The sequence below is a fragment of the Anas acuta genome, chromosome 2, assembly GCF_963932015.1.
Source record: "Anas acuta chromosome 2, bAnaAcu1.1, whole genome shotgun sequence".
Taxonomy (NCBI): Eukaryota; Metazoa; Chordata; class Aves; order Anseriformes; family Anatidae; genus Anas; species Anas acuta.
This window is the reverse complement of record NC_088980.1, coordinates 145,198,075-145,486,432: the sequence shown is the minus strand read 5'-3', so window position 1 is coordinate 145,486,432 and position 288,358 is coordinate 145,198,075. Positions and strand designations below refer to the sequence as shown.

At 41.6% G+C, this 288,358-nt stretch overlaps 1 protein-coding gene and 2 long non-coding RNA genes across 3 annotated transcripts; 1 reads left to right on the top strand and 2 right to left on the bottom strand.

The window, feature by feature from the left end:
• Positions 1-120,726: 120,726 nt before the first annotated feature.
• LOC137851847 (uncharacterized) lies at positions 120,727-130,816 on the bottom strand. The gene is made up of 3 exons (XR_011093535.1): positions 130,664-130,816; positions 126,916-127,072; positions 120,727-121,638 (listed from the first exon to the last, which is right to left on the bottom strand). It is a non-coding gene; the product is annotated as an uncharacterized lncRNA (long non-coding RNA).
• Positions 130,817-168,084: 37,268 nt separating this feature from the next.
• LOC137851439 (uncharacterized) lies at positions 168,085-173,019 on the bottom strand. The gene is made up of 3 exons (XR_011093178.1): positions 172,902-173,019; positions 171,068-171,200; positions 168,085-169,359 (listed from the first exon to the last, which is right to left on the bottom strand). It is a non-coding gene; the product is annotated as an uncharacterized lncRNA (long non-coding RNA).
• Positions 172,764-287,733, top strand: SNTB1 (syntrophin beta 1). The gene is made up of 7 exons (XM_068672577.1): positions 172,764-173,596; positions 230,618-230,834; positions 246,399-246,606; positions 273,917-274,056; positions 281,713-281,909; positions 283,352-283,542; positions 284,882-287,733. The coding sequence occupies exons 1-7, from the start codon at positions 173,041-173,043 to the stop codon at positions 284,972-284,974; spliced, it is 1,602 nt and encodes a 533-aa protein (XP_068528678.1). The 5' UTR covers positions 172,764-173,040; the 3' UTR covers positions 284,975-287,733.
• The last annotated feature ends 625 nt before the right edge of the window (positions 287,734-288,358 follow it).

Genomic DNA, 288,358 nt, shown 5'->3' with positions numbered 1-288,358 from the left:
TCCAGAACACTTTTTTTGAGAGATTAAATATTTTTATACATTATTAATTTTTTTTTGGCCAGTATCTGAGAATTCTAACTGAATCAGGAGAACAGTAGAATTTATGTAGTTTTGAAACAGATTATAAATTGTCTATCCTTTGGAGCTGGAGTTTCTTGGAGGGAGGAATTTTTGGTATAGCACAATAGTTGCTAGATCACAAAAAAAAAAAAAAAAAAAAAGTGAAAATTTCCATTTGAAATCTTGAGCCTATACAAAGTCATATAAAAAGAAGGTATGATCAGAGAATTAAAACACCACCAGTTGGTGAAAGTGTTAAACTACAAGAATAAATAACTACATCTTTACATTTGCACAGTGTGCTTTAGCACATATTAGCTGAAACGGGGACATCCATGTACTTCTCCAGTATAACAGTATTAGTATCTGAGAGGCACAAACATACCAAAAACAGCATAGGAAATTTTTGTCATTACTGTCTGCTCAGGTAAAAACAAGAGGAGTAAGATATTTGTGTACAAGAACATATAGGCACTACAGTTACCGCATGATCATGTTCACAAGACACATGTTCTGCTATCACAAGAAGCCATGCTAGGCTATCTCTCTTACAAACAAATTAAGGTTCTTCTTAGAAAGAAATACAGTCCAGAATTAATGATCTTATCAGCAACTGGCACACTCCCACCCAAGACGATAGTTCTCAGTGTGACCCAGAGCAGACTTCTCCCCAGGACTGACTCTTTGAGATGGGCAAGGAGAAACCCCAGTGCTTGAAATAGCCAAATTCTGCTTGAGAACTGACTTCTACATATCACTATATATCTCTGTATATCACTTGAATGGATTCATGATGTACAAAAGGAGTAAAACACTCCAGATCTGTCATTTTCCCCAAATTTTATTTGAGATACAAGATTGTGCAGATTGAGAATGTACATTTGTTTAAGCAAAAAGAATGGTTACATTCTCAAAAAAACAGGAAAATAAATTCACAAAACTCATGTTAACAGCATACCTGACACCAGCTCTCTAGTAGCTACCAGTCAAGGTGTTTAAGGTATATGTCAGCTGCAGAAACATAGAGAACACAATATGTATTTGTTGTTGTTGGATTTCTTGTACTAGCTCTAAGGAAAGCTGCTAAAGCCATGGCACTTTGTAGATGGAAAAATGTGGAAGACTCCATTGATGGCTGCACCAGTGATGTGCTTCAAGTAATCATTGAACTTCCTGGATCACAGCCAATTTTTTCCTAATTAAAGGATACATATAGGTCACCTATTATTTTTTTTTGGATTAAACATCAATACTTTGAAAATAAAAAGTGCTCCCCGTATTTCAAGGGTAGTACTTACACCTTACTCCACTTACAGAGCATGATACCACTATACATGATGTTAGCCATACAGTATTTCAGCCTTCACAAATGCGCATTTATAATTCATACAGCCAAAAACTGTAGCTTTCCAGCTCACTCTAGGGTTGGATCCCTCAGCCATCTGTGTTGTATCAATGATGTGTGTCTCAAGCTCACTTTAGGAGTAAAACATTCAATTTCCCTATTGGTCTACACTGCTATTCAAGTTTACATTAGAGAACACATTTGAAGCAAGTCTCCCAGTTGCTCCTGTTTGCTGTACTCTGGTTTACACCAGTGAGCAGTCTCCCAGTGCACACTCATGTTTTGGGTAAAACTGGACTGGAAGCGTGCTTGCCAGACACCTCAGATGCAAAAAGGGATTCAGTCCAGAACTAATCTAAGGTAACCCCCCTGAAATGTTCACAGGGTGGAGATCGGGAGATTCATCACTACTGATGGGCACTACATGCTAATGCAGATATAGCCTCTCACATAAACTCAGGATGTGTTTCTGTACTATCCTTCATGAAAGTTGACTTATACATAACCGTATAGATGCATACAGATATATTTGCATTGCTGGTCTCCCCTGCCTTCATGCAGTAGTAGACTACTTACAGTACTGTCTGAGAAACCTGGCACTCTCATAGCCTTTATGTGCTCCTATTGCCACACATCAGATCTTGCAACACCTCTGTTTTATGCCATCACTCTCCAGGGCATGATAATTTAGTAGAGGAGAGTTAGCCAAGAGTGTTTAGCCACAGCTGCATTTGATATACTCAGAAAGATCTATTAGTGGGAGCTGCTTTTTCCTGGGCAATAAATAAATAAATAAAAATAGAAAATCCCACAATCTGAAAGCATCTTCACTTCCTTGCTTTTTAACTTGACAGAATTACAGCCCCGAATCAGACTAGAAGATCTAACTACCTCTAAATAAAAACAAATATCTGTCCAAACAAGGCTGCTCATTCACTCTCAGAGCTCAGCAGACAGACACCAGCTACTCCAATGTGATTCATCTTTGGGGGGGCTGTGTACAACAGACCTTCTCTGAACTCTGCAAGTGGAGATTATTTCTCTCTCCTTGAGTCCACCCTGTTACATTAGCAACCCACAGACAAAGACTTAATTTTTGAACAGATATGCTCTGCAGCTTTCATCTTCCTTGTTTTTATCCCATTTGGTTCACAACCTGGGACTGTATCCAGAGAATGATTAAATGAACAGACTTTCTCTTAGGTCCGCATGTCTGTCTCATTCCCCATTGATTTATATCGGATAAAATAATATATGACAAAATAGTTCAAAAAGAGCCTTCTGGGGCTGAGTAGATAAACTGAGGTAGGGAGGAACTGGTTCTGTGTCCCTCTTACTCCCTCTCAGGCTCCAACCCAGCCACACAGATTTTCTGTCTAGTGTCAAGTTCAGCAAACATCTGCACTTTCACAGGACATAAAACTGCTGAAGGCTCCGAAGTATTTTTTTTTTTTTTCCCTGAACCTGGGAGCCTGTCTGCTTTCTACCTGAGAAAACACTGGGGTGTTTTTAGTAGTAATTCTCATAGATCTATGTCCAGATAACTTTAGGATGAGCCTATACACTCTAAAGATATCTAGATGCTGTCTTTATTGCATCTCTAGCATTGTCCAACCCAATTTACATCATTTTAACATAGATTCATTCACTTCGGTCCTTTAATACCTTCAAATATGTATTTTTACTTGTAATAATGGAACATATTGTACAGAGTCATGGTAAGAAAGAATCTTTCACCACTGGACAAAGCAGAGGAAAACAAGGCACAGCGACATTGTAAAATAAGTCAACAAGCAGTTTAGCGGTAGCACACTCCAACCACTTTTTCTCATTTGGACACCAGTAGCCTTCCAAATCATGTCTTTATGGCTGCCAGCTGGCATGAAGGATGCTTGGCAGAATGAGGCCTTGAAGAGATGAGTGGCATTTGGGGGCAGTTTCACTAGATGTGACAAAGCTGGTTAAGCTGAAGAAGAATTTTTGTCCACACAAGCAACCTTGTTGCAGCCACACATGCTGCATCTCACCATCCTCTCAGCTCTGCAGGTACAACAACGTGCAGGGCTGGCACTGTCACCTAACTCCTTCACACAATCCTAAAAATATCTTCTGTCCCTGATGGAGAAAAGAGAGGGAAGAAAATGTCCTGGTGTTTGTCACCACCTTCTGTGGGTGTAAGGAACAGCTCATTGACACCAAGCTGATGTCTCTCTGTCATCATCAGGCTCCTTAATTCTCAAATTCGTCACTGCACCCATGTGCATTTCCAGCAGCAGCACAGTCCACATTCACACCATTTCTCTGCCTGTCAGCTTCAGCTAAAGCCAGCGTGCTCACTTCCCACTGCAATATGCTGTAGATGAAGAACAATTTGCCCCCAGAATTAACATTATTTGTTATCTTGGCTCCTATTCACCCTATTAACCTATTCAACATCATACCTGATTACTGAGAGCCTTGTCTTGCAGCTGTCCCTCACCTAGAATATTGTCCTTTCAAATAGCTTCAAGTAAACCACAGCAGTTCTATGCTCTGGAAAGAAGAAGTGGAGCTTTCTCATTTTTGGCCCAAATATGAGCTACCTTGCGAGAATATATCTCAGTCAATTATGTACTAAAATGATTGGTTTTGGAAGGCAAGTCTACAGTGCTCCATCCCTCTTCTCAATGCAGCTTCACTGTCAACAGCTCACAGATATATTAAACATACTAATGGTTCCTCCTCGTCTATAAGACTTTCACAGAGCTCTGTTGATGCTGGTGCTTCAGTAGGTTTGAACACTGGTATTTCTAACTGTTACTGGAAAGCAAAGCTCTTCCTAGTATGGCAAATAAATATGAATAGGTCTTTTTTGTGTTCTTAGAATGTAATTGTTTGTCCCTCTTTCCCAGTGCACCACACAGCCACTTTCTTTCTTCTGCAGCCTCCACCCTCACTAGACTTTGCATCCTGTTTTTACATTAGTCAGTTCCTCAGTTTTACGTAAACCATAGCTTCATGTAAAGACAAATATCTCTTGTTTCCAGGCTACTCCGTATATAGAAATAACTGGTCTGCAAGTGTTCATAATTTCTAAATGTGTTTTGGAAAGCCATTGGGCCTATTTGCACTTAATGGCCATTAGTCCTGAGCAACGACTACAAAATGCATCTTTTAGCTGCAGGAGTAATATGGCAGCAATTAGCACATATTCAAAGGTGCCTGAAGTAGTAACATATTATTAACTCAGGCCTTGTGCGTTTGGCTTTTATTCTTTGCATTGGACATAACTTTAAAAACATTTTAGTACTATGTCATAGGAAAACTATATCTCCTTTCCCACCACTCTGTTTCACCTTCCAATCAGTGTTACTTACTGTCAAACTGCAACCCCTTCTGCATTTCTGATCACAATGGCTCCATTTAAGAGTTTCTTTATCAGCTAATATGTTTCAGAAAAATACATAGCATTTGAGACCTCAGGACTGAACTGCAACTCTTAGGAGCGGGTGTTTCAGAACACCACTAACATTAATAGCTTTTGTTCTTTAAGATATCTGGACTGGTTACTGGTACATACTAATTTTTGACAGCGGAACAATGCAGTCAAGTGTTGCAAAACTACGGAGGCATTAGGGCTTCCTGAAGTGTACTGGAATATATAAATCACAGATCAAAATCATATAAGAACTAACAGCAAGAATTAGGAATGGTGATGGAGAGAATGTTCACATTACTGATAATGTAAGTCAGGATTATCTTCTGTGTTAGTATCTAGCTCCATTGTGAGTCAGCAAACATATTTATATAATGGAGAAGGTAAGCAATTATCTACATGTTTCAAGGGAAGGAGACAGGCTCTGCCACAACAGGACTGAGTCTGCTTAGACAGAATCTGTGGTAGACCATCATCCAGCAACATGGGATTGGATGACATGGGGGTAGCTGCTGCAATAATGAATTACTCATTTCCATCTGAAACTTACACTGATTTTCCCCAGCATCTGGGCTATACGGACACAACCAGTTCAGAGAATTCCTTCAGATTCCTCAGAAACTGCAATTTGCAGATCTTGTCAATAGTCAAAACAGGAAATGCTGCCTGCAGAGGAAATCCTCTTTGTATTTGTTGAAAATGCTGACAGAGCAGAAATAAGGTGTTTGGAGCAGTTAGGCCAAGGGTGGGCAAAAGTGAGGTTTCTGTTTCTGCATCAGGGAGATCTCTGGGATACTTTGGAGGACACCTCCTATGACATCACTGAAAGCTAACAACACTTTTGTGCAAAATGTCCTCTATTGTGCTCTAATAAGCAGAGCTAAATTTTTAAAAACTAGGATCACAAAGAGAAGGTCTTTTCTTTTCTTTGCTGTTATCTTGGCCTTTGTCCCAGTGTTACTCATCCCCTCATCCTGCCCCCTCTTGAATCCCATCAAAAAAAGAATATAGTCCATAACCATTCGGTCTGAACATACAGCACAGAAAAGAGCTCAAAGGGACTTGGATTTCTGGATTTGTAACATGATTTCCTTTCAGCCACACAGTGAAGTTACCCCTCAGTTGCAGCTCTTGGTCATGTGATGATGGATGATGTACAAATGGATCAAGAAGGGCAATCCTTAACCCCTCCCCAAAGAGAGATTGAATAAAGGGCAAGAAAAAAAACATCTGGTTACAGGCAAATTGCAAAGCCTAACAAAACCTTCACATCTCTCTGTTCAGTGCAACATGGCCACATTACCCATGTGTACAACTACGGTCAGGATTTAGCGAGCTTGCTGGTTTGGGTATTGGAGAGTTGCCTGATATGCAAAAGATGAAAATGAGAGCAAACCATCTGCTATTTCCAAATTCAAGCTAATAAAACATAGCATGCGTGTGTTTTGGAAGTGCAAGCAATATTAAGAAGCAATTTCAGAAATCTTAGATTTCAACAGTTTTGCTAGTAATTCTTTTTCACCTCATTTTGGAGAATAAGGGAATTGATGGCCAAATCACAGCACAAAATTGTGGGAGAGACTAAATTAAAACCTTCTTAGAGGTAGGCAGTGAAAGGCTTTTATTTTCACTTATGAAACACAATTTTTGTATGGAAGCTAAAAGGTCCTGTGAGGCCCAGAGGAATGATGTGCTAGAAAGCCAGGGCACTCTTTTCTCTAGTCCTGGGTGGTACTAAAGCTATTTGCAAAGGTGTAACCATGTTCCCCTTGGAGTTAATTTTTAAACGTGTGCTTTTCATAAGGTGAAAAGTGGGATCGAGACAGCTGGTTTATGCTCTAGAAACAGCTGTTCTACATCAAATATTACGAATTGCATCCTCTGGAAAAGGATGGCTGCTTTCAGGAAACAGGCAAGGGGCACTGGGAGACCATGGGAAGACCATCTGGGATCACCATGGGAAGGGGCTGCTGGAGTAACATATGGGACAAAAGAGGGTAGAAATGTAGTGAAGGAAGGATAAATTAGCAAGTGGTGTGAACAGAAAAGATTTGAGTGCTGCATATGGGGCAGGTAAGATGAGGCTGTGGAAGCCTACAGATTTGGCAGTGAAAGGTGGGAGACATAAGAACCTGACTTTTGATAGAATTTTTGTTGAATTTCTCAACACTGGAGTTGAGATCTTTGCTTTGTGTGTTTAGTATTGTTTGCAAATTTTTCACAGTATTTCAAGACCCAGCAGATATTAGATCATAAAACTATACATGACTGAGTCAACTGAATCTTGGTGAAAAAACAAAAACAAAAACAAAAACAGACTGTTCAGAAAAATAGCAAAACCCTAATCATTCCAGTAGTTTGAAAGTATTGGGGAAGAAAGAAAAACAAAACAAAACAAACAAAACAAACAAACAAACAAAATAAACAACGTTGAAACCATTGGAGTGCAGGTAAGGTATTAGAAGGTACATGATAAAAATATGCAAAGTGTACTATGCTGGCACTGCCTTGTATCCGTCATATCTGTATTTACAATAAACAGCTATGACAGATAAACTCTTCTGACAAGTTACTGAAAAGCTGAGAACCACAGCATCGTGTGTTGTTACAGCAATACAGCAGAAGACTGGTACAACTTAACACTAAACTTTACACTTTCTTACACTGAGGAGTCCTACATAAAATACAACAAAGTGTTGAAAGATTGCTTGGCAAGTTGGCTACCAAATGAAGAAAACAGCTTGGTTTGACTGAAGCTCGTCAAATATTTCAGCAGTCCTCTCCTGAGAACATTGAGACCATGTTTTCTGTGCAGTTTGACACTCGTCAATGCATAGTAACATATAGAGAAATATGGCAAGATCAGTTATGACCCACAAATTCCTGCTGTTAACATGAACCTCTGTGAGCTGGAGACCAGCAGTGAAGACAAAATGAAGTCTCGGTGACTGCTACAATGCCATACAACCACTAATTTTCTGACTGGAGGACAAATGGCTAGATTGCATGAAAATAATATTTGGCTTCTATCTATTTTAAAAAAACACTTGCTTCAGAAACAGAAAGAAATTTTCTGTGGTCTTATCATAGCCTCTAGTGGATACATATCTGTATCGCACAGCCACCAAACACTTCAATATTGTGGTCTCTCTCTGAGTACCTGGGGGCAGATCTCTGCCTCTGCAAGATGAGAGCAATTCCCAGTGAAGTCAAGAAGGTCCAGATTTTATCCCAACTAATTCCACCTACTTAAATGTTAGTTTTCTAGGTTTCCACTACAACCAGTGAGAGATGGGACTGGCTGGTCTGAAAATGTACCACTGCATGCTCATAGCATTACTTGTTTCTGTTAGGATGAGAGACTGTTGGAGGTATCTATTTTTTGGCAGTAGAGCAAACTTGGCTGATTAGCTCAGATTATAAGTCTAACTTTTAAACAGATTGAGAAAGGTGAAGTGATTTCTAAAAGACAATAAAATCTCCTGGGTGTGAAATGGCCCAAAGATATCTTATAATGGGTGAGAATTGCTTAGCTTTCAACCACAGAAGACTTGAAACTGGTGAAATGGATCTATTGCAGAGACAAATAATTACAAGATCTATCTCTATGGTGAAATACCACACTGGTATTGCATAAAATGTTCCCTCCCCATGGTTGTGTTGTTAACAGTGATATGCACATATCTTAAATGATTCTGGTGCAGGGAGTATGATAGCCGCTTCTATATAGGGAGAAGGATGTGCAAGTGGCACACTAAGATACCACATAATTTTAGTTTAGTCTCCCGAAGAAACAAGAAATACTCTCTGTGTGACAATCCCTTAGCAAACTTTTGAATCATTGGTCAGTTTTAAAAGAAATTGGCAGCACTAGTACTAGTGCAAGGAAAATAGATTGTTAGAGGAATTACAGTTGCAGAAAGGCTTCAGCAACATTTCAACCCTCATTAATTATCAGAGGATCCAGACAGAAAACACACATTTTGAAGAACACAGATGAACAACTCAACTGTGAGAAAAATCCTGTAAAATATTTCTACTTTACTAGAGAGCAAAAAATCCAGCCATAAAACCAGCTGCCTGTATGGGAGCTAATTGGAGGGGAACCAAATCTAGGACTCGGTATGAAAATATTCATGACTTCAAGTTGCAAGACATACCTCTATACATTAACGATTATGGCTGGAATACAAGAAAAAAGGCCATCATTCGTCTTGTGAAAAGGAAGCTGTTGTGGCTGATGGCTGTCAAATGTGTGCTAATCATGCAAAATCTGCAGTGTGCACTTATTTATTTCTCATAATTCGACTGCAGAACCAAGGGAATGTTATGAGCAGTAATTTGAGATAAAACACCTACTGCTAGGCCTGCAACTTCAGCTGGTGTTGGGAAGTCAGACTGTATGGCTGTGTTATTTTTGGTTCCTCCTGTTGCATCATTTCCAATGGTTTAAAAAAGAAAGAAAAAAAAAGAAAAAAGGGAAAAAACAAAACATGGTTGGAGGTCACAGTTCAGAAAGCTTGTGAAGCTTGTGTGTTTGTATCTGTTATCCTAAATTTTTCAGGACCAAAAAGGGAGAGACCTGTCTTGTTGACTGCAGAGCCTTCTGCTTACATTCCTGTCACTGGAAAGATGGATGAACAAGTCAAGAGCAAATACTGGGGCTGAAAATTTTTCCTAATTGTGTGAGAAAATAGTGTTTACGACGAAGATCCATAAAACATGATTGTTTGTGGAAGATGTCCTCACAACCTTCATTGTGTATGCAAAGAATTTTAAGAGGCTACAGAAAAAAATAAAAAAAAAAATAAAAAAAAAAAAGCACTTTCTCCTACTTTCCAGCAGCAAAGGAAAAAGGGAATATTGACTTCATCTTTATTTCTTAGTCTATAGCTAAGACTAAACTGTCCATCTTGATCAAAACTTGGAAAATAACAAGTCATCCAGGAAAGGATTATCTCTTGAAAATCCATCTATCAGTTGTTCACGTCCAAACACTTTTACTGTAAGTAAGAACAAAACAAAAAAATCTCAGGTTTTGGCTCAGCCTCTCTTCCATCATAATGTTCCCCCTGAGACACCTTCAGCAGTGTAGGGCAAGTGAATGGGAGGGTGTGGACGAGGTAAGTCAAGTTCTGCTGCTTCAGACAAATGCAGTTGATTTGTACCCAGTTTGGTTCAGGCCACAGGGATAGATGCTGTCTAAGAAGTCTTTGAGTTGGGCTCCAGATTTAGAATACTCCTTTTTTTTTTGTCATAAATTCATAAATATTTGTTAAAGCAAAGTTCCATCTTCCCAATAACATCTTTTTTTTTTTTTTTTTTTTTTTTTTTTTTTGTAAGGGGCAGGGAGTTAGCCATTGCTCCTATTTTCTCTTTTCTGAGTAGAAGCCATAAAGACAAGGGCTGTTTCCATTTCTCTAGACCTGCAAGAGTTCACATGCACTAATGGTGCCAGGTCTGTTAAAATCCCAAGCCTGGCCCTCTCTCAAAAGCCACCTCCTCCTGCTCCATATACCTCCATGTTACATTTATCACTGTTAGTTGTGATTGTCTCAGACATTAAGTAAAAAATGTATTTGAGAGGTCTGGGTTGAAGAAATGTCTCTCAATTTACTCTCCCTGCCAGCCTTGCTTTATTTTTTCTATTTCTTGATGAAGCAATGTCAAGATGGTCTTACAGGAAGTAAATTACCAGGATGTCATAGGCTGGGGCTTGTGGCTTTAAATGAAAGCTGGGTTAATTATTTGGTTTCAACTCATCCAAGTAAGGGATTTTGTAGTATCCAAAATTTCCTTCTACATTCTTTCACTTTATGGTTTATCATGTTTACAGAAATCAGATGTTATATACAGAAACTGGCAATGAAAACATGTACAGTCTTCAGCATTTTGTATAATTCCTTTAGTGTGCCTTGCTTTGGACTCTTAACCAAAAATTATGTATCTTCATTCATACATTCCATCAGTTCAGGTCTGAGATTTCACCATTGTAAAATATCTGAGCTATGTATTTTTGCAGTGGATCAACACCGTTTCTCAGAAACTCTAATTAGTTTCTAAATTCAGTTCTTTAATATTTAAGTATTTTTATTCTTATTAGTCTGTGAACAATAAAGGTCATACACAAAAGCAAAATCAGAAAACTAACACACATTTTACCAATAAAGTCAGAAAGATCTTTTTTCTGATATTGTACTTCCTGTTGTCTACTCACTCCGTGGTAACCTCACCCCCCTGAAGTTCTTTGTCCTTTGGGAAATTATTTTAAAAATACATAACATTTATTTCACAATACATAAATGATTTCAAACATAAAACACTTGTCGATACTGTAGATATTTTATTGAAAATAATGTTTAAAAGAAAAACAGCCCCTAGTTCTGAATGGTTTTCTTCACTTTTCTTGCTGACATCTATCAAGTGACGTACATAATACAAAAGACCATCAACTTTTACCTTTGGTGGAATGTTATCCAGTATACATACAAATTTCCCTTTGTAAACAATCATTTAAGTCTTGCAACATGTTCCCAGCTCTTCTAAGTATTTAGCAAGACCCATGACAAAATGGGTCCTTCTTCAAGTACCAATTTCTCAAAGTAAGAGATAAAACTGGAATTTTAGCTACAAAGAGAATAAAAAAGATTTATGTTTCTAGACATTGCAGTCACAGAAGAAAGTTGAAAATATTGACCCAAATAAAGAGGCAAGAAGTCAGACAAATGAGCACAACTGTTTGCTAATTAATTCTTTTGTGTTGGGAGTGCTTTGGAAGACAACTCATAATTTTTAAGTAGCTGGGGTTGGCAATGCCAGCTATGGGATACAATATAAGCATGGGGAAGCATAAGGACTGGCTGTACTGTCACATTCTGGTTATGTTAACAGCAGCACAGCCAAAGGAAGGAAAAGTAGTTCTGAGAGCTTTTGCAGAGTAGACTGAAACATAGTTTGGGTGTGAATGATCACAGTAACAGGCACAAGCAGTCAGGGTAATTACCCAGAGCCCCACTGGGTTAAACTAGGGACATGCACAAGTCATCTGCTGTGCAGATGGGAGCAGAAAAGGGACTGTGTCCTAGTCTTCCACAAATTTAAGTCTATCTCTGGTCATTGAATAACATGCACAGTTGAAAAGACATCTTCATCTATTCAAAATCATTCTTGGTTTAAAAACAAGGGTGAAACGTTCAAGTATTCAGGGCCCAGAGAGCCATAGTTTGTGTCTCTGATAAAGAGATACAACCACTGAGCTCTGGACCTCCTTTCTTCTTCCTTGAAGCTCTAGGGGAGCTCATAAGCTCTAAGTCTCAACCAGCACATGAGTTGTCATTGCCAATTTTTAGGACTGGGCTTAAGGCACTTCTCTTTCCTTCATTTGGGTTCTGCCAGCACCAGTCTATCTAATTTTAGCCAGCAGGTCTCCCTTGACTTTTTCTACAGTCACAGGCTGAACATCACATCAGCAGAGGGTGAGGGCAGGAGATGGCTCAAGCTGTCCCACCACCCCTCCCATGGACCGCAGGCACTGCTGACTTGATCAGCAACCTGATGCTGAGGGTGCTGCTTTTGGTGTTATATTCGGAGAAGACTTCCCTTTCGTGGACACAATGAAGCATTAGAAAAGAAAGGAGGGGACAAGAAGAAGAAAAGATTTAAAAATTCTGTGAATAGAAAACCTGATCTAAATTGCCTATCTTGTTGGTTTTATTTACAACCATCTGCACTTTTCTGTGGGATGCTCACTACCCTGTGGCAACAGCCCAGGGACATCTGGCTTCCCCAGCTGGGCCTGTAGGATGAAACCCAACACTTCCTGAATGCACCATGAAAGCCTTGTACATAACCCACAGATAGGTAACACTTCCCAAAGACACCCACCTCCAGAAAAAGCAAAATCTTTGAAGAGGGAGGAAGATCAATCCAGTACAATTTCTGTCTCTACTCTGCACTGGTGCAGCCTCACTTCAAGTACTGTGTGCAGTTCTGGCCACCACAGTACAAAAAGGATGTAAAACTGTTGGAGAGTGTCCAGAGGAAGGTGACGAAAATGGTGAAGGGACTAGAGGGGAAGAAGTATGAGGAGTGGCTGAGGTCACTTGGCCTGTTCAGCCTGGAGAAAAGGAGGCTGAGGGGGAACCTCATCACGGTCTACAACTTCCTCGTGAGGGTGACTGGAGAGGCAGGCACTGATCTGTTATCTTTAGTCACAAGTGATAACACCACGGGAATGATGTCAAGCAGAGGCAGGGGAGGTGTAGGCTAGACATCAGGAAGGGGTTCTTCACTGAGAGGGTGGTCGCACACTGGAACAGGCACCCCATGGAAGCAGTTGCTGCACCAAGCCTGTCTGAATTTAAGAAGCGTTTGGACTGTGCACTTAGTCACATGTTCTAAACTTTTGGGTAGACCTGTGTGGTGCCAGGAGTTGGAATCGATGATCCTTATGGGTCCCTTCCAACTCAGGATATTCTATGATTCTATAATTCTATGACAAGGGCACACACCCATTAGCTCAAATATGTTGATTTACAGATCCAGTTGACACAAGTTGAGAACCTGGTCCCTGGCACCATTTCTGAGCCTGCCATACCCCCTCCGGAGCAGGCAGCAAATTTCTCCAGCTCTGAAAACTTTGTTTTCCCCATCTAAAATGAAGATTGCAATATTTATTTAGTTTTCTAGAGATTTATATTTGAAAGAATGATGCTAAACACTTCCATAAGTAAGCATGAAGAACAGGGAGTATGCAGATGAGAGAGCACGGCTGAAAACAAGGCAGAAGAGTCACAAACGAGAATAACGCAGTAGGGAAGTCCACAGCTGGGAGAGGGAGGGGGTGTGTGTGAAGAGAAGATAGCTTTTATTTGAAACATATGTGTGCTGGTTAATCATGGCTGGAACCTGGGATCGGGTGAGACTATAGTGGAGAGGAGGTGGCAGACACAGGGAAATTATTTTTTATTTCAAACAGATGTATTAACAATGGCCTTATGCTGATGAAACTCAATAAAGAAGAGATTTAAAGAAGGGTATACTGTGATGGGAATTTGTAGCTGGGAGGCAGAAGGGAAAATGATCATTTGCAATCGACATATGTAATCACTGTGTGCACTCAGTACTGAGACAAGGGTGGGACTGCAGCTGCCAGAGCAAGTGGAAAGGAAAAGCCCAGCCACTGCTGCGTCCAAGCATGGGAAGAAGTACTAGGCTGGTCCAGCAGGAAGGGAGGAGGAAATATGCAGTAGAGGACGTACATGTACATTTTAATTTGTGATTTCTAACAAAGCTAAAATTGTACACCACACTAAAGAAGCATTCTGCTTAGCCTTGTAAGTATTTTATCTCTTATTGTAAGATATGTGCCCTCTTAGCATTTATAGCAGGAAGCTTGCATATGACCCTGTATTTTCTTCAATAAATTTGTAATCTTTTTTATTCAACAGTTAAATTTCACTTATTCACTTTTTTTTTTTTTTCCCCTTGGGTTCTGTTTGGTTGTTGTTGTTTATAACAACGTTTTAGAAACTTATGCTCCTAATTTGTTTTAAGGTGAGAGCTGTTATCAGCTTTGCCTCCCTAGGGAGTCTCCAGTCACAAACAGCAAGAGATTTTACTTAAAAGCTTAAATGCATATTACCATGAGTAAATGATAAACAAATTCACTGCCGGCAAGATGTGTGTGATTTACATATAACAGCAGTAGAAAATTGGTAAAATCATCATTATATGGATAACAAATTCAAAGTAAAATAGCTCTCTAGACCTAATTTAAGTTTTACCTTGGAGAATGCCCACAGGCAAAATGAAAGGGAGGAAAGATTGGAGATTATTTAGGGGTAGGCTCCTGAATGAGAACAAGGAGACTTGGTTTCCATCGCTATTGATAGAAATCTCAGCAGTATTGTCTCTGCAGACCAGGAAGAGCCTTGCACCTTCCAGAGACTTTGTACAGGTGTTTAGGATGTGATGAAATGAATCCCACTCTACTATTGAGTGCACTGACTAGCTCTTCTATTTACAAAAGACTAAAGTGACTCTCTCAGATGTACTTGCCTACATTAAAGAAAAATACTCTTTCTTAATCAGGTGAATCTGAAATGTTTTGCTGTCTCACAACAACAGTTTTTTGTAAGATAGAAAAAAACACAACACCAAGACTTATTTTTAGGCATCTGAGGATAAAGAAATTAAACTCAGATAAACACTCAAGGGTCAGTGACAGAGCACGTGCTCAGCCACCCCATCTTGCCAATATGTGATGACCTTTTAGTCCTAGGAAATGCATTGCATCCATACCTGTCACAAAAATATCTGATTTTTCAAAAACTTTCATCACAGCCTTGAAGCTGCATATAAATAAGGCTCTGATCCACTTAATGATGCTTTATTCTCTGACATAGGTGAAAACTGAATATTTCCTATGACTTCCCATTAGCACAGTAAACAAAAAGAGCTGGAGGTACGTGATGCTGGGCTGCCCTGCCACGGAATTCACTGGTTTGACTCTCCAGGGCACAAACTTCCCCTGTGGGAGTCCTCTGTTTTGCTCTCCGCTTGAAACAAAGTTATCCAAAGACTTTTTTAAAAAAGATAAATTGTATTTCCTTACTCTTTGGATGTAGGGAGAAAGTACAGCTGATAAAATTGGACAACGCATTGGTATTTAAGGGAGTTTTCTGAGTTTGATTTTGTTTCTGTCTTTTTAAATACTGTTGCCAATTTGCAGCAAAAAGGAAAATATAAATCCATGGGAAAGAAAACTGAACTTACATTTTGAGAAAAGCTGTTTGCTATCAGCTTCTGCTGGTTTCAATCCACTGCATGACTAGAACAAGGCCATTTTATGCTCTAGGTTTTCCTTTCAAAATCCAGACACAAGGGAAGTGCTTGTCAAAAATTATTAGCATCTTAAACGGGGCTTACTATAGACAAAGCCATTACGATACATTTGAAAACGCCCATATACATTATAAAATTTGGAGAAATGTGCTTTTTCCAGTGCTCTTTTAGGACAGAAATAAGAAATGTGTATTGCATGTTTCTCTTGGGACAGATTCACTAGCAGTGATTTGACCAGAAAGAAGCCTCCTTCACTTCTGCAATGTATAATGAAGGAAAACTGAGCTGTAAGTTAAAGATGAAGGTGAAACCCTGACCCCACTGAAATTAATGGGAATTCTGCCATTGATTTCAAAGGGGCCAGCATCTCAACCAAGATATAAACTTTATTTAATTTTACCTTGATCTGAGAGTTACTCAGGCATATTGCTGCATAGTGTTTTTTTTTGTTGTTGTTGTTGTTGTTTTGTTTTTTTGTTGTTGTTGTTTTCTGTCCAAAATGAGGAGGGAGGATGGGAAGGGAGAGAGGGGCAAAATCTTCTCCAGTCAACCAAAACCCATTGTTTGTTTTGCTAAAACAACAAAAACTCATAATACTTTTTTTTGTCAGCAGAGGTATTTCTTCAGACATATAGTGTATTGTTTGCGAGTCTTGAATCTCTAAGGCTTCTGTATTCATTTATCAATGAAAACAGTTTTTCAAGCAAAAACAATTAAATGTCTTTGTTTAAAGATGTCAAAACAAATTGTTCAGGGTTTTCTAAATCTTCTGTTCCCCAGTGCTTTTGTCCAAAAGCACTTACTAAACTCAAAAGGGAGCAATATTAATTCTTCAGGAACTTCACGTTTTTGGAATAAAACTATTTTCTGGGGACAAGAACAACAAAAAACAAAAAATAACACATCTCTTCAGGATATTAATGTGATCAAGATTTCAAGGGGAATTTAGACTAGCTTTGAAAGAAATAATGGTCATATTAAAGCTAGTTCAACTTATAGAGAGATTTCTCTAATATCTTCAACATGGAAAGCGTGGACCAATATTTTAATGCAAATGCAGAATAAACTGCAGTCAAAATCCTGGTGTCTTTAGCTCTGAAAATAGACTCATTTCTATTTGTTTCAAAAACTTTCTTAAAAAAATCTTCCCAACTTATCCAGTTATGGACTTGAAGGAGAAATGTCATAGTAGCATACAGACATGCACAGGGTCATAGACAGCATCATAACATAACCCAGCCAGAGGTGTGAACTGTTAGAGTTTGAGAGGTTGGAACTGATTGGGATTTTTGGCCTTTTTTTTTTTTTTCTTGTCAATTTAATATTGGTTTGAGCAGTTCAGACTTTATACAGCTCTAGTAGAAATGGAAAGTCCTAACCACAGATTAAATCATCTGTATTGTATTATGAATAGTCAGCTCTGTTGAGAAAGGACATTTGACTTTGCAATGTGGTAGATATTAGCAAACACTTAAGAGAAACCACAAAACCTCATGTATTTGCCTGGAGTAAGCCTGCAACATCTGCTCGAACCCTTCTGGGTCTACACTGTTAAGAACATAAGTCAGCTTGTTGGTCATTCCTCTGAACTTGAAGCCAGATGAGCAAATCCAAGCCATTTCATGGTACAATCACTCTAATCATTTCAGCATGGTTACTAGGTTTTTTGCAGAGGACATGAGCTTCAGAAAAATATTAGGCAGCATTTGCAACACTTCCCTCCCTTACAAAGATTAAGTTGTGTGAATTGCAGAACTCTGAAGAAAAAAGCATTTCTTATCTGTCTGGCTGTTTTATTATTCATTTATTAGGTTACACTCCCAGGCCTTGGAGTTCACTTTCATGCAGTTAGCACTACTGTCTTTTATTTTTTTCTTCATGACCTGAAATTGTCCGTTTTGTATTTTCAGTGAATGGAATGGCTACTATATGTACAAACATATCCGAGTTTATAATAGTACTTGTGTTTACTGTGTAATATTTTAGTAACTGCTATGGGTGTATAAATACCCCTGTTGGGTGGAAGTGGAATTGTTGAGCCAGCATGGTCAGTGCTGTCAGGTGAGTGAATAGAGACTATTTTCCTGAGCTGTTACTGTTAGACGTTGTGCTTTTATCATCACCAGGTATATGCAGATAGCCTTGGTGTACCACAGTAACAACAGAGGAGGTACAAGCAGCCACAAATACATTGCCATATTTATACATTGCCATATTTAAATACATTGCCAAATACAGAGCCATGGATATCCATGGTAGCCTGCAAAATTTTAAAGGTCCCAGTCCTATGTTTTTCACAATTCGAAAAAGACACAATGTGGTAAATGATGACAGCATACAATGGTGTATGACAGGAATGAAAAAGAGAAACATTACAGGAGATAAAAAACAGATTTCTTTTGTAAGGTTGCAGCTGTCTTGTTAGCTACGGTTCTAACCTTCCCTTTTATTCTGCTAATTTTTTTTGGGATAATTAGGTTTGCTCATCACGCAGACATGATTTAATGATAATGGGAACAAAATTTGTTGTCCACTTAAGACAAAAAAGAAATTCTCTGAGCACCAAATGATAAGTTTTTCCAGTTCTGTGTCATTTTGAAAATAATAGCTTCCAGGTGCCTGCATACAACTTTCTGTTTTGTAATGAGGTAGACAAACTGATGTTTCTTGAAACCTGAGTATTGATATGTAAAAGCTATATTCTTAGGGGGAATTTTAAAATCTGATCCAAATATTTTATATGGGAATTTGGTCAAGGTTTCTGCAGGGGCTGAATCTGAATTAGAATTTGATTAGTAAAGAAATATTTTGAATTCTTAACAAAAAAAAAAATTAAAAAAAATCTGCTATCTCCTCTTCTCCCGGTTTTTCTCTGGTGTAGCAAAATTTTAAAATTAAAAATACCATTTTTCTTTCCCCAGTAAGAAAACATGAAGAAGAGAAAAGAGGAAAAAGTCAAGAAAACTCCCATATTTTTGAAGCATTCATTTGTAAATAAAAAGCATAAATTAACATATAATTATGTTCCAGAAATACATTGCCTTACAATAAAAACTTTTGAAACTGAATAAACAAGTAGGTGTACAAAGAATAGCAATAGCTGGGTATGAAATTAGGTTGAATAAAGATTATCCTTTCAAAGTTCATCAAAATCTAAAAGAGCTATCACAAAAAATTTGATACCTTTTTAAAAAGTGAGAAATTTATTTCTTTTGATTTTCTTATGGCCCAAACCTAAGCAAGCAGGTTTGTATCTAAAAGGAATTGAGAAAAATGAGGATAAGTGGCCAAAAATTTGAGTTAAAACAAAAGACTTCTAGCTATCAGTTATTTCATTATATCACTGCAATTACTGATGGAACATAGAAATCTCAACAAGTATAAAATTATGATTTATATGAATAAAAGCAAAGAAGTGGAAAGACACAAAGGATCCAAATGTATATCCTGCTCATACACATCATAAAGAAGTAGAAGCAGAACTACTTGCTAAAACAGTGGCATTGAGTCAACGGATGGCACCCTGCCAAGCACACATTCAAGGGAATTTGCCCTTAACAGTGATAAAAATGGAGTGTACTTGTGGCTTCTGTACAATGGCTGTCATGGGGAACCTCTGAGGACCATTCAGGAGAAAAGCCCTCAGAAGGTTTGATGGTGCAGGCTGCCCTTTACCATCTTAATCAATAGGGGAACTCCTACCAAGGCAATGTGTGGTTGAGCCAGAGAGGTGGCCAGAACAGTTCATATGCTCCCATTGGGTATTCTCAAAATGTCAAGAACTGAAAGGGTATTAATTTAAACTAACAGTTCCTGTGAGTGGCTTTTATAGAGGAACCCCTGAAAAACTGAGCACAAATACACATGTCCTAGTCAGTTTTGATTTTGGTAAGATCTGTCTCCTGCTCTCACATCCTATGCCCGTATTTCTGTTGACTGAGGGAACATACTTCAGGTATCATAGTAGGTTCTCAGCGATTCACAACTAGAGGAGGAGGCCATTTCATCCCCGCTTTTTTTCCCTGCAGAGGGGTATTCACCAGGCACATGTGGAAAGGTAGATCCCAGACCATCTTGGTAGTTTGCAGGAGACCTATAGCAATAACTTGGGTTTTGCTGCACAGAAAAGGGATACAAAAACATGAGTGCAGTGAAATTAAACAAGCAGCTGTTTGCTCTCCAGTTCTAAAGGCACCTCCCAGTTCATTGCTCATTGTTTCTGGATCAGTTTTTATCTGTTGTTATCACCTCTTCACTATCACAAGGGAATCAGCTTCTACAGCCTGTATTTTCCATATTTCTCTCAAAGCTTCAAATAAAGCCAATTCATAATAGCTTACACTGAAACTCAATACTTCTTTCTCCAGTGAAATGATCCTTACATGAAGCTACTAGAGCTAGAGGTCTAAATCAGAAAATAAATTCCCCCCAGGAGTCAGGTCCAGAAATGTAATGCTTGATTAAAAATAAATAAATAAATAAAATAAATAAATAAAAAATAAAAAAGCAGAGTGGATGAGCAATCTTGAAATTAGTGATATGATCCACTCACTGATTGCATGTATCCACAGCATGTGCTGATGTGGTGCCTGTGTGAGCAGACCACAGTGCTGTGTGCTATTACAGGGGAATATTGTATGCATCTGTTGCATGCTGCAGGAGTAAGTTACAGGCCATCTAAGCATAATGCAATTTCTCCACAACGAATGCCTTCCTGGTCTCCTAAGGGCACCCCCCACTTTGGTTTCCAGCCACCATCTCACTCAAGGGCAGGAAACTGTTCCTTGAGCTGCAGGAGGGCTTTTAAGGGTACAGTCCCCTTCCCGTTCAATGTGATTATCTCAGCAGGTCTGAGTTTAATTCAGCAGATCTGCTCTCTTTCAAAGGTAATGAGAAATTTAACCACTCACCATTTACTTTTCACAAAGCAGACTATTTGCTTAGGACAAAGACTGTATAGAAAAAAAGCCTATAAAATGTAAAGTTTACATGCATGAGCATCTGGTAACTCCTTCAGCACAGGGCTCTCCAAAATACAGGACAGAAATTTGTAAGTACTCAGAGTCAACATTAACCCTTGCAAAAGAAGTCTTTTATGCATGATCAGTACTTTCCCCCACCCTTTTGGGGGGGTGGAAGAGTGGGGTGTCAAAAAATAACAATGTCTGTTCTTCTTCCCCTCCTTCAGACTGAAATTTCCACAGCCTGGTCGCCAGTGACATGAGGCTTCCTACCAGTGAGGTCAGGAATGCAAATCCGTTTGAGGTTTATACCATTGACTCATTAATCTTCAAATGCTCTGTTGTAGGGCTGGCATTGTGTCTGACACAGGAAACATGCCTCTGGACAGAACAGGTTTTCTTCCATACATATTTCTCATATATTTCTCTGCTTGCAGATCAAAAAAATAATTGGGAAGTCATAAAGTCAGTATCTGGAAGGTTTCATGGTCTGTTGTTGTAAATTAACAAGAAATCTGCCTCACTTGGCTATCTAAAAATTAGGCCTGAAGTAAGTGCCTGAAGTGAGTAAGGAAGAAACAGCTGCCAGCCTCCAAAGGGAGGTCCTGGCTGCCAAACTTAGGTGTCCCAAATCATGTACAGCAGGGCCAAATCTCATTCTAGATTTCCAGTTTCATTTTAGCACAGCCCAGAGAGTTCATACATCTTAGGGTATGGTTTAAAACAGATCCTATTCCATTGCCTGCTCCATGTCCTTTATGTTTTACCTCACCATAAAAGATCTTTTACAAAAGCATCCGCTTCTATTTAAGCGCCACTAAAAGCCACCAGATTCTCAAAAGACTTAAGTAACTTAAGCTTTAAAAGAAAAGAAAAAATCTGGGCTGAAGGACAGTGAGAACCTGTAAACACTGAAAGTTTTGGAAATTTCACCCTTAATATTACATGTCCTAAAGAAAAGAATCCGTATCTTCTTAGAAGTCTGGTTGCATGAATAATTCATGATAAGAAACTTGTTTGAGCCCAAACCACAGTTCTTAACACACCCTAACTTTGGCTGGTTTTGCAGTTCAACTGATCTCAATATCTGTTTTTGTCCTAATTCCAATGGAATAAATCCAACTTCCTTTTCTAAAAGGTTCCAGGTTAAATTCTAAGGTTTAGGCTGCCTTTTACTTATAATGGCAGAATGAAAATCACCAGAGCGTAAATCAGATTCTGCAGGGGTAGACATGACACAACCAAATATTTAAAAGAATTGATTCCTGAGCCAGCAGCATGTTTTTTACGTTTTGCTTCTAAATATAAAAGAAATTTAGGGACACGTTTGAAGTGAGACTTGAGTGTCTAAAACAGGAGCTAGGTAGACTTCCAAAATCCCTTCTCAATTAGTGGGTTAGCTGCTGCATCAGTTCTTTCTTGATCAACCTGAAAGCATTAGGTCTGTGCTGATCTCCACCACATAAATATGTCCTGCAGGAAGTCCCCCCAGTGAATAGCTGGGGGGGACGCACGTCTAAAAATCATCCAGAGTTGCCATCATACTGCTTTAGTCCATCCCCAGGTGAAAACTGTAGAGAGGTAGATGAAGCAATGAGTAAGTGTTTCTGAAATCAAAATAGTTCTCTAGGTTTTGTGGAAGTAAAGAGGGAAATATTCTCAACTACAATGTGGAGCACTTAGCAGGCAAAGCACTTCAAGTCCTTTATTAATGAGTTCACTAGAACTAGTAACCATAATGGTCTGGTGCTCATCAGTACTGACACTCTGCTTTTGAGAGACTATTCATCTTTCAAATACAAGTTTCCAACCATTATTAATAAGTCCTGTGCCAAGCAATTAAATTGGAGACACCTGTGTACACTGGGAGCTGTAGACAAAGGGGCAGCCAAGCCAGGCCTTTGTACCTGGAAGGATTTTCAGTAGAAATTGTACTATTCTTGACTAAAGAGCCACATTGTGCAATTTCCCTTTCAACTTCCTTTCATCTGTAGGCAACCACAGCTTCCGTGCACAGCTCATTATCAGAGAAGTGCCGGCACAACTTGTGTTATCACAGAGTCAGAGGAGGACTTATTAGCACACACGCATAAAAAAGTGAGCAAACTTTTAGCTGAAGTGCTTGGGTTGTCATGTAACAGTTAATATTTAAAAAGTGTTTCTCCTTACCCAGTCACTTGTAAGGTTCCTGAGGGTCTTCTTAGATGAGTTTAATTATTTTTAATAGCTCTTTTCAGAAAGTAATTGGGTTATATGTGTGAACCCTGGGAGTCTGGCAAGTACTAGGCATGCATTCACTTGTTAAACCTTTTATCTTGCCTTAGAAGAACCAAGAGATTATAGACATGTAAACTTCCCTGTACTCTTCTTTTGGAGGGTTTCATTTTTCTTCTAGACTCCACTGGGCTAATGAAAATCTACAAATGTTCTGACACTGTTTTAGTAGAAAAGGGTTCTTTCGAGTGAAAGCCAGTACCTGCAGTTTTGATAGCCATAGTAATTTTTATAACGCTCAGCAAACCTTCTGCTTTAGGGCATAAACTAAGTGGCTGAATAAAATCATCATTTAATTCATTGAAACTATTTCCAGGGACTTCAGCTGGAGCTGTTTAAGGTCCCAGCCTGGTAAAGACTTTCTCCTCCCCAGCCAAATTAGTGCTGGGGTGGAGAGGAACTTTACTAGAAGACAATGTTTCTTTATTTGCAATTACCACTACAGATTACTTGATATTTGTCATTGCTGAAGACAGACTTTTGAGCTAGATGAAACAAAAGCTTTAGTCAATAAATTTTTTTTAAGTAAGAATTAAAAGACTTTGTCTAAGGTAAGTTAGAAAGATGTATCACTAAATAAAGCTATTTTCTACTTCATGTGTTAGCTTTATGGATAAAATATTTTTTCCTCTTATATAAAGAAGTAATACTGAATAACGAAGTGATGGTAATAATTTTTTGGTTGTGATTAATCTCTAGGATAATTTGCAAACATTAACCTTAGGCAAGAAGATCAACTATTGTTTTGCATTGTCAGATGCTATCACAAATAACAAAACAACAAAAAAAAATAAAAACATATAAAAATAACAAAAGTAAATTAATATTTAGTGATCAAATGAGATCAAATCAATTCTTTAGTATTCTCTATATCTTATCAAAAGGGGCTCTGTTATTGGGGTGGACCATGTTATCAAGTCTCATAGACCACTTGCATATTCCACATGCCAAGTGTAACATTCATAAGAAACTCAGGGCTGCAGATAGGCTACCGGGTTACAAAAAGAAATGAGAGATGCATATTTGTGTCCTACAGATAGGTTACAAAAGAAATGAGTGCTCTTCAACATAGAGACTTCCAAAAAGACAGGGTTAGTGTCTGGCTTGTATCTGTTTCAAGATAATTTATAATTTCTGTGATTATAATGTGTGTTGGCAATCCAAGCACTGCAGATGTGTTTCCTGCCAAAGTAAAAAACAAGTTGCTTCTGTGCTCTGTACTAGAAGACCAGACCTTACCATTGCATAGAAGCAAAAAAAAAAAAAAAAACCAAAAAAAAAAACCAAAAAACTCTTTTATACCAAAGCAAAGTAGCTTGGGAAGAGGCTAACAAGGGATAGTTGCCTATTTTTGACTCTAAAGTCAAGACAACAAATCATCTCTGTCACACTAGGATATAAATTTTTAATCATCTAAAGACAGTTTTCTATAGGCCCAACATATTTTATTTTATTTTTTAAAAAAGGAAGTAAATGAAAACTACAGATAAAACTTTTCACGTTAGTTAATAGTCACACTAAACTGAAAATGAGTTAATCTTCATGTTACTGTATCCACAAAATGACAAAAAATAGTGCTGTAGGAGACATAGAGCTGTCATCAGAGGTCACCTTTCTTCCCTAAGCTGATCCACAACATCTGAAGCACTCCTAATGGAGACATTGATGGCTCAACATTGTCTCTTTTTTTTTGATTCTGTTAATTAGAAAGAAAAAATAAATGAGTTGCATAAATTGTAAGAAGCAAATTATATTTAAAAATACTTTTCTTCATAGTTTAATACACAGTATCAAAATAAACTAACAATTAATCATTACAGAATTCACAGGCACATCAGAAGCCAATACAATCTGTCTAGGTCAATCTGTGTGTTTATGCTATTGATACACCAGGGTGTCTTTTGAAATTACAAACTATGTAATCCCTCAGCTTCTTTGACGATAGCAAGTAAGGTCTTCCTAAATTGGTTTTATACAGAGAGAGGTGGAAAAGTGCAATCTTCATTCTTTAAGTGGGCAGTTACAACATAAAGAGAAAGAGCCCCTTTCTAAGCCCCTTTTCTATCAAGTTGATATCCCCATTTTAAATATACACAATTTTAGGGTCAATTTTATCTGAACACTTCCAAAAATATAGTTTGCATGACATTGCCAAGTCAGCTAGGACCCATATGAACACGATACCCATGTTATCATTCTTAAGCCTTACCATAGAAATCATCTCTGTGGGACAAGTCTAAAATACCCCATACTGATATTTGACTCTCTACTACACTGAGTTGCTGAATCAACGAAACATTTGCAAACGACAAAATTAGCCATCACATTCACCACCCCATTTGATTATATTTCTGGTCAGAACAAGTAGCTTTTCTATCAGCATTTATACATTTAGAAGCTTAAACATGATCAGCAGGGATCATGCATGTTCTCAGGAAGTGCTGCAATGAAAAACCTTTGCAAATAAAGTCCCATCTGCCATCAGCATGGTTCCTTCTCCTTACAGTGAAGTGTCTGTTTATAATGAAGGTCTGTTTCTGATATCCTAAATATTAAGAATATTTTGTAAGAAGCCCTTCAACAGCTAAATTGCAGTTCCGGTAAATGTATAATGAAGCCAATGCACTAGGGACATTGGCCTCTGTATTTGTGTGCTCTATGTGTAATTAAGGAGAGACCTCTCCAAAAGGCTATGACATGAACATCTCTTCGTGCCTGACAAGGATTGACAGTGCTGCCCAAACCAGGGTCAGACCCAAGTGAAGTGTCCACTTACACAAAGTCTGAATTTGGTCCAAAACCTCCCTCAAGCACGCTCAGAAAATTTCTGCAGCAGTTTACTGAAACAAAATCAACCAAATAAAAACACCCTATGAATAATCAAATCAACTAGAAGTTCAAGTATGGTAATTCCTTTCAGACTTAAAGAGAATGCAGGCGGACAGCAATCCAGACCTTTTAGCTTGAAGGCAGGCATTTATTTGTCTTCTGCATTTTAATAATAGTCTCAACAGAATCTAAGAAAATTATTGGATTTCAGCACTACTTCAACAGCACTAGGCTTTAGAAATCCTTTAAAAAAATAGCATGTCACAGCTACAGTAATAGCCAATTTAACAGGCTCACAGTTCGCCTGATTACTATCTCTCTACCACTTGGAAGAACAGTCATCTGTTCTTAGCTACAAGTCTGTGCAGGGTACAAATATAAACACCAGCTTTTCTCTCTAGTATCTGACTTTGTGGTCAGATGAGACAGCCATGAATATTCCCAAAGTTCTTGTTCTCAAAAAAGCAAAAATCTGCACTACAGCAGAGCATTTATATAAGCTGATTTTCTTCCTTAGTGATCCTCATCTGTGAGGTCCACCTGTCTAGAGGTGACATTTATGTGATTTATTATAATGTAGACACTCTCTGTCATTGTAAATGAAGTAGATAAACTACCAAAATGTCTGAAATACTGTTATAATATTTTTCTACTATAGGTAATGACTCCCTATTAACCTTTTTCCTCCCCTTTAAGGTTGCCTGTGATAACTCCACAGTTTGGAATAAAGTGTGATTTCACCCCTTTTAACAACTTGCAGGAAGCAGGATATCTTCTTAGCTGTTGTAGGTACTGGGAAAACCTGGAAACACCAATTTAAATAAATAGAAATCTGCTGAAGATGAAAGCAGTGGGGATCTGCTCAGGAAGAGGAAAATGTGAAAATCCAAGCAAGATGTGTAGGCAAAACACAGCACAGAGATACCAAACCCAAGTATTAAAAACTATTTTAACTTTATCTGCCTTAGAACAACATTTATCTCTGTCGGGCATAACCAGATTTTCAGCAGGGCTAATGCAGTCCAGTTAGTTCAGCCCAAGCTCAGGTGTTCCTGCACACTACAAATAGCATCATGATGTATAGATAGAGCCAGAAAAGACAGAGCTGGATGTTGAACCAGGATCAATGAAGAACTAAGACTTAATTCCATGATTCATAAACCTATGGTATAAATTTGGGCAGAATATATGCTAGAGGTAAGGAAACTCACACAGCTTAACTTCAAGCACTAGCAAGCTCTTCTGTAAGCACTGGCCATTGCCCTTTTTAGCTGCAGTTGTACATGATGGAGGCTTTAAAAACCCCAACACTTTCTCATCTGAGAGAGTACTCAGACTATCAGTACCTTCACAAGTCTTACATATGCAGGACCATCTGGAGGAGGATGGTGATGAGCATCCAGGATCCAGGACCTCTGACTTCAGAAGAGGACATCTGTCATGCCTTGTGCTATGTTGACACCTGCCCTATGGGTCTGCTGTGCAGGCGAGGTAAACGATGGCTTGGCTGAGGATTTTTTAGAGTACTCCTATACTCCTACCACTCTTCAAGTAAGAATCTAATTCTCTGCTCCAGTTTCTTGAGCTTCCAATATACCTGTTGCAATCTTCTGTTCCACAGGATTAGCTACTGAATGATATTAGGCATGAAACTTCTCAATCTGCTTGCTGTGCATCAGCCCAGTTTTTCACCCTCTCATGTTCATAGAAAGAGCAGGTGTCTTAATTTTAAACCATACTAAAACAAAAGCTAAAAAACAGGTGCTCTAAAAAGAAGCATGGTTTTAGGAAATTCACAGAAGCTTTCCGCAGAGAGTGGGCAGTGAATAGAATATCAAAACAGAACATGACAAGTCTTATTTTATGCCCAGAAATATTTGTACTGAACAAGTATGAGACTACAAAAAAAAAAAAAAAAAAATCACCACCACCAAAAACCTCTCTAAACATCCTGAGTCATCTGAACAATACAGTCATTGCTAGCTGGTAAACCCAGTAAACACACAACATTCAATATAGAAACGCACACCTCATCTTAACTGGCTAGTAAGCCAAAGCAGCAAAAAGCTCCCTTCTTACCCCAGAACATGAACTGAGCTTTCCTCCAAAACTGTATTAAGTCAGCAAAACATATATAGGGAAACCTCTATACTTGTCCACAGTCAGGTCACCATGATCTCTTCAGCCCATGACATATCTGAGATACCGTTCCACTACCCTGTTATGTAGAAGCTGTGGACTTTTTAGAAAGAGCATTTGGTCAAAAGAATATGTATGAGAGAAGATACATTCACCAAAACATTAGATTTACAGGAGTTCTCCATTTCCTTACTGGAAAGGCTGTATGGGATCTGAACACTCTCCAAACCACAGGGCAGTTCTGGACTCAGATCTGAACATTCAGGCGCAGACCTGCCTTTCCTTGCTAATCATTTACATTGATACAAACCACATTTGTTACAAATCTGCCCCTTATTCCTCTGTTAAATTGGCTTCTCTGATCAGTGGAGCAAAGATACAAGAGGAAATTAATTAATCTGCTGCACATAAATGTCCTTCAGGGTATTTAAATCCTTCCCCAGATCAAACTCTACATGGGAATGAAGATGGGCCAAACACAAATTGTAATATGTAGCTTTGGGAATACAAATCTGGGAGAAAGGAAACATTCATTTTCTTTTACCGTCTGCTGAAAATGATGATTCTCAGCTCAGTTTACGAAGCTTAGGACATATTGTTCACGATTTTATCATCTACAGTCACAGCTCTTAAATTAGAGGTAACATTTGCTTCCATTGAGAACTAAAATCTCTGAATACTTTCAAAAAAATCTTACCTACAGGAGGGTAGTTGGGTTGATATTGCTGTATTAATTCCATATTCATTAAGCTTTGAAACTGTTATGCATTGGCTGAAGGTGTATTTTGACAAGCTATCCAAACCCAAAATAAAATCATCCAAAACCATGAGGAGGGAAGGGAAGTCCCTGTCTTTCCCTGCTTATTAGTGAAATTGAGGGTCAAACCCACTGTTTATATGAATTAAATCATTACACAGAAGTGATTAATAATATCAGTGATGCATTGAAATGCTCATTTGAGGTTAGAGTAGGGATGCCAGCTGAAGAACTGAAACTCTTCCTTTTACCTGTGTATGTAATAAGCTGATATTGAAGATTTTCAAGAAGTGTTTTGATGATTCTTTGCTTACACTGGAATCTGTGCACAATTTAATACCACTGGTCTGATCAATTCCTGAAAGATCTGATAAAATGTTTGCAGGCAGCACTTTAGAATGGTTAGAGATTGTTGAAATTCAGAAGGAAATTGTTGCAGGGATCTTATAAATACTCAGTCACTAACAAACCCAAAACAACACTGCATATTTACTGATACACATAAATCCTCAGTGACTGGAAATAAGTGTTTTTCCTGTAGTTTCTGAAGCAATGATTTATTTGGAGACATTGCTCCCATGAAAGTCAACAATTACTTTGTTGCTAATTCCTCTTTCCCCTTTATGAAAAGTGCAGGATGAAATGGGATAACAAAGACAGAGAAGTATGTATGTGATGAAATATCTGTTCTGTAATTTGCCATTGGCATGGGAAGAAGCAAAGCTTCTACCTTTGGCAAGGGAAGTACAAAACACAGCACAGAACTTTTATTCCAAGGTTTTTGTAGATACGCAGGATGCAGGCAGTACTTTGATGTATTTGTTATACAAATAATGAAGCTTGTACTATTCTGCATTTGTCAGCCAATTTCCCCGTACAGACAATCATTAAATAGCTTCAAGAAGAGTTTCCAGACCCTGTCCATCATGAATGTATCTGTGGAGACCCTGGCTGTCTTTGGTCAGGCTGCAGAAGTAAGCCATAACCTCAGAAAGTCTCTTCCAGGTTCTGTTTTCTGACTGCTACATGGTAAAGAGTGTAGTCCTTGAGTAAATATCATGTCTCTTTTTGACCAAGGTGTCAAAAGTATTAAGGCAAGCCAAAACTTGCAGCTGTGGGATTTGCTAACGCATAATCTGTAATGAGCTCAGGAAATAAAAATAATAATAAAATAAAAAAAAAAAAGCAAAAGAGTCCATGGAGTCAGTCTCTCTTCACGGGCTGTGCAAGAATGACTGCATTCAAAACGATATTGGAAGAACACAGAATAGCAAGACAGAGACACGTGTGGATAACACCATCAGGTATAGATGTATAGAGGGCTAAAATATGGATAGATAGCTAAGCCTATGATGTGAATGCTCTCAGTGGTTTGTTTTCTTGGCAGACTGTCTAAAATTTGTTTCTTTTTATATTTATTACTTAACACGTTGCAGATAATTCATCACCATTGGCTGCTTCTCCATTTAGGAGTCCCTTCTAAATGAATATGCTTGAAGTCAATAAAAAGCAATCACCCTAAAATAAAGAAACAGTTTCTTGCTCGTAAGGAACAAACATTTTTTCACATTCCAAGAAATCTCTTGTCCATTTTCAAATTGGCAGGCATAAAGTTGAAATCATGTCTAGCTGGTTTATATGAGAAAAACAGTGATTTAGATGTATTTATTATGAAAAAAAAAAAAAAAAAAAGACAATAAAAATTAAATATATATATATTTCAAATACAGGCTGTCAATATCTGCAACAGTTACATTTGGGACAAGTATGAAATAATTATCTGATTAACAAATACGCCCACGTTTACCCTCGTTTACCCTGCAATAATGTTGTGTGCTACACAGTAGCTGTAGAAATAGTAGTTATATAATGGGTTAAAAAACCACAATATCAAGAAACTCAGTCTAGGAGATGTGTTACATTTAGGTTTTCTTTAATCATGGTTTACAAGTAGGGACAAGCTCCAGTTACCTTTGTACTGGAAATAAATAAACATCTGTACTAAAACTAGAGCAAGAGCTAGCCCTGTAGAAATAACTTCACTACTCTTCTTTAAACAATTTTTCTTGCAGTTTTACACTATCAATGATGGACTTGTTCACATTGGTCAGGTCACTAAGGACATTGCATTGTAGAGAACTCCAAGACTGACCCAATGAATCACTTTTATGTTGATGTTAGCATGAGGTTGCCACTGTTGCACTGGCATGACAGTTCTGCTGACCAGAAAAGAGAGTAAGACAGGAGCTGTAGACATTTACTGATGGTTTTGTGAATGTGACTTCTGTCACCAATGCAAGTGTTTGTACCTGCAGAGTGAAGAGACGACAAAACTTGGCTGATCAGAGACAAAATAGCTCCCCAGACAGTTACTATACCTGTCTACAGCAGGTATAGCATAGCTACAAATAGCATAGCATAGCATGCTACAAATAGAATGCTACTATTTGTAGACAGATTCAGACTGTCTACAACCAGAGCTTCCAAAGTCTCATTTGCTACATGGATGAGAAAAAAAGATAAATAATAATAATGTTGCAACCCATTCTTGCAGCAATCTGCAATTCACCTGGCCAAAAACTGGCACCCAATACTTTGGGTGCAATTCATCTGTCCTGGGGAGATGGCAAGAACATCCATTCTCATGGTGGAATGCATGCGTGTATGTGTATATATCTGTTGTGGGGAGGGGGAAAGAGTCAGATAAAACACTCACAAGCTATGTAAGCAAGAAAAACAACTTCTGCAAATCTTGGATTAGATGAATTTCACCTCCTTTATCTGAACATATGTATACAGCAATAAATTTTCTTATTTCTCCAACATGTTCATGTTGTCTTTGACGTTTGCTATCTTTTCTGTGTGCAGACAAAACTCGTAAAGTGCATTTATAGACGCTGAATAGATGAGTGCATTATCATGCTATGCAGCTTTCCCTCCAATGTTAGCAATTGCAGTGAATTAATTACAAAAGATGTAATAAAGATGAAAAAGTGCCTGAGATCACCATCTGAGAACATAGCTCCTCTTCTATAATAGTCCCCAAAAAACTACACCATATGCATAGATACACCATATGCATAGATTATTAGAATAATAAAAAAAAAAGCAGTTTTATTTTATCTGCTTCCTGTTGCTTTTATTTATTGTTCTCCTCAGAGCACTTGACAATAGTAACGAAACCACAGGTTGTCACTAATATCTTTCGTTCTACACAGATACAAATGAATAAACAAAGAAATTTGCTGTATTTTTTTTTCAGCTATCTCATCCCTCCCACTCTTTGGAGCCCAACATTTAAGTTCAACCCATTTCTAAAGTTACCCTTGAAGAGTCGTCAGCGCTAGTAATGGCAATCATTTGTTTCCTGAACTGTCAAAAAGCTCTCTGCTGTCACAGGCAGAAATGAAGCTGAGTGCTGTGTGCCTACCTATAATGTTGTCTAAAGGGAGATTAGTGCAGACAGATTGAAAAGACAAGAGAGACAGAAGTTTGAAGCATTTTGGAAATGGCATCAAGCTAGGTTTCTTTATACAATAGAATCATACAATACTCCAAGCTGGATGGGACACACAAGCATCACTGAGTCCAACCCAAAAAATCAGACCAAATGTCCAAGAGCATTGTCCAAACACTTCTTGAACTCCAGCAGGCTCAGTGCCATGACCACTGCCCTGGGGAGCCTGTCCCAGTGCCCAACCACCCTCTGGGTGCAGAACCTTTCCCTAACCCCCAGCCTGACCCTCCCCTGTCCCAGCTCCATGCCGTTCCCTCGGGTCCTGTCGCTGTCCCCAGAGAGCAGAGCTCAGTACCTGCCCCTCCGCTCCCCTCGTGAGGGAGCTGCAGGCCACCATGAGGCCTCCCCTCAGCCTGCTCTGCTCGGGGCTGAACAACCCAAGTTTGTTCAGGATCTCGTCTGCTCCTCATACATCTTGCCCTTTTTAACATCTTCAACATCTTTGTTGCCCTTCTTTGGACACTCTCGAACAGTTTTATATCTTCCTTATACTGAGGACCCCAAAACAGCACACAGTACTCGAGGTGATGCCACACCAGCACCGAGTAGAGCAGGACAATCACTTCCCTTGACTGGCTAGGAATGCTGTGCCTGAAGCATGGCAAGACAGAAACACCTTCATAAGCAGGCTTGAGAGGTGGCTACAGTTAGTGTTTACTAATGGGAGAGGCATTGATGGAGTCCAGTGACATTTGCTCTAAACAAATAGGAACAGGATTGTTGCTAAATATTAGCACCAGAATTTGTCTGAACAAAAATTGATGGCTACACCCACGCTACTCTGCCAAATTCATTTCATTTAACAGTGAGAACATTTCATTCTAAAGAAGACGCCACAACTGGTCAGATGAAACACTCCCTAAGAGAGTGTGGTCACTTCAGGGACTGCACATGTCCCCCAAAGACAAGTGAGGTGTGGAAAGGTACTTTGTAGGTATCCAGAACAAGGTGAGATTAATTCCACCTCGTATGTCTGTATCATTGAAAATAAAATATGTTTTCTCAGTTCAAGATTTACATGAATAGAATTGTAGAGTTAAAATTTTGGGCAAGTACTACAGCTTCTAGAAAATCCTGGTCTGTGTCTCCCTGAGAAATCCAGCCAGTATTACTAGACAGTCTGTAATATATCAATGCTTTGTATAACCAATTCTTTCTATAAACAATACAATGAGAACTTAATCTCTTGCACACAAGAAAGTACAATATCCTTTGTGATTTCAGTCCAAAAACAATTATTGAAAGATCAAAACAAATCTTTCCTGTGTTTAGCTTTTTTAGTAGAAAAAACAGTTCTTGTCAAACCTGGCCATGTTCTTTGTACATGCTCTCTTCAGGAAATGATCCAAAGGCTGACTCTCAAAACATGGCAGCATGGCCATTAACTGTTCCCTACCAGTGTCCACTTACAGAAAATCACAACATGGGACAGGTCTAACACATTGGTAAAGGTGGGTACACAGGTCTGAGGCAGAAATAACTACTGGGTGGATATGTTTTAGACAGTAAAATAGGAGAAATACTGATATATTTAGTTGTAGATAAAACTTTGCCATTGAAAGCTGTGATTCAAGATCGTTTTCACCAGTTGTATCCTATCCTTGGAGCAGAGAGACCAAAGGCAAGGGGACACAGAGCAAGCTTAGGAGTGAAAATGACCTTCCAAAACTACCTTCTCCATTACCTGATTGTGTACATGGTAGTGAACAGAACTTAGTTCTGGGGCACTGAGATACTTTCCTGAGTGCAGGCAAAATTAATTCATGTTCTCTCAGGAAAAGGAGTCCAGGACTGGCTGTTCCTATTCCAGGAGAGGGACCATTGGGTGGGAACTCACATGAGGTACAGCTTCCTCCATCTGGGAAGGGCATTTCTCCAAAGTGTCCCTTCCTCAGAGAACGCCCTGGTGCTTCCCTTCTAGGATTGACCTTTTTTTACCACATTGCCTTTGATTATGAAAATAATTGCCATGTTCCACTTAAAAATGCTATAAATCAGAATGAAATAATGGTTTTCTTCAAACAGAAGTTATAATGGCTTCTTTACCTATTTTTTTTAGTGGACCTAAGTATAGACATTTTTAATTGCCATAGAACAAAAATTACTGTCTCTGCCTCTTCTTTTTGTAAACCTGTTGTGGTTTAAGTCAGAAGGCAGCTAAGCATCACATTGCCATTTGCTCACCTCCATTGGTCTCTTCCGGTGGGACTGGGGAGAGAACTGGGGGAAAAATAAATAAATAAATAAATAAATAAATAAAATAAAATAAAATAAAATAAAATAAAATAAAATAAGGTAAAAAATCATAGGATGAGATAAAGACAGTTAAATAGGACAGAAAATGAAGGGAAAATAATAACAACAAGTAATCAGTAATAAAAGAATATACAAAGCAAGTGATGCATAATGGTCACCACCAGCTGACCAGAGCCCGGCCAGACCCCAGGCAGTGGCAGCTTCTGCCCTCCCAGCCCTGGCCAACACCCCCAGCTCTCATTGCTGAGCACGATGCCCTGTGATGTGGGATGTCCCTTGGGGCATTTGGGACCAGCTGTCCTGGCTGTATCCCCTCCAGCTCCTGAGGCAACCCAGCCTCTTGGTGGCAGGGCAGCATGAGGAGCTGGGAAGTCCTTGGCTCTGGATGAGAGTTGCTCTGCAATAACTAAAACATCTGAGTGTTATCACCTCTATTTTCATTCTAAATCCAAATCGCAGCGTCATACCAGCTACCAGGAAGAAAATAAACGCCATCCCAGCCAAAACCAGGACAGCAACTCTATCAGCATTGCCTTTTTTATGTACTGTGGGGGAGAATGAGACTATAGTGGGTAGGCCAAAAGAGCCAGCAGTCTGTCTGGCCCTGGTCCTGCATAATCCTTTAAAGATCTCTGTGCAAGCATTGTCATCTAGGCAAAAAGTATTTTAGCATACTGACCTGGAATTAGATACTATTGACTCTTATTTGTTAAGTCCTTCACCTGAAAATTGGCTACTATCATAAAACAGAGGCAGTCTGGAAAGGGATCTCTTGACAAATAACGGAAACATTTGCAACATTTCCTTAGTTATATGCATTGTCAGTGTGGTGTGTGGTGTGAGAAAAGGAGTTAAAAAGAAAAAAAAATAAATAAAGGCGCAAAGTGAAGTTAAAGGTTTAAAACAAATTGACCTAGGCAAAGAGAAAACTATCCTAACTATACAGGTGCATTTGGTGGGGAAGAAGACATTCTTGTGACTGATGCACGGTTAAGTCATGTACTTTACAGCTCACATTTCTTCAATTAAAACTCTTCACGCTTACCGTATATAGCATCTGTCATCCAAGGATCTTCAGCTATTTGTAAAGACCTTTCAGCATTTGGCAAAGAATAACGGTAGTCCATAGTCATATATCGGTCAATGAAATATTGTCTTCATACCCTGCCTCATATATGAGAAACTAAGGAGGTAATAAGGAAATGAATGCTGAAAAATAACAAAGACTAATCAATGCTGTCACTGGTGAAGAGGAAAACAGTTATTAAAAAGAATAAAAGCTGGTGTTTTGAAAGTCAAAATGATACCTTATTACCGCATCTCAAGTAAAGACAAATGAGCGAACAAATGTATCTTAGTGTTACTCTAGCTAGATACTTGATAAATATGAGAAGCTGAAAAAAAAAATCAATAGATTTAGTAAATCAAGAAAATCAAGATATAGAAAACTAAATCACCGGTGACTCTGCAGGTATGCCACATCAATGAGTGATGATAGCAAAATAGCTACAATATGGATCTCAATTCATTCTAAATACCTGCACTGTTTGTTACATTGAAAGTTGTGCCTAAAATAATGACTTTTAAATATATCTGTGTACTATCTTAAGATTTGCATTCTAAAAAGAATTATGAACAGACCTACTTGGTGTGAATCACATTTTCTACTTTTCTAGGGAAAAAAAAAAAAAAGTTTAATATTTCCTTTAGTGTGTGTCATTTACTCCTTACAAAGAATTAGAGGAAGTAGGCCAGCATTAGAAAACATTAATATTTGTCTTTACACACCAGCAACCTATTAATTCCTTGACTTTTTGTCCATAAATGAATTGAGTGTTAAATGTACTGTCTCAAAACACTTAATGTCAACTTCCCACATTCACTGTGCAGCTGTTCCATATCAATTTACAACAAAACCACTGTTTATCACTATCAGGGTTGCTCTTTGTGAAAAGTAGAATGAAGTCACCAGTAAAACTGAAAGTGAATTTTGCCCAGCTTTCTATCAACTCTGCAGCTTGGGTTCAGATTTTGGTTTCTCAGGAAGCCCACAAACTGGGGGTCACTACCTGACCTTTTGGTCAAAGCCCATTATCTGCCCATATTTGCCAGCACACAAGGTGTGCCACCTGGCACTCCACACCATATTTTCCAGGACCAGCTCACAAGTCACTTATCACTGTGATAAATTGCCAGCAGTTTTCTATGTTTTATTTTGAATGCTACACAGATCAGCTGAATCTATTGGGCAAGTAGTTTCTGTTCTGCCCAAATTCTTCCTAATTCTGTAACTCTGATGTCAACAGGGCAGTTTCCAGCAGCATGCTTCCCACAGTCAGGTGTGGTCACCTGCGTCTGCCCCTTTATAATTATCTGAGAATACATCCTCCAAATGCAGTTAAAACATAGTTAAGGTGGAATAGTTACTAAAACAACATGCTTGTATTTTCATAACGCGTTGCTAAGGGATGTCACAACTACAAACTTTAATCTAAGCAGTCATTCTGTTTACAACCAGAAGAGCACAATGATTGAGGTCTATTTCCCAAGTACCCTAACAAGATATGATAAGAAACAACAAAATCATTGTTTGCTTTCAGTACAATTAATGTCTGCAGTGTTGCTGTGTTATGTAGACATTAAAAAGTTTATCTTTGTTGATTTTGACTATTTCAGTGTGGACTTGTGAAATTTCTATACTGAAACTGTCATTTGCAGAAACTTATTTAAAGTTCACTAAAGTTCTGAACAATTCTTTTTCAAATGCAAGTCAATTTGAAAAGATATATTGGTTTGCAACCTGAGACATGACAGCCTGACATCAGTACTCAGGCACTTTGCATTCTAAGCATTCTCTTTTGTGTTTAGGGACCTCATGATATTATGCCAAGCCATAGGCCAAACATCAGATTTAAGATTGAAAAAAAAATAATACATCTATTAATTTGGCAATTTTAACATATCAGTCTACACACACAATCTGTTGTCTATAATGCAACAATAATCTTCTGATCTTTTGGACTAATTCCTAAAGGCAAAGATTTTAGCTACAGACAAGAACAATAGAGAACACAGTTCAGAGGGATTAATGAAGTTTTTGTTTTGTACAGATGTGAAATCTGTGTTGAAGATCTTCATTACATGCCAAAATATCAATTAGTGATTTTCCTTTTCACTGGCTTCTCTTTTCCTTCCCTTTATTGTACTTAATACTTTCCCATGTTCTCACCAGGTTTTTGTCCTAACAGAGCAGGAGAGAGGGTGGAGCACCCTCTGCAAGAAAACAGTCAAGCTGCTTATTGCATGTGCAACTCACTGACCGGTTTGTGGCATATAAACATTCAAGGTCATATTCAGTCCAGGCATATGTGACCTCAGAGCATTATCTAAAGCCTGTTCACTGACCCCAGGGGTACTGGGGTACCAGTTCCTGGTCTAAAGCAAGTGTAATTTGTGCATTTAAACCTCTGCCATCTGTACTTCAGTTAGATTTGGTTCATTTAGGCACATGCTCTCCCAAACCTCACCCCAAAACCTCCAGACCAAGTAAGGAAATAGTATACTTAAACGCACTTCACACAAAACTGATAAGATAATTTTTGCTTGGGTTTTTAGGAGGAAATATTTAAGAGTTGTGTTTGCTGACTAACTTGCATTGTGCACTTTACAAAGGAAACTTCAAGATTGGTCCTGTTATAGAAAAATAGATTATACTGTCCAACAAGGCTGCACCCCTGAGAAAAAGAGCAATGACTAAAAAAAATCTTTTCTTACAGTGTGGAGGCTCAGGGTAGACAAGGAACACATGAGATCTTTAACCTTCCCTCCTGGACAGTCACAAGAAAAAAGCATCACAGACCTCAGTTAATAACAAACAACTGCTCCGTATCACACAGCATTGAATAGTACAACACACACACTGCTGCTGCTGTACTGAAATGTCATTATTGGTCACAAGCCCAAATCCCTCTGTGGGACCTGACCATCTGGTACACAGAACAGGACACTGTTTGATGCACAGTGTTATATCTGGAGGTTAAAGCAAAAAAAGGAATGGCAGAATGGGGTGTTGCCTAAATGTGTAGTGCCTGTGAAGAAGGTACGTGTCAACTTGTTCTTTTATTTCATTATCTCATAGCCATGGAGAACGTACTTGCCCAGATTCTCAAAAGGAGCCTAGTGGCATCTTTTAGGATTTGGACCTAAGTAATGTGGATGTATCCATATGCCTAGGTCTTTCAATTATCAGGTTATTATGCAAATCCCTTTATTTGCAACTGGCACTTTGTAAGGGAACGTCCTCTTCCAGAGCATGAAGCCAAGTGAGATAAACAATAAACTAAGTACGTTTCAAGAAAAACTGATAACTGTTTCATTTGGATCTTTGTGGCAGGGAGAGGAGGAAAGGATGTAAAGACAGAGCTCAGTTTTCTGAGCTTTTTTTTATAGCTTAAATTGTGCATTTTAAATATAAATTTAGAACAGGCATCTTTAGCAGGCTGGTAGGGGCTTTTTACAGACAAAAAGGCACTATTAGAATAATGGCCAAAAAAGTTACTTTATTGGAGGAATGCTGTCTTAGAGCAGACTTTTCATGTAAGGAACAAGAAATGAGATTTCCTTCACCACTTTTTCAAGCCTACCTCTGTACGGTGTTTCCAGCTCAGCTAAAGCCAAAACTGCTGAAACAGGAAAGTGATATCCTGTGCAAAGCCAAGATAATGGAATATGGAAACACATCCAAATTTTGTGATGCTTATAAGGCTGGAAATGTCAAACATGATGAAGTTTAACCATCATTAATTTGCATCATGCAACACTAGGAGAAAATACAGAGGTAATCCATGTGGAATAAAGAAATGACATTTTCCACTCTCATTTTTGTTTAGCTGGGTTTGAATTAATTCTGCTTTGTTCTTGGTCCATAGCCAAGTTGAACACTGATTTTACCCGATTTGATTTTTTTTTTTACTTCATTATTTTAACTGTACAGTAGCATTGTACCGTGTTCATTACTCAGCTATATTGCTGCATGTGGATCCCATTGCAGACTGTGACAGTGTAGCCCTGAATGCTATGATAGGCCTTCTCTAAACAGGGTACAAGCATATCCATCAGCTTTCTATGAGAAAACAGCATTCATCAGTCTGCTTTAGACATGATGTGAACATGCTTTTGAAATGTTTTGCCACTAGAAGGGGGTAAACAGGGTTAGGAAATGAAAGAAGCCCGACTTCCTGTGTTACTGGGAACTAATCTGAAAAGACAGGGGAGTTTCAAATCAGTGAGTTATGCTTATTCTGGTTTTGAGTTCCACATGACATTCAGAATCAGTCATACATGTGGTTTCTTCTACAGCTTTTAAGAGGGCAAGGCTGCAGGACCAACATGCTGATCTCCCAAAACTTTTGGCTAGGCTACAGTGCCTCAAAAGTATTAGCAAATATTTAGAGCAGAAGCAGAACAGAAACAGGATTTTTTTTTTTAAAAAAAAAAAAAAAGCTGGAAAGTGATTCAGCCTTCTCTGTTTCAGATTTGCCCCTTTTGTCTTTTCCCATAGGAAAAAAAAAGCCAGGAAAGCACTCACAACTCCTGGCATTGTGGTGTGCTCTGTGCCCTGTGCTTCAAACACAGTACTGTGGAGGGCTGGAGCAACCTTTGAGTCATAGAATCACAGAATAGTTTGGGTTGGAAGCAACCTTCAAGATATCTAATTCCAACCCCCTACCAACAGCAGTGACACCTTCCAGTAGACCAGGTTGCTCAAAGCCCAACCCAGCCTGGACTTCTTTGGCCAGTAGCCTTTTTTAATGGCCATGAAGATGATCGGAGGGGGAACCTCTCCAATGAAGGAAAGTTCAGACAGTTGGGGTTGTTTAGCCTGGACAAGAGGAGGCTCTGGTGAAACCTTACACAGGCTTTCCAGTACCTAAAGAGTGTCTACAGGAAAGCTGGAGAGGAAATCCTTGTCAGGGGTTGTAGTGATAGGGCAAGGAGTAGTGGCTTTAAACTAAAAAAGAGTAGATTTAGATTAGATATTAGGATATTCTTCACTCAGAGGGTGGTGAGGCACTGGCACAGGCTGCCCAGAGAAGCTGTGGATGCCCCATCCCTGGAGGTGCTCAAGGCCAGGCTGGATGGGGCTTTCAGCAGCCTGGTCTGGTGGGAGGTGTCCCAGCCCATGGCAGGGGGTTGGAACTGGGTAGGCTTTAAGATCCCTTCCAACCCAAGCCATTTTGTGATTCTATATACATCTAAGTACAGTACTGAACCTAAGACTGTTGCTGTCACTTGCATGTTCTGTCACTTGCTCTCCAAGATAAGCTCAGCCAGAAACTGATGTCAGAATAAAACTACTGAGATTTAATGCAGCAGATGTAGTTTTAGATGTATATGGATGTTTCTAAAGGATAACCATTAGAACAAGTTACCTACTAAAGGTGCCTAGGCCAAATAAAAGTTATCATAAACAAAGAAGTAATTTTTCTTTACCTATTTTACAGAAGTCCTGTTAGAAGAGAGTAAATACAGTTACTACATTTCTATACTTTCTGAATATGTGATATTTTGCACCTAGAATTTAAAAAAACTCCTGTTTGGAATTAAAGGATTTGGATCATGTTTCTCAAAGTCCCTACTGCACAAATGCAGAGGACTGAATGCATGCTGTGCTGATGACTTGTTCATGCCACATAAACCTAATAGGCCCTATTGAAGTCTGACAGTGCAGCCTCCAGTCAGCAATACTTTTTGATACAGCCCTTCCCAGACGTGTCATTCTCACTGTATATGTGCAAATATGCCATAGAATGTATAAGTATTCCTGGGAAATACCAACCAAAATTAGGGCAAAAATAAAATAAAATAAAATAAAATAAATAAATAAATAAAAATATATATATATACACATATGTATATATATAACAGCTATTCTCACCTTAAGGTTTTCTGACATTTTTTAATTCAGTCCTTACCCTTTGATGAAAAACTTGCCTGCTACTGCAAAAGTGTTGGCCATGGCTCGGAGGATATTAGGAGATACTCCATGAGCTGAATAGAAATTTGAAGGACAATGATTATGTCATTTGTATAAGCATAAAGCAGGGAAATGAAATAACACTCAATAGGCTAAAAAAAAAAAAAAAAAAGCCACAACACCTTAGTTTGCAGTCCTTAAGAAACACATGCAGACCATGTTTCTCTTAATATCAATTTATTGGTGAGTCTTTAACCTGGCTTCATTTCCTCCTGGCTGACCCCAATCAGGAGAGGGAGTGTAGAGCTCTAAAAACTGGGTGAAGGTACTCAGACAGCCATGATTCTCCGGAGTAAGTAGATATAGCTATTTAACTGGGTTTTTGTTTGCCTTTTTTTTTTTTTTTTTGGTGGTATTTGCAAGTTCTTCGTTTCAGCTGTGCCTGAAAGTGGAGGGGACAGTTTAGTCCCATTAAAGCCAAGTTCATGTGTGGTATCCACTCCTACTTTCTCTTCCCAAAATGGGAAGATGGCCAAGGGACATCCAGTCAGTAGGAAAATGATCTTCAGGGATGCTTGAGCGAGGATCCGTCAAAGTAAAGAGCCAACACAGCTGGAAAAAATAGGAGCAAGACCTCACTGAAAGCCAGATGTTGAATACAATTTCCCTTCCTATTTTTTTTTATTATAATGTTTTAATGACAACAGAAAAGTATTCTTTTCTTTTTTTCTTAAAATACAAGCAGGAAAGGAGACATATTATGAGTTTGACTAAACATTTTATTGTTCTAATTACTCTGAAATAAGTTTATATATAAAACATTATTGACTGGAGAAGAAACATATGCTTCTTGGCCCAGCAATGATCAATGCAGTCAGTGCTAGAATTGTTTTCTGTCTGTGCACTTTCACAGGATGCTTATTGTTTTTGGATTAGTTGCATTGTAGAGTTAAATTTATATGAAGGGATTGAGCAGACAAAACAGAGACCTTTACAAAAAAAGAATCTTTTCATGCAGATTTTGATGGAAAAAGAGATATGAAATGATAGGGAAGGGTGTAGCTGAAGAGTAAGAACTCTATAGGGAATGTTTCCTTGCACAACTTAAAAGCTTGGTAAATCCAGTGCTGAACTAATGTACAAGGGATTGTGACTGAAGCAATGCCAAAAGGAAGAAGGGAGGATCAAGTGTCAGAAAAGCCAGAATCACATTGAAGAAGTCAATCTGGGGGTAGACTGGCAAAAGAACTTGGAAAGAAAGATGCCTTGTTCAGGCCAGATGTCTCAGTGTCTCTGTACAGGTGTGACTGATATTTCCCCTGATACACAACAAACTTGAGGAGAAAGAGCACACAACAGGGATTCAAGAGTTCAACTCCCAACTCTGTCGTTGACCTTTTCTGTGTGTACAGCAAGTCCTAATCCTCCCTCATTAAGTCAGTCTCGCCTGTGAGCTCTCCTAGAAAGAGTGTCCTGTTGTGTTTGCAGCTATTAGGCTACTACAAGGAACAGTGCAAAACTGAGTGGAGCTTTTAAGGAAAATTTTCAGTAACAAATGATAAGTCGTAGATTTTTTTCAATCAGTAAGTAGGCACATAATGGCAAATGAGAGTTAAAATGTCACTCATAATATGTCTCCTTTTATAATATGTCTCCTGTTACTGATTGAAAAAAATCTATATGTCTGACAGCGCTTACCAATAAACTGCTTGTGGCATCTCATTTAGGAGACTAGAGGTAATTGTCATCTTCTTATTAAAAATAATAATAAGAAAAAGAAGAAAAATACATATAGAGAGAGAGGGAGAGGGAAAAAAAAAGCAGAAACAAGCTTGAGTGATATAGGGAACATACAGCTTGCAAGGCAAGCAGCAGCTAAGGAGGTTAGTGAATTTGCTCTTGTATATGAAAGGTGTAAAAATACAACAACCTTGGGCTACAACGTTTTCCCCATGCATTAAAAGAACTACTTGTATTAGAAGCAGTTTCAGAACAAGGACAAGTGCATACAAACTAGTAGAGAACTAGCAGAGAGAAAAATCTGATTTTAGAAATGAGAACAATTAGAAGCTAGAAGGTGATTTCCAACAGTTAGAAGGGGATTTTTAGCAAGTTTAGTAGTTCAGGGGATATTGGTAAAAAATGAAGAAATAGATTAAAAGTAATAGATATATCTTATCTGTTTTTAAGATATAATTTAATACATTTATCAAATGGAATTGAGGATGGTGGGGACAGGAGAAGAAGACTCAGAGGATCCCATCCATGTGGGAACATAGTTCCAGCTTCCTGCCAGAGCTCCTTTTCTGCTCTGGGAAATATTTCACTATCATCTTATCTTCAAAGCCATTAAATTCTTACATTATATTTGGCTTCCTTGCAAGGTTTTTATAGCTTTTTCCTCAAGCCATACAATTACCCTTCTGAGTTGTCTACCTTGAGGTCTTCATCGTCCTCCCACTTTAGCTGAACATTTCCGGTCCTCACCTCTCCACCTTTTAACCCCATCACCAAAGATAAGGAGCTTCTTAGTCCTACCCCAGAGACTTGTATACTAACAGGAATTTTCCCCTCAGTGGCTTTCAGACCAAGCCCAGTTTCTCCTGGAGAAACATCCATCCACTCAACACCCTTAATCTGTCCTATATGAGCTAGTTCTCACCACCAAACTACTTTGGACCAGTACAGGAGAGGGTAGCGTTTTGCAAGGCTTCTTTTCCAGAGGTATTAAAGGAGCACAGGGTTTCTTCTTCTTTGGAAGTATCTTTTTTCCCTGGAAATAATTTGTTCTTTCCCAAGGCTGACATTTTCTCCTCAAAGGCTCTCCCCAGACAAGCAGGTTTTTGCCGTTTTGTGTCCTTCCAAAACACAAGGAATAGGAATGATGGGTTTTGGAGACATCCTCTCACTTCAGAGGACCGGTGTCCTATTACTGCACATTGAAAGGTGCATTTTCTGTTAACATTTGAGATTTTGTTCACATAATGCTCACTGAAAAACAGAACTTCTTTGTTTCAGCCTCTGAAAACAGAAGCTACAGATATGTTTGAAGTAGAACAGCTTGATTCACAGAAAGTGTTTCAACTCTCACCTTCCAGTTAACACTTTTGGCAGACTCTGAGTTGCAATCCTACAAGATGGAATGATATGTTTCTACTTTTCTTTAAAGGGATTTGGGGGTCATAGTTCTTTTAATTAAGATCAGTTATTTCTAGTAATTGGAGTTCTGTTTTCTAAGGTAACACCTAACTAAAGCTGTAAATTTAAAGAGCCTTTGTTATATGGTCTCACATATTCTGTAGTCTGCACAGTCTGGTAGGGACTTGTGGAAGTCTTTAGCATCCTATTACATCATCCAGCCCTTTAGCTAGACATTTGATAAAATAAGGAGAATTATTGTATTTGTAAGGTGTGATTTTTGTCTTAGAATCAATGTTTCTGGCCAATCACCCTAAAAACCTTGTTTCTCAAAAAAATCTCCATTCTAGTAGTACTACTGCCTTTTCATTTCATTTCTCTCACCAGAGCTGTGTGTTCATGTAGCACTGCCATTTCGTTATGCTGTTTTAAAATTTTGTATTTAAATGGCAAGTAGTTGCCCCATTCAGTAAAAAGTGAATTAGTCCTAAAAGTTTAAAAAAAAAAAAAAAAAGGTGGAGAAAAGAAGAAGGTGCAAGATAAAGAGGTTTTGAAATTTCAAGATTGCCTAGTTTAAACACCTTCGGTGTTAATTTTCACATGACTTGACTGAGAAATCATGGACTAGTCTCAAATACATAACACAAGGAGATTAGTGTCAAATATAAGAAACTTCCCCTGAAGATATCAATATTTCATGGGCAGGCCTGGTGGCAAGCTGGATTTGATCCTATGAGGACTTTACAGTCCTAAACTCCAATGGAAAAAGAAAAAGAAAAAGAAAAAAAAAAAAAAGAGAGAGAGAGAAGCAAACATTAATAAAAAACAGTGAACTATAATTTCAAATATGTGCAGGAGCAGATGGTTCTAAGCACAAATAGATGGCTTTTCCAGTTCACTGAACAAATTTTCAAAAAAACATAGCACAAGATATTGCATGTCATATCATGATACCTATTTGTGTATGCCTCTGATGCGGTAAAAGTAATAATTTCCCTTGAAGTAGAACTTTTTTTTTTTTTTATGATGTATGTGAGGTTTGTGGCAATTTTTTGATAAATGTATATTTTAATGATCAGTTTACAATAATGAAATAATAAATAGCAATAATAATAAAATAATAAATTATTCTCAAATCTTAGACTTGTTTTTCCAGAAAGCTGCTAGACCTTAGTTATTAGGGCACCCCATTTAAACAATTTATTTTCCTGCCTGACTCTGTTCTAAACAGTCTCTCCTTTGTTGAACAAATATGTTCAGACAGAATTATCCCAATAAGCGTCGGGGCAGTGGGCACAACACATAAATGATCACAAGGTAGCTCCAAGTATATCTCAAATCATATAGGGAATTTTTACTGTTGGTAAAATGTCAGCGGTATCATTAAAATGGCAAAATATTGTAGCATAGACAAGACAAATATTTGCATCCTGCTACTTTTAGTGCACTATTTCCAGAGAGCAAAATCCTAAATCACCGAGTGGAGCACATCACCATGAATTGGCTCACTCATTCTGCTCTACGATTCTCCTTTCGTGGTGCTGAAAGCTCTCACTGACCCTGCAGATTTAGTTCCCTTCAGCGCAATCACACAAACGTGGTCTGAATCATCGCTCAAATGCCTGGGATCTCTGGCAAGAAGGGCTGCTGGTGATTCCCTTAGAAACCTCTCCTGGGGTGGATAAGTGACCGCAAATGATGAGAGAGAGGGCAAAGATTTCTTTGAGAACTGGTGCTTTCTGCAGTCTGAGGACACGCTAGCACATCACAAATAGAGCCTGCACTGCTCTGCTGAAGATAGTGCTTTAAGCAACAGTAAAAAACATCTATTCAGGCAAACAGCAAGTTTAACACTTGAATACCAGTTTTGTTCCATAACCTAACCCCAGCATCTCTGAAAAGCAATCTGTACAAGATCCAAGGTACTTCAGTGCCCACAGTGGGGCTGAGGCACAACAGCAGTGCAAGGAGTAATCCAGGAGTTCTGCCTGCCAGTTAGGACCTTAAACCCTCACTGGGGAGATTTCTGGTGATTAAAGTTATACTGTGGGCTATTCCCAGAGATGCCATTGTCTTGGTGAATAGATTCTGTCCAGGGATATTTGGGATACACAGACTCAATAGACTCCAAAGAAACCCTGCCAGGCCTCCATTCTTCATCAACAGGCAGGGTACACCTGAGACCCCTTGACAACACTGACCCCAGCACATGACACCGTAGCCTTACTCCCATTCACATCAAAACATGAAACATGGGTTTGAGTTAAAGTCTTCCAATTCCCAGGCAAACCTCCATGCTTCTGGGAGAGTCAGGAGTGACTTGACACAGTGTCATCCATGCACCTTAGCAGTCAGCCCTTCTTAGTTCTGAACCACGGGCTCACATAGCTCCAGAATTCAGAGCTTCACTTCAGTACTTAAACTCAGATATACACCACTTCTAAGTACTTCTTAACATTTCACTTATTTATTCAGAGGATGTCCTTAGTGACACAAATGACTAACTATCAGGTGGTTCCTGTGTATTAAGACAAGCATGTTTTTCAGACTCTGAGTCCTGAGTCTGACCACCAAGGTGTTCACCTTTGCACCCAAGAAGTTTTAAAGGGCATCAGGAAGTCCTAGGAAAAGCTTTGCCGTGCTGCTACGTTGATTTTTCTATTCTCATGAGACAGCACCAGTTCTTCCAGCATAAGAATTTAAAAAGCAGCCATAATTACCGGCAGAAAGTGTTTATAATAGTGAGGGAACTGCTAATTACCTTTAACTGGCAGCAGCAGCTCACTCTGGGGGGGGGGGGAGTCACCTAAATTTACATTAAAAGTTAGTAATAGTAACTGCTTTTTGCTCTCTGCTACCTTAGAGGAAAGGTTTTCCACCCATTATTCCTGGCCTGAGCTGACTTTTAATTTAAACCTGAAAATGTAGGTGAAATTGTATGAAGACACATGCCAAAAGAGGGCAATGCTTTCAAAAGCTGGAAAAAAAGACTGCACAAGAGAATGCATGCTTTTAGTGTGGGTTTGTAAATTCCATCACCAAAGCGAGGTTAATGTAGTATTGCTGTTATTATGTCCAAATCCCTTTATGAATCTGTGTGTCAAAAATTTGTTAAAAATAATAAAACAGACCATTCTTCAGTAAAAGGGAGAGAAATCTGAGCTTTCAATTTACTCTATGCAAAAGACCCCCAAGTCCTCACAGAAAAGCAGTCCGGTGTTAATGACAAAAATCAGAGAATCATAGAATCATTTAGGTTGGAAAAAACCTCTAAGATCATCAAGTCCACCCGTTAAATAGATAGGGATGTTTTAACATCCAAAGAGGAAAACCATAATTGGATCATAATTAAGTAAAAATAGCCATTTTCTACATCAGATCAATTCAGAGGTTTCCATTTATCATTTTAAACCATGATTATCAATTTATAATGGAAAATCAAATGCATCTAAGCTACCACATGGCAAAATCTTTTTTTCATAGAGGACACATTTTTATAATGATTTTATTATATAATAATAAACCATGACCACAGAAAAGCATTCACATAGTGTAATATATGCACATGGCACTTTAAAAATGGAAAGGAAGGAAGGAAGGAAGGAAGGAAGGAAGGAAGGAAGGAAGGAAGGAAGGAAGGAAGGAAGGAAGGAAGGAAGGAAGGAAGGAAGGAAGGAAGGAAGGAAGGAAGGAAGGAAGGAAGGAAGGAAGGAAGGAGGGAAGGAAGGAAGGAAGGAAGGAAGGAAGGAAGGAAGGAGGGAAGGAAGGAAGGAAGGAAGGAAGGAAGGAAGGAAGGAAGGAAGGAAGGAAGGAAGGAAGGAAGGAAGGAAGGAAGGAAGGAAGGAAGGAAGGAAGGAAGGAAGGAAGGAAGGAAGGAAGGAAGGAAGGAAATACAACAATAAAATTTGATGTGAAAGGGGATGCAAACTGCTATGGTCCCTTGAGTTTCCTTCTTATCGCAAAAAATTCCCTCAGAGACAATTCTACAGAGTCAGCAGACATTATAAATCATGAATGTGCAATCACAGAACTGGAATTCTGTATCTCAGCTTGGGGAGCATTAATCTCTCTATCTGAGTTAGAACTAAGCAGTCCTGGAGGAGCACCAAGAACACAACCTTTAATCATGACCTAAGATTACTTTTCCCCTTCTTCTTTTTCTTTTATTTATTTATTTATTTTTTTCCATGCCGCAAAAACTCAGTACTGCTACAGCTTCAGCAGAGTTTTTGGAAAAGCTGCTGTTAACAATTTTTTGTTCCTCGTGCTTATTGTTCTTCTATTAAAGGGGAATCAAATAGATTGGTTAATAAATAAAGCAATTTAAACCAGTCTTATAAACTTGGACATCTTCTGTTATTTAAAATGGTATTAGTTCTCTCTGTCAAGGAGAACATACTTATTAGTTATTAATACATACCTAGACTGGAGAAAAGATAAAAGGTAATTTTTTTTCCTACTATTTTACAACACATAAAATAAATAAAATCATATTGTATCTGCCAGATTCCAAACAAAGATGTTTTCTGTTGTCTGTGTTCTATTATTACTTCTGGTTTACTAGGGCTTTATACTTAGCTCATACTAGTAGGAACAGACAACCTTATTAACTTGCCATGTTGTTTCTCTACATGAAGCAGATGATCTTGAAAGACATCAGAAGAGTATTATGTGCAGGCATGAATGATCCACCTCTGTGAAAATTCAAGCATGAACAAAATTATTATCAAAAGGAAGACAGAATCATGCAAAATGACATGATGTAGGAGGATTGGAAGTTTGAGAACTGCAGGGTTTATAAAGGGAAATCCATTAAACCAACTGCTATAGCTGAAGATATGTGTTTTTGATGCACAGACTGTCAGGTCTGAAGGGAAGGAGCAATATTCCAATTAGAAAACACAATTTTTTCTGAGAGTGATTAAACCTATCAATCAGCCAAAGCTTAGGACAGTTGGAATACTTGGTCTCTGTGGAGCAAAAGAAAGGCAAGAAGATATAAAGAAGGGGCATTCCTCTTATGGGAGAGAAAGAGAGAGCATCAGAGTGGCCTGTGCAACACAAAGGGTTACAATTTGATAGTCAGGAAAAATGGCATGCAATAAACCTTTGCTAAGTCTGTGATTATGGTACACAGTTCGGTTATGAAATCTTCCTTGGAAATTTGTCCTTCATCTTGTTTTATGGGATCTCTTGTGAAGATAAGGATTCAGATATCAGAGACAGATTAGGTGAAGAAATATTTCCCCACTTTCATATAAGCATTTCTAGCCTTTTTCATTTGTCTGGCTGGCACCATTCTGGGGCACTGTGGATGCTCAGTTCTAGCCATGCTGTTTCCATGAGGCCATTGGATGGCTTGGACAAAATACACCACATGAAAAAGTGCAATAGAGTAAGTGTAGACCCTGGTGGTTGTCTTTTCTCGGGTAGTCATTGAGATGGCTGTGGAGGTGTCTTGGAGATTTATACATTATTGCTCAGGTAATGTCTAAATCTATTTTATGTAGACACAAACATCTCCGGATGTTTGTTTCTGATTCCCAGTTTATCTCATTCTGCAATCCTACTCAATACTGCAATCTATATTACAGTTTGTATATCATTATGACATACTCATTATCTAAAGTAGGGTACTGTGATTTTTTTTAATGTTATGTGATAAAAAATAATCAAATTCTGCCATTAGATTGTGGACTGCAAATAGGATAAGTCTGTGTCACCTCTGTAAGTCTTTATACAACTAATAAATAACACTAGCACAGCATAGGTATATATGCTTGCAAACACATGCTTTCCAATTTAGTGATGCATCCTCTTGAGACCTTTTTCCTCACTGTTATCACTGTTCTTTCCAAAGGTTAAATACTTTACAATAGAGATCACTAGTAACACTGTAAATGGCTAATGGTGGAACTGTTGCAATGTACTTCTCCACTTGATAATGCAGTTCTTTGCAGCTCCCCTGAGCACCTTTGGTGGGTTTGGAGCTATGTTGCTAAGATTAATTTGGCTCAGGTAATTATTAGTGGGCTGCTGTGTCAAAAAGCTGTAGAGAAAGCATGGAATGTGTGTGATTAAACTCATATATATAATGTGGAAGGAAATGTAAAAATTTGTGCACTTTCTGAAAAATGTACTTTTGTCAGCCAGCCAACACTCAAATAATGGATCTGTATAATGGAAGAATAAAATGTAATAGAAATAAATGTGCATACAATAACTTGAAAGTGTTATTAAGCTTGTTCCTCTGAAGTGATTAGTCAAGGGCCAATTCATTCCATGTAATTTAGTAGTAGGTATAATTATGGTTAGTTGTGGCAGCTAAAATATTTTCATTTCAATAGTTTGAACCAAACAAATCATATCCTCTGCTCCTGCCTTATTAAGACAATATTTCTCCAGCAAATTGAGTATGCAGGTATACAACGAACACAAGGACTAAATTGTTGCAGACAACCCAGAGCATTCTGAGTTATCATGGGACAGCTCGGGAAATTATTTTCACAGCCAAAGGAAAATCTGTCTCCTGAAGAACACAAAGTGTGATGTAAAGGGGATTCAGGCACTGACACCCAGGAGTATAATGCACAAAGGCCTAACATATTATAAGAAATTGAAAACCAAGAAGCATCTAAAATTTTGTCTCCAAAGTTACGTAGGCATTTAGAATACTCATCACAAAACCCAGCAGACACAGACAGCTCTTTTTGCTGTGTGCATTTTGCTCACTTTTCAGGCACCAAACTTATTTAAGCGCCATGACCCCTCAGTGATAGGATCTTTTGGGGTTCAGTATTCACTGCTTCCCTCTCTCTGAAAAGTGTACTGAAGGTAAGACCTGAGAAAGGCAAGTCCCATCCCTTCTCTTAAAGGTTTGCCTGTGCACAAAAGGGACTGGATTTTTTCCCCAGGAATATGATTCTTTTCCAATGGGTGTTTTAACAAAACATAATCCACAGAAAGGTGGAAGATTTAGGTTTGAATTGGTTCTGTCTGATAAAGCTACAGACATTAAACAGCATTCAACAGACCTTGGAATAATGACAGAGGGTGAATTATAGAGAATGTATTGAGTTCTCTGTATCTTCTCTGTGCTCACAAGATTTGATGCAAATACTTTGGAAAAACTCCCAATGAGATACACTAATGCTCATGGATGTTGTCATAGGAGGGATTTTAGCCAGACAGCTCCATTACCTGTCACTCCACCTTTGATATATTTTCCCATCTGCTTAAGGCACTTCCAAATATATCTGATTCCGTGGCAGTTTATAAAGATATGCCAGGCACAGAGGAAGCCACGTGTCTCAGGGCCAAAAGAACTCATTTTTGGAGCACTCTGTAGAAGAGGAAGGAGGACAGATGCTTTCAGAAAGAAAGGGCTGGGGAGGTGTTCTGCCATCAAATATAGCAGTTAAAGAAAAAGGACAAGGAGCAAACATATCACAGACAGATTTTGGCTAAAGGCTAATCATGCTGAAATTATCATTTATCCAAACTGATCTTGACATGATGGCTGGTCTAAAACAAGAGCCAAGAATGTTCCACAGTCTGTGATCTCCTTTCTATCATTCCACAAAGCACGATTAGCAAGTTCTGCCTTTAAATGCAATCTAGAGTTCATTCTTTCTGAAAACAATGTACAGACTTGGGATGTTAATATTGCCCCACCTAACAACCAATTAACAAGTTATTTAGGTTGTAGACAAAGGGAGCAATCCTTAGCCAAAGGGACATTTTGTTTTCAGTTCTGAAGGTGGGAGACACTGCTTCAGCATTTCCCAACTGCATCAAGAAGAAATAACGAGCAAAGAAAGGATGTGAGGACTTAGTCAAGTAAATTCTCAGCTAAAAGGCAAATAAATATTTTACTGGTTTTCAGCTAACACCACAAAAAGAGACTTCTAAGCTATCCTAAGTGTTAGGGTGTGTAGGGTACACTGTTTTCTTTTCATTTACTTTCACTCCTCCCAAGATGTTTTCAACAATGCTGTTTCTATTTGAATTTGTAAATACATTTTCCATTTTATTTTACTGCAAATTGTTTTGGATTAAGGATGACTTCATGGTAATAGAGAAGTTAGGGTAATGGAAATGCCTTCATGGCTAGTAAGGAAAAGTCCCCAGGGGAAGTAGATAAGAAGCAAAAGAGCCTAACCTTTGGTGATTTGACATATTAAACAGAAATAGCAAAGTAGGACTGATAAAGTCAGGGTGAATCAAGATTTCAGGAATTAAATAGGCAAACTCAATGAATCTTGTTCTAGCACAAATTAGGCAAAATAAAATAGGAATAGTAGCATGTTAAATGCAATTAGAGAATTAATTAAAAATTAAAGAGAAACAATCAGTTAGATGTTTGCCTGCCACTGCTCCCATTCTTTTCCTTTTGATTGACTCATTTTTTTCTGCTCATCTTTCTCTCCCCACTTGCATATTTCTGTCACTTGTTACTGTCCTTTGGGAAAGAAGCCATCTTTTCACTCTGACAGAAACCCTTAGGTATAGTAGAGGAATAATTCCACAGGATTTTACTAAAAAAAAAAAAAAAAAAGAAAAAAGAAAAGAAATGGAAAAAAAAAAAGGTTGTTTTTCTCTGTAGTAACACAATCAAATAGGGTATTTCAACTATATATATATATATAGAAAGAAAAATAATTAAAAAAAATAAATTATTTTATCATGATTCCATAAGTGTCAAGACAAAAACTGCCTTCGCTTTCAATAAAGCTAGAATTTCACTTCATTTATTTGCGAATTAGCTAGATCTGGACTCACTCTAAGGATGTTCTGTTCATAAAAGAGCACACCTGGGAAGCCTAGAAATATGACCACAAATTTCCTGTGTTTGTGTTTTCTGTCAAACAGACAGAAAAGCTGGACAAGGTTGCAGTGGTCCCATACCATATCCTTTCAGAAATACAAAGGGTGTTGGAGCAAGGGGCTGGATTTGCTGACCCATGCAGTATTGGAGTCTTTTTACCTGCCATGTTTGTAGACTCCAAAACGAAAGTGAACTAGCCAGGAAGTTCTGTAAGGGAGGGAATAGAAATAGGACAATTTGGCCAACATAAATGTGATCTCTGTGTAATCATTTTCTAAATTACATTTTTATGTGCATGAAAAGACATATGGAATTACTGTTTCATTACATCATTTGGGTAACTTTTTCAACCCAATATTATCCATTCAAGAATTAAAATAAAATAAAATAAAATAAAATAAAATAAAATAAAATAAAATAAAATAAAATAAAATAAAATAGCTCAGAAATATTGAAAAACTCATTTTAATTAAATTAAAAATAAATATTACAAATCCCAGAGAATTAGACAACAATAAAGACATTTATTGAATTTTCTATGAATTTAGAAGAGCAGAACAGCAAACCCCCAAATTAGCTCCCTCATCCACTCAGTCTCTGCTATGCAAATGGCCACCGATGTGAACACCAGCTACTGAACACATCTCATTTAACATGACAGGCTGTTGTGAGCTATCAACATCCCCAAAAGCCAGGTTGCTTTCTCCTGATATTGATCTCTATGAGAAAGATTTTATCCTTGGAACAATTTCCAGATTTATAAAATAGAAAGAATACATGGGACATTATCAGAAAGTTTCCAAGTGTACCTGAAATGTCATTGTGGAAGGGATCCCAGTAGGCCATCTAGTTGATTCCCTCTATTAGCTGCATCAGTTATCTATTTGGCTTTCACCATTTGTTTATCCATACTTAAATTCATTTTGTGATGGAACTATCTCTCTAGGCAAGTTATCTCTCTGTTTAATTATCTTTATCTCAGAAGCCTGGATTTTTCATTTCCTTACATATTTTAAAACATTAGGATGTTCCCCTATAATCTTTAGGCTAAATAATACGCTTTTTTTTTCTCCCCCATTTTCCTTGTAAATTATGCTCCTTAGACCTTTAATGACTCTGGACCGCTCTAATTAGTAAAGTGAAAAGCCCCAAACTGAACACAACGTTCTGGCCAAGGCCTTACCAATGCTGAGCACAGCGGAAGGATTACTTCATGTGTCTACAGGCTGTTTATGCTGTTTGTGTATCTCAGTGTGTTGTTTGGAGGGCTTTGCAATAGCGTGACATTTTTAAATTATAGTAGGTATGTGACCGTCCGTAACCTCAGATCCTCTTCTGAAGAGCCACCAGTTGTTCCCATACGCTTTTTGTTCAACTGATAATTTCAAAATAAGTATACTGTGTGGAAAATGCCCCTCACTTTTTTGATTTTTAGTTTTCTTGCATAATAGCAGTATTATGTCCTCTGCAGATTAAGATTAACCTCTATCCTACCATCTATGTTATTAATGAAAATACTGAAGAGAAATAGACACAGGACAGATTCCTGCAGGTACTATTAGATAAAAAACTTACATCTTAATAATGAACAATTTGTAATTTTTCCTATAGTACAGTTTTCCAAATAATTTGACATCCACTCTATAGCTGTTTCTCCATGAACACATTTTTTACCTGCCTTTTGCAAAAGCCACACAAGACTTGTCAAAACTTTACTAAAGCCAAGACATGGGATTGTCAGCTTCTCTTTTTTTGCTAGGCCTGTTTTTTGAGGAAAGAAAAGTGAAATGCTGTGCTGAAAACGGTTTGCTCCTGAAAAATCTGTGCTATCTTCAATATATTTTTTTTTTCAGACTAAGTTTTTACAAATGGCTGTATCCTTTTTTCAAGTCTTTTTTTTTTTTTTTTTTTTTTTTTTAGAAATGTAACTTCAGTTGACTGGTCTACAATTCCATAGTTTTCTTTCTTTTCTGTTTTAAAGATAGGCTGCATAATTGGCTCCATGTTTTGGGCTTTTTTTTTTTTCTCAGATTTTTTTTTAACAACTCTGGTATCATTTCCAATAATCTCTAGGCCTGGAATTTTCTCTCCTTCTGCTGCTTTGCTGTAAGATCCAACATTAGTTATTATTTGTTGTTGTCCCAGCTGTCTGCTTGCAGCAGATCTTTCAGTGGTGTCTGAGACCATGAGGCAACAAATGTCTGAGCTGCCTCTTTATTTTCCTCTGTAAAACATGAAATTTGCCCTTCCTTGTCTTCTGCTCCCAGTGGGCAGACAGAATGATTCTTTCATGTCCTTTGCTAGTTGCATGTCAGTTTTGTGCCTTTCTGGCACAACTGGGACAACTTTTTTGTCCCTCAATCTTTTTTTTTTTTTTTTTTTTTGTATGCTTCTGTTTTGTAATTGAGGTCAACAAAGATCTCACGATTTAGCCAAGTTGGTCTCATAATAAGCTTGCGATCCTCCTTCCACTTTTGGATGGTTTGTGTTTATGTCCTTCTCCGGTGAATTACTGCCAATAATGGGAAAAAATTAACTGTCTTTTAGTTGCTACTATTTAATTTTTTTCTCTAATCCCTGTTTCTCTTTTGAATGCAACCTCTCATTTGGGGCCTTGTTATGGCAGATCCAGTTAGCTATCATTATCTTTTCATGTATTCTTTGCCATATCTATTTTTGCCAAGTTAAATTAGGGAACTTTCAGCCTGTTGATTTCCCCTTTCCCAGCTGGAAAAGAATTAGAACTCCTTGCTGGCAGGAGTTTTCCACTCTCCTTTCATTTATTGAAGAAACAATTCAGTCACTTCTTTTCTATCATTCAGTTGAACAACTAGTTCCCCTCTGAAAAAATGGTTTCAAGATACGGAAATGTAAGCTGCTGGTATCTGGTATTAGCCTGGAACACCCTACAAACCATCAAAGGCAGGCACAAACCTCAACAACATTTTCAAATGTTTCCAGGGTCTAAATCTTGGCCAATCTAAGAGGCTTGGTAATAATTTGGTTTCTAACGATCCAGTGGCACTACCTAAGTGCAATTACCCACAGCCTTCCAGGCTGCACACAAGCCCAGAAACCTTTGGATGACACATGCAGGGGAAGAACCAAACCACAGCAATTAGCTGGCTCAAATAACCCAAAATCAGTATCACCCTTTTCCTCAGGGAGCTGCTGAACTGCTCAGAAGAAGGGTGTTGTCCCACTGCATTGAAGGATAGAGATGGAGCCTTCTGCCTGTGGCAAGCTGACTCTTGAAATAGGTGCAGAATCAAGACCTCGGGGACAAAGAAAAACATATCAAATGGATGAGAATATAAAAAAATGTATTTGCAAATTTTGTGAGTCACCAAGTCTCTCATTGTAAAAGAAAAGACTTACAAGGCTTATTGCAAATTTTGGGGTGCATTTCTTGCTGTATGTCACAAATATGTTCAACTAAAACTGTAAGTATAGAAATAAACATGGGAATTGGAAGATTTTCTTATTCTTAATAAAATCAGTGGAAATGACTGTATATTTCAATTGGATTCTAGACAAACAAACAAACAAACAAAAAAGACCCTTGTGTCCCTAGAAAGGGCATCAAGTACATAAAATTTCCAATCTTGATCTTCTCAGTTTTTAAACAGTGGTCCAATTCCCATGCTCCTCAGCTGCCTGTTTTACAACTCTTCCACAAAAATATCATTGGTATAGACATTTCACATGAGCTTTCTGGTAGCTCATTCATTGGTCAGTCTATTAAAATTTCAGGGAAACCTTTCAACATTTCAATAATATCTCATTTCTGACAACTTCCTTAAGCTGAAATATTATAAGGATATGCTTTTAAAACTGTTGAGGGAGCCCAACTAAATCCTATCAAAGCATCTGGCCCTCTAAATCCCTACCTATATAAAGTTAAAAGTGGCTGAATCTCCACAAAGAACTACAGTTGTACGAAAAAAAACAACAACAAGTGTGTTTTACAGAGCTCATATGAAGATAATGCACACTTTTTATATCACTAAAAATACTGTAGATATGATATCTCTGCTTTTAAGATGGCATACATTTTTAGACTCCTTGTATTTCTTTCAGTCTTCCTTGTGGGGAATTATTATCATCCATATTGTAGAACTCTTTCATGAATTATTGAGTGCACCCTCAGTAAGTTTATCTGCTCAAGGGTAGGAAGGCTCTGCAGGAGGATCTGGATAGGCTGCACCGATGGGCTGAGGTCAGCTGCATGAAGTTTAACAAGGCCAAGTGTTGGGTCCTGCACCTGGGGCGCAATAACCCCAAGCAGAGCTACAGGCTGGGAGATGAGTGGTTGGAGAGCTGCCAGGCAGAGAAGGACCTGGGAGTGATGGTGGACAGTCGGCTGAATATGAGCCAGCAGTGTGCTCAGGTGGCCAAGAAGGCCAACGGCATCCTGGCTTGTATCAGAAACAGCGTGACCAGCAGGGCTAGGGAGGTGATCGTCCCCCTGTACTCAGCTCTGGTGAGGCCGCACCTCGAGTACTGTGTTCAGTTTTGGGCCCCTTGCTACAAGAAGGACATCGAGGTGCTTGAGCGGGTCCAAAGAAGGGCGACGAAGCTGGTGAGGGGCCTGGAGAACAAGTCCTACGAGGAGCGGCTGAAGGAGCTGGGCTTGTTCAGCCTGGAGAAGAGGAGGCTCAGGGGCGACCTTATCGCTCTCTACAGATACCTTAAAGGAGGCTGTAGTGAGCTGGGGGTTGGCCTGTTCTCCCACGTGCCTGGTGACAGGACGAGGGGGAATGGGCTAAAGTTGCGCCAGGGGAGTTTTAGGTTAGATGTTAGGAAGAACTTCTTTACTGAAAGGGTTGTTAGGCACTGGAACAGGCTGCCCAGGGAGGTGGTGGAGTCACCATCCCTGGAAGTCTTCAAAAGACGTTTAGATGTAGAGCTTAGGGATATGGTTTAGTGGGGACTGTTAGTGTTAGGTTAGAGGTTGGACTTGATGATCTTTAGGTCTCTTCCAACCTAGAAATTCTGTGATTCTGTGATTCTGTGAATAATAAAGCTTTTCCTGGACAAGTGTTGCTAAAATGCCCCTTACTTTGTTCAAGTGTTACTTACAGGCAAGCTGTAAAACCTTAAGATTTGTGAAATTGGTTTTCATTGCCATCTTCTGCATTCCTAAATATCTTAAGCAAGGCACAGCCTACTCATACTTGCCCATTAAAATTCTTTATACTGAACATTTAAAAAACTGTAAGATTGTACCTTTCCTATAATCAGCACAAAAAGCAATTATACATGAAATTTGACATACTTCCACCTATTTCCATGAGTTAAGCTATTCTGCTATAATATTTTCCCCATATTGGCTTTTAATAACAGTAGTTGAAATGGTGAATTTTCTGTCGCTTTTTTCCCCCAGCAGTTAATCAAAATTCACTTCCCAGTTAGAGAGAGTACAGCACTTGCACAGTTAAACTGCAGCTGTTTCTCATATGGGTAAGCTCCAGAGATGTTATGAGGGATTCAAACCTTGGGAGGAGTCAGGCACAAAAGGAGAAGGCTCTATCTAGAGTTATTTCCTGCCTTCTTATTTATTAGAAAACCCTATAAAAATTATAAGCTTTTCATTAAATTTTCTTTATGTTGTTTTTTAGCTGGTCTCTCATACACTTTTCTTTCTTTTTTATTTTTAATTTTAATTCAAGAATTTTAAATGTACACTATTTTTTGTGAATTTCAAAGGAAACAGAAAATGACACACAAGTATGTTAACACATAATTTTGTTCACCAAACAAATAATATGTATTTTATCAAATAAGAGACTTCTGAAACAATATGCAACCACTGCCAGCTGTCTGCAACTGGACCAGTACTAGGAAAAAAGTCAGATGGCTTCCCACTGTTTCCATTGGCTTTATTGCTTCTAAGTGCAGTTACTTAAGGGAATAAGATTGATGATACTATCACACTCCCTATCTGTCTCTCACCAATTTTGATCCCATTACCAATCTCAAATAAATCTAATAGAAAGGGAGAGGCCTCCAAGGTAATTTATTTCAATTGGCTGAGCATGTTCCATGTTAGCCCTTCTAAAAATATTCTAAATGAGAATAGAGGAACCTTCTCAATTTTGGGGCTCAGAAATCTCCCCATGCATACATAGAAATCACTGATACCGCCTTGACTATGTATCACCTGCCTTACATGCAATGAGGTGACTAAAATAAAATGTTATTGAATTGCAATGCCTAAATCCTCTTGAGTATTTACTCCTATCTCATTAAAACTTCTGCTTGTGAGTAGTAAAAATTAGCACAAAGCTGTCACCTCTTGTAAGGTAGGCTGGTTCTAACTAGATTTTTCTGCCTTATGCTAGCCTGAAAAGCCTACAGGGAGAAGTTTTCTATTAGCTATTTCAGTGGTCAGAACAAACAGCAACATGTAATAGTGAGAATAATAATAATAAAATTAAAAAAAAAAAAAGGCCAAAATAACTGTGTAATTTGGATACTCCTTAAGACAAGGCGTGACAAAGTGGAAGAAGACTGATATTCTCATGGAAGGGAAAAATAAATGATGGAAGCAAAAGGAAGTGAGAGGAACTCTTTGGAAGGTCAATAGGTTCCAAGATGAGAAGTCACAGGGCACCAGAGTGCTGGAGAATTGACATAATTCCTGCCAACAGCAGAAAGTTTCTTTTGAAGAGAAAAATAAGATAGGAGCAGTAAGAGAGAGTAAGATTGAAAATATTCCCAGATCACTGAACTTGCAAGCCATTTTCACAGAGCTTTCTGCTGCCACACCTTCAACAGAGAGAGCTTGCATCTCAGGAACTTCTCTATATCTACACCAGCATATGCAGGACAGACTCTTCAACACAACAGATTTGTTTCCTAGCCAGCAACACAGCTGTTTGGTGGTTAACAGATGTCTGCGAAACAATACACTTATTATTAATAAATTATAATTCAGTAGGTGACTTCCACACAGAGTACAATAGTCTAAGAAAATGTTGAATAGCACCATGAATAGCACCAGATCTGTGACAAACAAAAGTCCAACCCACACTGAACGCACATTGACAGCAAACTATTGACAATCATTTTCTGAGTATAGATTTTCAATTTAAAGACATTCCCTGTTTTTGCCAAGACTGCATTTCTCTAGCCTCTCAGGCCTCTCAGTACATAATACAGCATAGCTTAACTTAAAAAAAAAAAAAAAAGGCAAGATGCTCGTTATTCACAGTTTTTTTTTTCCCCATGAATCCTGCTATCAAACCAACCTTAATTCATTTGTGACAGTTTGACAAATCTATGTTGAAAGTAAGTATCCCTTCCCTTCCTTTTTTTAGACAAGTACCATGTTTACTTATCTTTAGTCAGTTAGAATCAAATGTGTACTTAGGACTCAGAAAGATTTGCACTGTCAACCTATGCTGAAAATGCTCAGATTTGTGTTCTGGAGTGGCTGTTTTGTGATGAGTGCCGTACACTCATCTTCATCTTGACAATGGCTCAACTGTTTGAAGCAAGGGAAGCTGTTGGGAACAGGAATCTTCTTTACACTTGAGATAATCTTTATAACCTAGCCTGATAAATAAATCAGAATTTTCCAGCAAATTAGAATTAATTAGAAAACGCAGCTCCAGTAGTCCAAACCCCAAGTTTAGTACCTTGGAAGAATAGTTATGTTTCACTTTGTTTGTTTTTGTTCTGTTTGTTCATAGAATCATTGAATGGTTTGGGTTGGAAGTGACCTTAAAGATCACCTAATTCATTTAATTCATCTAATTCTAACCCCCCCTCCGACATTGTCAGGAACACTTTCCCTAGACCAGAATGCTTAAAGCCCCACCCAACCTGGCCTTGAACACTTCCAGGGGTGGCCTGGGAGGTGGGCCTGTGCAAACCTCATGAAGTTCAGCATGGTTAAGTGCAAGGCACTGCACCTGGGCCTGGGCAATCCTAGGCACAAATCCAAAGCATCCCCTTTACTACAACAGTGGTGAGGTACTGGAATAGGATGCCCAGAGAAATTGTGGATGTCACATAGAATCATAGAATCACAGAAATTTGTGATTTGTGTTGGAAGGGACCTTAAAGATAATCTAATTGTCCCTCTGCCCTGCCCCCCCTCCCCCCCCCAAAAAAAAAGGCAGAGACACCTTCCACCAGACCAGGTTGCACAAATACCCATCCAATCTGGCCTTGAACACTTTCAGGGATGGGGCATCCACAACTTATCTGGGAAATCTGCTCCAATGCCTCACCATATATATAGTAAAGAATTTCTTCTTAATATCTAATCTATCAGTCAACTTTCAGTTTCCAGTATTTAAAAGAAACTGGATATTTTTCTCAAGTATCTGCTCCCCCTGTTCCTTTATAGCATTCTCCATATGTGAATCCATCTGTAGATCAAAAATAAATGTGAGTTTTTTAGAGGAAGCTTCAAAGCTTAAAGGCCAATCAACATACTAGCAAACCCACCCATTTCTTTGACTAGGTGTTACTGCCCTTGGGATTCTCAACTTAGTTTTGAAAGTTGTTTTTTGTCTAGTAAGGATAAAAACCCTGAGGTTAGCCCTACTTGTACAATGTGGAACATAAAGATCTGTAAATTACCTTAGGAATTTTTCTCCTGGGACAAACAGGGGTTATAGATGTGACAGTTATCTGTTTTAGTCTCTGAACAGAGACGAAGAATCAAGGTTTTGCCATGCATCACTGTTTTGCACATCCCTGCAGCTGCAGCACAGAGAAGTTTGCTCTCCCTAGAGCAGCATGAGGTGCTGCTGCATCCTGTAGGAGAAAAAGTGTTATACTTAGGAAAACACAGCCCAGATCAGGATAGATAGACGCACTGAGACGTATTCTGTGACCTAATTCATGATGAGTTACTACTAGGTGTTACAGAGCAGTTTTTTGGCAGGAGCTTTGTAAGGGAACAGGTGGAAAGAAGCCAAACGTGATCATTGGAAACCTCTGTCCTAAAAGAAAAAGTAAAAAAAAAAAAAAAAAAAAAAAAAAAAAAAAGAGAGAGAAAAGGAAGAAGAAAATTAACAGGAAATAGAAAAATTCCTCTTCTTGAGCTTGTTTAATTTACTCCTTTTCAGAAAGAGAAAAAAGAAAAGAGAAAGAGCCTAGAGCAAACTACCTACCATAGACTTGAAGTGACAGCAAATAAGTTCCATACGGATATAATATCATATAATTGCTGAGCCAACAATTAATGACTCTTTATGCAATACTTCAAAACATTTTTTTTAATTAAAAGCATTTCTTTGTACAAATTATTCTGCTTTTCCCTTTCAAATCACTTGGCTTCTCTGCCACCTTTAGTGAGAGCCATAAATCCAATTTGTTTTCATCTGGCAACAAAGAGGAGCTGAAAAAAAAACAAACTTTCGCTCTTTGAGGAGATGGGAAGGTTGCTCCTGCATAAGTGTTAACTCAGGGAAGCAATCCAAACACTCCTTAAAAAACAAAACACAGCAAATATTGCTATTGACTCCAGTGGGCCTCAGCCCAGCTTCCTAATGCTATGGAACTCCACCCCTGTAGGGCTTAGTGCTTCTACCTGAGCTCTGGAGAAGGCTTCATTCGCATGTACTGCACATCTGAGCTCCTGAAAGCTTTCTTCCTCCAGTTTACCCTGTCTTTAGTATGTTCTTTCCTCCTTGGAGTGTTCAACCCTTCATCCAGGAGCAATAGCAGTTTGGCTCATGATCAGATATTCACCAGCAGCAGGTATGAAGCCTTACAAGACCCAAACTCCCACTGATTCAGGGACAGCTGTGTGTTAGGAATCTTATGATGAGGGAGTGCCAGTAGAGTGCATGCAGTCTCATGTCCCCACCTCAGTGAAACACAGTATTAAAATTGTCCAGGAGAAAACCTTCCCCAGCAAATAAACGAGAGACTCCAGATTGTACTTTGCCCTGCATGGTGGTTTCACACAGATGGACAGCTGAACCCTACCACACCACTCTCTCACTCTGCCTATTCAAAGGAAGAGGGGGAGAAAATTTGATGGAAAAGGGCTTAAGGGTTGAGATAAGGACAGGGAGATTGCTCAACAATTACCATGATGGGCAAAACAGACTCAGTGTAGGGAAATTCGTGAAATTTATTGCCTATTACTAACAGACTAGAGCACTGAGGAACTAAAAGCCAACTAAAAACACTTTCTTCCCATCCATACTCTTCTACCTCCACCCCTGAGCAGTGCACAGGAATGGAGAATGGGCATTCATAACACTTTGCTATGTGCTGCTCCCTCATGGTCCCTCTCTGTCCCTGCTCCCCGTGGGCTCCCTCCCACGGGATGCCGTCCTTCCCGAACTGAGCCTGCGGGGGCTGCCCACAGGCAGCAGCTCTTCAGGAACTGCTCCCACACGGCTCCGTCCCACGGGGTCCATCCCCCAGGAGCAAACTGCTCCAGCACGGGTCCCCCACGGGTGCTGGCAGCTCCCCCCAGCCCCCCTGCTCCTGCGGGGGCTCTCCATGGGCCGCAGCCTCCTCCAGGCCACATCCACCTGCTCCACCGGGGGCTCCTCCACACATGGGGGGCTGCAGCGTGGAGATCTGCTCCATGTGGGACCCATGGGCTGCAGGGGGACAGCCTGCTCCACCAGGGGCCTCTCCACAAGCCACGGGGGAACTGCTGCTGCCTGCCTGGAGCACCTCCTGCCCTCCTGCTGCACTCACCTGGGGGGCTGCAGGGCTGCTTCTCTCACATTTTCTCCCCCCTCTCTCCCAGCTGCTGTTGCGCAGCAGTTTTTATTCCTTTTCTTAACTCTGTTCTTGCAGAGGCCCAACCATCATTGTTCACGTCTTGGCTCTGGCCAGCAGCTGGTCCCTTTTGGAGCCAGCTGGAACTGCCTTCAAACATGGGGCAGCTCCTGGACTCTTCTCAACACAGGGCACCCTTGCACCCCCCTTGTTACCAGAACCTTTCCATGTAAACACAATGCACCCTGCAACTGCCCAAGAATGGCAATATATCCACAGTGGGAATAGGCACAAGGGGAAATTGCTCTCAGGAGTTCAGGACAGTGTCCTGGAAGGAGTCAGTGGTTCCAAGCATGAGATAAGTGTGTGCAGCCCTGCATCATAAGTTAGTCGCCACTGTGCAGTCTTCGTATTTGGATAGGCAGGAATCCACAATTTAGGACTCCAAAAAGGCCAGTTGCAGAAGTAAGAGAGTTTTACTGAACTAGCACATCCCAGGTGACCCAAGAAAAACAGCTGGGCCAGGCCAAAAAAGAACCTACAGATGGCTGCTAACATGGGTATATTTGGCATTAAGCCCAAAGCATTGAAATCTTTCTACTTTGGAAGATTTCCTGCCCCTTTCCAGGGTGTACAAAAACACAAGGGTTATCTTTCTTGTTGTAAAAAGACCACAATAAATATAAAAGTGTCTTAGTTCATTCTTGCATTGTTCCTTGTCGTTCCATTGAGTCATTTGAGTGGCAAGGAGAGGGACCAAGATGAGCTGTGAGACCACTACAGGCACCAGCAGACCTCCTGAGAACAGCTAGAACAGCCTGTCAGTGGCTCTGCGTTGTGCTTAGGCACAAATATCACTAGAAAATCATACAGCACCCTCTTTAGTTGACTATGTAGAGGTTTTGAAGATACCAAAGTACATGGTTTCTAATTTTCAGGGAAAAAAAAAAAAAAAAAAAAAAAAAAAAAAAAAAAAGTATGTAGGGCAAGAACAAGTATAAAATTAAGATAATATTGAATTGAAATAAAATGCTAATAAATGTCAGATATTTTCATGATGTACAGTTAACAGACTAATAGACTAATACAACCAGTTTAAATTACACTTCATTCCCTTTGGATCTGATGACATTGTGACCCGGATATGTATCTTTCCAAGGGTGAAAAAATGCTACTTTTTCTAACTGTAGTAAACAGATTTCTGGTACTATCCAATGAACACTTGTGTCTGTGAAAGTATTGAAAATAAAAATATATCACTTAAAAAAAAAAAAAAAAAGGAAAAAAAAAGAAGAAAAAAAAAAAAGGAAAGATGCCACATTGCATGCTTGCAAGGTTAGGGTAATTAAAGCAAGAATTTTGAACCATGCCAGGTGTTAAGTCGGACTTGTGCATTCAAGGTTTTGGGAGAGAGGAGTGGGGAGTTAAGCACAATATATGTAAATGCATATTCTTATATGGACATATTCCAGCTTTAGATATTTTTGGAAGAAAGAATGGAATTGAGATTAAAGGGTGTCTGCAGAAGAGTCACACTGAAGCTCTGCAGCTTCCTCACAGATTTTGTATCTTGAAAACAAACTTGTGTCAAGCGAAATGCTTGGCTGAGGTGTTGGTTGGACAGGATCTGAAGAATCACACACTGTGATGTATGAACAAAGAAACAGATTACAGACTCACAACACTAATTGCCAAGGCCTCCGGTTACCATTCTCCATGTTTTGATGTATACAGTAGATTTATAATGGCCAAGGGCCTGATTCTCATTTACATCACCCAACACTATAAATTGAAATGAAAGTGGAATAAAGGGACATGAAGGCAAGCAAGAATCTAGCCAAATACCTATAACTTTTGAAGTTTTGGCTGGCACCCAGAATGAATTTGGAGACTGAATCTTCTGGTTATGATCCAGTTACTGTAACCCAGATGTGCTCAAATGAGGGTGCGAGCCTCCAGCTGGGCGGACAGTCCCCAGGGAGTGGTATGACTGGCAGAAATCCATTAATCTGATGTTTGGCTGGTGAGCCAGAGTGGTGGGGTTCATGACCAGGTGTGGAGGTGATCAGAAGCAGGTCTAGTCAAAAACAGGTCTGGTGATCAGAAACTTGGAATGGTCTTCATCTCACTTACAAGAAAGCACTGGTGATCCAAAAATAAATAAATAAATCCAAGGTCCATGCTTCTCCTGAGGATGTCTGGTCTTCATAAAGCACCAGAATCAAGCTGCATCACCTAAATTTCTCAAAAAAGTCTGATATTGAAACCAGTTTATAAAACTTGCAGACACCTAGATGTTGCTAGCTATGTTTCTTAATTCAGTTCGCCAGTCCCACGTAAGTATTATCAAGTTCTCACATGGCAAAGCAAATGGACCAAGTGAATACAACCTAAGTCATTCATTTCCCAGCTCTGCAACAGGTTAATTTTGCCTGGGAAAGGTTGCTTAGGCTCAATTCACAAACTGCTGCACTGGGTTTCTCCTATGTATACAGGCACAGTGAAGCTTTGCCCAATTTGTGAAATGCTTCCAAAGTAAAATCCAGCATACTATCCTACATGCCAGCCTTTACAGTAATTTTTTGTTCATCGGCTGCTCTTTTTTTTTTTCCACCTCTCATAATGGATATAAAAATTGCATCTTCCTGTCTCCAACAGTAGCTGCACATACGCAGAACTGCCTTCTTCTCTCAGGAAAAGATAATATTTTCTTCAAGGTAAAATTTCTATGAACTAAAAACAACTCTAGGCTCATAGCTCCAACTGATAAGGCTCACGTTACCCCTCTGCATGACAAGGCAAACACAGAAGATTTATATGCTCTATCTGTCTTGTACTTCAGATCTGAAGAAGGGCCTGTGCATAAAAAAGCTTTTCTATTTCCCAGCCATATCCAATGCTGTGATGAAATATACCAGCTCTCTGTACAAATCTTCTTCATCTGAATCCTTAGGCCACCATAACAAAGCAAGACTGTTATTAGTATTGTTGTATAATCTCTGTTTTTCCTGGAAGCAGTATGCTAAGTCTTTCAAAGAAAGCTGTGTTACTTCTGCTAGGCTATCTTGAGCACTTCACCTCAGCTTTTTCTTATTATGCAACATTTAAGGATCACTTTCTTTTTCCTTCATCACATTCAAAGAGATTGTGAGACGATACAGTTGCCTTTTTTTAGGTGACATTACAGGCCAGAGATGGACACTGTCTGGCTGCCCTGGCTTCTGTGAGTCTGAGTCCCCAGCTGGTACACTGTACACAAAGGCAACAGCACCAAACATAGCTTTGTTTGCTCTCTTTTCATCCATTCCAATGAATCTCAACTTCTGCCATCATCTGCAGCAGTGACGCATGCTAAAACATGAAGCACTTCACCTTAAGAACTGTGTTTCCAATTTGTCTATTTTCTTATTTCATAGTTTTGTTCCCAGCTTGTCTTTCTAATGATAAACTAATCCAAGCGGTCTTCGTAGGGGAGTAGTATATGAGGTCTAGGGATTAAATCAGCCTCAGTCCAATAAAAAGAAGTGTCAGGACATTGACGCAATGTTAGTAATCATAAACTCCTTTAATCCCATGCTGAAGGACTGAAAAGCTTAACTTTTCTTGGAATTAAAATAAAAAATTAATACGTGCTCATGGGTGACTGTAAGCAATTAGCAGAAATTCCCAGCACTAGCTGTAGTGAATCCCAGTGTTGAGAATGTCTAAGCCATAGACTTTGAACAGCAAAGCACATAACTCACCTCTTGAAGTGGTGGGTTTCTGTGTTGCTTTTCATCCACCACATTGAAGGAAATACTGTGGTGTTTTTAGGAAAGTAGCCTGACACTCAGAAGGCCTCATGTAAAAGAAAAACTCCTCTGACAGTCCAGCAAGAGTAGGTGAGTACCTTAGGTAGGATTTGCTATTAAAACATGACATTTAATGTCAAATACTTTCCCATACCCTACAACAGTATGCCTATAATCTCTTCACACGTGCTGCAGCACTGTCAGTGTATAAACAAAGGCCATGTAATGTAAATTTCAAATTTAAAAACAATCCACGTTCTTGCTGCATTCATACAAGCAAGAATCTACAAAGAGAAAGCAGAAAGCAATTTTATTGACAGTTCAACAATTTCTTCCACAATGCTAAATAAGCAAGCATGAATAAGATAAGCATGCATGGAGGATATTTTCAAAGGCTACTTCCTAATTTACATAATATATTTCTCCTACAAACGGAAACAGATGAAACATGTGAAACGTAACATATGGAACAGGACTTCCTTTTTGAAAATCATGAGGGTGGGAAAGAAAACCTTTTTTAGTCAGTGACAGTCTCCTCAATAACTACTCTGTTTACTCTATCAGATTTTATTCTGGGGGTTGATCTAGCATGGATGTCTGGTCTGACCAGCCATACCTTTTTATTGATTATGACTTGATTGTGAATATCACTGGGGTGGTGGACAAGGGAGTGTATATTCATAGTTAATTTGTTATGAGTCAAGGGACCATTTGCAAAATTCAAACAATCATAAATAACAGAGAAATCTAAATTTTGGGTTTTGGCCATGGCCTAGCTCTTGTTTACAGGAGGATATTACATACAGAAAGTTGGACTCCACTTTTGTGTTCAGAGGGGTAAAAGAGCAGAGCTTCTGTGTTTTGTTTTAGGATAACATCCATATGCCCAGCAAGTGTTGAATGGGTACATATGAAAGATTTAGCAACCACTGAAGAAGTTCCAGAAAAATAGAACTTTGGTGTTTCTGACAACAATTTATATTGTAAAAGGAATAATGTAATCAGCAGGACCAGAGAGGTGATCGTTCCCCTGTACTCTGCTCTGGTGAGGCTGCACCTCAAGGCCCTGGAACATGTCCAGAGAAGGGCTACGAAGCTGGGGAAGGGCCTGGGACACAAATCCTATGAGGAGCAGCTGAGGGAACTGGGGTTGTTCAGTCTGGAGAAGAGGAGGCTCAGGGAGATCTTATTGCTCTCTGCAACTACCTGAAAGGAAGGTGTGGGGAGCTGGGGGTCAGCCTCTGCTTACAGGTAACTAGTGATAGGACTAGAGGGAATGGCCTCAAGTTGTGCCAGGGGAGGTTCAGGTTGGAAATGAGGAGACATTTCTGCTCAGAAAGTGCAGTCAGGCACTGGGATGGGTTGCACAGGGAGGTGGTGGAGTCCCCGTCCCTGGGGGTGTTCAAGGACAAGTTGGATGTGGTGCTTAGGGATGTGGTTTAGTGGGTGACATCGGTGGTAGGGGTATGGTTGAACCAGGTGATCTTGTAGGTCTTTCCCAACTGTATGATTCTATATGTTATCTTATATGACTCTTAAACACACTTACAAGATGGCAGAACATATATTTTGACTTGCAGTCCTCCTACTTCCATGTCGTTTTACAGTCAGTTGGCTCACATTAATCACTTCAGTTCCAGCTACCCTTGTGCCTGTGTAATATGGTTGTATTTTAACTCTGCATGCAGATAATCTGACAAGGGTTGTATCTTGATCTTAAGTCAAAAGACTGTCAGAAAGTCTCATCCCCTCTAGCTACTAGAATGCCCCACCACCCTTCACACTGTCTAAAAGACTGGACATTCCCTTGCATGCTGGACAGAAGCAAAGAAACTAATGAAAAGTTGCCTAAAATAGTTTTCTATTCACTCAGGTTTCTCCTAGGAAATTCTTTATCTGTTCTTTTTTGAAATGGCTTAGTAATGAGGAAAAACAGGCCCAAAAATCTGCATCATAATTAATGTAGGATCACAAAGGATGGAAATCTGGAAATCTTCCAGGATTCATCTTCCCTAAAGGGAGAACCAACTGTATATATGGCAATTATTCTGTCATCCCACCAGTTGTTAAAACCTCTAATTATGAAGATTCAACATCCTTCCTAGACAAGCCTCCACTGTTAGACTTTTCTTGCCATTAAAAAATGTTTCTTACAATGTGACCAGAATCTTGTATATTTTAAGCCCCTTATATATTTTTGTGTCCTTCACAGTAATGAAAAACAGATTGGTCCCTTTCTCTTGGAAACAAGCTTTTAAGACTGCTGTCATACTTATCCCACCTGCCCCCAAGCTTCTCTTTTTCAGCTTGATAACCTTGGTTCTGTTTATCTTCCCTCATGGGCTATGCAGTCGGGGCCTTTCATTGCTGTTGGTGCTTCCTTCTAGCTGGCTTGTGTCATTCTGAAATACACTGCAGTTGAAATACACTGCCAAGACTGAGGACAACAGCTCATCATCGTGATGTGAAATGGAAAGATCAATTCATGGTTTTACTTCTAACTCCCTATTTCAGTTTCTTCTTTTCTGCAGGACATACCGAGTTTGTGATGCATACATGGAATGCAGATCCTTCCCCAATTTACTAGTTTGTCACTGTTTCCTGTTCTCTATTTGTACAGTTGAACAATTCTGCTGAAGAGAATTCAGCTCTCTATCGTTCCTCTTGAGTTTTGTCCTGTAATTTTCCTGATTACTTTTGCAGTTTGTCAAGATCATTTTGAATTTCAAATCTTACCTCCAGTGTGCTCGAAGCTTCTCCCTGACTTCATATTATCTGCAAAAAAATTATAAGCACCCTTAATTTCAATTACAGACACAGGAACAAAAAAATACTGAACAGAACAAGAGTCCGGGAAAAATAAATAAATAAATAAATAAATAAATTGCTGAATATTGAATGTGGGCTTCTTTGTGAACCATTGATAACAGCACTGTGAATACATTTTCCAAACTTGTACACATCTCATACAAGTCCCATAAAGATGGGACCTCTTATTTATCAGTAAGTGTGACATTTGAAATTTGAAAAGCCTCTCACTGCTTATATGACAGTTATGTTTTTCCCCTGCTCACAGTCTATCATACCACATTAAAAATGTGATTGTTATGACATGAATCATTATGGACAAAGATATGCTAGCTAATAGTCATCTCTGAGTATTTGAACACTCATCTCTGATATTTATCACTTCTTCAGCTTCTTCAAGGGTTCTCAGCTTGTTTGACTATTTATGAAATTCTTCCTCAAAGTAATGAAGTGAGACTGATGGGTTCCCTGTTGTCTTTTCTTTTTGTTTTTAAGTTCCCTTTTAAAAAAATAGATTTTTTTTTTCCCAGCTTTCTGGTACCTTTCCCAGCTATCACAAGTTCTTAATGGTGTCCAAAAATGGCACAGAGACCGCTTCCAACCATTTTTTAAGCATACTTTGTAATAGAAACAAAATTCAGTCTGGAGCTTGTTGTGCTAAGGCTGACTATGACTCCAAATGCTCATTACAAATAGAACAGGAGCCCTCTGAAGACTAAATCAATGCAACATGTTATTTTCTTACTCCTCTCTTTTCTGAATATTACTCCCTTCATCTGTGCCTTAGGGTGAAAAACAGCCAAGGTAATTACACCCTGTGATTGAATATCCCAACCACTAAATTTCAGCACACTTATCACCACACTTTTTCTATCATTTGTTAGAAGTGAAGTGTCCCCATCTTTTTATAGCAAGTTTTAAAAGAAAAGCCATGGGTTGTGGTGCACAACTAGAGCAAGGTGTGGGCTATTCTGAGTGCTCCAAATCTAGCAGGGAGGAGGGATTGAATCCTTTTTCTTGTCCCTGGACTTCCTGTAACTACCGGGCAGCAACTGTGCTCTCTGCTGGCCGTGCCATGTTTTGTGGGTCACACTCCAGATGCCCCATGCCCACCCCTATACTGTCTGGCCACGGTTCTGGATTTTCACATTGCAATTAGGTGGCTAAAATTGATATAATCAGACTCTGTGCAGAAGTGTGCTCGTAACAGCATCAAAAATGCTTCCATCCTGGAGGTCAGCTTTGCACATTCTCCTTTTCTTTCTGATTTCTCTGGTTCCCTCTATTTGCCTTCCCTGACAGAAGCTCATGCTTAGTCTGACTCCCAGTACTACTCGGGCTTCCACTCCATCTTTCTTCACTTGAGAAAGTAAAATTAATATTTGAAATATTTCTCAGGCTTTATTAGCAAACCTCCCAACTTTATTCTTGACTCACACCCCTGACATAGAAGATTTTCCTAACAGACCCACTCCCACACAAACTTTTCTACTATTCCTAGTGGGTTTACTCTTTTCTTGCTCCTTATTAAAGTCATATCCCTGTGCTGGCTTTCTTCAACTGGGAACGGGAGCCAAGCCTGGCTCAGGTGCAGCTCTCACAGGGCTTGCCCATCCTCCTCCTCCTCCTGCCTGATTCATTCAGGAGATGTCCCAATCCAATGTTTATGAAATCTTCGTTTTGCAATCACCATGGTAGCAAATCAAATGTCACTAATGCTGCATCACCGAATGAATCAGGCAGGAGAAGGATATAAAAAGGGAGAGCTACTATTTATACACAGATATTGTGGTAATCAGCAAAGAGGAGAATGCACGTGGAAAGTGATCTCTAAGCAGCGTGTCCGTCTCCTCGGGGTCCTCCATGTCACATAGCAGTCAGTGCGTCTGCAGGAGCAGCAGAAGTGCTCCCCTCCCACTCACCAGACTCCGCAGGCAGGATTTGTTTAGGGAATTTGTCTTCCAGGGAGGGAAACCTCACATGCTGGGAGAGTGGCGAGAAAGCAGCTGCCTCAAACAAGCGCAAAATGCAGGTTGTGGGACCACAAGGGACGTGTCCCGATGAACTCACATCCCTCTTGTTTTATGATATCTGGCTCTGGGTGATTTGTTTCAATGTTGAGTGCTCACTGATTGTTATGGAGGGAATTTTCTCTCCTGTGATCATCCTTAATGCTAAAAACATGTAAGGCTGCAGAGGCTTTCAGGAGAAAGGAAGCAAAGTCTCCTTTCAAAATCTGTTCTTCTCACTTAAACTGGAGTCACACTGAAGCAACTCCACCTCACTCCATGAAATACTTACTGATGTACCAGGACAAATCAGAATCAGGCCAGCTGGCAGTAAAAAGTTGTTTCACACCTTTTCTGAAGTTTCCCACTGTTCCTATAGATTTTAACTCTCATCTGTAACACACAACATGGTAATCTCACAGGGTTTGTATGACATGGTGCCACCGTGGCCTGGACATGGCAATCCAGATACCCATCCCAGTTCTGGGTAGCTATGCTGGTCAACAGAAATACCATCAAAAGAAGACTAAAGAGAAAAAACAACTGTCTCAATATATGTAGCCAGTCTCACGACCATATGTTGGAAACATCTTTAAGTTTGTCAAACAAGGGCAGCTATTAGCTACAAATAGCAGTTAAAGCAGAATACGTATATATTTCAAAATTCAAATAGAAGATTAACTGTCTTTTTAGTGATTCTTGATGACACAGGCACTAAAAAAAATCTAATGAAAAGGGAGAGCTGACTAGAAAAAAGCTCAGATCAGAAAAGATTATATAGTATCATCATTCTATGATTAAAAAAATAATAATAATTAAAAAAAATGCTACCAACAACACATGAATGCACAAAAACCAGTAGAGTTTCCAGCTTGAAAAGAAATACATTTTTGACTCAGACACATGCCAGTGAGCATAGGAGTGGTCTGTTCTGAATTCAGATCTTGCATTTATTAAAACAAAATCTTCTTGGATAAATAATACAACTTTCATGTGTTTAGGCAAACAACCTCTGTCCTGAATTCCAGGCAGAAGAGCTCATTTAGATGCAGTGTAAGCTGGCATTGACTTGAATGGAATTTTCATTATTTACCATAGCACTATAACTCCCCCTGTTCCCCCCATTAGGTAAAAGTCTTTTTTTTTTTTTTTTTTTTAAAAAAAAAAAAAAGTCAATTCAGATAAAAAGTACTTCAACATCAAAGTTAATAGAAATAAACAGAGTAGAAATAAATCATGCCAGATAACTTTGAAGGTATGGCACTTAAAAAGGCACTAGGCATGTGCCATGCCAGCTCTGGCATCTCTGACAGCGCAAGGGTGCCAGTGCAGGGGTGTCCCCACGCACCTCAGACTATGCCAGCGATGCTTCACCATGGGGAGGGAAGCTGCAGCTGATTGTATGGAGCAGCTCTGGTGCCTTCAGGTGCACTATGCCTGCAAAATCAGCTCCACAGCTTTGCAGCAAAGCTGCAAATGTTCCTTCTGATGGGTGCTCTGCCTAAAGGCAATAACTGCATGAAAGCAGAATTAATTCTACTTTTAAACCTCATATTTGTCTTGCGTAAGGCAGTCTGATGCTTCTCTCAGCAGGTTTATGGTGTATCTACACGGTGCTTTGCCTCCGCACCCAGATGGATAAGTGTGAGAGGGATAGGGTGGCAAAATACAAAAACTCCTAGCTGCACTGCTGGACTTTTGTGGGGCCTTCCCATTTCTCAGTTCTTCAGGTTTTCTTTTCCCCATGACAGGAGAAGATTACATGAGTGAGCAGGTGGGAAGCCAGGTAGAATTCTACCCAAGACCATGCAGATCTGGTTGAAAACCCTGTTACAGTGAGTTCTTGTAGCCAAGTGCATCAGTCAGGTCTCTGACCCAAAAAGGAACATTAATGGAATTTAGGTGCCCTCTCCTGATATTATGGCCTGTGAACACATTTCTATATATACACAAGAGCCTTCCTGTTTGATGCTCAGCATGAGGAATGTGTCTGTTAGAGACACCCTTCCTGGGAACACTTCAGCAGAGGACATCCTACTCAGCCGATGAAATGACAGAGGGCTCTAAACACTGGCAAGGGGAGAGATCTCAGTCGAGGACCTTGAAAGGTCAGTTCCAGAGAAGGAAGTGAAGGGACCCTCAAGTACTTGGGAGATAAGCCATCACTTCAGAGCACTCCAAAAAAGTGACAAGCGCACTCCAAAAAAAGTAAGTGGATAGGGATGTTTGGATGTTCACAGTGCTTCCTTAATGCTTATCTTCCCTTGACAAGGAAATTCCTCCTGATATGAGACAACTTAGGACAACAAACTTTATCAGTGAAATTAAAATTTATATTTAAAACATTTGCATGGGGATTTCAACTTTGCACAATAAAACTTCAAACGTTTCAGTAGGAAGTGAGCCCCCCTCAGAAGCTGACAACAAAATTTAAATGTTTCCCTTGACTTCCGTGACTTGGTTGCATCTGCAGTATTTCTAAATATCTTCTGCAGCATCTCTATCTTCTACAAAGCATCTTGCTCCTCAAATAGAAACCTAATCTGTCTTTTGGATCTCTTAAGGAAGATAACAGAGGGTTTTACTCAGATTTGTAAGGTTTTTTTTTACCTGGGTGTTGTCATCATTGTTGATCTTCTCCACGTGTCAACCTTCTGAACATGTTTTCTCCAGCAGATTCAATTTTTTCTTTTTTTTTTTTTTACACATGATCGTTCAGTTACATCAGTTGAGTCATCACCATTTGCTCTGATGCTGGCTTCCCTCTTTTCAGCGGCCAGACGGACTGTGTCTTCTGGTAACTGAAGCTTGCCAAGATGTGTTTGTGCTCCAGTAGATCTAAAAGACCGTTGTGGTTTAACCTGGCATGCAGCTGGGCACCACCCAGCCGCTTGCTTACTCTCCCCAGGTGGGATGGGGGAGAGAATCAGAGAGGTAAAAGTGCAAGGACTGATGGGATGAGACAAAGTTCACCAGGCAAAGCAAAGCAAAGCACAGCAAAGCAAGGAGTCCCTTTGCCCCATCCCACCAGCAGGCAGGTGCCAGCTACCCCAGGCCAGCAGGGCTCCCCACATAGCGGTGCCTTGGGAAGACAAATGCCATTGCTCCCTGTGCCCCCCTGCCTCCCCCTTTCCCCCAGCTGCCATTGCTGAGCATCCCAGTGGTGTGGGATGTCCCTTTGGGCATTTGGGGCCAGCTGTCCTGGCTGTGTCCCCTCCAGCTCCTGGGGCACACCCAGCCCCTTGCAGGGTAGCACAAGGAGCTGGGGAGTCCTTGGCTCTGGGGGAGCACTGCTCTGCAACAACTGAAACTGGTGTGTTATCAGAGTTATTCTCATCCTAAATCCAAAGTACAGCATCATATGAGCCTCTGCAAAGAAAATTAACTCTACCCCAGCCAAAACCAACACAAAGTATCAGTTTTAAGGCACACCTGACCTCTTGCTGTTCTACATCTGGTTCTAGATTGAATCCTCCAAATTTCTGGAAGGTCTTCCACACTTCTTTCACACCCAATATTTTATTTTATATTTTATATTTTATATTTTATTCATTTTATTTTACAACTTATTGCTTATATGCTTTACATGTAAATTGTAGTGGTGTCTTCCTTTCACTTACCAGGAAGACTTTTTCTCAGATTTTGAGAAGGACTGCAACTCTGTTTAACTATTTAACCATTTAAATATATATTTCTTTCTTTCTTTCTTTTCCATCTTATTAAATACTCTGATGCTTTTAATAAGAAACCAATGAAGTCCTTGATATCAAGTGAGTGAATAAGTTTTTGCACTACAATAACAGTGGGTGGTCCTGTGCAGAGCCAGGAGTTGGACTCGATGATCCTGTGGGTCCCTTCCAATTCAGGATATTGTAAATTCTGTGATTCTTGATTCTATCTCTCCCTAGAACACAGGATTTTTAGGGGCTTATATTAAAACCATCTCCCTCATTTCTTTTCTAAGCTAAAGAATTCAGCTTAGTTTTTTATTTCAAATCTCCCAGGATGGGAAACAGTTTATATGTCTGCCTGTCTTTGCTACCTTTCTGTTCAACCTCTCTGTCTTTCCTGGGGACAAAAAACTTAGAACCGTGTCCTGGATACAAAATCATGGGCTATTATGGCTTTGCAGAATGGCACAACTTCAGTTCTTTTGCAATCCATTCTTACTTGTTTTTTGAAGTCTATTTGCTTTCACAGTTTCTTACGATTTCATAAAATGATCAACAATGCCTTTTCTACTTCTTTGCCAAGTATTATTCAATGATCCCATCTTTGAACATCAGTGGTATTTTTCTAAATGAGGGTTACTTTACTTTGACATTTCCTCTGCTTGCAGACAGTTGCAATTGTAAAATCATTCTGCAGCTTTTTACACTTAGCTTTAGGTTTGACAGTCCTGACCCACTTCCTAAAACATTTGTGTAATTATAAAAATAAAAATGAATGGAAAGAGCTGCCACGCTGTGTGAGACAAGCAGGATTTGGCATTCATAGCAAACGAACATCACTGAGATGTAGGAGTAGCCTAAAAGCCAGACTTATAACTCAAATTGCTGCATAATAGCCATTTTTAAATTCTGCTACATCTGATGTTTCGTCATTTGCTTACTTTATATAATTGCTTTTCTTTTCTCCTTCAGTTAATTATGTCTGACTGCTTTTCATTGTATTAATTGCTGAATAGGTGCTACATTATATTGCTAAGAATGGACTTTTCTATTGCTTAATTGCAACTGTTCTTTAGGAGTAAAAATGTAAACAAAAAATAGTTTAAAAATTTACATTCAAGATGTTAAAAGAAAAGTGATATGTTCTCCTCCTATGTAACAGACCCTATCTTTACCCTGATGTTCCAGACAGATGATGTTTATGTATATGGAGGAATATACTATCCTGACAGTATTTTCATGTGAAATATGTTTCAGTGGATATCCAATGCCAAACTACACTCAAGTAAGTACAATATGTAAAATATTGCCTTGTTAATTTGGTTAAAATATTGCCTTGTTAATTTGGTTATCAACTATAGCCATAATTTCTCCTAGAAGCTCAGAAAGCAACTTCTATAACAACATAGACCATCCCTGTTTATCATAAAGTATCATATGTTTGTTTGAAGTTTTTGTATTTATACTTTTTCCTCATTCTGAATGAGCTAACTGTGGGCCATCATCCACTATTGACCATGAAGTCCATCTTTGTCTCCCTGGCATTGCAACTCCGATTTAGTCCACAGAGAGACTTTATTTCTGAGAACTTCAAGTTGAGAGTCAATTGGAGAAGCTGTTATGATCCATTCTGGTTAGTTTCTGTGAGATTAGAGAGATTTCCCAGTCCACCTGTCTTTTCCTCATCTGTCCATGAAAACCCTTCTCCTTCCAGACAAACATCTTTAATGGATCTAGAACAAGCTGAACTTTTTGTTCCATGCAGATTTCTATACAAATGGTATTCTAAATGGTTTCTACACGGGATGGAGGAGAATATCAAGTGCAGAGCTTGCTTCACAATGAGCACGGACTGGCATGCACTTTCCTTGAACCTCATTTGGAGAAAGGAAGAATTTTAAAGCTCAGCTAGCAACTCAGAGGAGGTGATGTAATTTGTTTTGGGGATATTTTTCAGTTACCACCTATTTAGGCTGGCAGTTTTAAATAATATGTGGTGAACAAATGGACTTTAATCAAACTTCCTTTAAAAAAACATAACAGAGTCAGGTACAGCAAGTTGACAAGAAAAATATATCAGTTTAATTGGGGAAAATACTCTAGGTATAACGCTTGCTGAAATACTTATTCACTTCATAACAAGAGACTATCATTTGTGCAGAATTGTTCAGCACAAAGAAAAGCTGCCAGAAAAAGCATTTTTAGTCAACTGCTTTTGTCTATTTTTTTTTTTTCTCACCAAATGATTTTTGGAAACGTTCATTAAAAAAAAAAAAAAAAAAGACACAAACACATGTGCCCAAATCATTTAGTATTTACAACACAGGTTTAAAAAAAGAGCTCAGAACCTACAAAGAACACAAACTGGTGGAGTCATAGTCCTGTCTGTGCCTTCTTCGTATCTCTTATCTTATATAGGAAGACAAGGTGTTCTGCCCCCTGGAAAACTAACTGCTGAAGTGAACTCAGTTGCTAGACTGGTTGCTAAAAAACAGGGTGGTGGCCTGCAGCTTCCTGCCCTCTCTGTTCTCGATGAACACTGCTGCGTTCAGCTGAGGAGAAGGCTCTTGCTCTTCCTCTCCCAGGTCTGTCTTGCTCCATGGTTTGCCCCTTGCTTCCAAAACGGGGGATCTTGCCCACCTCATGTCCCACAGTGTGGTGAGCCCCACCACCCCTAGCCATGCCTCACATCACCTGGCCCCTCCTCAGGGCAGGTGCATGTTCTTTTGGCAGGACACATCTGAAGATAGCAGAGGAATGTTTTCTGAGGAACTGACAAGCTCCCTGTGACTTTTCGAGTCTCTCAAGCAGCAAATTCACAAGACCTCTGTGTCCTATTATCTAAGACTCCATACAAAATTTAGATTTCCAGCCCCCTACTCCACTTCCTCAGCAGCTCCCCAGCCTGGAATTACCTAACATTTCAGATGCTTCTCCCAGTAAAATTCCCCAGATACCCAACTGTCTTTTGCTGGACACACCCAGAATTGCTTAATTCTTGACAGTGCTGAGAAACCAGGCACTGAATTCATGGCTAAATTCTGTCAGACCTTATAATCTAAGCTTTTCCTCCATGTCTAGCAGCACAGGCAGAGACACTGGGTTTTCTGAGTGCACATTGCCAGACAGTGCCTCACATAAAGCAAGGAGAGATAAGAAGGTGCTACACCCCTTCTTCTGCTTGACCCCAGCAGTCAGCTCACTCAGCTAAGGTACGTGGACATTTATCATCAGAGCTAGAGGAACAGTAATTTTGCCTCCTCTGCAAAAAAAAGTCCCTGTGGTATTAGCACCACCCAGTACAGCGTACTTGCTTCTGTAATACATGACGCTAAGAGCTGAATTGCCACCCCGTTCACGAGCCTACATCTGACTCAACAGTGCAACACGAATCCTTAATCCTGTAAAACCTAAGAATGTTCTGATAAACTGCAGCCCATTAGAGGATATGAAATACTCTTGTCAGCTGACCCCAGCCTCCACTGTCAAGACACCAGGACAGCCCCCTGACCTAGGGTCTACCATTTCCCAGAGCCATGAGGTTCTGAGCCATTTCTCAATCACCCATTTATTCTCTGGCCCAATAAACACATGGTTTGCTGTGCAATTAAACATGCATAGCTTTAAGCTAGGACTCTGACGTCAGTTGGGTAGGAAGTGTGTGGGAGCTCAGTTCTCCAAAGTCCGCACTCTTTCATGCAACTAGACCTGAGTTCCAGCACAATTTTGAAAATAATGTTGAGATCTTAAATACAATAAAGATACAGTTAAGAACTGAAGAGCACAGCTAAATATCCTTTGCTGCTTTTGGAAACCTGACTGGGTAATCATTTACATTTTTACTAGACTCATAGTCATTCTAAATCTGGCATTTTTGAAAATGTTACCCATCCATCTTTTCACTGTGCAGATCTAAGCAGGCTATGCCAGGACAGGCATCGTCATGTTTACCTGGGTAACTTTAAGTGCATGGGGGTTGCCATACCAGGTTGATTTCAGAGAGAAACCTCACTTTCTGCTTTCATCTACCTTACAGGCTTCTACCTTTCATTTCCAGAGCTGCCGTTCAATCTAGCAGGATGCTGGGGATCTTCATGAGACAAATGTTTGCTACAATGATATTGATGTTCTTAATTAACTTCAACTTATTATAAACCTTCCTCTTGTTTCATTGAACTTTATGCCTTGCATTTTATCTTCTTTTGCCTTTCCCTCTCAGGATTTCCCATCAGTAGCCAGAGGGTCGATATGCTTCCAGTATGGATGAATTTCCCAGTGTTAGTTTTATTCTGCTCTGTTTTGTTGTGTATTTGGTCTGACAGTTTATCTTTTAATGTGTTTTTAGTTTGGTCTTATTATGTAGTACTTTGTGATACGTAATTATAGATATGACAGTTGAGATCACAGAATCATAGCAGTGCTAGTTGGATCCCTCTGAAGTCTGTGGCCCAACTTCCCAGCCACACCAGAAGTATCACCAAGTAGATGAGGTCAGCTGCAATTTTGCCTAGTGCAGTGTTGAAACCCTCCAAGGAAGACTTCACCACCACCCTGGGCACCCTGTTCCATTTCTGCACTACCCTCCCACTGACTGGGTTTTTGTTGTTGTTTGTTTGTTTCTAATGTCAACTCTGAACCTCCCAAACCACAATTATTCACCATTGCCCCTCATTACTGAGAAGAGTCACCCTTGTAATTGTCCTTTAAATAGTTGCAGGAAGCTATTAGCTATTGCCCTAAACTTCCTCATTCCAAGTACAGTTCCTGCAACTTCTCTTCATAGAACGTGCTACAGACTTTGACCATCTAAGTAACCATCGACTGGACTCTCTCCAGTTGCTTCACATCACTCATGAACATGTTGGATGGGGAATACACCAAAAACTAGGTGCAGTATCCCAGCTGAAGGCTCACCAGTGCTAAGTAGAAGATGACGGTAGCTTCCCTTGATCTGCAGACCAAGTTCATTGTAGTGTATCCCAGTACAAAGTTTGCCTTTTCTGAGATGAGAGTGCAGTGGTGGTTTGTGCTCAGCCTGGTATCCACCACCTTGATCACTGAGCCAGTCACTTACCAGACTATGCCAAAGCAGAGGGTTATTCCTTTATATACACATTTTTTCCTTCTTGAGCTTCACAGGTGTTTTACTGGTGCAACCAATTTTACTGATGTCACTAGAATAAGGGGTCATTTTAGTCACTCCCCTTAGTTAATGCTGCCACAGATTTTCTAAGGAACCCTCACTGTCCAGGTTGGTGATGACAGTGAATTGGCACACTCTCCTGTTACTGGTTCAAAATATGCTGTGAGACTTCACCATGGTAACTCAAGACAAGATCCAAAACCTAGTGAGGCATATGGGAATATTTTCATTGAATCTTCCAATGACCCAGTGGTTGGGGTCCCTAGATATGATTAAGCCTTGACTTGTAGCTCCAAGGTGCTTGAGCACAGGCAGAAGCAGTTTCAAGCAATGACCCTCGTGATTCAGTCACAGACAAAAGTGTATAACACATCTGGCCAAAAATATTACTTCTCTGGGCAAAAAGCCAGATATTTAGTGGCTACAGGTACCTTGTGCCAAAACACATCTTTACGTATCATGGAAGGTGATAGAATGAATATTACATGAGAGCTTTGTTATTCCTGATTGAAGTGTGGAATACTGTAAGATTACATTTTGTTTGTTACCAGCTGTGTTACAATCACCAATGTCTGTAAGACTTTTGCTGTTCGGTTAAAGGAGACAGCAAGATCATATTGTAAAGTAACAGCTTATATGCTGTTAATGCAACATATTCCAAAACATCTTTTTATCATTTATTTTCAAGAACAATTTAGTTTTAATTCCTCACCTGCATGAATAAATCTGAACTGCTTGAAATTATAAATTTTTACTACAATGGGACATGCATACTTTTCAACATTTTCCTGGAAAGACAATCTCTTTTTTTTTTTTTTTTTTTGGATGGTGAAAAAAACATTCAGTCAAGACAGCCCTGTATTATGCTAGGCCCAAAGTTAGCTGTTCCACTTTAATATTCTCTACCTTTAAGCTCATATGATTTGAAATTATGTCTAAGTTTAAAAAAATAAGGCTCTGCTTTTCTGTACGTGAAAACAGACATATCTGTCACTCACTTGTAATTAAGAAAAGCATGTGGTAGAGTACAGCATCTCCGCATAAAACTGTGCTGGTTTGCTTGCGTTGTGAACCCCATTTTGTGTGGCAATTGCTTGAGCTCAGTAATAACAATCGCTTCTATTTAACCAAGGGGGAATATAACAGGGAAATATCTAATTGTGGATTATCAACATGAGTCCTATCAAGGCCACCTTGAATAACTCAGTAACTGGGCCAATGATTTGCTGGGGTGGGTCCATCTGGTGGCTGAAATTCATCTCTGTAAATGTCTGGCAAAAAGATCAGCGAAAGAGTAATATAAAATAAGGAAATCTGACTGACAAAAGAGAGCATCCAGACCACATACCAGAGGACCAACCTGGAGGAAGAAAAAAGAGAAACGAACCTGTCAGGCCTAGGATACTCTCCAAGGAAGGACTCACAGGAAGAATGAGGTCAGAATTGGAGCAGGGAGTGGGGAGTCTAGGAAAGGGGTCTGTAACTTCTCTAGCACTTTTTTCTTTTTTTTAATAAAAGTGAATGTGTTGAGAAACTCTTCTGATATTACTGTCTACCTCATGTATTTGTCACACAACTACTGAAAATATTAATGAAGAACAGGGAAATACCCAACTTAGCACTGGCTTTAGAGCTGTAGAGTCCAAAAAGGGCAGAAACTTCCACATTCCAAAAACACCTTGGAAACATGGAATAAGCAAAACTGACCTGGCTTTTCCCAGGCCCATTTGGCTCATGAGTACATGGGATTCAGCAATGAGTCACAAAGCACAGTTATTCATCCAGAGCCAAGATGCGACTTTTGCACATCATGTTCCCGGGATGGATACACAATCTACGCTAGTCAGTTAACAAACTGAAAGCATCATTTAGCTTGCTCTTACACAGCAGCAAAGTTGGGCGAGGCTTCATGGACCTGTGCCAATTTATAGCCACTGCATTGTGGCCTCACTGAGATCACTGGGGTGAAAGATTTTGTTTTATATGCTTCAAATTAGCTTAAATTCATTATTATTTTCTTATAAAAAATATAATAATTAGTTTGAACACCTGGGCCTGAAGCCAGAAACTCTTAAAAACATAACTAAAGAACATTTCAGAGTGCTGCATCAGCATGATGGGCAACCAAAACCACATTCATTTATATTCCCCTCCCTATACAGCCTTTTTTGTAGTATCATGTTAAATTTAAGATCTTAACCCTCACCAACATTCCCCATAACCTGCTTCTGTGCTACTTAACTTGGTTAAATGAGTCATTATTCTAGATCATAACCAATACCATCACATCAGACTTTTTGCTCTACTGTAAGTTTATCTATGAAGAACTGGACATTTCACAGGAGCTGGTCCATGTTTATGGGATAAATGCCCACAGGAATAAGGCCATTCACAGTCCTTATCACCTTTATTCTAATCGCAGCATGTAAATTTGTGCCTATGCATTTGCTGCCACAAAACCGTAGTAGGGTTTGAGACCAGAGAAAACAGTCCTGCCATACCAGACCACAATACTCCACACAAAATCCTTTTGCCTGAAGAGGATAGAAGAATCTAACAGATGTTGACAATACAACCTAACCCATCTTCAGTTGTCCAAGACAAAGGAGTGGAAAAGGTAGTATAGGAATCTGTCAATGAGAAGACAGAAGCACAGCTGTCAGGGCTGTTGCTCTACATATTAACCTATGGAAATGTCTGGAGAAGAATCCATAAGTCAGAGATGGGATGAATAGCAATGCCAAGAGAAGGAGTTTGCCCATATACTCAGTCGATGCACTGAGTTACAGGTATTTCATAAGCTTTATCTCATGGACCCATTCATGGAGTAAAGAAGTTGAAACTGGCTGGGTCTCCCACATTAGTTTTTTCATAGACAGGGTGAAGTTATTCAGAATTTTTTTCACTGGAGATTTTATTTTTCAGTTTTTATTTTGTACATTTTCTTTGGAACATCAGCAAAAACTCTGCAAATTCTGCTTACACATTGCAAAAGGAATAATGACTCTTCTCCCTACTTATTTTTCCCCTTCTTAAACCATCGTCAATGTTAAACTATGTCTACAGTGTCCAGGTGTTTCCTACAGCAACACACACCTGAGACAGATCTCTGCTCCCATAAGCTGTCATTTTTATCTCAGCAATGGAGAGTGAAGTAGATTTTCTGATCTGAACATAACAATGCAGTTTTGCGCAATGCTAAAATTTGTGCCCTGGAGAAGAAACAACTGCGATATAAACACCAAGCTGTCTGCCAGTTGGCTCTGCTTGCTGAAACAACGAAAGCAAGTCCTTTCCAATGTAATCTTTACCTAAGAAAGGTTAAAAAAAAAAAAAAAAGACACAACTAAAAGCAATCTGCCAAGTATCCAAGTATCCCTGTGGTGTACTTTCCAGCCAGCCAGGGAGCAGCAATGGAAAGCTGGTTGTTAGCCTTTCAGATTTAAAAACAGACTGAATTATGACATTATAGCTCATTTACAAGTTTGGAAAAGAAATGTTCTGGATGCTTCCCCTTGCCTCACAAAGGACTCCAGGAATTATTCTCCTCTTCACCTGGAAATAACCAGTGACGGGCAATTCCAGGAAGGAAGCAAAAGCATTTTGAATGACAGGTAGCTTTGGAAGGGACAGATGGTATTCATGGAAATTATGATGAGGACATTGATGCTGAATATATTTCATGGAATTTCTTTCCGACTTGCTCCGGGCTGCCTGTAACAGCTAAAGCACTCTGGGTGCATCCTCCATCATCTTGCACCCTGAGACCACAAAGTAGAGCTTGATGCGTCAGGGCAAGCAGGAGCTTCCTTTCAGACCTGTACTCCTGATCCAAATTGGATGGCAAACACTGAGCTACTGCTGCTATACCACAGAATGATGAGGCCAGGGCATCTGACACCCCCATCCCTGGGTCTTATAATGGTGGGGTGAAGCTAAAACCTGGAAGCAAGCTGTTGTTTGTGAAACGTGCGCCACAACTATACTTGGATCCTGAGGGGAAATTTGCAAGCATACTTTGCAGAAATTTATCTGTTGCAAATCAGTGAAACTGTTGAGAAGAGGAAGCTTTTTCTTTCCATTTGTAATATTTTGCTTCCTCCACTATGGTTTTTGTTTCATATTTTCCCTAACAGCAAAATTAATGAAGTCCTCTTTTTAGTTAACAAAGAAAAGGACTGTTAAGTAAAATTTTGACAGACAACTAGGTCTTCTTTTGTGTAAAGGAGACATATGGCTAGCCATGTTTTTTGAATAAAAACTCAGTTGAAAGGTTGCATGAAAAAGGAAAGGCAAGGCATATTTTCTTTCAGATAAATAATATATTTTCCTTTCCTTGCCTTGCCTTGCCTTGCCTTGCCTTGCCTTGCCTTGCCTTGCCTTGCCTTGCATTGCTTTGCCTTGCCTTGCCTTGCCTTCCCTTCCCTTCCTTTCCCTTCTTCTTCCATTCCATCTTCTATCTTCCTCACTTTTCCTTTTTTTTGGGGGGAATTAGTATCTATAGAAACAAAGACTATACTGTGTTTAAGAAATTTTAGGAGATTATTCAACAGCTGTTTCCTGTTGAGAACTTTCATATGACTGAAATACCGAAGCATTAAAAAATAACACTCATCTATGGAAAAATGACAGAATCATGGAAGTACTGACGTCATGACTTTTCTGCTCTTATGCCTTGTCTGTGGCCACTTCAACATAATGATGCAAAGATATCTTACTGGGAAAACATGAATCTGGCTTCAGTATTTCTTCTTCTAGCCTTGTTCAACCAGCCAAGGCATCTGGGCTGCTCCAGCCAGCCACAACTGTGCTTTCTCTTCCCATGGAGTCCTAGCACTTACAGGGATGCAAATGGATTTAGAGTTTCTACCTGAGATGCTATGTTGCCATATTTGCCATGTTGTTAGGTCTGAGTTCCAGACAAATAAAAAAAAATAAAGTGATATTTGAATGACATTTCTGACTTTGACCTAGCTGGAAGAAGAAAATACCAGGAAATCTGCTCCTGGGAAACTTTTGTTTTCTAATGCTGTGACATTTGGAGGAACACCAGAAATTGTGAGCACTTTCACAAAGTCATTTCTTGCCTATTTTTGTTATATCATCACTACTTCTTAAGCTCCAAACCCACTCCAAAACTTAACTCTTCCCATTTCCCTCATATTGTGCTCTTTATGACCCCCTCCAGCATCCATGTGCTAAGGATTAGCTTCTTCCCTCATTTCATTCATGTACTGAGGTAGACCTGTGGTGTCATATACTGCCATGCCTGGTCATACTCGCAGCAGGCTGCTGCTGGCTCCTGAGGCAGCCATATGCCCTTTTTCTAATGGGCCAGACAAGTAGGCAAGATGGTGCTTACAGCTGGCCCTAAGTCATTATCTTCTGTGCAGATAACAAGGAACTGTCATGAGTTTGTGTTCCACAAACTCAGAAGAAAGTATTGCTGAATCTCTCTAGCATCATACAGAATACTATGCCCAGCTATGAGGACACAAAGTCACATAGGTCTTCTGGATTTTTTCAGTAGCATCTGAGAGTCTTTCATATAAAATCAGTAATAATTTCAAAGTTTTTGGTGGACTTCACATAGTCAGCAAAATGTTTGGACTAGTTAAGGTACTAAAAAACTTCCATCTGTATGAACTTGATGCTCACTGTGTTTCACTGGTGGAAAATGCTTAGGAATTTCAGGATGCATGGTGTGATTTATTGTCTGCAAGGGTATTCACTAGTCAACAGCAATTTATTGTACTACCATATGGAAGAATAGAATTTGGAAAGAGATAAGAGAAGGATGATCTCAGAATGGGGCCTATTAGAAGATAAGGATCGTGATCCCCCCTCCTCTTTCTAGAAGATGTTATTCAGACCCACATTTTGGATAAAACTCACAGAATATGCATAAAATTAGGGGTAATTCCATTGAAGGAGGGGAAGAGGCAATGGGAGTTATATCCCTGGAGTAAAATTCAATCTCTCTGGACTTGTATAGCTTCATTGTACGTGCCAGTTCCAACCATCATTGATCCCAGCAGGAAGGGGAGGATGATTATTTCAGAGCAAAAGGGGAAAGAAATCAAATCCAGATAGAACAAAATCACACATTTCAATTTGCATCTGTATCATCTTTGAAGTTGTGGTTGCGATTATTGAACGGAGATGACTGGAAATGTCTTTCATACCAGAATGACTTGGTCGCTCTGAGTTTCTCTTTTAGCATGTCAAATCAATTAGCTGGTGTTTGGACAATGCTTTGAAAAGAGGAAGCAAGATATTACATACACACACATGCACATGTGTATCCCCACACCCTTCTGTGCAATTAGAATCTGTAAGGAGAAATGGAAATCAATGTTATAACTAGCAGAAGGAACACACAAAGCAGATATTTAAGGCTTATGTTACTTTGCTGATCTTGTTAAACCTTCTTAGCAGAAGAAAGAAATAAAATCACTTTTGAAAAAAAAAAAAAGAAAAAAAAAAAAGAAAAAAGAGAGAGAGAGAAATGAGAGCAATCTACTGAAAAATAGAGAATTTTAAAAGTTTTCAGTGTGGCATGTTAAGTCATGTTTAAAAAGATAAAGATACAGCATGAAATTTGTAAAAAAATTTCAAAAAAAAAGTCAAAATTAAATGGCAGCATGAATAATTATCATTTATACGTGATCATAAATCAAAAGATGAAGTTAGTAATATGTACAAATCCTTGATGACGCATACATATATGTCACATTTTTTCCTTTGTTCTTTGCAGTTTCACTGCCCTTCAGATGTGGCAGAATTCAGCTAGGTCAGAAGTATGGTGAAATTATAAAAGAAGATATTGCAGTACTAGTTGTTGCAAAATGCCCTGTGATTCAAAGAGAAAAGATGAGGCAAATCTTTGAAAGCTGTAAAGCTGAAAGCTGTGTCCAGGTGCTCTTGGATGGCACACTTCAGCATTTTCTACTGGAAGTTTAGACTGAACCTCTGTCTCTGCTGTTACTCTACAAGATTTTTCATAATGCTCCATCCACTGGTCTCGATAAACCTACCCCTGTTTGTGCAAACATGTATATAGAAGCAAATAATTTGTCTTTTCTGAAAAATCCCTCTAGGGTGATAAACATAAATTATAACTGGGATCTTACTCAGAAAAAAAAATACTACTTTGGAATATTATTCTTGCATTTTGCTCATTTGATGTCATAATGACAAATTATACTGAAGATATGAAAACAATGAGGGTGTGCCTACATTAGCACTTTAGTTTGGCTCAGAAGGACAACCCTGAAGAGCACATCATCATAACCCCCATTTGCTTGTTTTGATTCACGTCACAGAGCAGTCACAGAGAGCACACACTGTGTTCCCCTTAGATGAAACTAAACCAGAAGGTTTGCTCTGGCTGTTAATGAGCATCCAGATCAGGGACCAGGCAAGAGCTAGCTGGAAACAACTCCCCAGCACAACATACACACTTTGTACAGTGGATCCTCAGTACCATTTCTCTGTTCATCAGCACCTGTTAGGCTAATATGAAGTTCCAAGGTATGACTACAGTTCCTCCCACTCCCTCATCCCTCTGCATGGCACAGTTTTTACTAATTCATACTCCATTAGTTTATATATACAAAAGAGCCTAGGATCTCCACTGGTTTGCATGCATTAGCTGCTGACACAGAACAACAAAGAACTGCTCCCCAGGGAGCTTCTAATGAGTTAAATAGGAGGCATAGTATTAGATGGAGACAGATAGACCAGTGACAGTGCGACAACAAGAGTCCAACTGGGCTCATCAGAGATAACTCACATTCTCAGTGCTAGATTAGAGATAGGTGACAGAGAGTAAGGCAATAAAAACTTGAGAAAAGAGACAAAATTTTGCTTTGTGTGACAGAAATAGAAGAGGATAGAAAGAGATGTCAAAACTATCATTTAGGAAAATGTTTTTTGCAGCAATAGTCTAGACGGATGTACATTGTACAAAGTTAGAAAAAGAAAAAAAAAAAAAAAGAAAAAAAAAAAAGAAAGAAAGAAAAGAAAAACAAAACCAACACTACACCCAAAATGCTAACCAAGTTCTGCATGACCTGAACTAAGGGTAAGGCACAAACCTTTGGCATGTGATAACAATTCCTTCCTCTATCCAGAATCACTTCAGACATGCAAATGTCCCCTTTAACACTTCCATTACCACACATATTCCATATTAAGAATGGAAGCATAATCCTAAAATAAAAATAGAAATGCCCCTTTTCACTTGAAATGCATGGACAATGCTGCTTTCATCTGGAGTCATCTTGTGATATAAAGGGACCTGTGAATACTCAAACAAAAATGACTATGTGGCTGGCAAGTGAAAGAGGATATTGACAGAGCCGTTATCACCACGGTGAAGTGATTTAGAAGGCAGGAATTTAATGCACCAGCTGTTCCATTTGCTTTTACTGCTTTCTACACAGTGCGTATATGTGAGGACACACTGGCAAGCTGTCTTCTCCTGCCCAGATGGGAGCGTGTCCTACTCTCTCATCAAGGGAAAACAAGAACTCTGATGACACGGAAATAGTTTGGGTTTCCACTAGTGACTGAATCGGCCTTAAACTCACAGATCTTCACCATGACCTAAGAGTACCTTCAGTGAATCAAGCACTTGCTTCAACTGCTCAGTGTATGTCTGGACTGACGCTACAGAGCCTTAGTGCAAGCAAGAATCAGGACTGTAAGTGCAAAACACCTTACTTGGTAGAGTATTTTTTATTTGCAGTGTACTTCAGAGAATAAAAACCATATTATCCTGTGAACATTCAACACAGGAAACATTTTTCAAATGGCCAGACAGCTGCCAAGAGGAAGTATGTTCATTCCCAACTTTGAATCCAAACAATATATATGGCCAACCTCTTATACTTACAGAAGTAGATCATCAGCCCTTACACATCTGATTTGTTGGCTTGATTTTTCTTTCATATTTTTGCATTTTGCATTCAATTTTTGAGATAAGGATGAAATTCACTTTGTTCTATAGTTATAGCTGCAGTGCAGCTGGGTGTCAGAGCTGTGCCTGGGGGCACACCCAGTGCACTTAGGCAGTAGTGTAGTCCCAGGTCTCCCAGCTGGTCTCTGCAGAGGTGGCACAAGGGACCCCACCAAGACGAGGTTGGTTGCTTGAGCTCCCAGACACCCTCACATCAAAGCCTTTGCCTAATTCCTGCAGGAGCTCTCCAGGTGGGAAATTCAGGCAGTTCCAGATACGTCCTCAGGCAGATTCTGCTGTGCCTAGACCATTTGACAGGCATTATTTTCATGCTTCAGTGTGTTAGTATCTGGGATAGAGAATGTGGCCATGCTGGCTACTCCCCTAGGCAGTTCCTGCAGTAAAAATAACCAGACTGTGTATGGATATTTCTAAATAGTCAATAGAAATTATTCCTGTAGGTGAATAAATGGTCATGTAGGAAAGTCTTTTGTACTTAGCTAAGACCAAATTTATAAGTAGTCATTTACAGTGCTGGATCATGCCTATCATGGAGTGGTCTTGTAGGAGCACAGCTCAGAAGTATCCTGAGTAGAGCAGAAGAGAGGTTCAGGGGCTCCTTTTTCAGCTGAAGGTGCCATCACAGGGACCCTCACAGCAGAGACTCGTCCCCCTCTAGCCAGTGACTCTCCATCCTGTTTGAGAGATTTAATTTTTCAAATGAGTTTTATCCTGTACAAAGATTCCAACAAATTAGTTTAGCAAATAGTTTGTCCATTAATATCTGTGCAGCAGCACAATGTCATTCTGGCTGTGGCCACTCGCATTCTGGCAGCTCCACTGATTTACAATAAGAGCTGCTTTTCCTGGCCATCTGCACAGGCAGGCTTTATGAGGCACTTTTGCAACAGGGCTACAAGAAATGTCTACTTATGGGGGAAAAATGTGAGGTTTCTTTCTTTTTCTATGTGCCTAGGAACTTCTGGTTTTGCTCCTTCTACAATATTTCACACATACAAACTGCTACCTGATCAACTCACTGACCTTAAGCTTGCTAAGACAACCACAGAAAGATATATATAGCATTCAACTGAACTTTCAGCTCTACTTCTGAATCTGGTCTGAGTTTTGGATGACAGTGATTATTGCTTTTACTGATATTTGATGAAGGTGTTTATCTACTCTCTATATTCATCCCAAGTAAAGAGTTACGGTACTGTTAAGCCAGTTTCATACAGCTCCATCATAGAAATTCAATGAAAAACTCAATATAACTTGTTTCCTAAAGTCCAACTAACTTTCTGCTGGTTTATATCACTGTATTCTTCTGTTAGACGAAGAATAATTAATCAGGTTTAAAAATGAATGAGTATTCCTGAATTTCATTGGCAGCTTTAGCTGGAAGATACTCAAGGTGTTTGTTATAAACATTAGTATCATTATGGACTGTTATTCAGGTTTGGTACAGATGAAATTCATTGACTGCATTGTTCAGGACATGGCTGCCCAAAGCCATATTTCAGCCAAAAAACGCAATAAGGGACAGTTTGCCTGTGGAATTTGTTTCTAAAGAAACAGGTAAAAAAAATAATAATTATTTTGTGAACTCGCCTTTGCATGTGAGGATTAGGTTCACCACATTCTTCTCCATTTCATTATTAAAAGCTCCCAGTCCAAAATCTCTCCTTCTCCTTAACTTTCCCTAGACCTCGGAGCCTGCAGAATGTAAAGATTTCCCAGAAATATCTTTTGGCCTTCACACTTGTTAATTGCAGTGCTAGATTCACTGTTAACAGCTGTGTGCCCGTTGCGATGGCAACTCTCAGAAGTAGCTCAGTGGTTCAGCCTATATGTTACACTGTCCAGCATAAGGAGTCACCAACATTTTTAGTGTCTTTAAGAAAATAGCTAGTTTCTCTAATTCTAATCTTTACAAACAAGCATGTGAAAACACAGTGCATGAATATGGCATAAATATCACAGAAATAGTACACTGGTGGGTTGAATTCCTTCTGAAATAAGGTTCACGTAACCTTTATTTACCATCTGACACCAAAATTCCTGGCTCGTTATTTCCTCTTGTCTACTTTAAAATCCATTTCTCATTGTTTTGTTTTACATTTTAGAATGTAGTCATACAAAAATACAACTGGCAACAAATGACAATGCTAGATAGTGTTTTCTGGTATCTCTAGATAGCATATATATCTTCCTGTGCATCTATTATAAGAGGTAGGAAGTCCGTGTACCACTAGAAGACACATTTCTATATCAGTTGGTATAACATGGCAAACAGTTCAGAAAGGAAAGTGAAAAGTGTTGAGATTTGCTAGAAATGGAGCAACCAAACAAGACCTAAAGCTCTGTCCCATGAAAATGACAGGAGCGCTATCAACACAACTGCCACCGCCACCCACATACTGAGGGAGTGTACATACTTTTATAACAATACCACTAATCACTGGTCTGCTAGTTGACCAACAATATGGTAATTAATAACAGATGATCGCACAAAATGACTATCACAAACAAACAAAAACTCCAGGGTGATTAATACATGTAGCTTAAAAAGAAACTTCAGAGTAACTAATAACATGCCACAATTTGTTCACCAATGAATTTTTTGTCCCTTAAAATATACAAATTATAATAGCTGAAATAAAACTTGCAGAAAATGGTCACTTGATTTTTCTTATTGTTTCTCTGCAGGAAGTAAATTTCCTATCTTGAAGAACTAGTCAAAGCTTTAATGAAAAAAATTATGCATTCTGCAACATGATAAAAACAGGATCTTTCACAGTGTTTCATGAAAATGTAAGCCTCTGCACAAATAGCAGGTTACAAAGAAACTCACACTGGATTTAGACTAGCAGCAGTTTCAAAACATGAACTCAGTTCAAATTCTCATATTTTCCCCATGGGTGCTATCTACACTGGACCATGGTCTGTTCTATTGTCCTTATGTTACTGCCATCTCTGGTTTGAACTAGAAATTTCATCTTGAAAATAAGCACCTTTTCCCCAGAAGTCACTTCTTCACATTGGTCTATTCCCACACACAGAGGGGAGAAAAGGAAGAGGGTATTGACTTTATTGATTTCACATTGCAAAGCGTTTTTCTTGGAAAAAAATCTGACTGGTTCCTAGAATTAGTTCGCAGCAGGTGATAAAATAGCATCATCACCACAAACTCAGGGTCTTCCTCTGGGCTTAGCAAGCAGCCTGGAATAAAGTACACGCTTTTATAACTAAGCTATAAATCATCAAGGCAGGCAGCTTAGTAATTGTTTACAGCTGATCATAGAAACTAGCTATTGCTCTGAAGAAATAGCAGTTTTGTATTACTAGAGAAAGAAGGAGAAGGGATATTCTACATGTAATGCACACAGTGTGACTCTCTGACTTTACAACAATATTACACTGGTGTAACTGGTTGTTTCGGCTAGCTGATGGGGGCAACAGAGTACTGGAATAAGGAACAACCTGATAGGAAAGATATCAGTAAATGTGGGGAAAATTATACGTCTAATAATAAGTCAGTAAAGTAGCATACTGCACGCTGTAGCATACAGCAGGTAAGGGAGCTGATATGGACTCTACCTTAACCTCATTACTGCTGTCCAGCTGGAAATCATATGACTATTTACAAGAGTCAGACTGTAACATGGGTATAGAGCTCAGGGTAGGGCAAGGACTTCCTCCTGCTCTGTGCACCAGGACATCGTCTCATCACTGATGGTCACCTCCAGGCCAGAGTGGTGCCACCATCATTCTGGCACTTGTAACAGAATATGACAGTACAGTAATGACCTTGATACACAGACAACCCTGTTTATTCTGCAATTCAGTGTCATTCGGGCTTCGGTGGCCAGATGTCCTTGCATGGTCCACTACTTCCTACTTCTCCAGACCAAGGGTATGCAGCTCCTCTTTAAAGGTGCATGCCACGCCTTCAATCTCCGTGCTTCAGTTTATTGCAATTGAAGGCTCAGAAGTATTGGCCAAGAAAGCATTATCAGTCAGACATGCCTGAGTGTGTATCCTTTAAGGGCATTTTGGGGCTATTCTTTCTCCATGTAGTAACTGCAAAATGAGCAGCTCTTGGGATCCCATCTTGAAGCTCATCAGGCATTCCACCAACTCTTACCTTAATTCCCAATACAGGACAAGGTACTGTGACCAAAGCCCTTTTTGTTTGCAATGTGGTGCTATTAAAATTAGGGAGGGAGTACCAACAGTGTTAGTATACATTGCTTTAGATGAGAGTAAGTGATGGACACCAAAGACTCAAACATTCCCAGCTCCTTGCATGAGGTTTTACTAAAACAAGGAAAAAATAACTTGAGAAAAGTTCAAGATAAGATGCTAAACAAAGGATGTGAAATCCAGTCTCTCTTGCTCAGTGTGTCCCTGTGTGGTGAATTCTTTCCTCATATATGCTCTGCACCCCATCAGATTTCAACACTATTCTGACTTGAATAAGTCATGCAGTCTCCACTGTGTGCCTAAGAAAATTATCTGCTCCCAATCCACTTGGCCCCAAAGATTCTCCTGAAGGGTTTTCCCTATTCCAGCCTGGTTAAGGCAAATAGGAAATGGGAAACCTCACTGCTGCTGGCCACAACATCATCAGAGCATAGAGTACTGCATTCAGCTCTGGCGCCCCCAGCTTAAGAAGGATATGGACCTGTTGTAGTAAGTCCATGAAGAGAAGGCCATGAGGATGATCAGAGGGCTGGAGCACCTCTCCTGTGAAGACAGGCTGAGGTCATTGGGGTTGGTTAGCTTGCAGAAGGCTCTGGGGAGACCTTATTAACAGCTATCCAGAAGCTCAGATATGTTACCCATTTGCAGGGATTTAGAAGTCTCCAGGCACCAATGGGCACCAGCTAGATGTGCATTTTCAGGCTTGGCAACTACAAACTAATTTGACTTAAGCTTGCATTTAAGGAAAGAGAAGGACCTAAGCCACATAATTTCACATTAGTTTGTACTATGTACACAGATAAGTACTACTTCTCAGCTGACCTGTATTAACTTGTTTAGACCATGGTAATTTGATCATATGTCTAAGTCTTTACACGGCATAAAAAGTATGCAAAAGCTTGTAATACTTGCTTGTATAAAAGCAGGAGAAAGCTACAGAAGTCATTAATACAAACATTCAGGCGATATACTGAAATTTTATTCACTATCCCATTGTTCCTCAAGCAGGAGCCTTGCAATGAATACATCAGGATGAAATTAGGATTTTGGAAATCATACAGTGAATTTCTTGGGGAAAAAAATGAGATGACGAGAGAGATGGATAAGATCCAGTGCTATTAGACAGTAAAATAGGATCTGCAAACATATAGCTCTGTAAAATAAACACTGAGAGCGTCTGCAAATATATGTAGCCAAATTAGATCCATTGGCTAAGTACTTGAGGAAGTTTCAAACAGATAAATTATTATTTTAGAAGTCGTGCTTAAGTAAACAGATATATTTAAAACTAGTTAAAAATCTACTTACACAAGATAAAAACGAATAGGGAAAAAAAAATAAAACACACGCTATTCACTCAGACGGGCTCTGCAGAGCTGAAAATATGCCCATTTTGGAAGTTATCTGAATGCTGTCAGTGTGAGCAGTGTGCCGTGTCCTACAATGGATCCCATTTGTTTCTCGGTTCCTACTGCTTTCCAGATGTTCCTCCGACTGCTCCTTCTGGCACACGCAGCGGCAGCAGTCATGGTCTGTAGTTCATCTCGTGTGCAGCCTCTGTGAGCAACACCACAGGTACCTCCTCGTGCTCTGCCCCTGCCTGGCTTACCCTTGGGACCCAGCATTTCTACAGCAAACATCACGGGAAGGAAGCTTAGGTGGAGGTAGTGCTGCCTGAGTAGAAAAATACTGCCCCTGATAAATGCACTGGTAGGTAAATCCAAATTTTTTGGAGCACTTATGTGGGACATTGCCTTGGGCTACATCATGCAGATGATACAGTACACCTAAGGATGTACGTCCATCTCCGTCTCAAATGACCTTTCTGCCTGAACAAGGCTGGGAGAAAGTGTTAAAAGCACAGAAGTTGACATGGAGGTAGGAAAATGTTGCCACCTTTTAGGTAGGCTCCTTTCTTCAACTCTGAAACGCATTTCTGCTTGGGACATGATTAAAACTATTTACAGCCAAGATATGAAATAGAATGGACGTATTAACAACAAAGTAATTAGTACTTGTATTAATACAATATACAACTGGAGAATCCTCCCCAGTTAAAAAAATAAAAAATAAAATAAAAATAAAAAAATCTACGATTTTGTAAAGTTTAGGCAATATTTCAAAGGAGGATTCAATCAGAAAGTGGGCCTGGACCCTGGCTATGAGAGTACACAGTCACTGTGTGTCTTCATGGCCATCAAATCCAGGAGGCTCCGTGATGCAGTGATGGCACAAGTTCCAAGATCGTGGCCCGAGTGCGGTATCAGAAGAGCATAAATAGAGGTGCGGTGATGACACTAAACTGGGAGGTGTTGTTGACTCCCTGGAGGCATGAGAGGCCTTTCAGAGGGATCTAGATAAACTGGAACACTAGACAATCAGCAACAGCATGAAGTTCAACAAAGGAAAAGGCCTCGTTCTGCACCTGGATTGGACTAACGCTGGTCACAGGTACAGACCATGAGATAAGTGCTGGAGAGCAGACCCGCAGAAAGGGATCTGGGGGTACTGGCTGACAACAGGCTCAATGTGAGCCAGCACCATGTCCTGCAGCCAAGAGGGCAAGCCTCATTTTGGGGTGTGTTAAACACAGCATAGTCAGTGGTCAAAAGAGGTGATTCTCCAACACTATTTAGCATTGGTGCTGCCTCACTTTGAATATTGTGCATCATTCTGGGCTCCACAATACAAAAAGGATGTTAGGGTTCCAGAAAGCATCCAGAGGAGGGCAACAAAGCCGGTAAAATGGCTGAAGGCCATGCCTTACGAGGAGAGGCTGAGGACACTCATGTTGTCCAGTCTGGAGAAAAGGAGGCTCAGAGGTGACCCTCATTGCTCCCTGCAGCTCCCTGAGGAGGGACAGTGGGGAGAGAGGTGCTGGTGAGGGCAGGACATGTGGCAATGGCACAAAGCTGCACCAGGGAAGCTTCAGGCTGGACATTCGGAACAATTTCTGTACTGTGAAGGTGGTCAGGCATTGGAAGAGGCTTCTGAGAGAAGTGGCTGATGCCCCAGGCCTGCCAGTGTTCAAGAGGCATCTGGATAATGCCCTTGTTAATATGCTTTGACTTTTGTTTAGCCCTGAAGTGCTCATGCAGTGGGACTAGGTGATCTTTGAAGGTCTCTTCCAACTGAACTACTCCTATTCTATTCTATTCTATTCTATTCTATTCTATTCTATTCTATTCTATTCTATTCTATTCTATTCTATTCTATTCCCTCCTAGAAAAGGCTGAAGTGAAATTTTCAAGGCACTCCCAGTAGGAAGGTAGGTGGGTTCAGTCTGGTTGTTGACAGGTGTAGTAGCTTGCAGAAATTTTCTCTTGACCCCCTGATCTCCACTGACACATTCAGCCTTTTGATCCTGTCCTGCCAGCTGCTGACATCTCTCCGGTGTTTCAGAGAACTTTTTTTCTTTCCTAGAGACATCACAAAGTTAGCCTCCTTCCCTCCCCTCCTAGTTCTACTTCTCCTTTTTTTAAGGTTCACTTCAAAATTTCTTTTCTCCAGGACCACATACTGCTCCATCTGTCCATGTTGCCTGACTGTATTTCAAAAGGAAACACGCTAGGCTGGAAATGACTTCCAGGCTCTCCAAGAATCAGGTGGTTCAAATGTGTTAAGGGGACTACAGCTAGGATTGAGTCAGCAGAAGCACCCGTGTTTGTTCCTGGGGGGAGTGCAGCTGCAAAGCAGAATATAAAAACAAAAACACCAACAATAACAGCTTCCATGTCAGCCAGCTGAGTAATAGGAACATTTCCACAGCACACAGGACACTCTGCCCTCATTTAGGGTGTCCAAGAAATGTGATATTCAACAGGTCTCCATAACTACTATAACCTTTACTGTTTGGTGTTTTAAGGATGAATGAGTAAGGTTTTTCTGTTAAAATTAAAAAGAAGTCCTTAAATGCATGGGAAGGCTGTGTCTTTTCCTCTGATTTTGCAGACACTCTGAAAAACAACTTCTGAAAGACACAAGCAGATTCTTTTGTCTCTTAATCTTAAACTCAGTGTGGTGGTTTTACTCAGGTGGGCAGCCGAGCTCCACCACTGCCGCTCTCTCACTCCCCCTCCTCAAAGAGGAACGGGGAGAAAATACGATGAAAAGGCCTCAAGGGTTGAGATAAGAACAAGGAGATCACACAGTAATTATCATGATGTGCAAAACAGACTCAGCATACGGAGATAGTACGATTTATTGCCTATTACTAACAAGCTAGAGAAGTGAGAAACAAAGGAAAGAAACCAAAAGCACCTTCCCCCCATATCCACCCTCTTCCACCTCCTCCCCCTGAGTAGTGCAGGGCGACGGGGGAATGGGGGTTATGGTCAATATATAGTGCTTCTTCTCTGCTGCTCCTTCTAATTCACTCTCATCCCCTGTGCTGTGGAGTCCCTCCCATGGGATACAGTCCTTGGTGAACTGATCTGACATTGGCTTCCCACAGGCAGCAGCTCTTCAAGAACTGCTCCAGATATGGGTCCGTACCACGGGGTCCATCCCTCAGGAGCAAACTGCTCCAACCTGGATCCTCCACAGGCAGCAGCTCCTGCCAGGTCACCTGCTCCTTCGTGGTCTCCTCTCCATGGGCTGCAGCTCTGGCCTGGAATCTGTTCCAGAAGAGATCTTCCACAGGCTCCACCGTGGTCTCCTCCACAGGCTGCAGCGTGGAACCCTGCTCCACCGTGGTACTCCATGGGCTGCACGGGGACATCCTGCTTCACCATGGTCCTCACCACAGGCCGCAGGGGACTTCTGCTCCGGTGCCTGGAGCACCTCTCCCCCACCTTCTTCATTGACCTTAGTGCCTGCAAGGCTGTTCCTCACTCCTCTCACTCTCCCAGCTGCCGTGTGGTGCATATTTTCTTCCCCCGTCTTAAATATGCTCTCACAGGGGCGCAAAACAACAATACTTATTGGCTTGGCTCTGGTCAGCAGTGGGGCCCTTACCAAACATGGGGCAGCTTCTAGATCCTTCTCAGAGAAGCCACCCCTATGGCCCCCTGCTAGCAGAACCTTGTCACGTAAACCCACTACACTAAGATACCTCCACAACTCCTTAACGAAGCTTTCAGTCCCTGAGGGGAATTATCTCATAAAGATCTATGCAAGTGAGCAGCGTTTGCATTTGATGGCTTGAGCAGGTGAAGCTTAGATGAAAATCCCAAGTGATGCTACTCCACTTGTGAGCAGAAGTACTATTGCCAAGAGAGACACTGGCTTGCAACAGGACTGCTTCTGTCCCCAGAGACTTCAAATCAGACCTACAAGTCCCTCCAAATGAAATCCAATAATGAATAGGCTGTTTTTCAGACAAAGGCTCAATGTTGATTCTTTGTCTCTATTTCTTGCTGGGGGCTTCTTAATGCTCCTTTTCTTTTCTTGTGGAATTTGGAGGGCAAATATGTATGCTCAGCAGCCTGTTTCTTTCCAGAAACAGAGCAAGTCCTCTAAGGCATCGTCCTTTCCTTCCTTCTTGTTTCTAGACCAACCAGGAACCAATCTCCAATACACAAATTCACCTGGGACCCACTGCATCGACCAGTACTTCTGTCTGCCATGGCAGAGGTCAGTAAATGCTCATGTAAATCCAATTGCTTTTCATTTAAAGCATCTGAAAGTCTCAAGTCCTATTTATAACGCAAACATTTCATATTGTATTTCAGCATTTTTCCTATGAGAGCATTGACCCCAAAGTACTGTTATGGATTTCATAATTCCTGTTCTTCACAATGAGTGCCATCAGTAAGTCAGTCAAACTCATGAATAAATACTTACTAATAAAAGTATTGGACTAACCAGGAAGTTGGCTGACTCTGTCCAGAGAAGAGAAAAAAAAAAAAAAAAAAAAAAGAGAGAGATTTCTGTTTCTCTCACCACAAAAGAAGTTTGAATCTCCTGATCTGACACCATAAAGTACATGGTAAAGTCACTGGAATGATGAGAATCAAAAGCAGTAGTTCCAAAGGACTTAGGATTGCAAGTGTTTTGACTCTCCTGTGTATTGCTAAAAACAAAGCATTTTTCCTAAAGCATAAATTCCTTTACTGTGACACCCTCCATCATATTTGAAAAGTCATGGTAGTCATGCAAAGTCCCCTGTGACTGGAGAAAAGGGAATATTACACCCATTTAAAAAAAAAATCAGCCTCACCTTAGTACCCAGTAACATCATGGAAAAGATACTCCTGTAAGTTATATTAAAGCACATGGCACACAAGGAGGTGATTAGACACAGCCAACATGGCTTCACCAATGGCAAATCATGCCTGGCTAATCTGGTGGCCTTCTACATCAGAGTGACTGCATCAGTGGACAAATGAAGATCGACTCTTGCCATCTACCTACACTTCTGTAAGGCCTTTGACACAGCCCCCACAACATTCTTGCCTCTAAATGGGAAAGGGATGGATTTGATGGGTGAACTATTAAATGGATAAGAATTTGTCTGGATGGTCACATCCAGATAGTTACAGTCAATGGCTTAGTATCCAAATGGAAACCAGTAACGAGTGCTATCCCACAAGAGTACGCACTGGGACCAGTACTATTTCAGACTTTCATTAATAAAACAGATAGTGGGACTGAGTGCAACATCACCAAGTTTGCAGATGACACGAAGCTGAGCGGTGCAGCTGATATGCTAGTGGAAAGGAACACCATGGATGGGACCTGGACAGGCTTCAGAAGTTGGCCCATGTGAGTGTCATGAAGTTGTACAAGGCCAAGTGCAAGGTTCTGCATATGCGTCAGGGCAACCCCCAGTATCTGTTCAGACTGGGTGCTGAATTGATTGAGAGAAGCCCTGTAGAGAAGGACTTGGGGATATAGGTTGGTGAAAAAATTGTGAATGAGTTGGCAATGTGAACTTGCAGCCCAGAAAGTTGGTTGTATCCTGGGCTGCATTAAAAGAAGAAAGGCCATCAGGCCAAGGGAGGTGATTCTTCCCCTCTGCTCCACTGTTGTGAGACCCCACCTGGAGTCTTTCATCCTTCTCTGGGACACCCAACGTAAGAGAGGCATGGAGGTTGATGAAATTATTAGAGAGATGGAACACTTCTTCAATGAAAAACAGGTTGACAGAGTTGGGATTGTTCTGCCTAGAGGAAAGAAGACTGGAAGGAGATCTTATTGTAGCCTTTCAAGAAAGTTGAAAGAGAAAGATAGACTTTTTGCTAGGTGCTGTGGTGATTGGATAAGGGGCAATGGTTTTAAACAAAGAGGGTAGGTTTAGAATAGAATCACACAATGTCTTGGGTTGGAAGGAAACTTAAAGATCAACTAACTCCAACCCCCCTGTCATAGACAGGGAACAGATTGTATATAAGACTGTATATAGATTATATATAAAGAATTATTATTTTTTTTTTTTATGTTGAGGGTGGTGAGACACTGAGAAGTTACAGACTTACCCCATCCCTGGAAATGTTCAAGGTAAGTTGAATGGGGCTTTGAGAAAAATGATTTAGCGAAAGATGTCCTGGCCCATGTCAGGGGGTTAGAACAAGATGACTGTTAAAGGTCCCTTTCAAACCAAAACATTCTGTGAATCTATGATTATCAAAACTAAAAATTATTGACTATCTGCTATTCTGCATATTCTGTGCAGTAAAAGTGAAAATACTTCAAAATACCCCACTCTGAATTAAATTTATTTGTGATTTATGTATGAACTCTTTGTTCATGCTACATTAATAACATATTCTTTATGTTAACAAAAATAGCACATATTCAGGCTCCCACAAGTTGTATCTATCCATAAAATCCATTGATATCACTGTTTCTTTGGTCATAGTGGCAGATCTGCACAACAGAATATTTGGTTAAGAGATCAAGCAAGCTAGCCTACCACTTAAGTTTGAAGTGCATGAGAAAAAATAAAGCCGCAGCACAAATATTTGTTCAGCTCCCATGGTTTTTAAAAACATTGACCTAAAAATGAGGCGTTTGCACTGGAAACGAAAGCCAAATGCCACAACAGAATACAACATACGTAGTAGTCAGACTGCGTATTGCTTTCTTGCGAGGTCATAGCTGCAGAGTGAGGGAGCCAACAGCTGTAATACAACAGAGATCCCCTGAAATACAAATGGCTTTGGCATATTTTAGGAAGAGAGAGACATCTCCTGGACAAACTGTAAATTTGCTCTTCAGTCTTCTATACGCTTAACACATGAAGTTAAATTTATCTGCAATATAGCTGTACATTAGATAAGAGTTTTCCTGATTCAATATTGCATTCTTTCAAATGAATTTGAAAGAACTAACTAAGTCATTGATATCAAGGGGAAAATAAGATTGCAGCTACAAAGTAAAGGAAAACAAGTTTTAGGAGCATAGCCTCAGTGCTCAGTAATAAAACAGAATTAAAATGCACTTCTTTCTAGGCCTTGCTTTTCAAGTGTCTTTTAAGCACTAAGTTTTTTGTTTGTTTGTTTTTGTTTTCCCCTAAATCCGTTTCACTGCTTTAGCTTTGAAATCCACTTAGGGGTATGTAACTTTTTAAATTACCAGGCACATCATATTGTTGTTTAAAGGCAAGTTAATTCCATTTTTATTTAGAACATAAATTATTATGCCATTTTATACTGCAAGTTATTGGTCCTCATCTTACCAGTAGAAACCTCAGCAGTTTCATGACATGCAGAAAATGAGTAGGGAATCCGTTCAAATGTTTTCTATAGTAGTAATTCCAAGGTGATATCTGAAGTGTTATCTAGGTTGTTCCCTAAATAGTTTCAGATTGCCTGAGTGTGAAGTCCCTGGCTATTGTTCTTTTAGGAGAACAGCCAATGTATTTCATATTTACAGTATATTTTTATTCCTCGCAAGGAATTTCCTAGATAAGTTCTCAATGACACAGAAGCTAGATCACACATCTGATACAGAGATAAGGCTGCTATGTCTTACCCAGTTTTCACTAGATATTTTGTTTCCTGCTGTTATGATAAGACACACAAAAAATAATAAATAAAATAAAATAAAATAAAATAAAATAAAATAAAATAAAATAAAATAAAATAAAATAAAATAAAATAAAATAAAATAAAATAAACCTTCTAAGTTTACTTGCATCTCCTCTTTGACGAATATAAGGGAAGCAGAACCAGCAGACTTCCCATTGCACAATGAACAAATAGCTTTATTTTTATTTTTATTTTTTTAACAGATTGTCCCAAGGACCATATATAGGTCCTTTAGAGAAACCCCTGGCTCCTTGTCCTGTCCAAGTTGCCTTATGTTAATGTTGGGTCTGGAGACAACCAAAGAGCTACAGTGAAAAGTTGTACAGCTGTGTATGGCAATTACTGCAATGTCACCAGATACCATCTTATCTCCACTAGGAAGGTAGCCTGGGAATCCTCTCTTCTCTTTATGATGTTAGAGTTAGCTGGCCAAATCAAGCTGTGATAAATCCTGCTGTCACTCAAGAAACACAAGAATGTGAAATGCAGTAGTAGGAATAGATACAAACAAAAAAGAACTATACCATCTTTCTTTGAGGCATAGGTTGATTTTAATACTTAATTATTAAGTATTGTTGTTAAGTAATGTTGCCAGGCAGTACCATTCCTTTGTCTCAAAATACATTCTCAAAAGGCAATGATTAGGCAAAACTATGATAAACTTAATGCAGTGTTATTTGTGCCACCCATCAGAACTGAGTCAATATGGTTTCTATGTTTCTATATGTTTCCTTGTAGACAAGTAAATTCTCAGAGCACAAAAATATGTTGATGCAGGAGTTCAGAAGGAGCATTCAAATGCAAGACTTTGCTCCTAAAAAGATACCCTCTGACCTGTCTAATTATAGTGGGATCCATGGATGTACTGAAACTCACAGTACAACTGTTACAGGCTGAGTTCCAGCCTTTCAGTGAGACTAAAATCCAGTTTATAACATTAGGATACCAGGAATCAGCTAGTATGTGAAATGGGTGAAATACATATTATAAAAGGGAATTTTGACTCAGGCTGGCTTCCATTCTCTGTGGCCCTAGGAGCAAGGGAACACTTTGCCTTTCCAGGACTTCCAGGAGAGGCTGCAGGATATTGAATAGTATACTGCAGCAAACAGGTCATCTTCTGCCATGACCATCCATGCTGCAGGTAAGGCTGTATTTGCACCTGTGATGAAAGGGGGTCTTGCTCCTGCAGCACAACTTGCCTCAAGCACACATTTGTATAGTGTGGTTCCACACTGAGTTCAGGCTTTGGGACAGGCCAAAACCTACAATAAGGAATCCTACTATCAAGCATTGAGAGTGCAATTTATATATAGTGTAAGTGTAAAGTATAGAGAATGGCTCTTGCTGTTATTTACCCATTAACAAAGAAAATCAAAGGTCCCAGATACTTCTCACCTCACACATCCCTTGTTTCAGTCAAAGACATCAGTCTTTTCACATGTAGACCTATGAAGTTGCAACAATCCTGATAGAAGTTATGCTAACTGCAGTGATTGGAGAGGTTTTTCTTTGCCAGAGGAGTAGAAGAGTGAAGGAAGTAGTAGTGACGCATGTGGTTTGCTTTCTTGCATTACCATTTATCATTTGCACTTTATGACCTTCTTGATTAATGTTTTATTCTACTTGGCTTGTAAGAAGTTGAAGCAGTTTCTAGATTTTATGTCTCTATATGCCATTAAATGTCATGCTAGCTTTCCACTTCTGGGCCTGATAATGATGGATTATGGTAGCAAAACCTCAGAGTGAATGAATGTATTGGCCATACTGGCTCGTAATTCTTAACAGGCCCATGAATGGAACAACCTTGTTTTTCAATAGTTTATGTGTGACAGGATATTTTTAAACATTAAGTAGTCTATGTGATAGTATTTATGTAAGTTAGATTAAGATGCTATACCGGACTGCATTTTTCAGAATGCATGGCTTTGAACAGTCAAAGCCTTTCTGCAGACCTCTCCGGGAACATAAATTGAAAACTCAAGTTATAAGGATTTGTTGCTAGTTATTTCAGAATCAAGCATGAAAAAGCCTTAATACTAGATGTCCTGCTGCCTTCAGTGGTCAGGAGGGATATTTGGTACTGCACAGGATGGAAACAGCAGCAAGAAACCCATTTCCTCAAAGTTTGTACTGACCCCATCAGATCTCATCCAGCTGAGATAGAGCTCAATTGTCATACAAGCACAGTCCTGACCACCTATGAACAGTAATGTTCTTGTAGCACTTTTTGTTTGGAGATGTGTGTGTGACTGTGACCTCACGTTTTCCCTCAGGTTTGTACACTGATCAGTTTGCAATACAGTACAGCATGACTTAGCACACTGTGTACTGCACTAAGTGGATTGGGCTAGGCATTATCAATGCACAAGTATTTTAATCCATTTCTCTTTAATCCATGCCTCTTTGTTCAAAGGCATATTGGCAGTGTCCTCTCAGAGAGTGCAATTATCTTTAAACTCAGAGATTTGATTTCCCCCTGACGTTTTTATCAGCACCCATCCTAGACACAGCTGGAGTCATCAGTCATTAGGCTGGGGCAGACAAGAGCAGCCCTAGGAAAGCCAGGCTTGCTGCTATCACCAAGTGAGAAATGGGCTGCAAAGGACAGAGGCTATTTTTGCAGGCAGAAAGGGCAGGTGGTACTCTAGAGGCAGTGCCATCATTTCTGTCACCCACACAACCACAGTGGGAACAGCAACAGCTATCAGCCACTTACCCTCCCCCTGGCAGGAGTTACTGAGGCCCAGCCCCCTGTTCTTGTAAAATTCAGGAGTCTGAAGCCAGCTTCGTTCTCCCCATAGACAAGCCCTGACTCACTATATGTAACTGAAACCACTCTAAGGAATATAGTATTGCAATGAGAAGTAGCATGAAATACTTTACTGGTCACACCGAATATACATTTCTGAAGTCGTCCCTTCAGCAATTTTGCATGGTTGTTTGTTCTAACTGAAGTGACTCTTGGGGCCTGGTTGAACCCGAAGGAGCAGGCTTGGACCTCTGGGTTGTGAAATTGTATTTCATGAAAAAAAAAAAAAAAAAGGTATATCATACCTCACGGAAAGACAACGTCCCTTCAAAATTCACTTTCAAGACTATCACTTAGCAGGGATAACAGTCAGTGGGCAAATATTTCTTAAGGTCTAGCACTTTCCATATAGGAGCAGCAAAAATCCCTCCTAAGCTGATGTAATTCTGAACTGATAAAGGGCATGGTCAATCATGCATCTACAGTCTTACCACTGAAGTCTTGCTGGACCAGCTGCTTTAACTCTACCTCATCCCAGTGGAATCTACTGTCCAGGCTCTCAAGCTGTACTTCATTCCTAATAGTTTATCTTTTCTTAGTGGATACAAAGGATTAAGAACAACAGAAACCATGAAGGAATACTGCTCAAATCCTATTTGACAGGTTTTCTGATAGATGTTTATCATGGTTTTGGCTGGAATACATTTAATTTTCTTTGTAGAGGCTCATATACTGCTGAGCTTTGGATTTAGGATAAGAACAATGCTGATAACACACTGATGTTTCAGTTGTTGCAGAGCAGCTCTCACCCAGAGCCAAGGACTCCCCAGCCCCTCGTGCTGCCCTGCCAGCGAGGGGCTGGGGGTGCCCCAGGAGCTGGAGGGGACACAGCCAGGACAGCTGGCCCCAAATGCCCAAAGGGACATCCCACACCATGGGGCGTCGTGCTCAGCAACGGCAGATAGGGGAAAGAAGGTGTCATTCAGTGGCTCTCTGTAATGCCTCTCCAATGTCAGTAGTAATGGGCTATTTCACAGCTGTACAATCCCATTCATGTAACAGCCCAGATGTGAGTTCACACTTCCTTAGCTACTGTTCCAAAGGTGACCTGGAATTTCAGGCAAAATACATAAAGAACTTATTGCTGAAGTTAAAAAAAAAAAAAAAAAAGTTATTTCTTTTAACTTAGCAGCACCTTGGAGAAGGAGCTTCTGCATCCCCTTGACAATAAATAAATAAAATGAGGTGAGGAAGTATAGGATAACAAATGCAATCAAAAGAAAAAGAGAAATGGTCACCACCTTGAATTTGCTGCACAGAAACCATACCAGACAAGAGTCAGTACATCACCAGGAATAGAAATAAGGAGGTATTTCTTTATGCATCTGATGTGTTTCTGTAAGTACTATGTACTATGTCTAGCTGTACTTTTAACTCTGTTATATGTAAAAGGATTTGTGATGTCCAAGTCATGGAAGGACCCAGAATATAGTACACAAAAAACACGAACTGGGAATCACATTGCAGAGTCGTATTCATTTCTGTACTGTGGTCCCCAGTGCTCCAGGCTTTTCACTGGTTTTTTAGTTCAGTTGAATGCTATACCCACACTTAGCCAAAGCAAATAAATCAAGCTGGGCCCAAGCTGCCTGTAGAGAACCAGCTGGAAGTTTCTTGCAGTCATTTCTTAGTTTTTTTGTTTTTTTTTTTTTTGTTTTTTTTTTTTTTGTGTGTGTGTGTGTGTGTGTGTGTATGCCTGTGTGTGTGCCTGTGTGTGGTTTTGGTTGGCTTATGTTTTTGTTTTGTTTTGTTGTTTGTTTGTAATTATTTTGCTCTGGCATTGTACCAGAATATAAAATGTTACTGGACAGATCACCTGCATTTCATGGCACTTCACATGGTACATAAGTCCTGCAGGTCACACGTGATTCTGTACAAAGCCAATTTATGTGTCTCCTCCTCTGCAGCAAATTAAACCAAAGGCTGGATAAACTGTTGATAATCATATTTTAACTGCATAACACAACACAATTATATCTGCACTACTAATAGCCATGAGGGAGAGAGATGTGGCTGAGAGATGGGACTGAACTTCAAGAATGTTGGTACTTGATAATATTATTGCTGACTTTCCTTTGTTTTCATTTGTCAACACCAAAGTGAGCAAATATTCTTAAATGCCTAGTATGCTGTCTTTTCAGAAGATTTTGAGTATGAAGAAGCATATGCTAAATCTCAGGTGTAATCTACCTCTACCCTAGGTCCTAGTCTTTGATGAATCAAATATTTTTCAGATGAGAAATGCCACTTTCTACCAAAGCATGAAACTGCAGGTTTGACTCCTTGATAATATGTGACTATCCAGGTGTGTCAACATTTCCCCTCCGCCCGAGGCAGGACCCATCAATTCTCTGTATCATGGCTGCCCCAGTCACTTGCCTAAACAATAATACATGTCATATCTGATCTAGTTGACATTTACAGTTACATTTCTGCTTTGCTATTTTGGATAGGCAACAAGATACCTTTGAAAAGAAATGTTGACTTGTGGTAATACATTTTTTTCTGTTATTTGGGCAATTTTAATACACAACATCAAGAAAATTCTGATGTGCATATGGCAGAAGAATAAATTACTCACTTTCTCAAAGTTCCAACCACATGAAATAAATCTTTCACAAAAGTTTCTGAAGTATCTATCACAATGGTATCTCAGCATAGTTTAGGGATTATAGCATATAGATGAACTAAAGTACTCTATCACCTGACGAACAGCTGATTAATGACTTCTCATTGGCAGCACCAGCACCATCAGACATGACATTTAATATAAGCTGAGCAGTCTTGACTAAGTTTAGTAGAAACACTCAAAATCTCTGTCCTGCCATCTAGAGTTTCTCAACAAAAAGGAAGATCTGAGCATGAAATAATTCAATAGCATGCATTTAAATCTCATTATGAGTCCAATCTGTGTATTTTAACAGTTTTCATAGAATCAGAGAACCACAGAACACTACTGATGCCAATTTTGGTACTGAACTAGAGGAGAGTAGTTCTTCAGCTGTCACTGAAGTATCTGACAATACTCAATTTTAAAGTGACTTGAAAATGCTATTATAAAGAAGATATTTTCAGGTTTGCTGTAGCTGCTTCATGTGCTGTTTTGCAGCCTGCTGTGCAAGTGCCATTTTAGATCATAAAATCATAGAATCACAGAATGGTTTGAGTTGGAAGGGACCTTAAAGCCTACCCAGTTCCAGCCCCCCTGCCAAGATCAGGGCCACCTCCCACCACACCAGGCTGCCCAAAGCCCGACCCAGCCTGGCCTTGAACACCTCCAGGGATGGGGCATCCACAGCTTCTATGGGCAACCTGTGCCAGTGCCTCATAGTCAATAATAGTCAATAATTTCTTCCTTATATCTAATCTAAATCTCCTTTCATTTAGTTTAAAGCCATTACTTCTTGTCCTATCACTACATTCATTCATAAAGAGTCCCTCTCCTGCTTTTTTGTAGGTCCCCTTTACTGGAAGGATAACTGAACAGCTTGGTCTTCTTGAAAGGAGACACTGGTATTAATGGCCACACAGTGACTTACTCCCACTGTCCCTTAGGGAATGAAAGATCCTAATAAGATATTAGGATCTCTGAGCACTATTAGAACCTCTAGAACAGCCTGATTTACAAAATGATAAAGAAGATGACAAAGACAGAGTACTTTCCATTTCTTTTGCAGGTGAATACAAATCTGTGAGACCAGTAATGAAGGCACAGATATAAGCTTGGTCTTGAGCTTTCCTGAAACACTTTAGAATTATTTTTTTAGTAGTTTCTATTCTGTTTTTAATGTGAAATTCATAAAATTTTCCAAGAAACAGTGACTGGAACCAAGATGTCTCTTTGAACACATGAATCTCATGCTCACGGTAGCACTGTGATCTATCTTCGACCAAAGTATGAAGACCTAAAATGCTCATTTTAACTTAGGTGGTATATGCATATTTAAACTTTTTAAAGTTGAAACTGCATCCCTAATCATATTTCAGCAGCAGTAGGGTTGTGACGGGGTATCTCACTACATTTGGTTCACCGTTATCTATTCTATTTCAGACTCTTTGCAGTACCTACCTATCATCTCCCATTGCTATTTGTACACTGTTTACAAAGGTGAGGAACTGTTTGGGTAAGGATCATCTTTTAACATTGTGTACAGAAAACGCCTAATCCATTTGCTCCTGATCTTAGAATCAAATCCTTCTGATTTTCCTACGTTTCAGACTATCTTCAGTATCATGATTAAATAGGTATTTTACTTATTCATTTTCAAGATAAAGCATGGTCTGAAAAAGTATCCTTGCTTTGTGCCTACGAGTTTCGTGCCTTGCTTTTCCAGCTGGCTTCCTATCCAAGTAGCAGAGACACCTAGGGCTGCTGAGATTGCAGAATTAGAAAAGGTCAACATATATTTACCTATAGTGCTCAGTATGACAGCTAATTTAAGATATCTGCCAATGGTCTACACTAATACCTGGCTCCTCATCAAAGCAATTATCTCTGCTAAAATTGAGTCATTGTTTTCCTACCACCTTGCTGTAAAGGAACATAAACCTTTTGAAGTATCAGTAATTAACATTTCTAAGCCTACCTTTGTATTTCTGTGATAAATGAGGGACAGTTCATTTTTAGCAACAGACTTACAGTGGACTGATGTACTTAAATCCCTTACATGTTTTGGAAATTTTCACCACAGACATTCCAAAAAACAGGCTGAACTTTACTTCTCCCTGCTCCTCTTCCTCTGCCAAACTAAGCTGTGTGATAGGCACTAAGTCCATCTGAGAAATGCTTAGCTATATTATCATGTGTTACCATAATCCCTTTGAACAAATACAAATGTATTGTGTACTACACCCTTTTATAATTTCCAGCATATTCTTCAAAGAAAATACACATCATTGTGTTTATTCATTGTACTTCACTTTCTTACTACACCATTTAACACATGTAAAAGCACCATTGTTTTTGTAACATCTCCAATAGAACATATACAGACATACCATCAGAGTTTCCCCTCAGGTGGCAAAACTTGATCTTGTCAAAATTCTGTTTGTTTTCCAGCTGATGTCTATAAAAGTTCTCTACAGACTGGATTAGCAGAAGAGATTCAAGTTTCCCCAAATAAATTTGCCCTCTGAGCTTTGGCATACGCTTGCAATTTTGGTCTAAGTCTGCCAGATGAAAAGGCTCTACATATTCTGGCCCTTTAAATGATGCTGGCATGGCCAGAAATATGATATTATCTGTAAAGTCTGAAAATCACATGGGAAAGCAGCATGTATGTTGTGAAATTGTGAAGTTCTGTGCAAAGCTTATTCTCCTCCTGCTCTGTCAGTTTGTCTGGTGTTGCCAAATGAAACAAGTCACTTCTGCAAGGAGTTTGTATGACTTTCCAAATGAGGAAAAAGTCAAAATCTCAGGGACTGTGACATGATTGCTACAGAAGATGAAGAAAACATGGCCCAGCAACCAGCTTCATGAGGAAAGAGGACCACAGGTCTGTGCTTTTATCCTGGTTTGCTCTGGGAAGGGACTTTGCTAACAGACCAGAGATCACAGATTCCAAGACAAAAGCTTAGCAGTACTTTTAGGAATCACAAAGAAGGCACTGCCTTTTATAAAAGCTCTGCTAAAGCTGGGCAGTGAGTTAGCTGGACTCCAAATTTGTTATTCTGTTTATAGCAGCCATTCTCAAAGCAGTGGTGGGCAGCATGTGGGAGGTCACTGGTAATTGCGAGGTGGCCCTCAGAGTGATGAAACAGCTGCTGATGTTCAAGCCATGTTACTTCCCACTGGAGGAAGGTCAGGTGAGGATTACTGGGAGGGAGAGTCAGAAAACCCTCTGCTAACTGCATCTGTCAGGTGTTTCTCCAGTGTAAATTCCCCTGTAGATTTTTTTTTTTTTAAATGCTACAACTTTAAGAGAAGAAATAAAGTTATAGAACAATACTGAGCTGGAATGGTATGCCCAGAGGTGTAGTGCACTGTGAGCTGCAGGCAATAGAGACTAAACACTTAATACAAATATACCACACCAAGATAACATATGTGAATATAGCATATGTCAATAGCATATGTGAATATAAATAAACAGCTGCAGGCGTTTATATTAAACAAGTTGATATTCCACTGATGTATCAAGTGTCCAAGTACAAAAGTTATAGCAGCTACAAGAATGAGATGAGAGTGATGTCAAAAAATAGCTTGAAAGAAGAAGAGTAATGGGGTGTGGATTATCTCCCTTTCTTTATGAAGACAGGTTTGTTAGAACAGGAAAAGAAGTGAGAGTGAAAGCCTTTATATAAGGTGCTCCACTAGTCAGTGGACTTTACATGAGACGGCACCAGTGGTTTTGTACAGCAGTTTTCTAAGGCAAAAATTTAATTTGGTGGGAAATGACAGGAAATGACTAAAACTCGTCAGTCTTTATGAGTAATTATGTTTTAGTCCTAACTCCGTGATTTGGAAGAGATTTTACTTTTGGTGGGGTTGATCTTTGCAATTAATGTTCCCACTCTGATTAAAAAAATTACACTGAAAATTAAATAAATAAATGGAAACTCATTTAACTACATGCTGAAGTACCACAGGAAGAATGTGCCTTGTGATTAATGGCTCCTGCCTTGCTGAATAATTCCATTCAACAACTTATCGGCACAATTTGCTGTCACTTTTCTCAGCATTGGTTTCAGACACATATGTAAAGTAATTGCATGTAGAACCACAGCTTAGAGTGCAGAAACTGAGGCCGTTTAACCCAGCTCAGAAAGTTCCATCTAGCTTTTCCATCTGTTTTCTGAAGAAAAATCTTGCTTTCATGAAAACCTTTCAGATTCCAGTGAAAACGTGTTTACAGAACCACAAAGAACTTTTCAAGCCATTTTTTCCACAAATTAAAAAAAAAAAAAAAAAAAAAGTTTTAAATCTATCCTGAGCACATTATAAATAAAACAGGAAATTAAATATTGGCCAAGGTTTTCTTTCCAATATTTATTGATGTAAGGATTTTAACAATGTGCTTAACTGTGTAACACGTCCAGCAATTTTTATCATGTAGCTTCTGCTCTTCTGAACAATATTTGTTGCCCTCACTTTAGAAGTCTCCACAATACAAGGGGCATAAAAGTTCTTTTAAATTTTAAATTAATGTTTATTAAGAATTGTAGAATTGCCAGGAGTGCTACAGTGATGAAAACCCTCTTATATGTTTTTCCAAGAAGATTTACAACCTACATTAGACACAGCACTCGGCCATAAAATCAAGAGAAATGTGCAGTCTTGACACACTTCCTCTGTGCAACAGAAATTAAAATATATACCCCATGAATGTTGTCATAGTAACATGTGGGAAACATTAAAAGAAGTCAACATGATGAACAGGTATAATTTATATTTCTCTAAAATCTTACCCCACACATCGCTCATAAATCATCCAGCCCAAGTCTCTAGTACAGAGATGTTCAACTTTCCATCCTGCAGTCTCACTGTTCCAACTAGCAAAATAAGAAAGAGTGTAGGAAAAAATGACCCAGTGGTAACTGGGTCTTATGATCTGCTCTGTAATGGAGAGCTAAAACCAAAAAAGCCTGATACCAGTTTTAGTTATTAAACTCATACTTTGTATATTGACATTAGTAGAATTATTTGTATGCTTAAAATTAAGCACATGCATAGGATGGCATAGGCAGAGCTGAAACAAACAAACAAACAAAAAACAATACTTTAAGCACTTCTAGGTCCATACATTCCCATGCATGATTTTTTAGCACTACGCATTGTGTACAGCCCGTGCTGCATGTTAATGGATATCATAGCAAGTGCTGCTTGCCAACCTGAATGGTTTAACCTAAATGATTAGTTTCTTCAGAAAGCCTTGTTCTAATTACATGTTTAAGACTTTCCATTTTCATAAAAGACTTGTGGTTCAGCCACCTGGAAAATGGAAGTAAAATACCGGTCAAAGCACCTGCAGACCAGCCACATAGGGAGTTTGTTGTGGTCCTGTAACTTCAACAAACCTTGGTGCATTGACAGGATCCACTTGGGGTCTCTAAAGCCTCCCTCTGGAGCTTAAAGCCCACTGCCTATTTTTATGCTTAAAATAATTAAGTTCAATTTAATTTTAATGTATTTTTTTTTAGTCTATATTGCCAGTAAAATAACTCTGTGGAGTGGATTTACATCAAAATGCTTCCTAGACTATCACATGAATAAAAGATTCTGAAATATGCAGCCATTATTTCACAGGCTGTAACAGTTCCTAAGGAGCAATCAAGCCTTTGACTAATATACAAAATTATTTGCACAGCTCTATGGAGAATACTTTGCATATTATTTGTAATAATATGTAATATATGTAATATTTTAATATGTGTAATGATAGTTATGACTTTTTCTTCAAATTTTTCAATAACTGTGGAGCGAAAGAAAGAAAGAAAGAAAGAAAGAAAGAAAGAAAGAAAGAAAGAAAGAAAGAAAGAAAGAAAGAAAGAAAGAAAGAAAGAAAGAAAGAAAGAATAACCCCAGAGATACAGGAAAATAAAAAGGTCTTCCTTAAACCAACTACAGTCTGGCTGTTCAAGGCTGAGTCTGAGAATCCAAATTTAATTCATACCTTTTGAGTTAAAGTCATTTTAATGGCAACAGAAGGGATGGGGTGTGCAAGAGAGGCTTCTGGGCTAGCCTCCACTGGAGCTAGCAACACAGCTATTAAGAATCCACAACATGGAAATGTTGTGGAGCTGCTGACCAAGCACCAGAGTGAGGACAGGGGATGGTGGGACAAGCCAGGTGGTTCTGTGACTGGGAGAGGCCAGCAGCGGAGTCACCCCAGTCTTAGCCTAGTGGCACCTGCAAGGTTTACACCAATCTGTGAGATCAGAGGTGATTTTGCAAGGAAAGGTGATGCATTCTGAATTTTCTTTCAAGTGGAAGAGGAGAAGGCAATCCTTCCCTTGTCTGAGGATGGTGGACAGTGTGTTACACTGCTGCTTGCTTGTGGTGCCAGTAGCATTCAGCTCTTTGTCATATCCTTAATGCACAAAGAACCAAGAAAGCAACCCCAGATTACCTGGGGGCTCACCTGCGCAGTGTGGGAATTACAGCACTGACCTCAGCAGGACCAGCATGTCTCTTGTGCAGAAATCCACACCAGTCAGATCAGAATTTATTTTGCCTAGTGTTTTTTTTTTCTGTTGTAGTGGCCATCAGCACATGTTGAGATTAGCATGTAAGAGTAAAAAATCATAAGAGTTTGAGAAGAAAGTTAGTTATAACAATACTCGCTACATAGTGGTGACCAACTTTCAGAGCTAAACCTTCATCTAATATAAAAAGGTTTTTCTTAAGATATTTGAATGTGACTGAGTATCTTTGAATTACCTGAGAGGCCATTTGCTCATGCAATACAAAGACAGCAAGTAGAAGTCAAAGAATATTGCAGAAAAAAAAAAATAATCCTGAGCAAAGTATCTCAGGCTTTTACATATAAGCTTAATATAATTTGGGTCTTACCTAACAAAGAATATCTTAAAAGAAGCTTGCTCTAAAATTGCTACGCTTTTCAGCAGAAAGGCCTATACTTGTATTCACTGTATTCCTTTGAAGTATAAAATACAAATTGCTTCTTCTGGGTCAGTATTAACAACAACAACAAAATCTATTTTCAAAGTAACTACAAGTCTTATGCTTTTCAGTAGGGTCTTTTAATATAAGAGTTTAATTTCATGGATGGATTTCTTAAAGGATTATTTTTGCTTTGGAAGCACACTGTTCTTCTAGCTTGTTTATTGATTTTTCTATGCAAATGCCTCTGAAGAATAGGGCGCTTTGCAAAGATTTATACGAAGACTGCAAGTTGTTAATGTGCTTCCTTCCCTCTGTTCTCCAAAAGAACCATCTTTTCCTGACAGTCCATATTGAAATTAAATGATTTGCTATAAATTTAAGTATGTTGAAAACATCTGACCACAGCACTTTTCTACTACTAAATGAAAATCCGAGAAGACCACAATGCACAGACATGATCCAAACCATTGAGCCATATTGATTTACATTATCTAAATTGCTTTGCTGTATTTAGAATTCTTGTGTTCACTTTCAACAGGTTTATATTATTCCTTTAGCTTTCCTTCAGGAAGCATCAGGCTTCTGAAATCCCAACATTCATTCAAGTGGATGTATTAGAAGAAATGGTGATATGTAAGGCATCTACTCACTGGGATCTTACCCCTCGTTGCAAAGCAGCCACATGGTTTGGAGAATGTCCAGTCTTAAAATTAATGGGTGAGTGTGTTCCACAGAGAAATAACTCTAACCACAATTTGGCTAGACCATAAAGTGTTTTTTTTTCTATTTTTTTTTTCTTGCTTTTGGCATCTGGAACCATATTTCTAATGGATTCACTTCCCTTGAGACAGGTAGTGAAAGAAAGGTGCGTAGTCCCAAACTGGAAACTTAGGTTGTTTCTTTGCTTTCTTTTCTGTGACTTAAATAGTATTAATTACTTTGTAAGCAGAAAAGTCAATTGTCTTACAGTCTGACAGCATTTGGTTTTGTTCCTGAGATGTGAGTCTTTGTGCTAAGAAGAAATTACATCCAGCCGGGACGTGTTCCAACACTGACAACAGCCCTGGGATCAATGCTGTAATGGCTTTTGGCTCTCACTTCCCTTGAACATGGCTTGTGTAAGCTCAAAGACCATGTTAAACACAAGGCAGTCCAGTACGTTAAGCTGGCTTTGAAATGAATCAAATGTAAATGAATAAATCAAACTAGTATGTTGCAACTTATCTGGTGAGGTTTTAACTTTCTCTGGCCGATGGACAGCCAAGCTGAGAAGGCAATATCTGCAGGTACCTGCCATGCTCTGTTAGCTCTGTCATTTTATACTGCAACAGGACTATGAAAACATTAGGGAGGCCTCTGTGACCAGCATCTTGCCAATGAGAAATGGACTGCAGCCACTGGACTAACACATAGAGAGCTAAGTGGACTTCTGTGAAGTGCCTGGATAAAGAGGGGTAAGAAAAAATAAATAAATAAATAAATAAATAAATAAATAAATAAATAAATAAATAAAAAGTATTGTCCACCAAACCTTGTACTGAATGGTTGAAGTTTTTCTTGCTCTACAGCTAGCAGAGACATGTAAAGCACAAGGCTGAACACTTAACTGAACACTTTTCCCAAGTATCTGCTCCTAAGTGGCAGAAGCTGGGACCTGGGTGATCTGTGGTGTTGAAGTCTATGTCTGACCTAGCAAGCCAAGGTTCTCCTCATATTCAGTGGTGAGAACTGGGCCCTTTTAGGGCATCTGTCATCAGTTCAGTTATTTACTTAGCATTAGATGAATGACACTGTTCAAAATAAAATATCACTATTCGCTACTACTCACTACAAATTGCAGATTGCTATTTAATATTGTCTGTAAAGAAAATCAGACAGTGATCTCAGGCCTGTACTTGCATTCATTTACTCACGTACTTCTCTGCTGGGGTTAAGGAATCTCTCCTAGGCTTCCCAGCAGGTGTTGCGGGTAAATTTTAGAAGAAGCATCTGGAAGACAGGCTTTTCTGGATCTGCTTTTCACCAGCATTGAAATAGCATTCAAAATCATGAAAGTGGCAGGCAAGGGCTTTGAGTGACTAGGAAGGGTTTGGGGTTTTCTTCTTTTAAAGAGGAAACAGAAGTACAGAATAAAAGCCTTCAAGAAAGCTAAGCACAATAAATTTAGGGAGCTGGCAGTTATCCTCCTGTTGAAATATGTCTAAAGGAAAAGGATCTAGCAAGCTGGCAGTTGCATTAACATTAAAAATTAAAACAATAGAAGATTTAGAATAAAGTATCTTGAGGCAAAGAATAAAAGAAAAGAGAAGCAGAGAAAACAGAAGAAACAAAAGAGCCATATAGCTAAATGAGAGGCCTTCAGTAACCTGAAATATAAAGAAGAACTAGCAAAGACAGCAAAGCATAGCTCAAATAGCTAAGGGTAAGAATTAAAGCTAAGCAAAAGTGTACAAAACTGACAAGAAAATGAACATAAAGGGAGATGCAATTAGCAAGAAATGTAAGAAATAAAAAGGAAATATTTAATAAATGTATTAGATAGTCAGAAGAAGATCACGAAAATGCTCTTTCCACTCTTAGTAAAAAGGGAAAACCAGGAATGGAAAATGTTAAGAAACACTGGATATCTTTTTGGCTTTGCTAGAACATCTGGCTCTTGCCAGACAACTCAACCACTGCAACCGATACGATGGCATATTAAGGAAAGAACAAATCAGAGATTACTCAGATAATTGGAGCATACTTCTACAAATTAGGCCCACATAAGTATTGGGTGATTAGGAAGGAGCACACATCAGCCTCATCTGTGCCCTGAGCTGGCCCATCATGTAGCAGCTGCGGTCTCAGAGGCTATGTGGATTGATTGGCTTGGTGTGAGCCCAAACCCAAGCCTGAAAAATATATCAACCCTTATGCTTCTTCTTATCAATTACCCCAGAGGAAAAGTGGAAGTACATCTGTACTGGTTAGTGTATTGGGTGTATGTGGCAAGGTTTTGGTAGCAGGGGGCTGCAGGGATGGCCTCTGTGAGAAGACTCCAGAAGCTGCCCCATGTTAGATCAAGGCCAGTGTCAGATGGCTCTAAAGGGACCTGCTGCTGGCCAGAGCTGAACAAATACCTCATGTTGTTTGTGCCTCTGTGAGAGCAGATTTAAGAAAGGTAATAAAAAATGCTGCGCAATGGCAGCTGGGAGAGTGAGGAGTAAGAAGCAGCCCTGCAGCCCCCCAGGTGAGTGCAGCAGGAGGGCAGGAGGTGCTCCAGGCAGGCAGCAGCAGTTCCCCTGTGGCCTGTGCAGGGAGAGGCCCCTGGTGGAGTAGGCTGTCCCCCTGCAGCCCATGGGTCCCACATGGGCAGATCTCCATGCTGAAGGGACTCCAAGTGGAGCAGGGGCAGAGAGGGACCATGAAGGAATGGCACAAATGAAGCATCAGGGACTGACTGCAGCCCCCATTGCCTGTTTCTCTGTGCTGCTTGGGGGAAGGAGGTGGAAGAAGGTGGATGAGGGGAAGGTGTTTTGAGGTTTTTTTTTGGTTGGTTGGTTGGTTAGATTTTTGTTTCAATCTGCTCTGTCTTGTTTGTAAGAGGTAATAAATGTTATTAATCTCCCTATGCTCAGTCTGTTTTGCCCATGACAACAGTTGTTGAGTGATCTCCCTGCCCTTATCTCAACCCTTGGGGAGGGGGAGTGAAAGAGAGTTTGTGGTGGAGCTCAGCTGCCCAGCGGGGTAAAACCACCACAATTAGTGCTACCATGGTTCAGAAATCCAAAGGCAAGCTGCGTTTAGAAACTCCAGACAAAGACAGCATAACTAGATAATTTCCATATTTTTTTCAACATTGTGGAATTACCAGTAAGTTTCATTATCTGTTCAGATAGCCTTGCTTCAGAAAGATCTGCGATGCTCCAAGCACTCCTTTCAGCCACCATCTTGGCCCAATACAAGGTGTTTGTACAGGTCAAATCCAGAGTGTTAGAAATCCTAAGGACAGAGATATTTATCTAATACAGATATTTTTTCTATTCAGGATGAACAGTAGCTTTCAGGTAGCTTCAGCTTATGTCAAACACGGCAAAAAGCTTTTTCTTTTCTTTCTTTCTTTCTTTTTATTTTCTCCTACCTACTACTTCAATTAATACGTGCATTTCATATTTTTAATTTTATTTTAAAAGTATTAGGGGTAGCTGTTTAAGTTACTAGGAAACACCTGAGCATGCTGTTCTACCAGCTAAGCAAACGTAAACAACAAACTTCTTCCTCTGCCAAATAAAACCATCCAGCCTATCAAATCCTGCTTTCCACACCAGTAAATATGAAGGCCAAATATTGAGCAGAAGAAATACTTTAAGAAAAGTGATGAACTAGAATTTGAGCTCTTTTTTTCCTTTGCTAAAGGTATTATGCTTCAATTATTCTAGAAACGTATCTTCTGACTATATCCTCTAGTACAAAAAAGACATGCAATTATCAGATCAGATTAGTTCATTAGACATTTGTAAAGGCAAGTCCTAAACAAAGAAAGTGCCAGACTTCAGATTGCTCTTGTTCTTATTAAATTGGCCTCCCTGTGCTGATGTATCATGATACAATCTTTAATTACATGATTGCCTACAATCCTAGCTGCAGGATTGCTGCCTCATGTAACATTCCATGTGGATTATATTAATAGTTCAATAAATGGTAGACATAGCTGGAAAGATCCAGTCAACATGACAAAAGAATCCTTCAATAGAATCAGAAACAGTTCAGAATGAAAGCACAGGTGTGATATCCTTACATTTCCAATGTGTATAATAACTTAGAATTTCAGAATTCTGGTATCTATGAAATCTTGAGGTGTGCATTTTGTGGAAAACATTAAACAAACATTTCATCTTGAAGTGGAAGCTTGAAGGAACGTGTAGCCACAAAACATTTTACACATACCGATGTTTAATTAAGATTAGAAGAATAAGAAATTCCCTTTAGTATCTTTTTGGGAAGAAAAAAAAAGATATTCTGAATTTTTCCAAATATTCTATAAAGTAAAGCAGAATATAACATTGAAACAAAATTGAATGAGTATCATTCTTCACTATTTGGGTTGTGTTAGGGAGTACTATCATTTTCACATAAAGAGGAAAGAAACAAATCTGTCCATGTTTGGATTTTTCCTCCCCTGATACAGGGGTCTGTACTGTTTTTTAATAATACTAGTGACTGATACTGGTACTTCCAAAGTCCCAAGAATAAGTCACAAGTAATGAAATCATCATCCTTTTTATAACTTGATAAGGAAATGAAAGTAAATATTGAAAACCTGGAGACATGAAAATTTAAAACTCAAAGCCATGAAGCTCAGGAATTCAGAACAGCATTTTGCAGTCTTCTCTGTTCTGCAGGGAAGGCTTCATTTTCTTCATGTGATATTTTCCTGGGAGGCAGAATGTCAATTAGCATTTATCTTGAAATGAAAACCTCCTTGTTCCATCTCTTTTGCAGAAGAGAAAATTAAATGAAGATGTTCTGAGATATCTCTCTGTACATATCCATATGTAGTAGGATCACCTTGCTACTGTATGTCTTTTCTGACATTCACATAATGTCTTTTTTTCATCAGTATGCTGTCAAACTCCAGTCCTTGCCAGGGTAAGGAGAAATGAAGGTTGTTCTGCACCTGTAAGCAAAATGGGAAAAGGTGTTGAATCTGAGAGTATTGCACAGAAAAGGATGGGGACCCAAGGGGAAATCCAGGTTTCTTAAACTGTTATTAAAGTAGCATTCTGAAGTGAGCTGTGCTATTTCTACAAAATCAGTGCAGCAGACAAAAACCTCCCCCACTTTTTGTTATTCTCTTCACACAGGACTGCTGGAGAGGCATGCCACAAATCTGCACCCAGCCTTTATCCTTTTGCACAAGATACAGATTTACATTACATCACCAGCCATCAAAGACAATTTATGAAGATTTCAAACTCTTTGGGAAACTAGGGCTTAGATCTTGAGGAGAGCACCAGTGCTGAGCTGCACCATGGAGCAGGGATGTGGTAGTGCTTTAGAGATGATATCCTTTCTCCTTCACCCATATTCCACAGAAATTTTTCAGCTGCCACCTGCACATCTATAAATGGTAGCTGTGGCATCGTGAAGGTTGTCTGCCGGTGTCCCAGGAACCATTGTTGTTTGCTCTGAGGCAGACTGATGGGCTAACGAATGGGCTAAGGAAAGTTCTGGCAGCATTTTGTTGGTAATTGCAACTCCGTCTTGCTCCCAGAGGTCTTTTTGAAAATAAGAAATTAAAATGTTTTAAAGAGGCACATACAAAGGACTGCTGTTTGTAAAGGACTTTTTAAAAGCATTCCAGCTCCTTTCTACTGTCTCAGTAACCTGTGAGTAACTGAAATACCAAATATCTTTAAATACCTTCAATGTCTAAAGGGTTACTAAACAATTTACTCTACTACATGCATTCTAGAAAAGTTGTCTTCAAGTCATTTGCATTAACCATCAAGATTTTTTTTTTTTTTATTATTGTTTAGATATTCTTGGTCTTTGTTGATGTTCTTCTTACACAGAAAGCGTTTGGCTTCCTGTCCCTAGATCCTACTAAACTCCAGTACAAACAAACAAACAAACAAAAATCCTCAACACTTCATTCAGTGCACTTAGTATAACTTAAAATAATAAGAAGAATCATGGGGTTTTGTTTTGCTTTGTTTTCATAATACATTTTCTGAAGTCCAGGCTAGCCTTGAATCACATGTGCTAGCTAGAACAGGTCAGAAAAGTTTTGATGAAATTCACTGAAAGACCTAGATTTTGAATGGAAATCTTTTAACTGAAACATCTCAAGTTTCTTGAGCTCTTGGTACACCATAGGCATCTCTCCAACAGAAACATGCTTGGCTTCAGAAAGTAATGATGAGGACTCAATGTTTCTACAAGAAGCTGGTGAGAACCAGGCTCCTTGCAGTCCTCCAGAGTCAAATCCTAGCCCTGTTTGACCTTGGCAACCTTGGGGAGCAGAGCAGATCACTCAAGTGGTGCCTCTCAGATGAGAGATTTGACAGTGCTGTGCTGGCTGCCTGAAAGACAGGGGGTCCTTACTCCAGCTGCAGGGACATCCCAGTTCCCAACCATACAACCAGGATGATGAAGCTGGAAGTAACTGCACAAGCCCTCCAGGTCTTTTCCATGAAATACAATCAATTGCTCAACCTTGGAAATTTCTAAGCCTACCACACTAGCCCCCAAATCACAAGGTGGTGGTCCAGGAGAATGGGAGTGTTGTACAAAGCCCAGGGCATGTGGTGGGACAGTCCTCCTGGAGACTTTCAGAGTTCATGTATCGGACAGATGCTCCTCTCCCAGCTGCAGTGAAAGAAACATCAGTGCCATTTTCTATCACACCATGGAGCCTCTGCGAGCAATTTTTGTTTTCAATGTGCCAGTTCATTAGATATTTTTGAGAAACAATTATTATTGTCTGCCAACTGGAAATTCTGTATTTCAGCCAATATTAAATAAAACCTGAACTGATTTAAAACCTGAGGTCTAAAGACTCGTAAGTGGCAAAGTATACCAAGACTCACAATATTGGACTCATTTTGAAGGCAGTGGACTGTGTGTTTGGTGATAATCATGTCTCTCTCTTTTTTTTTTTTTTTTTTTTTAAGTAATGGATGGCTGTTAACATAAACTGGGCTCTCCAAAGTGCACTGCAATTATTTAGAGACCTTTCTTTCCAATCCTCTTTCACTTTTAACATCCATTGGCAAAAATATCTAAATGGACACAGAAACTAAATAATGTTCCAGAGTTCATATACAGCACAGACAGCAAGCAATTTAAATTATCAGTTTGGTTCTTACTAAAAAATACAAAGCTGTTGTGAACGAGGCAAAGCAAAAATACCCATAGACTTCACCTCCACTTCATTCCATTTCCTGTATTTATTTTGGAGTTGGATTCTGCTGCGTTTATAGCTGAAACTGACAGATAATTATGTACTGCCAATGTTCACTTTCATTATTTAGGCATGAATCTTTCTAGCACTTTTGCATAAGTATAACTTCATTCGCTATGCAAGTTCATTGGGACAGCCCATTTTGTGTGAAAGCAAGCACATGAATAAGTCTTGACAGGATCAGAGCCTTAATTTCTACAAGAAGAATTAGATGTTAGAGTAATCTGTTGTTAGTTTACTAAATGTTAAGTTCTTCCCAAGATACCAGATGTTGGGAAGAATGCCCAAAGGAAAAGAGTAGACATGACATCACCTAATTGTCATTGTAAAAATAACAGCTTGCATGTAGCATAATCCAACACGTGGCAGATATGGACCATTTGACTTAATCTGTTTGTAAAACCAAAGCAAAATTAACGCAAAGTGTAGTTAAATAGTCAATTCATCCGTCAGTGCATGGGGTCCATTCTTAAACAACAGCACAAATCAAAATTCCTTCTTAAAAGTGAGTTTCAATATTCCAAATAAAACCAGTTCATTTCAAACCAGGATGCTGATCTTGCCCAGCATCAGTAGATGCAGCAACCCCTTTTCCACCAAGTAGCACTGCCTCAGCCTCCCAACTAGCAGCAGAGCAAACTGGTTGTGCCTAGAAGTCATGGGACTACCATGAGCACCCTCTACTACTAACCTCCAGCTGCTCTATATATTTTGCCCCCACCATGTAATCAGTGGCTGGATCCACTTTTCCTGAGGAGCAAGCTGAACCCAGCATAGGTACTACTAATCTCTGGACACTCTGGCACATTATTTGGTTTCTGTGTCCATTTAGATACTTTTGCCAATGGATGTTAAAAATGAAAGAGGATTAGAAAGAAAGGTCTCTAAATAATTGCAGTGCACTTTGGAGAGCCCAATAGTTGGCTCACCCTGCAACTGTTTCTATCTGAAACTGGAAAAATGCTTCAGCTATTGCTATGAGGAATAAAAATAATTTTCTGCACCACATTAGCCTTATCTTAGAATTTTAGGGTAGTCCAGGCAGGTTTTTTTCTTTTTTTTTTTTTTCAAGGGCAAAGTTTCTATTGAATTCGCTAATGCAGGATTTGGCCTGAGTAATCACTGTGTTGTAAATTACAAAGGAATGATGCAGTTATTGCCCTGTATTTCTCCTCATGTGCATTTATTCCTATTTTAATTGATGAGTTAGTCAATTTATCTGGTGTGCTTTACTTACAAATGCTATAGCTATGGAAGATGAATTGTTACTGCTGTGCCTAAAAAATACTGAGGAGCAGTTGGGCATTTTTCAGTGTCTTATTTTGAAATTAATATAAACATACATTCTTTGGTCAAAAGTTCAGCTTCAAATGACTCCTAATATCCTCATTTATGTCAGGTGAATAGAACTAGCTTTATACTATCTATGATCATGTCAAGCTGGGTTTTATCACAGAAGAAAAACCCTGACTGCTGTGCTTCAGCTGGACACAGTGACTCAAATGAACCCACAAAAAAAAAATGTATATCCAGAAAAAAAATATTATTTCAAGGTGATAACTGGTCCTGGTAGCCAGCCTGGCTCCTTCCAGAGACATTAAGCAATCTCTGTTTTTAATATCATGGATGTGAGCTACTCAGGTTGGCAGGGCTCAGGGTCCCTCAGCAGACATTGGCTTCACCTCCACACCAAGTGACAACAGACAGACTGGCTACAGCCTTGAGCTCTCTTGGAACTTGTGAGTTAGAGTTATTCCTCTTCAGTAAGAAGCATCCTAGTGTTGCTGAGCTTAGTTTTCACCATTTCTAACTCACCTGGCCAACATATACAATTCATAACAGTTCGATTGAAAGGGAAGACAGAGCTGGATTTTGTGAACAGGACTGTCAGCAGCAGTGTCACAAAATAAATAATGAAGGAATAACAAGAAGAAAATGAGTACAGAGGAGAAGCCAGTAACCTTCACCATTTTATTAATCTTTGCTTTTTGCAATGAATACAATCAAAAAGAGACCTACCCATTTCCAGCTAGAATTACAACCACGCTGCCAGCAAGGAAAAGTTATTTTTTCATTTTCCTTTTTCAAGGAAAATGCTCTATAAGAATATAATGAAAACTAGTGTGAGACCTGAGAAGAAAACTGACATGGGACAGATTCTGATGGATTCAGTGTCCATCAGAGGACTCAGAGAAGTTTCTGTTAACAGGGTCTTCACCCCAGATCCAGACCACGCTATATAAGTTCTTACTGTCATGTGAGCAGAAAATGCAGTTCTGCTCTGTCAGGACCATATGCTGAAACGCCATGGGAATAACTCAAAAAGGGTGACTTTAAATAGGGGAATCTTCTGTTCTGCATTCAAATATATATATATATATTAAATATAAAGAAATTCAAATAAACAAAGGACTTCAATGCAAACTGCATTTAAAAATACTTTCAGTTGCATGCTCCTGCTTTTATTCTCTCCATGCCTATTTTGAGTCTCCAAGAAGAAACATTCTTGCAGTTTGGGTTGTAATACAGTGGAAATAGCACTGAAGTATATGAGATTTCAAACACAGAAACAAAGCCTTTATCCACTGAGGCATCCATGTTGACATGATTGTTTTAAAAATCTGTTACTTTGTAACTGGAGTGTACACCCCAAAAGACCAATGCTAACAGGTTTTTTCTGGTACTATTCAGATCCAGTGCCTACCAGTCACTCAACTTTATTTTTGGGGGAATTTTTCACAATTTGACAATAATTTTTAATATTTTGGAAGGGAGAAATAAATGAATAAATAAATAAAAAGAACAAAATGTGTGCTACAATCTTACAGACATCCAAAATTAATTGTAGCTCGTAAGTTCTAAATATCACTCAGCAGTTAAATCAAGATTTAAGCAATTAATTATAAATCCATGTAGAAGTTCATTACTGCAACAGCAATTAATTGTATATGGCCTTTGATCTGTAATGAGTCTGTAGATAGTTGTCACCTCTTTTTCAGTTGGTCTGCAAAGTTTCCTCTAGGTGCATCTCTCCAGGCACCCCAGGGCACAGACATCTCCCAGTCTGCACCCTCCTTGGTCTGCTGTCCTGCTTCAGGGGCTGCCTGGCTCTCTGTCTCCAAAACACTCGTGATGGCTACTTTGTCTGGAAAAAAGAAACCACAAAACACAACCAGCTGAATCCCAGGCAGACCTCTTTTCTCCATTTTTCTCATTTTTTTAACGTATGTCATCCCAGCTGAAGATTTTGCTGGCCAGCATGCCTGGCCCTAGGCGAGGGGTTGAAGTGGAGCACATGTGCACATGTGCAGGCATCTGAAAGCACCTGGCCCCCACAATAAATAATTACAATAAGTGGCTTTCATCGAGTCCCTGTGCTGCCTGTTCTGGTCAAGAGCTGCCTAAAATAACAGCCTCCCATTCTGAACACCATCTCCATTTCTTTCTGACTTGTTTTTCATTTCCAAAAGCTTACAGAGGTGAACCTTTCCTTCAGGGAGAAGGCCTGTGCACATGTAACTGCTGTGAACTCATTACACCTGGAAAGGACCTCCTACCTCTGTTTAATTGAGCAATTTGACCAAGTGGCTCCTTCAGGGCTTCTCTGAAGTTAATGGGAGATTTATTAGTTACTTCAGCGGTAGCAGGATCAGGCCCTTTGACTTCATCAGGCATATCATCCGTCTTCACATGAACAGGCTGACAGGACAGGGATTGAAATTTCACAGTCTGTGATATATTTAGAGATTGTTTAGATTGGATTAGGCTACGGAAAAATACTGTGCTGACCAAGATAATCATCCTTCAGATATTGATCTAACCCCTGCCTGATCCAATTTGTTCTTCCAAATAACATTGCCTGCGGCTACCTACCACTATCTTACAGTAATATGGAAGTGACAGCTGCTACCATTCCTGAGTTTTCCCCAGTGGAAATCAATGGTGAAAACCCAACTGATTTGAATGGTACAGGTTTGTTCCCTATCGTCCCTGTTTTTAGCACCACATTTCCCACTAAAATGTTTTGAGCCACAACACTGAAAAATCAGACTAATATCTCAGGTCAGCCCAATGATACAGTGTATAGCTATAGGGAATAGGAGGGGGAATACAGCCACATAAATCATTCCTACAATGCCATATAGAACTACCTAGACCTGATCCAAACACATTAGTGGGGAGTACTCAGGGAACATGCCAAATTTCTGAAAACACTCTACCAAGGCTTAGACACATGGTTCCAACAGGGCTAAAACGTCCCCAGGAAACCATTGCAGCACCATGGCTGTACTGCTTCCAGCACGGCATTAGCGTGCTCCAAGATAGCTAAGGTATCTCGGGATGGTCCTGCCTTGTCAGACTGTGATTTAGACACATTTTCAGACCTTTGCTGAACTAGGCCTAAAAATATACTTGTGGAACAGCTCCATGCTCAGGTTCTCCATTACGACCACAGATTTGGTATGCAACTCTAAACACTTGGGATGGCTGAAAAGGGCACACAAAGGGAACAACTCTCCACGGCCTGGAAAACCAGGGACCATTCCAGCAGGGTGTAAGGTGGAATAAAACCACAGCCTGTCAGATATAAGGCAGGCACAGTGCTATTGCATAAATAACAAACTGTTATGTTAGTTCTGTAAGTACAATTTCTGCACCAGTTTAAGTCATTAGACTTCACATAGTACTTTGGTCAAAGCATGGTATGGAAATCAAATGGAATTTATTTTTTCTAAGGGTCTTTTGTGCCGGAGGGAGACAAATGAATTAAGGTGAATTGAGCTGCTTCTTCTGATACCTATACACTTCACAAAATAAATGTAAAGCTGTACCTAAGCTATAAAGATTTGGGATTTAGCAATAATATAAATGTTTGCCCCTGCGGCAGAACAATAAGCTTCCTGATCCTCCTTTCTAGGATTTTCTGCTAATTCACATAACACTAGTGTCTGAGTCGTGGTGCTTTTCCTAGAATCCAAGATCTTGTGTTTAGCAGATCATGTAAGAAACTAAATATTCTCTTTTTTTTATTCAGTTTGCAGTAATACCATGAACAAGGCAATGTAGAGTTGCAGCCAGGTGTGCAAGAGGTTTTTGTGCAATATTGCTAGGTGTTTACTGTGGTCCTATACTAGCTCCATGTCTTGTGATCTGTATTTTTTTGTTGCTGGAGGTGATGAAGAATTTTCTCTAACTTTTGGTCTCTTATTCCAGATTGTACAGTACAGATTCTATGTCAGCAGCACACACAGTGCAGTTAGAATTCTTAGAATTTGCAATAAAAAATATATTTTCAAGACTTTCCTCAACTGATTTATATATTATTAACCTTAATATTTGAGATTTTTTTTTTAAGAAAGTTGTAACTGTATGTATTAATGAAAGAGTGCAATTGGGTTGTAATTTAGGAGATTATTTACTGCAGCTAAATAGATGTGTTGCCTGAAGGCAGGAAGCAGTCACAAAAGAGGTAGATGTGGAATGAGATCAGAACAGGAGGTTAAAATATGCAAGCATCTATCAGTAGAGTAATAAAAATTACCTAATAATGAAAATGAGTTTTCTCCTAAACTGAGCTTTAGAGGGGTTGGTTGATGGCATATTTTTTCTTTGTTTTTGCACTACATGGCTATCAGACAGAGTACTAAGGCATCATCCTTGCTCAAAGAAGAGTGTGTTTCATCACTCTTTGTTTATAGGAAAAGCCCAAAGTTTCTGGATGTGATTAAGAGATGCACAGTTAGATACCCAGACATGTCTGGGATCTTCATAACACACAACATAACATGTTTTGTGTGGGTGAACTATGTAAGGTCTGGGACAAAGATTTCTGAATGGCAATCATGCTTTGCATGTTACCACTCCATCAAACACCTCAGTGGGCTTTGGTACAAAACTTCCAACATTCAATGCCTGCTATTGCCTGCCCTGAGCAAAACCAGAAGCTGCTCCTCTCACTGACAGTTTAGGTATACTCAGGAGCTAAAACCTAATTTCTGTCTCCAGATCTGACATAGAGCAGGTGCCTGCTGGTAGGCCCTGGCATCCTTCACTGCTTGCAGCCATCTCAGAGCTCCTCTAAACGTACAGATAAAACTTCAGGCTAATATGTGGCCTTGAAGCACGCACTGAGAAGTGAATGCCACCTGAAGCCTCCAGGAAGCTATGCCAGGATCTTTACAGACCAGGGGGCAAGATGTGAGGTCACATTGAAAGAGGATATGGCTGCACTCCTCAGTGGAAGTGTGGTTGAATTGGGACATGAGGAACCACAGTCACCAGCTAGAGAAAAGAAACAGACATGGTAGGTCCCCAGATCATGGCACGACCATGGCGTAGATACATGGACGAAGTGTCACCACCACTGAGACTGGCTGAATGGAGCAGGAATTAACCGCCACCACTATGACTGTGGAAAATACACTCTGAACGATCAGGAATATCCATGTACAGGACTGGGTTTTATGCTGACCTTATAAATATTCCCCTTTCTCAATTCTGTGTTTCCAAATAAGAACCAGATTTGAGCCCCAATACCAGGGGTGCCACACAACATGTCTCATGTGCTTTGATCAACAACAGCCCAAGTTCACTGCAGTATATATAGGCATTTCACGACATGCAGGACTGCTACTTTCTTCCCACAAGAGGGCCCTAGAGCTTCACTCTCCAGAATACGGAATCTGACATTTGAAGTCGGACTTGTGCATAACTGTAATTCCACATTTGCTCTTACATGCAGCCATGGAGGGGTCTATGTTGTCACATATTCAGCAAGGAAACAGCCCGGCCTGCCACAAATGAGTCAGCCTTCCTTGTGACTCCACAGGGCCAGAAGATTTGAGCAATATCAGGAGAATAAGCCTCTCTGAAAGAGAGAGAAGAAGTTTTCAGCAACCCCAGTTTATAGTGAAGTGGTGCTATTAGATGGGACCCATCTTCTAAATGCTCCGATGTGGGAGGAACCTGTTTCAGCTTGTTATGTAAAGCAGCAAACAAAAGCAACACCAGGTTGGAGATAAAACGTGGTATATAAACAGGATTGATTTCAACAAGGAATTTTTCAGTAACACTATCCACTGGCAGGATAACGAGCAGAAATGTTTGAGACATGAGACAGAATATCACAGCCAGGCCCATCGGCATGTTTCTTTGGCTGGGTGTGCTGACATGTGGTCACTAGATGAAAAATGACTGGAAGAAGCAAGCTGTAACCCTGACTGGTCCTTCTCTCACCATCTCCTGGGGCTCCTTGGGGAAGTCCTTCACCAAGCAGACTGCGAGGACTCCTGCCTGAGTTTGCAGAGAAGAACACCCAGAAGATATCAGTAGCCTAGAAAAATGCAGTTCCGTCGTCACTTAATATAGAGACAGTGAACTTGAATTGTGCTGCAGACCCTAGAGAGGCCAGATAGGTGAAATACCTTAAATAGTGCAATGCTGGTAAAAGCTTTCCATTTCTCCAAGTGGATTTTCACACCGAGAGCTTAGTTCACACTTTTCCACAGTAAGATGTAAGTGAATCGTAGAATTATAGAATATCCGAGTTGTAAGGGACCCGCAAGGATCACTGAGTCCAACACCTGACTCCACACAAGACCACCCAAAAATCAGACCATCTGTTGGAGAGCGTTGTCCAAATGCTTCTTGAACTCCAGCAGGCTTGGTGCCGTGACCAGTGCTCTGGAGAGCATGTCCCTGTGTCTGACCACCTCTGGGTGCAGAACCTTTCCCTAACCCCCAGCCTGACCCTCCCCTGTCCCAGCTCCATGCCGTTCCCTCGGGTCCTGTCGCTGTCCCCAGAGAGCAGAGCTCAGCGCCTGCCCCTCCGCTCCCCTCGTGAGGGAGCTGCAGGCCGCCATGAGGCCTCGCCTCGGCCTGCTCTGCTCTGGACTGAACACACCAAGGGACTTCGGCTGCTCCTCATAGATCTTGCCCTCTAGACCCTTCACCATCTTTGTATCCCTCCTTTGGATACTCTCTAATAGTTTTATGTCCTTCTTATATTGCGGAACCCTAAACTGCACACAGTGCTCGAGGTGAGGCCACACCAGCGCAGAGTACAGTGGGACAACCATTTCCTTTAACTGGCTAGCAATGCTGTGCTTGATGCACAAGAATGTGAAACAAGTGACGCACAAGAATAAGTGAAAGTCAACATGAGAGGCATTTTCACCTCTGTCATTTCTTCTCATTAGTGTGTGTTTGTCTTGCTTTGTTCTGAAAGGAAACTGGATCAAACTTGAAAAATAACCAACTGAGGCAATTTTCCTACTATAGCTTTCTCAGTGCTGGAGAGAAACTTAATGCCAAAGCCTTTTTCCATACTTTGTATTTCAAATTCCCCTACTGATTTTTTTTTCTTTCTTACTTAACTTCAATAAACCATTAAAATATTTTAAATGATAGTCATTTGCAATCACCCAATATAAAACACCAATCACACACACAATATTAAGTCAACATGCCCTCCTGAGCCTCAGAAACACCCCTTTAGCAAACCAAAGAGATAGCACAACCTTGATCATTACGTAAAATTTGTCTTGTTGTCACAACAGTTACAAGAAAGATGAAGGGATATTTGCAGTGACTCTTACAAGAGTAGACCAGAACAGATCCTTGCAGTGTTTGCAGAACAGATGAACAATAGAGCCTTAAAGGGCAAAACAAGAAAGCGAGTGGAACAGCCAGCTTCACTCAATACACATCATTCCTGGGGAAAAATAAATGTTTGTACAAAGCTGCACTACCAGTGTGGTCACCTGGAGTTTTTTTCACCATGTGTTTCATATATTGACTAATTCCAAACATTTTTTTTTGCTTGGGTTCGTTTCTAGGTGCAAGGACAATCACCTGCTTAACTTAAAACAACTGGGGGCTCATTTAAGCCTGGTTGAAAATGTTTCCCAATTAATAGTTTGTTCAAAGCTTGCAGAGGTAATGCTGTTGCCAGACTTTTACAGTGCATGTACAGTGCATTTGCCAACCACTTTCTATAGCACTGCTGCATTTCAAGTAGTTCTAAAAAATGCACATTTTTGCTTTGTTTAACAATGTAATAATATAAATCTGGAGACACATTGTGGAGGGAAGTGGGATAACAAAAGCTCAAGTGATGCCATTTTAATATACCATTTTCTTCAGATTCAGGTTACTGTTTTTATAAAATTCCTTCAGACAGACTCAGAAGTGTTTATGAAGATAAATTCAGAGAGAGAGAGAGAGAGAGAGAGAGAGAGAATTATAGAAAGTTGTGGTTCCTTCTTTGCATTGTGGTCCAAATTTAGGAAATCATGTCTGAACTTACCTCTAGTCAGCAAATAATTTAAGACAGCATTTGACTCTACACCTGATAATGTTCCAATGAAGTAAATGTAAAATATATGCTTATGCAATGAAATAGGTTGTCTATATTGCTACAGTGGGGTTTGGCCATTTAAAATACAATCAGCTAATTTAGATTAGAGATTCCCCCAACCATGAGGGAAAGACATAAGTCTGTTCCTGCGGCTACTCACCCAACCTGTCTGAGAGTCCTACACCAGACAGGCTGAGGGCTCCCTGGATATGCCCACTTGTCCTCAGGGTGGCAGAGGGACAGCCAAGCTGAGGTTCTCACCTCTCACAGCCATTGTCTCCTATGTAGGGGATATTTCTGAGTGTCACCAGGGGTACTTTCAGGAGAAGCAGGTGCTGCTGAGGGCTGTTGGTCTGGTTAGCTTGAAACTTCCTTTAGAACAGGTGTATTTCCAATTTTCAAAGTGTCTTTTTCCTCGCTGGTTAGAAAGAGAGACAAGAGAAGAGACACACCACTTGCTCTTTAGGTCTTTAACAGATGATTGTTGTCACTGGGTCTAGGATGCTACCTCATCCCCTCATTGCACACTCAAAGTCAGTGATGAAGCCACCCTGAGATCCTAAGAGAGGGGGGCTAATTATTGGTGTTCAAATGAAAGTGATATTCTATTTAGGGGGGAAATTCTTCATGACACTTCATTTATGATTGCTATATGCTTCCTCTCAAGGTGCTTTGCAATATCTGCTTGTCAGCAGAAGGGGCTTTTGGAGTCAAAGATACCTTTATGCTAATAAAGTCATGCTCAGTCTGTGGCTGTCCTCAGTATCTGCACAAAATCCTTTCTGGCTTCCATTACAGAAGTAATGCTTGAAGCAGTATAAAGCTAGAGAGGCATCAGATAAAGCATGGGTTCATTACAACCAAGTGGAGCTGCATGTTATGAAAGCTCTAGAAATGTCATGAACATCTCTAATATGCCCACCTTGGCATTACACCAGAAAGTCACTCACAGAAAGACATGTCCCTACCCAATGGCTGTACATGGCTTCTGTAACAAAACAGAGGAAACATGCATTAAAAAGAAACAAACAAACAAAAGCAAAACAAATCAGAAGTAGCATCTTGTTCAGTGAAAATGTCAAAGGGGATGTGCATGCTAAATTGTGCGGCTCTCAATATCCTCTGGTATTTGGCAGGGGGTCATTTCCATATAGGCAGGCTTCTCTCCACAGCCACTTCCAGCTCTCCTTTATTAGCTTTTTATAGAAAGGACACGGTACAAATTATATGGCACTTAGCAGTACTGATCAGGAAATGTAACGGGTTGCTTTTGGGGGCCATGACTTTAATTCTGAATTTATTTCCAGTACTTTTTTTTCCCAATTTTCTCTTCAGCTTCTACTTCTTTGACTAAGGTTCAGAAGCATCCTGGAATAACTGCGTTATAGAGATTTGCCTGGTCTGTGCTTGATGGATTCTGAGAGCTATTAGAAGAGGTGGAATCAATTGGTATTTAGAATAAGTTTGCAAGCACTTCTGCCTATTTTATTACCCCTAGACACTTTCTGTCTGCTTTAAGATTCACTGTTGGTTATTAAGGTCAGGTTTATAAGCTAGTCTCATTCCGTGTTTCTTTCAAACATCCTGTGAATCTTGTGCAGGATTCAATTTGCTGAAGATTTATGAGTCCTTCCCATTCCAGAGTCGTATACATCATATGGAAAGTATTGTGCAATACAGAGCTTCAAGGTAGTCCCTCCCTGGCTGTCTCCAGAATGGCATTATGAACAAATAGATTCTAAAAACAACTGCCATAACACTACTGTAGCTTTTTCTTTTTCTTTTTCTTTTTCTTTTTCTTTTTCTTTTTCTTTTTCTTTTTCTTTTTCTTTTTCTTTTTCTTTTTCTTTTTCTTTTTCTTTTTCTTTTTCTTTTTCTTTTTCTTTTTCTTTTTCTTTTTCTTTTTTTCTTTTTCTTTCCTTTTCCCTTTCTCTTTCCCTTTCCCTTTCCCTTTTCTTTCACCTTTCCCTTTCCCTTTCCCTTTTCCCTTTTCTTCTAATTTAATTCAGGCCTATTTTGTCTCTGTACTTGAATGTTTTCTAGCCAAGTCTTTTAATAGCACCAGGGATCAGGGAAAAGAAGACAGAAACTGTGACTTGGTTTCAGTGGCTAGCTCCCAGTTAGAGGTAATGGTCTGAAACATCCAAACAAGGAACCCCTAAGGTGGTATTCAGAATATTTTCATGTGGGTATTGTAGCCCACAGTCTCCTTAAATTAAGATGTATATATCTCCACAGTATAAACACCATTTTTCAGTTATCTCACCTTTTGTTAACAAGTTGCTACCTGGCCTGCAAAGAATATATGATCCAAAGACAGCAATAGATGTACTATATTAAAATGAGCTTTGTTCAGCATAAGGACATAAATAAATACTAAGGAGAGCCCCCCCTTAGTCACACAACAGGTCCACCTAGTACGGCAGCCAGCAGTGAGCAGAATATGAAAGCACACTAGAAAACACGGCAAATATAAATATTGCCTGCTCTGTCTTACAGCTTCCAACATTCAGGAGGGTGGTTCCTAAAGTATTATTTTTAGTAACCAGTATTTTTAGTAACTAAAGACTAGTGTTTAGTAACAGTGTTTAATCCTCCCTATTTTTTTTTTTCCTTCTTCAGATTATACAAATGTCTGGCCTATAGAAAGCCATGTGGCAAAGTAGCTCATAATTCGGCCATGCAATAGGTAAAGGTATATTCCTCTTGGTATTTTTAAGCTGCAGATTGTCTTCTAGTTCTTGTACTGTGAGAAACGGTGAGAACAGTGAAGCTCCTTTGTCCATTCACCTTCTTTTCATCATCTAAATTATGAAAAATCTGTTATATTCCTCTTTCCCTTTGTAATTTCTTCCAAACTGAATAGAAGCAACCTATTTAGCTTTTTGGACTATATAGGATGAGCCAACTGAGAGCTTATAGGTCAGGATTAAAGGGCAGGCCACTGTGGGTGACATTGCACTGAGTGTCTGCTACAGACCACCTGATCAAGACAAAGAAGTAGATGGAGGTCTTCTTCCGACAGCTGGAAGAAGCCTTACATTGCAGGTTCTGGTCTTTATGGGGGACTTGAACCAGCCCGATATCTATCTGCTGGAAGGGCAACACAGAAATTCAGGGCACAGGCAGTCCACGAGGTTTCCAGAGTGCGTTGAGGATAACTTCCTGGCAGAGGTGACTGAGGAACTGATGAATGGAAGCACTCCCTGGCAGATACAAACAAGGAAGAACTGGTGGGGAGGTGAAGGTTAGAAGCAGACTCGGCTGCAGTGAACACAAGGTGAAGAACTTCAAGATCTCAAGAGAAGGAACAAATTATATGGCAGGATCATGACCTGGAATTTAAGAGAGCCAACTTTGTTCCATTCAGGAAAGTGCGAGGAGGAATTCCACAGGATATGGTCCTGGAGAGAAGAAGGGTTCAGGAGAGCTGGTTGATTTTAAAGCATTATTTCCTCCAAGCTCCAGACAAATAGCTCCTGACAAAACTCTAACAAAAAATAAGTGTACAAGAGGTGGAAGAAAAGCTAGGTAACTTGGAAGGAACATGAGACACTCTCTGAGCATACAGTGATAGGGTTAGGAAAGCCAAAGACTTCCTGGACTTGAATTCATGTCCCTGGGTGAGGGATATGAAGGCCAGAAAGGTAAATGGGCTGTGAAAGGAAGACAGGGGAAGACTTGGTCCACTACCAAATGGAGCAAGGGATCCAGTAGCAAAGAACACAGAAAAGGCCAAGGCACTCGATGCTTTCTTTGCCTCAGACTTCATTGGTAAGCCCTGCCTTCAGGAATCGCAGGCCAGTGTGAAATCGAGACCAGTGTGAAAGTCCACAGCAGGAAGACTTATCCTTGGGGATCATGATCAAATAGGAATACTTCAATGTCTCTGTTTTGCGGATAGTTGCTTTGAGCAGGGGGTTGAACTTGATGATCTTTGGAGGTGACTTCCAGACTTCAGGATTCTTTGACATTTCATCCTTCCTTTCTGTCTTACTTTTCCAATCCAATTGTGATTTTTTTTTTCTTTTTCTTTTTTTTTTTTTTCTTTTAATATATCACCTACAGCATGTACTTTTAATATAGCACACCTACTGCATGTACTAGCCAAGAAACAGAAACAGAAACCTTGGATCTATGCAGTGACATAATTATATACTCTTTTTTGCTCTTCTGCTGCTTTGCTTGCTTTGCTAATCATTTCTAATTTTATTTATTTTTATTTTTATTTTTTTTTTTATCACTGATGAACTTAAGGCAACATCTTTACATACCATGATTCCAAGACAGGTAAAACAAAGTTCATCACTGTGCATTTCCTCTAGGAGTTGTTTCTTTTTCCCCACCTACATGTATGATTTTGCATTTACTGACATGAATTTCATGTGCAATTTTACTACCAAAACACTCTGTATCAAAAAATCAGAAGGATTTCATGACTTCAAAGACCTTTTCAATTATCCTTAAGAATTTCATATTTTCTTTAAGCTTTGCCGCCTTGCACTCTCGCTCCTTTTGTTGTGGATCATGTAAGGGTTGTGCCTGTCAGCAGATTCAGCAAGTTTCCCTAGGGGTGACCACTGGTAATCTACTGCCTTGCAAAAGTGACCAGTAATTCCCACAACTACAATTTAACCAGATATTAATGACCCATGAAATCGTGTTTAATTTTGTCCTGGGATGACTTAGTTTCTCTAAAAGTCTTTAGTAAAAGACCTAGTCAAAAGCTTTTTGGGAAACCAGTTCAAAAGTACCAATCTCATACCTGGTGACTTCTTCAGAGAAATCTAGTAAATAGGAGGTATACAATTTTCCTTTACAAAAATCCAATTGGACTCTTGCTCATTTTATAGCTTTTATGTATGTCTAGTAATTCTGGTCATTTATGTTATTCCTCCACCAATTTGTGGCTAGATATCAGATTTAATGCTCTGTAATCTCAGCAGATTACTTTAGACCCCTGAAAAACCTGGTGCCACCTTCATTCCTCTAATATCTCAAAAGTAATTTCAAAATGCCATAAAATTTACATACTGCTGTATAATAAAATGTATCTAAAGTCTCTTAGAAACAGGCCGGTGATTTGTAGCTAAAATGCTTATTTTTCACAAGGGCTGAATCACTTTGCAGATTAAAGTACAGGTACAGTTTTTTAAACTATGACTCTTGTAGTGCTGTCTAGGAAACACAGCAGAATCTCATTGCAATATTTTTCAGAGTACTTCAGAACATGTTTTAAAAGCAGCTTTAAACCTTGTGAAATTACTGCTCCTTTTGGGTATTAATATATATATACATATTTATCATTGCCATCTCATACAAAAGCAAAGTAAAGCAATTATTAGCCCAGAAGCAAAAGAGAGGATGCCAGACCCATGAATAAATATAAGCATCCTACCATTCAGCACCTTGTACTAGACATAAGGGTTGCATTTTCTCTCCCAATTTATTACATTGCAAATTGGAAAAAAAAAAAAAAAAAAAAAAAAAGCCTTTAATTATGTCCCTGCTTTACAAGACATTTTCCTATGAACGCTTCCTGATTTTCGTCATGACTGTGGCTCATGACAACTGTGCAGGAAAAAAATAAAATAAAATAAAAACAACACTTAAATTCCATGCTCTTAAGATGTTCTTAATGAAATAAACCCCTCTAGGAATCACTTTATTTCCTAATAACTAATTGACATTTTTAAATTGGGTTGACCAGTGTTTACTTTACAGTGCTATTCTGGCATGTAGTTAATACTATCAGAAAATATGCTGTCTGACTGAGAGAGGATATGAGCTATTTTTTTTCCCCCAGATACAGCAAGTATGGATATGTACCTACACTGTAACATCTGGGATAAAATTCCAGAGCCCTCCTGAATTAAAGAATGTGAATATGGACTAGCAAGTCTGATTTTAATGCCAGTGCAAGAAGGGTTCTTATTACCAGTTTCACAACCTATTCAAAAATGTGTTTGTGCATGTCTTTGATGCAGAAGCTTATAAACAAGAATTCTGTATTTGCTGGACAAATATATTTTACTTCCTTTTTGCACAATCATTACTAATGATGAATGTGGAACAAGAAGATCAGATTGTGTTTTCTATATGATTTTTATCAATTTAACATCCGTAGAACATTTTAAAGGCTTCTTTTGCTTTCTTCATATGTAACTTACCTTGGAATTTCCAGATTCGCCCTCTCTTGTGATGTAAAGCTCCATTCTTTTAACTAACCAGAGGATATTTACATATGTTCAAAATGGATGTATGATGGTAAATTATACCAGCATTCCCAACTTAACATTCTGGCCCTTTTCCAAATGTTATAGCAGAACAAATAATTTTCATATCAGATTTCTATTTTGCCCACTGTTTACATTATTAACTGTAGTAATATTGTTGCCAGGAACAACTGACTGCAAGTAGTGCTTGCGCAAGGGTTCGCGTGTAATAACTTGAACCACATAGTACTCTATATGGTTTTCAGTATTTTCTTGCCTTTTAGAGCACCAGAGGAGCTAATGCTTTTCTAATGGTTACTACTGAAATAGGAATGAGGCAGAGGTGGACCAGCACAAAAAAGGAAGTTATTATTTAAAGCACTGCATGTGTACATGTTGTACCCTAAGCAAGTTGCTTGCTCCTAAAGGCTTGCAAAGGTCATGAGCTGCTATGTCAAAACCTTTTGGCTTTTTCAATACCAGCAAACATTGCTCTGGTATCCCTGTAACATATACAAGCAAAGGCTGCCAACTGTTGCAATTCTATCTCCAGTCTCATCCTATTCTGTAGTTTCCTGCCCCTTTGCTTGGGCCGATAATGATAGGACAAGGGGGAATGGTTTTAAACTAAAAGAGAGGGGGTTTAGATTAGACATTAGGAGGAAATTCTTCACTCAGAAGGTTGTGAGGTTCTGGCACAGGCTGCCCAGAGAAGCTGTGGATGCCCCATCCCTGGAGGTGCTCAAGGCCAGGCTGGATGGGGCTTTGGGCAACCTGGTGTGGTGGGAGGTGGCCCTGCTCATGGCAGAGGGGCTGGAACTGGGTGGGCTTTAAGGTCCATTCCAACCCAAACCATTCTGTGATTCTATGAAGACCCTGCTGGTAGAACCAAGATCTTCCCCAGAGGTTCAGCTTTCATTTCTAAGGTAAGTTTCCACCCCCCATGATTAGAGAAAAAAAAAAAAAAAAAAAAAAGCCTGAAGATGAAAAGCAGGTGCCACTAAAGGATGGGCCCAAGCTGGCAACTAAAACCAGAATTTAGAATATGCTATCATAAAAGAATGGCTTGATTCTGCCAAGCTGGGTTTGCCCATTTGACATCTTCCAGTCAGACAGTGCACCTCAAAATATGAACAGTCCAGAGGTGTCCATGCAGCGCTCTTCAACAATAAACATACAACAAACAACAATAAAGCAAATTCTCCAATCACACCCATTTACTGCATGTTGGCTCAGTTCACAGAGTGGTTTTGGAGCATGTGAACAAAATTCCTTATAGAAGTTAACCCATGCCCTCACCACATCCTCCAGCCCCTCAGGTGGGGTTGGGATGTGACTGGCTCTGCAGACAGCTTCAACCCCATGCACAGTGCGACACTCAGGCCTGTCCCAAACTAAACCTTAGAACCTCACAAAGTGAAGTCATAAGGCCTCAACACCCATGCATTACCTACTGGTCCTCTTCTACTGCACTTGGCAAACCCATTGCTCCCCTTGGGCATCTCCTAAGACTTTAGATAACCCTCTTTAAACAACTAAATCCAGCCCTGTCTGGCTACTGTGACATTGGGGCCATCTGGAAAGAAATACAACTGAATCCTTGCTGTCTTACTTGGATGCATTAAGGGAGAATGGTTAATATTTTGCTACAAACTTCTTGCAGCATCTGTCCCTCTGTGCTGTATGTCCCTTACAGTCCCCTTCTGCCCTCCTGCTGCTTTATCCCCGCTCCGTGCAGATGTACCAGGTGCAAGGTGGGGGATATTAGGGAACCAAGCAGGAGAGCATCTGAGCCATTAACTCAGATTTTCTCCTCTAACGTCAGAAGATTCAGCCAAATAATTACAGCACACAGCTGGTGCTTGCTAATACACTTTAAATTTGATAATCTGTCCAGAAGTGAAGAACATTTTTATTCAGTAAAAGTTGGAAAGACAAGGCAAGAGAATTGAATGAGACAAGGTATTTTCAACATGAGCTTTTTCATTACTGTGCTTCAGCTCTATTGACTTTAAGGCTAGAGCAACAACTAGGCAAACAAAAGACTTCTTTTCCATCTTCAGAAGTTACATAATTTAACAACTGTCTTTTTTTTTTTTTTCTTTCTCCAGACTTGCACAGTCTTAGCTACTCCTCTCTGTCAAAACAGTGTCTGCACTCAACACCAAATTTTCTTAATTGCCCCACCTGAAGCAGAAATGTGCCAATTACGGTCTCGTCGTGATGATCAGACAACTCGATGGAATATTTTGCACCAAGAGAAATTCACTTCTGAAGACAAGCCTGTGTAACAAACGTTTTAAATATATAAGGTGTGAAATCAGCAGTTATAATAATAGACAGGAAAGAGAAGACAAAGCAGCTCTGTTCTGGCATGGAGCTCAGTGCAGGGAGGTCCATACGGGCAGAGAGCAGCTCCATGTCCTCCTGGAGGCCCACCTGATCCATACTCTGCCCTCATAGACCTGTTGAAGGCTTCAGCCCATAGAGAGAACACGTGAACCACAGATCCCAAAGCATGTGTGTAAATATTTAGCTGGCCTCCTGGTATCTCCGAGAAATGGAAGAGAATGTTACTTTGTCCATAGTACTGGTAGGTAAACAGCATTCAGAGACACAGACACAAGGATAACCAGAAAACATAGAGTTTCCTGTGAAAACAGAGGCTCACATCTGCACACCATTGCCCTTTTTTTGTGTGACATATCCAGGGATGGATATGCCCAGTGCTGAGAAGCTCTGCAGGAGGCTTAGAGTTTTCTGCTCCCTTCTCCTTCTGAGGGCTCGTGCTGTTTGGATGGAAACTGCAAAGAAAGTTTTGACATCAACTTGCAAGCTTTAAAATTCTGTAGCAAACTGCGTGTATACGTCCGCTGGGACCATTTTCCATATAAAACAGAATGACATATAGCTGTAGTTGCATACATTGAGAATGAGCTATGTGTTTGGAAAAGCAAAATTCACTATCCCATTAGTAAAGCAATGGTGTAAAACAGCATAGTTCATCATGAAGGCAGAAGTCTTAAACTACGGGGAAGAACTAATCTGTATTTGGATACCCAGATGCAAATTATACCTCTACTTGATATGAATTATCAATGGGTCTAGCTGTCTATCCAATGTGTAGGGGACTACCCCCTGCAGGGTTGCTCTCAGGAGAGGAAGATGAAATAACAAACCAATACTTCATCACCAGCCCCTGTTCCCCAGTGAGACCTGCAATGTCTTCAGCTGGTCCTGCTCAATATGCTCCAGGTTGAGATGATGAAAATGAAGACAGTCTCTCCAGGGGGGCTGGTGTGAGGGTCCAGCAGGTGCTCACAGAAATCTTTTTGTGAAAAAGATTTGCAAAGATGCAGCTATTTAAAAACAGGCAATATTATAGCTGCATGAAAATCCTTGATTCAGTTGGAGCTCCTGTTGCTCTGATCAGGGACACGAAGTTCAGTGTGGGAAAAACAATCCCTGCCCTTCATGTAGCTCTTATGGACTTCAGTCCAACGAACCTGGCTTTGTGCCATGCCATATATATTCTCCCACCACACACCCCCACTAATATAAATCCTTATCCCTACTATTGCATGACAGAATTTCCAATAGTGGCAGGAATCCAGAGAAGATACATCTGAGATGTCATGATCAAAAAAAAAAAAAAAGAAATTTTTAGAATAGAATAAAAGAAAGGCAGGCAGACGAATGCACAGAAAAATATTTTCTGGAAGGAGTAGTAGGACCATTTGTCACCTTGTATTATAAAGCTATGGTAGTCAAAAAAAAAAAAAAAAAAAAAAAAGTAAAATTGGAGAAATGATCTTCACAAGCAAGGAGAAGTCATGCTAACTTCCCTGATCCTATACAGCATACAAAGACTAACAAAGCCCAGCAGGAATCAATGTATTTTAATATGAACTTATTTCAGATCACTTTTTCCTTTGCTTATCCATCACGATCACAGATTAAGACCCAAGGTTGTCTATCGTAATAGATGATATCTTCATTAGAGTGGCTGAGGTAGCTACACAGGCTTTGGAAGTAAGCTCTGCATTAGGTGTTTAGGTGTTAGTGATGGGCACAACACAGATCTCAGCAAGCAATTAAAATTTTAGTTCATTTTCAAAAAGTGTTTAGAAGTGCAGTCAAACACCATTCATCCAGGTAATCATGGAATCATAGAATGGTTCGGGAAGGAAAAGACCTTAAAGCCCACCCAGTTCCAACCCCCCTGCCATGGGCAGGGACACCTCCCACCACACCAGGCTGCCCAAAGCCCCATCCAGCCTGGCCTTGAGCACCTCCAGGGATGGGGCATCCACAGCTTCTCTGGGCAGCCTGTGTTAGTGCCTCACCACCCTCTGAGTGAAGAATTTCCTCCTAACATTTCATATAAATCTCCACTTTTAGTTTCTAACCATTCCCCTTGTTCTAACACTATCTACAGGTAAACAAGTTTCATCTCTCAATAGGTTCTTTGCTCCTGATTTCATTATTTAACATATAAGAGTGGCTTTGTGAGAATGTGTAACAGCTTGAACCAAAAAGGAGTTCTCATTATCAGGGCTGTTGTACACAGCAAGAGACAGCTCCTGCCCAGGAGAGATCCTGACCTGGACAGAGAAGCAGGCACCAACTGGGGAAGGCAAATTGACACACTGAGGGAAAGAGGTTCAGGAACAGTGGCAAACACAGTTTCTACACTTAGGCACAGATTTTTCAAGTATTTTCTCCCTTGTTGGGGCAATTTGCCTGCAAAAGATCACACCTGTGTTTTTCTGTGCTGGACCAACCGTGATGATGAACATCATTGCCGAGCTGGCTTATTTCCCAATTATACCTCAGTGCTTTTTTGGCCCAATTTCCAGCTGAATTGTGTCATTGTTTTGTGTTTGTTTAACTCTCATCTCCTCCCAAATAATTTTTGAGTCTTTTGGCTCACAGCAGCCAAATTTGAAAGAGGGGGAAAGGTCTCATCATTGTTAAGCTCCTGGCAAGTTCTGGAGAAATACTGAGCAATCAGAGAGAGGGGAGAGACCTCATTAATCCCCTCACTTAGATGACTGTGCTGTGACCTTAGCCGCTTTCAGAAACTGGGCCATTCCCACAGCTTCAAAACACAAGAACTTGGATAATGATTCTCCATTAGTTCTGCTGCTCTTGGGACAAGCTGGTCATGCAAATGCTGATATTTGGCTGATTTGGCTGAGAGAAATTAAACAGAAAAGCCATGTCACGTTCATTGCAAAGATACATCGTTGCAACAATACATCATTTTTTCCTCCTTTCCTAGGAGTCCCACATTTTCTTAAAGAATATCCCATGGTAAACCCTGTTCCTAGCTGTGCTGGGACACTCAAAGCTGTCTTAAGGCTTTGCAGCCAGGTAGTAATAGTTGACTTCTCCTAGAAATAAGCATAAAGATCTGCTGTTCTTACCATCTTTGAGAGAATCCCAACATTTATCATGACAACAGAGCTGATTCCCAGACTGTGAAGGGAAAAAGAGGCTGTGCAGGAGGTCTCTCTGCTGGGTATTGAAGATCTGGAGATGTTTCTGTTGCCCACTGTGATAAGCACTCTCCCATCCTTCCTTGCTCTTCCTTCATCCAGACCCTCCATCAGGAGCTGACCCCCACTGCCTCCCATTGTCATGCTACCACTGTCCCTCTTGGTCGTGCATCCTTCACTGAAGACTGAACTGATCCTGGGTAAAGCCCCACCAAGAGCCAAGCAAAGTATTTCACAGCAAAATTCAGACTGATGTAAGAGCACCTGCTCACAGGAGCACATAACCTGTATTTTGACTGCACAGTGCCTTGGTGTGCTCATTGCCATGCCTTGCTCTCTCACAGAGCATCCCAAACTGCATCACCTGCAGTGTGCAATGGATACATCCCTAATATAATGCCATAAACACCCGATGCAAAATTATCTCCCTGTATGGCCAGAATCACTGGACATTGGTATCAAGGCTGCTGACCAACTCTCCCAATATTTTCTCAGGTGCTTCTTGTGCAAGAGAGAGACAGAAAGGGAATGGTTTGAAGACAGAGACAGCTTCAACTGCAAACTTGTCAGGGTCACACAGTTTTCAACATTTGTTTTCTTAGATGAGTCTGCACAGCATTTGTTGTAGGAAAGCAACAGCTAATCTTAGCCAGAAAAAGTCATGCCTCGTGGGTGCGGCACAGAAAGACTGTATATGGGAGTTTTTGGGAAGAAAACCGAGTGATGGTGTGACTCAGTCAGCACAGCAACAGAGACAAACAACATGACCATACTGCGATGATTTGTTGGGTGCTGCACCCTTAATGAGAGAGAAAAGTTCAGAATAGAGGCGCTTTTCTAATGCTTCACTGTCCTGTAATGCTCATCCCTTTTCCATCCATGCAGTTGGGAATCTGAAGACCCCAAGACACCAGCAACTTCTGTTCCTGTGTTTCAGGACAGTGGGATCCATCCTGCACACTCCCCAGAGCACACTCTGGTAGGTAGTACCACCTCTTCATGCTTAGCTGACCTTCCTCTGCAAAGCCCTGTCCTCAAACAACCCAGCAAACAACCAGTTTCACTGCTGAAAAATAATGGATTACAGGTAGGGAAGGGATAATGAAAAAGGAAAGGTGGATGGATTTACTTGTGCAGAACCTGCTCAGCTGGGTATTATCTTTGCTCTTCTTTTGGTGCCAGCATTTGGGCCAAATCAGATAGGCAGTCCATAACTCTGAGAGATTTGGAGCAAGAGGCTCCATCACTGAGCTGTATCCCAAAAGCAGTTAGCAGAAAGTGAATCAGCTGCTGTCCTAACAGAAACGAGCAAGAATAGAAAGTAGATTTCCAGTCTTCCTGCTTTACAGCAGTTTTGTTTTCCTGTGCAATGGCAGCGGTGATTACCTTATCTGTGTGCACCAGCCAACCACACAATCCAGGAAAAGCCATCATCCAAGAAATACCCATTTAATAAGTCTTGGCATGGTGAGCGCGGACTCAGGAAGGCAGGATGCCTCAAACAATATCTTCCCTCAGACAGGCTCCGCAGTGACAAACACAAACCTGCAGATACGAAGGAAACAAAATTTCCAGGAAGGGATCATCTAGGAGGACATCTACCCTCTTTGGGAGAGCTTTGCAAAAGCCCTGGTTCCTCCAGTGGGTGGAAGTTGCTTTCCAGTCACTGGCATTGGATAAACATGAATTTTAAATGTTAAACTTGAATTTTCTTCAACCCAGAACCCCGTAATTGGGCACATTTTTGAGTGGAGGCTCAGTAGATGGGTATGTGAGCTGCGTCCTCCCTCCCATGCCACAGCTGGGCAGCATCTTCCCCCACAGAGCCTGGATCTGCTTCACACATTTGGTGCCTGCAGTACCAGGGGACCTAGAAAAAGCTTGGCCAAATGGAGATAGAGAGATTATATGATTGCTCTGTATAAATACATCAGGAGGTTAATCACCAGTGGAGGGAAAGAGCTATTAAATTAGAAGAATATGTTGGCAGAAGAGCAAATGGTTATGAACTGTCTGACCATGAATAAATTTAAGCTGGAAATTGGATGGAGTATTCTCCTTGTTAAGGAAGTGGGTATCCAAAACAATCCCAAAAAGGGATGGCAGAGAGAAAAATCCCAAGAAAGGGTTTGATTCACTAAGCAGCGGACTACCTAAAATGAAAGCTGGCAGCTGGAGTGTGCCGGACCCAGAAGCACACACGCTCCCTCCCCTTTCTAAGCTCTTGATGGCAGCTTGAAGGGAAAACCAAATACATAACACTCTTAACTTTTTTATCTTGAGGTGAACCATACCAGACCTGAAACACACAGAAAGGGACTTTGCATCTCAGCAAGGAAAGGGGAGAAGCCCTGTCGCTGCCTGAGGATGTGCTGGAGCTCTTCCTCCAGCTGGCTGGAGCACAGCACACATTAAGCAATTGGACCCCGCTGTAAAACATCCTAGAACAAGCACTTTGACTCCTGATTACTCTGTTTTACAACTGGCTACCTGTCCATTGGGTTATAATGCCTGTATGTCATGAAGTGATATCATATCATTGAAGTAGTCATTTTTCTTTCTACCTCATTACTATTACTCGTAGAAGGACATCACATTTCTGTTAGTTATTACTTGCATGGCAGTGGCATCTCGATGTCCCCATTATTTCAGGGCTCAGTGTGCTGAGCTCTACACAAATACATGAGTAACAATTCTTTCCTCCTCCCCCAAAAATATTTAAAGCCTGTAGGACTGTCCATCCATTACATTGCACCAGTTAAAGTCCAATCACTGCAAACAGCTCTGCAGCTGTAAAAATAGAAATACATTTCTATTTCACTGTGGTGCAGCCAAGCAGTCACCTGTGCTCCTACAGTGAAGTGCTGTACCTGATTCCCACCCTTGAAGCTGGCAGTTTGAGACAAAATTGTCAACAAATACTCAAACACTGAGACAAAGGGGTGAAGGTACCACTGGAAGGGAGATTCTCTGGTGGCTTGTGTCTCACAGAGCGGCCTTCATTCCTGCAGTATGGGTGGGGACCGTCTTTTTCCCCTCCGGTAATGTTATATCCCACCTTGCCCTGGAGAAAATGACTGTATAAGGTTCAGCAGAGACCTGACCCCAGCGGAGTGTGCGTGAAGCCTTTAAAGCATCCACATGATCCCAGCTTGCCACCTGCTATCCGCCGTCAGCTCCAGCAGCTTTCTTTCCACATTACTGTGGAGGTGAGCTTTAAATCAGAGCTGCCACTTCACTGTATTTTTACCAGCACTGATCACCCCGGGGCCCACTGTCGGTGGCCACCAGCTGCCTAAAGAGAGCATCTTCAAGTAACAGTGACTGAGACCAAAAAAAAAATAATCCTGCAGATTTCTTGGGTGAAAAAAACTTAATGCAGCTCGTCAGGGAGACAGATGGCAGCCCCCCTCCTGACGGCACCGTGGGGGCCAAGGTTGCTCAATTCCCTCTCACTGCACTTTGATGTATTCCAGCAGCTGGATGAAATTAATTCCAATAAATTAAACCTCTTGCAGGGACAAGCGATCCGGATGAAAACTATAGCGCTTGGGGCAATTGGCCGCTTGAAGCTCGCTGATCTCAGAGGCAGGGAAGCAGCACCCATTCACTGTAAAGCCCACTTGTCGGCTACTGCATAGGCATTTGCTGAGGCAGCCAGAAAAATCAGAGTGCCGGGTGCTGTCAGCAAAGGAAATAAAATCAGGATTCAAAGATCCTTCCCTATAGCTGCAGCAATGCCAGCCCATTGATTTACAGCGAGCAAAAATTAGCCCAGCATGTCCAAGCACTCAGAGCCTGCCCTCCCTGAGCACCTTCAGGAGGCTCCTGGCCATAAATCCACCCAGCCCAAGGAGCCACTCCACAGCTCGCTTCCACGGGAGGAATCACAGCTCAGCCTGTTTGAAAGACACAAGTCTGAGACCAAGATTCAACTTCATCTTTGCAAATTTAACTTCACACCAACGTCTTTGCTGCAGTTATCCAGCTGGTTATGTCAGTTGTTCTCTGTTTTAGGGCCACTCAAATGAAAATGACACTGTACATACGGCTTGGGGGGCTGAATGACGAGGGAACAGCATCTGGAGCAGGTACCCATGTGCTGCCACTTCTGCGCTGTCAGCACCAATCTCTTCTCAGCTATGCGGCAGGCAAACATTACACTCAGCAGGGATACTGCAGGACGCTTTTCTTTCTAAAATTTAGCAGTAAAAGACTTTCTAGGAGCCTGTGCCCCCTAATTTAAAAACTTGGTTTTGCAGACATTTTAGTAACGTGCCCAAAGATATGAAAAATTCAAAATGAGAAAAAAGATTTGTGGATTTTTTTGTGAGTACTATTTAAAGTCAGTCTGCATCCTTAAATGTCCTTTAATTTTTCCTCCTTAATATGTTTATCCTCTGCTGCATGAAGTACCTCAAGTGGAAAATAAATTCCTTTTTCACAATGAAAACACTGACATAAGCTAGTGGTGGAGCATGGAGTTAGGAAATTTGGGTGCCAGACTTCTTTCTGCCACAGCCCTTCCTCAGTTTCCCTGGCTATTAACTGGGTGCCAAAACATAAGCACCCACTGGCATCGTGTTCTCCTCCTGGTTATATATGTTGCTCTAAGATTCATGCTCTTATGCACGTTGGGATCTAAGAGCAAAAAAGGCAACAAGTCACTTGCCGTTAAAGAAGAACTCATTACTCTTTCCTGTTCTTTTCCAGGAAAACTGAAGTGAATATTCAAATTATTTCTCATTATGGCCTGCTTTACACAGAGGAGGTTTTAACTCTTTCCTTTCCTGTTAGAAGTAAGAAAGTGTAACTGCTGGGAAAACATGAGGGAAGGGCCTTGCAAGAAATATCATGGCCAAATAAAGCAACTTGCCACGGGGAAATTTGGCCTAGCTAAAGAGAAGTAATTAAATAGAAGTGTATAGGCTATTTTTATTATTTTTTATCACCAATAAATGTAGTGGGAATCATAAACACAACCCTTTAAGAAGCACAGAATGAGATTTTCTGTATGTAAACGTGGAGCAGCACCTGAACTTGGGCACCTGATAAGGTCTGAAGTCTATCCCAGCTTAACGTAGCCTGAGCCTCATTTTGCTTTCCAGTGGAAAGAAAACAAAATATTGCAACCAAAAATCTTAGAGGCCAAGCCAGCAAAATATTTTAAAGGGTCATCATTTTAAGTTAAAGCCTCACTCTCATATATGGAGAGGAATGGCATGGATTTAATCATATGCTTCTTTAACTCATTCACCTACTGACGGAGGATTTTATATACTGGCATAAAATGGAAGTAACTCAAATGATCAGATGTGTCCCTCTGAAAATGACCATCCGAATGAGTGTCAGAACAGCCTAACTGGCTGGGAAATGAGGCCCCTGGACTCTGAAGGCTTGATTACGATCCATTTGAAGCTCTTCAGACGGATGGCTGAAGAGCTGCTGGCTGGAGTGGGCTCCTGCTGTACCAAAGCAAACGACTGTCCTTGGTGTTGTGGTGTTACAGAGTGGCTGCAGACAGAGCGGAAGAAATATGAGTCAGAGAGATAGCCAAGATGACGCGTAATGGGAAATAACCCTGCCCGATGATCCCCATTAGCAAATGAACGCGCAGAGAGCAGTGCATAGATTGTGCCTTTGCAAACAGCCACAAATTACACAACTAATTGCAGTGCCAGACAGACAAGCTCTTTGCAGCACTTAGCCCTGTTCTGCAACTCGTCCCCTGCCCAGCAGGGAAGTGGCATGTAGCTGCAGGGGATCACGCGCTTATGTCCCAAGAGCAATGACGCTGCAGGCAACAGTCTTCTTTTCCTTTTGAACCTTGTCTATCACATTGCAATTCCTCTCCAAAGAAGACTGAAAAAGGTGTGCCAGCAATGAACTTCTGTCGTCTTGTGTTATTTCTCTTTGTCTTTTTCTGCTCCTTTTCTTTGTCCAAGGAGCCACTAGAACCACACCACACCAGTAGCTCCCACTTTTGCTTGTTTATTTGTTTGCTTACTGTGTTTAATGAGATGTTGGTACTGATGGACAAATCTAATTTGGAGCCCTCTGAAGCTCATCTCTCTTTAGGAGTGAGTACTTCCCAGTTTGACGACACATATCCTCTGGAAACAAGCAATGCTGAGATATGTTATGATGAAATCCAACTGTTACACATCATTGATGTTTTGAGGACTTCTGCGGGATCACCTGGTGTGCAGACCTTGCACACTTAAGCACTTGACCCTAAATCTTAAAGTCCATCAGACTTGCTAGTCCCTCAGGCCTGTGATGTAGCCAGGCTCTTTTAATGTTGTCACTAGCACTTACTTCAGTAGGGAAATGAAAAAGAAACCAATTAATGCAGAGTAGTTAAGTTCATTTCTTCATCCGCCAAACACTATTTGTGTGACACACTTGCCCAGCAGAGTTCATAAGCCTTTTCTCATCCCCTGTAATTTGCAACTGCTCTCATTACCGTCTACAAACAACTCGTCCTCTTAGGCACCTGCTAGGACCATGCTCAATAACTAACTCAGGCTGCAGGAATGAGACATAAGGAGAAATTCAGTGGTTGGATCCACCTGCTCTTGGTGTCCCTGCTTGAGCAGGGGTGGGACCTGATGGATCCCAGAGGGCCCTGCCAGCCTCAATCAGCCTGTGATTCTGTGATTTTGTGATTCTGTAGTGTGAATAGTCTGGCAGCACTGCTGATGTAACTCATCCTCTGGCTCCACACTGCTACTAATAGCTCTGGTTAAGTTGAGGGTGGGGAGGAGCTGAGAAAGAAATTGAAATATTTGTTAAATTAATCACACATGAAATTGGGGGGATAGGAAGAGACTGAGCAAGAAAAATGAAATCTGTAATTGCCTTTATTCCAATTAATTACTTTTGGGGTGTAGGGGTATAAGAATCCCTAATCCGCTCTCAACTTGCTGAATTAAGCAAAACAAATAATTCCCACTGAGAAAGAGATTCAGAAAGGGGAAGGAGGAGGTGGAGAAAGACAGGGGGAGGGCAGAGGAAAAAAAATAATAATAAAAACCACAGTTTTAAGAAACAATTCACTATTTAAGAAAAAGGGTTCCCAGCTCTGGTGGGTAAATTGTTACCTTCAGGCAGTTCAGGATCTCCTTGAGCAGCTCCTACTCAATGGCAGGATCTGCAAATACGCAACAGCAATTACAGCTGCAGGGTTCTGTGAGTCTGGGGTGATCTTCTTGCCTCTTCTTGTGCTTTGCTACACAAAGGTACCAAATCTCAAGCACAGAGTTCCAGGTGGGATTTAGGGCTACGCAAACCACAGCTGATGAATGGGGAGCAGAGAGGGACAGAAAGACAGAAGTACGGGTGGGTAGCATCCAGAGATCTTTAAAAGAAAATTATGAACAGGAAGCTTAAACCAGCTAAATATTTGATACAAGATTCCAGGATCTATCACTGAGATACAGGAAAAGAATTACAGAGTTTATTAAATTCAGTAAATACAGTACATATTCCATTTAATATTAAACAAAATTTAACAATAAATGGTTTAAGTATGAAACAACAAATTGTGGACAATGATTTTAAACTGAAGCCAAAGTCAAGATTTTTTGCTGTCTCCCAGTTCATCGTTGACCTTGTGAAAGCTGCACAATGTAATTCACTTTACTGGGCTTTTTTCTAATGTCCTATTCTTATACCTATATTATTTTGTCATACCTACCAGAAATATTACAACGTTCAACTTATTGAAGCAATCACAGACCATTCAGTGTGAATTCTGCCTAAATAAAATCCTCAGGACTTAGCCACTTTGACAGCCTGACTGTGGAATTATAAGTCTGACATAAAAACTAAAATTATGTGGATATAACCCATATAAATGATGTAATAGCAGATGCATGGAAAATAAAAGTGTAAGAAGAAACAGAAAAATCTCTGGGCTGTTCTCCAAGAGAAGTCTCTGCGGATGAAGCTATTACAGGAAAATAGAATTAAATGTGACAAATACATACTTTAAAACATCGGGAAACTGGAAGAACAGAAATGTCAAAAAAATAACCGTGAGGTGAAAACAGAGAATTGCTTAATGAAGCCACCTAAGCTTTGCAGCAAGTGTGTCCTTTTGGTTTGCCTGTGACTATTACAACACTGATGTCAATGTTTTCTTCCGTGACAGGAGTTACAGAAGACAGGCATGTGTGGAATGCCTCAGCCATCCCCAGGGCATGAGTCTGCCTTACTTCTTCCTTCTATTTTTTGTAGACAAAGTGTGGATTAGTAACCTTGCATGCCTGAAACTGCCAAATTTAATCCACAGAGCCCTAAATCCATACATATTGCACAGAGAGAAAGCATTACAAAACCTTTCTTCTTTAAATGAGTATGGTGATGTTTTCATTCCAGATGATTTATAGCAAGTAATTAAAGGGATCATTAGCAAAGATATGCACAAAAATCCCTAAGCCTCCCATGATCAGGCTGCCTTCTAGCAAGTTGAATTGACACATATCACCATGTTTAGTGCACGTAGTTCAAGGCATGCACCATTTTTTCTTTCTAGGTGCAAAAGCCAAACATCAGCTGATCAGATCTGCTGTCTCCACCTTGCTTGAGCAATGAGACTGCCCTTACAGCTCCATCAAGGACTTTCCTAGTTGCAACTTTTGGTAAACTGAGCATTTTCTCTGGTCCAGTGCAGTGTGATCAGACCCCTTCTTCTTCCTCACGCTATATGTGTGCAGAAGCCACTGTTCCAGGTGGGGACAGTCTCCCAAAAGTTTGTCCTGTGCATAGCAAATAGGTGTTTCGACACCGTTTGGGCCTCCAGGCACTCCTGCAATACAAACAGTAATAACCGAACCATTCACTGATGTGATAATACCCATGTCTGCTCTGTTTGCTTTAAACTAGATAATGATGGCCCTGTCCTGAATGAGTGAGAAAGGAATGAACAGCCACACTAGCTTTATCCGGCAGCAATACTACTCTGTGTCCTCACGTCATGCTTTCATGAAGGAGCTAGAAAATAATAATCTGACTCCAGACCTGCTGAAGTTATGAAACCAAACCAACCATCCAAATAAATAAAAAAGAAACCAACCTACCATTAATTTTGGTAGTTTCGTCAGGGTGGTTGAATTTGGGAGCAGCCACACCAGGGCCTTCCACCACCATTTCGGCTGGTGGCAGTCATGTCATCACCAAGGCCACCAAGGAGACTCTGTGTTCAGGCCTGGTCAGGAGCCAGGATACCCACAAGCTTGCTAAGCACAATCCTGACTGTAGCAAGATGCCTGTTCAGGATTTGTCCCTCTCTTTGAGCCAGAGCTGCTGTTGTCTTTAACTCTGCTTTCACTACTGTCCCCTCCTCCAGACTTGGCAGGTCAGCTCAATGCTGCTGCTCCAACCACCCTCCAGGTCTCATGCTCTGCTCCAGCTCTGCCTCAGCTCCTTCTTCTTTGAGTTTCTGTCTTGGCTTGCTGCCCTTACCTTTAGGAACCCCATTTGTGGTTGCTGGAGCTGTAATAAGTCCCTGGTGTGGAGAAACAACCAGCCAATATCCCTGAAGGAGGAGATGAAGGGGGTCTCCTGAGGACACTACCAGGACAAACGAAGGAAGCATAAGGCTGAAGGTGAATGTTCACTTGTGTATTAATGCAGCCCTTACAGCTCTGGGCCAAAGACATGTCAAATTAGGCAATCACTTTATTATCTAAAACTGAGAATTTGTGCCTGCAGAAACTCAGGTTAAGTTGCCCTGACCTGAGCAAGTCCAACATGCAAAATATCAACTCTGTGCAATGTCAGAGGAGGAGAAGAGGGCTCAGCCCCACCTGGATGGGATGTTGCAGCTCCAGCCCAACAGGCTGTTCAGGCCAGTCATGGGGCTAATTTTGTATAAAAGGAAACACAAAAAAGAAGTCCTAAAATGCCAAAAGTAGAGGTAATGCAGTGACTCAGCCAACAGGTCCAGTTCCCTGCCTTGCTCTGGTCCACCATAAAACGTGCTCCAGGTCTGCTCAGCTCTCAGCAGAGAACCAACCCAACCGATGTCAGAGCTTCTCGAGTGGTGACAGACCTGCACGTGCTTTGCTGTTTTGGGCCAGAGACAGTTCAGTCATCACCTTGCAATGCTGACCTCTCAGGTACAGTAAGACTTTGATTCTCATCTTGTCTTTGGCCTTCCATCCCTTTTTAAAGAAAACTGTTACCTCCTTCATATAAGGACATTGTCAGTACATTGGGATATCACTTATCCCAAACTTTGTTAATGAAAAGAAAAAAAAAAAAGAAAAAAAGGAAAAAAAAAGAAGAAGAAGAAGAAGAAAAAAAGCAACACACAAAACTATACAAAATCTGATTTCAGAACAGAATACAAATGCAAATAACACCTGCAGTGAACAAAGAACCGGTGAGTAATGCTAATGAAAAAAAAACATCAAATCCAAGCTTACAGATTTTTTATGGTCTTTTTCTTACTATTATAGGATAATTGTTGCTGTTCTAATTTACTTCTTCTACCCTGCTTTTTGTTTTTCTTTAATTGCATGAGCTTCTTTTATTCTTGGCAATTTAAGATTCAAAAACTAGTTTAGGTAAATGGAAAAAATTATCTCAGTTCCCAGTCCTATTCTCTATAAATATTTGCCTGTGCCACAAAATCAGCTCACATTTTGACAAAACTGTGGGGCAGGACTGTTAGGAGAACAGAGGCTCAGATGCAAAAGAAAGTGTGTGGATCATGTGGCAAAGGGAAATCTCCTCGATACTGACTGGCACAGAGCTTAGCCATTTCAGAAACAAAACCTTGAATTGATACTGAATTCACACATATTTAATACTCAAGCAGCCGGGCAGCAAGCAGCCATTCTGTTCAATTTGGATGGCCACACTCCAAAACTGCAGCAGCCAGGTCTGACTGATGGGCTTAGTACAGAGGTAAGGAGAAGCAGAAGGTTTGAACCAAGACAAAATGCATTCATTTCTTAACTTGGGCAAAACTCCCATTCACTTCTACTGCACCCCATCTGGCAAAGTCCACACTGTCCTCACATAGGCTTTTTCCTGGGTAAAGACTGCAGGTTTTCACCCTGCAAGCCTGAGCTCCCAAATTCCTGAGGGAGGAATTAATGCCAAGCAGTTTTTAATGATTAACTCCTACAGTCGATTGACATGTTCCATCCCCATAATTAAGGAGCTATAGTTGTATGGCTAATGAGTGCTTTAGCATGAGTTAGTTGCATATCTTCTCATCAATGAAATGATCTATTGATATGCCTGTGATGCAGTGAATAATTTGTCTTCACTTTGAAATGGAAAACTCTGAGGTGTGAAACAGTTTAAGAAATTCACAGCCACTGTCAATATTCCTAATTCAGCCACTTGGCATCCTTGGTGTTTTTCCAGCTCCCCATTTCGTCCTTCAGAACTGAATATATTTCAGCAACTATCAGGCTTCGCATATCGAGGTGAAGAAAAAGAAGAAAAGCTGACGTTACATTATTAATGTCACTTCATTCCTATTACTGTTTTTCTACTCTTCAGTCTGAAAAAACAGTTCAGACAAGTTCAGAACAAACCCTTGAAAAGCCAGCCTCAGCTTTGCGTCAGTCTGGGAGAAAAATGAATTTATTTCCCATGTGATTTTCCTTAGCTGTCATATTATATCTTCATAATATCATTTAGAAGCATTTATAAGATCATTTGAACAATCTCTGGTCAGACGTATATTTGAAGTGACCACACAGAATATATATTTTTTATTAAAAAAAAATATTAAAAAATAACCTGGAAATGAAGGAAGAATACCTCCTGGTGAAAACCTCATAGTGAAAAATAGCAAGGAGATGTAAGCACTTTTCTGTAAAAGGCAGCAGTGTTTATGTTTGTTGTCTACCAAAGGCTGTTTAAATACGTCGTGTAATCAAATTTGTCTGAGCACATTTGAGCCTGGGAGTTGCTTGCAGACTGACCATTTATTTGGGGTATTCAAGCTCTGCCTTTAGTCACCTGAGATATGTGACGCTGATTCCATTCCTAATTGGGAAAATGAACCTCTGCAAACTTTTACTCTTTTTAGTCAAAAAGGGATTGATTTTGTCACCAGTGCGACCCAGAGCTGTGATTAAACAGCTCATGTCCATCACCTCGGACTGTAGTCATTCTCCACACAGAAAAGTCTCATTTCACAGACAGCTGTGGAAAGAGTACTGCCTGAGCCGGAGCAGGCCCCTGCAGTCCTGATTAAGCCCAGCTGAAGGTGTGCTCCAAAAGCCTGCCTAGAGTCCACCAAAAAGAGCCAGTGATTGGATTTGGATCCCTGTACAGACAACCAAAAAGCAAGCCCATCTCCAACACAGGTGCCCCAGCAGCTGAGGGCTGTCGGAGCCCAAACTGCAGCAACCTCTGTGCAAAACGGCTGCCAAGACAATGTTCAACCCCCTCGATTCATGACAGAAGATACACAAGCCCAGTGACTTTATCTTTTTTAAGAGAAAGAAAAGGGAGTGTGGCTGAACCTTAGTGACTTCTGACTTGAAATTGTAACCAAAAAAAAAAAAAAAAGGAAGTTTCCTCCAAAAGTTTCATCTATTGCAAGCAGCAGAACAGGCTGTTGCATGTAGGATCTGAGGACGTGGTTGGTTTTGACCAGAGTCAACACTGAAGCCAGAGAACCAGCACAAAAAAAGGTTCAGGCCTGTCATCATGACAGGAGCCTTCAGAGGCACAGTGCCTGGCCCCAGCAATCCCTTGGGACACTTGCTTGGGGGACAGCGCTAACACCTGTGTCAGTCTCTTAGTCTCCCGCGTGTTTGACTTCTTGGGAAGGTTAGGGTCTTTCCTAGTTCTGGTTTAATAACTCAAGAAACAACCCCATCAAAGCGTTTAACTCAATGCTTTTAATCACTCTGAGGCTGCAGGATTTTCTGGCCTGTAAAAGTAGGAGAAAAGGGAAAAGAAGCATGTGACTGTCTTTTGACTAGCATATGCAGCAGTCTGGGACAGAAGTCTCAACCAAAAGGTCAACCAGCGATATTTCTTTCACTTCACTAAAAGGCATGTCGCTAACCATGGCATCCCCAACTGGGAAATGTCACAAGCCGCACGGCCAAGGGCTGCACTGCTGGGTAGGGCACAATCCATAATAACAGCCATGCTGCAAAAATAACAGAACGGGGTGAAAATAAACCATACTTTTATTCTCCAGTGGCTGCCCGGAGCCTGTGGTTTCAGCCAGGAGCTGCTCGCAATGGGGGCGGCAGCTGGCAGCTCCGGCTTTCCGACCCAGCCTCCGCAGATGGCTCGCTGCACAGGCCTCCGCGCTGCTCGGGCTTTCTGCACCTGCCATTTCTCTTCACATCTCGGATTTTCATTTTATTCGGTGCCCATGCTTCCTGCTGCCAAAGCCTCGCTCTCTGCTCGTTCTCATCAGGATGCCCCGCCACAGCAGAGGGGTATCGGGGTTCCTGTTTCAATAAGATGGAGAAATTGAAGTGTGGAAATTAAATTACCAGTCCACGGTCTCAGACCTCTCTGAATCAAAGCAATATCTTTTTGAGTTGTAGAGCTATCCTCTCACTGCAAGATCATTTCTTTCTGTCTAGTCCAGAGATAATAATATCTCTGTAACTAATCCCTGTGGTTGTTGTGAGAATCCGCCATCCGTTGTATTGAAAATATAAAGCTGTATAAAATACATTACTGATTAAAGATGGTGATAAAGTCATAGGGCACGTGGAAAATGACAGTTATTCCTCTTAATTTTCAGGTTTTCATCTGTGGTAACATGAAATCTCTCCTGGAGCCTTGGCCCACACTCTATTATTGCTACGGTGCTTTTCCAGAGGAGATATGCAGACACTGCTCAAGAAATCACTGAATCATGGGTTAGAGGGACCTCAAAGCCCACCCAGTTCCAACCCCCTGCCATGGGCAGGGACACCTCCCACCACACCAGGTTGCCCAAAGCCCCATCCGGCTTTGCCTTGAGCACCTCCAGGGATGGGGCATCCACAGCTTCTCTGGGCAGCCTGTGCCAGAGCCTCACCACTCTCTGAGTGAAGAATTTCCTCCTAACATCTAATCTAAATCAACCCTCTTTTAATTTAAAATTATTCAAAGGCAAAGTGTTGTTTTGAGCAAGCTATGGACCATCATGATGAGGCAGGAAAGATGTTAAGAGAGAACAGAAATGCATATGACCAGGTGGAAGGGATTGTGGGAGGGTTTTCTACTGCTTTGAAGTAATTCGAAAATTATGTTCCTACAGGTAAGAAAACCTTTCCTAAGATTTTATGCCGATTCCTCTTGTGTCCCTCAAGGGTTAAGCCACTAGCTCAGCTCCTGCAGATGGGGCTGAATTCCAGGGAGTTTGTGTAAGCCTCTGGGGGCTTGAGAAATCAGAGGCAAACAGTTTCAAAACCAAGGCAGGCTGGGCTGCATCGAAAGGAAGGGATGAGGGAAGAGGTTGGAGCTTTGGTTGGCAGTTTTTAGGTCCCAAAACTAGACGTGGCCTAGGCTTTCTCCAGATGCAGCTGGTTCAACAGCACTGAGGACCCGGCACCTGGGCCTGTTTCCAGCAGCCTGCTGTCCCTGTGGCCAGGGATGGGGGCCAGTTCCTAGCACAAGACATTGAGAAAATCAGGCAGCTTTGTGTACAGACAGCTAAAAGCAAATGTGTAGGTTCTGCAGCATTAATGTAAATTTATTACTGTAGCCAAATGGTGCAAAAAGTGGTCTTTCAGGCAGACAGATGGTGTTAAACTTGGCCCAGAGTCCAGGACAGAGATTTTTCTTGTTTAAATCAAAGGTTTTGCTGGCATAACTATGTTGTTTGAGAGTATGAAGAATTCATACCACTAATCAGCGTAACTATATATAGAAAGTCCTTTAATTACAGGAATAATAAGCTATTTTTTATTTTATTTTATTTTTTAGCCCCTTAATTCCCACGTATTTTATTACAGCTAAGTGCTTTCCTAGAATAAGGAAGTATACAGGGACCTTGTATGCACCAGAGGAAGTCTGCAAGTAGCGTTAAACCATGGAGGCAAACCAGCAAATCCTCTTAGCGGAGACAAATTTTATAATGGCAGAGGAGATATATATCTAAATAGCCTACTCATAATAGCAAACTCCTTCTAATGCAGACAAAACTACTGTTTATTTTGTTATTCTAATAAGCACTAACTTGTGATAAAATGCTGGAGAAGTATTAGATTTGAAATTATTAAGCTTTGACCTCTAGTTACTTGGCCACTTAAGAGAACAAATCTTCCCAGAGATCCTAATTAGAAAGAAAAAAAAAAAATTAAAAAATGACAGCAACGAATCAGGCACCAAAATGAGTTAGGTTCCAAATAGTTTCGGCATGGATGAGATGCTGTCTTTCACCAGTTTTGGAAAGCTCCCTTCTCCAATTAGAGAATACAGCTGCTCAAATAGTGTCAGGTCTGTTCAGCAAGGAGCAGGCACAGTGTGCAAGCACTTGGAGCATCAATAGGGACCATTGTTCAGGAAATATTGCCATTGAAATATTGCAAATGCTAAAGGAATTAACTTCCCATTCATCTTCCACTGTCACACTCTGTTTATTTTACTGTGCTGTTTGAATGAACGTGCAGCCTCTCGTGTTCCTGTAGGTCCTGTATCACCTAACAAATGTCTGATTGTTTGTACTCGCTGCTCTTCCCTTCCTCCCTGCTGAGCTTCTAGCAAGGATTTGGGCATGAACAAAACCCCTCCCAAACTGTAATTTCCCTGCTGAGTATGTTATATAACGCCTATTCCTTCTGTATATTATTCCATGCAAAGCCTTTTATGTCACTGCTCTCCTTGGGGGACAAAAGACACTTGTTCGGGTACAGAGGAGAATCAAAAGACCATATTCTTTCAGGTAATGGCATGCTTCCATTGATCAGTTTTCTCCTGTGAACACTGCATACACCAGTTCTTGCTACAAAAGAGAATAAGATGTCAGATCCCAGAAGAAGTTAATCACACTTGACTAGCTACAGTGTGTCCTGAATTATGAGTATCATGAAACAACATAAGTTGCTGAAACCAATATTCTTTGATCACTTCATTTCTTTTATAGCCTCAACCTTCCTGTTTTCCCTTGGCGTCCTTGCAGACTTAAAGCAGTTTTATCTGTAATGAACAGAGCATCATGCTCTTATTGACAGTAAACATGCATCTCTCTTTTAATTAATCTGAGCACTGTAGGATTTACAGTCCAGAATGGCAGCTACCACAAAGGAGGCTGCACGTGTGTGAGGGTGAGTGTGTGTGCCTGTGATACAGAGCAAGGGGAGGGCAGGAGGATAATTCTGAACTGAGCTGCTGTGACTCCCACCTCTAATGCTGCAGCTTTTTAAAATCCTCCTGTCTTCATGGGACCTACATCAAATCCCATTATATGGACAGGAAGCTTACAATGGGCTTCAGTGGGAGGTGGATTAGATCCAGGCCACTAAACAGTGTTGATGAACAGTCTATATGGTTGCATCTATCTCTCACTTGTTTTCTGGTATTCGCTAAAAATACGAAAGGCACAATTGATACGGGCAGTGGAGTGTGTCTCTGCTGTGACCTGCTGTGGCTAGGACAGCACAGATCCTTTCTGATCCTACCTTCCCCTCCTGTTACCTAGCTGTAAGCAGCATTAAGATCCCCCTAACCTTCTTCCAGGCCAAAGAAGCCCAGATCTCTCAGACTCTCCCCCTACAACATGTGCTCCAGCCCCTGACCATCTCAGAGAACCGCCAGGAGACTTGTGCTGGTTCATTAATGTCTTTTTGTTGTGGTATCCCCAAAACTTATCACACTGCTCCAGATGCAGTCCTACAGATGCTAAATAAAGGGAGGACAAGAGGACAATCACTTCAATTCTGCTAGCTACTCTTTTATTTTTTATTTTTTTTTTGGGGGGGGAGGAGTTGTATTATGGCCCATTATTGTTGTTGCTGCTGGTGCAGTGCCTCTTCTGGTCCAATTGCAAGAATTTGTATGACCATCTGCTGAATTTCCTAAGTACCTGCCAGCTCACGTCTCCTGCCTATCCTGGTCTCTCTGAAGAGCAGTCCTGCCCTCCAGGATGTCAACTGCTTGCCCACAGACTCGCTGAGTGCACTCAATCCCATCATCTTCATCATTAATAAAGACATTAAGCAGAATTGGCCCCAATATCAATCCCTGAGATACACCACTAGCTGCCAGTTACTCCAGGCCACGGATCGCTAACAAGCTAATTTTCTACCCCCTTGTCATCCAGTCTGTATCTCATGCCTTTGGCAATTTTAGTGATAATGTGATAATGGGTAACACAGGGAAAACTGCTGTCTGCAAAGATGTATGGGAGAAACTGATGAATGGGCTAGAAGAGCACAGAAAGGGAATTTGCTTTATTTATGATCCTAGATTCCCTTCTGCTGGACCCATCAGCTGGACAGTGGTGTTCCCTCCAAAGCTTACTAGGAAGTTAGAGTATTATTTCAGGAAAGTGGATATGAACCTTGAACTGACTTCTATTCTGGAAAACCTTCTGACACAAATTCCAAGCAGATTAGAAGAGAAGCATGAGTCCTGTGTGTTTCTCAAACGATGAATCTCAATGCATCTGGCACATTTTCTCCAAACACATCCATCCCCTGAGCCCAAATCCAACAGCAGTTTACCACATCCAAAGCTGTGTTTCAAACAGAATCTGAAAGTAGCACAGGGACCAGGACATAGATTAAATTTGCAGCCTTTAAACAGGCTTAAAATCTGAACTCAGACCACCTGCAAGTATCTACAGTCTGTAACAGGCAATGCTTGAACCCTCCTAGGGAGGACTTTGTGCCATCTTGGTATTGCTGCAAGGGCGGCTAAGCAAATGGAAATAGGCACGACATGACAGGCCTCATCATGCTGAAGGAAAGTGAGATTAACAGATGCATTCAGAGCCTGCCTCCCCTCCCTAACTCATCCTCTGCACACACTGAATGGGTTGTCTGAAGAACGATCCCCAAGGAGCTCCTGCAGGAAAATGAGGCAGATGGAAAATCATGTCTCCTGTTTGCAACTAAAACTGATCTACAAGACAGCACGGAGGTGGTGCCTTGCTTCTAGGGTCTTTGTCTCTGATCCCAGAGCCTCATCTGTGATTCTGAGACAGTTCACCATGCCAGGACTTACAGGCCACCTGCAATGGAGCTAGAAGCCTTGTGTAGCAAGAGCTATGGAATTTAAGATACAGAAACTCATGGCTGTCCTGTGGTTGTAGCTGTGGTACAGCTGGGTGCCGGGGTTGTGCCTGGATGCAAACCCAATGCATTTTGGCATTAGTTCCCTGAATGGTCCCAGAACTCCCTGCTGGTCTCTACACAAGGGACTGCACAAAGTTGTGCCAGAGGAGGTTCAGGTTGGAAATGAGGAGACATTTCTTCCCAGAAGGAGCAGTCAGGCATTGGGAAGGGTTGCCCAGGGAGGTGGTGGAGTCACCGTCCCTTGGGGGGTTCAAGGAAAGGTTGGACGTGGTACTTGGGGACATGGTGTAGTGGGTGGCATTAGTGGTAAGGGGATGGTTGGACCAGATGATTTTGAAGGCTTCTTCCAAGCCTAATGACTCTATGATTTTATGAAGATGAGGTGGTTGCCTGAGCTCCCAGCCACCTTCACAGATAAGCCGTGGCCTAACCTCTGCGAGAGCTCTCTCTATGGAAATTTGGGGAAATCCCAGAGATTTCCCCAGGGGGCTCCTGCTGTGCCTCGACTGTTTTAGGTGCTGTTTGTGCTAGCACCTAGAATGGAGAATCTGGCCGTGCCAGGGGCTCCCATAGGCTGCTAAAGCATTGACCAGCCTGTACACTGATGAGCTACTCCTAAATAATCTGTACAAACTGTTCCTGCAGATGCAGAAACAGTCATGTAGAACAGAACAGCCTTTTGCACACAGTTAAGATAGCTAGGAGATGTGATGTTTATAGTTTAAGATGATCTGTAGCAATTGATCATGCAGGTAAGGAGTAGTCATGTAGGACACAGGGGACTGAAAGAACTGAGCAGGGTGGCAGTTTGGAGTCACTCCTGGTCCAGCAGACAATACTGTGAAAGGACCCTTGTAATAGAGACTCCCATTGCCACGTGGATAGTGACCAAATTTTCTGTTCAAGGGACTTAATTTCCCACACAAGCAGTACCCTATGCCAAGACCCCACTAAATGAGAGATTTTCTTTTAAAGAAACAACTAACATCCAAGAGACAACAGATGTTGCACATTTGTTGTGCAGATGTACAAGATCTGAAGCCTTAGATCTCTCCAGTTGTCTCCATCAAGACCTATAAATTTGAACATAAATTCTGTGTGGAAAAAAAAAAAAAAAAGAAAAAGATATAAAACAAATCCTGCTAACATACAATGCTGTTTTTTAGGGAGCTGTAGCTGCTCCCTCACGTAGGGCAGGGGAGAGCTGTTCACTCAGCAGCATGTGGTACATGTCCCCATGCAAGACCATCTCCAGGATTCGTCACCAGGTTCAGTGGTACCAGGCAGCACGTGAGCACCCTCATGGGGCTCGAGATGTTCTGCCAGGCTGCTCCCAGCTCTGCTGGCCCCACTCCCCTACTTTTCTTCTATCTCAGCCTGAAAACAACATTAAAGAGCCTGGATCAAAACCCAGCAACACCTAATTCCCCTAGGTTCAAACACCACTATCTTTAAGAATTTTGTATTCTCTAGCCAAACATGCACTCCAATTATGTAGGCTTATCGCTGCTATCATGAGTGCATTTTTACTCTTATAGTAAATGCACAGCAATTGTGCTTTTATTGTTTATGTTTTAATAATGGATTGCCACCCAGAAAAAAAATGAGAAACACTGCTGTAGGCAACTGGGAACCTGTCCAGGGCTACCCTCCTGTGTGTTCTTGGTGTGGGATTTGAGAGGCTCATGCTTGTTTGTCTCAGTTCAAATCTACTAAAGAAAGTTATTCTGTATTTGCATTAGCACGAGGGAGCATATTCTGATAAATTCCCCCCTTCTCCCTCATGTGTTTTGTCTCATTACATGTGGTGGAATCAGATTCCCAGAGGAAGTGTTCTTGGCTAAAAACTGCGGTGACTATCCCACCAGTTAAAAAACATTGTGCAGTTTCTAATACTATTCTCATTTTTAAAACCAAATTCTGAATTATACTGTATAAATAGCCAATTCTGAAAAAACAACCTCAAAACAGTGTTTTCCATTAACTGTGCATCGCAGCACAGCCCAACTAATATCACCTACCAAAAGACTGAACTTTAAGAGAGACACACAAAAAAAATGACTTTGCTATGCCTCTAATTTTAAAAAGTACTCAGTCTATTCCATCCTGCCCAAAAATGATTCAATATGCTCCAGGTTAAATATTATTTTATCCAGTGAAGGGGGGGAATTAAGTATATAAAATACATACATATGCACATGTAAATGAACATGTGTCTGGTTAGTATGTTACATTTATTAGTCGTGTACCAGGGCCCAGCTCCACAACACAGAGCAAACACAGAACTGGAAGCTCTTAATGTCAAGAACTTGAGATCTACGAGGAGGAAGAGGTAGATGTAGATGCAGAGCCAGCGACAGCTGGGGGTACACAGGATAGGTAGCATAGGAGAGGATAAGGTCAGATCAATAGGATAAGATAGGGTAGGATAGGATGGGACAGGACAGAACAGAAAGTCTGTTCCCTTATCCCATAACCAAGAGTGTGCACCATGAGGAAAGGCTAAAAGGGATGTGGTTTGGCAGAGCAGGGTGGTAGGAAGAGGTTGCATCTCGAGGTTCCTGCATCCTCTGTGACTTTCCCACCTTTTAATTCCACTCTGAATATTGTGAAATGTCACTGTCTAGCTCATTTGATAGCTTCCATTAACAAAAGTCAAAGTACTTTATAAAGAAAGTCAGTGTTATTGTGTCCACTGATGGCTAGGGACCCAGGACAAAAAGTGATTTGTCCATGGCCACACAGTTGGACAGTGACTTTCAGATCCTGCAGGCAAGGGCTCATACACATGGGAATGCTGATATTAAAAAGCAACAACAACAAAACAGCAAAACTACCACCAACGAAAAACCCTAGCAACACCTTTCTAATTAGGGAATTTCCCTGAGGAATCTTCCAGGCAGATGGGAAAAGTACTAAAATATTTCTCCTAGGACCCATCATGCAACAGGTATGATTAAAAAAACATGTTTTAATGTCACGCAGCCAATGTCACTTAGATTTCACTGTCAAATACCTTCAGTTTTCCAAAATGGCATTTAAAATGACTTTGTCACTGATTTGTAAGTGTGATTTTATCTTTACTTCCAATACAAATCTCTGATTTAAGAGATAGGATCAGGTAGGACAGGTCCATGCTAAAATCTTAGTGGTGAACAGATCTGTTGTGTCTAAAGGATCTGCTCCTACCCTGACTCAAACACCTCCCCAGGCTTGCTTGGGTCTCGCCCTAGATTTCTTTCAGATGATTCTTGCCCATGAAACGATAACTCAGACTGATCACGCTACAATAAAAGATGTGTTCAATGGTTCTTTCCCAGGCTTGTCTTATAAACTGATCTGGCCAAATATTGCCATAACTCATTGCACATTGCCATAACTCCCCCTGAATGTGATAGTTCCTGTCTTTGCTAACTGTAGGCACTGTAGCTCTGTGTCTTATTTCTGGAGCACACAAGAAACATCCAAGAAACAAAAATACAGTGAAGGTGATTCTCTTTTCTCTGCAGAGTCTTCCATTGCTCTTCCTGGACTTACACCTCATTTACAATGCTTCAGGAAGAGAATGAGCGCAGACACCATCTGAAGCAGGAGGAGGAACTAAACCTTTGCAGAGGTCAAAAGTGAGACCAAAATAAATAAATAAATAAATAAAAGTAGGCTATGGCAGTGCCATATACACATGTAAGCAATACAACAGCATTTTACAAGGCCTGAAGGTGAACAGCATTATTCCCAGTGCTCCAGTGATACTGTTGTACTACCCCATTCCTCAGCTGAACATGTTTTCTGCTTGTTCACGAGTAGCTGTGCAGTACGAGGCATTTGTTGGGAAAGCCACAACTTCCCCTCCGACGTGGTTCTGCCCTGTGATGGCTGGGAGCAAGGTCCTGTTCCTGGCTGAGGCTTGTACTCATTGCAGTGATGCCGAGGTCAAAGAGGCTGCCTGACCTCTTTGCCCTTCCTGTAATGGAGAAGAGGGAACAAGGTTCTTCTGAAGACGTGGGACATCCATCCCGCTTGGTTCTGGAGTATCAAGATGTTGCTCCCACACAGATAGGTAGGGGAGTCCTGCTAAGGTCCTGAAGAAGTTCCAGAAGGCTCCCAGGACCATGCTGCTTCCTTCTCTTGGGCCTGGGGCTGCTCCTGGGGCACAAATTTGTGCTGAGGACATAGCCTGAGCTAAAACTCATCTTTGCAGGACAGTTTTGGAGAACTGCCCATTTCCAAATCATAAATCCCTCTCTTCATTTGCCTTCTGCCCTAGCAGACCATCTCTGTTTCCTACCACTCTAGCAGACTGATATATGGCCCTGAAGTGAGGATATATTGCCCTACAGCAGGGGCAAACGAGCTTTTCTAGCCGAGCTCATTGGCACAAAGGGCAGCAGGCTGCAGGTGTGGATTTTTGGGGACAGATGAGCAGAAGATCCCACAGGAGATCCCAGGACAGGACGAGCCTGGAGACCTCATGGACTGTGTGCTTTGCAGGGGGCATAGCATGAGTGGGGTGAAAGGCAGCGAGCCTCTGAGTGCAGGGGGTTTGACAACTGTACAGCATGAGCACAAAGCCTTTGGGCTGTGGGGTCAGAGCCATGTGGATGTAACACCCAGCGTGTTAAACCCCAGCCACGTTCAAAAAATAGGTTAAGAACAGGAAAGAACAAGGTGGTAAAAATGCTTTGTTTGCTTTGACACCCAACCAGATTAACCTGTTTCTGATGAAAACCAAAATGTAGCCGAGACGTGTCGGATGAGATCTGGAGCTCCATCACCTCTTCTCCCCATTTTTTATTACACGTTCATGAACTAACTGCAATGCAAACCTCTGATCCTGGCATTTAAAACATCTCCGGCTCAGCTTTAGGAGTAGGGGGAGATTGGTATGCAAGATGTAACAACTAAATTAAGAAACTGCAAAGTGACGGAATGAAAGAAACTTGGAGCAAAAAGTGTTAAGAAACTAATGCATGGATGGAGATCTGCAGAGCAAGTGCAGGACACGAAGAAAGGAAAACCTCTGCTTTGCTACAGTGTCAACACTGTAGTTACGAACCTTTATTTTTAGTTTGTTGGTTTTAGTTCTTTCACAAAATTGCTCAAAGCCAAGGCAAACATTTTTACGTTTCTGGGCTTGATACTGCCCCTTTTAAAGTTATTTTCACAGGAGCAAGAGCTAGCCCCAGATCTGTGTGCACACAAAACCTGAATGCTTCCTGGCACCCGCGTCTGTGCTCTCTTGTGCCAGGGCTGTACATGCCAAATGGAAACGTGCTCGTTTACAGCCTGCCCCATCACTCCCCAGCTGTGGGAACATTTTCTCAGTTCGCCTCACTGACATGTGACTCAGGTAGGTGCACATGCAGATTTCGCACACATACTTCTTTCATGTACGCACAAGTAGGCTCCTGCTTTGAAAGACTGACTCCATAAAGCGCTTGCTGGCAAACAGCGACGCACTCATTTTATTTTTAAACGCTGTGATGTGCGTAAAAACCTGGAGAGCTTCAGACTAGGAAAAGGGAAACAATGCTTTCATAGTTTTGAAAATAAGCCATAATGCAACCTCCAGATTATGGAGATCTTCAGGCATTCTAAACATCTTCATTACCCCGCCAGCGTCAGTGAGAAATGATTGCTGGCTGCTGGCTTTAAAGGCAAGGCTCCCTCAATGCTGAAGAAGGGGTGGATTGCTCAGGAGGGGCTAGAAAAGGGGTTGCCAGCCCCCATTAGCTATGATTTTTGCAAGGCATGACACAGTCAAGTGAGAGGTGCCTCCTTTGTGAGACGGGGACATCTGGACCAGGGCTGGAGTGCCCTGATGCATCCTAGTATGCGTAGGAGGGGCTGCCGTGGAGGAACACATAGGGTTAGTTTAGGCACGCTCCTCAGAAAGACTTAAACTTGGCTGCTGCAATGCTTGGGATCACCGGAGGAACTGGACTCCCTTCCAGCTCTCATTACTTGTCGGGTTTCCAGCACTGGACTTCCGACGCCGGCCTTCCTTCCCGTCCAGATCCGTCTGCTGGGCTGCTCGGTGTCAGGGTAACAAGATGGGAACGTCATCAGCCAGACCTGGCTTCATCCAACCTCCGTCATCTGCAATGTGCTCAAGGATCACAACCCTGTTTCTGATTTAAAGGAATTTCAGATTAAATGATTTTCAGACTGAACAATTGCTGCTACAATGGCAATGTGAAAGGGAAGAACAGCAGTGTTGGATGGATTTGAGCGTCTCCCCCAGAATCCTTGGAAAACTACCTCCGCTACAGACTGGCACAGACAGCCATAAAGCCACAGCTGTAGACAGGCTCTCCCCTGTCCTTATCTTCTCTGCCTGGAAGTGGGGTGGGAACTGCGTTCCCTGCCCTGCTGTCTGAGTGGCGAGCCTGTATACGTGGCCTTGTGATGTTTTTGCTGTCAGGAGGCCAGTTTATTTACATAAAATGTGAATTCTGACCTCTTTGCCTGAAAACAGGAGGAAAACACCATTCAGCCTGTGGCGTGCCCCTTTAGTCAAAGCTGAGTCTGAAGAAACCTCCTCAGTGCCATAGCCACAACCACATCAGCATTGCTTTCCTGGATTTTTTTCTTCCCACGTGCAAGCACAAACCACAAGCCCCTTCCCTGCCCTACACAGGGAGCCCTTCAGCCCTCGTTGCTGCTTTTCAGGCCTGCACTGACCTCAGTGCTCTTTGTCTCAGGGGTTTCAGTATTTTCAGAGTTTCTGTGTTTTCCAACCACCCCACTTCTTCCAGTTCACTGAGCTGCTTCTCCCACATAGCCCATTGGCTTTAACTGAGCCCACAGTTGCCCGCAGAGCAAAGCCCCATTCAGCTGCAGCTATTAGCATTATCTCGCCCAGCAATTTGTTTATACAGCGGGAGTGAAAGGGGCCCTAATCTAGTTCAGGCTTTTACTTGCTGCTAAAACACAAATGGTAAAAGGCGATTGTTTGACTTGTTTGAAAACGTCTGCTTTTCACAGCGGTCCCTTTCAAAGGGGCAAGTTATCTACAGAGATTTTGCTAAGCCACGTCCAACTGGAAGCCTTTCTAGCAAGGGAGGACAGCCCGAAGTGCCGAGTGCTCTGCTCCCCCCGCCGTGCATCCTACAAATAGGCACAACCGTACCACACACTGCAACTGCAGGGTGGGTAGTCACAGATCATGTCAGAAATGTCACTCTCAGAAGCTGAAATTAAGAGTTTGCACTCAGTCACATGCTGAAAACCACTAGGGATCAGCAGCTGACCTTGCACTAACAGGTTTCTCTCTTGCAAACGTTAGCATTAAACACCTGACTAAATACCCGCTTTTATCCTCCGTTCCTCTTCCTGCTGCATAAACCTGTATTTCAGGAGCGACTCTTGCAGGCGTGATTTACAGACCTGAGATGGCTGAGGACACAAATGTTGGCTGGGGAGCCAGCAGAGAAGTCTCAAGGCATCTTTTCTCCTCCGTCCCCCCCAAACCTACCCCCAGTTCACAGCCAGAAAGTGCTCTTGGGGTACACAAAGTCTTGGGTACACAAAGACAATTAGTAGCCTGTACCTCTTAGGACAGGTAAGCAATATCAGGGATATCAAAGGGAGTCAGCCCTGCTGTCCCCAAGCTGGGAGACAACCTGGGAGACTGTTTGCCTTGGGCCTGTACCATAGCATCCCTTACACCATCTCCTTTCCACTTTTATTTCCGAAATTCAAATGGCACGTCTGTTTTCTTACAGCTCCAAGGTGGGCACAGGAGGGGGAGGAGGAGGCAGTGAATGCTGCCATAAAGCCTCTTTCATACCAGGGAACCATACACTGGATGCTGGCCCTGGGAAATTTTATATTTACCTCTGCTGGAATGGGAAAGGAAAACAGCTGGAACAAGCACAGCTCTCAGCCACAGGCGGTGCAGTTGTGGATGCACAGGAACCCCACAGGACAACCAGACACCCTCAGAAACCAGGGCAAAGCGCACGGTGTGCTGAAAGAGAATGGTGAGGCACTAAACATTTCCTTTCCTTCCACAATTACCTTTTATAACATGACAGAAAACATCTGACTCTTCCTTTTTTTTTTTTTCTGGTAGATTTTCTTAAATTACTTAAAAAATACTAAGGGACACATTTCCATTAGCAGCAGTGCTGATTCTTTAGTAATTCATGAAGAAAATACATGAAAAAAATTGTAAAGAGCTGATCCCTCGGGAAACAGAAATGCCTGATTTGATAACTCAGCCTGGTCACTTGGACGAAATAAGCAACAGGGTATTGTAACCTAAATTAGGCAGCGAGAAATGCTGGAGAAAAGGGAGTGCTACAGCCGAGTCCTTTCTCGGGCTTGGGTGCCCTGTTCAGGTTCAGCGGGACATGCTTCTTTTCACTCTAGATCCATGGCCCTGAAAACTTAATTACAGTTTTTCACCTCGCATTAATTAACATGAGAAATGAAGACACCTCTCCTCTGTCTGCTCTCTCCCCACCCACCTGTTATCCTCGAATAACCCATCCCGGTGGGTTATGGCACATCTTGGGCTCAGGTTTGCATTCCTCCGGGGGGGAGGTGCTTGAGCAGCCTTGGTGAGGCTGCAGACGGAGGAGGGTTGAGCGAGGCCTCCTTCTGCTGTCTTTTGGAGGGAAGGGAAAGCGTTTTGTGTAGCCTCAGCCCCCCAAAGTGTTGCTCCTGCTTGTGCCGAGTGCTCCTGAATCGCTGCTGTTTTCAGTCCAGCTGATGGAGGAGCTGGAGCCTGGCTGTATGGAGGGGAAACCGTGGTGGTCTTGGTGGCCGTAGTGTCCCACCATGGCACAGCAGCAGCCCCAAATTGCTTGGTGGCACCTCCAAACTGCTGGTGTGATGGTCTGATCCTCTCTCACACCTGGGCTGGGGACCCAAGCCCCTCATCAGTCACACTATTGCATCCTAGGAGGAAAGTGAGCACGGGAAAGGCAAAAAAATGGGACTCATGGACTGCATGGGATTAAAACTTGATAATTGAGGGGCAAGGAAAAGAGTTTCAACACATGCGAAAGAACCCATGAAAATCATTTACTGTCTTCATCCTACAAAGCAGTGAAGTAACTTGGACTCTACGACTAAAAGAGACTACCTCTGAGCCACCTATTTGCTTTAATCCATTTATTTATGCAAAGAATAGAGGAAAAACTGAGGAAAAACTTGCACTTTAGCCGCAGCCCCTCTGCCAGCAGCCGCTTACCCCCACCCCTCCCACCGCCCTCCTTCCCCTCACCGCCACGGCGCGCCGAAGCCGCGCTGTGCGGGGCGGCCACCACCGCTCCCAGCGTGTCCCCACGGCCCCAAACGCCACCCTACAAGGAGCCACGAGCCTGGCGGCACATCCCCCAGCCGCCTCCGAGCCTCCTTGTCCCTCAGCAGCAGCACCGAGCCGATCCGCGGCTGGGACCCCGCCACCCCCCTGCCTTCAGACGGCTGCAGCGAGTAACCGGGCTCGGAGCACGGCGCCTTCCACACGTGTCCACCGCCCCCTCGACGGGACGAAGAGACCCCCCCACGACCCCCACAGCCCCCGTTTTCAGCGTTTTTCGCGTTTTTCGCGGTTTTAGCCTCTCCCCCTCTCCCCAGCTGCGGGCGGTACCGCCAGGTGCGCCCGCCCCGTCGCGGCCCCGGGGGGGCGGCCGCGGCTCCTCGCCCCACCCCGGGCTCTCACCGCCCCCCGGCTCAAGTCCGGTGGCTCCCGTTCCGTGCCGAGCCGTGCCGGAGAGTAGGGGAGGGCGGGGGGTGTTGGTTAACCGGGGGGGGGGGTTAACCGGGTTGCATTCACTCGGCGTTTCCAGCATGCTCCTAAGATGGCGGTAGCGGCGGCGGGCGGCGGCGGGGGCGGCCGGGCGCAGCGCAGCGGCTGGCTGGAAGTTTTGGTGCGGGAGCGCTGGCACAAAGTGCTGGCCAACTTGGGCGGCGAGGCGCTGGTGCTGAGCGGCGAGGAGCGGCCCGACGGAGCGGCCCCCAACGGCTTGGGAGGCGATGGGGCGGCGTGCCGAGGGGCAGAAGGGGGCGGCGGTGGAGGTGCTGGTGGTGGTGGAGGAGCGGGGGGGCCGGCGGCGGTGCGCACCGCGTTCACCGACCCCCCCGAGCAGGTGCCCGAGGCTGTGTCCAACAAGAAGAGGTGCGTGAAGGTGCTGAAGCAGGAGCTGGGCGGGCTGGGCATCAGCATCAAGGGGGGCAAGGAGAACAAGATGCCCATCCTCATCAGCAAGATCTTCAAGGGGCTGGCGGCTGACCAGACCCAGGCTCTCTACGTGGGGGATGCCATCCTGGCCGTCAACGGCACCGACCTGCGGGATGCCACCCACGACGAGGCGGTGCAGGCACTCAAGAGGGCCGGCAAGGAGGTGCTGCTGGAAGGTAGGGACGAAAGGGGCTTGGACGCGGTCCCCCGGTATGCCAAGGGTCAGTTCGGCTCAGCTCGGCTGTGGAGGAGGGATGGGGGGGATGGCTCCATGCACCCCGCACGTCCAGGCTGCTTTTAGCCTGTTTCCATCTCCCCCCGAACCTCGCAGGGCTCTCCCTTCGACAGCAGGTTTTTGGGGTCTCAGCCCTGCATCCTCTTCCCATCCAAGGATCAGGCAGAGGAGCTCCAGACCCCATCAGTTTCTGATCCCACTGTGGGGGCTCCATCACATTGTGGCATCTCTGAGCCTGTCCGCATCCCCCTTCCCACCCCAAATGCACACTTGGCCTGTCCTCACTTCTTTTCAGCCCAAGAAGGGGGAAGGGGAGGTTGAAGGGGTGAGGGAGACCCCCCAGCCTCAAAGACAAGGGGTTGGGGGGCTGCTCCTGAGCCCGCTTTCCTCCTCACCCCCTGCCACCGTCCCACTGCCAGCTGCAGGGCTGGGGGCAGCAGGCTTGGATGGGGCCGGCAGTGCCCTGCATGAACTGGCCCCAAAAAGCGCATGCTTTCGTTTCTCAAGGGGGACCGAGGTGGTTTTGTTCTTACAAACAGCTTCAAAGTCGCCTCCGGAGCTAGGAGCACGAGAGGGAGGAGTGCAGGGATGGTGACCCCAAAAGGGGACCTCTGTTGGTGAGGGGCTGAGCAGAAACAGGACAGAGCTGCCCAGGACACCCAGCGCATGAGGGGAGAGGTGTTCACAAATGCTCTTATCCTTGTCTTCTCCCCGGGGTTCATGTAGTTGCTGGACCTGAGAGAATGAGCAGCTTCAGCAGTGCCCTTGGCACAGGTTTGATAAAGTGATCCCGTATTTGCCCACAAGTTCATTTAACTGCAGGTCAGTGGCATTGCAGCGTGGGTGGCATTGAGCCCCTGGGTGCTCCTGCCTCGGCGTCCCGATACCTGTAGGTACCACACGTTGTTTCACGTGTGTCTCTTTTTTATTTGGAGCAGCGGAGGGAAGCACTGCTGCCGGTTAGGGGATGCACTTGAGCATCAGCTGCAGCCAACCAGCTCTGGCAGAAAGTTACAGGAAAAGCTTGAGAATTGGGTCTGTGCAGTAAAAAGGGCAGGCGAGCAAATTTCATCTGCAGCAGCATCTGCTGAGAAACTGTTTGGTGTTGTCCACGTTGCAGGGAAAACTTAGGGACGAACCCCTGCCCAGTGAGGGTTTAACAAGCTGAGGGCTGCTGCACCCCCCCTCTGTGCGCCCTGTGCTTGCATGGCCAAACTCTGTCATTTCCCTGCTGGCTGAACCACGTACAGAGACAGCCTCGAAGCCTTCATGTGAACTCCTCGCTGGGGTCTGAATGGAGCTGTTACGTCTAAATTCTGCCACTGGTTTGTTTACACAGCACAAGGGCTCCCTGGGGTGCAGGCCAGCCAGCAGCTGACCTGTGGTGTGATCTAACGAGGAATGCAGTGCGTATCGGGCTTGCAGGGCTCTCCCTCCGTGTAGTGCCTGCAGTAACAGCACCTGAACACCCTGCTGCTGCACGAGCCTGTTAAAACTCAGATTTGCTCCCAGAAAGAGCGAAGATGAAGCTGTTTCAGCAGGGATGCTTCACACCCTCCTTCTCTCCACTCCTCTGGCCACTGCAGCGGTTTCCTTGCATTTCTTTGCTCCGTGGAGGTGTAGGCTGATGTGTTTCAGTGGTTGTCTCTGCAATGGAATTTGTGATTTGTAGATCGAGAGCCTGTGTCAGTAGTCATCCCTGTGTGTCGTTAAAATATTCAGGCACTGAAATCAGTGTTTTGTCCTGGCTTTCTCTCACTGTTTTAGCAGAGGATCCAAACTCAGGACTGTCCCCAGTGTTGCCCCAGGAGGTGCAGGAGCCTCTCTGCACGAGTGCTTTGTGTAAGCAGGCAGTTGGAAACTCTGAGATTCAGTTTCTCACTTTGGAGCTCTTTCTTCCGTAGCACAGTCTAAAATGGTCTTTTTATTACTAGAGGAAGGAATATCCAAAAGTTCTTTTTTCTTTGAAAGTATCAGAGGGAGAGCCTTGGTTATCCTTGCCTTCTGGACTATAGGAATTTGCCGTTTCCTGACTTCTTGGGGAGCTCTGCGTTACAAAAAGCTCTGTGTGTTGGGGAAGGCACATGCACAGTTCCTCCCTGAGATATTCCTCCAGTTAGCAGGGCATTGCCAGCGCTCATTTCCAGTGCCAAAATGTAACATTTGCATTTTTAGGGAGTTTCTGAGACTTGTGCTCATGCCTTGCAGAGCCGAAAGGCTGAATTTGGTTCAAAGCAATTGAAGAGGCACGACAAGGCGCTAAGCATGAGAGGCAAATTTAAGGGTATGAGATGGAGACAGAGGGCTCCTGGCATTGTCCAGGGCTTTGTGTGCTCCTGGGAAGGCTCCTAGGGTTGTGCGTTTGCTGGAGGTTGTCAGCAGTGAAGATGCGGTCAGCGTGGCTCAGCACACCCCACGTCAGAGCACTGGAGCCCTGTTATACGGCGTCCTTCCTAAAACTGCTTGCTCAGTGAAACGAGGCATTCACCAGCTCAGCACTAAGCTGCCATCTCTCCTGCATTCCTCTGCGGGGAGGAAGGGAGCAGAAAATCCCTCGGCAGTGCCCCTGCGTGGGAGGCAGGGCTGGCATTGGGGGGGACGGGCACAGGACGGTCTGCACACAGGGCAGTGTGAGATTTTAACACTTGCCCCTTTTGCCTCCTTGATTGCCGTCTCTGAGCTGGTGGAAATGAAAATTGTTTGCTGAAGGGCTGGGGGTGGCATGGGTGCAGTAGCTGTGCCGGTACAGGGTGGCCCAGCTGCAGAGCTCCGTGGGAGAGGTCCTGCTCTAACAGATATTGGCCATCCTGGGTTGTTCTGTCCTCTCATTCTCCACCCCTGAAGGACATGGGTCTGTCACAGCCCTCGTGTACACTCCAGCTACTGAGCTAAAGTCATATAAATCAGTTCCTTCTTCCAGGGCTGACTGGCCAAGGTGCCTTGCGAGAGCAGGTGACACTTGGTAAGTGCAAGGGAAATCGGGCAGCACTACCAGAGGAGGAGCTGGGAGGCAGAAGGTTCAAGAGGTGGTGATGACGATGCAGTTACACTCGAAGAAATACTGCTCTCTCCTCATCTGTAGGGGTGGACCTCTTCTGCCTCCAGGGTTTAATTTCCTGCTGGCTTTCCATCACAGCCTGGGCATGGCTGCAAGGGAGCAGGGGCAGGGCAAGCACCAGTGTCCAGCTTGTAGTCCTGGCTTTGATTTTGGGTGTTTGGGACACACAGGATTTAACTTCTCACCAGCATTCAAAAAAGCAAAGAATTTTTCTACATGAGAGACAAGACAGCGTCCTTATGTGCTGGATATTGTGTCTTTTCCTGACTTGCCAAAAGTGTGCAGACAAGCTTCTGAGGATGGTGGTGCCAGGTGTGCAGCAGGAGAAGAGCATCTTCTTGGCATTGCTAGAGTTCTTCATGGCTTTGAGCAATTCTCAATTAAACTAATACAATTGCAAGGCAGCGGCTACAGCTCCCGTGAGACGAGGCTCTTGTGGTCTCCCTGGGTTTGCAGAAATTGCCCACGGAGCTGCAGCCACTGGCATGGTGAATTTTAGCGTATGGACAAATATAGTTATCTTCTGCGGGCCTCTTGGACGTAATCCACAGATTTAAAGCAGTCTAAGAAAAGCGTGATGTACTGTATACTGCAGTAACACGTGTTATTCTCCAAGCAGTATCTCTGTAAGAATTGTAACAATACTTCCTACCCCTTTGAAATGTTTTGTTGACGAAACAAAAGTGATTCTGCCTGCCTTTCAGTCCTTTTTTTTCCCAGTAAAGTACTGACAATGAGAGATTTGGGGGGGTTAAAATACATTATTTAACCAAGGAAATGTGTCCCTTGCAAGTGTAGAGGGAAAATGAGACATGGGACGCTTTGTAAGTGCCTACCTCATGCAACTGCTTTGTACAATCAGGGCTGTAAATCTCAGTGATTGCAATTTGTATGCATAGCTACTCCTTACAGTTCCAGTAAATGTATGGGGAAAACGCTCTGTTTGTTTGTTTGTTTGCTTGCTTTTATTGTTCCAGCAGATACACAGGTAGGGAAATGCTTTGTACTTCGGGGCTGTGTCATATTTCATACACCATGTAGCTGCCCTTGGCACGCATCTGCTTGAAAGTGAAATTGAAAGGTAAAGGAGGAGGTAATCTTGTTCCCGACCATACGAGAGCTGAGCAGTGCCTGTGAATCTCAGTTTGGATTGTTTCAGCTGCCTGCAGCTGATGGGGAAGCTTGAGTGGGAACACTCGATGTGTCTTTCATTGATTAGATTAGATTACAGGCTAATTTAGCAGTCCAGACAGTCCGTATCACCTTTCACAGATAAGAATCAGTACATCCTCTTTGCAGTAAATCTGGTTCAAGCCCTCTTTCTCAGTTACTGTAAAGAAAATAAGGCAGTAGGGGATTTATTTGGACCGGGTGCAGGGTTCTCCCCTCACCCCCCAGCTTGGAAATTAGTCTTCCTTACGGCTTAGTATTGTCTCCTTCAAGGTGCTTAGAAGATTAAATGTATCGAGGGGATTGGGATTCGATTGCACATACAAAGTCTGGGTACCTGTTAAGCATCACTAGAAAAGAAGCATTTTCTAAAATCCTAGCGTTTAATTCCTTTGTGGAAAATTGAACCGAAAACTTGGTATAACTCTGTGAAGAATCTTTAAACCATGAGACAGAATTAAATAAAAAAAAAGTGGAAGCTTTCACTATAGTTAATAAAACAGTATTTGTACTTTAATTTTGCCAGGGTAAAAATTTTCACTGAAGGGCAGTCTCACCCTCCCAGGAATGCGGATAATGATATGGGAACACGAATGGTACTGTCCCCATCCCTGTCCTGCTGGGTTTGGATGGGAAGCGCTCGCTGTGTGTCCACTTCAAGGGAGCTGTAAGGGCATCCCTGTAACTCAAACCAGAGTCTGGCTTTGGGACAGCCTAATCGAGGCAACTTTGCTGTGAAATTTTACGTAGCAGGCTTTGCAGCACGATGACAAGTGCTGATCCCAACAGGCTGATAGTTCCAGATAGAGGTTTGGTAGGGTTGGAAGGTTTTTTGTTTGTTTGTTTGTTTTTAACTTTCTTAATCTCACTGTCTTCATAACACATGGTGTGGAGCTTCTTGTGGTAGTAACTTATGTGTAAATTTGACTTGAAGTATAGCATTCATTTGTGTGCATCAGAGTTCCTGAGTGTTGGAGAATTTACCGTATCTATTTGTAATCTCTTCCCGTGGTCACTTACTTCCAGGGTTTAAGAACATGTTATTTCCATTCCATTTTTCTAATTTAGATTTCTGATCATAGGATTATTTTGTACTTTATTCTGCAAGATTATGTTGCCATGGCTACTTGTTAGAATCAGTACAGCTACTTCAGTAGAGGGGAAATTGGAGGAAGCAGCAGTTCAAGAGAGCAATAGCATACGTAAATGAACAAAATACGATGGGAACAAAGGTGTCCTGGCAATGCACAGGAGACTCTGGCTTTTCAAGTCTGAAATAATTCTTCAGGTGCCTCGGAAAAATAGTTGTTTAAGAAGGGATGGTAGCTGTGATTCATGGGAACATAGGAAGTCTTTTAACTATGTTGTCATATTACAGGCTGCAAAAGGGTTTAGTGAGTACTGCAGAACACAGTTTTGTTGGTGTTGATATGATGGGTGGAGGTGAGTGAGATTCATCTCCCTAACTGCCTCCTGACGCCCCCCCCTTGGTCTCACTACAGCACTTGTAGCTGGTGTGAAGTGAGCTTTGCTCTTTTTGCTCAGCTGTGTCACCTCTGCAAACTTTAAACTGTGCTGAGCAGAAAGAAATCCCGCTGTCAGCGTAAGCTGTTGGGGCTAAGGGTCTTTGCCAGCACATCTGTACTTAATGACAAGCAGGGAGAGAAAGGCAGTGTTGGGGCAGATTGGGAAACAGCTAGAAATATTAGGAATAAATAGTTCGTTTTGGTACAGGCACAAAGTTTTTTGTAGAGATTGGAAGGAACATCAGGGAGTGGCAAAGTTCAGTACATGCCTCGAGAAACATCACCGCAAGGAGTGGGTTAGATGTGTTTGTGATGATGCATGCTTAATTTGAGCTAGAGAAGTTTGTGAGAAACTGTGAGGGCTCTAGAAATCAGAGTGCAGCATGTAACACATGCTACATGTTGGAAGGAGGGTTATGAGCCTGCTTCATGCTCTTAAATAGGCTGCTGTCAGTTGCTATTTTGCAGGACCAAGAAAACTGCTCTGTGAGGCTTGGTCTCCATGCTTTAAAAGTTAGTTAATCCATTCCTTGCCCTCTGTGCCTTGCACTATTAGAAGAAAGAGGATTCACTGAAATTACGGCATCCAGCATCCTGCAAATTCTGAGTACAGCACCACTGGGTAACAAACTAGGATGCAAAAGTTTGTTAGCTAGCTCTGCTTGCAGAGAGAAAAAAAAAAGTTGGTCTGTGCACCATCCACTCAGCTATCAAAATCTACTTTTTGCCAGAATGTAAGTTAACAAACTTGCTTACAAAAAGTTTAACCAACTGTGAATTGTCCTTCCGATTGCTTCACCGCTAGATACTGCCTTGCTGTTGGGTTAGGTTTGTTCCATCATGCAAATTAAATTAAGGGACATAATTTCTGAATAACTGTTTGGCAGACTTGGACTTCTGACTGCTGCTACTGTACACTTCTGTTATGGTCTGGCTTTAATTTTGTCTGTCTAGAACATGAACTACTGAACTGGTTATGGCTCTCACTGCGCCTATGCTAAGGGCACGACACAGTAGGTCACTGCCAAAGTAGCACATCTGTATTGTAGCAATTGGGGAAAATGGAGTTCTTAATTGTAAGGAAATGAGCCAGAACGGTAGACGTGGAGAAACTGTCTCTGATTAGAAGTGATTAACATATGGCATGCTCCTTCTAAAAATGTTATGCAGCTTTTTGCTGAACTGCTGGAAGTCATGCTTGTTGGCGCAGCTCTAAAAGTCATCGTATAAATTCAGCTCTGTTTATTTCCTCACTGTTCTCAGGGATGTTTCAGTTGAAATCTTCAGATGTGTTGGAGCACCGAGTCTGCTCCAGGCATCATGAAGGTGAGTGACATCTGTGGATAGCTTCTGGTCACTTTAACAGCATGAATTAGTGTAAATTTACATGATGGTGTAAATATCTGAGAACCGGGATCCTTTTCCCCAGTATGTGAAAGTTACGGATATATCCTAACATAAAAATAAATGAAAAAGAATAAAAAGGAATAGTATCAGGATATAAATACCCTTCTGGCAAAGGAGGCACAACTTAGCTGATTTGCTCCAAGAGATAATATGACCTCATGTGACTATTTGTCAGCCTCATGTGCCCTTTCAGGGAAATATGGCCATTAGTTATGCTTTATGTTCCATTTGCCATAGGCATATTCTGATGGTGTAATAAAGATTTTGGCTTTTGACATAAGCGAGTAGTTGCAAGGGAGTAATGAAAGATATACCATGGAAATAACATATCTCCGCTCTTGTCAGATGATAGTTATTTCAATAATAGCCATTTCCAGGATGATTTACTGTATTATCACTTGTGTTTTGACTGTCACTGGCTCTGATTCTGCAAGGGGAGCAAGAAACAGCTGCATGAAGGTGAAGGTGCTGGAGAGGTTTAGTGTTGTGCAGCGTGTGGCTTATGAGATCGCGTGTAAGCTAATAGTTTTAACTCAGACAGCGAGAGTTTATCTGTTTATCCTGGAGTTCAGGCTTTAGTCACTGCAAAACTGCCTGGCAGGAGGGCTGAGCCCGCGGTGGGGCTGGCAGGAAGGCAGAGGATGACGTGAGTGCCCTCCTAGCGGGCAGCTTCCCGTTGGTCTTACTCTTGCCGGGCAGGAGCCAGCAGGAGCCTTCTCTCACGGACTTGAAGCCAAAGGAGGGATTTAAGTATTGGACGTTCAGGAGTATTTTCCAGGAATGAGATGAGCAGGATTTGCCTTCAGTGCTTGCTGCTTATTTATTTATTTATTTTTTATGAATGTCTTTACAGCTTATTGGGGATGCTCTGGACATTAAAAAAAAAATAAAATAAAGGTTTCTAAATTACTGTTGTTTGCTAAAGAACACATTATCCGTGGTGATTCTCTGCCCCTTTTGACCTGTTTGCCCTGTCTCATGCAGTGGCAGACTTCCCTGGTACATGATTTCCATCAGGGAAGGGTGATTGGGATGGAAAGGTGTCTCCAGAGAACCAGCAAGATTCTTGTAGGATTATGTGTAATGTAATTATGTACCTATGCACACACACTGCACAGCGTATTTATTTACACACCTCTGTAATGAACAGCCCCAGCAGTAGGCATGCCTCATTTTGGCCTCGACCTTGCAATGTCAAGAGGAAGTGGTGGATACTGCACCTGGCGCGGGGCAGCCCTGGATATATCTACAGATGAGAGGCTGGATTGCAGCCCTGTGGAAAGGGATCTGGGGGTTTTGGGTCACAGCAGGCTGAGTATGAGCCACCAGTGTGCCTTGGCAGCCAGGAGGGCCAACCCTACCCTGGGGTGCATCAAGCACAGCACTGCTAGTTGGTTGATGGAAGGGATTGTCCCAATATGCCCTGTGCTGGTGTGGACTCAAGAGCAACCTTGAGTCCTGTGTGCAGTTTTGGGCACCACAGTATAAAGAAGAACATAGAACTATTAGAGAGTGTCCAAAGGAAGGCTACAAAGATGGTAAATGGTCTAGAGGGAAAGATGTGTGAGGAGGCACTGAAGTTAATTAGTTCAGTCCCGAGCAGAGCAGGCCGAGGGGAGGCCTCATGGCGGCCTGCAGCTCCCTCACGAGGGGAGCGGAGGGGCAGGCGCTGAGCTCTGCTCTCTGGGGACAGCGACAGGACCCGAGGGAACGGCATGGAGCTGGGACAGGGGAGGGTCAGGCTGGGGGTTAGGGAAAGGGTCTGCACCCAGAGGTGGTCGGGCACTGGGACAGGCTCCCCAGGGCAGTGGTCATAGCACTGAGCCTGCTGAAGTTCAAGAAGTGTTTGGACAATGCTCTCAGACACATGGGCTGATTTTTGGGCAGCCTTGTATGGAGCCATGAGTTGGACTCGATGATCCTTGTGGATCCCTTCCAACTTGGGATATGTTATGATTTTGTGATTGTACATGGTTGAGGACCACATGGATTGAGGCCAGTGTAGTTGCACCCTTTTGGCATGGAAGGGCTGATCCGGTGCCCCTGGTACCCACTGGGTCTCTGCGAGGTCAGCTTTGTGGGCTGTACCAATTCAGCACAGCATTAGCAGGCCCTATGTATTGTACCACTGGAAAACCTCTTCCAGAGCCGGGGATGTGTCTGGTTGTGATCTGTTGGATGAATTCAGGAAGCTATACTTAGTGCAAGGGAAAGGGAGTGAGCTTCAGGCTGGAAAGAATCAAGTGATGACAGCATGTTCTTTGTGAAGAGCTCCAGGTGTTATTACTATGCTTTGCCTAAATTAAACCCATCTAGAAATTAGATACTGCTCAGGTAAATAGCCTGTCAAAGTACTCACATAGCTCAAAGTCTGCAAACAGCTGAGGAAGTCCTGAGTGTGCCGGCAGGGAGAGACATGAGCAGCACATAAACCTGCAGACAAACCTCAAGGTGCAAGATGCTGCAGCTGATCTGTTCAAAGCCCCTGCTGCTCTCATGGCTTTTGGAGGCCTCTTCTTTGTAGTGGTAGCTGTCAGATTGCAGCCTGGTACCAAGATGCTTACAGACAAAGGGCTCTTGTCTGGCTCCAGGGAGGAAATCTGTATTCCTGCCTTAAAAAAGGTTATAAAAAAAAGCTCAGAGCAACTTCAGTCGTCTTTATGTTTGTGGAACACTGGAGGAGTGTCCAGCCAAAACAGCAATAAAAGAAAACAGCGTTTTAATTCAGGAAGAATGCAAGTGAAAGCAGCTAGTTTTTAGAAGTTCCCAACCCATTGAATGAGCGGCTGTCTGTATAAATAAACCAGACCTACATGATATATGAGGGCAGGTCGTAAAGAAAACATTGCAGTAACAAACTAGAGGAATTTCCACTTAACGCATTAAAATCAGCCCTGAAAGGCTCCATTAAGGGAAGCCATAAATTGAAGGTCTGAGAGATAGCTTATAAAATATCCCTGAAACTGAAAATGATCCTCTGTCAGTTTTATGTTTGCCTTTCACTGTGTTGTATCTATTTTAATAAACATGTGGGATAGACTAGCAAAAGAGGAGCACTTTGTCTGTGAAGCCTTGAGGAAATAAATACTGAGTTAGGGCATATTGTAAATTTCACCCAATAAAAATAAACTTAAATTGATTCTAGGGTTTGCGTGTACAAGGACTGCTATGCTGTGTTGATCTTATTTTATATATATTGAAGTTTTCTGCTGGGCATACCTTGAAATGTTGGTATTAAATACCTGACTTTTCATTCAAGTGCTGCCAGAGCTTTCCGTCTATGTGCAGAAGTAGTATTAAGACCTTAGAAGGGTTTCAAGGCTCACACTCTTAAAATAGTATTGAGGAACAAATACCTTTTGGTTTTTGAGGGAGGAAAGGGAGGGTTGTCCTGGAAAGAAAACCCACTAGTTTCTGCAGGAATCTGTATGATGTTTTAACTTGAAATGACATTTTATATTTCGAAAGAAAGCAGTTTGCTTTCAAAAGGTTGATTTGAACTTGCAATTAAAAACTTTTCCAACTGAAAGTTTCTGCATGGAGTAGCAGGCAGTCACCAATGTACATTCTCCACTTGCAGAATCTCTGTAATCATGTCACGTTGATCAACAGGAAATTTTCATAGCTAAAAAGTTTTGACCAACTCAATGCAGTATTTTTTTCTCGTCTCGTTAAAATATGTTGTTCATTTATGTAAGTGAATGTATTTATTCTGTTCTTTGGAGACTTGAGACGTGCTGTTCTCCTAAATCACTTTGTTCTCTTGCTTTTCAATCAGTACACACATGGTAAGAAGTGGATAAGGACACGTATTTGTATGAGCCAAGACAGATACACTTCTAGTGGAGAAGTCACAAGTGATGTACTACGTGAATTGCTATAATCTGTTTGTGTTTGATCTTTTCAATTACTCATGGTTATGGGGGGATGCTGCTTTATTTCTGTGAAGCTTACAGTAGAAACCTTGAATACAGAGGGAAATGAAGAAGAAATTTCTCAAGTCTCTAAAACTTGCCTAAAATAGCTCTTCTAGGTGTACCTTTAATAATATCTCCTCAATGTAGCTGTAAATTAAATTAGACATTGCCTGCAGGTGCACCACTTCACTCAGTTGAAGACTTACGTGGAGCTCTGTGTGTCTAAAAGAATCAAGAAAAAAGAAAAACCCAATGATAAAACCCAAAAGGGTGAAGAATGATTTCTGTGGGGGAATGTGAGATGCATAATTTTCTTTCTTGATTTTCTCTTTGTTTATTTCTGTTTGTTTGTGTGATGCTGGTTAAAGAAGATACTTAAATGTTGCTGCTTAATTCCAGAGCTCAGCTAGCCTTGGTTCAGGCACAGCTACTAGTTGTCCATCACCTGTATTGCACTGGCACAAGGTATAAGTGGATACACACATACAGTGTACGCTCTGAAATTGCTTGCATGTTGTACATGCATTGGCTTGTATGCAAGGCACAATTTGTTTGTTGCAAGTGCTATACAGATTACATTAATTGTTCTATGAAAATAAAATAGAGTCTTGATTATAGCCGTACCGCACGAATCTCAGGGTTGATATATCTGCCTGAAGCTGGAGCACTTCACGGGAGGCTGCAGTTGCAATTTTATTTTATTTGGAGCTGTGTTCCCCACCCAGCTGCATATCTGGGTCTGGCTCTCTGCAGCTGAACAGGCAAGAGCCAGGCTGCCAGGGATACCCTGCCGTCTGCTGGAGTGTGCCGAGACAGGGGAGGGAAAGGTGAGAGAGCAAAAGCTGCCTTCTGTTCAGGTTGGCATGAATTTTCCTGTTGATTTCAGTGGGAGTAAGTTATCAACCTTGGGTGTTTTTTCTTTCTTTCTTTTTTTTTTTTATATTAGTAGGCAATATTGATATAAGTCACTGATGGGAAAAAAGTCCTGATGCGATTTTATCCTGTCTCTCATACCTATTGCATTAATTCACCTTTAAAACAACATGGGTAAGTCTTTGGTCCTCACTGGGTGTTGATTCACTTTGTTGTCTTCCTACATAGCTAAAAGGAGCTGCTCACAAGTGGTTCAGATGAGACCCTGTGCGAATGTGCTGCCTTCCTGGGCTTAGCAAACCTTGCTCCACACTGCTCCTCAGCAACCTGTTCACCTCCTTCTTCATATCCTTCCTCCTCCCTAATACCTGATGAATAAAAAAGCTTTGTAAAGTTGACCCAGCAGCAGTTCAGTCTCTGAGCATGGTCACTTTACGCAATAATAATTGATTAAACAATTGCAATTTCTTAATGTAGTGCTGCTCACAAAGGTTGAGTAATTCAGCACAGCCAAATCTGGGCCAGAGCTTTGGATCCTTGTTGCAAATTAGAAAAGCATTGAAAAGCTACTTCTTCAAACTTCCATGATTTGCAAAAACTAAGAGGTTTCTTTTAAAAAAATACAGGGTGACAGGAGATTGTGTATCAACAGCTTTCCAAAGGATGATTCATATTTTCTTAGTCTTTTTCTTCCTTAGTCCTTTCCTTTCCTTTCCTTTCCTTTCCTTTCCTTTCCTTTCCTTTCCTTTCCTTTCCTTTCCTTTCCTTTCCTTTCCTTTCCTTTCCTTTCCTTTCCTTTCCTTTCCTTTCCTTTCCTTTCCTTTCCTTTCCTTTCCTTTCCTTTCCTTTCCTTTCCTTTCCTTTCCTTTCCTTTCCTTTCCATTTCCATTTCCATTTCCATTTCCATTTCCATTTCCATTTCCATTTCCATTTCCATTACAGGGAGTTACATTTTTCTCCAAAAAGCTGCACCCAGCAGAAACGTGGCATTTCTCCTGTTGAGCAGGATGTTTGTAAATGTCTACCCGCCTTCTCTGTAGCACTGTCACTGTATGAATACTTCTCCAGGAGAAACTCCAGTTTGCTGCTGAGCCCTCTTAGTGCCATTGCAGTATATATAATGCGGGATGGTGGCAGTCCTTGGAGATATTCTAGGTTTGCAGAGCACACCAAGCCCAGAGCCTCTGTGCATCTTCTCCCCAACCTCCCAGCATTTTTCTGCACATCATTCACCTCCTTTCTGGCTTCTGACCGCATCATTTAGGATGCAAGGCAACGTTCGTAAAAGTTTGATGCTTATCAGCCCAATCATGCAGGAAAATCCGCAGTTGTGGCTGGATAAGTAATTGCATAAGCAAAATGTTCGCTTGCTGCCTTGATCCCCCCCCCCCCGAACACTGGCAGATTCCTGCTGGGGCTGAAGGCTGTGTCACAGAATCACAGAATCATCTAGGTGGGAAGAGACCTCCAGGATCACCGAGTCCAACCTCTAACCTAACACTAACCAGTCCTCCACTAAACCATATCCCTAAGCTCTACATCTAAACATCTTTTAAAAACTCCAGGGATGGTGACTCAAACACTTCCCTGGGTCCAGGCAGGCTCCATCAGCTGCTGCTGGCCTTTTGCCTGGCAGCCAGGCCCAATGGTTCGCTTTATCTCTGAGGATGTGCAAAGCTGCAAGTGCAGTTTAAGAGTGATTGAAAGGTGACAGACATGGGATTGTGGTGGACACTCCATAAACTGCAGCCACGCTGTATTTTTGTGTCTGTGCTCTTGGGAGAGCGTGGCTTAGCTCAGGAGCTCTGTGGTTTCCAGGCCTGGAAGGGAACCCAATTACCTTGGATTTTTTTTTTTTACTTTTTTAGATGTAGGCATCATTAGAAAATACAGTGAGTTGAAGCTAACTGCTAATTTTAAACCTGTAATCACAGCTCTGGAGCGTAGCAAAGAAAGCTTTTACTGTATTACATGAAGAACGCCCAGTTAAATATAAGAACCGATTCAGAAAAGTCCAGCGAGACACAGCTCTGCAATGATAACACCGTGCTTTTTGAACATTTATTTCCTTTATAAATGGCAGCGAAAAGATCGTGCGGGTCTGATTCAAAAGGCTCTTGAACTGCAGTGCCCCCAGGCATCGGCTCTGTGGGGTTCAGCTCGGACTGGATGCCGGCTCTGAATAGCCCTGCTGTAGGCTCGTGTGAATCATAGCAGCAAAGGAGACTGCTGCCTTTTCACCCTTGAAATTAAGGTTGGATATGAAGTATAGATGCAAATATTCTGCTTCCCAGGCTAGAGCGGGGTGGCTGGGGGTGAGGACAGCCAGAACACCGTGACCCCTTCCTATGGCACGTGCACCACGGCTGATGTTTGCTCTTCTCTACACACCCTGGTCCTGGAACCACTTGGATTCAAGTGACCTCTGCAAAGACTGAATGCTTGAACTGATTTCACTGAAGCTAGCTTTGGGTAAGGCTAGGCAAGAAGAGGACCCATAATTTTGTGTTCCTCTTCTGTGGGCATATGAGTGCTGACACAGCTATGTAAATATGTAAAATAGCTGCTTGCTATTGAGCCTGTCCAAGCTAAAGGTGAGAAGAAGTGTTAACATTTTTATTATTTGCCCCCTCCCAACCTAAGCCGCACCAAAGCAAGCAAGCAAATGGTAGCGACTGCCAAAGGGAGAAGTGCCGTGCGTAGCTTTTTCCGATGGAAAAAATGTAAGCCTGGTTAAGGTCTTTTTAAAGAGTAGCAATGGCAAATATACAAATTAAACTCCAATTTACACATTTTGAGACTTTCATGAGCACTTTATGTAAGTGCTCTCGAAGCACAACATTAAAAATGATTGAGTTTGAGATGAGGAGTCTCTGGGGACGTGGGACAGCTCCCATGGTCTCTTTCCCCTTTTCCCCCTTAGGCTCCAGCCCGTGCACAGCCAGCGGTTGGAGCCAGGCAGGGAGGCCCACATCCAAATCTGCAACAGACTGGGCTTTGTGTCCTGAGCACAAACACCCCTCTTCTTTCCGAGGGAACGGGCAAAAGGGGATCTGACCCAGAGCCACCGGCTGTTTGTGGCTTGTCCGTCAGCGAGCGCCAGACAAGTGCCTGCTCTGTGTCGCTGCTAAAACCAGCCACCAAGCAGGCAGCTAAACAAGTTGGGCTTTATTAGCCTGGGTTTAACATCGGCCAGGGGGTGTTTCAGCTGTGTCACAGGACTGCACAAGGAGCCTCCCTTTGCTGTTTTTCCTCTCCCGTTCACAGCTCACAATTTTTACCAAGCGTGGTGCAGTTTGCAGCACCTCCCATCCTCAGCGACAGAGAAAGGAGATGTTTGAGTTCTTTGTCAGGTTTGTTGGTGTGGCTTGTTTTTCTTCTATCTGAATTCTTTATGAGAAGAGGAGAAGACATCGAGAAGCAGTCGCTGTTCAGAGCACTGCTGAACAGCTCTGCCCCACCAAAGCCATCCCTATCACTGCCTGTCCTCACTGCCCAGCTGGCACCTCGTGAGCTGCCGAGGTTAAGCTCTGTAACAAAGCACGGAGTGTTTCCATCATCAGAGCCAGTGCTTTTCACACCCTACCCACTGTGTAGGTAGCCTTGTATGATTTCTGTTTGCTACTTGTGCTCCACGCCCTTCCACCCCATGACATGGAGTGGGGCTTGGGGCAAAGGCAGATCAGAAGCTGGAGCCTACAGGAGATGTGTGCGCCCCTTCCCAATGTTCTCTCTCCTTTTATTTGCAGCATGGGTGATGGTAATCGGCTGTGAGAGGTGAGCCCAGCAGTTGGCTGCCAGGATAGGCAGATCAGTTCATGTCCAGTAACACCGATTAGAGACTGAGCATTTAAGGAACTTTGTGCAAAGTCCATTCTTCTTGTTTTCTTTGCTCACTTGTTAGAGACCGATCCTTTGCTCTGTGTTTGTGGGCTGGGCTTCAGCAAATAAAACCAGGTGAGACATGTCTTTTCAGGACGGGTTAGCTGTCAGCTTAGCATTTGGGTCATGGTTTTTGACTTTCATGCTGTAGAGGTGCCAACAGAAGGGAATCACCCCCGTGACACCTCGGTGTGTGAAGCCTCAGCATGCTCTTCTTTTTGGGGTGGAGGAAGGCTGAGCATTCACGGTGTGACACTGGGTTGTTGCTGCGATGCTGTCATCACCTACCAATATCTGTTTTATCTCATGGGGCAGGAGGAAAATGCCCTGTTGATGCCATCCTCATACCAAAACTGCCAGAGAAATCTGCCTCCTTGGCAGTCTTAGACCTTGCTGGGCTCCCCAGGGTTCCTGCTGCACGTCCTGCACATCTGGCAACCCCAGCCTGGCTTTCTAGGTGGACTTAAATTTGCTATAAACACCTATCATATTAACAACTTAATTTTTTTAAGGAGCTGTGGAGGGGGTGTCATTGTTTTAGGACTCAGTGCAGAAAAGAGCCATTTACCTCCTAAATGTGTGAAGTTCTTGAGAAATTAATTGTGAGACACGCCATCAGGGAGTGTGTTTTAATGAGGGTGCAGAGCTAGGGACCATGCAAAATGAAATTTTAATCTAGGCTCCCGTCAAGCTGTAGAAAGGCATTTGACTTTGTTTTGAGGGATAATCTGTGGGATGCGGTCCTTGTTCTTAAAGGAGTATCATCAAAATGGTTTGGGCTTTTGGTTGAAAGAAGAAATCATTCCTCTTTTCCCTCCTTTTTAATTTTATTCTTAAAGCAGTTGCTTGTATCTTTGAATGCTTCATTTTGCTGGCTTTATGCTGTGCTTTGTTACTGATTGTGTAGTGACCTTTCCCACCCCTAAAATCTTAATTTCTAATTCTCACCATTGGAAAGTAATAGGCGGAGAAAGGTATGTGTGATTTTGCTTTTCTTTCCTCCTTTCTCAAGGGTGTTTTTAGAGAGGATTGTGTTAGGCATTCAGGCTAGGCTGAGCATCTCGGCTCTCAGGTTGGGCAGCAGAGATGGAAACAGGATGAGTGGTCCTCAGGAGATGCCACTCTCCCTCTTCATCAGCTACACAGAGACAGGATCAGCTTCCAGCTACACCTTTTGGGTGATTAATGTCATGTGAGATAAATCCCCCCTTATGGTTTTGAAGCTTTTTCTTGGTAACCTGAGGACAGCTCTTTATTTCTGAGTTGGCATGGCTCTCCAGACGTAGCATTTGGAGAGAAACAGAATTTGTGCAGAGCAGGATGCAGTCCCCAAAGCAGAAAGTGCTACATACCTTTATGTAAAAGTAGTATAAAGAAGCATACGTGCTGTTTGAGGATATTAGCATGTGATTGCATTATATGTTGGCCTTGGCCAGAAAGCTTGCGTAAGAAAAGCCCATCCCTGTGTTGCCATGCACCTCTTTATGGCTGCCCTGATTTCAGTGCACACAGTGCCATGCCAGGAGGAGATATTTTAAAGCAACACGGACTAAAGGAACGCTCCAAAAAAGATGTCACCTCTAAAGCTTGCTTTTTTTGCAGAGTTGGAGTTTACAGAGCAGCCTTAAAAGCTGGCAAAAGGGAGCAGTGGACTCCAGCACGAGGCAGAAGTGGTTGGAGGAGGAACCCAGTAAGATGGTTTTCTTGCTGAAGCCAACTCATTGTGAAACCACAGCCTGGGCTGAGCAGGACTTTCCTGCCTTCCTCCTGGCCTCAGCAGTACATTCCTGCCTCCACACCCCAGCTCTGACAACTGCTCTTATCTGGCCAGGTCCCCAGGTTGGCTACCTGCATGGCAGCAGGGTCAGGGGAAGCTTGAGTCACTTTAGGTCCCTTTTTGGGGACAGCTTGTGATCAAGATCTGTCTAAAGCTGTTGTGAAACTGCACTCATCATGCTGGGGCTTGCCCTGTTATTGTCAATATGCAGTGGATGAAATCTGGCCCCAGCAAAACCAACTTCAAATACCCGGTGATGGAGCTGGGCCAGGATCTCTCTTAGCACTGCAAATTGTGTCACTGTTGATACAAACCTTTTTCTTTTTTTTTTTGAAGGCGCTAGACTTTTACGTGACAATCTTGAATTTGCAGTGTTAATTGTGTCACCTACAAGTTCAAGTTTGCTTCTTGTCTGCTTTGTATTCTGCATAGCCTGGCTTTTATATAACCGCGTGTTGCTGCATAAAGGATTGATATAAATCTTTCATACAGGCTGTCTCCTGGATTGTGTGTGGGAGTGGGAAATTCTGCAAAACTCAAAAGTGCCTGTCCTGAACAAAGGTTGGGTTGCTTTGCTAGCAGGAGGAATGATCTTACAGTTGAAGTGAGGAGAAAAAATTGGAAACCCCAGAGAATTGGACATCCCCCAACTACCTTGGATGGGCTGGAAAAAGGGACAGCCTGGTCTTGTGGTGCCCAGGAGCAAAGCACGGGCTCAGCTGAGGCTGTAGAGTTGTTTGTGCATGTAGAAATGCTGGTCTGGATTAAGGGAGAATGGAGTTTGAAGTGCAGCAGCTTTATTTGTGTCCAACTTGCTTAGGGAATAAATGCATTTTATTCATGAATGGATGTATGTACAAATAATCCCTTAGTTCATGCTCTCGCTAGCCATGCATGTAGTGAAAGAAATGAAGCTTCAAGTTCACTATGTTCTTAAACATGCTAAATTTGGGCCATACCGAGCAGTGGTAGATGACCCCTGTGATTTTTGTAGTGGGTCTCAGATCTAGATGACTTGTTGTGTGCCAAACCTGGCCACTCCATATTTACTCTGCCTTGAGGCCATTTAATTACATTGACTTTTCTCCCTGTTTCACAGCGTGGTAGCTGTTTGACTAGCTTTCTAAGCTCTCCAACCTTTCCAAATGCTCTAATTTCATTTTTATGTAAGTTTTTTTCAATATATTATTCCCTTATGTATCTGGTCCCTGTCCTATTAGTACCCAATTTAAAATTTTTACCTGATTGCTTATCAGCTCTGGTGCTTATTCCTCCTCCCTTCCATCTCTCAGTGACCTCTGCCTCCATGGGTTGGTTCTTTGTACCTCTACCAGCATTTTGATCTCTTCCAACATATGAATTAATCTTGCAGTGCTTCTCAGACTACCAGGTGTTTGAATGGGGTCCATTCTGCAGAATTAAACCAGCGATAATTTGGGACTGTTGCTCCGTGGCCTGCAGCCGGCCTTGCAGCCTGACCAGCCCCTGCCACGAACACCAGAGCTTTTGCTGTCAAGCAGGCAGTTGGTTAATTCAGCTGAAAGCAAGGAGTGTGTTTTCATGACATTTCATCAACAGGATGAAAAAGGTTCCTGATCTGAGCTTCTCTTCTGATCCCTTTGCTGGCTCCTGCCCCTCTTCCTCTGCTGCATCGGTTTGTGGGCAGTGAGTGAACGGCACCTGGCTGGGTTAACAAAGCTTGGTCCGGTTCGTGTGATCCATTTTATCTGTTCTCTCCCAGTATAGTGGCAAAATCACAGCTAGGTAGGTCTGAGAGGGTGATCTGGCACTTCTCGAACCTGGAATATTGCTAGAAAAATTGACAGGTTTCAGCCGGCAGTGTGAAAACGTGGCCTGTGCGAAGTCACCGACCCATTGCTTATTGTGGGCAGCAGCATTCCTTACTTACTAATACATCGTTCTGTTTCTTTCTTTTTTTTTTTCTTTTTCCTTTTTTTTTTTCTTTCTTTCCCCTTAATTGGTATATTTTAGCACAGTAACAATTCATCTGAAACTTCTAAGTTCTGGGAAAATATAAGAAATAAGAACTGCTGTGTCTGAAACAGTGACTAACTCTTTTTTTTTTCGTTATTTAAATGAACTGAAGTGACTAAAAAGCACTGCAGTGGGGAGACCGTGGAAAACCCTCACTGACAGTAGCTCAAGTGGCTGCTCACCAACAGCTCGTTGTGTGGACAACAGACTGGGATACCTCACGTGTCCCTTTACGTGCTGGGTTTTCATGGTTTGTGAGTTACAAGCACAAAAGTTTCCCATCTGTGAGAGGACTGGAGTGCATCAGCACTTTTCAGAGAGGGCCTCAGCGAGGAACTGGTCCTTTTTCTGAGGTTTTCAGTGGAGACGCAGCATACCATGAAGGCAGAAGGCCTGGAGATCACCACAGCTGCACGGGTTGCTGGCCTTCAGGTTGCCTTTTAAATAGCCCTAAATGGTGTTGGGCTGCGTGCCCATGAGAAAGTACACAGTGGAGGCAGTCAGAAAACATTCAGGGACATGTGGATGTGGCACTGTGTGAATGGTGGCACTGTGTCACACCTTAACACTTGATAAAATAAAATTACTGTGGTTTTCTCTCCTCTCTCTCCTCACCTTCTCCTTTTTGTTCAGAGATGTGGTGAGATGGTGCTGGTGCCACTGGGATGGACAGCGTGGTATAGGGTGAAGGCAGAGGACCAGGCTGTGTAATTGTGCTTGATGCACCCGTAAGAATATTTTGTTCTTTTCCTTTTTCTTTTCTACATGAGCTGAAATTGTACCTTGAAAAGCTCACTGGGCTGACTTGGAGCCTGTGCACTTCGCAGGAGCAGGAGCAGCTCCCTGGCAAAGCCTTTCTTGACCTGTGAACTTTGTGCATTATTTAGTCCTCAATGAGTTTTAGTGGTGGGGACAAACTCAGTTCTCAGCTACACATTTCTGAACTCTGCAGAAAGGATAAAGCCACTGGAAGTTCAAAACTTTGGAGCTTACCAATTTGGCACAGGACAGGACAGTGGAGAGGATTTGGCATTTTTTCATTTTTATTTTTTGTGAAAATGAAGGCAGCAAGAGGTGTAAAATACGAGTTTGAGACTCAGAATGCTTTTTTTAATTCACCTTGAAATTAAGCAAGCTGAATCTGGAAAGGAATTTAGGCATTAGTCTGTCCTGAATTATATTGGCAGAAGTGTAAGCCCTCTTTACTGCAGTAATGGTCCTGAAGGAACAGCATGGACCTCAAAAAGTATGATTTCTGGTGCAATAGCAATTTGAGTCCTTCAGTTCTGTGGAGAGCAAATTTAGCAGATAAGCTAATAAATGTGCCCAATATTGAAACCTTTGTAAGTATTAAAATACATTACAGCTGATAAACCTAGGCATGTCCCCATGAAGGTGCAGTGGGAGAGGTGGTAAATGCGTTCTTTATGCAGAGCAGCATCTCTGAGAAGGTAAAAATCCTCTCCAAAACCAACAGAAATTAAAGACGAGGAGACATCTGCCATCTGATCCAGGAGACCTGCCAGAGCAAAATGGTGAAGCTAGCCGCCTTCATTTCTTCTCAGGATTTCTGATCATTTCTGCTTGAAAATACAATTCTTAATTTCCATGACAGAATAATGCTGAGTTTCGCTATTGTTTCCAATTCACACATAAAAATAGATAAATGGAAATTGTTGCCATCTACCAAAGCTTCAAAGGAAGTAGTTATGTTTAGTTAATTAGTTTTGCTGTTTAAATACCTGCAATTCATCCTGTTCTGGTTTATAGATTTAGCACAGAAACCATTAAGGGTACAGATAGCCTGGGGGGAGATATCTGCCCTGTAAACCCTTTTAGCTGATCTGTATTATTATGAATGTATGTGAAATGTCAGCTTTGTTCGAATGCAGGAATAAAGAATGCTTTTCTAATGCGCGCTCTCTTAATCTGGTGCTCGATCAGAGGTTTTGGCTTCACAAGCTGAAGTACAGTGAGGGTGAACAGGAAGCACTGTAGAAAAAAAAAAGGAACTGGAGCATGTTCTTTGCAAAATGTATGAGGTCGATGCCTGGAGAGTTTGGCAGTAAGGGCGTGCAATCATACTAGCCCAGCGCTTTCTTCGTTTGGTCTGTCTGCATCTGCGAAACGTTCTCTGAAGTGAGTCTTCATCCATATGCAAGAGGAGCCCACTGATTCTCAGTTTTCCTTTTCTCTCTGCTTTCATGTCTTCTGGGTCACCGTTGCTCGCGTGTTTTTTTCTGGTTCCCTCTCTGACATGACGCCTAGTGCTGCATCCTCATCACAGCGAGCCCTCATTGCTGCTTCAGCATGCAGGCGTGATCAGGCAGCCTCTGGAGCCTGGGCAAGTGGCTTGTGCAGATGCCTTAGAGCAGTTTTTGTTTGTTTTGTTGTTGTTTTTATAAATGGTCAGAAGTTGAACTGCTTAAAACTCCGGCTGTTTTAGCCCCACGCTTTTAAGTCATGACTTTTCTTGCCATTTCTGTTCAATATTTGCTTTACACTAAATCTGTGCCTGTACAATCCTGCAAAAAGGGCAGTTTAAGGGAGTACATCCTTCTTCCAGTATTGGGTCTGTTACAGGCTGGCTAAGAAAGCTGTCCTCATATTCCTCATAGAGCAGTGGTATCTTCTGCTCATTTTCTCCCCAGTATCTCAATTACTGAAAAAAAAAATATGGGAGAATATCTCTGTGAAAGCAGCATGTTACAAGGGCAATGTTAATTGAAGGCCAAAGTCACGCATACAGCTGTTTGTGCATTTCTGTGCACAGTTTAACATCTTTGAAGCTAAGGAATGTGAATTTGGCCCCTTTCAAAATCAGCAGTCACTTTCAAAGATGTTGATTTTAATGACAGTAAAGCACATTGGTGTTCTCTGGTGGAAAATACAAATGAAAAATGAGGCCTGCAGAAATTATTCCAGTGAAGCCTTGCAACCACTGGATTTTTAATAATTAAACGATTCCTTCTTAAATTGCAGGGGAGCAAACAGTATGATTCAGTTCAACTGGATCTTTAATACGATGAGTACTAACATGCTTTGTCTGCTGTAAGAGTGATTTTTTTTTTCAATTACATTCCTCTGAATCCACTAAGACTGTAGGACTTTAAAAATAAAAGTGTATATGTGTTTTCTTGAGTCTCAGTCAGGCATTGGAACTTAATCCAAAGCCTTTATAATGTGATAAAGTAGAAAGGATTCTTTTCTTCAGGATTCTTTGGATGAAACTTCAGAAAATAATAATAATAATAATAATAATAATAATTAATAATAATAATAATAATAAACATTTGGGCAATTTTATTCTTGCTGCATACCTGCAAACATAAGCAATGTACAGATTTGGATTTAAGTATATAAATTTTTAAAGTTTTGTTGTTGTTGTTTTTATTTGGATGGTAGACAAACATTTTAATTGGGAGCAAAAGCCTGAGTCCTATCTGACCTCACTGGTGATTAGGATTTGGTAATTTTTTTCTCTTGTGACCTTCTGATGTGCTTCTGGGAACGTGACACTGAAATTCCCCAGCAGGTTTAGTGCTCTGAACTGCTAATGGAAGACCTTGTGATACTCCTTCTTAGTCGTGTGGCTCTTGCATTGATGTAAGTTTTGAGTAGCTGGGCCTCTGTAAACTTCCTGTATTTACTCAAGAATGGTTTTGGGGGAAGTAGCCCATCTTTCTGTGAGGCTATGAAGGGTAGGGATGTTTCAATCATCTTTATGGGGGCAAAAAGACCACTAATTGTGGGGCTGGTTTGATTCATTTTGTCAGTACTTTTTCAGAAATTTAAGTAGTAAGGTAGACCAAGAGAAAAATGTGTTGTCTTCCAACAGTTTTTGATGTTGCTGAGAGATTCAAAGTGCTTTATAGACCCAGCACGGCAGACCGACCAGAGCTGTATTTTGTCTTGATCTCGTTATGGTGAAGGTATGAGATTACCTTTGAGAAAGGAAGAACCGGAGGGAAAATTAGTCTTGGGGCTTACTCAGGCAGTCTTATCTCCAGCTGAGTCACTTATATTTGTCAGCATTTGTTGCTGTAGGGATTTTTTTTTTTTTTGCTCTTGTTAAAAATAAAGGCGAACCTCAGGGGGGCGCGGGGGTCTGGACAGTATCACATCGGGGTGTGGGAACAGCGTGGGCATCGGCCTCCTTGCGACATCCTGTTTCCCCAAGTTATCACAACAAGTCTGCACTCTTTTTCCAGCCTTGACTTCCTGAGTGGCTCCTCTCACCATGCCCTTCTGTCTGCCTTTAACTCTTTTTTTTCCCACTTGGCTCGGAAGGAGGAGGACTGGAGCGCTGTGTGCCAGGCTGTCTCTGCTGCTGTGCCATGTGGAGCTGGAGGATGGAGGCCGGGTGAGAAGAAGGACCTCACCTGGTGTGAATCCAGAACATGGTCCTGGGTCAGGCCACCACCAAAGCGTAGGTCCTCGTAGGAAGGGAGACTCCTCCTGCTTTGTCTGCTGTTGGCATCATGTCTTTCAGGGGAGAGACAGCAACTGGTGAGCATCCCTGGGGAATGGCACTTAGACTGTCCACTAAGCTGATATTTAGGGAAAAAAGTATTAAAATACACAGGAGGTTACAAGGTGCTCCTTCCCTTTGTGTCTCCTTCATCGCCACCATGGACCAACTGCCATGGGTTTGTTTGAAGCCCTTTTTAAGCCCAGGAATACCCCAAACTATGTCTGTGATACCACATGGCAAGCAAATGTATTATGTGGAAAAAGATTTCTTTCTTTTTTTTTTTTTTTTTTAAGCCTACTAGCTGATAATTTCACAGCGTGCTCATTAGTTCTCTGGTAGGAGAAATAATGAGTACTCATTGTTTTCTCTGTCGTGCCTATCATCAAGCATTTTTTTAACACGTACTATATTTAGTCTCCTGCTATGTCTGGGAGCTGGTACATGCAGGAATCCCTTTTATGTTTCTCAGTGCCTTTTCTTGTTTTTCCAAATCCTTCTTCGGATGGGGTGACCAGCAGTGAGAGCAGTTTTGGAGATGTGACCATACTATCAATGTATTTCTCTCTTTCACAGTCCATGAGTGCTGAGATAATGTTCTCGGATCCCTTTCCACTATCACACATAGGTTTCGCCACTGAATTGTAACAGCTCATGTTAATCTCATCACTAATCCCTTGTGGGACTATCCTGATGGCCGTCCAGATTGGGTTGAAATAACCTTAAAAGACTTTTTGTCCAGCATCAGACTGGGAGGCAGATAGCATCTCCACCAAGAGCTACAACATCAGAGGCTTTGGCGGAGAGAAAGCAGCGGGGGGGATTAAGTGTCAAAGCGTGCCTGAGTGAATTTGTGCTGTGAAGAACTACTGACAGCTCAGTTTAATAGAAACATGAGAAAGAATACATTTTTTTTTTCACTTCAACTGAGGAATAACTTCAGTGGCCGTGGCATAAGGCACACGGGGAGGGTTTTAGTAGACTTCTGTGCCTCTTTGATTTACTTCTGTCAGTGACTGCCCCGCTCAGCCCTTCTGGCTCTTACCAAATCCTTAAATCCTGACACAGCCCCACAGCCTGTTGATGTGGCAGCGCATTTGTCCTTCAGCTATATTGGGTCACTACATCTAAATTACACTGGGAAAAAACCTGCTTTTGAATTCAGGGGATGACAGGGCACAATTTCACCCTCTGTGTCGGAATTTCACAGGAGATAAGCGTGGAGTTGCAGTGATCTGAGATGAGGTAAAGTGAAATCCTTCAGCAGACAGCACTTCTTGGAAACACAGCCTGGCTTTCAGTGCTCCAGCACCTGGAGAAGTGGTTGCACCTCCAGCAGCTTCCAGGGGCTTCAGTCAGCTGTGGCAAGCTGAGGAGATGCAGATTTTTCCCTGAAGCTTTGCTCTGTGTCCACTCTTCACCGTGATGGCTACAGCCACCCCTTGGCAGCTTGCAGTGGGGAGAGAGACCCAGAGCAAGGTTTTATCTCTGGAGACCCACAGCAGCTGTGTTCCTTCCAGGAGTTGTCTGACTGATTTCCATTGTAGCCCAGAGTTCAGTGATTTTAAAATGGTTTGCTTCATGACTTTAAGTTTTGAACTTAATTACTTGATCTACCTGGAGGGACAGAAGAGAGTTGCATGGCCAGGAGGAGCAGGGTCACCTTTGTGGAGGCGAGGTGTGTGCTGAGGCTGGTTGCTTGAAGCTGCTCTTTGTGTGATCAGATTTTTATTTTTTTTATTATTTTAAATAAGCTTTCTTTTGGGGGGAAAATGCAGAATCAAAATAAGCCTTACCAAAAATGGCATTGTATGCCTTTTGCAGAAGTTTTAAGGAAACTAAGCATCTGCAGTGGAGGTTGTTGCTGGCTTAAAAGCCATACATTAATCAGATGCTGAGAGCATGTTACGTTTAGGGTGGCTGCACTATATAAAACCCTACTTTTCCATTTGTAATTGGGTCCTCATTCCCATCCAAGCAAAGAGGACCACAAGCCGTGAATTTAAAAAATCAGCAATGAGCCTATTTATCCTATGTTTATCTTCTTACAAGCAGAAATGTAGCAAATGTAATGTCACAGTAAGTAGTTGCATGTCAGTGCATTTTGGTAATGCAATCCTCACTGTCAGATAACTTTCTTTAAGAAATAACTTGAAAGAAAAAAAAAAATGCAAATAGGCTACAAACATGATGAACGTTGAAATCAAGGCTTCCTGTCAGTGGACTTAAATCACGATAAACATCACAGAGTAGCTTTTGTATAAATTAAAATTATCTACCCCTGTGGAGAGGGGCTTTAAGGATATGTTAGGAAGTGACTGGGAAAGTGGTAGTACCGTCAGGCCTGAAACAAGGAAGATGAAATCTAAAAGGTGCCTGAGCATCCATGCTTCCCAGCAGCGCCGATTTGCTTTTCAGCCTTATAATATACAGGTAAGGCAGCCACAGAGGGGCTTGTAGGGTAGCTGGAGTTTTGGAAGGGAAAATATACGTCACTTTTCAGTCCCACTGCCCTAGTTAGTTGTACCAGCATCTATGGTGATCTCTTCCTGCCCTCTCAGGCAGTTGGATCTTGTAATCTGCAGGTTATTAAACAAACTGTGTTATTTATTTCTAAACTCTCACTGGCATGGAGTGGTTTGGTTTTGTTGTTTAATGACATCCCTTAGTTAATGAGTTAGCCCTGTGGAGAGAGCCACCAGCTTACTGCCTCCTGACTTCTGTCGCTGTTTATTAGAAGCGCCTTGACCTGTTTGTGTTAAGGTACGTGCCTGAAAAAACACTGGAGGTTGGGGTGCTGGCATCCCAGTACAGGCAGGAGGAGTGTCCCTTCCTCAAAGCATCCGTAGTCTAAATAAACAAGATCAAGCGAGGGAGAGGAAGAAGGAACACAGTGTGAGTGCATGAGTGAAGCAGTATGTCCTAACATTGTGTTAGCTCCATAACAATTATTTTTTTAACCCTCATTTTATGGCTTTACCCTTGAGGTAGCAGACTGCAGCACCTCTCCCCTTGCAGTGTCTGGGACTTGGCAGAAGAACCAGGTGCTTCCTTTTCTGTTCAAGGCACGTGGGTCCTTTACGGGGCAGACCGAACACTGGTGGTGATGGAATTATCCTTGGGGCTTTTTCTCCTTTTTCTCTTTTTAGCGATTACATGGTAATAGTTTGAAAATTGCCTCTACTGAAAGCGGCCCTTTTTCTTGTAAAAATGCTGAAGAGAGAAACTTGTAAGTAAGCTCTTAAATCCTTGCTCCCAGAACTTTATGCAATTGCAGTAGGTAAATACACTCTTCAAATGCACTCTTGAGCACTGGAAAAGGAAAATACTCGCAGCTCTATTGCACTTCGATTTCTTTCCACGTTAATCCATCTAACCTCGCTTCTACTCGAAACTGTCAATTTGTTTTTATTTCAGTGGAAACTTACAGTGCTGGTAACCATGGCTGTTTGGGGAGGGTCCCTCAAAAACGAGTTGTGGGTGTTGGGAGGAGGGTTCATTGCCCCGACCTCATTTCCAGGAGACTTGCAAGGGTGAATGCAGAGTCTGGGTCAGTGGAGACTTGGACTAAATGGTTCTTGGGTACCTATGCTTGCAAACAGTGCTAATTTGACAGTCCCAGAACATGGAAACTTTTACCCCAAGAAAAGGTACGTTATTATGGTACAGCCTTTAGACTTTTCCTTTAATGCACTGCAGACCTCCTGTGCCGTAACCCGAAATGTCTCCCTGCTCACTTCTTGGAGCACCTGCAACCTTGAGCACATTTGGAGGTTTGGTCATAAAATTAAGAATAGGAAATAAGGCCTTCCAGTGGTGTTTGAAATTCAGCCTGTGTCAGTAATGACTGAATCTTGTTATCTGATGGTTGTTCAGTGACCTTCACAAAATGAACAGCTCGTTTGGTTTCCTTGCAATTCTCCGTAGATTAATACCTCCGTTGCTGGAGCTGCACATTTATGAAACTCTTCTGATTGTCCCAAGGTATTTGGGGATGTGTTTTGGTTTTCTCTTTTCTCCCGGAGGGATTTTACCTGCTCTGTACTTCTGGAGGGAAATGAGCGTTGAACCGGCTTTTAGGAATGGCCACTCCATACATGCTGAGCCATCGTGAGGGCTTGCCAGAGTGCTGGCTAAATTAGTGGGAAGGAGCAAGTATTTATTAAAGATGGGACAGCTAATGCAAGAATATCATCCTGCTGAGCACAGGAGGGGTGCGGGACAGTACCAAAAAAACAAGTCTTAGTCTAAGGAGAATTTAATTAAAGTTATGTTCAAATATGCTGCACTGGCACTGAGGCAGCTCAGGGGGCAGTGTCAGATGGAAAGTAGCAAAGAGGACTTATTTTTCTTCTTTTTGAGCGGACCACATTGAATATTTGATTCTGGTGCCCTTTTCCTGCTGGTTGCAGGCTTTTTTTCCTATCTTTTATAACCCCAGAGGCAGCCAGATGTGGGGTTCCTCTTCCAGCTCTGCTTGCAGCCTGTTTGCTGCCCGCACCAGCTCCCTGCTCACAGACTTCTTGCTGGGTTATTCAGAGCACAGAAAATCCCTGTTGTCGAAGCGTAACAGGTTATGTAAGGATTTTGAAAGTACACCCTCTAGCATTTAAAGTCTTTCAAGTGTTTAAAAAAAAATTACAGGCTTGCTGGGTTTTTCTGCCAGGGCCTTTCATGTACAAAAAGGTAGGATCCCTGGTAACATTATGTTCTGCTCTCCCAAAAGGTGAGTGGCCACACTCTTTCTGCTGCGTTGATCAGTGGTTTCATATTAAAAAAAAACAGAGAGCAGCCCCATTAGTGCTACTGGGAAACTTCGGCATGAACCTATGATCAGACTTAGATCTGCAGCAGATTGACAGATCACAGGCTTTTTAGAATTTCTTTATTGAGACAGAACCAGAGACATAGAAATTAAAAAGATAGCTTTTTTTTCTTTTTTTTTTCTTTCACCCATAAAGTTTAGTAGGAAGTTTTCTACCTGGGTATAGAATTTAAAATGTAGTTTAATTCCGCCTTGCGGCACAAGAACTGCATGTTGTGTTTCCAACTGAGAGACACGAGTTTATGAACAGATAGACTACTTTAGTACCACCTGCCAAAAATAATAATAAAAAAGCCCTTCAAAACTGCTTTAGTCATTTGATTACCTGCTGTGTATTTAATGTTTTATTCATTTCTTATGCATGGTCTTCCTTTCTCAAGGAGCAGGTGATTCTCCTCACGCCTTGGCTGCAAATTAAACTGCCTTGGATTCTGGGGACTTCTGTCACTGTTTCATGTATAGTCCTAAGGGTTTTTCTGTGAGCCAGTAGTAGCAAGAGAGTATCAAGCTATCTGTCAAAATGGTTCGGTTCCTGCAGGCTGCGGTGCAGGCGTCATTTTGTCGACAATACGAAGCCAGATGGGTATGATGAACAATAATCAGGAAGTCAAAGTGTCTGTGGTGGCCATAGATTTTCAAAATCACAGCTGTGCCCTGCAGCTTTCTGGGTCCTAGTGGATGACGAAATGGAGACCTCAATGTGACTGAGGGACAAAGAAATCCAGGAGTCGTGTCCTGCATGGAGGTTGCGTTTTGCCTGTATTACTTAGGCATGCTTGTTACTCCCTTCGTTCTTTCTTTTCTGTTCATGATAATGAGATGTAGATTCAGAGAGAAGTTTATCTTAAATAGATAGTGCTCCGGCAATTTAATGCTGATAAAATCCAGCCCTTTTGTCATATCGCCTAACAGTTGCTGTAGGTCTACCATAACCTTTTTGTACTGTGGGTAACGCAACAATCTAAGATCCCAAGGTGATTTTTTCTAAGGATTAAAACAGCAAGTCCCAAATCCATGGTTTCTGTTCTCCCACAGTCTTGTCTTGTGAATTATTCAGATGGCCTTGTAATCCACTTCTTCCATCTGCCTTGAGGTAAGATTATTGTAATGCAGTTTGATATCATGAAGGACAATCGAAGAGATTCCAAGATCTAGACAACCAAAAGCCAACATTTGACATGTTTTCCATCCATTTCTGCCGTTCACATTTGCTTTATATCAAAAACTTGGAAGTTTTCTGGAAAACTTTCATGTCTTATCGTCACGTTTCAAGGAAGACATTCAGTATGTCTGTTTATTCATCAATTATTCATTTCATTACAACATCCTTATGTTGTTATGAAATGGAGACTGTGGCCACCACTGAGCTGCCAGAATAACCTGATGAGACTGAATTGAGTAAGTACTGGATAGAAGGCTCTTGGTTTTGATTTTTTGTTTGATAGATGAATGCAGTTGTCATTTTTGCTTTGGTAAGCAGATAGTATGACTGAGCTGGCTGATCTGTTCAAAGTTTATTCTAAAAATGACTGGCTGGTCTGTCTGTGATCTGTAACAGAGACAAATGAATGAAGAAACAAACAAAAAAAAAAACACCTTGTCATGTACAACCTTAATACAAGACTTGTATTAAACCTTCCTGATGGAAATGAGGAAAAGAACAAACTTTCTACATCTGATTTATACAAACTGGTACCCATACTTTATCTATCTAATGTCTTCTTGCTTTGTGAACTAGCTTTTAATGTTGTCTTTCTTCTTTTTGTCTTTCTTGCGTTGAAGACAAAGTCTTTTAATTTTTGAGGTAGCAGAATTGTCAACTGACCTCGTCTTGAGATAAAAATACACTTGCATATTTTACTTGGGTCAGCATTACATTAGAAATTACCAGCAATCTGTAGACCTTCTGATATCCAGGAAACACTCCAGGAAACCCTTGGCTTACAGCCTGAATAATTCAAGAAAACTTTTGAAAATGTTCAGACCAACTGAAACACTTTGTTTATCTGTTGTGCTGTTGGGCAAAGTTTGCTTTCCTGTTAAATTTGGCTTTTAAAAAAAAGAAATAGTTCTGCACATGAAAGGAGAAACATCAGGGACAAATATAATGACACAAACAATGCGAAAGTATTTCCATTGCGTTTGTTAGTTCTTTGCATAATCTTTTCTCTGGTAAATCTTATCTAACCAATGGTATCCAGGCAACATGTTTTGAGTCTTTAATCTTCAAAATCCACAGCGTGTGAAACTTGAAAATTCCCGTAAGTGTGGATTAGCAGTAGGATTTGGTACAAACACAAACAAAACACATGCTCCTCACAGCACTGACCCGAGCTGGGAATCCTAGGTTGGAGCAGTGGTCAAAAGATGAAATATCCAAATTGGCTGTGGGAAAAATGGGAATATAAACAGGCATGTGGTTTCTGGCTTTCCTTACCAGGTGGTGCAGACAGACCTCACTCCAATCCTATTTCTTTTCCCAGTTCTACTCTCTGTGCTGAGGAGTTGGGGTTTGCAAACACCTGCAGGTCTTAAGGCATCAAATTACCTATAGTTGATATACATATTTTTTTTTAATTTTGCAAGTTGAAACAAGGGAAATTCCAATTAAATATAAGGCAGAATATCTTCAGAATGTGGGGTCAAGCAACGGGACAAATTGCCCGGAGAGTCTGTGTAATTGCCATCCCTGGAGGAATTCAGAACTTGTCCGCACAAGGTCTTGAGCAGCTGGCTCCAACTTTGAAGTTGGCCCTCCTCTGAGCAGGGGGCTGGACCAGACAACCTCTGCAGGTCTCTTCCAACCTACGGTCTTGTGACACTTTGCTCAATGATTAATTAAGATCTTCTGAAGGCTGTCTAAATGAGTCCAGGATAAGGAAGGTAAATGTAGATTATTTGGATTATTTTGCCCGTATTTTTATAAAAAGCCAAGTATCTTACTACCAGTCAGAGAAGATGGTTCTGAATAAGTAGGTGTGAGGTGTGAAGAAGGTGGTCATGGCAGAAGTTGGTAAAAGGCAAAGTTTTGCTTTTGGAAATCTTCCGTTAACCACATAATAGTGCAAATAGTGTACAGATGGGGAAAGAGGCTTACTGTCTTCCTAAAGGAACTTGTATTTGATGCTTTTGTTTTTATTTTTTCTTGGTAATTGTTTTTTTTTTTAATTGGATTCTGTATGTCCAGACCTTTCTTAAGGTCTCTGATTTTTGTAAGCAAACCCATGCCTGGCAGCAGCCTGCCTATCGTATGTGCTGGCAAAGCCTGTATCAAAGGATATTTGAAGTCTCTAATCTTGTAAAGAAGTAGTGTACAAATACATGCCCAAGGATTCCTGCATAAACTGGCAGTGTTTCCCTGCAGACTTGTTTCCTAGTGAAAGCTCAGCTGAGTTTTCCTTTTAGTTCAGGCTACTACAAGGTGCATCATATTAGAAGCATTTTGTGACTGTTTCTGGGATTATTGATTTTGTATCCATGTACACGAGGTTCATGTATTGCCTTTGCATAAATTCTGGATGATTTTTTTAATCCAGAATATTTAAGAAAGGAGCCAAAAGCAGGTTACATTGAAGCTGTAGCTTCTAATACCTTTTGCCAAAGTACCACCTAATTTCTTCCACTTGGAAAAAGTGATAAAGTCTTCCCTGCTAACTCTGGGACTAATATTCCTTCTCTCTTACACCCCTAAAACTGAGGAGAGGGCAAAATTTGGTCATCTGCTGACAGATCAGTAGCCAAATGACAAACCAATAAACAATGACAGGTTGAATGACCGCAGTAATTTGCTGTGTAAGTCTGGGTGGCTGTAGGAGTTAGAACAAGATGGGAGGGAACCCAGGAGCAAGGCACAGGCAGTCCATAACCAGCTCCTAATAGCTGCTGTGAAAATAAAGGTATCTCTAGAAAATCACACTGCATCCGTGAGCAGCAAGGCTAAAGAAAACAGAGATGATGAAGTAAATTGGGTTCAACCTCAGCAGCCCCACTGCGTCCTCATAACTAACACTTTGTCAGCTCTGCTGTTGTCAGCAGGGCTTTTGGACAGCGCCGGGAAGGGGTGTAGGTTTTGATTTAGCCAAGGCATGTAGATCTCTGTTGGAGATTAACTGTGATCTTGTTTCTATTGTAACCAAGAGACTGTCTCAATAGAAGGGCTGTCTGGGCACAGAGAGGATTTGCTTCATTGTTAGAACAACTTTTGGCCCCTGAGCATCTCCCTTGCAGCTACTAAAAAAATTCCTTGGAGCTTTATTTCTCTAACCATTATTTTTACCACCCATCCTTGACTGAAGTTGTGTTGGAGACATCAGTGGCCTCTTGTTATTGCCAGGAAATAAAAAAGGTTTTCTGTGCAATCCAAAGTATGTTGCGGTCAGCTTCGACATGTTGTAGGGTATAGGGCTGGATAATCTTGGAATTAACTTTGGTTTGATTTGTGCCTTACCTGGATAAAACATAAATTTCCTATATATTTTTCTTGGAACTTAATTTTTTTTTTGTTTATTGGACACCCATTTGACTTCAAAAAAGTCAAGTTCCGTGCCCTCCCTTTCTACATACACATTTTAGCATTGAAAATTGAAGAGCCTTACAGTAACTATTGGTTGACAACCAAGATGAATGTGACCTGCCCACAAAAACAACTCCTGAACGACCTTAACTCGTAGCTTTAACTTCTAACTTGAGCCTCGAAATTGTGCATGTGGGACTAGAAAACGTTTCTGCAATGCAAGCCTGGGCAATTAGTGTGATGAAAGCCTTGGGCATAGGTGCCAGTTGTCTAATATAGCTGTTCGGAACAGGCCTCCCATGTGGACACTTCAATTTTTCAGAGGGAAAGTGAGTTGACTTTGGTTTGTGGGTACAAGTCGTTATGCTTGAGTACCAATTTAGAGTAAATTCTGAATTAATTTTGTTCCAGACTAGTGCTTGAAGTAGAAAAAATTGATTTATAAAGCTGAAGTATTTTTGAATAGGGAATACAACCATTTAGCTTCTCCTGTCCAGTTAAAACTAATTATTGTCATTTTGCCATTAAGAAACAGAATAAGGTGATAGCTGATTCGGTGATAGAGGAGGGTTTGAGTACAGTTCACGTTTTAGTTATATAAGTAAAGTCTCTATGCTTTTAAACAGAAGAAAATGCCAATTAAAACACAGGCTATACTATCTAATCCTTATTAATCACTTATCATTATTATTTTATAATTAGATAGTGTATTTAATTCTTTGCTGAGGAGAATCCTCACTGTTCAATCTGAATGCATAAGTTCTTTGGTTTCAACAGTAAAGCTCTTTGCAATAAATTAAATTAATATATTAAATAAATTGGTGGCAAACAATAAACTAACTTGTTAAACTTTGCAGAACAGCATTTGACTACACTGTTTTTTGACAGCCCAATCTTTAGTTTTCTTTCTTGGTAATTCTGCTAGGAAGTACCACTGAGCAAAGCTGTGAAGGCAGTGAGACTCACCAAGTCCAGCACCCACCCCTGGACCACAGCAGTTGTGTTCTGCCTGTTCAGCTCTCAGGTTATCACGGGTAAACAGTGCATTGTTGGTACCTCCCTTGTGATCTTTGATTTGTGACGACAAAAAACCAGAATATTTGACAACACTCAGGCTTCCAGGAGAGGTGTCCAAGGAAAGGAAGGTCTTGCTCTAGGGGATGTGTGTGTCATGGTGGTTCCTAGATACCCCTTGAGTGGAGTACTATATTTGCTTGGTGATAGAGCTATAGCATTATGTAATTCTGTATTAAAAAGGAAAATACGTAGTTTATACTTTGATGCTTATAATCTTTAAAATTTATCTCTCCGTTTAGTTTTGCCTCGCACAGGTAGTTACATTAACAGGTTATTCAATTTCACACCTGCTGAGAGAAATAAGTCTGTCTGTTTTTTTATCATCCATCCTTCATCATTTGTGCAAGATGCCATCAAAGAAAAAAAAAAAAACCTTACTCAGACGAAACCCTGGGTGTCTTTGTCCTATCTCTGCCTATACAAGCTCCATGCTGGAAACAGCATAATCCGCATCTTTTATTTGGAATAGGTTTAGGGAGGGATGGGAAAAGGAGAGAGGGTTCAATTTTCTTTTTTTAAGAAAAAAGAAAATTAACTGGGATTTGCAAAACATAATGAACTGGCTTTCCATCTCGGGTTATGCTTTGCACTCAAAAGAATAATGCATTTGCATAGATTTGGGTATGGTAATGTAATAAACAAACAAACACCAACAAAACACACCTGTGGAAACTCCAGCATTTAATTTACCCTTACTTTCCTGTCTCCCGAGTCTGTGCAGCATTACTTCAGCCTTTACAAATTGTAATTGGCTGATTTGACCTTGGGTTTTAAATACTGGATTCGATGCAAAATCAAATGCAGGTTGCTCAAGTCTCTCGGTCTTCTGGGTGCAGTTCATCCCTCTGAACTTTAGCTAAGTGCTTGACAGCTAGCTGAGACAAGATAGCGACTTCCCTGTTGTTAACAGAGAAAAAGAGAAAAAGTGGCAGCTCCAAAAGCAGATTTCTTCCCACTTTACAATAACTGCTGGATGAATTGCCCTCCTGAGAGGTCAATTTATCCCTGTGAACTATAGAGGTTGCCAGTTTCTAAGCTAGTGATTTAAACTGAGTGGATCTTTCCCTTTATGCCACATTGTTGGCTGTTCTCTTCCCTTTAGATTTTAAGTTGTGTTAGATCATATTAAAGGCCTCCTTCTCCCCCCTACACTCCTCCTGGACTTCTCATTTTTATCCATTTAATTTTGCCAACATGGTCTCTGAGGGAATAGCTACAGCATGTGTCTACCAGAGGCTAACTGTGCCAAAGCAACAATTAAATCATCTCCTGAAGTCTCAGGAACTCAGCCAGTGCCTGGTTTCTGTTCTACAAGAAGGCTTTCTTGTCTGTTTGGCCTTAAAAAAAACGATGTCACCATGCCTGGTTAAGCATGGGGATTGATGATGGTGGTGACTCGAATCCTGTGGCGTGGTAGGGCCAGCTGCTGGTCTGGCTGTTTGTCACCCTGCTATAGCTCTGCCTCTGAACTGGAGGGCATTTGTAGGCAGAAGAGGTTTTACAGCTCTTTGGGTCTCAGTGATCTTCTCAGCTTCCATCAAGGCCTCCATCTGGCCCAGTCTGGAGCACTGCTAAGTAGGGATGACTCTTTGTTTTTGGGTACTTTTGGCAAGGACTTGACACAGGCTGAAAGCAGCCACATGCTTTACACAAGGCAGTCACTTTCCATTGCGAGGGAGCAGGTTCCTACTTAAACTCTTATCTGGGGCTTGGGCTCTCTCTACTAGTTCTTTGAGGAATCCAGTGTTCTGGGTTTATGTTGTTTTGTTTTGTTTTGCCATTCTTGTAATTGGGCTTCCTGGTTATTTGTAAGAAAAACGAAGTCTGACAGCCTCAGAATTAATGGAGACTAGTTTCCAGAGAATCTTGTTTTGTGGTTGATTGACTTCTTAATCTAATTAATCAGCCAGAAATATTATAAGACTGCAGTGGGAACTCATGCCTTGTAAACATCAGAGAGTCCAGAGGCAAGAGCAACATTCATAATGTCCTAGTGCAGCAAAAGTTTTGCTGAGCTGTTACACTTCCTTACCAAAGACTGCACGGGGAGAAAGTATTTCATACCATTTCCCTTCTGTAGAGCTTCTGGTGCCTAAGGAGGGCTTGCCTTACATTACATCCTTTAACAGGTCTTTCCACCCTGTTTCATATGACAGTTTATTTGCCAGTCTGTCAACCTGGATATAAGTTGATCAGCAAACTCCGTTATTAGGAGGGGGCTGATACAGTGTGACCACACAAACCCTCCTACCACACAATACTTGCTGAAATAAAGAGAAATTTCCTGCCACAGACCTTTCTTGCTATGTAATGACTGCTTTTTCTTGCTGCTTTTTCTTGCTGTCTTTGACAAGAAACAGGGTGCCCAGTGGCTGTCCTGTATCTGTCCTCTGCCAAATCAGCAAACCTACTGTTTATGCTCAGGATAGTCCAGAAATTAAAAAGGACAGAAGAAGACCATGGTGAGCTCAGCATCACCCAGTGTAGCCACATGTCCAGCTGCTATATGATGGTAGGGGGACCAGGCAGTTGCTGCTGCCAGGGTGCACTTTGCCAGAATATGAAGATTTCCAGCTTATTATCGCTGCTTTAGCATCTCACCTGGTTTCTTCTGGTGAGACAAAACTCACGACTTCTTGCAAAAGTAGGTGGTTTTAGGGGATTTATTCAGTCCTCCTACTGGCAACTATTTTCCCGAGAGAGTATATTTTAAAACTACTACAGCTTCTCTTTCAGTTCTTACCCCAGGCTTGGAAATCATTGTCAGCAGCACGTTGTATCGCAGTTACACTTTTTTTTTTAAACTTTGACTGGATTTTGTGTTGTACAACTAAGACTTTTCAACGTGCTGAGTACCCAAGGCATGACTCAATTTCAGTAATGATTTTAGAGCAATGCCTGAGTTGCCTCGCATGATTCAGTGTTTCAGTTGCATCAGCTCGTAAGGCTTGTCTCCAGCTACAATTTCCCTTTTGCTGTCACTGTCACAAATGTTATATCAAGCTGTCTTGTCTTTAACTCTTAAAAATCATGTGGCAGAGGTTAGTACATGGTATATGAATTTGCTCTTACTAGCTGGCTGAAGTGGAGTGACTTTGATTTCCAAGCTGTGATTCCCACCATCCCACAAGATTTACCTTGATGTAGTCAATGAAGTAGAAGCACTGTCCAGCGAGGCACGGGTTAAAAGACATTGATGCTGAGCTTAAAAAAAGCCTTTGTGTTATGCTGTGACTTCACTTCATGCTGTTTGCCATGACTTCCTCCTTTACTGTAAGTCATACTTTAAGTGACCGTATAGGTTTATGCTGCTTTCTTTTTAGTGAAAACAAGTTACAGCACTTTTTCTGTTTTAAACCTGGTGATATTGTTTTAAAACTACATAACAAGTTTTTTTTGTTTGTTTGTTTTTCAATTTGAATGTTTTCATGGAAAACACAAGTGCAGTTTAGGAATGAATCCCAAAATGTTCCTAAAAGTGTACAGCTCTATCTGAATTGTAAGCACAGAGTTGATATTATTGTGAATATTGGATTAAGATTCCTTGACAAAGTATTCTGAGTAATACATATATACTTCTTTGAGCAGTCTAGCAGTTAACACGCATGGAAAATGAGAATTAAAGTATATGCCTTAGCACTGTGGCAGTTTTCTGCTTCACTTCATTCAGTTACTAGAAAGGAACAAAATAGTTAGTATGCTAAATTATGGGAAGGGAAGAACTCCAGGCATTTCCTAAAACCTGGAAATTCCTTACTTTCCACAGCAATAAAATGTTGCACGTATCAGCATACCCTGTGTAGGATATGCTTCATTTCTAATCTCATAAACGGACAATAACTTTTTCAGATGGAGATAAAGGTCTCACTTTTCAAGATAGGAAACGAAATCTTGTCTGCACTATCTCATAGTGTGCCATGGTTCTGTTGCTTTCTTAATTTAATGTTTGTTTTGCTGTGTGTGTTGGAGCACACAGTGTAGCATAGAGGTTGTTTCTCATCTTCAATAACCTACACTTAGAAATAGCTTATTCCTAAAAGGTTGTGCATTTATAAGAAAGTGCTATTTTTATATAGACTTCAATTTTTTGATCTGGTTATTCTCAGGGTAAAAGCAGAAGAACATGTTTTATAGGACTGATATTTCAGGTTTATAAACTGCCTCTGTGATCTTTAAATATTATGGATGTATCTGTTACTTTTGATGATGAGTAGAAATACACATGCAGGAATATGCTGGCAGAATTTTCTAGTAGATTTTTTCTCTAACACATTGAGAAGAAGCAATCTAAACCTTTTCTGCTGTAAAATATTAGGAGCCTCTGTGTGCCTATTGGACTCTTCTAAGAGAAATAGGTTTTGTCATTAATATTGCAAAGAATTCAAATATTTGTTTTTTCCTCATTGAGTGAAACCCATAAAAATCTTACAAAACTCCTCCAGCTGTCATTCACCTCTCCCACTGCTTCCTCCAAATTTACTTTCATAAGACTTAGGCTGGAATTTGTTCTGTTTTATCAGGTTCATTGACTGTAGTGGGACTCGGACCCATTCACCAGGAGCAAACATTATCCTCTGATATTTATCACAGGAAGATTGGCTAATCTAAAATTTACAGTCTAAAATTTGTGATGGGCCATCTGTCAGTTGACTTTATGATGTAGAAATTGAAATTTAATGTCATACTATTCTAGCTCCTGCTTGTTCTTGTATATTTTTATTTTAACCAGCTACCTGGAATACACGTGGTATCCCATAGAAATGCTTAGGGAGGGGCGTGAAGGAAACCGTGTCAGTCTTCATATTACCTGTGTTAGAGGCCAGATCATGACGTATTTGTTATGCTAGTGGAAAAACTTGGTGTGAGGATTGTGTTCAGAGACTGTGCCGAGTTTGTTGTCCAGTGCACTGCAACTGAATCAGGACTCCCAATCTCTTTTTTCAAGGATGTGGAAATAGTGTGCAAGCCTTGAGGTGTGTTTTTCTTCCTCCTGCCTCTCCATTTTTTGGCAGGGGTTGCTTGGACTGCTGTAGTGCTAGCACGGGTCATGTCTGCGTTTAATGTAACCCCAAAAAAGACATTTTCTTCATCCCAGCAAACATGAGGTTTATATCTCTGCAATGCTGGGCAACGCAGAAACAAGCCAGAAGAGACAGAGCCTTGCTTGAAGAGATCAGAATTGAAAGATGAGATGTGACAAGTGTGTGTAACTGTTGATCAGAATAAAATAGGGATGAAAGGTGAGAATAATAGTGAAAGAAAATGAGTGAGCAATTACATGGACTTAGTCCTGTGGAATTACTCAGCCTTGACCTACCTAATTGGTTGATCAGAGGAAACAAATCAGAGAGTAATAAAACGGAGTTAATCTCTGCTCTTTCCCTCCTTGGCTATTATCAGGTGTGAAGCCTTGTAGGTTTTTTGCAGCAGAAGCAGAGAAAAAGCACAAAGGGGTACACTTAAAAAGGAATATAGTCAGGGTGTCACAGGCAGAGGCCAGTACGAAAAAATCATTTAAATCAAATGCTTGTTTGAGGCTGCTGAAGAACCGTAGAGTAGTAAACAATACACTGTAGGAAAATAAATAGGAAAAAAATCAATGTTTGTATTTCTGATCTGATATTTCTGTATCTGATAAATGACTGCAATAGGCAGCATTAATGAATGTGTTGTTTCTGTGTGAATAGTCTGGGCTTTTTGCTATCCATGGCCAGCATGCTTACTATGAAGGCATGAGGGCACCTGGCACAAGGGGTGTGTGGGTGCAAACACCATGTCCTCCCACATCAGGAACAACTATTAAGTTTAAAGAAAAGCAGTGGTGCATCTGAATGTGATCTCCCACTTCAAAGGAGTGTGCTCTTCATCACAATATGGGTTCAGATGCTTCCATTTGTTCAGCTGTAATTACAGCGGTGGTTTGTCCCAGAGGGGCTGTGGGGCCTGGTGGGCCGGAGGGGACCCACTGGTGCATCTCTGTGGCCTGGGGGGCCCTGAATGAACTCTCTGCCCTGTGCTGGGAGCAAGTGACAGCCAGCCCAAACTCTCTGAGATTTCCTTTGCACCAGAAAGAGCAAAACATCTTTGCCTGCACATCAGTTTGTCACGTGCTGTAAAACTGCCTCCTACGTAGGCGACAGCAAGCACAGCGATGAGCCAGGAAGGGGAGAAGCAATTGAGATGAGGAAGGAAGATAACAGTAAAGGGATTGTTTTTATTATTGGGTTATCTGTTCTGTTTGCAGAACAATGAAAGATGTGTTTTCTGACCAGCAAAAGCTGCAGTTTTAAGGCCTTGTTCCCGTAAGCGCCAACAGTTGGGTGTTTGCATGGCCTGTGGGCACAATAGTGCCCAGGGGACCAGCACAGGTGCAAGGGGAATGGGGACAGCGGGGAGGCACAGCTCAGGCCCTGTTTCCTTGGGCCTGCCTTCCTGGCCTTTCTCTGGGGGAAAAGGAGACCCTGGTGCTACATTTTAGGAGATTTAGGAAATGTTTTCTAGTCAGAAGAGTAGAGGTGAGCCCAAGGTGATGGTAACCCAACCCATTTCCCCCTCGGCCATGTCATTCGGGAGGAGCTCATCTCCCAAGAAAACCCAGGTCACAAACTTCTAGGTAAATATAGCTGCTCATTTTTGAGCCTAAAGGGTAGTCACACAGTTCTGTTGTGTATTTTTAAAAATGAATATTTGCGATCACAAGAAGGAAATAGTAAGCCACCTCAGGGGCTTGGGGGGATGCATAGCAGGGAGAGGAGCCATGGGTGGCCATGTGGGTTAGTCTTGTTGGAAGGTGAAACCTTATTTAATTACATGAGTTTTCTTGTTGTTATTTTTTTTTTTTTCTCCTGAAGAACCTCTTGAGCTTTCCATCTTTTGAGCACAGCAGGCGCCTGTGCGATTACTGCGGCACGATGCAAAAAGAGGGGGGAGGAAGCATTGACTGGGGGATCCTGGCAAACATTATTTAAAGCGTTAGAGGAGTGTAGCAGATTGACTCCCCGACCGTCACTGCTGATAATGCCGTTCGTGGAGCTTGTCAGCATTCCGGCTTCGCGTTTTTATAACCATTTAATTACTGCCTGTATTGAATATAGCTAGCATTCACCATTGCAGCTAACGCTCTGGAAGTGCACTGTAGGCTGTAAGAAAGTGGAGAATATCAAGCATGCAGCCAGACTGTAATGAGTTTGCTCATCCTGTTAGGCAACGTCTCAGTAACAGCCCCAATAACCGTTCTGTTCTATTTTTTTTTTTTTTAGGATACTGTGTCCTTCATTTGATAATGTTTTCCTTTTCCATTAAATCCACAATCCTTTTCACAACACTTAACTTTACCTTATATTGTTAAATATATTTTGTTTTCTACTTTCTCCTAGTTCTTTGCACATGACAGAGGCACGGTGGTGGGCCATGCCGTGGTCCAGCACGGGCACCTTGTCACCGTTTTATCAGCGGCGTCCCTCTGCATGGCAGGATGGCTGAGCAGTGCAGACCTGCTGCCGCAACTTGATCTCACCGTGGTGGGTGCCGAAAGGTTGGAAGTGATCTGCAAATACCAACGTGTAGTGAATGCCCCGAATGCTCTAAAGAGATTTTGTCAGGGAGGCAAGTATTTCTGTGTAATGGTAGATTGTTAGAATTTCTGGCATGAGCGTGTTGGCGTCACTCACCATAGCTCAACACATGGCTCATAGGATGCTTCTGGCTTTGCTGTTGTGCTTTGTCCTGGGGACAGGGCATAGCTGTGCAAGTGGTAAAATTCAGCCCCAGTGCTGAATTCAGCCCCAAGGTACTTCTAGGGTGGGACAGGTGCAGGGGCCCTTGTGCAGGAACTGAAGGGGGAGTGGATGAGGAAAGCATGTCTCAACAGCAGTGGTTATCTCCATGACTTCTCATTTCCCTCCTTCCTCTACTTTGTAGCAGAGTTTAGAGGCTGCTGCTGTGGAAGGAAAGAGTAAAGGGAAGGTGAGATGTATTGGTCAAAGAGCGGGTAACTGGCACTCACTGGGATAGGTCAGATCAGATGCTTGCTGATAAGTTTGTGGCAGAGGAACAAATCCAGATTTGGTCCCAGTGGCTGAGGAAATAGGACATTGTGATCAATTGAACTTGCTACTTAAACAGTATCCGAGGACATGGCAAGTGCTGGGGGGAGGCATGTGTATGTGTATATATTTGCACAGGTCTCTATACCATTACCTTGTCGTGTGTGTATGTATTTGGTCTGTTGCTAATAAATTTCCTCTTTAACACTTAAGTTGACTAAGTTTTTCTGGTCATTGGTCGATAATACTTGCAAGGCACAAACCTGTTAGCCACAAAATGTGCATTAGATCTAGAGGATGTAAGTTAAAACTGAGGTGCAGAGATTACGCTCTGAACACGGAGGAATCCCATATCCCATGAGTCTTCCAGTCCTTCCTCTGAAGGACACTCTGATTTGTCCCTTTGGTTGGCTGAAGCAAGGCAGTGCAATATAAATTGTGTGTAAAAGAGTCTTGAGGAAGCTGAAGTGACCTAGAAGCACTGCATTTACTGGCACATACTTCTTTCAGGTTAATAGGATAGTTTACTCTCTAATCTATTGTTCATTTAATAAAACAGTTTCAGAGTAACACTTGGTCAAACAAAGAGTATGTACAGCAGTACAGTATTCTCAGCCCCTAACTTCTGCTAACTAGTGGACCATTATTTACTCACCAAAGGAATAAGTTTCTGGCACTTCCTATGGTTGAAGAGGTATAAATATCACAGGCATACCTCTACCATCAGCAAGCTTAAAATCTTCTTCCACCTCCCTGTCTTCTTTTCTTATATGCAATAACCATCCAGGCAAATTGGTCTTCGAATTACTAAAAAGTTTTACTTTAGACTTTCAGTCTGCCACCAACTTTACTTCAGTCTCTTGCAGCCTCTGCAAGGGGAGCAACTGCAGAAGTGGTCTTTAAAATGCTGCAGATAAGCATGGTATAAATATTGAATTGTTTATCAGTTTCTGACATTTGCTGAAATCTAGAGTTTCAAAGCTGTCCTTTAAAAACTGGAGCACAAACCTACTATGGCAATAAGCCCAAAGGTCAGCTTACTTACGTGAGTGATCTCTTGAGAGATACGTTGATAATATTCTGATGGCCTTTGGTGTGCAAGATGAGAAAAGAGTCACCCCTGACTCTGGGGACACAAACAGGCTGGTAGGGACACAGACAGGCTGGTGTTTATGATCTGCACTGAGCTCAGGTCCTGTATGACTGATAGGAAAACCTTTTCCCACTGATTACATTTGGGATATCTCTTGGTAAACTGGGGTTCAACAGCTGTTCAGGCAGTAACTTGTCAGTGTTAATTTCTCTCTCACTTCCCATTCTTTCCCTGCTGCCTTTTCAGCTCTTCAGCTTTAACAATTTAACTTGATCTAATTCCCATTGAGGATGAACTCACAGACTGGCAGAAATTGAAGTTGTCCTGGGACTGGAAGCTGTTTGAGGCAGAAATTATGTTCTTGAACAGTTTTTATATATATACATACTTTTATATATATATACAAACTTATATATATATATATATATATTTACACACATATATATATATTGCTGTGCCCATCTGTGCTGCAGTAAAAAAAAATAACAAAAATTAAAGAACTGATAGCATCTGATTGTGCTGTGTGCAAGAAGCGAGACCTGCCCTTGAACTAAATAAAGCAAAGAAGCCTCAAGCAGGTATTTTTCCTTGTTATGTGTTCCCAAGCCTTTGTAACAGCATAGAAGATCTGGGTGGGAAAGCTATTCTTTCAGCTCCCCTTTTGAAAGGTGCTCCTGTACTGGTGCATAAAGAAAACCAGCTCTGCTAATGGTGAGCATGCATCTACACCATCCTTTGCTTTCATTCTGTCTTTGCCAAACCTGTTTACTTTTGCAATGGAATTATTCTCAAGACTTAAACAACTTATATGAAGCTTTTTATTTTTTTTTTTTTTCTTTTTTTTTTCCTTTTGTGAGAATTGGCTCATTGCTCTCATTTGCTTGAGCTGCCCTTGCTCCAGGCAAACCAATGTAAGTATCACCAGAATTCAAGCAAAGACTCCAGTGCAAAGACCTCTTATCCCTGAGATGGTGCTGAAAGTTTGTGTCTTGATGGAGTCTCTGCATGGGAAACGCTATTGATACCAACACAGAGAAATTTCTTGCCACTGCTAATTACGAGTGCATCCTAGCAACTGTATCACCCTCCTCATATTTCCTTTTCTTCCCCGTTTTTCCTGTGTTTTTTGCAAACAGCACCTGCTACAGCTGTCTGTGTTACAGGGGAATACAATGCAACTGTAACAACAGTGGGAGATCCGAGCATGATTTTTTAAGGGAGGCTTTCCTGCCTGCTTATTTCCTTGTCATGTCCCTATTGTCTCTTATCTTGTACTTGAGTTTTACACTCCTTGGGAGGGGACCATCTCTTTGTTCTGTGTTTGCACAGCATCTGAGGCTGTCATGCCCTGGTTCTTCACTAATCCTGGTAAGTGCTCCAGCAGTACAAATGGCAAATACGTTTGAGATACAAACAAATTAACATTCTTCTCACCGATTAAACAAACATTTTTCTCTGTGACAATTCGAAATGGAGTTGCATTTCATTATAGTCCTTTGCAGCTCAGCTGGGAATTGCCAGTTTCTTTTCCGCCCTCTGTTACCAGCCTCCTATACCAAAGTTGACCCAAAAAGGACTTGGCAGGCAGTTTGCAGACTCCAAAAAACAATAGGTTGCACTATTTTAACCTGGCTTTGACCTAACCTGGAACAGTCCGAACTACTATTTGGGGTAGGGAGGAAATGTATTTTGATGTGCTGGGTCAACCGGGCTTGCTGGTCAGCAGCTGCTGTGAGCAACCTGTGTCTGCAGGTCCCAGCATCACCGTGGTACCAGGCAAGTCGAGGTAATTCTCTGCAACAGGGCCTGAATGAAGCAGGGAATTACTTCGCCCTTAAATTGAAGATGAATATGTGTTGGTTTTCATTTTTTTTTTTTTTTCTGGGCCAGAAAACATCGCCTGTTTTCTGGAAGGATAAAGTGTCCAGTGAAACAGGATTATGTTTACATTATTATTGCAGGGCCATCTGTGAAATAGGCTTTCTGTACTACAGTAAAGAGCCGTGACCCCTCACTGAGTTATCTTTTAAGCTGCATGCTAAAACCACGGGGGCTTATGGCTCAAAGCTAATGGGGATTTAACTTCTCACTGAAAGGAATTTGAAGCCTAACCCTATTTAGATGCTCTTTGCTCTCATTGATTAAATGCCCAGTCCACTGCAAGAAACCTAATGGAATCATAACTGTATGAATTTTCCATCTAACAAAATGGATGCCAGGGGACACTCCATGCAATATTATTTGAAAACGAGTTTGATCTTAAAGGGACATTTTAAATCAAAATGTCAATTCAAAGAGCTATTTTGTTTGTGGAGAAGAAAATGAATTTCAGTAAGAACATATTTTTCAGAGCACCCCCAAAACCATTTCATAGAAAAAAATGCAGTTTCTGTATTGTGATCTTTAGGATTTTTATTAGGATTTTCACTGTCTTCCTTGCTTGCTGTGTTCCCTAATTTGTTTCTGAGAGCCATTTTGCTGAACAGTTTTAAGTGATACTGTATAAAAATAATAAACCTGCCAAAACACAAAAGTCTAGCTTTTCACCCCTAAACTCAGTTGTGCACTGGAGTTTCAAGAAGATTGTGTGCCACCAGGGATCATTGACATTTTTTTGAGATACAGTGGCTACAGCTCCTCAGGGATGAGAATTGGAGAGCTATAAGACTTTGAGCTGTGCTGAAAAGCACGGGACACCATGGTCCTGTGGCAGCACCGTTGGGTTTTAGTCGTGGTCTCTTTGGTTGCTGCACTTCTGAGAATTTCCTGTCTTCAAAACGCTGAGTGTTTTCTGAATACCTTTCAGCCGGTGCTAATGACTGTGGGTTTATTCTGTAATTATAGCGTGTTGTTAAGGCTTTCCTGGTGGTCTATTCCAGGGAAAACCATAATCCCTGGGAGGAAAGAGGGCTATTCAAATGGTAGCCCAAGCAATCAAGTATGAGCGCATAGTCTAATTTTTTATTGTCTGCTTTTTTCTGGATCTTTTCAGTGCCCTTGCTGGATGTACAGTCCTGCCTCCTTCTCTCCCTGAAGTACAAGTATGTGGTGTACGATCTCATCTTTCTTTGGGTGCCTCAGCCAGCAGTCTGTCTGCTGCAGGTTTCTTGCTATGGGCTTTGTCTAAGTCTGTAGACCAGCAAGGATGTAGGTGTGGAGCCAAACCAAGCTCCAGCTCTGCCACTCACCTGCTAGGACACCCTGCAAATATCTTCAGGTGAAGAAGAGGCAGTTTGAGACTGTACTTAGACTTCAGAACCAGGCAAAGAAGAGGTTGAGCGATTATCATGCTACACTGAAACAGATGAAAATGTAGCTCCTAACTTATCCTCACCTCTGATCAAAAAATATCATCCCAGTTCCCCATGATTGATTGATTGATTTAGGCACCTCCTTGGATTTATGTTTCCTTTTTTTATTATTATTTTTATAGAAGTCTCAAAATAATTGTACAGATTTTCTTGTTTTTCATTAAAGAACCCGTTGTGCTTGTCCTGTTGAACTGCTATGACGCAGCAGCCTGGATGTGGTTGTGTTCAATGCAGAGGAGTGATTCCTGTGTGCTGACGGTGTAGCACTGACTGGCTGCTTCCCCAAACTTAACAAAATTTGTTATTCCCAGTTTAAAGGAGAAAGGGAGAAGGAGGTAGGCAGCCACTTGAGCACTCGGTGCAGTCCAAGTCACTGAACTTCAGTAGTGTTCACATTAGAGTTGTCTATGTGTATTTATATTCATATATGCATACAGATATACATATTTATAACTCTGGCACTTGTGTATTCTGTGTATGGCCATTGGTCTGTCCAGTTGGAATGCTTGCAAACTAAAGGATTCCCAAAAATAAGAACTTGTCTGGTGATCTGATGCCTTTTGATGGATATCCCAGCTAGTGAAGGTAGGACGAGTTTTAGGTGAATGATTCTCCTGAATTTGTTCATTTTGGAAGTTTTTGGTGTTGTCTGTTGACAAATTAAAAAAACAAACTTGGAAAATTTGAAAGAGCTTACAGCTCTGTTCTACAAAATAAATCCCAGGGACCTTGAAAGCTTTTTAAGGTCTTCCCATAGTGAGAAGATTATAGGTATTGTGGATCCAGTTTTCACTAGGACTGTTATCGCTTTGGGATGTTTAAAAATGAAAAGTCACAAAGGGGTGGAAATTAAATTGACTGCGAAGAACTCTGTCACTGACTTACTGCATGACTTTGCGGAAGGCATTTTAACTTGCCTCTGTCAGCCTAGCCATCTGTAAAGCAGGTATAATCATACACAGCATAATAATTTCCCTCAGTGAGTGCCATTTTCAGTCTATCTTGTGCTACTTAATGATTTGTGTGACTGCTGAAATAACAGCATGCTCTAAAACTGTAATATCCTTATGTATTTTTCACATAATCACTAGTGGTTGAAATATTTGTTCTGACACTTGAGATTACTCATGTAAATAGAAAAATTACAGCATACTGGCAATGCCAGACACCTTGAATTCCATCTGAGTGTGTGGGTGATTGGAGAAGGATCTATAAATACTAACAGGGAGGGTAAGCAGCAAGCATGAGTGGCACATGAGAAATTCTGAGTCGACTGATTCCTGAGGTTTAGATGAAAGATTTTTAAATGCTGGTCTCACTTATATCAATATTAGAGCCGAGACAGTCCTTAAAAATCCGAGTGCTGCAACAGTAGACTGGAGAAATGGATGTGCCTTTCCCTGCTTTACATGAAACCACATTTTTGTGGAGTACTTTGACAATCCCTGGAGGTCTTTAAAAGACATTTAGATGTAGAGCTCAGTGATATGGTTTAGTGGAGGACTGGTTAGTGGTAGGTCAGAGGTTGGACTCAGTGATCTTGGAGGTCTCCTCCAACCTAGATGATTCTGTGATTCTGAGTAGAGTGACAAGGAGTATGACAACCTAGTCCTAGTATCATGTGACTAAACCCTCAAATTTTCTTTTGAAACCATGAAGCATTCTGCCTTGGAGACAATCAGAAGCTCCAGTTTCATTTTCAGGGAGTGACTCACAGGTCCTGCGATGATTTTTCTCGAAATGTGACTGCTAATTTCCACGTTCGGCTCCCAAATTGCTTGTTTCAGATGTTTTCCTCCTCCATTATGAAAGATTTGCATAGCTCTAATTGTAGAGTTCATAATGTCACATAACAGTGTGGCAAATGAGCTATGTCGCATTTTACATAAAAATGCGGTAAGTTATTTAGCTGCTGCTTGAGGGTTTTGACAGTGGTCTTTTTTATTTTTTTTCATTTATCATATATCATATGTAACTGCTTCCTGATCTCCACTGAGTAAGGTTTCTTCAAGATAACACCACTATCTCATACCATCATAGAATAAGATAATGGTTTGGGTTGAAAGGGACCTTAAAGGTCATCTAGTTCCAGATGTCTCCTTCTAGATCAATTTGTAAACATCTTGTTTTTAACCAAACATTGTACTACTGGGGTTTACAGAATATTTACCAGCTAAAATTTGTTTTTTGGATCATGAAGGGGTAGATATCTCTGCATTTATTTGGGGGAAGTAGCATAACATTTTGGAAGACAGATGAATACTCTATGGACCCTATGATCACTACAATCACCTATCACTAGAATTCATGCATTTATCACTAGTGACATTTCCTAAAACAGAACCAAACAGATCCAATTTAATGAAACAGGAACTTTGAAACTTAGGAGAAACATCATCTGTTGAAGGATCGGGAGAAAAACCTTAACAAATTCATTGTGGTAGGTACGAGTAGTGGAAATTATAGTGGAAAGTATTGAGCAACATCAGCTGTAGTCTGTCTGTAGTTCATTATTAATTTGTCAGTTTGAAGTTTTCTGTAGCAGATTACTGACAACCTGTGGCTGCTTTATATCACATCATCAATTCAAGTGCTACCGGAGTCTTGTATTTAGAGCTGCGGATCAAGGCAACGATCCCATCTTTGGTTTCGTTGTGATTCACTATGACAAAACGCAACGTTTGCTCAGTTTCCATTCAGCTGTTTTGAACAGGAACATGAAAATCTCACCATGGCCTTGAAACTTGGCATTACTTGAGTGCACATGCTATTGGCCTGGAAGATGAACTTTGTTAATTGAACTTGGTAATTGAACTCACAAACAGTTCAGTGGCTGAATCAGCCCACATCCTAGGTTGCAGGAAAGGAAACAGAGGAAAAATAACTCTTGGAAGACTCAACTCTGACACAGAAGCATGGGAAGGCCCAGGAAGGCACTCTCCAGCTCCACAAGTGCTGGGAAATCACAGAGGAAAATGAAGGTCCCTGGTGCAGGTGGGATCCTTGGAAGGCATCCCAAGGGGCTGCCCAGACAAGATCTGCTGCTGAGTTTGCTCTTGCAGCTTCTCTGCTTCTGTGACAGCTTTGGTGGCAAGATACAGCTTTTTGGGATCTGCTATGGATACTGCAGGGTGGCTGGCTGGTCCCTGTGCCCCAATCAGGTTGTGAAAACCTTGAGGTTTCACAAATCTTCAAAAATTCCTGGCAGCATCCTGGTTTCTCCCCCTCCCATGTGTGCCAGCAGAACCTTGTCCACACCGTTTGATTCTTTCTTCCTCTGTGGTGATTCAGAAAGGAAATACACCTTCTGTTTATCACTTAATGCTACTACTTTTCAGAGGAAATAAGGATGTCACTGGGTTTTCTATTTTTAACAGCACAAGCCTAACCTTAGCACACTTGTGTAATAAGCAGTTTGGTGGGGGCCTGGACACACTGACACCTCAGTCCTCTATTTGGACTGAAGCTCTCCTTACCATGTTGACAAAGTTATTTTAACCACACACATTGCTCTACCTATTCTGTATGAGTATACAATAATTTAAAGGAGCACAGTGAAAGACTAGAGGTTGTAAAGTGCAATTGCTGATCATTTTCAACCAGCCCATTTGTAGCCCACTGAAATCTTGAACCTGAAGCCTGGTTGCTTACTGCCAGCCTTTTGGCACCCATTTCTGATGCTTTCCCGTCTGGTGAACCTTATCTAAAGATGTGTCTGTCTCCTGAATCCTGATCCAGGCCTGTCTCTGTAAGGAATGAAGCAACATATGCTGAATTCAGCTGAATTCATGTAAAACCAGGAGAAAATGGTATGTTGAACTTTGTCTCACTACAGGGTGAGAAGTGGCCAAAATGTGAAGGGGATTTCTCTTGTCTCAAGGTGTTGTTTTAACCAATTTGTGTCACCTCCCGGAGGTGAAGATTGAATGCTCTTGGCAGACCAAGAGGTTTGCTACTTCCCATCCCTTCCAGCGTGGGGAAGGGCGGTGATGTTACTGGATATTGCTTGTCTGAACGTAGTAACAGATGTTTCTGTAGGAAATTGAGTGGAAGCACTCACAAACAGTATTGTTGACTGGTTTTGAGTTTATGCCCACATTAAAGCTGTTGAAAGGGTCATATATCTTCATAAGCTCTTTTCTTCGAGCATTTGGGTCTTAGTTTTTGATTCCAGCACCAGAAGCTGGACAGATTCTCATCTCGTTTTTATACATGTGCCTCTGCTGTAGTGAGTGCACTTTGTGTGCATGGAAATTAGTTCTTTAGCATGAAAGGCAGCAGGTAAATTTGGTTATCATCATGATACTGAATTGATTTTAATACAGTGGCTTTTTCTGCAGCTATATGAATCTCAGTTCAGTTGACAGCAGTGTAAAGTACTCTGCATTTATGTTGCCATAGCTTATAATTTTTTGGCACGTCTTTTCCTTTCAATTACGACTGGCTGGGAAACTATTTGGGGATGTTGTGTTGTGCCTTACCAAGCCTGCCACACCGTGTTTTAACGTTTCATCAGGCAAAATGGCATCGTGATGCTGAAGGACTGATTGACTTGCTCAGGCAGTCTGCCCTTCTGAAGCCCAAATACCTGCGGTGTTTTCTTGTAGGTTTTGCTTCTGCCCTCTTTTTTTTAATTTCTTTTTACAGTATCAGTTCAGCAACTGTTGGTTGGCTCTGATTTGTTCACTCAGACCTGCAGTGGTGCTGTCCAGAAGATCAGAGGTGTTTGTCTTCGTTTGTCTCCTCCTTTCCATGCTGGAGCTGTGTCCCTGCAGGATGGGCCTCCTGTACTTCTGCATTAGCAAATCCTTTCAAACTAACCAGGAATAATTTCTGCAAGGGAAGTTTTTCCACTCCACGCTGCCCACAAGACATTGGCAGATGTTCTGGCATACTCGCTTCAGCACAGGAGTCAAACAGCCCCTCCCTGCTGAATAAGCTGATAAAAGCAATTGATCTAATCACGTTCAATTCCATGGGCTCGAGTGACTCCAGGGGCTGATCCCTTAATGCAGTCTTAATAATATGGCTTAAGTATGGTGGAGGACTTGCCTAGCTGCTCTTCTCCGCACTGGCTTTCACCCAGACCCACAAATCAGACCAGATGAATATGGATTTATGGGAACTTCAAACGCCCTATGTGTTTGGGGTGTAGGTATCTGTAACATGAGTGCAGCCTTTGAAAATAGCTTTACGAGGCTTCTGGGTGATGTTTTCTACTTACTCTACTTAATTTAGAGAGAACGAATGCATAAAGAGAAGATTGTGCTTTTCCCTGCAAAGGAGAGGTCCTGGATTATCTTCCTTTGAGCAGATTCAGGCATGTTGTTCCTTTTACTTTCGTATTGTAAACCTACTCTTCCTGTCCTCATTGCTATAGTAATGAAAGAGCTTTGCTCTGGAGCACTGGCTCCTCTTCAGCGGTCTTTTTTTTCCCTCCTAGGAAACAGTTTGAATGTGTCAGGGGAGTCCCAGTTCCTCAGAACGGTTTGGCCAAGAACCTGACCACGTCCGTCTGTAGCATTTGTCTCATTAAAAGCTTGCTTCTTTCTCTTAAACAAAAAAAAAAGTCATCTGTGAAGTGTAACAAAGGATTAATTGTGGCGACTTGGGACTTGGCGGACCTGCATATAAATGAAGTGGGTTTTTGGAAGCTGCATTGCCTGTCTCGCAGATCAAAAAAAATCAATGTGAAGTATTTCAATGCGTATCAGTGGATTAATTCATTTCACCGCCACTTCCGCTGGGCTTCTCCTCGTGGGGAGGGCTGCTCTGGAGATGGGAATTTTAATTGCTTGACCGCACTTTCTAATTTGTGGTGTACCAAAAGGGCACGGATCATTAATTAGTACTGAATATAAGGATCTCTGAGGTTGAAGGATAGCATCAAATGGATGAATTTAGACAAGTCTTTACAGGATTCACAGCATATCAGTAAACTGAGTTACAATAACGAACGCATTAGATTTTTTTTCAGTCCCTGCAAGTTGCTTTCTGTGCTTGGAGAGTGTGTTTGGTAGTCTTAGAGATCCTTATACAAGTACATATTAGGTAATTGTGGCTATATTATACATTTATACCTATCCTCTAGATATATGTGAACATGCCTAAAGTGCAGTTACACATCATTCAGAATTATTGTTCAATCACATGCCTTATTTCATTTTATCTAACATTTGGGGCTTTTAATCTATTAGGTAGCTTCATTGGCAGTTTTAAAAATCAGTATTCTCTGTAGCTGCTTTCTCTTTCAGTCAGGACCTGGATTTATGCTACTGTATCCAAAGGGAAATGTAGTGCTTGAGTGTAATGGTCTGAAAACTGAATCTTATCAACATCATTACTTTAATGTCCAATAGTCTGTATTATATGTTTTTAGTTTTGAAACTTGATGGTGGAAGGGACTGCTGCGTTCAAGATTCCCAGACAGTTTAGAGTGGAGCAGGAATATGCTGGTATCAACATTTGTGCTGTATCGACATTTTTTCTGCTAAGTGGGTTAAGAACCTGTTAACGGACAGATTGCAGAATGGAGACATGGGGTCACCGTTCATTTTTATTTATAGGAGGCATAAAACGCAGTGTTCTGCAGTATTTGCATCCAGAGTTTGAGGTAAATAGGAAATACTTGCTGATAAAACGTGTATCATCTGAACAGCGTGTGCCTTATTTGCAATAAATTCATGAAATGGACTTCCGTTGTGGACATATAATTATGGGCATTTGCGGGGCCAAATGGAAAGGAATGGCTCTGAAATGCAAATAATACCCCCAAAAAAGATAATTGGGTCAAGTTCCACCACCTGTTCCATTTCCACGTTCCATTTGGACATTTACATGTAGCCATTCAGGGGGCTTTTAAAAGATGAAACACATTTGAATATGCAAGAGCCGTAGGGTCTGTTTTGTAAAACTGGGGAATTCAGCATCAAATCTGGAGAGCTCTGCTTGTAGTTGGTGGGAGTTAGGAAGTAATTAGCGGAAATATACTAAAATCCACTTTTTTAGACAGAAAACATACATTCACTTAATTTTTTAATTCTCCTCTAGAGTTTTGTAGCTAAATGGTCTTCAACATTTTACCAATAAATTTAAATACATGTATTTATATATACCAAAATATTTTACTGGTATTTTAGTGGCTCTTTAGTCATGTAAGTTTAGGGCCCAGTGTCCGTCTCATGTTGAAAGTCGGTAGAAACCAAACGTCAGGGAGTTCAGAGTCTGGACATGGCTGGAGTCTCTGTAAGATACTTTTCCTCCAGGTAATTTGCTTGGCTTTTGCTGTGTTTGGGACTCAGTTTGTGGAAAGAGGATTATGTTTCTCCTCTCTCCTCCTGCTCACGCTTCCCCTTTCGCAGCAGTTTCTGAAATAGCTCAGCTGCCTGCCACGAACTCACCGGCACATTGCATGGAAACTTGGCTTCTTGGCACAGGGAAGGGACAACTCTTTTCTGTCCCCGCATCTTGGGAATTAAATTCACGTTTTGTGTTCCTGCTTATAGCTTAGGTTTAGAGCCAAATAGTTCTTTTCGGTTTCCTTCCTTCCCCTGCCCCTCTCTCCAGTCTTTAATTAAAAGATGCTCAGGTCTAGTGCGTATAGCTACAGATGAAAGAAAATGACAGTAGCACATGTGAAATAGCTACACTGTTGGGACCAGGACCTTTTTATAGCATTACATTTGCCAGCATTACACTGGAACAGGCTGCCCAGGGAGGTTGTGGAGTTTCCTCTGGAGATATTCAAGGCCCATCTGGATGCCTACCTGGGCAGCCTGCTCTAGGGAACCTGCTTTGGCAGGGGGGTTGGACACGATGATCTCTCGAGGTCCCTTCCAACCCCTACAGTTCTGGTTCTGTGATTCTGTGATGACGCTGTAACACAGTTCAAAAGCACATTAGATATCTTTTTTTCAACAGGTTAATTGATAATCCTTAATCTTAGAGGAAACCAGATTTTATTGGCAGAACATTTTTAGAGCTTGAGCTCTCCTCCCATCTAAGTTAATGACAAGATGATACTACTTCAGAGGAAACAAGCATAGTTTCACCACATCCGTATGTGTTCAGTCTCTGATTTCCAAAGGCTATGGGTACATCTGAAAGTGAGATGTCAACTGCAAAGAACCAAACTGGCACAACAATGACAAAAAGTGCCCATTTTCAACACCTTTGAAAATCAGATGATTTATGGAGTACCCAAGGATAAGTGCTGGTCTTGAAAGTTGGGTGGCACAGATTTTTCAACAGTGGAATCCAATTAGGTATCTAGAAACGGATAAAATATCAGTCTCAACCCCTTTTGCCTTAATAAGTTTCTGGAAGCCCCATGGAATCTGACGACAGTGTTTCTATGAGCATTAAAGAAAGGAAATTCAACCGGGATAGTGTGGGACAAAGAAATCAAACCAGGTAGGGCAGCATTTCTGATAAATCACAAATGAACCTTGTCAGAGAGGAATATCTGATAAGACAGCTAAACACAGAGGTCTGTATCATTGAAGATAACAGACTTTAAAGGAAGGAGGGAGTGCACTGTGGCAAGATGTACCCCGAGGTGATTTAGAGGAAGGGTGCTCCCAGGATTCGCACTCTAGTTTTGCCCAATCATCTCTCTTGGTAAAGCTGTTATGAAGTGCCGTAAAAACATTGCTGCTGAAAACACCCACCTTATCTGTGGTTTTGACAGAAACACCAGTCTTGTTCTCCACTCTGAATATTTCCACTACTTTCACTTTGAACTCCAAACAGTTCAGTCTGCTTTCCCTAATTCAACCTCCCTCATCACGATGGCCTTGTGTCATTCACCCATCTTCTTGTTATTAAATCATTCACTCTTCAACCGAGCTGACATGACAATTTACACTATCCCCTTGAAATCCTCTCTCGAGGCATTTTTATCAGGTCCCCAAATAAGTTCCTGGTGCTCCTGCCCTTTGAGCCCATCCCGTTGCTCTTTGAGCTGTGAGGATAATAAAGTGACAGCAGTCGTTTTGGCAGCCACGTCTGTGTAAGTTGGCTGCATGCATTTAAAAAAGGCACTTGGATGTGAGATCTTGTCTTGGTTGAGCTCTGCCAGGCTCTGAACGAGAGAGCTGGTGTGGGCTCAGGTGTGTGGGTCATCACTGGGAAAGGGGACATGAGGGGACTGAGAACGGCTTTGGAGTGGGCAGATAGCAAAAGTGGTCGGGAACTCCCCAAATAATTCAAAAATAGGAAAAACTGTACAGTATTAGCTTGCATAACAAGGGGAATATTGAATATAAAAGAGGTATTAATTCTTATATACAACACAAGTAAGCTTGTTAGGGAATACTACATTCACTTTTCCTACCCATACTGAAAAAAAAAGTTTAAAATAAGCTGAGAACAGATCTAATCTGATCCCTCTAGTACCACAAAAGGCTTGAACTCAATTTTATTTCCTCAAGAGAAGGCTAATAGGTGAATTGGTTTGTGTTTACTCCGCAGATGTATGTACAAGTAGATCAGCTGAAGCTGATTCCCAGCGAGCAGAAGCAGCTGCTGAGATCAGTGGCAGGATGCTGACAAGCGTGAACCAGGAGTGAGATGCACTGGGAGTATCACTGGAGCAGTTTAGATAAGGGAATAATAGATTCACTGTCACTTCATTGAGTCTCTTTCTAAAAAAAACTTCCCTGTAGCTCATCCAGCCCACAGCTTCTGTACATGAGAATTGCTCCGTGGGGGTTATAGCCTTTTGAGCAGAGGTCAGATGGCTCTCCTGGCCTTAAACTCCATGTATCCTTATGTTCTTATTTCTACTATTCTGTTTTTTTGTTTTTTTTTTCCCGTTTTGCTCATTGTACCGTACTGAGTTGGGCTGCAATCAAATCTTGACCTTCTGTATTTGCACAGCTTCCGATGCTGTGATGCTACACGTAGAAATAACAAACAGTGCCGAGGGTTGGAGCCAGCTCAAAGAGCTCACAGCGGATGGAACTACTGAATGTCTGCTTACTTATTGCTTTTCTTTTTCCTTTTTCCTTATTTTTTTATAGTGAAATACATGAGAGAAGCAACGCCCTACGTGAAGAAAGGCTCCCCTGTTTCGGAGATCGGGTGGGAGACGCCTCCCCCAGAGTCCCCCCGGTTGGGTTGTGCATCTGCTGACCCCCTGTCGCAGCTTTCGCTCTCCATCCACCGGGACAGGAAAACGATACCACTCAAGATGTGCTACGTGACACGCAACATGATGGTGTCAGACCCCGAAAACAGGTGAGCTCGGGGCTGGGACTTTGTGTTGAATAGTTGTTGGCCTCTTCATTTGTGGGGTCAGTGAGCAGGAGCTGGTGATGGGCTGTAGCCACACACAGGGTGCCAGCAAGGGGCAAGTGAGCACTGCTTTGGGAAGGGCATGTCCTTGTGCCTGAGCCACGTGGCACTGGGTTGAGTGCCTAGCTCTGGATAAATAGAGATACGTCAGCTTTTGGGTTGTGCTAGACTACCTGAAAGGAAGGTGTGGGGAGCTGGGGGTTGGCCTCTTCTCACAGGTAACCAGTGATAAGACTAGAGGGAATGGCCTCAAATTGAGCCAGGGGAGGTTCAGGTTGGAAATGAGGAGACATTTCTGCTCAGAAAGAGCAGTCAGGCACTGGGACGGGTTGCCCAGGTAGGTGGTGGAGTCCCCGTCCCTGGGGGTGTTCAGGGAAATGTTGGACGTGGTGCTTGGGGACATGGTTTAGTGGGTGACATTGGTGGTAGGGGGGTGGTTGGAGCAGATGATCTTGGAGGGCTTTCCCAGCCTTAGTGGTTCTATGATTCTATGAACTCTTCAGAGCAGAAATTCAACATTTCTGTTAGAAGTAAAAACTCAGGATTCTGTTTGTGCCCTGACTGAATGTCTTCTTTTGGAGGAAAGGGAACTGTACACACTGATTGTCTACATATTCCAGACTGGCCTCATGTAATCCCACTAAACTGCATTTTCTTTTATTTTTTTTAATAAATATTTTTTTAAGAATGGCCTGTTTTGTCCATTCAGTTCTGGATATTAAAGTCAAGAATAGGAGAAAAGTTCCACTTTCAGGACATTAATGGGGAATTTCTGTGACTTGTTCTTTTTTTTTTTTTTTTCATAATGTTAAAAATAGGATGAGCTTACCAGCCCTTATTTATAACATATGTGGAACAGCTGCACCACACCAGCACACTGCACTGTCTGATCCCTGCTCTAACAGCTGCTAATAGAAAAGGGACCAGTCAAGTCAGAAACACACTGATTCTTCCATCCAAATAATGGCCTTTTTGTTTTTCTCCAGTGCGCTGGCTTATCAGGAAGCTGTGTGGAATGCCTTTGATTCTCAGCCCTTACCTTTAGGCCTGAGCACAAATTACATTTTCTTTTGCAGACAAGAATAATGAGCAGAGGGGTGAGCAGGAGGGGGTTTGGAGGGATGGGTTTCCCTGTATTATCTTATACTGCAATCCAGAAACTTTACCAGTATCTGTGTAATTTCCTTCCTTTCTTTTTTATAATTTCAAACCTTCTTAGGGTTTTTGCTTCTCCCTGTGCTACCCCCAGCTTTATTATTTAGTACTGGCTTACTTTGCTTCTACTCTTCATCTCACCAAGTGGTTACTGACCGCTACAGAAGTGCAATTTTGAAACAGCGATTATCACTAGCAGTCTTGCTCAGTTTTGTACCAAGATGCTTGTTGATTGGTGCAGCTTTCTTCACATATAGTTTAAGATGTCAGGGTTTGACAGCTGTATCACTAGCCTGAGAGTTTGTGGTTCATTTCATGGAGTGTATCTGATAAAAAAAAAAAACAAGGAGATGATATTATTTGAATCAGCACAATGTTACGGTGCTTTTACACATGTTGACATAATTCTTTGAGCATCTTTCTCCTCTTTTTTTGACCATATCATAGTTCTCAGCTTTTATCACTCTTGGGGCCCTCAATGTCATTTAAGGGACAGGAGGACTGATTCAGAGGGGCAGATGTTGATGGTAATTCTGTGATGGGGTTAGCTCTTTCAAAGCATGCTACAAACGTGTACATTCTTAGGTGTAACTAGGAAGTAACGCGTGGGAGTCATATTGCTTATTATCATGGTTTTCATTTTGTGTTGCTGTCATTTCCTGTGGAAAGAGTGACTTCTGATTTTTACTGTAGTCCAACACAGGGTACAGTCTAAGCTGGTTTTTCCATCCAAGCAAACAGCACTTCACCATCACCCTAGCTGCGGTGAAACGGTAGGAGTATCCCATTGATTCATGTCTTTACTGATAGCAAGGTTTTGAACAATTCTGAATACTGGAACTGGTATTTCCCGGTGGAAAAGCTTTTGTAATGCAGTGAACCTTTCCCACTGAAATATATCCCAGGATAGTAATCCGATTCCCTCCAAAATAATTGGATCTTTGTTCGCAGCAAAGACCAAACCGTGTCCTTACATGCTTATGACACTTCTGTATAACCCAGTGAGCTGACACACATAGATCTTATAACAACAGATGGTGTCACTTTGCTGAACGGTTTTAGGAGACCACCACTGGCAGGCTGCCAAAGCATATGCTGGCCATGAAAGGGCTTCCCTGGGCTCTATCTGAACTCATTTACAGTGGTGGTTAACACCAAGCATGGACGTAGAAAGCACGAGTTTTCCAGTGCAGATGTTTCTCCAGAACAGGTTACAGCTGAAATCAAGGCACAGCAGCATTTTGGGACCAGGCTCGGCTGGTTTAACTTTCAGCATAAGAAGACACCGGTTTTAAAAGACCTGGAAGGAAATACCTGTTTGACACTGAATCATCTCCAGCTCTTAGAAAGCTGGGGAGAAATGTGGGTTGAACAGGCATGGAAAAAGTTAAATGTCTGGTTTTCCCACTAGATCTGGTAGTCTTGTGTAGTATTTCTTCACCCTTAAGACTGAACCCAGTTAAGAGCATCCTAAGTCTGTGTTGACCCCCAAGCAGTTTGGTGAGCTTGTTATTTCAGAGCAGGAGTGAAGTTTGGTGCTTTTAGAGCCAGCAGTTCTCTGATGTCTCCTTCACCTAACCTGCCTGTGAGAGCTCAGGCTCAGTGAGATAAGGGATTGTTTTCCCTGTTACCTGATTAAAAATGCTGTAAGATACCACGGAGAAAGCACTGTGTAGTACAAACCAATGCCAAGCCTAAGTGTGTAGGAAAATATTTTTAACAGCACAAACACGGCAAAAGGAGAAAGCTGCAGAACATTTTAGTTGCATCTGTGCCATTCTCATCTAGCCACAGGAACCGTGGTTATATTTTAGGCTGGAATAAACTCGGTTAAAATAATTGCTTCTTATATCTGTTGTTTGCCCGTGTTTCCACCGATAAGCGTCCTTGGTGGCAGCACTAATGGCTGATGTCAGGACACACAGGGGAGTGTCCCCACGGTGAAGGGACATACAGCAATGGTCACAGCTACTAACGCCAATAAGCTGTAAATGTTACTGCAGCACACAAAGCTTTTCAGCAATTTCTGGTGATGACGGTAAGGAATAGAAGGAAACAACAGGAAATAAGTGTCTGAGATGAAATTTGTTCGATTTGTGCTTGAGACCTGGTGCAAAAGTACTGCCATGAATGAGCCGTGACATTCAATGGGAGTCCGAAGCAGTGTGATCCCAAAAGAACTTCAGCAGGGATCCAGTTTTAGGATTGAATTTTTCATCGTCTTACCCACCAGCAGGATTTGGCCCTTTGATGGGAGAAGGTCAGTCTGGTTTTGAAGCTAGAAGTGAGCACAGGACGATTCTGCAATAGCACAACGTGGGCTGCCAGGCTCACCCTGCTGTGTGTGGCAGCGCTCGAGCAAGCACAGGTGCAGTTCACAGACTTCAGCCAGCAGAATGACACCAAGGACACTCAGAGAAACCGATGAGGAAGTATTCTTATCTGGTGCCCATTCAAGGTTGGCCTGAGAATTATAATCAGAAGATAAAATTCAGCAGCTACATTTAAAGGTGGTAGATTGGGTAGATTCCATCCATTCATCCTGGGCACTGAGCTTCTTCTGGGAATTACCAGAGCTTCCCAGGCTGACTGAGAGGTGTGAGACAGACTGAGACCTGGTTACTGTAAATGCAGCTCTAGACTTAATTTGCTTCATTGCTTTGATTTTATTTTTTTTTGCATTGTGAAGTACTGTATTCACTGAAGTGTTTGCAAGATTTCTTGCAAAAATGGCGCTCCCCAAATTGGTTCCTTTTGCACAAGTTCTTTTTAAAACCCTTTTCTTACATTATTTAATAACTTGTAAGTAGTGAACAGCATCAGAGTCGGTGAGACTTGATCTTTTGAATTGTACTGGGTGTGACATTTATGGAGGAGTTAAGTAAACATGAGCAGAAGTATCCCTGAGTGATTCTGAAATTTCAAAATCTTAAATATAAACCAAATTCTGGTGAATTTGGACATATTTACTTTTGTTGCAGTAAGGAATGAGAACAAAGGTGATTTTTTAAAAAATAAAAACTTAGTTTTAACCAGATTTAATATGACATAGTAAAAACCAGTCCTTGCACCAAAAGCTTGAATCACAAATGCTGCTTACAAACATAAGCAGGAGAATGCAAAAATGAAATAAAGATACAAGCATCTCGAAGTAGAAGTCAGGGAGCTGTGGCACTAGCATAGGACAGAACTGTCTAAAAATGGATTTCTTGAATGTTTTTCCAATGCATTTTTAGCTGTGAGGCTGACTGGTTATTTATACTCGTGGTGTCTGGAATACAAGCAGAAATTCCGTGCCTGTTCAGTAAAACTGCAGAAGATGAGTGTGAATAGTTTGGGACCCGCCACACTTCCAGGACTCAATTTCACTGCTGATCTAAAGCACAGCTATAGTACTTCGGCAGGATTACAGGAAGGAACTAAAAGACCTTGAACTTTTTAATTCCAGCAGCTCTTCAAGACCGTGCCTGTACGATTTGCAGGCAGCCAGGTGGGGCGGGGAGGCAGCACAGAGGAGTTGGGACATGGGGTGGCTCGTGCCTCCACCCTGCCTGCCTCCTGCCTGGGAAACACGACCATGCTTTGGTGTTGCCAGGCACGTGCAGCCACCAGTGTGCAAAATAAGGCTGGCTTCTCCTTGAAGAGCAGTGTGATGGAGGTGTGCAGTTTTGTAGCCTGTGTTTGCTTCCTGCTAACAAAGGAGTCGATGCCCCAAGTCAGAGTGACCGGGAAGAGGGAGCACGGTATGGAGAGTGAGTTACTGCTGCTCTTCTGGAACACAGTTACCATTTATCTTAATTTATTTTCTGTCTCCTCCTCTTAAAGAGGTAGTTTGGTAGCACTGGACTCAGCAAGGGATGGCTAACGCTACACGGGACTGATGGTTACTGGCAGAAGGGTGAGGTACTGAGCCCTGGACCCAGGTCTAAGGAGGTGCTGAACCGTTTAGGAATCTTCTCACATATAATCACTGATAGGACTAGAGGGAATGGCCTCAAGTTGTGCCAGGACAGGTTCAGGTTGGAAATGAGGAGACATTTCTGCTCAGAAAGAGCAGTCAGGCACTGGGACGGGTTGCCCAGGGAGGTGGTGGAGTCCCCGTCCCTGGGGGTGCTCAAGGCAAGGTTGGATGTGGTGCTTGGGGACATGATTTAGTGGGTGATGTTGGTGGTAGGGGGGTGGTTGGACCAGATGATCTTGGAGGGCTTTCCCAACCCTAATGATCCTATAATTTTCATGACCATGCCGACACCACTGCAGCTTGCGGGAGCTGCTTCAGCCCTAGGCAGACACCAGAGGTTCTGCAGGGCTTCCTGTGGAGGTGGAAATCTTCCCTTCCTAATGGATAGTACGTATTTAACAGGATTGGCCTCCAGCTTAGGAAACTTGGCTCCTTTTCCTCTTGCTGTTACCATGTGTTCTAGGTGGGCAAAGGGAAGTGAAAGGACCTTAATATGTGTGGGGGAGAGAGCAAAGGTACAGATACCGTAATGGGCACATTACCAGTATAAAAAATCCACCCCCACCCTGCAAGGAATTTGGGTGTAGCTCCTTGTGCTCTTACTGAGCTGCTCTCTGACTTCAGACAAAAACTCTGCAAAATTGAGAGAGCATACTCAATTCGCAGTGTTGTTGAGAGCTACAGCTTGAGATCGTTGGATGAAAGGCATGTAGCACTTAATTATCATTATTGGTACAGACATGTTTTGCTATTTGAATATCAATAAGTCCTTTGAAGAAGTCATTGAGCCTGCAAGAGTCCAAGTCGTGATTTATATCAAGAATTTTTGTGACTGTTTTATTTTTTCCTTGGTGGGCCGTGTTTATCATCTGTTTAGATTAATGTTAAGCTAGGGAAGAAATCAACAATCCAACATAAAAGTAAAGCAACTTGAAAGGATCTAATTCAAATCCAGAGAAGAACAAAAAATGACTATAATCAGGGTGAAATTCTGGTCGACTCTGCCCTCGAGCTTAAGCCACGCTGCTGTAGTAGGCAATCACAGTGTGCACGGTGCGTTACAGAAGGATAATCTGCCACTGCGAGGCCCTTTACAGTGTTGCCCACAAAGGGTAGGGAATTTCAGATCAAGGCGAACCTGGGTTTTTAACCTTACCTCCAAACTATTTTACTCTTACGGATCCAAATCCTCCTTTTGTGTAAAGCTGGATGTTTCTTATGCTATGGTTTCCTTATAATACTGCCAATCTGTCCCTCAAATTGCTATTTACTGGAAGGGACAAGTAAGTAGGAGGTACTTGGGATTTGCCCAGTGCTCCCTCTTTTCAAACAGGGAGAAGTTAGATGATTTAATTAAAACATTTACAACATCCCATGTTATACAGTGGGGAGAGGGAAGAAGTTGGGGTGTGGGCAGAGGGGTGATAAGAGTGCAGTGGTGGGATGGATGAGTGGCTGGGTAGTGAGGAAGGAAGGACTCCTTCTCCTTGATATATTGAAATGTCCTCTTTAAGAGCTGCACATCTGTGGGACCTTCCTTTTTTACTTAGGTAATGCATTCAGGGCTAGGGATCTCAGATGAGAGACCCAAGAGCGTAGTTCTTCTTTTCTTACAGAATTTTGTGGCAAGTCATTAACTGCTAGAGTTAATAATTGGTTCAGGCTGGGCTGTCTGATGGTCTTGCAATCATCTGCATTGTTCTTTGGGCAGTTCTGCAATTGCTGGAGTATTTTGGAAGCTGTGATCGTCTGTCTTGCTAAGGGACAGTTTTCTAACGGAGCTGGAGCTCTGAAGTCTTTAGGCAGAAAGGGTAATTTTTTTAATTTTTGTTCTTCATTATTACAAACGGTTATTTTCCATCATTTGTGAAAATCTACACCAGTCACTTCTGTAGGAGTGCTCCTTCTATAGAAGTCTATATGGTTTCAGTCGCTTTTGAGTTCAATCACCAGCTAATTTTTTTGACAAAAAATAAAGACAAAGACCATTTTCAGGAGAGCAACCGCAAGGGTATTCACTTACACAACCAAATTGACAGTTCAGCTTGAACTTCAGATGTTCATTTACTTGTAGTTACTGTAGTTTGGGGTTGTTTCCCTGCAAAGTGGGTTTAATTTTTGTTCTGTTAAAATAGTTAAAATAGCCTTCTGATGTCCTAGGGACTGAATTACTGGGGGTACGTGCCAGGATTTAGGCACACAATGAGTTTCCCTGTGGTATGTTTGAGAAATCAGTGAAGAACTCAGTAGTTACAGTATGTTGTGAGAGACTTTCAGTGTTCACAGGTCCTGGTGAATCTTTAGGTCTGGGATTAGTCATCTCTTGTTTTCACGAAAAAACAAGTTGTGTTTTTTCCCCTGAGATAATGACATGGGGCTTTATTCTGTTCCCATCCTTCTCTGTTGGACAGACAAGATCCTGGTGTCATTCTCATCTCCAGCACAAATAGAATGGGTGAGAGACTCTTGCACATGTTACTGAAAAAAATATCTGTAAGTTCATGATAAACTCAGTGTGTCTGTCTTTGTGCAAGGGACCGAATGTGACCTGAAGACAGGAATAAAATGTGTCATGGTGAGTGGGTGGCAGGAAAGGATGTGTGTGGTATGGAGGTGGCAGTAACTGAAGCTGGTAGAAGACTTTCAGACAGATTTTGATTAATAAACTTTTAACCCAAATATTTCTTTTCCATGAAAATGCTTAGATGAGAAGATAGTGGAGGAAAAAAAAAAAAAAGAAAGAAAGAAAATGAAAAAAAAAAGCAATTCTGGTGAGTTTTATGTTATTTTTTTTTCAGCCACTGTTTCAGTTAGAGTAATTTTGAAGAAGTCAAAGAGTTTTTCCAATGAGCTTCCACTGCAGAGGATTGAGCTGAGGAACAGAAATAAGAGGAAAGTCACTGAAATGAATCAGGGGAGCAGGAACAATGAGAGCAAACTGCCTTGAGAAATACGTAGTGGGATGGGAGGAGAACAAATTTAGAAAAGTTGATAGAGAAAGTAGCTAACTAGCAAGGTGAAGCAATGAACAAGAAAGTGAAAACTGCAGTAGACTTAGTGAACGCTGTTGGAAAAAAGAGAAAATCAAATCACAAATGAAATATGTCACAAATTAAAGGAAAAGGAAGAGCTTTGTGAGTGCTGCAGGGCAGGACAGCGGAAAGCAAGCAGTTAATCGTGTTTTGTGTGTGTCTGTATGTAAGGTGTGTAAGTGCTGACATCCAAGCTGCAGCTAAATAATGTTGGAGAGCAATTTTAACACCCCGAGATCTGCTAAACAAAGGAAGTCGATACACGAGGGTTTCGATTTCCTGCGATGCTCCTTGTCCCCGCAAGGACATCTTTGTGGTACTGCTTGTAGCCAGGTAGAAACATCGAGCCCCCTTTCCCTGTGCTCTGCGCTGGGCCTTCCCAGACCCCTTATCAGGGGGTTGGCAAACTGCATTTCAGTCTTACAGCCCAGTCTTGCCTGACCCGCTGCTAGCCAACGAGCAGGATATTCAGCTTGTGTATTCACAACTGCTCTCTCCCTCACCTTCTGCAGTCATTTGTATCTCAGCAAATTGCAAATTACAGCCACATGGGGAGCCTCCGATGATGGGCTGCTAGCTTAGGTGCTCCAGCTCAGCGTCAGTAGGTGCTGAGGCTGGGATTTAGTGCTTAAGTTGTACACGCAGACATAGCTATTTTAATGCCCTATTGTCAATTCCTGCTTTAACACACGTTTCTGCTTGTTGAAAATCCTTTTTTTCCCCTGTAGCAGGAATCAGAGAGAGTTACACTGAAGTTGTTACTTCTTCTCATCACTTATAAAGAGATTCTCCACTGATCTCTGAGTCTGTTCAATGGGAAGATGAGTTCAGTAACTCTGTGCTGCCACAGGGAGAGTGCCAGGAGGTGACACACGCCTGCCCTCACGGAAAAGACCAACAGCATGACGGGATGCTGCCTCCCAGATGTTGCTCTCTCCCCAGCTCTTGGGAGAGAATTTGGGGTTTTGTCGTCATGGCTGTTGAACAGACTGGCTACTGTTTTGTTTCGCTTGGCAACTAATCAGTGATTCCCGAGGTTTCTTTCATATAAGCCGAGAAGTGGGCATATAAATGAATGAAACACTCAGGCAGATGCTGCTAGATTGGGGTGCACCTGCTCTTTGTCTCTTCCAACGAGACTTTCTCCCGTGATAGCTGATCAGCAAGGCAGAGCAGATCCATCAGCAGCCCTGCTCATTCCTCCCCTCTCTGTAGTAGTTTTCATCCCTCCTTGTGGATCGTGTCCCACTCCTTCCCCTGGGTCCTATTACAGTTTTGTTCTTTCTCAAAAGACATCTAATTCTTCTCCAAGTCCCTGATATCTTACTTAGGCAGCAAAGTGAGACTGTCTGCCTTCACCCCTGAACTGTTTCAACCTGCAGGTCATTCACCGCTATTATCAGCTAGTCACTTACTCTTTACTCTGACCAGATTCAGCTCAAACTGCAGAAGCAGCAAGCTTTGAGGTTGGCTGTGGCTTTACTAGAGGTGCAGTGTTTGCGCCTGAGACAATTTTTTTTTCTAGCAATTTTTTCCCTTTTTCTATCAAAGAGATGCTTCAGTGATCTGCGGTCAGTGTATTTACCACACCAATCACAGCATCTTCTGGTCTTCATTTTTAAGCAGCATCTTTCTGAGGTTAACTCAAACTCCTGCTGTCCCTCTGAAATAATTCCTTCCTATTTTATTAATTCCCTTTTATTTTATTAATTTAATTTTATTTATTTATTTATTTTTATTTTCAAATAACTGACCCCACTGCTCCTTGAAACAGCACTTTTGCCATTGTTTGGTGCAGAATCCGCTGTGAAGAGGGCTGGACTGGGCATTTCTGCATTACCAGTACCGTTGTAACAAGAATATGAAAGAAAACTAGAAGAAGGAAAAAGATAAGAGGTCCTTCATGCAATGCAGGGAAAGCATTCTGCTTCTTAATGTCCATATATATTTAAAAGATATTAAATGACTTGTTCTGGGTAGAGAAGGCAGCCCGTGATGTGCTCTGCATGTCGGTGATGTCAGCAGGTCCTTTCCTCACTTGCATGCTGCACAACTCCATCAATAGCCCTTTTATTAAAGCCCAGCTGGCAACAAAAAGAAATGAAATCAACTGTGACAGCTCGTTAGTGATATACGCACCCTCTGCATGGACCTCAGTCTAATCCAGCTCCCAAGGAATGAGTAACTGCACTTACAGTGACTGCGCTAAGGTGAAAGTCAGCAAGTAGCTCTCGAGACAGTGAGTACCATCGTGACAGCGAGGGGACCTAAAGACTGTCACACAGAAAACTTCTGCTCCATTGCCAAATAGTGCTTGCTTTGTAAAATCTCTTTCACCTACATTTAGGTGCATCAAACACAGGTTTCTTCAGTGTAGGCTGGGGAATTCGTTGCACTGCCTAATGTTATCTCTGTGGAATATTTTCCTTGGAGACTGGGCCCAATATTTCCACTGCTTTATTTTTACATACTTTATTCCTGGTTCGTCTCTTGATGCTGCATGTAGCATTAAACAAAAACCTTAATGGTTTGTGTTTTTTTTAATGATTTTATAAAAAACCTACAGTTATTTAAATATCATATCTGATTGTATTCACTAAATCCCCCCAGCATTATTCTGGAAAGCCTCCCATGTTTGTACACTCAGAAACGAACATAATTACTTGCTACCATTTCATGTGTAGACAATGAAGGGGAAATGGTGTGAGCAGTTTTGCTCTCAATCCCTTTTTAAGTTTGCAAAGTCCACGGCAGAGTGTTTTGTTCCTGGCTATGCTGGGACAAAATCAAAGTAGCGTGATGGACTTGAATAACTCTGGCTCCAGCTTATCATTAACTTCAAGGGATTTACTCCACACTTTAATCAGTCACCGAATACATAATCTGACCCAGGAAAAGGCACAAAGTGTAAAGCAGTGCCTGGGTTGGTCCTGAGCCAACGGTGGTGGGAGAAGTGCTTTCAAGAGATTTGATAAAAGGTATTTCTGAGATAATGAATGCTCCTACACAGAGGCCTTATCAAATGTGGAATGAATATGGGCTATCAAACATTTGCTTTCAACTTCTTCTGATCCACGGGAAAGTAAAAGCTCTGGATGCAGTGAGGCAGAGAGAGGTTTGGGCTCATACTTGCAAGGTTACGGCGTTTGGAGGCACTGGGTTTTGTGTCACCCCCATGTTCTGCGAGTGGAAAATGGGATGCTGGAAATGCTCCTCCACTCAGAGAAACTCTTTGAGAAGGAGAGAGAAAATTACTCTTTTATTACGAGGTTTGCCAAATGATCTCTGAGAAAATGTGATATCATTCATATGCATTGCCAAGCTGGAGAGATGCCGCGCATCTTGGCAGCCATCTAGAGCTAACATATAATTCCTTTGGGTTGGTATGGGCTTTATCAGAAACAGCTCCATATGCAGTATTTACATAACTGTGGTGGAGTGTGAGAATAAACACAGCTGTGGCATTGCCCTAAATATTTCAATTCAGCGGGGAATTAAGGGAACTTTATCACTGAACTGCAGATAAACAGAAGTCAGTAAGCGGTGGTCAGTTTAGCCAAGGAACAAATCAAAGCCACAATGGCTGGACTGCTTGGAAACATTTAAGTACTTTAGAGTTGGAGTTTACTAAGGTCACCGGTGTTTTTTTGCTTTTCACAAAATATGGAAATGCCATCAGTCAGCTGTTAAACGAAAAGCATCATCCAAATGGACTGGTGAATCAAAGCAGCATAGACCGAAAGGCAGAAAATAGAAGAGTTTATAGGGACGTAGTGCTTTTGGTGTGTGATTGCAGTAGGATCCCCTGGGTTTCCAGGAAGATGATAAGAGAAGTTTCTGCTAGGATCTCCATCAAGTGGGTGCAGAGATGGGAGTTCTGGATTTTTAGGGGAAATCTGTAAGGACAGCTTCTTAAAGGTAGTTTAGATCTCATAGCAAGTAGTAGCAGAGTTCAGGCAGCCGAGGGTTTAGACTTTCATCCTTACTGTATGAATAAAACAAGGCGCCCTGTCTAGCAACCTGCACACAAATGACACTTGCAGACATATTTCTGGGGGATGGACCACTGTGGAAGATAAAAAGATTGAGTTTCAGTGCTGTCAGTGCAGCGTTTAGTCCTGTCTGCAGTCACTTTAGGTAAGTGCAGCACGTGTTGTCCCATCTTCCTGTCTCTCAGCTAAGGCAACAAGGTAGTCTGTCTGCAGCTGGTAGTGTATCAGCATCAAACCTTGATCACTGGCAAGCAGTGCCCAAAGTAACTCCATGTGAAGTCACTGACAGGCGATAGTTCAAGTATTCTTGCAAGCATGATGCTGTATATGTGTGTATCTGTATTAAAATATATAAATTGATATCAATACAACATATATAGATTACAATACATTATGGGATCTCAAATTGAAATAGCACTTCATAATTTTGACTCAATTAAAGAAGTGTGAAGAGCTGTCTAAATGTTCATTATTTTAGGGGACAGAACTATCGCAGAAATACCTGAATAGCCACTATCAAGGGAAATACACTTTGATGAAAGCTAAGGAGCAAAATACTTGTTTGTATCCACTTGCTGTAAGTAAGACTTTAGTGTATTCCAAATTGTAGGGGAGCAAGTTGCCATTTGGAAGCTCTTACAGCTCTCAATAATTTTATTTTTAAACCAAAGGTTAAAAAACAAAGGTTTAAAAATCTAACTTAAAAAGAAATGGCACAAGCTTGCTATTCTTTTGCAGCTGCAGAAGCGGCACATCCTTCTGTCTTTATAGGACTTGTTCGCTGCTCTGTTTCCAGCATGATAGGCAGTGACTTGGAGGTGGGAATTCTCTTACAGGAACCACAAGCTTCGTAAAAAGCATTGTTTCACAAAATCCAGACAGTGCACTAACATTTTCCAGGATGCCACAATACATACCAGGTATTTTTTTCTCTTTAAAAGAAGCATTAAAATGAGAGGCAGAGTGCAGAAAACAAAACGAGTGCTGTTCCCTGCCTCCTCTGGATGCTTTTCTGGGTGCTTTTCCTGTGGTGAAACGGGGATGCTGTTACTGGCATGTGTGAAATGTTTTGAGATCTTGTGCCAAAAAGTTCTCCATAAGTAGTAAGCAACAATTACCACAGTGTGCAGGTCTATGTAGTTTGTTGCCATTGCTGAGCTCCTGCAAGTGCAAGCTCAAACCCAAGTCCCTAGGGTTCCCTGGGCCACCGGTGTTTCTGATGAGCAGAAAAAGCAAGGTGTGGGGGCTGAGATCTCAACAACCATCGGACATAACTGTCGGGGAGATGTTTTTTCATACAGTTTCAAAAGATAAGAAAACAAAAAAAGAAAGGAAAGGAAAGGAAAGGAAAGGAAAGGAAAGGAAAGGAAAGGAAAGGAAAGGAAAGGAAAGGAAAGGAAAGGAAAGGAAAGGAAAGGAAAGGAAAGGAAAGGAAAGGAAAGGAAAGGAAAGGAAAGGAAAGGAAAGGAAAGGAAAGGAAAGGAAAGGAAAGGAAAGGAAAGGAAAGGAAAGGAAAGGAAAGGAAAGGAAAGGAAAGGAAAGGAAAGGATTGATTAGGAAAATGCTAATCTGCAAGCATAATTTTTTTATTCGACAGATCTGCATCATCCAACAAGGCATTTTCCTTTCGGTACCTGAGGTTGACTCTTCAGTGCCTGCTGGAGCGGCTACATAAGAGCCTTTATTTTCAGAAAGTGCTGAGTTCCGATGACTTTACCGAGCAAAGTGCACTGTTGTGTTGGCTCAGCGCTTTCTGAAAAATCAGCCCACTTTTTGAACTATGTAAGCAGTGATTTAGAACCCTCAACAGTTCAGCTGCTTAGTTTGGAAAATCGTGACCTTTTCTATCTTTAGAGCGGTGTCTACTTGGAGACCTCCCCTTCCCAAAATGGACAAACAAGAGACCAGCAGCCCTCATCCTCGTAGCCCCAGAGAGCTACGCAGATTGAGTCGCCTTCTGTTCTGGATTCTGCTCTCTCTTAATCAATTAATTAAAAACTCTTTAATTGTTCGTTAAGCTCCAAATTGCAGGATTTTGTAATTGCATAACAAATATTTGGATTACAGCACTGTCTTGAACCTCAACCTGAATAAATCCCACTGAACTAATTACTTTTCTGATACAGAAAGGAGACATTATGTGTCTCGGAGATCAGGCAGCAGTACATGAGACAGAAGTAGAGCCTGAGGCTCAAATCTGAGGTTGAATTCATGTGGGTAACGTTCAGGGGAATCCACTGTACGTTTACAATGAAAAAACACCAGTGTGATGTGGAGCTGAGTGATGGGCATTGACCAGAGCTTGGTTTTATAATCACTACCTAATGATAAACCAGACTATTATTTAGTTATTTATCAAACGTTCAAGTAACAGTGATCCACAAAGCTACAAAGAGCACACAAAGCCCCGCTAATAACTAATAACCTCACTGAGAGCAGCACTGAAATAGCAGCAGCTGTCTCTCAAAGCATTTTTGTTGTTGTTAGTGAAGGTGCTGGCACGGTTCCCATGACCATGATGGACAGGATTCATTTTTCTGGAAGCTGTGTTCAGATGAGCTTTCAAAAACACTGTTGTGGGGTAAAAGCCCACGAGATGGTCTAGTAAATGTGTTTTTTGGGGAAAAAACATCTCTCCCTACAGGAGTTTGGAAAACCGTAAAAGATGCTTGTCAGCAGTAATCACACGGTTGGGGTTAGCAATTTCTTGCCACTGCTGTTAGCAGGACCTAAATGGAGCGTTTGGGAAATTTGTTGCTCCTGGGGAAGGCCAATTACACCGGGCTTCTGGTTCTGCTTTGCGGTGTCACTGAAACCACAGGGCAGTCCTAAGAAAATGCCTTCATTTAGGGTTAGGGATTTTTTTTCTTCACTTAGCTCTGTATGTATGAAGTAAGCATATTGAGAAACTCTGGGCGTGCTGTGACATACAGCCAAAGAAGGTAGCAGCTTATCCCCAGCTTCTCTGCAGTCATCGTCCTTGTGGTTCTTGGTGGTTGCCCTGCCAGGGTGCAAAGCCTGGGGTCATGCTGAGCAGGAAGGGGCAGCCCCAGGGGAAAACTTCCTTGTTATCTTTTAAAGTTATGGGTGAACGCTCCCCTTGCCTTTATCTTTGAAACTCCTATTGACATGTTAGATGTGGGGTCGGATCAGCCCCTTCTGAAAGATCAGTAATTTACAGTTCAGACCTGGCTCCAGTTAGGTGGATCTCACTAGATCTGGGTGTTGCAAAGGTAAGTCTTTAGTGCCAGGTCTTGATATTAGTGTCCTTCTGTGTAACTGATAGCTAACAGTAAGTGAGGTAATAACTTCAGTCACCTAACAGTACATGAGTGAACGTAATGTTTTTCCCCCCCCATTTTTCTAGACTTATTGAAGTTCATTCACCTGATGCCAAGCACACCGTGGTTCTCAGGAGTAAGGATTCAGCTACAGCCCAGGCCTGGTTCAATGCCATCCACTCCAGTGTCAATGATCTCATCCCCAGGGTGATTGCAGAGGTCAGAGACCAGCTGGGTAAAACAGGGATTGCTGGAAGTCGAGAGATTAGGCATCTAGGCTGGCTTGCAGAAAAGGTAATGGAAACATTCTTGTTTTTATTTCTAAGCTTTCTCTTTCTTACTGTCTAAGATTATGTTCTTTTTTTTTTTTAATTTAATTATTATTATTTTTATTTCTTACATAGCTTTCCTTGAAGACCTTTCTTTTCCTAATGTGTCAAATTTCTTTCTTTCTTTTATTTTTAATGTGACTGGAAGGTCCCCTGAGTCTTCACTTCAGTATACCAAGTAGCAAAAGCTTTCCTGGGTTATCAAAAGTCTCATGACCTGTCAAGTTCAAGTGTGGGACGTGAGTCACAAAAACTGACACCAGCCTCAAACTCCCTGCTGCCACTATGTCTCCTGTATACGATACAGTCTGCCTTAGTCTCCTTTCTACTCCTGGCCTGGGAAGTAGCCAGATACTTGGTCTGTCACCCCTCTGCTCTTCCTGGCTTGCAGGAGTTAGCTATGGTCTGGAGCACGAGGTGGCTGATCTGGAAGGCAGAGCTGGAGGCTGCAGCTCTGTCCCCACGTCTTGCACAGTTCGAGTCTCAAAATATTTTTTACCCACAGAGGAGAGCTGGTGCCCGGTTTGAGAGTAGCTTGGCATTTAGTGACCTGTGGAATGCAGAACCGTAAAAGCACAGGGATGGTATCAGGATGAGATCATCTGGTTTTAAATCAGTACTTTTAAATCAGGAATTGTCTTTGGCACTGCACCAACTGATACGTGTGGATTGGCTCCTGTAACAGCATTCACATTGTGCCCAGACATGCCTCCCATCCAGATGTTACTTGGGTGGCCCTTTGGAGCATCTCATTCTCTCCAGCTGGGGTGCATGCAAAAAAAGGCACTGCTACAAACTGTCCTTGCAACCTATGCTTCTAACACAGGTGCAGAAAGCTGAAAAAAACCATTGTACCCGTTAGCGTTACCTGGCATTTTGTAGGTGGAAATAAAGGAGCCACAGGCACAGCTACCAAATAGTATCCTTTAAGAGGACACCCCCCTTTTTTTTTAGGGAAAGGTGAGTCAATCCACACTACATGTAACAAGGCAAAGATCACAGAACTTTGCAGACAGATTTTTTACGTTTTCCTGTCCCCCCAGAGAAGCTTGCTGTGTGGAAAACAGCACAACGCTGTGGCTTAGTGTTGTAGGGAGTATGAAATCTTTGTTAAAACACAGAAGGCCCCATAAGTAAATTTTCGCAGTAGTAAACTAGGCAGCCATGGGATGTTTAAACTTGCTTTCATGTTGTGTACTTTCTATAAATTTATGAAAAGTTGAATGTACGAGTCCTTTTCTGTTTCCAAATCCTCTTTTCTGAAACACTGACTGCTGCGTAGCAGATCAGGTATACTTTATACTTAATAAACTAATCATCATCAAGTGATCAACAGATCATTTAAGCAGATGCACAGCATGCTTCTTGTTTGTGAATTTCCCTATTATGAAGTGTGATCGACAGCGCTTGGTTGTGGGGTCAGGGAGCTGTGGAAGCTTAGCAGCAGGGCCACAAATGGGACCCCTGGATTGGAAATAGAAGTGAGTGCTGTGCATGGCACAGGGCACGAAACAGCTGCTGTGTGCCACCTCTTCCACTGATGGGTTGGTGTTGCCTCCAGTTAATGCTGAATCCATTCTTCGGGATGAAAAGTCTTTTGGCTGAAAACGTAGAAATGCATCCCAGTGTTTTAAACCTATGCAAGATTTCTATTCTCATAATGCTGAAAGTAATGTTTCTACATGCAAAGAGGGATGTACCCTTAACCTGTTTCCTTCGTGGCAGTTACTACACATTATCCCATTCACACGCATCTTTCCCCTCTTATTTTTGCCTCGCGGACTGCAGTCATAGTTCATGTTATTGAGCATGGGCCAGTTCAAGATCCTGCTGAATTAGCGGTGAAACGCGTGTTGCCTTTAATAGGACCAAGTTGTGGTTCTGTGCGCATTCCAGAGTATTTACAATGGCTGTCATCAAGCATTAGCCTTGGGAGATCTCTAACAGCATTGTAACCAAATGTCAACATGTTTTTTTAACCATACTAACCATCCAGGGCTTTGCAATAGTAACGCAGTGAGGTCAAAAGTTCCCAGCTTCTTCTTATTTGGGAGACCAGTTAAAAAGCAGGGAAAATCACTACATATGGTAAAAAGCTAAGTTAAATGGCTTTTATTTTGTTACTTTTTATTTTGTTTCTGTGAATGCTGGGTTTAAGGCAGATAACCTGCAGGGTGGGAGAGGAGGGTGCAAGCTCTGTAGATGCTGTTTCAGAGGAGGTGTTGGAGTCAGCCAGGCTAGGTGCTGACCACAGGGCATTTCCTAGACACTCCCTGTGCAAAACCTGGGACAGCCAGTGAGGAGAGATTAAATTCTCCAGGGACTGTTGGAAGCAGACCAGGAATACCAGCTTTCTTCTCCCGGAGTGAACTTTCCTACTACAGGCACTCCTGGTTGGTTTCTAAATGTTGGAGCTTAGAAAGCAAAGCCCTGGGGGAAAGGGACCTCAGTATTAGCAGCCACATGTGCCTTGTATTCCTCCTAATGCCATCATTAATTATTTTTGTATGATATTTTGTGGCATATCTTGCCATTTTTCCATGGACTGCGGTGGGAAGAAATCTGAACTCCGCTTTGGAAAACATCTTAGGCTGTAACTTTTAAGGCAGCTTTTATGGCATCGCATTATGTTACTTCCATAGCTTATCCGTACAGTGAATCCGCAGCAAAATGGAGTGACACTGACGGAGATGAATTCCTTTGGCTGTTTGGGGAATGCAAAATGCAGTCCCATAGAAATTTCACCGTAATTTGCCGTGATTAGTCTCTGCTTTCATTAAACTATTTCCTGGTTTGACATTTTTTATATGTCTCCGCTCTAAACTTAGCTCTGAACTTCAACCTTTACGTTACTACAAAAATAGATTCATTAGCTGAGCCTCCCTCAGGTGGGTAACATTGAAATAAATAGTAGGTTATCTAAGGTACTATGCGATCGCATGCTAACAGGCTGCTTCTACCTTCAGTGAACTTCCCTGTGAAGACTGCCCTAAATTTGCAGTCTTCAGCATGAAACCTCCGTCCTGCAGGTCCACCTTCAGAGCTCCCTGGCTTTTCCCCAGGGTGCACACAATGAGTCCGTCAGCAGGTAAAGCAAAAAGCCACGGATCACATTAAGAAAGCAAACCTTCACTGTTGCTTTATCGTAGGGAAGGAGAAAAACAGCCAGAAGCAATCATTAGAGATGCCAAATGCCCTGTTTTATTAAGACGCTCACCTTGTCCTATCCTTGACCTCATGGGAAGGGTTTCTGAAGCCAGCCAAGGATTAGGGAGTTAGGTTAGTTACCAGCATCCTAAAACTTGCCTGCGACTAACAGAAATGTCAAGTGCCAGTTTATAATGAAGTGCATGTGCTCTCCACAATCTTTTATTTCTTGTATTTCTTTGGAAATTCAGCAAAACCTGTGGGATTAACTAATATACAAATGGGAGGGAACAGCTGCCTGTGGCTTTTAATCTTTCCAGGCTCTTTTTTTTTAAGGTTCCCTGTAAAGACACTTCCAGTGACCAGACACAAAAAAGAAGTAATGTAATCCTAACTGAGGAGCTTTTCCATGTACATGTTAATTGTCCCTCTTCTTTCCAGCAATCCTTTCGATCCTCTTAGAAATGTCTTTTCCACCTCTTTTTTCTCCATTTTTTAATAGTTCTGCACATCCTGTGGATTATAGAGGGGCTGAAACGAGCATCACTGCTTTTCTTGTCACACTTATCCACCTACTGTCAAAATATCGAGTCAAAATATCAAGGAAATGTTAGTTTATTTTATTAATTTGTAATGTCAGCTCCAATAGACTGAGATGCTAATGGCAAAAGTTTTATGTCCGTTTTTGCTTCTTTAATGTGAGCACAGCAAGGCTGTTCTGGCAAAAGTGTTTTTTGCAAAGGCTGCTTTTTCCAATTCAGCAATCAGCCACACAAGCACTGAAGCTGGAGTGAGGTGCCAGTGTTCTAGCTAGGTCATTAAAAAAAATACAAAAAAAAAAAATACACACACACACAAAAAAAAAAAAAAGAAACACACCAAGAACAGAAATGAACCCCCCACTTCTGTGTCTCTCACTGTTCTTACAGTGCCGGGGATGCTTTAAATGTAGACTTGGCGAAAAGAAAAAGCACTCCTGCGGCTGGAGAGCATTCTCCTTTCTGAATGTCAAATGTCTTAGCAGACAATGGGGTTGTTAAAATAGTCTCAAGGTTCCTTTGAGAAACTTGAAAATAGGGGTAGCTGCAAGTTGTCTTTTATAATGGTAATATTTGAAGCGGCTGAAAAATTCCTTTCTGTTTTTTTTTTTTTTTTTTTTTTTTTCTCCCTAACTCCAGCATTTTGCTCGTGTAAACGTAGCTCCCATACTCAGAGCAAATGTGTACGGGCTCCCAGAAATCTGATGGGTAGATCAGAGTGGAGAAAATACTTGCTGTTGGAGGGGAAGCAGCCACACTGCATGGTGTATTAGGGTTGGTTTTCAGCTCGTGGTGCTACCACTGAAACGAGAAGTGTGTTCATACGTCACGGGCTGTACAGTCTGCTCAGACCTTCGATAACCATATCATTGTTTTAGAGCTGAAGTGTGGGACGTGTCATCGCAGGGTGATCTTCGGTGTCAAGCTGCGTATTGCAGCGTTGTATTTATATTCCTGCTCTCTGCCTAATTCTGCAGGGGGAGCGATAGCGGTAAGATTGTGAGACACGCAAGCTGTCCAAACAAGATTTCGGCAAATGACATGAGAGTGTATTTGAGGGTGTTTTTCCAGGATGAAATGAAAACGTTTCTCTTTTCCCATTTCCTTTGCACCTATGCTCATTGGTTAGCAAAACAAGTAGACGGCAACGGAGCCACATTGTTATTCTCATCACAGACCTGGGAGTTTTCAAAGAACAGAAGCGAAGCTTCAGTTTTAAAATTTTATATAATTTCCGAATTTCTAGAGCAGCCTTTTAATGGTGACCTTAAAATGTCTTTGTGTGAGAAAGCCACCGGCCTGTCAAGCAGTTCAAACGTTTTGACTCTCTTTAACAGCACACGGATCTGATTTTAACCACCTTCCTGTGACACGGTATAAAAAGCACGGCAGCTGCTAGACAACATTTAAAAAAACCCTGGCATGGCTGTGTCCAGGGCTGCAGTGCCTTTCATGCTGTGATGTGGCCTCTTGGACAGCAGTGGCTTGGAGCTGCCCCCTATCCCTTGGCTCCCCAAGTTCTTCCATCACAGCAGTGGCAGCGCTCACCTGACCCTGTAATGAGCCAGATCAGAAAGTTACGCTGGCAGAAAACTCATTACTTTTTGGGGTGGAACATTAACTTTCTGCGGGTTTAGGTCCCTGAACCAGCTCACTATGGGTTTTTTGACAAATACAAATTCCAGTGCACGAGCAAGTGGCAGAGGTATAGGGACTGGGAGATGGGGCTGCTGCTGTGGGCTGCTTGCAGCTCTTTGCTGGTGTCAGGCTGCACAAACAGAATCAGCAGCTTGTTTAGGAATAAAATCTGGGTTGTGTTGATCCCCAGGTCTTTTTTCTGAATTGGGAAAATAGCTGTGCACATTCAGTCTGAAACAGCAGTGAACTTTGAGTTGTACTGAATCTTAACCCCTGTTGCAAATCAGCATATACTTTAACCAGATAAATAACCCGCTAGAGACATTGGTGTTTGCTGAGAAAACTATTATTACAATGCTTTCTTTTTCTTTCTTTCTTTCTTTCTTTCTTTCTTTCTTTCTTTCTTTCTTTCTTTCTTTCTTTCTTTCTTTCTTTCTTTCTTTCTTTCTTTCTTTCTTTCTTTCTTTCTTTCTTCTTTTTCTTTCTTTCTTTCTTTCTTTCTTTCTTTCTTTCTTTCTTTCTTTCTTTCTTTCTTTCTTTCTTTCTTTCTTTCTTTCTTTCTTTCTTTCTTTCTTTCTTTCTTTCTCCTTTCTTTCTTCTTCCTTCCTTCCTTCCTTCCTTCCTTCCTTCCTTCCTTCCTTCCTTCCTTCCTTCCTTCCTTCCTTCCTTCCTTCCTTCCTTCCTTCCTTCCTTCCTTCCTTCCTTCCTTCTCTCTTTCTCTCTCTCTTTCTCTCTTTCTCTCTCTCTCTCTCTTCCTTTCTTCCTTTCTTCCTTTCTTCCTTTCTTCCTTTCTTCCTTTTTCCCAAGGAAAAAAACATTACATTCATTACAAAATATCACAAAAACACACTACATCCATGTAGTCTGGTCTCCCTTGTGATTTCGAGTCTTTACAGCTTTCTTTTTCTACTTTCGTTGCCTGTTTTCTTTAGTAATTATCTATGCATGTTTGGAAGTGCTACCCATCTATAATGCCCAGGAAGAAGAGTAGCCAGTTTGGTCCTGGCCTCCTGTTTTGAATGGCTAAAGAAGGAGCTGATTTGTCAAATTAATAACCATATAACCATACATGTGGTTATAATCTTAACACTGATCTGGCCTTTTGGAGATTACACATACCTCAAATCAGAAAATCCATTGTGTGACCTCAATTCAAAATTGTATTTTTGTACTCTTCTGTGTGGCCTAAATTCGAGATTGTGTTCTGGCTAATTGCTTGCTGCGGAGCACTTAGATACAAATGAAGCGTCCTGCTTTTGCCCTGTGTCGCTTAACCTCGTAGCTTATTAGCTCTAGAATTTATTTGTTTGCTTTGTGAAACACCACAACAGAGCACTTAATTACATTAACAGTCTTCATTATCTGGGCTAACGATCAGCCTGTACTAAGGAAAGACGTAAACCTGAAGTAGCATGAAGAGTAATTTCCTCTCCCAGATTCGGTGAGGTTCCTCCACAGGCCAATTCATCAGCAGTAACATTGTTCTCTTGTTGCTTTAGGTGCCTTCAATAAATGGATATGTTAAGAAAAATTCTGGCTAAAAACAGCCATTTCATTCACCGCACTCGTAGGACTTCGCCAGTCTTTATCTGCAACACATACGCTATTTCTTCTCATGCCAACAAGAGCTGAGCAAAGGATAAATCTAAGCCAGGCACAAGTGCTCAGTACAGCGGGATTGGAAAGAAGAATAAGTGTAAGGATTGGGCTGATAAATCATGAAAAATTACGATAGTAAATGGAAGATATGCAAGTGAAAGATCCGAGCTTGAAAGTTAGCCTCTATTTCTGTAGCACAGCTTGTTTTTTATAGTGCAAAACCCCCCCAAACCTTTAATCAGATAATTATGGAGCACAGTTACACAGTGAGTGAATGCTGTTGTGCCCGTGGTAGCCTTCAGATGTAAAATTATTCTTGCAGAATTTGAGATGAAGTGTAAAATTGGGCCCTGCATGTCCCCTCGCCCTTTCCACAAGGGTTGCATTAGTTCTGGCTGGATTCCAGTGGAAGCAATTACACTTTGCCCGTTCTCCCTCCCAAGTTTCGATCTAACTGTCTTAACGATGATTGTTCTGATTTATTTTTTAAATGAAATATTGCTACTGCTATTCATATAAACCCCAGGAAGGTTGCAAAAGTTTCTTTTTAATGATGTTCTGCCGTGAAGTTTTATTTATTTAACTTCTCATTTCCTACATCAGGAGAAATGGTGAGCCCAGAGGTGTAAAACCTGCTCCAGCGTGGGCTGGAGGGGACACGAAGCACTGGTGGGAATCCATATGGTGACCCCTGGTGCTGGGGTGGATGTCCCACTGACAGACCCAGACCAGGGCTTGAAACAGAAGGAGGAGAGGATGCCAAAAAGAAATGGGGGCGAGTTTGCTGCCTCCCAGGGTATAGGAGCTGTTACTTTGGCTTCCCCATCATGGTAGGAGTGTGGGAGCATATCCCAGCGTGGTTCTCAGCACAGGCAGCTGTGGCACAGGACCTTAATTCCTTGTTGTACGTAACCCAGCCCTGAACTGCTGTTGGCTGGGCTGGGCAGGATTTCCCAAAAAAAGGAAATTCTTCCAAGATTTTGCTTGATTTTTAGAACGTTGTGCTCTCCATCTTTTGCCTTGGCAGCTGCAGGTGCATCTCTCTAAGAGGATCCACCTCCCCTCGGGCAGGTGCCAGGTCAGCTCACCTTACGCGGTTTCACAGCTTTGAGAGCCCGTGTTTGAACGTATATTCATTCAAGTTCAGTTGGATAAAAGCAGGAGAGATGCAGGTATGATAAGTAGAAAAGCTTTGATCCCTTTCCTCTAAAAGCAGGTGAAAGGCCTCCTTTTTTCTCTTACTTTCTGTCAGTAAATATTGCAAGAAAGACAGTGAAAGAATTGGGGACAGTGATGCTCCTTGGTTCTCCAATGTGATTTAAATGCAACAAATAAACCACATTCCATAGGGAAGCAGAGACATCTCCTGAATACGTATGCAGCCTTGCCAGTGGGGAGCAGAGGGTGCAATTCCCAATGATTTTAACCACTTAAGAGCCTACCTGACTGGTCTCCTCCTGCCCCACTGGTTTTCTGCCCCCAATTCCTGCAGGTACATGTGCTGAGGGGCAGAGATGGAGGAAGCTTGCTTTGAATGGGACCAAGGAGACCTGACATCTGTGTTGATTTTTTCATTTGGACCACTGGTGGGCTTCTGGTGCAAGCAGGGAGTCAGCAGTGGATGGGCAGAAAAGGGGAGCTCCTGTTCTTACACAGCTCTGGGTATATGCAGTGAAGAAGCTTGAAAGAGAAGGGATCATCTTGGAAAATCCCAGATTTTCACTGGGAACTCTGAGGCGCATTACTGGGGATTTAACATTTTTTCAGCTCGTATTGCTCTTGTTGTTTGTCCGGGTGATGTTGTACAGAGGTAGCTGGGGACAGCCCCGCACCTCCCCTGGCTCTGTTGGGGATGAGTTTTCCTGGGGCCTGACTGCAAAACACCAGAAACAGAGCTGCAGGGCTAAGGAAAGCTCTCCTGCCTCCCCATGAGCAGTATTTGCTGTCAGGCACTTATTCTCATTTGCTGTTTTGTCTCCTGAAGTTAAAAATCACCTCCAGGGAAATGGAGAGGTCCATTAGGGGTGCTTTGACCTTCAGGCTCTGCCCAATATGAATTCCTCTCACCCCAGTCATCAGGTTTTTTTCTAACACAACAATACTCCCATTTCAGCTTTTTTTTTTTTTTTTTTGATTAATGACATGAATAAATAGATTAGAAAGCAGCAAAACAGGCCATGAAAAAATGAACTATTCTCTCTGCTCTGCAGCCCCACCAAAACCCTCAGCTAATGCTCACTGAGAAAGCTGGCAAATGCAGAGCTGATCTTAGTAAAAACGCCCTCATTTGGAGGAAAACATTTGCTTTTTTCGTTGTGTTATTCTGTAGTGTTGCCCCATCCTGATCTTTCAATTCAGCTTCCAATCAAAGGTGTGCTGCCTCTCCCCACAAGTGCTTTTAGGACAGATTAGCTGGTTAATGTTTGAGGGATGGTGCAGAACAGCAGAGCAGCGCTGCTGGTAAAAGCAGAAGCAATACGTCTCCTATCCTGTTTTGCCAAACAACTGCTAACAGGGAAAAATAAACAGATTTTCTAAAAATACCTTGAGAAGAAGCTGTGTTCTCTGTTGGAAAGAGGGATTGACCTTTAGAAGAATAGGGGAGTTAAAAAAAAAAACAGTGGTGAGGGAAAAGTTACATGCATTATAATTTTCAGTGTGGCAAGACATTTACTCAATGCAGACTCTACAAATCCAGTCCAATTTCAATCCTCACCCTCTGTTTATGAAATAGGCTCCTAAGGCTATTAACGCCAGCCTCTTACCTTATTATTGTATTCTGTAAAAATAAAATTATACCCATAATACCGTGACAGCCCTTACAAAAATGTGCCATTAGACAATTATATTGCAACACAGCAACTCCGGGAACTGCGGGGAAGTATTTCTCTTACAGCTTAATTGTTGTATCAATGGCATTTTCAACACTCTTGGTTGCTGAGGAAGAAAGGAACATGATGATACCGTATGTAAAAAAGCGTATTTGGAAGTATTGATTGCGGGGTCTGACTGTGGTAAGAATGCTTGAGTTATGAGTGAAATCCTCCTAAGAACTGTACTTGAAACAAATCCATGGTTGAAAAGGTTTCTTCTATCATTCCTCTTTTCTCCCACTCTTCTGCCAGTGTCTGTTTTATTTTAGTTATTTTAAGACAGGAAATGTTTTGACACTGGAGTTTTAACTAAAAGAAATCGTAGTGCTGATAAAAAAAAAAAAAATCATTTCATTCCCTTCCCCCAGATCCTTCAATTCCGAAGATTTATCACCAGCTGCAGAATTATGCTCCCTGTTTAACTGGGCAGTGATTGATAGTGCACGCCAAGATAATTAGGCTAAGTAGTCTCCTAAACCCCCAAGCCCACATCTACCTTTAACCTCCACATTGTCTTTACTGCAACATAAATAAAAGCTTTAGCAAAGGATAGAAAAAATAAAATAAAATTGATAGCGAGGGAGCCTCTTTGCCCTCTCCAAGGGGTTTCCTCTTCTCATTTTTAATGAGACCCATATTAGTTGTCATTTGTACCTTCCCTGATGAATAGTTTGAAAGAAAAGCTTTTCTCTGTGCGCAGCAGAATTTGTGCCAAGTTGCTGACCTTTGCTTTCGGTAAGACCTCATTTGAGTCTCAATCCCAAGCCCAAACATATTGTTGGATCAATCATGTTGATTTTTGGCTCTGATAGTAATGCACAGCTAATGAGTTGTGCGGTGTACATATTAACCTCGGGCCTGACAGTGCCAATGCCAAGCACGTAGCAAAATCACGCTGGGGCTTCGGAAAAGACATACAGTGCTGGCATCTTAATAGGAGCAGACAATTAAAAACAGTAGAGCAGTATCGTATCACAGGTTCACTGCTTGTGGGATACAGGATTTAATCAAAGCAGGAAAAACAAACCGTCTTCTGTCTGTTCGGAAAAAAAAATAAAATAATCTCAACATCATAAAGGTGCTTTATGAACTGTGAAATAGAGAGGAAAGCCTGAATGTGTAAGCAGCAAGATAATGATTTTACTACCAAAAGGGAATCTACTTGGGGGAACAGCCATTGAAAAGCTCTAGATTTAACCTTGTCAGAGATTACCGTGTAATGATTATCATGGTATTTCAAGGAATTTGAGCTCAGTGCTATAGCTTTTTGATTAATAACTGCATGGTACCTCATTCAGCAATACTTAGTGAAGTTCTTCTGTCCCCACGAGTGAAAGCTCCTAAGACCAATCGTTGGATTTCCAGGAACAGACAGCATCACTGGTTTTGAAAGCAGCTGTTTCTGATCACTTACAAAAGTAACATTTCCCTCAAAGGGCCAGATTTTGATCTCGTTTTACAATTGTAAATCTAGGGAGAGGCAGTACTTTGCTAATCAGCCCCATGGAGAGAGGGACAAAAATCCCAACATGCACAATATCCTTCTCTCCTGGCTGTTTTCCTTTAAGGATTAGGAAGGGAAGGAAGAATTGCACAATGGCTATATAAGAAAGCAACATTTTCAGTTTTAATGTAAGTCCTAAACAACCAGCTGGAGGGGACGGGGAAAGAGAGACAGAATAAACGTGATTTCCAGAGGTCACACACAGTTTTATGGATCCCTATTTATGCAAAGAAAGCTGGTCAATTAAACTGAAGGAACGTTACTGCTTAAAACAGAAAATCAAATGACATTGAATGGAAAAACCCAAAGTACATAGACATGTAATCTTTAGTCTTCATGTTAGCCTTTGGATGCAAGATAGAAAAAACAGCCTGACAGGTCACAGGGCAGCCTGAAAAGGGGGGGGCCAGTAGGTAAGAGAATCCAAAACAGGATCTTCTGGAAGTGTGACATTCTCTAGATGTAGGAGGAATTGCCCTATTGTGCATCGTTCCTTGTAGAGCACCCTGCCAGGAGTCCACATGCAGCATTACCGAGCCCTGGAGGCAGCGAGCACGAGGGAGGTGAGTGGCCTCGCACTCAACGTGCTGCAGTGGGATCATTCCCTGTCAGATACACCACAGGTGTAGAGACATTAGATGCTGGTATAACACCCTGACCCTGTGGCTGAACCTGTTGCAATGACATTGGTAGTTTTTTTTGGCAGCAGCACAGCTCGCAGAAGTAATACAGTTTTATCAGAGATGTTGAGAAATTTGAGAAATAGCCACAAAATGGGATTCATGGAAAAGTCCACAGTCCATTTTACAGTTTTTCTTGCTGAAATATCACACGGAATCGTGGCTTTTCTGCTGTAATAGTGATGTTAGGCATTTTCCTCTTCTCACCTGGCTGTGTTATTGGCTGTATTAATGCACAGCTTAGTCTGATTTCACTTAAGACAGGTGGCAGCTGTAGTGTCACAGGTATAACAAGCAATAGCAATTAAACTTGTGGGAGATGAGGACGAGAAGAGTCAGAAGAAGTTGGTGAAAAATGACAGGACTTAAATGGCATGCTGCTAAGGAGTGAGTCATCTCATCAGCGGGGAATAGGGTGCTTTAACTCCAACAACTTCAGCAAAAGCACACACATTCTTACAAGCTTCGATTCTAAGCCTGCCGAGGATCATCTCAGAGATCTGGATAGACACCTCGGAATATATATATATTTTAAGTACAGGGTTTCCCCCTCTCCTTTGAAAGGATTTATCTGCTTGTGCAGTGTGCTTGTTTAAGAAATTCAGGGTACGAGGAGGCACTCTTGAGGCAGAGGCTGTTTTTTGTGTGCACATTGAAAAGAAAGCACGTGTGTGTGCTCAGAGCAGCTGTTCCCAGTGCAGTGATGTTGCTGCTGAAGACAAATGGACTTAACAAACATTTCCTCTGATGTTATTTGGATTCCCCGAAGTTCAGGTTCTCGTACAGTAACAGTAGCCCTACTGCAAGGAAACACCTGGGTTTTAATCACCAGACGCTAACAACTGCCAGCCGCCAGGAGGATTGCTGAAACTCCGTGTGCACACATCGTGTTATTGTTGGGGCTTTTTTTATTTATACGTTTCTGCTGAGCAGATGCTGCTGTGCAAACATTCACACACCGATCTTGTACTGAAAATAGCTGCAGACATCGGCCGTAGTGGGCTGCCCGTGCGTAATACGCGTATAGCTGCTTTATGCTAGAAATGTCAGGGATGTTTATGGAAGCATCTCTACAAAGTTCACTTTGAGGAGAAGCCTGCTATGGAAATAGAAGCTTTCCCATTTGTTTATGGAACGAAAAGCTTGTACATCATTATGGGAAGTGTTTTGTGGTGTTCTCTCTGGCCTTACCTCCTGTCATCCCATGTGCAAGGCATTCTGCATGGCCTTTTAGGAAGGAAACTCATTAAAACTTTAGGTTTAAATGCACACATGCATTCATTCCCCTTAAAAATGCTTTATCATGTTTGGATTTATACTTGGATTCTGGAATCATCGAGTTAAAAAATACCTTAACATTCTCCCACCTGTAATTACAAAATGGAGGTTTAAATTTGCATGCCCTGAACTGCAGTCACATCTTAGAAAGGCCAAGGGAACTGGAAGAGGTGGCAGAAGCTGGTGGTAGCAGAGGTACTGCTGCACAGCTGCACGACGTGAGCTGAGAGCCTTCCGTGTGACATTGTGTCTGCAGGCCCCCTGCTTCTGTCTTTGGTGTGATGGTTGGTTATAGAGGATGAGATGACAAACTGTTGGGTTCTCACTTGGACATTGCCAGAGGACGGAGTAAAAAAGACATCAGCAATGATTTTCACAGAATTGTAGAGATTGGAAGGGACCTCCAGAGATCATCGGGTCCAACCCCCCTGCCACAGCAGGTTCCCTAGAGCAGGCTGCCCAGGTAGGCGTCCAGACAGGCCTTGAATATCTCCAGAGAAGGAGACTCCACAACCTCCCTGGGCAGCCTGTCCCAGTGCTCCGTCACCCTCACCGTGAAGAAGTCCTTTTGCGTGTTGGTGCAGAACTTCCTGTGATCCATTTTGTGGCCATTGCCAAAAAATTTGGTGGCGATTGACCAGTTTAATGTGAGAAGGCCTAAGGACTAGCCAAACCTGTATGCAGATTGGGGTGGGAAACAGAGGGACAGCTTCAGATGAGTGTGAGGGCAGTTGTGAGATGAAGCTGAGATAATGGGATCCTTTGGGATGGCGACAGTGGAAGGAGCAGCCACCGATGTGCAGCTGAAACTGCTGGGCACACACAGGTGTACCGGTCCTTGAGTGGTCTGAAAGGTGTTGAAAAATCCCCTGTTGGAAAGGATAAGATCAGCCTTCTCCGAACCTTTTGTGACCTTAGAAGATGAATTCTTTGCAGCTGCGAGGAGACCTCAAAGAAAGGAATTCGAGTTTCTCTGGGTTCTTTCACTTCAGATTGGCTACAGGGTTTGTTTGCGCTCATCAAAGGTCATGTACATCATCAGTTTCCATTGGCCTGGACACCATCGAGTAAAACTTCAGTCTCCACCCACTTCAAATAATTTTAAACAGCTGCTTGGATAGTTGCAAGCACAAGCAGAAGGAACGGGTTGCGGTTATAGGATTGCATCCAAACAAATGAACGATTCTGAAAAAAAACAATTTGGAGGAGCCGACCACTAACCGGTAACTGGTGCACACCTGTGGGCCTGCAGGGGCCTGCAGAGGGGTTCGGTGCTGAAGTTGTGGCAGCAGAAGCATTGCAGGTTGCTCTGCTACAAGAAAATGAAATACAAGAATGCCAGTCCCAGAGGTGATGTGGATCACAGACTGCTTCTCTACTAGAGACGCCAATAGCCACCATGCTGTCATGTGTCAGCCCCAGGGTTATCAGTTCAAGGCCCAGGGTTCAGCACAGTGAAGGTTATGTGCACATGCAGATAACAACAGAGGGAGTTTCCTCCTGATCTCCTCTTCTCCTTTCTCTTTTCTCCTTCTGCTCTTCTCCCCTAAAACTCCCCGTCACGATCACCCCTTCTGATTTTGTCTGGGTTAGCTGAGGAGGCACGTTGTTGTACTTTTGAATAAACACTACTTTTAAAGAGGTGCTGGTTATATGCATGAAGCTGTGGTAATAGCTAGCCTGATTTCCATCTGGCATAACTTAGGAGTAAATCCATTGACGTCAGTAGAATTGAACGGATGTAAATATAATTGAAGTCAGGTCCTATATTTTTAAGGTTAAGCCTAGAAAATGCTGCGACTCGCTCTCCCTCCTCACTCTCTTTTCCCTTTCAAGCCCTGCCACAAATATGAATGTCTTAATTGGGACTTAGTCTATTTCTGCCTGGTTTAATCAAAGATCTGTCAGTAAAGAATTTTTACGAGATGAAAAGGTGAAGCCCTCCTGACCCCCCCACCTATCTTTAGAAAATTTCCTTGGCTGCTGTTTCTGAAAAAGCTCAGCAGCAGTTGTTCTTTTTTTTTTCCCTTGGTCAGTTATGTCAAGCAGCGTATCTGCAGCTATGTTTAGTTCTGAACACAAACATGAAGCAGAAATGAAAGCTTTTTGGCAAGCCACGAACATGATTTTCAGCTCATTCTCACAGAATGGTGTTAATTAATAGATTGTTTTCTGACAAATAGTTAATTGTGCCTGACTATTTTCCATATGGCTAAGGAAATAAGCCAATGAGGGCATGGCAGTTATAAATCCAGAAATTTTGGTATGAAACCACTGGTATGATATCCAATCCTATTTGCTGTACTTCTAAAAAGGGTTATGTGAATATTAGCATATGAGAATGTCACTGAAGTACGTAGGTTCCAGTTTTCTTTTGCACACTTTTGTACTGGTGTTATTCAACCAAGTTACTTTTTTCTACAAATATATGTAAGGATATGTTTAAGCCAACACAAACTGAAAAAGAGATCTCAATTAAAAGACGAATACATATCTTCTTAGTAGGAATATAAATGGCATTAGAAATTTTACAAAATCTCTCAGTGACTTCAGTGCAAATACATTTCTAACGCTGAAGCTAAAATCAGGGGTAGTGACGTTGATAATATTCATACCTGTTTGTACTCTTGGGCTCTTCATTTTGTTGTAGCTGCAAAAGTAATCCTAGGTCTGTGCTGTTTGTGTTCCCCTCAGCCAGTTCTTACTGTAAATGGCTGGCACTTGCCAGCTGGGGTGATTTATTAGCCTGCAGCAGGAAAGATTCTTCCATTGATGAAATCAGTTGGATCATGAGATTGTGTATCTCTCATGCCAAAAAGCATTTCTCTTCAGATATGTGATGTGTTTGTAAAGAGATAAAAAAGGCTAACACAGTTACCAGGAAGTTCTTTATTTTATTAAATTATCTATTTCAGAATAATTCGTAAATCCTTCGTTCTACATCTTGGCCCCAGGGAGATAACCTGTAGCACACTATCAGTTTATACTAGCTTTGGAAATTAATTCTGTTCCTCCAAAGTATTTCTTCTAGAGAAATGTTCAGTTCTCCGTAGAATTGTCCAATGAGTAATTAAATGCTACAGTTAGAGAAAAAAATATGAAACACTGAGAATTAAAAGCAGATAAAGAGCATTAGCTTTCAAAATTGCATAGCTTATAGCATGTAATTTGCTGATATTTGTAGGATTTGGGTCTGCAGATTGATGGCCCTAATTGTGTATCTTTTAGTAATCTCGATGAAATAACATGGCACAGCACTAAATCCATTTGGCCTGTGTGGCTAATTTAAAGCTCAGCATCGATAATTGCCAAGTAGAAGGTTCTTTATGTCCGTCTTGCTTATATGGCTCTGCTGAATATTCATAGCTCCTATTAACACATGCCCTTCAATATTTGCTACATTTTTGTCGTAGATAGTAGATTAATTAAGCAAGTTGTTGCCATAAACCTCTGGGCTGTGATCTTGTCAGGTCTTGTAATATACGCAGCGTCAGGTCTGGAAAAGTGATGCCCCTGGTCAAAGAACAAAAAAACAAAAAGGGGCTGCAGGTGCTTATGGTATTGTTTCAGTCCAACTGTATGCCCAGCCAGATCCCAAAACATCTTGCTGGAGAGCTTGCTGTTTGAATGGGAAGGGGCAGCTCGTGTCCTGACCGTAACTCTGGGCCTCATAGCTTGAATCCTTTTGCTTTAGGGATATGTCTTCTACAACCATCATTTGAAATAGATTTTATGAAAGCTGAGCTCTCATTTTTTATTGTTGGTTCCTGGCCACACTGCAAAGCTCGAATGTATGGGATGTCAGCAAAACAAAAAGGCTTGATGGATCAGCAAAAATTAAAAAAAAAAAATAATAATAAAAGTGAAAATGTATTTTAAATACCAAGCAAATCTCAGGCTGACTTTCAAGCCACATTTAATATCCCTATGGGAACGTTGGCTGACTAAAGTCGGTAATACTGGTTTAAAGCTGTCTTGTCATTTATTTTTGCAGCATTAGGGATGTGTGTGTGTTTCTTCATGTACCAGACACATGGTGATGACAGCTATTGAGTAAATCACAGGACCCAGTGACAAACTGCACTTATCCTCTAGCTCTGAAATTTCTCTCCTGCATTCCTACCACTTAGCCATTTCCTCTGTGGCCACCACTCCCCTGAAATTACTTTGGGTTAGAGCAATGACCATCTTAAAAACACGTTTTGCTGAGAAACAAATAAAAGTTTTCTGTTAGTTGTACAATCACGTAGTAATGCCAGTACATACAATATCCCCAGGATCACAACGGCACAAGCTTCAGCATGGGTGACAAGTTCCTAGTGGTGAAACCTGTCAAACCCGACAATTGAAACCAGTCGAGCCCTACAATTGAGTGGCTAAAATTCAGCTCTATCCTGGTTAGTGAATGAAAGAAATCAATTTGGATATTAAATGGATATTAAATTGGATGTTAAATGGTGTAACTGTAATGATCCTATATTCCATGAGGATCTTAGATAGTTGGTGGAGGTCTGATGTGCTGGCAGAAATACAGGCTTTCTGTTTCTGTCCATCTAAAAAAAAAAAAAGAAAAAGATATGGACTGAAATAATTGAATTGCTTTGAAAATGACAACCAGGTAAATAAGTAATTCATAAAAAAACCACAAATATATGAACTTTGTGTTCATAGATCTTTACATAGGCATCTAAATAACTAGGTTTGGATTCCAAATTGTGAGTAATTTTCACCATACTTTTCAGAAACTTGTGGCTTCTCGGCATAAATAAAATTACAAAGGATCCTATTTATTTTTGCTTTTAAAAGAAAGCTTCCAAATGTTTCTCAGCGTGTTCAAAATTTCAGTTGATGAAACACAGCATAGATTTTGTGTTTTTTCATTGTTTTTTTTTTTTTTTTTGAAGAGAATACATTTTTGTGCCAGGCATGCAGCAAATTCACTCATGTGCTTGAGGTCAATAATTGCAATGCAGTCCATCAGTATCACTGAATATTGATCAATGACACAATAGACTGAAATGACACAGTATTCAGGACTGTCCTTGAGACAATATCGTAACAATGACAAAGAAACATCTTGTTCTCTCTGTCTTGCTGTCCTACTATTTTTTTGTTCCAGCGCTTCTGATTTGTAATGACCCTTGGGTGAAGTAGCAAAGCTGTCAGTCTTGAAGAGGTATCAGTCACGAAGGGCTGTCATTTCTGAGCCTGAGCGTTAGGAAAGACAATGCGATAGAGAAAGGCAGAGAACATCTTCTGGGACAGATTTCAGTCACTACGGTTTTAATGTAGACATTGATGATTACCTGTCCTTCACCAAACAGACACTGCAATCATTTCAAATAGCATTTTACATGTTTGAGCGATCATTAAAAACTGCAAGCTGCTTCCAAATCAAAACTCCACCTCCAGCAGTCACAGCTGATTCAGCGCTGTTGACAAGTGTTCTTGAGTTGATCATTAGAAATCTGTGCTCTTTTATGGAATTGAAAGGTAAAATGTACATATCTTTTGAGGTAATGGGTGTTATTACTACATTATCCTAATCTAGCACCCACTTGATCAGCTGCAGGCAGACTCAATTGTAAATTAACGATCTCGAGAGACAGTGACTCGAAACTGTGATGTCTTCACATTGATTCTGCTCCTGTACAATTATCATTATAGCCCACTGATGAGGATGAACTACTTCATAAAACACTTCACCTTGACTTGAACAGAAAAACCTGCCCACAGCAAAGCTCCAGAGTATAGCAACCTGTGTAACATAGCAGAGAACAGAGGTTGCTCTTGATACCTTGGACCACATGTGAAGGAAACTACTCTTCTCCACTACTGAATAACAGCATCCATTCTCGAGCAGTTACACAGGAGGTGTGGTAGAGCCTCCAAATCTCCCCATCTTTTTTCTTGCCTGTAATAGAAAGCCATTCACCAGTACGATTCCTTTCCCCTGTGGCTGACCCTGATGTGCACAATGGCTCCATGGACTGAAGAGGAAGATACGGGACCTTGCTGTGGTCCCTTCCTTGGGTTTCCTAGGGCAAGCCTGGCTTACTGAAGGGAGGGAAGTAGTGTTTTTCCCCAGTACTAGGATTGTTGTGCTGTGAGGTCCAGTGTTTATTTTGGAGACAAAACAGCTGCTCATATGTCCCAGACTTGATCTGTGTCTTAGAGGTACAGTCTATCCTACATATTAATCTATATTTTTTATTTAAATATTTATGAAACTGCAAGCAGCTGCTATCACCAACCTTTCAATGATACTTTTGCAAGGGGTGTTTCAGAAGGCAAGTTTTCAGGCACCCTCCGTTGCAGTCTGAAGAGTCCAGGCATCCCAAATTTAAGTCGTATACTCAAGATACCTGAACACACACCAGATGCAGAGGTGTCTACTAGTAGCATCTTCACTTTTATCTTCACTTTTTATATCCAGGATATTTTTTCACATTTTATCCTTTTTTGCTGGGTGAAACACAGGTGCTAGCAGGCCAGGGATGTAAGTACTTGTTACTGCCTATTGCACAGGGGTTTGCTTTAATGTAGCAGCTTAGTGCTCACATCCACTCTTCAGATTTGCTATTCACTTGTTCAGCAGGTATAACTGATTAGAAAACCCAAACCCAGAGTTAGTGGTGCCTTCCTTTTTTTTTTTTTCCTTCCCCTATGTCCTTTATAAACAGGATTTAATATGTGACCTCGTCCAGAACAGGTTTGTTCCCCGTCAGACTGGCTCTGAAGGTCGGTAGAACTGCAGCTAGCCTGTCCTCTATCTCTTGATCAGCCACAATTCCCAGTGCTAGCTGGGCCTGTTCTGACCTTCCCACTGCCTGCCTTACTGTTTTTCTCTGTCCTTGCATGTTACAGGTTGGGCAGCTCTCCCTTGCCCCAGCCCTTGGGTGATGGAATGTCCTCTTCCCTTCCCCACTCTCCCCAGCCAATTTCTGAGAAGCAATAAAATGGAGAAGATAAGTAGGAAAGTGCAGATTTTCTTCAGAAGTCATTTAGTTCAATGCTATCTTTTCAGGCATAGACCTTTGCTGTTTGTGAAGCCTTGCTGTCATATTCCTGGTAAATTGTCACTATTTAATTTCGGACAGCAGTCTTGTGGTCTGAAGAAGTTGCTATAGGACAAAATGTATTTTATTCAGAAAGTAAAAGAATACTTTTAAAATGCAGTGCAGTTTCTTTCTCCTTGGCTGAGATGAAAAGCAATCAGTGTCTTGAACAAATGATGGAGCATTTACCGTCTCTGTGCTCTCTGCCTGTTTGCCCTTCCCTGGCTGTATTCTTGATACTATCAGAAAGTTGGAGTCTTGTATCTTATTGCAAAAGAGTTCTTATGGACCTTCAAATCTCGGCTTCATGCATAGCAAAGTGATCCTGGGTCAGGGCAGAGATTTCTAAAAGGCGTGAATCATCTTTTTGTTTGTTTGTTTTCCTAACTCTCTGATTCCAATAGTTGTATTTCTGAGCATTTAGTTAGCCGCTTTCTGTGGACTCATGGATCAGGAGAAGAAAAAGAGTGCATCTAGATTTTAACCATTTCACATGCTTTATTTAAGGTGTGTTGTACAGGAATAAAGTTCATGTGATGCTGGGATTCCCACTATCTTACATTCCTTATCTTCTGCCAGGAATCTTCTGGAAATCCAGAGTGTTAAACTTTACCAAATCAGAAGAATCAAGGATACATATTTTATACAGCAGTAAATGATGTAAGGTGCAAGCTAACTGCAAATCTTGCAAGCCTTTAGGCTGCAATGACCATTTTGTATAACTACTGCGTTCCTGTTCACTCGGTGTTCATGCAACACGTGCATGAAAAGCTGCGTGTGTGCGGAACAATTACATAGCCTTCAACTCTGGGAACCTAAATCATGACTTTCTGATCCAAGTTTGGGCACCTACCTTCATTTTTGCAGTGTTTCATAGACGCATGGAGTAATACAGGTTGGGAGGGAGTTCGTGTGGTTCAATCCCCCTGCTCTAAGCAGAGCCAACTAAAGCACCTTGCTCAGGGCCTTGTCCAGTCCCATCCAAGGGCGGACATTTCACAGCGTGTTCCCGTGTTTGACCGCCGTCACACTGCAAAAAGGTTTTGCCTAGTATCGAACCAGAATTTCCCTTGTTTCACCTTGTGGGTGAAGCATCCCATCCTGTCAGTGTGAGCCTCTGAGGAGAATTTGGCTCCGTCTTCTCTGAAGCTCTGGGAGATGTGCAGCCCTCCAGGCTTGTTCATTAGAAAAACTCCATCTGACTTCGCTGAGCTCTGGAGCAAACCTCTGCTACAAAACACACTGGGCATTGTTTAGCTGTAGGAGTTGTCTGAGGAGCTCACCTACCGTTGCTGGGTTAGTGAGCACAGAGAGGACTGAGGTGCTTCTGTGGATGGTTACTGCTATGTGGGTGTGAGGCAGAGCCGTGTGGAATATTAGCCCAGAGCTGGGACATCTGGTTGAACTTATTGCTCTGCCGTTGTGGTTGACTGTTACTTTTGGCTAAAGCTGGCTATGTCTAGTCATTTTAAAGGTTGTCTAGAAGGAGTTGAGACTTGAACAAATCTGTCTCAAGAACGGATGTCCTGTTCATGTTCAGCAGGGCCTGTAGCTGTCAGTGCACCCCAGCCTGCATGGTCCCCACTGCGGCTGCTACACATGCAGCAGCACCAGGGCCAAGCGTGCATGTCGCTCCTTCACTGCTCGGTGCTCCCAGAAAGCAATATTGGACCTTTTGGGGGATTTGTTTGTGTGCACTGCCTATGCTTCAAATCCTAAAATGGCACAAGCCACCTCTGAGTTGTCGCCGAGGTCAGAGACAAAGAAGAACAAAACCAGATGCATTTTTTATTAGCTTTTCTTTTTTTTCTTCTTAACAATGCGCATATCATTTCCTGCTTAAAACTACAAAGTTTAGCAGCAAAACACATCTCGTCTGTATGTGTGGCGTGGGAGGTGTCAATGTCCCCTGCCTCTTGCTGTCACTTACACCCACCCTTGCACCGAAAATTGCCTCCCGTCAAATGAGCTTGCAGAAATGTGAGCGTTGTTGCATATGCTGGTGTTTGCGTGATGTATTTCTGCAGTGCTGCTGTTCGTCTTGGAAAAATACTTTTCAGTCCCAGATGTTATTTTCAAGAACTGACAAGTAGGTTTCTGTAAATGAATCAAATTTATTCTGAACATGGACATAGTCCTTCATCAAAAGACAAAGAAAAGGCAAGAAAAACATAGCAGAACACATCCCAGCCTGTGTCAAAGCTGTCTCTTGGCAGCACGGAGAGATTTTAAGTGAGGGGAAAGGGGAAAACAGCATGAAAAAAACTTTCAGAAAATTCTTTCTGGATTGTTCCTCCTGTGCACTGTGTTAAGGGTTGTTGTAACTTCTGAATTTGGGGCAGCAGGTGAAGGAAAGGGGGATTAAATCACTTACTGTGAGCCTGAACTTGCAGCCTTACCTCTGAAAGGCCACGTTTTGAATACCTTCTGCTGGAGTCTGCTGGCAATATATAATTTGTTTACTAAACAGGGAATGTAATTGAAATGTCCCTTTTGAGTTAATGAAAATATAAAACAGCTTTCCAGAATAGACCAAGTCCTCTAATTTAATTACCTGTGAGCCTCATAGATTAAAAGTATTCTTTCATCCATTCCTGACAGCCTGAAGTAGATGAATAACTGAAATTCAAAGAAAACCCTTACAAAAGGGAGACCTGGGAGATGAAAGAGCAAAGGGCCAAACCATTTCCAAAAGGCTGTATCTCCACTGGGTTGCCTGTTGCCATTATGGCAACTAATTATATGTGAAAACTATTAAAGATTTGGAAGCTGCGATACCCATTAGAGGGCCCAGAGGTTCCCATCTCCTGCGGGAAAAGCCAGCTGGCTCCTCTTTGAAATATTGTTTGACATGGAACTTCTTGTCTGCCTTCACATCCATGTCTGTGATCACTGTGTGCGTTACCAGCATTTGCCACCCTGACGGAGAAGCATTGAGCACTTTGACTGCTGGAAGCCTGTGGCAGAGGTAGACATGAACACAGGTCTGCTCTGTTGTGACCCCAGGTCTAGCCATGTTGCTGCACACAGAAAAATTAGGTTTCATCCCTGTGAAATATTTTCTGACTCTGAAAAGACAAAACAAGAAGGTGCATATGTAAAAATTGGGGTTTCCACTTCTGGGGGGGAGTATACGAAGAGCAAAGAGGCCTGGGTTTGTGAGTAGCAGAACGGATGTTTCACTGTACTTGGGGTGTTTTTGGTTAGAATATGTTCTTCCTTTGCAGGTTTTTACTTCAATACTTTGCTCTAGGAAAGAAAAAAAAAAAAAAAAAAAAAAAAAAAAATGCACTGAAGCATTTTATTGTGGTGGGAGGTTTGAAGACTACTGAATTTTTTTGCCATTTTCTTGAATTTTCTTTGTTCAACAAGATTGGACCTAACATTCTGACTTTGAAAAAGGTTTGAGTGTGAATTTTTTTCAGAGTGGATGGCCACTTTATTGGTCTGCAACACGGATAAATGTACTTTGAATTGTACGTGGGCAAGTGGGAACTGGAGTGAAGAAACTGTACTGCAAATGCCAGATTTCTGCCAAGTTGTGGCTAAGAAGCCTGCCCCAGCTATCATCTGAAATGGTGCCTCTAAAACATGTCTCCAGTGACACTTAAATATACTCTTGGAGAAGTATTTCATGTTGTCTTTATGATATGTCAGATTTTAAACCCTTTACAATTTGAGCAAATCCTTCACTTAGCTGCCAATGAGCAGTGTGCTCTTCGCTGTTGTTTTGTAATTTAATATTTTACTCATGCCTGGCGTGACCCTGGTGCTTGATCGGGATTAATTTCCCACGCTGATTTGTTCTGAATGTGCCCTGCAAGCTAACGGAGTTGCAGACTCTGTTCTTCCCTTGTAAAATTCCCTCTTACCATCTGCAGGACAAAATGTTCCCTTTGACACCTTAGAGGTGCCGCCTGCCTGTCGAACAGCACGGTATCAGCTGCTAAAGCCTGATCCAAACGCCACTGAAATCAGTAGCGCAATTCAAGGTTTTTAGGGAAAGGCAATACCTTTTATTAGATCAGCTGTTGGAGCTGGGAAAAAACAGACACGCTTTCAGGCACACAAATCCTTCTTCAGGTTTGAAATAGCAGCGGCGTTGCTTACACCAGCATTCCTTACCAGTCAGGCAGCTAGAGGCTCAGCAAGGTTTAAAAAATGTGGTTAAAAGGGTGTGTGTCCCAGGGGCCTTTCTCTTGGGCAGGCTTAGGGTAAGGCTTCCTAGCAGGATGTGGATAAAACATCATTCTCCTCTCTCCTCCATACCCCTTCCTAGTGTACACCTTACAAATAGGGGATGCATCCCACAAGGTTAAGGTCACTTCAGGTAGAGCTGAGAAAAAGCCTTTAATACCTTAATACAAAGCCATTTTTTTTCCGTAGTCACCATGCTATTGGGAAGGGCAGGGGCCAAGCTGTGAGCTTTGCTCTGCAGGTTGTGGCCACAGCATCCACTCAGTTCTGAGATGGAAATTCTGGCTCCTGATGTTTACAGCTGTCCTGCAAATAGGTGTGTGAACACCGGGCAAAATGAGTTTTGTTCCCTTTCTTGTGGTTGGTTTACTGGGAGCTGCGTTTCCCAGAATGTCTGGAGTCACAGTTGGCTGAGCAGCCACCTAATAACAAAGCTTGTGATTGAAAATACTGCACAGGAAGGATAGTTCTGTGGAAAAGCAGTAAGCAGCTTCCCATAGTCTCTGGATTGTTTGTGGTCATGGAATAAATAAGTAAATAAAGAAGAAGTTACAGCCCAGTATAGCGTCTGCTTACTCCCATGGATTATGCATCTGAAGATCTTGCTTTTTCATCCCTTAATAGACTTCATATTCATCTTCCCTTTTCATTTCTTGAAATCGTAAAAGTCTGTACTAAAATCTTTCTATTTAAGGAACACAGGCAGATGCTCAAAAACTGCATGTTAACATTAACTGTAACATTTATTTCTTTTTCCGTGCTAGAAGTCAGGGTGTTAACCATAGCTAATAGCTGCAGTGTTAAGTAGCTAAGGATGTTTTCTGTTTCTGTGAGTGTTTCTGTGGTACCTGGGCTGTGAAAACTTTGGGTGTTACATTCTTGCGGGAGTGTATTAATAAGTACGTTAATTATGTGTCTGCTCTGCCCAGGCCCATTTGAAAATGAAAGGTTGCATTTCAAGAAACTGTCACCGTAAGAAAATTGTAAATAAGGATTAAGGCTCCTCAAGAAATTAAAAAGATGAACTTTTATGAGATTAGGTTGATTAGTATACAGACATGAAAAAACAGTGAGAATGTAATGCTGTAAACAGGAATATGATTATTGGAAAAGCTTAATTTGGAAGGAAAAATATCTTTTAAAAATCACACAATCACAGAATCATGAAGGTTGGAAGAGACCTCCAAGATCATCTGGCCCAACCACCCCCCTACCACCAATGTCACCCACTAAACCATGTCCCCAAGCATCACGTCCAACCTTTCCTTGAACACCCCCAGGGACGGGGACGCCACCACCTCCCTGGGCAACCTGTCCCAGTGCCTGACTGCTCTTTCTGAGAAGAAAATGATAAAAGCCAAGAATCTTTGGCTTAAGCTTAAGATCTGCTTTGGGTGTTGGTGTTCTTGTATGAAGCTTTTCTACAACTGGTTTGAAATCCCCTAAAAGTTCAGAAATTTATTGGACCCTGTCTTCATATAAAACATGGGTGTGTCAAATGTTCTTTTCAGTCTGAATTCGTCATTTAAAGCACATTGAATTTATGGGTCTGAACTACCGTTCCTGGTGTGCCATTCCCAGCCTGGCCAGTCTATGACTTATCCCTTTCATATATATGTTTCTCTACCCAGTGACATGCCCAGGGACACACATCCATGGCAAGTTGGTTGGCATCTAGCATAAAACATACACAGACAGCTGCTTCTCTTTTCTGGAGAGGATTTTAATGAAGTAGTCAAGTAGACAACCAGATTGTCTGGTGAATCTCAGAATTTGTTCAGTCTTCTTTTAATACCAAGGTGTTTGGGTTTGAAAGTGTGGCTGTGAGGTTGTTTCTGCATAATGTGGTGTCTTTTCCTTTATGTGAACCAAAAGAAAAAAGGTGAATGTGTCCGTGAAAGCCAAGACCCTTTTATATTCCCATCTCTTTTAAGACACATAAATGCTACCAGATTAGAATAAGTAAAATCTAGGAACTATACTTAGTCCTCAGAACAGTAATTGTGGGGCCATGTGGACAGCTGCGTGCCCAAACTGAAAAATACAATTCTGCATCTGGATTCTGCAGCCAGTGGGGGGCTTTGATGTCCCAGTTGTTAGGTATCTTCTACAGTTGGTTTGAAATATAGAGACAGATCCATCTCTGAGTCAATGCTTCAGATCAACCCCATGTTTAGGTTGGATCTCTTTATAAACTGTTACTCATTAAATTGTTGAGAAGCAAGGTATGAAGGACAGAGAAGCAATGATGAAGTGAACTACAGAGGAAAGACGCAAACCCATCTGCTCCCAAACCAGTATTTTTTGCTACCTGACTTTCTTTAATAGTGATGATGTTGCAGGTTTTTTAGTTTTGAACCTAGAAACAACAGCAGCAGTGTCCAGTGCTCAGGTTAACGTGACAGCTACACATGAATGGTGCACATAAAAATACATCTTAGGTCCTTTCATGCGTACCACAGCTCAATAACAGCCAGCTCTGTCTTTGTGTTCTTCCACTACTACATTTATGGAGTAGCCTGTAGTGTGAAGGCTGCTAGGAGGGTTGGAAACAGTAGTGCTAATGAGAGCAGCAGATTTCATAGTGCCTTACTCCATTTCTGCTGCGTCTGGTTATAAGTTGATGTGGGAGATGTCAAAAAAACAGAGAAGGAAAACTATTTTGTTCCTTATGTTGACCAGGACTCAAGATGTTTGTATTGTCAGGCTTTGCACCATCGTAGCTTTGCCTCTTGTTTCACCAAATATTTCTTCCTTTTCAGGTGCCAGGAGACAACGAGAAGCACTGGAAGCCAGTATTAGTGGTCTTGACAGAGAAAGACCTCTTAATATATGAGAGCATGCCACGGATGAAGGAAGCTTGGTTCAGCCCTCTGCATACATATCCCCTCCTAGCCACCAGGTACCTGTGCTTTTTTATTTCAGCCTCTTCAAGAGCATTGGGAATGGCTGAATCAGCCAAAATCAGGTATAGCTGGTGCACAGCTATAGATCACATTTGAAATGCCATAGTTTGAGAAGCCAATTCTTCCTAAACGGGCCAGTGTGTTCAGCTTAACAGTTCCTCTTCACTTCTCCTCCGTTTCAAGTTTTGGCCAAGGCTAATTGCCAGAATCACACCAGAAAGATTACAAATGCAGTATTTTGGCCCAGATCCAGGAGTGCTGAAAAAGTTGAGTTTGATCTCCTGAGATCTCTATCTCAGCACGCAGACCTGAGGACTCGGCAGATGCATTCGTATTTCCAGCTACTTCTCCAGGCTGAAAAATGGGGAATTGTTGCCCTGGTTTGAATGTGTTGGTGTGGGAGTACTGTGCCAGTGGTTTGGGGCTTCTGGGGTCTTGCACATAGGACAGAGACACTTCATTTCAGTATGGCTTGTGTTCCTGCTCTAGGAAGTGAAATCCTGGTGTTTTTAGCTTAAAATGTGAGCTTGGAAGACACATTCTTGAATCTAGGTTGGAAATAACCATCTGCATTATTTCAGAGGTATCCATCAACTCTAATTCAGAGAGAGCTTTCCCATGGTTGTCTTTATACAGTGGAAACTGTCCGTGCTTCTTGATGTGAATCTTAATCACATTTCTCTGCCAGTATGGTCAAAGGGCTTGAGAAAGAGCTGCTGCTTCATTGTTTTGGCCTTGCTACAGGCCTCTATTATACTATTTTCAATGTGTTCTCTTTCAGAATGGCCGGTAGTACATGGCCAAAAGCAGTGGGTCTCTTACTGCACTCCCATTAGTTAATTTTTGTTCTCAGTCTCTTCATTCTCTCCCCAAATGAGCTGAGACTTTACTGCTAAATCATTATATTAAATAAAAAAATAGCAAACTATGCTAATGGTTGCTTTGTCCCAATCAACTTATCCATGATGGAGCTTTCAAGACTTTGGGAAGACGGGTTCTGATTTACCCTGTTACTGTGAAATGAGATGTGTCACCATAAAATGAGGTGAGGGTCCCATGCTCTGCAGTTGCAGCCTGCTGTGCATGGTGGCAGTGCAAGCTGACAATTTCAGTGAAATTCATCAATTCCAACTGACAATGGAAACTAGGTAAGGTGTTGGGGCAGGAGATTGTGTCTGGGTGTGTCACTAGATTTTGATGTGTTGCTGCCCCAAGATAAATGGCACATGATGTTGGTTTACCACATGGTAATTGTGTCCCTGTGTCAGTGTGCCAGTGTCGTCAGGGATTTATCGCTCCTCCTATTGCAACGTCCTGCATGAAGGAAGGCTCGACCCAGCAGGGAGGGAGCTCCGGATAGCATCAGTGCAAGGTGGAAGGAGCTGACAGAGTTTGTAAACAGACTTATAAATAGAAGTCCACAGTGATGAGGATCATACGCTTTTTCTAGAGAACCTAATCCAGCGCCTCACCTGCACACCAAACTTTTGCAGAACCTACCCCCAACCTCCCTGCTCTCTGCTCTGTGTTCAAGCTGCTGGAGACTCACCATTTGGATGATATTTCTTGCATAAGAGGAAGAAACACTGGGAATTCCCGAGGAGGTGGTTCATGGTTACTGCCAGCACGTGGTGGTGCCTGCTGTGGGCTGTGTGGAGCATGAGGTTGTTCAGCTGGGCCTGTTCCTTCAGGAGTTCCCCGCCCTGTTTTATAGAGTGTCGGTTATCTGACCACATTCCTTCCGCCCCAAAACAAACTTTGCTGCCTTTCGTGGAAAACCCGCAGCAGAAGGTGATGCGGCTCCTCCCCTCCGTTTCGGGGAGCCGTCTGTCAGTGGACAGTGAATGTAATCTGCCGTTGAAGTGACTGGAGATCCTGTGGTGAGCACAGCTCAGGAATGCTGAGGTTGCCACATCCTGACATCCAGACCTTCCTGTTGGCTGCTGATAACGGCCTGAGCACGTCCCTTAGCCTGTCTCAGGTGTGAGGCAATCACTAATCTCTACATTTTAACCGAGTTAACAAAGTCGCTTTACTGTGGTGGATCACCCTCCTGGCAGGAGCAGGGGGTTGCTCACCTTCAGGAAATGAGGGCTGGAAGTCCGTGGCCCCCCGCGCTCCACACACTCAGGGGGCTGCACAAAGCTCACGTTCCTTCAGCATTTCCCTTTAGTGAGTGCTGCCCATGAGCAGCCCATGCACGCCTGTCCTACAGCTTCGTTGTAGGACAGGCCTGTCCCCACTTCGTTGGGAAACACCTGTGTCTTGCTCAGATGACTTATTCTCCTCATCAGCCCCAGTTTGGCTTAGGGTTGCCAGCCAGTGCACCCTTCCCCTTCCTGCCCACACATCATGAACATCTGAACACCTCCAGGGATGGGGCATCCACAGCTTCTCTGGACGGCCTGTTCCAGTGCCTCACCATCCTCAGAGTAAAGAATTTCTTCCTAATACCTTAGTTAAACCTACCCTCTTTTAGTTTGAAACCTCTACCCTTGTCCTATCCCTACACTCCTGACAGAGTCCCTCCCCACCCTTCCTTCAGGCCTCCTTTAGGTACTGGCAGGCTGCTGTAAGGTCTCCCCAGAGCCTTCCCTTCTCCAGGCTGAACAACCCCAAATCCCTCAGCCTGTCCTCATAGGAGAGGTGCTTCAGCCCCTTGATCATCTTTGTGGCCCTCCTCTGGACTTGATCCAACATTTCCACGTCCTTCTTGTGCTGGGGCCACAGAGCTGAACGCCGGGCTCCAGGTGGGGTCTCACAAGAGCAGAGCAAAGGGGGAGAATCACCTCCCTCACCCTGCTGGTCACCTCCCTCGCTCTGTAAGCCACACTTCTTTTGATGCAGCCCAAGATACGGTTGACTTTCTAGCCTGCAAGCCCACATTTCTGCCTCATGTTGAGCTTCTCATCAACCAACACCCCCAGGCCCTTCTCCTCAGGGCTGCTCTCCGTCCATCCTCTGCCCAGCCTGTGTTAATGTTCGGGATTGCCCTGGCCCAGACGCAGCACCTGATAAATACATTTGAGTTGCTGAATCCCCAAGGTTAACAGATTGCCTGAATTGACAAATTTCCTAAATCAGTACACCTACTGTTGTGTCTGTTTTCGACTAAAACCCTACAGGATTCTGATTTGATGTTCTGTCACACCGAGTAGTTACAGCAGCCAAATAAACACGGTCTCTGCTGTTGTTATCGACTGCTGTGTTCATGCTCAGCCACTGATTACCCTCCTCATGACACATTTTTTTAATCCCTCTGCGCATTGATCAGTGCAATTGAGAACTTTTCACCTGGAAAGTTTGCAGACCACATGTTGTAATCTTGGCTGCTCCCATCTTTCAGATTTTTACGAGTCCTTGAGAAAACGTTTTTGCTTAGCTAATGCATATTTGAAAAGCTGCTGAAACTGGAAAACTTCAGTGCCAGATACTGCACAGAGTCATGCTTAATCTACCCAGGACATAATGAGCAGAGAAAATTGGGAAGTGGTAGAAGGATTACGATCTTCTGACAGAATTTTAAAAGCAGAATTTCAACACACCCTTTCTGTTTGTTGATAAGTTTGCCTTCAAACTATGGATGCTGTTAAGATCTAAAAATATTTTCTAGGCAGTCTTTCCCAGGTTTGTGTGGAACATAAGTGACAGCTCAAATAAACCTGAGATCAGGAGATTTAGGTTGTTCCTTTAAGTCTCTGCACTGGGAGGCACAGCAACTGGCTCATAGCCCTGACTCCAAGGACCTTTTTGTCATAATCTCTCTTTCAGTGTTTCCTTATGCCCGAAATAGGAATAACAGTGCCTCCCTATGGCATGGGAATGGGGCTTAAGCAATTTCATCTTAAATGCTTGCAATCAAGTTGCATTATCTATCAGAGCAGATATGGTGGAAAAAAAAAAAAACAAAAAAAAAAACAACAGAAAACCAGCCACATGTTGCACCCTGATTAAGATCAGGGATCTCTAAGTAGCTTTAGGGCAAAGCTGAGTTTTGTGACCAGAAAGTATTAAAGCACTTTGATACATGATGCAGATACGAATTGCAAACGTTTGGTGATTGTAAGCACAGGGCTGCTTATCTAGATAAATCCTATTTTTTTCAAAAACACCGCATTGTTACAGTCACTTATTTCTGTTGTGTGGCTTTCTTAACGTGCAGCAGAGCACCCCCAAGAAGAGCTGCTTGAAACCCTGCCAGCTGTCCTGCCACAGTGTGCTGCAAGGTAGTGGCAAGGGCTCCAGGTGGGAAGTTGGGAAAGGAGTTTGGGCACTGATTAATCATTTTTGGGCACTGATTAACCGTCTGTGCAACTGGGCAGAGGGGCAGGTGGCTACTACAAGGGTGCCTGAGCACCCCGGGGAAGGAGCATGAAGCAGTGTGCAAGCTGTGCAAGGTCTCTGCTTGGTGTCCTGGGTGGCTGTGTCTCCCTTGAAGGCAGATCTTGGATGAAGGAGGGCCTGCACGTAGATTTCCAAAGAGTACTGCTGCTCCAGAGCAGGTTTCAAATGTTAAGTCAAGGGTTAAGAAGTGGTTTCAACGTAAGAAAGGTCAGATTGTAGTGGCCTTCTGCTGAGCAGAGCTGCATGACTCTTGATGCACTTGTATCACGGCCTCCTCTGAGATAAATCTCAAGTGAGCAGCTGAACACCTGCTTTGAATGTCAGTGCTGGTTTTCACCGAAGAGACCATTAGATTTTGCTGCGTTGCGGTGTTTGAAACTCTTTTCAAAGCACTGCAATGAGAAGCAGCTCCCGGAGAGCCTCACCTGGCACCCACACATCACGCTGTACCCCACGCATCTCACTGTCACACACCTGCAGAGAACAACGCCCTAAGGGTCCCCACAGCACAGACACACGAGGGAGAAATTAGAGATGAGCAGGGTCTTCCTGGCTCCCAGGAGCACGTGAAAAGTCTCATTTCCCTACACACAGCACAGACCAACCTTCTCCTGCCCTCTTGCGGCTCTGGGCAGAGCTCTCGGGGATACCTCTGGCAGGGTGCAACCTCCTCTGCCTTCTTCAGAGCCACCTGAAGTTTGCAAGATTCAATTTTTGCCTTTTGAGATGGTTTTGGGTTCTTCGGGATAAAGTATTTTTTCTGTAAGTGAAACTAGTCTGAATTTACCAAAGCTTGGGAATCCTTGGACTTGCACCCAAATATATCAGTGCTGATATATAAATGATGTCAGATGTTCCCCTGCCTATTTGTCTAGTTTGTGTTCAGCTGCACAATCTTCTGAAGCATGATCTGCAGTTGTATGATGGAAAAGGATTTTCAAATGGTGAGACTGAATTTTTGATAATGGGGGGATAATGTGAATGAGAAGGCAGGAAAGTAAAAGGCTCATATTGGATGCATCTGACACACTTTAATTTGTAAAATGCATCTCCATTTTATTCCTATGATGAAAAACCTAAAAAGCCAGTGCAGTGGATGATGCATGAAGACCTGGGTGTCTTTTGCATGTGTGTTTTTGGTGTTCTTTTTTGAAAGGGAATAAAACCTTTCAACCATCTGTCACATATACAGTATCATAAGTATTAGAGCATAATTTTTAGCGCAGCTCTTGAACACTGTATAAAGGAGCTTTACCTTTAATATCAAACTTGATGTGATTTTTCAGACTGCTTTCCCTCCAGCAGCAGAAGGCAGAGGGAGAGCAGCTGCCCTGCCTGCACCCAGACACCTGGCCGTTCAGCTCCTGCTCTCCTGCCTTAATAACCGAGATGCAGCCCCCCCCAGGTTTGCACCTCATCACACCACAGCCCATGAACAGAAGTTGTGGGGCTATTTGCTTGCCACTTACTACTCGTCCCTTACTACAAAATCTGCCCAGAGTGCTGTTAGGAGTGCTGGTGTATCAAAGCGAAGCAAGAAGTTTCCACGGCCCTTCTGGAGGCCAAAAAGCAGGCAGGGAGGTGGTGCTGTGGTTATGGGAGAGGTTTTCCTGCCCAGATATAGGGGCAGGTCCTCACGGGCCCTCTGCACCTGGTTTCCCAGCCCTCCTTGTGATGCGAGATCAAGGAGGATGCTCAAAATTCACAGAAAGCTACCAGAAACCTGAGTATGAGCAAACCCAGCAAACCTTACAGCAGGCTATGAAAGAGGCATACGTCTGTTCAGCACAAAGCATATCCCAGCATGAACCACCAGGGAATTGGGGAAAACCAGATTCCTTATGGCTAGTGTTTCAGTAACTCTAAAGATGATGTTCTGTTGTTTTTTTTTTTTTTCTTTCCTTTTTGTCTTCTTTTTTCCCTATTAAAATATCTACTTCCGTGATGTCAGCTAACCTTCCAGGTGTTAAACAATAATTTGAGGGCAAATTAGTATTCAGTAGATCATATGTAAAGTCTAAGGCTTCATGCTTTAGCATGTGTGTTCTTACTACCATGTTATGTATTTATTTCATAGTCTCGTACAAAGTATATTGTTTGCCTACAGAAAGGCAAACAGGAGACGCAAGACAGAAATCAGATTTTCAGAAGAATTTGCCTCATTTCACTTTGTGAACCCCCTCTGAGAGTTAGTGCCCAGACCGTGCAGTGTGACAAGCTCCTGTTTTATTCCTCCCAGCTGAATCGATGCCACGACCCTGGGTGATGCTGTGTTCACTGTCCCACGCTTCTGCAGGAGAAAAAAAGAGAGGATGGTCTTTAATAGGAATGAAATATTGTAAAGTGTTGATTTTTCTCTCAAAAAAAGTCCTGCAATTAATGTTGGCCGACATGAACAAACCTTTCCTGCTCTCGGGAGAACAACTGCTCATGCCAGGCAAAGAAATTTTAATTGCAGCAAAATGCGAGAGCATTTCAGGATTACAAATAGCTGCAGCATTTTGCATTTTACAGGTACCTTATGGGAAAAGTATACACAAGACAGCACTTGGCATCTCCGTATTTTACAGAACTTCAGACTTTATGGGAATTGGTACTTTATCCAGCAGCATTTATTATAGAGTTTGTCTGCAGATGTTTGAGCTTTATGGCAAATGCAGCTTGACAGTGAAAGCTGGATTCAGCTGCGTTGTCTGAGCGAGCATTTCCATCTGTCGACCAAACCCCAACAGCACACAGCAGTGAATGAGTTCCCTCAGCCTTCTCAGCCTTCTCAGCCTCAGGGGTGTTTTGTACAATTTGTTGTACTGCCATGGACCTTCACTTTCTGAGTGTCACTGTCCATCACTTTAGGCTTAAATACGGAGGAGATGCAAGTTTTTACACCCCCAACCTCGTGCATTTAGGAATGTGCAAAGCAGAGTTTTATTCGGGTAGGGATTTTGGGGCAGTGCTCAGATGTGGTGGTCCTGTGGCCTCTGTGGAAGCAGTTCAGGGTTCTTCCATCTGATGGGAAGGCACAGACACAGTGCTACAGGGAACAGCACTGTGTGCTGCCCTGCTTGGTGGCATGTCCCATCATGGGACCGAGTTGCCTGTCATGGCATCAGGATGCGACAGCCTCGAGAGTGCTTGTGCTGCTGCTTGTTCTTCCCCTTGTACAGATAAAGGGGGACCTTAATTCACAGTGGACATTATGACCAGCACTAAATGTCCTTCAACAGTCATACAGAAAACCAGCATTCAGCTACCAGCCTCCAGCTTTGTCTGTGCTGTCACCACTAATGTATATTCAAATCCAATTCCAGGTTGGTCCATTCTGGCCCAGGAAAAGGCTCGCCGCAGTCTGGGATGGATTTGTCTTTTGCAACCCGCACTGGTACAAGGCAAGGGATCGAAACCCATCTGTTCAGGACGGAGACGAGCAGAGACCTCTCACTGTGGACACGGAACATAGTGCAGGGCTGTCATAATTCTGCAGAGCTCATCACAGAAATCACAACATGTGAGTAGATGCAGCGTTGCTTCTTCACCCTTGTTACTCTGTTTTACAGCCTGATGGCTGTCAGTTCAAGCCCTTTCTGCTACAGTTGATTCATTAAAAAAAAAAACAAACACATACTTAGGGGTCTGTGTGTTTAAAACATAATCTCTTTGCTTTCCTACCCAGCCTTAGCTGGCGTGGTACCCATGGCCAGTACGATAAAATAAGGACACAGTCACTGCCATTCTGACTTCTCATCCTGTTTTCCTGACACTGTTCAGACACAAGTCTGTCGTCAACCATGGTGGGCTGCGTGTCACAGAGAAGTAAATGTCAGAGGTTTGTCCAGAAGGCCACAAAGAGTGAAGGAGGGACCAGAAGTCACTTGCAGTGTGCTTGGAACAGCCAGCTGTGTTGCTCTTGACATGCATCTCCCTAAAAGGTTCTTAAGAATTTTATTTTGAACAGGAACCAGAACAGGAGCAGTGTAAATTCATTATTTGAGCCCCCTCTCCATCACTGCCTCCTCCTTGTTGTGGAAGACAGAGGCAGCTGGTGCTGTGCTTTGTGCAGCAGGCAGGCAGTGAGGGCTGTCAGGCTGTGAATGGGAGTCCCTCAGAGGAGATCAGGTAACACACGGCCCATTTCTGTTCCCTCGGCTCAGGTGTGTGACAATCCCAGCCTGCTCAGCTCTGCTGGAGGAAAGGTGCTGCGGCAGGTGCATGGAATACCTCAGCTTTCTGGGAAACTCTTAAAAAGCCTTGGTTATCAAAGAATTTCACAGGAAGCTGAAGGGAGAGAGAATTTGGGATGCAGACACTTAAAACTCTGGTTTTTAATTTGGATCGTGATATGTTTCAGAGCAGAGGGAAAGATGCAGACTTTCTGCTGCAGTTGCTGTTAGATACAATTATCTGGGCCCTTTTTCAATTACTGTGGCACTAATGAGGACTCCAGAGCATCTTCATCTTTGTCAAAATTCTTCCGGGATACCCTTTACAGCTTCTAATTTTGCCACGCATTGTGCGACACGTTTATTGATTCGGGCTCTATCATACATCAGAAGAGGAGCTGCGACTTTGTTGAGGTTTGGAAGGAGGAAATGCCAGCCTGGGTCATCCTAAACTTCGTTAGATTGCTTTAGTGGCAGCACGTAGATGTACACTACAGGATGAGGAATGCAGCGAGTGAGTAGAAGGACTGACATCGGTGCTGTTACCACCAAGCAGGAGCTTAGTCCCTGTACACAGACCCTAACTAACAAATGGTGCTTGGGCCTTGCACAGCAGAATGCCTTGGGCTGGTTTTCCAAGCCTGCAGGTTTACCATTAGAGCACAATTAACCAGTTGTAGGAAAGGTTGGTTTCCACAAGGCGTTGCTGAGATCGACTGTAAAATCTGCAGCCAAATGGAAGTCGTTGCTTTTAAGAACGTTACAGTCTGCATTTTGTTTCCACGTTTAGCTTGCACATATAAAAGCCAGGAGTGCCGTTTGACCATCCATTACGAACATGGATTCTCTCTTACAACCGAACCACAAGACGGTGCCTTCTCTAAGACAATTGCACAATACCCCTACGAAAAACTGAAAATGTCCTCCGATGATGGGATAAGGATGCTCTATTTAGACTTCGGAGGAAAAGATGGAGAAATTGTAAGTACTGCGTTTAGTAGAGGGATACATTTCCATCTCTGTGGTGGTCCTTACGGTGGTAGGAGTGGAAAAGCACTAATAACAAACAGCTGACCAGTATGGTTCCAGTGTCAAGATATAGATGCCATGCTTTCCAATGCAGCATGATGATATGGCTTTGGGAAGAAATAAGAGGTAAAAAAATAAAAGCATGCAAGGAGAGATGAAAGTTTTCTTATGTTTAAGAAAAACTCTCTGTGTAGCCAGATGTTAGAATGTTTGTAGGTTTTCTTTTCAATTTTAAAATGACTGTAGGTAGAAGAACTTACGAATGAGACATTACTAATAATCCCAACGTGCACATATCTACTTTATCTGGTGTGACAACAGTTCTAGACACTTTTGAACACCTACTTGCTGAAAAAATTGAGGACTACAGATGTAGAGCAAACTGTCTGCTTAAGCCTTAAAGTTAGCTGTCACAAGGCCTAAAAATAAGGTGCGTGTTCCTACAAAAAGTGTAGATACCATAAATTATGCAAACGTGATCTCTCCTGTCAAGCTTTTCAGCAGTTCCTGAGTATATTGTGTGCTTAGTTCTTGATACCACCTTTGATAACATGCTCTGTGAAGCCTTTATTGTCAGGCTGTAAACATACTTCAGAAAGGAATTTGTTACCAGCTCTCAATAAAATTTGTTACTAGCTCTCAATAAAGTTGATGTGTGACTGGTGGAAAGACCAGTCTGTTTCATTCTGGTGTGAACTTAGTGCTCAACCTGCTGTCCACATGGATAGTGCTGTCGTGCTGTCATGCTTAGCAAGCACCTGGTGAGGTGATCTGAGCTGTTACCATGGGGAAAAAAAAAATCTCAGTTCAGTTTCACTGCCAGCTGCATGAAGAGAGAAGCAACCATGCAACTCGAGGGGCAGTGTTTTGGCTTCAGCAGTGACCAAGAACAGGTACATAGGGAAAAGTGCAAGGACAAGGTATCAGACACAGCAGTCACACCACCAGCCCTGGTCAGAAACAGGCTGAAAAGATGGAGGGGTTGAGAATCCTGGAAAAGGGCTTGCAGCCTCTGAGTCCGTTTTACGCTGCTCTCCCAGGCAGACATAAGCCCAGGGGCACAAGGATCTCATCTGCTTTCAAGATGCTTCTTACTCACTTTTAGTGACCTAAATATTTGCAGCTGCATGCAAAGAAATAACAATGTGTTGTAATACAGGGTAGTTATTAATAGAAGCCTGTTGAAAATCCCAGGCAGCAGTTAATCTGGTAAACACTCCATAAACTACTGCTTATTTGAGCTGTAATCTAATCTAATTATGCTCAACTTGATTTCTTCCTGTAATTTCAGCAACTGGACCTTCATTCCTGTCCAAAACCAGTGGTGTTCATCATCCATTCCTTCCTGTCGGCTAAGATCACAAGACTTGGTTTGGTGGCATAAACGGGGGACACACATCTGGTTCTTCAAAGACGAGCGGAGCAACCCTGCTAAGCAGAAGTACACCCAACATTAGCGACCTGCAACGGATAACAGCCTGCACCGGACTGGGGTTCGGCACCATGCCTCGGTCATTTCTGGCAGCCTTTCAAGGCCAGGTTTTGATTTTGATCAGCTGAAGAGGTGGCATGACAAGGAAAACGATGGATTTCATTGTAAATAGTGGGATTTTGAGATCCCATCTCAGACAGTGACCGAGTGTAGTACCATGCGTGTAATTGTTCAGACTCATAAGTTGTGCCTATTTCAATGTACTTGTTTATATAGAATCAGTAAAGGGCTAAGCAGAAAGGACTGGGTGTTGGTTATGATGCAAGCTCAAGGTTGTTTGAGTACAAGTTCTATAAAAGATGGTCCCACCGCCTACAAATCAAGTGTTTTTTTCTGTTCTAACCCATGCACCACTGACAGATTTCTCATGGGGAACCACCAGACTGTGCTGCTCGAATACCCAGCAGAGCCAGCAGCTACACTTCTTTGAGTGGGGTGCTCTGAAGCCATACAGAGCTGCAAGGAATACCAGCTGCAAGGTCCGGGCTGAGAGGCACTTTCAGATAAATGGTAGGGCCACCTCGTGTGCATTCCTCATGATGGATGCAGTGCAGCACTAGCTGGGGGGTGCACTGGGTGCTGGCTGGCACCGAGGCATAGGCAAGAACCTCCTGTTACTGAACACACAGGATGTGTTTTCATAGTGACTTTCAAAGCGGTTCAAATGACCTTGAGCTTCAGGTAGAAGAGAGCTTGATCCATTTTGAAAGGTGACCTAAGCTTCTGTCAGCATGCTGCCACCTCAGCGTTCTCCAACTGAAAGGCTGAGCCATGCCAAGAGCTTCCTGTCCTACCCCAAATGTATTAACCCCTCAGCTCTACCGAGTCTGGTTGTATGGGCTTCATTTTGCAAATCTGGGCAAGGAGGAAGACTTCTTTTTATTTTTATTTTCTTGATTTATCAAGAGCAGCTCCTCACCTCTGAGGAAATGCACAGGGGGCAGGAACATGTCAGAAAAGCCTTAATAAGGAACTGTCCCTGTGAGAGTGACTTGGAGCTCAGACTTTCCTGCTGCTAAATCAGCTACATTAGGAGCTAGTGAAGAAAGAATTTGTCATCTTTAGCCTAAGTTAAGATTCAGTGCATTGGGGTGCAAGTCCAGAATTTATTCCTTGCTGGTAAAACTTGCCTCTGTACACATATTTTATGGTTTCTTGTTCTGCACCACATCTTACTGTTCTAAGTCAAAACATTCACAGGTCAGCTCAAGCCTTGTTCACAGTGAAGTTGAGGGCAGAAGAGTGGGCAAGGTGCTCTTCATTGCGGGATGATACAACTTGCAGCTGGAGCTACTGAATTGGCACAACATGGTTGGGTGGGAATAGAAAGAAACAGAACAGAGGTTGCATTTATATTGCTCTTAAATTTTAAATAGAACTGCTTTAGGTAGGGTTGTTTGCTTTTAGAGTTTTGCCCTAAATTCCCACTTTGAAGGACAGGAACTGTATAGGAAATTATATATGAGAAGTTTGTAGAAATTCACTTTTCATACCACAGCATTTGTTTTATTCTTCAGAAAGCCAGTACGTTTCAATGTAACATCACTTGACTAGCAAAGAAGAAAATTAAAAACAGTTTGGTCCTACGTTGCTTTTAAACTAAGTCTTGAGAGTTAAGAGTAAGTCATGCATTTTTTTTCAGTGTAGGAATTAGCTTGTGGTGGTTTCCATAGGTATCCTAATCATCAAAACTAATTTAAAAATTAAGATAGGCTAAATGTGAAAATACAGAAAACAGTTATTTTAGCCCGTTAGCTAAGCTGACATTTGGGACACTCGCCCCACTGCCAGCGCCTCTCTCCAGTGAGAAGTCTGGAAGGTGATCTGTCTGTGAACGTTGTTTTTACTGTCATGGTACTTGCACTTACAACTTAATTCCTTGTGTAAAATCACAAGTTAGGAGCTGTTACATAACTTACCAATAATTTCCAAATGTACATTTCTTGCTTTGCTCCCACTGCCACTCACGTGTCTTTCTGTAGCAGTTATTTAGGTCTCCTTTGGCTTGGAAGCTTCTAGGATGTAACGTCTTCTGAGAGGCTGAGAGCAGTCGGTACGCTGGGGGACTAGGGCTCCAAACATGATCTCGGATCACATTGTCAAGTAAAACGTGTGACGTTTTTAAAAAGTGATCGAGGACGCTGTGTGCAAAGTGTTTTATTGCTGTTCCAAAGTGTAACTTAAAAGTTTGGACCCAGGCTCCTGTAAAAGTTCCCGAGGTTAAAGTGAGAACTTGCATATTGTGGGGTAGGTTAAATACATATGTAACTGTACTGCACTATTTCCTTATCCTTTTAACACTTACAGATCACTGGAATGTTATACTTAACCTGTATGTGCATTGTAAATAGTACAAATTCCTATATTAGTACCAACGAGTAAATTACACAACATGTAATCTAAGGTGCTCAGTACTATATGAAGTATAAGTGAATAACTAAACAGTTTGCAAAGAAAGTTCATATTATATATATTTATAGAAAAAAATAATGATAATTACAGATGCTATTTCTTCATTTTCAGATTTTGGACTGATTCATATTTGGATGGGATAGACAAATGAAATATGGACCTACTCCACATTTATAAGAGTATAGTGAATATTTATATTTTAGAGGAAAAGAATATATTTAATAAAGTCATTTATTGGATTTTTGTGAGGTGAGCTTACTTTGTACCCAAACGAGGTGTTTAGCAGGCTGTCCTTTGGTTTGGGGCTGGGGAACGCATGTTCTAAACCTCAGTCATTCTGTAGGAGTTCAGTTACTTGAAAGAGCCACCCATCATTATCGACAGAATGACTTTTAAAAATAATAATAATAAAGTATTAATGTACTGTCAATGGCACGTTGGTGCTTTCTATTAAATAAACATTATTCCTATGACAGTCTGAAAGCATATTAAATAGCATATTTTTTTGCTGCTGGTGTTTACTGAGAGGCCAAAGGGGTGTTCTGGGCAAGGCTGTTCAGACTCACCTGCTGAAGTTACGATGCTTTCTCTGTTGCTTATACTTAACTTGGCAGTTCCAGCAGTTACAAAAAACTTCTGCTCGAGCCTCTGAGTCCAAGGAGTGGGGCCAACATGTGCCTTGGTTAGTTTTAGTTGTTATGAACAGTTAAGGAAAACAAGAACATTTGCTTTCCCTCTATAATTCTTAACCTAGTGGCCCAAATAGCTACCTGTGGGGTTGTAAAGTCTGTTCTGTCAGTGTTACCGAGGTGTGGCAGACCAGCCTCATGGAAATCCTAAAATGGGATAGTTGTAGAGTTTCAC

Coding starts and splice junctions, on each gene's coding strand:
- SNTB1 (XM_068672577.1), top strand. CDS start 173,041: ATGGCGGTAGCGGCGGCGGGCGGCGGCGGGGGCGGCCGGGCGCAGCGC. Junction 246,607..273,916: donor TAGGCTGGCTTGCAGAAAAG/GTAATGGAAACA, acceptor CTTCCTTTTCAG/GTGCCAGGAGACAACGAGAA. Junction 283,543..284,881: donor GAGGAAAAGATGGAGAAATT/GTAAGTACTGCG, acceptor CTGTAATTTCAG/CAACTGGACCTTCATTCCTG.